This window comes from Acipenser ruthenus, chromosome 59 (assembly GCF_902713425.1).
Source record: "Acipenser ruthenus chromosome 59, fAciRut3.2 maternal haplotype, whole genome shotgun sequence".
NCBI classification, from domain to species: Eukaryota; Metazoa; Chordata; class Actinopteri; order Acipenseriformes; family Acipenseridae; genus Acipenser; species Acipenser ruthenus.
This window is the reverse complement of record NC_081247.1, coordinates 210,999-489,929: the sequence shown is the minus strand read 5'-3', so window position 1 is coordinate 489,929 and position 278,931 is coordinate 210,999. Positions and strand designations below refer to the sequence as shown.

Here is a 278,931-nt window from a genome sequence, read left to right as displayed (position 1 = left end):
GGGAGACAGCTGGGGCTGCACTACAGATCCACACCGCTGAGGAGAGAGCGGGGGAGACAACTGGGGCTGTACTACAGATCCACACCGCTGAGGAGAGAGGGGAGGGGGAGAGGGAGGGTGGGGGAAACAGCTGGGGCTGCACTACAGATCCACACCGCTGAGGAGAGAGCGGGGGAGACAACTGGGGCTGTACTACAGATCCACACTGCTGGTGAGAGAGGGGAGGGGGAGACAGCTGGGGCTGCACTACAGATCCACACCGCTGAGGAGAGAGGGGAGGGAGGGGAGACAGCTGGGGCTGTACTACAGATCCACACCGCTGAGGAGAGAGGGGAGGGGGAGGGGGAGGGGAGGGGAGGGGGAGACAGCTGGGGCTGTAGTACAGATCCACACCGCTGAGGAGAGAGGGGAGGGGGAGACAGCTGGGGCTGTACTACAGATCCACACCGCTGGTGCGAGAGGGGAGGGGGAGAGGGAGGGAGCGGGAGACAGCTAGGGCTGTACTACAGATCCACACCGCTGAGGAGAGAGGGGAGGGGGAGACAGCTGGGGCTGTACTACAGATCCACACTGCTGGTGCGAGAGGGGAGGGGGAGAGGGAGGGAGCGGGAGACAGCTAGGGCTGTACTACAGATCCACACCGCTGAGGAGAGAGGGGAGGGGGAGACAGCTGGGGCTGTACTACAGATCCACATCGCTGGGGAGAGAGGGGAGGGGGAGAGGGAGGGAGGGGGAGACAGCTGGGGCTGTACTACAGATCCACACCGCTGAGGAGAGAGGGGAGGGGGAGAGGGAGGGAGGGGGAGAGAGCTGGGGCTGTAATACAGATCCACACCGCTGGTGAGAGAGGGGAGGGGGAGGGGGAGACAGCTGGGGCTGTAATACAGATCCAAACCGCTGGTGAGAGAGGGGAGGGGGAGAGGGAGGGAGGGGGAGACAGCTGGGGCTGTACTACAGATCCACACCGCTGAGTAGAGAGGGGAGGGAGGGGGAGACAGCTGGGGCTGCACTACAGATCCACACCTCTGGTGAGAGAGGGGAGGGGGAGAGGGAGGGAGGAGGAGACAGCTGGGGCTGTACTACAGATCCACACTGCTGAGGAGAGAGGGGAGGGGGAGAGGGAGGGAGGGGGAGACAGCTGGGGCTGCACTACAGATCCACACCGCTGAGGAGAGAGCGGGGGAGACAACTGGGGCTGTACTACAGATCCACACCGCTGAGGAGAGAGGGGAGGGGGAGAGGGAGGGTGGGGGAAACAGCTGGGGCTGCACTACAGATCCACACCGCTGAGGAGAGAGCGGGGGAGACAACTGGGGCTGTACTACAGATCCACACTGCTGGTGAGAGAGGGGAGGGGGAGAGGGAGGGAGGGGGAGACAGCTGGGGCTGTACTACAGATCCACACCGCTGAGGAGAGAGGGGAGGGGGAGAGGGAGGGAGGGGGAGAGAGCTGGGGCTGTAATACAGATCCACACCGCTGGTGAGAGAGGGGAGGGGGAGGGGGAGACAGCTGGGGCTGTAATACAGATCCAAACCGCTGGTGAGAGAGGGGAGGGGGAGAGGGAGGGAGGGGGAGACAGCTGGGGCTGTACTACAGATCTACACCGCTGAGGAGAGAGGGGAGGGGGAGAGGGAGGGAGGGAGGGGGAGACAGCTGTGGCTGTACTACAGATCCACACCGCTGAGGAGAGAGGGGAGGGGGAGAGGGAGGGAGGGGGAGACAGCTGGGGCTGTACTACAAATCCACACTGCTGAGGAGAGAGGGGAGCGGGAGGGGGAGAGAGGGGGAGACAGCTGGGGCTGCACTACAGATCAACACCGCTGGGGAGAGAGGGGAGGGGGAGACAGCTGGAGCTGCACTACAGATCCACACCGCTGGGGAGAGAGGGGAGGGGGAGTGGGAGAGAACTGGGGCTGTACTACAGATCCACACCGCTGGGGAGAGAGGGGAGGGGGAGACAGCTGGGGCTGCACTACAGATCCACACCACAGGGGAGCGAGGGGAGAGGGAGACAGCTGGGGCTGCACTACAGATCCACACCGCTGAGGAGAGAGGGGAGGGGGAGACAGCTGGGGCTGTACTACAGATCCACACCGCTGAGGAGAGAGGGGAGGGGGAGACAGCTGGGGCTGCACTACAGATCCACACCGCTGAGGAGAGAGGGGAGGGGGGGAGGGAGGGAGGGGGAGGCAGCTGGGGCTGTACTACAGATCCACACCGCTGGGGAGAGAGGGGAGGGGGAAACTGCTGGGGCTGCACTACAGATCCACACTGCTGGGGAGAGAGGGGAGGGGGAGACAGCTGGGGCTGTACTACAGATCCACACCGCTGAGGAGAGAGGGGAGGGGGGGAGGGAGGGAGGGGGAGGCAGCTGGGGCTGTACTACAGATCCACACCACTGAGGAGAGAGGGGAGGGGGAGACAGCTGGGGCTGCACTACAGATCCACACCGCTGAGGAGAGAGGGGAGTGGGAGACAGCTGGGGCTGTACTACAGATCCACACCGCTGAGGAGAGAGGGTTGGGGGAGACAGCTGGGGCCGTACTACAGATCCACACCACTGAGGAGACAGGGGAGGGGGAGACAGCTGGAGCTGTACTACAGATACACACCGCTAAGGAGAGAGTGGAGGGGGAGAGGGAGGGAGTGGGAGACAGCTGGGGCTGTACTACAGATCCACACCGCTGAGGAGAGAGGGGAGGGGGAGAGGGAGGGAGGGGGAGACAGCTGGGGCTGTACTACAGATCCACACCGCTGGTGAGAGAGGGGAGGGGGAGAGGGAGGGAGGGGGAGACAGCTGGGGCTGTACTACAGATCCACACCGCTGAGTAGAGAGGGGAGGGAGGGGGAGACAGCTGGGGCTGCACTACAGATCCACACCTCTGGTGAGAGAGGGGAGGGGGAGAGGGAGGGAGGAGGAGACAGCTGGGGCTGTACTACAGATCCACACCGCTGAGGAGAGAGGGGAGGGGGAGAGGGAGGGAGGGGGAGACAGCTGGGGCTGTACTACAGATCTACACCGCTGAGGAGAGAGGGGAGGGGGAGAGGGAGGGAGGGGGAGACAGCTGGGGCTGTACTACAGATCCACACTGCTGAGGAGAGAGGGGAGGGGGAGAGGGAGGGAGGGGGAGACAGCTGGGGCTGTACTACAAATCCACACTGCTGAGGAGAGAGGGGAGCGGGAGGGGGAGAGAGGGGGAGACAGCTGGGGCTGCACTACAGATCAACACCGCTGGGGAGAGAGGGGAGGGGGAGACAGCTGGAGCTGCACTACAGATCCACACCGCTGGGGAGAGAGGGGAGGGGGAGTGGGAGAGAACTGGGGCTGTACTACAGATCCACACCGCTGGGGAGAGAGGGGAGGGGGAGACAGCTGGGGCTGCACTACAGATCCACACCACAGGGGAGCGAGGGGAGAGGGAGACAGCTGGGGCTGCACTACAGATCCACACCGCTGAGGAGAGGGGGGGAGACAGCTGGGGCTGCACTACAGATCCACACCACTGAGGAGAGAGGGGAGGGGGAGACAGCTGGGGCTGCAGCACAGATCCACACCGCTGGGGAGAGAGGGGAGGGGGAGACAGCTGGGGCTGTACTACAGATCCACACCGCTGGTGCGAGAGGGGAGGGTGAGAGGTAGGGAGCGGGAGACAGCTGGGGCTGTACTACAGATCCACACCGCTGAGGAGAGAGGGGAGGGGGAGACAGCTGGGGCAGCACTACAGATCCACACCGCTGAGGAGAGAGGGGAGTGGGAGACAGCTGGGGCTGTACTACAGATCCACACCGCTGAGGAGAGAGGGTTGGGGGAGACAGCTGGGGCCGTACTACAGATCCACACCACTGAGGAGACAGGGGAGGGGGAGACAGCTGGAGCTGTACTACAGATACACACCGCTAAGGAGAGAGTGGAGGGGGAGACAGCTGGGGCTGTTCTACAGATCCACATCGCTGAGGAGAGAGGGGAGGGGGAGACAGCTGGGGCTGTACTACAGATCCACACCTCTGGTGAGAGAGGGGAGGGGGAGAGGGAGGGAGGAGGAGACAGCTGGGGCTGTACTACAGATCCACACTGCTGAGGAGAGAGGGGAGGGGGAGAGGGAGGGAGGGGGAGACAGCTGGGGCTGCACTACAGATCCACACCGCTGAGGAGAGAGCGGGGGAGACAACTGGGGCTGTACTACAGATCCACACCGCTGAGGAGAGAGGGGAGGGGGAGAGGGAGGGTGGGGGAAACAGCTGGGGCTGCACTACAGATCCACACCGCTGAGGAGAGAGCGGGGGAGACAACTGGGGCTGTACTACAGATCCACACTGCTGGTGAGAGAGGGGAGGGGGAGAGGGAGGGAGGGGGAGACAGCTGGGGCTGTACTACAGATCCACACCGCTGAGGAGAGAGGGGAGGGGGAGAGGGAGGGAGGGGGAGAGAGCTGGGGCTGTAATACAGATCCACACCGCTGGTGAGAGAGGGGAGGGGGAGGGGGAGACAGCTGGGGCTGTAATACAGATCCAAACCGCTGGTGAGAGAGGGGAGGGGGAGAGGGAGGGAGGGGGAGACAGCTGGGGCTGTACTACAGATCTACACCGCTGAGGAGAGAGGGGAGGGGGAGAGGGAGGGAGGGAGGGGGAGACAGCTGTGGCTGTACTACAGATCCACACCGCTGAGGAGAGAGGGGAGGGGGAGAGGGAGGGAGGGGGAGACAGCTGGGGCTGTACTACAAATCCACACTGCTGAGGAGAGAGGGGAGCGGGAGGGGGAGAGAGGGGGAGACAGCTGGGGCTGCACTACAGATCAACACCGCTGGGGAGAGAGGGGAGGGGGAGACAGCTGGAGCTGCACTACAGATCCACACCGCTGGGGAGAGAGGGGAGGGGGAGTGGGAGAGAACTGGGGCTGTACTACAGATCCACACCGCTGGGGAGAGAGGGGAGGGGGAGACAGCTGGGGCTGCACTACAGATCCACACCACAGGGGAGCGAGGGGAGAGGGAGACAGCTGGGGCTGCACTACAGATCCACACCGCTGAGGAGAGAGGGGAGGGGGAGACAGCTGGGGCTGTACTACAGATCCACACCGCTGAGGAGAGAGGGGAGGGGGAGACAGCTGGGGCTGCACTACAGATCCACACCGCTGAGGAGAGAGGGGAGGGGGGGAGGGAGGGAGGGGGAGGCAGCTGGGGCTGTACTACAGATCCACACCGCTGGGGAGAGAGGGGAGGGGGAAACTGCTGGGGCTGCACTACAGATCCACACTGCTGGGGAGAGAGGGGAGGGGGAGACAGCTGGGGCTGTACTACAGATCCACACCGCTGAGGAGAGAGGGGAGGGGGGGAGGGAGGGAGGGGGAGGCAGCTGGGGCTGTACTACAGATCCACACCACTGAGGAGAGAGGGGAGGGGGAGACAGCTGGGGCTGCACTACAGATCCACACCGCTGAGGAGAGAGGGGAGTGGGAGACAGCTGGGGCTGTACTACAGATCCACACCGCTGAGGAGAGAGGGTTGGGGGAGACAGCTGGGGCCGTACTACAGATCCACACCACTGAGGAGACAGGGGAGGGGGAGACAGCTGGAGCTGTACTACAGATACACACCGCTAAGGAGAGAGTGGAGGGGGAGAGGGAGGGAGTGGGAGACAGCTGGGGCTGTACTACAGATCCACACCGCTGAGGAGAGAGGGGAGGGGGAGAGGGAGGGAGGGGGAGACAGCTGGGGCTGTACTACAGATCCACACCGCTGGTGAGAGAGGGGAGGGGGAGAGGGAGGGAGGGGGAGACAGCTGGGGCTGTACTACAGATCCACACCGCTGAGTAGAGAGGGGAGGGAGGGGGAGACAGCTGGGGCTGCACTACAGATCCACACCTCTGGTGAGAGAGGGGAGGGGGAGAGGGAGGGAGGAGGAGACAGCTGGGGCTGTACTACAGATCCACACCGCTGAGGAGAGAGGGGAGGGGGAGAGGGAGGGAGGGGGAGACAGCTGGGGCTGTACTACAGATCTACACCGCTGAGGAGAGAGGGGAGGGGGAGAGGGAGGGAGGGGGAGACAGCTGGGGCTGTACTACAGATCCACACTGCTGAGGAGAGAGGGGAGGGGGAGAGGGAGGGAGGGGGAGACAGCTGGGGCTGTACTACAAATCCACACTGCTGAGGAGAGAGGGGAGCGGGAGGGGGAGAGAGGGGGAGACAGCTGGGGCTGCACTACAGATCAACACCGCTGGGGAGAGAGGGGAGGGGGAGACAGCTGGAGCTGCACTACAGATCCACACCGCTGGGGAGAGAGGGGAGGGGGAGTGGGAGAGAACTGGGGCTGTACTACAGATCCACACCGCTGGGGAGAGAGGGGAGGGGGAGACAGCTGGGGCTGCACTACAGATCCACACCACAGGGGAGCGAGGGGAGAGGGAGACAGCTGGGGCTGCACTACAGATCCACACCGCTGAGGAGAGGGGGGGAGACAGCTGGGGCTGCACTACAGATCCACACCACTGAGGAGAGAGGGGAGGGGGAGACAGCTGGGGCTGCAGCACAGATCCACACCGCTGGGGAGAGAGGGGAGGGGGAGACAGCTGGGGCTGTACTACAGATCCACACCGCTGGTGCGAGAGGGGAGGGTGAGAGGTAGGGAGCGGGAGACAGCTGGGGCTGTACTACAGATCCACACCGCTGAGGAGAGAGGGGAGGGGGAGACAGCTGGGGCAGCACTACAGATCCACACCGCTGAGGAGAGAGGGGAGTGGGAGACAGCTGGGGCTGTACTACAGATCCACACCGCTGAGGAGAGAGGGTTGGGGGAGACAGCTGGGGCCGTACTACAGATCCACACCACTGAGGAGACAGGGGAGGGGGAGACAGCTGGAGCTGTACTACAGATACACACCGCTAAGGAGAGAGTGGAGGGGGAGACAGCTGGGGCTGTTCTACAGATCCACATCGCTGAGGAGAGAGGGGAGGGGGAGACAGCTGGGGCTGTACTACAGATCAACACCGCTGAGGAGAGAGGGGAGGCGGAGAGGGAGGGACGGGGAGACAGTTAGGGCTGAACTACAGATCCACACCGCTGAGGAGAAGGGGGGAAGACAGCTGGGGCTGCACTACAGATCCACACCACTGAGGAGAGAGGGGAGGGGGAGACAGCTGGGGCTGCAGTACAGATCCACACCGCTGGGGAGAGAGGGGAGGGGGAAACAGCTGGGGCTGCACTACAGATCCACACCGCTGGGGAGAGAGGGGAGGGGGAGACAGCTGGGGCTGTACTACAGATCCACACCGCTGGTGCGAGAGGGGAGGGGGAGAGGTAGGGAGCGGGAGACAGCTGGGGCTGTACTACAGATCCACACCACTGAGGAGAGAGGGGAGGGGGAGAGGGAGGGAGGGGGAGACAGCTGGGGCTGCACTACAGATCCACACCGCTGGGCCGAGAGGGGAGCGGGAGACAGCTGGGGCTGAACTATAGATCCACACCGCTGAGGAGAGAGGGGAGGGGGAGACAGCTGGGGCTGTACTACAGATCCACACCGCTGAGGAGAGAGGGGAGGGGGTGACAGCTGGGGCTGCACTACAGATCCACACCGCTGGGGATAGAGGGGAGGGGGAGACAGCTGGGGTTGCACTACAGATCCACACCGCTGAGGAGAGAGATGAGGGGGAGGGGGAGACAGCTGGGGCTGTACTACAGATCCACACCGCCGGGGAGAGAGGGGAGGGGGAGACAGCTGGGGTTGCACTACAGATCCACACCGCTGAGGAGAGAGATGAGGGGGAGGGGGAGACAGCTGGGGCTGTACTACAGATCCACACCGCTGAGGAGAGAGGGGAGGGGGAGAGGGAGGGAGGGGGAGACAGCTGGGGCTGTACTACAGATCCACACCGCTGATGGGAGAGGGGAGGGGGAGACAGCTGGGGCTGTACTACAGATCCACAATGCTGAGGAGAGAGGGGAGGGGGAGACAGCTGGGGCTGCACTACAGATCCACACCGCTGATGGGAGAGGGGAGGGGGAGACAGCTGGGGCTGTACTACAGATCCACAATGCTGAGGAGAGAGGGGAGGGGGAGACAGCTGGGGCTGTACTACAGATCCACACCGCTGAGGAGAGAGGGGAGGGGGAGAGGGGGGGAGGGGGAGACAGCTGGGGCTGTACTACAGATCCACACCGCTGAGAGGAGAGGGGAGGGGGAGGGGGAGGGAGGGGGAGACAGCTGGGGCTGTACTACAGATCCACACCGCTGAGGAGAGAGGGGAGGGGGAGACAGCTGGGGCTGTACTACAGATCCACACCGCTGAGGAGAGAGGGGAGGGGGAGAGGGAGGGAGGGGGAGACAGCTGGGGCTGTACTACAGATCCACACCGCTGAGGAGAGAGGGGAGGGGGAGAGGGAGGGAGGGGGAGACAGCTGGGGCTGTACAACAGATCCACACCGCTGAGGAGAGAGGGGAGGGGGAGAGGGAGGGAGGGGGAGACAGCTGGGGCTGTACTACAGATACACACCGCTGAGGGGAGAGGGGAGGGGGAGAGGGAGGGAGGGGGAGACAGCTGGGGCTGTACTACAGATCCACACCGCTGATAAGAGAGGGGAGGGGGAGATGGAGGGAGGGGGAGACAGCTGGGGCTGCACTACAGATCCACACCGCTGGTGAGAGAGGGAGGGAGGGGGAGACAGCTGGGGCTGCACTACAGATCCACACCGCTGGTGAGAGAGGGGAGGGGGAGAGGGAGGGAGGTGGAGACAGCTGGGGCTGTACTACAGATCCACACCACTAGTGAGAGAGGGGAGGGTCAGAGGGAGGGAGGGGGATACAACTGGGGCTGTACTACAGATCCACAACGCTGAGGAGAGAGGGGAAGGGGAGGGGGAGAGGGAGGGAGGGGGAGACAGCTGGGGCTGTACTACAGATCTACACCGCTGAGGAGGGGAGGGGGGAGGGGGAGGCAGCTGGGGCTGTACTACAGATCCACACCACTGAGGAGAGAGGGGAGGGGGAGAGGGAGGGAGGGGGAGACAGCTGGGGCTGTACTACAGATCCACACCGCTGAGGAGGGGGGAGGGGGAGACAGCTGGGGCTGTACTACAGATCCACACCGCGTGTGAGAGAGGGGAGGGGGGGAGGGAGGGAGGGGGAGACAGCTGGGGCTGTACTACAGATCCACACCGCTGAGGAGAGAGGGGAGGGGGAGAGGGAGGGAGGGGGAGACTGCTGGGGCTGTACTACAGATCCACACCGCTGAGGAGAGAGGGGAGGGCGAGAGGGAGGGAGGGGGAGACAGCTGGGGCTGTACTACAGATCCACAACGCTGAGGAGAGAGGGGAGGGGGAGAGGAAGGGAGGGGGAGACAGCTGGGGCTGTACTACAGATCCACACCGCTGAGGAGAGAGGGGAGGGGGAGAGGGGGGGAGGGGGAGACAGCTGGGGCTGTACTACAGATCCACACTGCTGAGAGGAGAGGGGAGGGGGAGAGGGAGGGAGGGGGAGACAGCTGGGGCTGTACTACAGATCCACACCGCTGAGGAGAGAGGGGAGGGGGAGAGGGAGGGAGGGGGAGACAGCTGGGGCTGTACTACAGATCCACACCGCTGAGGAGAGAGGGGAGGGGGAGAGGGAGGGAGAGGGAGACAGCTGGGGCTGTACTACAGATCCACACAGCGGAGGAGGGGATGGGGGGAAGGGGGAGGCAGCTGGGGCTGTACTACAGATCCACATCGCTGAGGAGAGAGGGGAGGGGGAGACAGCTGGGGCGGTACTACAGATCCACAATGCCGAGGAGAGAGGGGAGGGGGAGAGGGGGGGAGGGGGAGACAGCTGGGGCTGTACTACAGATCCACACCACTAGTGAGAGAGGGGTGGGGGAGGGGGAGAGGGAGGGAGGGGGAGACAGCTGGGCTGTACTACAGATCCACACTGCTGTGGATAGAGGGGAGGGGGAGGGGGAGAGGGAGGGAGGGGGAGACAGCTGGGGCTGTACTACAGATCCACACTGCTGAGGGGAGAGGGGAGGGGGAGAGGGAGGGAGGGGGAGACTGCTGGGGCTGTACTACAGATCCACACCGCTGAGGAGAGAGGGGAGGGGGAGAGGGAGGGAGGGGGAGACTGCTGGGGCTGTACTACAGATCCACACCGCTGAGAGGAGAGGGGAGGGGGAGAGGGAGGGAGGGGGAGACTGCTGGGGCTGTACTACAGATCCACAACGCTGAGGAGAGAGGGGAGGGGGAGACAGCTGGGGCTGTACTACAGATCCACACCGCTGGTGCGAGAGGGGAGGGGGAGAGGTAGGGAGCGGGAGACAGCTGGGGCTGTACTACAGATCCACACCACTGAGGAGAGAGGGGAGGGGGAGAGGGAGGGAGGGGGAGACAGCTGGGGCTGTACTACAGATCCACACCGCTGATGGGAGAGGGGAGGGGGAGACAGCTGGGGCTGCACTACAGATCAACACCGCTGGGCCGAGAGGGGAGCGGGAGACAGCTGGGGCTGAACTATAGATCCACACCGCTGAGGAGAGAGGGGAGGGGGAGACAGCTGGGGCTGTACTACAGATCCACACCGCTGAGGAGAGAGGGGAGGGGGGTGACAGCTGGGGCTGCACTACAGATCCACACCGCTGGGGATAGAGGGGAGGGGGAGACAGCTGGGGTTGCACTACAGATCCACACCGCTGAGAGAGATGAGGGGGAGGGGGAGACAGCTGGGGCTGTACTACAGATCCACACCGCCGGGGAGAGAGGGGAGGGGGAGACAGCTGGGGCTGTCCTACAGATCCACACCGCTGAGGAGAGAGGGGAGGGGGGAGAGGGGAGGGAGGGGGAGACAGCTGGGGCTGTACTACAGATCCACACCGCTGATGGGAGAGGGGAGGGGGAGACAGCTGGGGCTGTACTACAGATCCACAATGCTGAGGAGAGAGGGGAGGGGGGAGACAGCTGGGGCTGCACTACAGATCCACACCGCTGATGGGAGAGGGGAGGGGGAGACAGCTGGGGCTGTACTACAGATCCACAATGCTGAGGAGAGAGGGGAGGGGGAGACAGCTGGGGCTGTACTACAGATCCACACCGCTGAGGAGAGAGGGGAGGGGGAGAGGGGGGGAGGGGGAGACAGCTGGGGCTGTACTACAGATCCACACCGCTGAGGAGAGGAGGGGGGAGGGGGAGGCAGCTGGGGCTGTACTACAGATCCACACCACTGAGGAGAGAGGGGAGGGGGAGAGGGAGGGAGGGGGAGACAGCTGGGGCTGTACTACAGATCCACACCGCTGAGGAGAGAGGGGAGGGGGAGACAGCTGGGGCTGTACTACAGATCCACACCGCTGAGGAGAGAGGGGAGGGGGAGAGGGAGGGAGGGGGAGACAGCTGGGGCTGTACTACAGATCCACACCGCTGAGGAGAGAGGGGAGGGGGAGAGGGAGGGAGGGGGAGACAGCTGGGGCTGTACAACAGATCCACACCGCTGAGGAGAGAGGGGAGGGGGAGAGGGAGGGAGGGGGAGACAGCTGGGGCTGTACTACAGATCCACACCGCTGATAAGAGAGGGGAGGGGGAGATGGAGGGAGGGGGAGACAGCTGGGGCTGCACTACAGATCCACACCGCTGGTGAGAGAGGGAGGGAGGGGGAGACAGCTGGGGCTGCACTACAGATCCACACCGCTGGTGAGAGAGGGGAGGGGGAGAGGGAGGGAGGTGGAGACAGCTGGGGCTGTACTACAGATCCACACCACTAGTGAGAGAGGGGAGGGTCAGAGGGAGGGAGGGGGATACAACTGGGGCTGTACTACAGATCCACAACGCTGAGGAGAGAGGGGAAGGGGAGGGGGAGAGGGAGGGAGGGGGAGACAGCTGGGGCTGTACTACAGATCTACACCGCTGAGGAGGGGAGGGGGGAGGGGGAGGCAGCTGGGGCTGTACTACAGATCCACACCACTGAGGAGAGAGGGGAGGGGGAGAGGGAGGGAGGGGGAGACAGCTGGGGCTGTACTACAGATCCACACCGCTGAGGAGGGGGGAGGGGGAGACAGCTGGGGCTGTACTACAGATCCACACCGCGTGTGAGAGAGGGGAGGGGGGGAGGGAGGGAGGGGGAGACAGCTGGGGCTGTACTACAGATCCACACCGCTGAGGAGAGAGGGGAGGGGGAGAGGGAGGGAGGGGGAGACTGCTGGGGCTGTACTACAGATCCACACCGCTGAGGAGAGAGGGGAGGGCGAGAGGGAGGGAGGGGGAGACAGCTGGGGCTGTACTACAGATCCACAACGCTGAGGAGAGAGGGGAGGGGGAGAGGAAGGGAGGGGGAGACAGCTGGGGCTGTACTACAGATCCACACCGCTGAGGAGAGAGGGGAGGGGGAGAGGGGGGGAGGGGGAGACAGCTGGGGCTGTACTACAGATCCACACTGCTGAGAGGAGAGGGGAGGGGGAGAGGGAGGGAGGGGGAGACAGCTGGGGCTGTACTACAGATCCACACCGCTGAGGAGAGAGGGGAGGGGGAGAGGGAGGGAGGGGGAGACAGCTGGGGCTGTACTACAGATCCACACCGCTGAGGAGAGAGGGGAGGGGGAGAGGGAGGGAGAGGGAGACAGCTGGGGCTGTACTACAGATCCACACAGCGGAGGAGGAGATGGGGGGAAGGGGGAGGCAGCTGGGGCTGTACTACAGATCCACATCGCTGAGGAGAGAGGGGAGGGGGAGACAGCTGGGGCTGTACTACAGATCCACAATGCCGAGGAGAGAGGGGAGGGGGAGAGGGGGGGAGGGGGAGACAGCTGGGGCTGTACTACAGATCCACACCACTAGTGAGAGAGGGGTGGGGGAGGGGGAGAGGGAGGGAGGGGGAGACAGCTGGGCTGTACTACAGATCCACACTGCTGTGGATAGAGGGGAGGGGGAGGGGGAGAGGGAGGGAGGGGGAGACAGCTGGGGCTGTACTACAGATCCACACTGCTGTGGATAGAGGGGAGGGGGAGGGGGAGAGGGAGGGAGGGGGAGACAGCTGGGGCTGTACTACAGATCCACACCGCTGAGGAGGGGGGAGGGGGAGACAGCTGGGGCTGTACTACAGATCCACACCGCTGAGGAGAGAGGGGAGGGGGAGACAGCTGGGGCTGTACTACAGATCCACACCGCTGAGAGGAGAGGGGAGGGGGAGACAGCTGGGGTTGTACTACAGATACACACCGCTGAGGGGAGAGGGGAGGGGGAGAGGGAGGGAGGGGGAGACTGCTGGGGCTGTACTACAGATCCACACCGCTGAGGAGAGAGGGGAGGGGGAGAGGGAGGGAGGGGGAGACTGCTGGGGCTGTACTACAGATCCACACCGCTGAGAGGAGAGGGGAGGGGGAGAGGGAGGGAGGGAGAGACTGCTGGGGCTGTACTACAGATCCACAACGCTGAGGAGAGAGGGGAGGGGGAGACATCTGGGGCTGTACTACAGATCCACACCGCTGAGAGGAGAGGGGAGGGGGAGAGGGAGGGAGGGGGAGACTGCTGGGGCTGTACTACAGATACACACCGCTGAGAGGAGAGGGGAGGGGGAGAGGGAGGGAGGGGGAGACAGCTGGGGCTGTACTACAGATCCACACCGCTGATAAGAGAGGGGAGGGGGAGATGGAGGGAGGGGGAGACAGCTGGGGCTGCACTACAGATCCACACCGCTGGTGAGAGAGGGGAGGGGGAGAGGGCGGGAGGGGGAGACAGCTGGGGCTGCACTACAGATCCACACCACTAGTGAGAGAGGGGAGGGTCAGAGGGAGGGAGTGGGATACAACTGGGGCTGCACTACAGATCCACAATGCTGAGGAGAGAGGGGAAGGGGAGGAGGAGAGGGAGGGAGGGGGAGACAGCTGGGGCTGTACTACAGATCTACACCGCTGAGGAGGGGAGGGGGGAGGGGGAGGCAGCTGGGGCTGTACTACAGATCCACACCACTGAGGAGAGAGGGGAGGGGGAGACAGCTGGGGCTGTACTACAGATCCACACCGCTGAGGAGGGGGGAGGGGGAGACAGCTGGGGCTGTACTACAGATCCACAACACTGAGGAGAGAGGGGAGGGGGAGACAGCTGGGGCTGTCCTACAGATCCACACCGCGTCTGAGAGTGGGGAGGGGGAGAGGGAGGGAGGGGGAGACAGCTGGGGCTGTACTACAGATCCACACCGCTGGGGGAGAGGGAGGGAGGGGGAGACAGCTGGGGCTGTACTACAGATCCACAACGCTGAGGAGAAGGGGGAGGGGGAGAGGGAGGGAGGGGGAGACAGCTGGGGCTGTACTACAGATCCACAACGCTGAGGAGAGAGGGGAGGGGGAGAGGGAGGGAGGGGGAGACAGCTGGGGCTGTACTACAGATCCACACCGCTGAGGAGAGAGGGGAGGGGGAGAGGGAGGGAGGGGGAGACAGCTGGGGCTGTACTACAGATCCACACCGCTGAGGAGAGAGGGGAGGGGGAGAGGGAGGGAGGGGGAGACTGCTGGGGCTGTACTACAGATCCACACCGCTGAGGAGAGAGGGGAGGGGGAGAGGGAGGGAGGGGGAGACTGCTGGGGCTGTACTACAGATACACACCGCTGAGGGGAGAGGGGAGGGGGAGAGGGAGGGAGGGGGAGACAGCTGGGGCTGTACTACAGATCCACACCGCTGAGGAGAGAGGGGAGGGCGAGAGGGAGGGAGGGGGAGACAGCTGGGGCTGTACTACAGATCCACACCGCTGGTGAGAGAGCGGAGGGGGAGAGGGAGGGAGGGGGAGACAGCTGGGGCTGCACTACAGATCCACACCGCTGAGGAGAGAGGGGAGGGGGAGAGGGAGGGAGAGGGAGACAGCTGGGGCTGTACTACAGATCCACACCGCTGAGGAGAGAGGGGAAGGGGAGGGGGAGAGGGAGGGAGGGGGAGACAGCTGGGGCTGTACTACAGATCCACACCGCGGAGGAGGGGATGGGGGGGGAGGGGGAGGCAGCTGGGGCTGTACTACAGATCCACACCGCTGAGGGGAGAGGGGAGGGGGAGACAGCTGGGGCTGTACTACAGATCCACACTGCTGAGGAGAGAGGGGAGGGGGAGAGAGGGGAGGGGGAGACAGCTGGGGCTGTACTACAGATCCACACCGCTGAGGAGAGAGGGGAGGGGGAGAGGGAGGGAGGGGGAGACAGCTGGGGCTGTACTACAGATCCACACCGCTGAGGAGAGAGGGGAGGGGGAGAGGGAGGGAGGGGGAGACAGCTGGGGCTGTACTACAGATCCACACCGCTGAGGAGAGAGGGGAGGGGGAGAGGGAGGGAGGGGGAGACAGCTGGGGCTGTACTACAGATCCACAACGCTGAGGAGAAAGGGGAGGGGGAGAGGGAGGGAGGGGGAGACAGCTGGGGCTGTACTACAGATCCACACCGCTGAGGAGAGAGGGGAGGGGGAGAGGGAGGGAGGGGGAGACAGCTGGGACTGTACTACAGATCCACACCGCTGGGGAGAGAGGGGAGGGGGAGAGGGAGGGAGGGGGAGACAGCTGGGGCTGTACTACAGATCCACACCGCTGAGGAGAGAGGGGAGGGGGAGAGGGAGGGAGGGGGAGACAGCTGGGGCTGTACTACAGATCCACACCGCTGAGGAGAGAGGGGAGGGGGAGAGGGAGGGAGGGGGAGACAGCTGGGGCTGTACTACAGATCCACAACGCTGAGGAGATAGGGGAGGGGGAGGGGGAGAGGGAGGGAGGGGGAGACAGCTGGGGCTATACAACAGATCCACACCGCTGAGGAGAGAGGGGAGGGGGAGAGGGAGGGAGGGGGAGACATCTGGGGCTGCACTACAGATCCACACCGCTGAGGAGAGAGGGGAGGGGGAGACATACGGGGCTGTACTACAGATCCACATCGCTGAGAGGAGAGGGGAGGGGGAGAGGGAGGGAGGGGGAGACTGCTGGGGCTGTACTACAGATACACACCGCTGAGGGGAGAGGGGAGGGGGAGAGGGAGGGAGTGGGAGACAGCTGGGGCTGTACTACAGATCCACACCGCTGAGGAGAGAGGGGAGGGGAAGAGGGAGGGAGGGGGAGACAGCTGGGGCTGTACTACAGATCCACACCGCTGGTGAGAGAGGGGAGGGGGAGAGGGAGGGAGGGGGAGACAGCTGGGGCTGTAGTACAGATCCACACCGCTGAGGAGAGAGGGGAGAGGGAGGGAGGGGGAGACAGCTGGGGCTGTACTACAGATCCACACCGCTGAGGAGAGAGGGGAGAGGGAGAGGGAGGGAGGGGGAGACAGCTGGGGCTGTACTACAGATCCACACCGCTGAGAGGAGAGGGGAGGGGGAGGGGGAGGGAGGGGGAGACAGCTGGGGCTGTACTACAGATCCACACCGCTGAGGAGAGAGGGGAGGGGGAGACAGCTGGGGCTGTACTACAGATCCACACCGCTGAGAGGAGAGGGGAGGGGGAGAGGGAGGGAGGGGGAGACAGCTGGGGCTGTACTACAGATCCACACCACTAGTGAGAGAGGGGAGGGGGAGAGGGAGGGAGGGGGAGACAGCTGGGGCTGTACTACAGATCCACACCGCTGAGGAGAGAGGGGAGGGCGAGAGGGAGGGAGGGGGAGACAGCTGGGGCTGTACTACAGATCCACACCACTAGTGAGAGAGGGGAGGGGGAGAGGGAGGGAGGGGGAGACAGCTGGGGCTGTACTACAGATCCACACCGCTGAGGAGAGAGGGGAGGGGGAGAGGGAGGGAGAGGGAGACAGCTGGGGCTGTACTACAGATCCACAACGCTGAGGAGAAAGGGGAGGGGGAGAGGGAGGGAGGGGGAGACAGCTGGGGCTGTACTACAGATCCACACCGCTGAGGAGAGAGGGGAGGGGGAGAGGGAGGGAGGGGGAGACAGCTGTGGCTGTACTACAGATCCACACCGCTGAGGAGAGAGGGGAGGGGAGAGGGAGGGGAGGGGGAGAGAGATCCACACCGCTGAGGGGAGAGGGGAGGGGGAGAGGGAGGGAGGGGGAGACAGCTGGGGCTGTACTACAGATCCACACCGCTCGGGAGAGAGGGGAGGGGGAGAGGGAGGGAGGGGGAGACAGCTGGGGCTGTACTACAGATCCACACCGCTGAGGGGAGAGGGGAGGGAGAGAGGGAGGGAGGGGGAGACAGCTGTGGCTGTACTACAGATCCACACCGCTGAGGAGAGAGGGGAGGGGGAGAGGGAGAGAGGGGGAGACAGCTGGGGCTGTACTACAGATCCACACCGCTGAGGAGAGAGGGGAGGGAGAGAGGGAGGGAGGGGGAGACAGCTGTGGCTGTACTACAGATCCACACCGCTGAGGAGAGAGGGGAGGGGAGAGGGAGGGGAGGGGGAGACAGATCCACACCGCTGAGGGGAGAGGGGAGGGGGAGAGGGAGGGAGGGGGAGACAGCTGGGGCTGTACTACAGATCCACACCACTAGTGAGAGAGGGGAGGGGGAGAGGGAGGGAGGGGGAGACAGCTGGGGCTGTACTACAGATCCACACCGCTGAGGAGAGAGGGGAGGGCGAGAGGGAGGGAGGGGGAGACAGCTGGGGCTGTACTACAGATCCACACCACTAGTGAGAGAGGGGAGGGGGAGAGGGAGGGAGGGGGAGACAGCTGGGGCTGTACTACAGATCCACACCGCTGAGGAGAGAGGGGAGGGGGAGAGGGAGGGAGGGGAGACAGCTGGGGCTGCACTACAGATCCACACCGCTGATGAGAGAGGGGAGGGGGAGATGGAGGGACGGGGAGACAGCTGGGGCTGCACTACAGATCCACACTGCTGGTGAGAGAGGGGAGGGGGAGAGGGAGGGAGGGGGAGACAGCTGGGGCTGCACTACAGATCCACACCGCTGGTGAGAGAGGGGAGGGGGAGAGGGGGGAGGGGGAGACAGCTGGGGCTGCACTACAGATCCACACCGCTGGGGAGAGAGGGGAGGGGGAGAGAGAGGGAGGGGGAGACAGCTGGGGCTGTCCTACAGATCCACACCACTAGTGAGAGAGGGGAGGGTCAAAGGGAGGGAGGGGGAGACAGCTCGGGCTGTACTACAGATCCACACCGCTGAGGAGGGGAGGGGGAGGCAGCTGGGGCTGTACTACAGATCCACACTTCTGAGGAGAGAGGGGAGGGGGAGAGGGAGGGAGGGGGAGACAGCTGGGGCTGTACTACAGATCCACACCGCTGAGGAGAGAGGGGAGGGGGAGAGGGAGGGAGGGGGAGACAGCTGGGGCTGTACTACAGATCCACACCGCTGAGGAGAGAGAGGAGGGGGAGAGGGAGGGATGGGGAGACAGCTGGGGCTGTACTACAGATCCACACCGCTGAGGAGAGAGGGGAGGGGGAGAGGGAGGGAGGGGGAGACAGCTGGGGCTGTACTACAGATCCACACCGCTGAGGAGAGAGGGGAGGGGGAGAGGGAGGGAGGGGGAGACAGCTGGGGCTGTACTACAGATCCACACCGCTGAGGAGAGAGGGGAGGGGGAGAGGGAGGGAGGGGGAGACAGCTGGGGCTGTACTACAGATCCACAATGCTGAGGAGAAAGGGGAGGGGGAGAGGGAGGGAGGGGGAGACAGCTGGGGCTGTACTACAGATCCACAACGCTGAGGAGAAAGGGGAAGGGGAGGGGGAGGGAGGGGGAGACAGCTGGGGCTGTACTACAGATCCACACCGCTGGTGAGAGAGGGGAGGGGGAGAGGGAGGGAGGGGGAGACAGCTGGGGCTGTACTACAGATCCACACCGCTGAGGGGAGAGGGGAGGGGGAGAGGGAGGAAGGGGGAGACAGCTGGGGCTGTACTACAGATCCACAACGCTGAGGAGAAAGGGGAGGGGGAGGGGGAGGGAGGGGGAGACAGCTGGGGCTGTACTACAGATCCACACCGCTGAGGAGAGAGGGGAGGGGGAGGGGGAGGGAGGGGGAGACAGCTGGGGCTGTACTACAGATCCACACCGCTGAGGAGAGAGGGGAGGGGGAGACAGCTGGGGCTGTACTACAGATCCACACCGCTGAGGAGAGAGGGGAGGGGGAGAGGGAGGGAGGGGGAGACAGCTGGGGCTGTACTACAGATCCACACCGCTGAGGAGAGAGGGGAGGGGGAGAGGGAGGGAGGGGGAGACAGCTGGGGCTGTACTACAGATCCACAATGCTGAGGAGAGAGGGGAGGGGGAGACATCTGGGGCTCTACTACAGATCCACACCGCTGAGGAGAGAGGGGAGGGGGAGAGGGAGGGAGGGGGAGACAGCTGGGGCTGTACTACAGATACACACCGCTGAGGAGAGAGGGGAGGGGGAGAGAGTGAGGGGGAGACAGCTAGGGCTGTACTATAGATCCACACCGCTGGTGAGAGAGGGGAGGGGGAGAGGGAGGGAGGGGGCGACAGCTGGGGCTGTACTACAGATCCACACCGCTGAGGAGAGAGGGAGGGAGTGGGAGACAGCTGGGACTGTACTACAGATCCACACCGCTGGTGAGAGAGCGGAGGGGGAGAGGGAGGGAGGGGGAGACAGCTGGGGCTGCACTACAGATCCACACCGCTGAGGAGAGAGGGGAGGGGGAGAGGGAGGGAGGGGGAGACAGCTGGGGCTGTACTACAGATCCACACCGCTGAGAGGAGAGGGGAGGGGGAGGGGGAGACAGCTGGGGTTGTACTACAGATCCACACCGCTGAGGAGAGAGGGGAGGGGGAGACAGCTGGGGCTGTACTACAGATCCACACCGCTGAGGAGAGAGGGGAGGGGGAGAGGGAGGGAGGGGGAGACAGCTGGGGCTGCACTACAGATCCACACTGCTGGTGAGAGAGGGGAGGGGGAGAGGGAGGGAGGGGGAGACAGATGGGGCTGCACTACAGATCCACACCGTTGTGGAGAGAGGGGAGGGGGAGAGGGAGGGAGGGGGAGACAGCTGGGGCTGTACTACAGATCCACACCGCTGAGGACAGAGGGGAGGGCGAGAGGGAGGGAGGGGGAGACAGCTGGGGCTGCACTACAGATCCACACCGCTGAGGAGAGAGGGGAGGGCGAGAGGGAGGGAGGGGGAGACAGCTGGGGCTGTACTACAGATCCACACCGCTGAGGAGAGAGGGGAGGGCGAGAGGGAGGGAGGGGGAGACAGCTGGGGCTGTACTACAGATCTACAACGCTGAGGAGAGGGGAAGGGGAGGGGGAGAGGGAGGGAGGGGGAGACAGCTGGGGCTGTACTACAGATCCACACCGCTAAGGAGGGGAGGGGGAGGCAGCTGGGGCTGTACTACAGATCCACACTGCTGAGGAGAGAGGGGAGGGGGAGAGGGAGGGAGGGGGAGACAGCTGGGGCTGCACTACAGATCCACACCGCTGAGGAGAAAGGGGAGGGGGAGAGGGAGGGAGGGGGAGACAGCTGGGGCTGTACTACAGATCCACAACGCTGAGGAGAAAGGGGAGGGGGAGGGGGAGGGAGGGGGAGACAGCTGGGGCTGTACTACAGATCCACACCGCTGGTGAGAGAGGGGAGGGGGAGAGGGAGGGAGGGGGAGACAGCTGGGGCTGTACTACAGATCCACACCGCTGAGGGGAGAGGGGAGGGGGAGAGGGAGGAAGGGGGAGACAGCTGGGGCTGTACTACAGATCCACAACGCTGAGGAGAAAGGGGAGGGGGAGGGGGAGGGAGGGGGAGACAGCTGGGGCTGTACTACAGATCCACACCGCTGAGGAGAGAGGGGAGGGGGAGGGGGAGGGAGGGGGAGACAGCTGGGGCTGTACTACAGATCCACACCGCTGAGGAGAGAGGGGAGGGGGAGACAGCTGGGGCTGCACTACAGATCCACACCGCTGAGGAGAGAGGGGAGGGGGAGAGGGAGGGAGGGGGAGACAGCTGGGGCTGTACTACAGATCCACACCGCTGAGGAGAGAGGGGAGGGGGAGAGGGAGGGAGGGGGAGACAGCTGGGGCTGTACTACAGATCCACAATGCTGAGGAGAGAGGGGAGGGGGAGACATCTGGGGCTCTACTACAGATCCACACCGCTGAGGAGAGAGGGGAGGGGGAGAGGGAGGGAGGGGGAGACAGCTGGGGCTGTACTACAGATACACACCGCTGAGGAGAGAGGGGAGGGGGAGAGGGAGGGAGGGGGAGGCAGCTGGGGCTGTACTACAGATCCACAATGCTGAGGAGAGGGGAAGGGGAGGGGGAGAGGGAGGGAGGGGGAGACAGCTGGGGCTGTACTACAGATCCACACCGCTAAGGAGGGGAGGGGGAGGCAGCTGGGGCTGTACTACAGATCCACACTGCTGAGGAGAGAGGGGAGGGGGAGAGGGAGGGAGGGGGAGACAGCTGGGGCTGCACTACAGATCCACACCGCTGAGGAGAAAGGGGAGGGGGAGAGGGAGGGAGGGGGAGACAGCTGGGGCTGTACTACAGATCCACAACGCTGAGGAGAAAGGGGAGGGGGAGGGGGAGGGAGGGGGAGACAGCTGGGGCTGTACTACAGATCCACACCGCTGGTGAGAGAGGGGAGGGGGAGAGGGAGGGAGGGGGAGACAGCTGGGGCTGTACTACAGATCCACACCGCTGAGGGGAGAGGGGAGGGGGAGAGGGAGGAAGGGGGAGACAGCTGGGGCTGTACTACAGATCCACAACGCTGAGGAGAAAGGGGAGGGGGAGGGGGAGGGAGGGGGAGACAGCTGGGGCTGTACTACAGATCCACACCGCTGAGGAGAGAGGGGAGGGGGAGGGGGAGGGAGGGGGAGACAGCTGGGGCTGTACTACAGATCCACACCGCTGAGGGGAGAGGGGAGGGGGAGAGGGAGGAAGGGGGAGACAGCTGGGGCTGTACTACAGATCCACAACGCTGAGGAGAAAGGGGAGGGGGAGGGGGAGGGAGGGGGAGACAGCTGGGGCTGTACTACAGATCCACACCGCTGAGGAGAGAGGGGAGGGGGAGACATCTGGGGCTCTACTACAGATCCACACCGCTGAGGAGAGAGGGGAGGGGGAGAGGGAGGGAGGGGGAGACAGCTGGGGCTGTACTACAGATACACACCGCTGAGGAGAGAGGGGAGGGGGAGAGGGAGGGAGGGGGAGGCAGCTGGGGCTGTACTACAGATCCACAATGCTGAGGAGAGAGGGGAGGGGGAGACATCTGGGGCTCTACTACAGATCCACACCGCTGAGGAGAGAGGGGAGGGGGAGAGGGAGGGAGGGGGAGGCAGCTGGGGCTGTACTACAGATCCACACCGCTGAGGAGAGAGGGGAGGGGGAGAGGGAGGGAGGGGGAGACAGCTGGGGCTGTACTACAGATCCACAACGCTGAGGAGAAAGGGGAGGGGGAGGGGGAGGGAGGGGGAGACAGCTGGGGCTGTAGTACAGATCCACACCGCTGAGGAGAGAGGGGAGGGGGAGAGGGAGGAAGGGGGAGACAGCTGGGGCTGTACTACAGATCCACACCGCTGAGGAGAGAGGGGAGGGGGAGAGGGAGGAAGGGGGAGACAGCTGGGGCTGTACTACAGATCCACACCGCTGAGGAGAGAGGGGAGGGGGAGAGGGAGGAAGGGGGAGACAGCTGGGGCTGTACTACAGATTCACACCGCTGAGGAGAGAGGGGAGGGGGAGAGGGAGGGAGGGGGAGACAGCTGGGGCTGTACTACAGATCCACACCGCTGAGGAGAGAGGGGAGGGGGAGGGGCAGGGATGGGGAGACAGCTAGGGCTGTACTACAGATCCACAATGCTGAGGAGAGAGGGGAGGGGGAGACAGCTGGGGCTGCACTACAGATCCACACCGCTGAGGAGAGGGGAGGGGGAGAGGGAGGGAGGGGGAGACAGCTGGGGCTGTACTACAGATCCACAACGCTGAGGAGAGAGGGGAGGGGGAGAGGGAGGGAGGGGGAGACAGCTGGGGCTGTACTACAGATCCACACCGCTGAGGAGAGAGGGGAGGGAGAGAGGGAGGGAGGGGGAGGCAGCTGGGGCTGTACTACAGATCCACACCGCTGAGGAGAGAGGGGAGGGGGAGAGGGAGGGAGGGGGAGACAGCTGGGGCTGTACTTCAGATACACACCGCTGAGGGGAGAGGGGAGGGGGAGAGGGAGGGAGGGGGAGACAGCTGGGGCTGCACTACAGATCCACACCGCTGAGGAGAGAGGGGAGGGGGAGAGGGAGGGAGGGGGAGACAGCTGGGGCTGTACTACAGATCCACACCGCTGAGGAGAGAGGGGCGGGCGAGAGGGAGGGAGGGGGAGACAGCTGGGGCTGTACTACAGATCCACAATGCTGAGGAGAGAGGGGAGGGGGAGACAGCTGGGGCTGTACTACAGATCCACAACGCTGAGGAGAGAGGGGAGGGGGAGAGGGAGGGAGGGGGAGACAGCTGGGGCTGTACTACAGATCCACAATGCTGAGGAGAGAGGGGAGGGGGAGACAGCTGGGGCTGTACTACAGATCCACAACGCTGAGGAGAGAGGGGAGGGGGAGAGGGAGGGAGGGGGAGACAGCTGGGGCTGTACTACAGATCCACACCGCTGGGGAGAGAGGGGAGGGGGAGAGAGCTGGGGCTGTACTACAGATCCACACCGCTGAGGAGAGAGGGGAGGGGGAGAGGGAGGGAGGGGGAGACAGCTGGGGCTGTACTACAGATACACACCGCTGAGGGGAGAGGGGCGGGCGAGTGGGAGGGAGGGGGAGACAGCTGGGGCTGTACTACAGATCCACACCGCTGGTGAGAGAGGGGAGGGGTAGAGGGAGGGAGGGGGAGACAGCTGGGGCTGTACTACAGATCCACACCGCTGAGGAGGGAGGGGAGGGGGAGAGGGAGGGAGGGGGAGACAGCTGGGGCTGTACTACAGATCCACACCGCTGGTGAGAGAGGGGAGGGGTAGAGGGAGGGAGGGGGAGACAGCTGGGGCTGTACTACAGATCCACACCGCTGGTGCGAGAGGGGAGGGGGAGAGGGAGGGAGGGGGAGACAGCTGGGGCTGTACTACAGATCCACACTGCTGGTGAGAGAGGGGAGGGGGAGAGGGAGGGAGGGGGAGACAACTGGGGCTGCACTACAGATCCACACTGCTGGTAAGAGGGGATTTTTTTAGTATGTCTAAGCTTGCCTGTTTAATAGTAATGGATGATATCTCTACTTTGTTTGAAACTCAGAGTGGGGATCTGCGGAGGATTGCAGGCCCTGTACACACTCCAGTTAGTTTACATATTCCCACCCTCCCCCCCCCTTATTTTTTTTCTAACAGCCATCCTTCTTTGCATATAAGTCTATATCGCTGCCCTTTCAACTGAACCCTAACCCTAAACTTGTACCCCCAGTCCCCTCGGACAGGTCCAGTCTCCCCTGCAATAATACATGAGAACAGCATGCAAGCATTCCTCACATTCACAAGCATTATACATGCAGAATTCACAGAGAAATAGAACACACACACACACACACACACACACATACACAGACGCATGTGGGGGGAGGCCACACGTACAAATATTTCAAGGGAACCCATATTCATTGACACCGGTACTCGTTTCCCTTCACTCACATTCTGCAGTATAAATGCGCACAATTACTGCACCAACTCCATCAACAGCAGCATTCTCTTTACTTTCCTATTTAACTGTGAGCCGTGATTGGAGCTCCACTGGATTATTCCATTTTAAATGAGGCGGGGGTGTATGCAAGGCTGTAACGAGCCTGTATCTTCAGTGGGTTAAATAAAAGTGCTTCGCAGCATCACTATTGCAACGTCTGCCTTTGCCTGATCGCTTGAGCCTCACCTTGACACAGACAGACAGACAGAGAGAGAGAGAGAGAGAGAGAGAGAGAGAGAGAGAGAGAGAGAGGGAGGGAGAGAGGCATCAATACACACACACTGTGCAGCATCACTGCATCCTGAACACACAGAGAGAGAGAGAGAGAGAGAGAGAGAGAGAGAGAGAGAGAAACAGGACAAGAACACTTCAAACAAAATAACCAACAAGTCAAACCGCTCCAGTGTTCATGATGCTGGTCACAGTCGCTATTTACAGGGTCTGCAGCCCTGCTCAGATTTAGAACACATCTTTCTGAGCGATTTAACAAGGGATTGTGAAGAGGCTGTTTGTATGTTTGAAGGCGAGGAGTTCCTAGGAGGAGAAGCCCAATATACAAACAGCATCTTGGCTCATACTGGAGCTCAATTTAAGGATTTTGTCTCCTTCACAGACCGTCTCTTTTTGAACGCCCCTCCGTACCCTGGCTCTTTCAGTGAAGGCCGCTTGCACAGCCTGGAGGTTTCCTGGCTTGCCTGCCCAGGCGGAGAGCGTGGAGGCCTGCAGATCTCTCCCGTAGGAGAAGGTGAGCTGCCAGGGCTTGGGCAGGGGGCACTGGTTAATGGCGTTGAGATTGAGAGAGGCATCCTCCTCGCTCTGACCCCCGGAGAGGAAACAGATACCTGGGAGGGAGGGAGAGACAGAATGTGAGAGAGCAGAGATACAGCATTTGTATTGAGTGTTTAATATGCTTTACCAGATCTCTCTGTGCTTTACAATGCTCCCCTATGCTTTACCAGACCTCTCTGTGCTTTACAATGCTTCCCTATGCTTTACCAGACCTCTCTGTGCTTTACAATGCTTCCCTATGCTTTACCAGACCTCTCTGTGCTTTACAATGCTTCCCTATGCTTTACCAGACCTCTCTGTGCTTTACAATGCTTCCCTATGCTTTACCACACCTCTCTGTGCTTTACAATGCTTCCCTATGCTTTACCAGACCTCTCTGTGCTTTACAATGCTTCCCTATGCTTTACCAGACCTCTCTGTGCTTTACAATGCTTCCCTATGCTTTACCAGACCTCTCTGTGCTTTACAATGCTTCCCTATGCTTTACCAGACCTCTCTGTGCTTTACAATGCTTCCCTATGCTTTACCACACCTCTCTGTGCTTTACAATGCTCCCCTATGCTTTACCAGACCTCTCTGTGCTTTACAATGCTTCCCTATGCTTTACCACACCTCTCTGTGCTTTACAATGCTTCCCTATGCTTTACCAGACCTCTCTGTGCTTTACAATGCTTCCCTGTGCTTTACCAGACCTCTCTGTGCTTTACAATGCTTCCCTATGCTTTACCACACCTCTCTGTGCTTTACAATGCTTCCCTATGCTTTACCAGACCTCTCTGTGCTTTACAATGCTTCCCTATGCTTTACCAGACCTCTCTGTGCTTTACAATGCTTCCCTATGCTTTTCCAGACCTCTCTGTGCTTTACAATGCTTCCCTGTGCTTTACCACACCTCTCTGTGCTTTACAATGCTTCCCTATGCTTTACCAGACCTCTCTGTGTTTTACAATGCTTCCCTATGCTTTACCAGACCTCTCTGTGCTTTACAGTTGTAGCAGGTAGGACTACTGCTAACTTAATTGTGTGTTAATTGTAACTCATTGACTTCCCCTTGTAAAAGCTGTGTTCGTTGTTGCTTTTGACCGCAGCGCTGTTTCTGATCAGGACTGCCAGCATACGTCACGCGTGTGAATTCTTCCACAGAAGGGAAGCTCCACGTCGTTTGCATTTCTTCTCAGTGTGATCTTTTCCGTTGTGTTTTTAATGTGTTGTTTTGCTGGTTGCGTGGTCAGGTTCGTTGTTTTAACCTCCTCAGGGTGAGCTGGTGTAACTCCTCCTTTGAGTGGCCACAGCAAGAGCTCACCAGGGTAACGCAACCGGAAGTCTTGTTTCTCACGGAATCATGTTTTCGTGGAGTGTCTGACATGATTTCTTCTGTATCTCAGGAGTGCGCACAGCCACTGTTTCTTGTATGGTTTTTTGATCTGATTTCTTAGACGTTTTCTTTATTTTGCTCTGTGCTGTTTTAATTCCAGTTTTCCAGCACGTTCATCATGCAGTTTGCTGTGTGTTTGTAGAGTTATCGAGCGCTTTGTTTACAGCTTCACTTTGTGCTCATACTACTGGTGTGGTAAACTGTAGATAATACCGTGTTGCAGTATTAATACCAACAGAGTAGTGTTCTGCGGTATTTCGGTATATCGAAATATGATGATACAAAAATTATATGATACCTAATATCGGGGTAAAAAAAACAAAATCGATATATCGTTTTTTTTCGATCCCGTCTTTTTTTTGGTGATATATCGTGTTTTTCGGTCTGTCTATTTTTTTTTGAGACTTCAAAACAACACTTTAATTGTGTGCTTTAAAAACAATATGAACTTTTTTGCATATACCGGAAGAAACTAACTTTCCTGCGCTGCGCGTTCTCGGAAAATTTAATTACAGTACTGCCCAAGTAACACCATGGCGGACGCGGGAGAACAGCTGGTTTCTAAAGCCAATTCCACAAGTGTAGTGTGGAACTATTTTGGCTGTCCATTAAATGAAAGCGGCAATCCAGTTGAAGGTGGACATCCAAAATATAGGAGGTGTTTGAAAGAAGTCAAAAACAAGGGAGGAAACGCCACCAATTTATTTAAGCATTTATCAGATCTCTTTGTTGAAGTGAATCGACAGCATGTAAGTTACAGTGAAGATAGTTCTACTTTTACTGTAGTTCTTTTTACATATTATTGAGATTCTGTGAATTACATCTCGCCTTAAAAATGTAAGTAATGCACCCAATTAGTAATTATATATATATATATATATATATATATATATATATATATATATATATATATATATATATATATATATATATTATATATGTGTGTGTGTGTAAGAAGTTGAAATAGTACAATTTTGTACAATACTATATATAAAAAAGCACTGTGCAAAGAGAACATAGGAACGCTCTAAAAGCTGATCAAAATGCCGTTCGTTAGTTCACCAAAAATATATTTTGCAGACGTGTCATTAAAATGACTCCATGTTAAAAATTGTTAACACTTTATATATTCCTTGGATTTTGTCGTAAAACTTTTTTTTTTGTGTGTAAAACAATTAGCTTTCATGCTGGAAACGGACGTCTGATTGTTGCAAGTTCAGCACAAAAACATACAGTACACAGTACATAGGCTGCATAGTTTCCCCCCCCCATATATAGTTCAAGGCGTGCATACGCGATTCAGCAGGTAAACGATGTGCTCTAATATGTAGTTGTAAAAGTCTTTTGTCTAATTTATTTTCTTAGCAAAATTAACATCCACGCTCGCATGATGGTCTGAATAAAATTGCGTAACATTTCCTATGTTTATAGTGCACTGCAACGTTGTTTTGAAGGAGACGTTTGGCTTGAATAAGATGAAACATAATATTGTGTTCTAATAGTTATCAGTGTTTTCAGTACTACAGTATCAGAAGTTCTTTGCCAGAAATGCTTTTTTTCATCAGCTCAACTTATTTTATAAAGTTAATTTGAATTAATGATTCTCTCTCTCATATATATATATATATATATATATATATATATATATATATATATATATATATATATATATATATATATATAATGACAAAATTCAAAATTTGTGAAATTTAACAGCTTTGTTACCTTTACACACAAACTGTATTCCTCAATGTAACACATTACTCTGTTCATGTTAACATGTTTTTATAGTGTAGATGAATCAATCAGGCTAGTCTAGTTTAGCATTACAACAATTCCTTTTATGTGTTTTTTTGTAGGCAGCAAGTAGGGAAGTTCCAGCAGCAACTAGTACACAAACTAGCAGTGGTAGTTTTAAGCAACAGACCACCATCCAGAAGGCACTGGAGAGAGGAAAAAAGTATGATCCAAAGTCAAAAGAAGCACAAGAATTAAACCGTGCAGTGGCTGAGTTCATTTGCTTGGACCAGGTTCCTATCTACACAGTTTCAAAAATATGTTATCAAAGCTGAACTACAAGTATGAGATACCAAGCCAGAAATATTGTATGGAAACTGAAATTCCCAAGCTGTACACAGAAACCAAAGAAATCATGCTTAAAATGATGAGTGGAAACACTGCTGCTTACTCATGTACTACTGACCTGTGGTCTAGCCGCAATATGGATACCGACATGGCAGTGACAGTCCAGTACATTTCAGGTGATTGGGAGATGTGCTCTTGTGTTGGGATGTTTAAAAACCACACATCTGAAGAGCTGATTGAAACTTTCACTGAAGTTTTGTCTGAATGGAATTTGGACATTGCAAAAATGTCAGCTGTTACTACTGACAATGCAAGTAATAACAAAAAGGCATTTGATTCAAATACCTGGGTACCTTGCTTTGGGCACAATCTGAATCTTGCCATTCACAGGGCACGTGATTTAGATCAAGTATCAGCAGCCCTTTCACAACTTCATAAAACCATATCTGCTTTTACCAGATCTTGCAAACGTAAAACTGCTCTCCTTAACAAACAAAATAATCTAGGCTTGCCAAAGCACCAGCTTATCCACGATCAACCTACAAGATGGAATTCCACATATGATCTGGTCGAAAGGTTCATGGAGCAGCAGCAAGCAATTTCAGCTGTTCTTGAAGATCGAAAAAGCTGGCACTTGATACCCAGGAATTCTGACATCAGTATCTTGGAGACTTTATTGGGGGTCCTGAGTCCTCTTTCTGACTTAACTGATGCTCTAAGTGGAAAAAAGCAAACCACTATTTCTTCTGTCCTCCCAGTTCTGTGGAAGATTTACACTTCACTTTCTGTTATTGACACAGACCGAAATCTTGCCAAAGAAATAAAAGAAGCCATTGTGGCAGATCTGAAGAAGCGCTATGAGAGTGAACCACTTCAAACAGTTCTTAACTGTGCAACATACTTGGATCCTCGTTTTAAGAACACATTTGTCCTGGACACAGAAAGGGTTAAAAGAGAGTTTTTAAGACAAGTGCAAGCCACAGGTTACCCAAGTGCAAGAAGTGTTTCAGGACAACAGTCAAGTCAGGAGAATCTTGAGAACTCTGACAGCCTAGCAGAACCAGACAGTAAGAAAAAAAAAACATGACCTTAAAGATTTGCTTTCCAGCATAAAGACTCAAAAGAAGACGAGAAACACTTCAGAAACAAGTCATGCCAGCAGCACTGCAAGATCTGCTACAGAACAATTAGAAAATGAGTTTGCTTTCTATGAGAAATGTGAGGAAACAGAAGCTCATGAAGATCCACTTTATTGGTGGAAACTTAAGTCCACCACATTCCCTATGCTTGCTGGTTTCTTTGCATTGCGGCATCCAGTTGCTCTTCTGAACGAGTGTTCAGCACATCTGGATTTATTTGCAGTCCAAGACGAAACCGTCTCACCCACGAGCACATTAACATGCTTGTTTTTCTGGCAAAGAATTTGCCACTTGTGAAAAATTGCTAAAGTGTGTTGCAAGAGACAGCCTTGTTGTAAAGTCTGATAAAGAATTAGCCTCTTGTAAAAAATCACAAAAGTGTTCTGTAGTACTAGTGTGCTACAAGAAAGAGTCTTGTTTTGTTAGAAATTTAAATTCTGGCAAATAATTTGTTACAGTGTGCTGCAAGAGACAACCTTGTTGTAAATTCTGGTAAAAAATGAGCCTCTTGTGCTACAAGACAGTCTTGTTTTGATAAAAACAGTTTCATTTTTTCATTCCTTAGAGCACTTCTAAGACACCCCTGTATATAAACATCTGACCTAGTAATAAAAAGCTTTGAGAAAAGTATTTGTGTTATTTTGTTTTACAGTACTGTAAGTTTTGAAACACCAGTGGCACTGGGTGTTTATCTTTACACTCGTCCCTGCATTAACAGTTCTCTTTTTATATAAGAAATACAGAAAATAATGTCTCTTATACTAAGCTTTCTTTACTGTTGTATTTAATAGTCGGTGGCAATGACTTTGATTACACTATTTTCTGTATTTCTTATATAAAAAGAGAACTTGTTTCAACAGAAAATAAAATTAAACAGCAAGCATTCCCCCATGCTGTAGCATTAAGTGTGTTTTAGCCTCTAACACACTCTGTACTTGCGAACATTTTTATTTGACAGACATTTAACATGTAATGGACATAAAATTCAAAGAATCGTGATAATATCGAATATCGTGATCTTATGCAGGGTATCGTATCGAGGTAGCCTAAATCAGGTATCGCAGAACACTAAATCACAGTACAAGTATTAATACAATTAAGAGCAAAATAAAATACAATGACTTTAGTTCTAGTAAGTACAAGCATATTACAAAATACGATTCAATATCAGAGCAGATAATAGCGTCAGTGATGGTTACATCAGGATATGATTAAATGCGAAATACTACAGATTGAATAACACTTGTGGCAGATTACAGTACAGTACTCTGTAAAGTACAGGATTAAATGCAGACAAATAGGGAGCAGCTAAGTGCAAGTAAAGCGCATTTAAGGAAGATTTAGTTTCTTTACCCATGAATGATGTGTTTTGATATATAATGTATTCCTTCACCCTAACCCACATTTTTAAACAAAATCTACGTGATCTCTACTCCCTATTATGCTGTTTGACCAATAAAAAAGACATAAAAGCATAGCTATTGATTTAGATGCAACAAGAAACAACACTGCTCTGTTTAATTTATGCACAAAATAGATTCATTTATGAAAACCGAGTCTTGAGAAATTAAATTAAATTAAAACCAATAGAAGGTTTTTACGTGGAGTGAAGATGCGGTGCTGATAAGCGGGCGCTGAATTTAGCTCTTGCTATTCCTTATCCAATGCTGCCATCGTGTGGCCATTTAGTAGAACAGTTGGTTCTATAAAAACTATATATATATATATATATATATATATATATATATATATATTTTTTTTTTTTTCTAATCTAACAGTTCAGTAACAAGCGGTTGCTGGTGCCCTCTGCTGTTTGCAATGAGTAGTACAGGTAGTGAAATCAGCAATTACTTTATTTATTTATTTATTTATTTATTTATTTATTGATTGATTGATTGATTTATTGATTGATTGATTTCTTAGCAGACACCCTGATCCAGGGCGACTTACAATTGCTACAAGTTATCACAGTACAAAGGATCACATTATAAAAGATCACATTAGAGAATATCGTAATACAGATAAGAGCAGTTATGAAAGTACAATAAGATCAATTCAAGTGAGAGCAAAATAATAAAGCACACAGTAAATTATAAGAGTGAATTCGACTAAGAGCAGCTAAACCTGATAGTAACTATTTGCTTATATGAGTCCAGTAAGAACACGTAGTAAGCATGATAAATGGATGAGAATGATTTCAAATAAGAGCAATTACAGAAAACTTTATTATTTATACACACAGTACTCTCCTGGTTATCCTGTAAATATTATTTTTGCTGCATTTTAAGAATTTATCTGAGTGTGTATTTTTGCACAGAGGTTAATGTTAATTCGAGTCATTTCAAAGGGCAACTGAGCTGTGGTCAGCTAAATAAATAAAAAATAAATATTAGAACAAACAGTTCTAGTAAATGGCCACACGATGGCAGCATTGGATAAGGAATAGCGAGAGCTGCGTTCTGCCCATCTCCATGAAGTCCAGGTTTACAGCACAGGAAGCCCCTATGTGAGTTTCATTATTTATTCTTAAAACCAATATTATTTTAATCCACAGCAGTGACTGATGAAACAGCCTTTGTACAGCAGTTGCCCTGCGGTGTGCAGGTCAGGGAGCTGTGTGGGTGCTGGAGTGCGCTGCAGAGCGGATTTCCACTCGATCACACAAGGGAATATAAAGGATGCCGTGTTCAGAGCTGACTCTGCGATTTAGTGTGTGGATAGATTGAAACCACTGAAGCTGTTCTTTGGTCTCATGCAGTGCTATAGGAGTGTGCAGAGCTGACTGCTAATCAAAATGATCTAGACAGCATTCAGAACTGGGCAGACACATGGCAAATGACATTTAATAGAGGAAAGTGTAAGGTACTGCACGCAGGCAATACATTTCTCCCCCCTTCCTTTCTATATTGGTTAATTGTGGGATCTAGTTTTTTATTTAACATCGCTGAGTCCCTTGTCCCTGTGGATTGCAACCACAATGTAGAAACATATAGAGAATGGATGGGAATGGGCAATAAACATCACTGCTGTTTCTCTTAAAGCGTGTTTATTTATTTCTAATACTGGGCCCTGTCTTAATACTGTATTACATTCTGAATATGAATATAGCTGAATTATTAATTGTAGATAATACTTAGAATACCAGATACATATTTAGCATTAAAAAGCAATCCATGTGATTTCTTTACCAGTCGTTCATTATTTTGTGTATCAGCCTCCACACAAAGCCGAGCGCAGTGCGGTATACTGTAATGATGCTGCAGTCAGTCTGCCCGGACTGCACCTGAACCATCTTAAAAACACGAAGCCTCCAATAAGCTCATTTGTAAAAGTTAGTAAAGAATGGCGCTATATAATCTAAGGAAGCTGAATGTGAACTCCTAGCTGGAGCAACGAGAGAGGGAGAGAGGGGGCGGGGCAGAGAAGGAGGCGGAGACGCTGCTAGGCAACCGGCTCCTGAACATTCCACTCCGCTGAGCAGAGACCGTTAGGATTTAAAAATGCGAAAGTTCCGAGCGGCGTCAGGCGCTTCGTTTAATTAACACACCGTTGCTGATATTTTAATTTTGAAGATAACCATATTTTAAATACTCAAATAGCACTGTATTAAAAAAATACTTCAGTTCCAGAACGTTTTCCAACAAATAAAAGAAGGTACGTATTTATAATAAGTATATTTGTTATGATATTAAGAGTAAACGAATGTGGTACAGTTTGGTGTATCATGTATTTGTTTATAAAATGTTGTAGTGTTTCTTTTTTAAATATTAATATTTTATTGTTTTCACAAAATAACATCCATACATTATCAGTTCATCTGCTAGTGTAATCAAATCTCAATATTACTCGTCAGTAATTCATACATAGACACGTTGTGGTAACTTCAAGAAGTTAAAATGTAAGGCTGGATTACAGTTAAAAAAAAAAAAAAAAGCTAAATAAATAAATGTTAACAAACACATTGTTAAAAGTCGGAGTGTAAGCGCAGCTCTGCAGCATACTGTAGCGGTCCGTGTGTTTGTGTTTCGTGTTGTGTATTCGCTCTTGTCTCCCCTGTCTGGGTGCTGTTATTACCGCTGTATTGTGTTCCTCCCCTCGTCTGTATTCCCTGTAGCTGCGGGTTCGCTCTGTCTCTGTGGCTGTGCGAGCTGTCCTGCACGCAGGGTGCGCCCTGGTCCCTGTCATTGGCTGTTAGTTGTGTGTGCCCATTGGTCCTGGTGTGCGGCTGGGGACCAATGGGATAGCTGTTCGCTCCGGCACCCGATTAGCATAAAGGGGCGGAGTTAAGTCATAAAAGGGGGCGTTGCACGCTATGTTTGTTGTTGTTCCAGGGTAGAGCAGCGAAGCGTGTGGAGCGGTGGCGTGGTCTGCAGTGTGCTGACAGATGGCAGTTTAAATAAAGCTTTGAACCTGAAAGCAGCGTGTCGTAATTTATTTATTTATTTATATATTTATTTAAACTTTAACTGTCTCTTTCATTGTCCCCTCTTGCTGGTGCCACGGCTTGTCTCTGTATCTATTCACTGATATTTGAGATCGTGTTTAGCACACACTAGCAGCTGAGCTGATAATCTTATTGGTTATTTTGTGTAAACAATAACACGTTATACTGTATTACAGAAAAAAAAAAGACTGAGGAGGAGGCAGTGTGGTTCAGTGGTTAAAGTCCCGGGCTTGTAACCAGAAGGTCACGGGTTCACATCCCACCACTGCCGCTGCCTGACTCGCTGTGTGACCCTGAGCAAGTCACTGAACCTCCTTGTGCTCCATCCTGTGGATGAGATGTTAAATCAATGTCCTATTGGAAGTGACAGTTCACAGACTACCTCTTAAACTGCTTTGTGATGGTGGTCCACTATGAAAGGTGCTATATATGTGAGGTAATATCACCACGCCTTGGGTGCGTTGTGAGGCACTAGATGAAGTGGAGTCCTTCAACCGCCCAGGAAGTGGTGATATATCTCATGATAACACACAGACCCTGGAGTGTATTATTGCTATTATTAAATTGGTCTGTGAGTGTGTTGTTGTTGGTAAATGAAGAAGACTTTAAACTTTAATATTTATGTGTCTCCTCTTCCACTGAGAGAAGTAGTTCCACAGTAACTAACATTGTTAGATTAACAATTAAACATTGATTTCAAACCGTTTTGTATAATATTTTATTTTTCGGGGACTTTGATAATAGTTTCTTGTTTAGTCTTTGTAGATATTGAATTGGATCATTGTTTCAACGTGTATGTCTGGGTTTTGTCCAGTAGATGGCGCTGCTGCTGCTGTTGTGATGTTTTGTTTAAATCAATGTCAGTGTTCTTTTCAGTTAGCCAGTCACGGAAAACTTTCGTAGCCCATTCTGTCTGGTGCTTGGTGTTTCCCTCAGTTGTATTCGTTTCTAGGTTGTCTAAATCTGCTTCATTTACCTCAGTATGTTGAGATGTTGACATTTTCTTTTGTAGCTAATCTCAGGGATTGCTGTCATGATGACTCGAGTGGTGTTGTAGTTAATCTCAGGGATTGCTGTCATGCTGACTGACTCGAGTGGTGTTGTAGTTAATCTCAGGGATTGCTGTCATGCTGACTGACTCGAGTGGTGTTGTAGTTAATCTCAGGGATTGCTGTCATGCTGACTGACTCGAGTGGTGTTGTAGTTAATCTCAGGGATTGCTGTCATGCTGACTCGAGTGGTGTTGTAGTTAATCTCAGGGATTGCTGTCATACTGACTCGAGTGGTGTTGTAGTTAATCTCAGGGATTGCTGTCATGCTGACTGACTCGAGTGGTGTTGTAGTTAATCTCAGGGATTGCTGTCATGCTGACTCGAGTGGTGTTGTAGTTAATCTCGGGGATTGCTGTCATGCTGACTCGAGTGGTGTTGTAGTTAATCTCAGGGATTGCTGTCATGCTGACTCGAGTGGTGTTGTAGTTAATCTCAGGGATTACTGTCATGCTGACTGACTCGAGTGGTGTTGTAGTTAATCTCAGGGATTGCTGTCATGCTGACTCGAGTGGTGTTGTAGTTAATCTCAGGGATTGCTGTCATACTGACTCGAGTGGTATTGTAGTTAATCTCAGGGATTGCTGTCATGCTGACTGACTCGAGTGGTGTTGTAGTTAATCTCGGGGATTGCTGTCATGCTGACTCGAGTGGTGTTGTAGTTAATCTCAGGGATTGCTGTCATACTGACTCGAGTGGTGTTGTAGTTAATCTCAGGGATTGCTGTCATGCTGACTGACTCGAGTGGTGTTGTAGTTAATCTCAGGGATTGCTGTCATGCTGACTCGAGTGGTGTTGTAGTTAATCTCAGGGATTGCTGTCATGCTGACTAACTACAACACCACCTGAGTCAGTCAGCATGACAGCAATCCCTGAGATTAACTACAACACCACTCGAGTCAGCATGACAGCAATCCCCGAGATTAACTACAACACCACTCGAGTCAGCATGACAGCAATCCCTGAGATTAACTACAACACCACCTGAGTCAATCTCAGGGATTGCTGTCATGCTGACTCAGGTGGTGTTGTAGTTAATCTCAGGGATTGCTGTCATGCTGACTCAAGTGGTGTTGTAGTTAATCTCAGGGATTGCTGTCATGCTGACTCGAGTGGTGTTGTAGTTAATCTCAGGGATTCCTGTCATGCTGACTCGAGTGGTGTTGTAGTTAATCTCAGGGATTGCTGTCATGCTGACTCGAGTGGTGTTGTAGTTAATCTCAGGGACTGCTGTCATGCTGACTGACTCGAGTGGTGTTGTAGTTAATCTCAGGGATTGCTGTCATGCTGACTGACTCGAGTGGTTTTGTTTACCCAGGTGTACAGGTGCAGTTGGTGTATCGATTTTATTTACTGTGATGAGGCCGCTTCACAGAAAGAAGTTCTGCACTGTTGTGTTATCACCAGATATCTAATGGCTGGGGAGAATCTAGTATTTTCACCAATTGTTTCTACCCATTTCATAATAACAAATAACATGATGTCTAAACCTAATATCTAAATGAATAACAGCAAATCAATATGACATCTAAACCTAATATCTAATAAATAGGGTGACCAGATTTTCAAAGCTGAAAACCGGGACACATTGTTAAATAATTGACAAGACTAATTAAACCATTTAAATACAGGCTGTTTTGATGGCTATTTAAACAACATATCAATCCTGTCACTGGCAGCTCTTTTATTTATTTCATTTTCTTAAGCAGATAGCTAATTTCAGTTCATTCCTGGGTGTATCATTTGCGGCTATTTAGTTTAGGAAGCCATATTGTGTTATATACGTATTGCTACTTTTACATTGAGTTTAATAATAATAATAATAATAATAATAATAATAATAATAATAATAATAATAGTAATAATAATGATTCAATACATTTACGGTTTGGCATTTCTTTCTTTTTGTTTCTGTTTTTACTCCCTGTGTCGGGACGGCTCTATTTCTTAACGTTGTTGATGTGTTTAACCTGGTGGATTCGGATGCTTGCATCCTCTCACTGCTCTGCCTAGTGTCTGGACTAAATCCCACCAGAACTGAGCAGCTACGAAATTACTGTGTTAGACACAATTAGATTCATATGGAATATAAACTCAATGGAAACGCACGGCGCACTGATGAATAAGCACGTATGTCTGTGTTAATCACTTTATAAAAATATTGTTCTTGATTATCCTTGTGTCTTTTTATTGCCTTCCCATACAGACAACAGCCTGCCACAGAAAACAAGCAGACATGCATCACCTGAGCTCCTTCAATCCAATGGTGAGCACCATGTCTATCACTGATTGTTAACAATCTTAAAACTCACAACTCCTGTATGTAGAAGCATTTTCATTGGCAAAGAATAGTTAAAAGATGCAAGTTCACTTTACCAGCAGTGTGCACCCCGCTACCCAAAATGATATATCACACTCAAAAAAACAAATGTATAAATACAGATTTCATTCTTATGCCATTCCCCGATCCCTGACAAGCAGACACACACAGATTGAATAAACATTCAGTTATGAGGTAGTTTTATCTGTCCATTTACAAAAAGAAAGTGAATCAGTTTTTAGTTTGCAGTTTCGTTTTTGAAGCTAGTGTGGGTGGAGAACCGCTTTCTGGCTGAGTGAAGTTTAAACAGCGTGTCTTACTACAGTCAGAGAGAGAATTAGGGTAGGGTGAGGTAAGGGGCCCCCTTAAGGATAATTCCATATCTGTCATATAAACGAATGTACATTTCAACCCTTTTTATGTTCTAAATAAACTCATATGCAGCCTCCATAGCTGAGTATAAGCAGGTGTCTCTAGTGATCTCATAAATGCACAAAAAAACAAAAATCACATTTCTGAGAAAGGGGGCTTCTTATCCCCACATGCCACTCCAATATATGTCCACTCAGAAACACACGTCACCCAAACGTTTTAACAATTTAATGATCTTTTATTAACAGCATTTTAATTCCAATAACACCAAAAAGAAGGGCTATTTTTAAATATTCCTGCGTATATGATGATGCTCTGATGTTTTTCTGAGGTGCGGTCGAGGCATAGTGCTGAATCTGGAGGAGAAATACACATAAAATCAATGAGTAACAGTATAGCTTCTGAGTGCTACCATTGTGACACTACTGTGACTATGAATTAAGAGTCTTTCATCATCCAGCCAAGATGTGGGAGAGTTTGAAATGCTACTTTTATTAAAGAAAGTCAAAAGGTATAAAGATTTTAATCTTGGAGACTAAAATACCAAGATCCGATTGGAGCTAATAATAATAATAATAATAATAATAATAATAATAATCTAGTCTACTTAGTACTGAACAATCTCATTTATTCCAATTCTGTAACTTTTTAACTTTGTCATTTTTCATTGTGCACACGTTTTTCATTCAAACTACATCACAAGCTAAGACTGTGCTATAGCTGTACTTGACACACTTCCATTAGGGCCCAGCTAGATAGTCACTGTAGAATTTGGGGAGAGCTAAATAAACTTCTCCTAGTAATACAATACAAAGTGTCATATTTTCTTAAACCCCTCCTAGCTTGCAATTTACTTCATCATGGGGTAAGAGGCCTCCCATAGGCTTCTAACCCCAAACAGTGGGGGGGAGGCCTCTCACCCAAAAGGCAGGCATTTTGTTTTCATTGTTTTAAGGCCTGTGCATAATTAGCACCTACACAAACACAACATTATCATGAAGCCAATAGTTCAATTTTAATATACCTCCTTAAACCTTCAGACCTCACAGTGTTCACACCATGTAACCAAATTGAAAAAAAAAATTATAAGAGTAAAAAGTTTAAGAAATTCTCACATGTGGTTGTCTGTTGAGCTGCAAAAACTGGTAGCAGGTTTGTTTAGAGGGCGGCAATCACTTCTGATTACATCATTTCCTGTTAGCACTAGGACAAAAAGGCCTCTTACCCCACATAGGCCTCTTACCCCATCCTACCCTTCATTTCTCCATCAGAGACTTGCAGTGCTTATCAAACAATAATATAAAATGTGTAATTTAAACAACAACTCTGCAGAACAGAAACTAATAGGATAGATGAAGGCAGAAGATAAGTTTTGCCTACAAGTGGATTATTATTATTACTACCATGGTTACATGGAAAGGCATATGCTTCCGTCCACACAGCTTTTTTTACAAGATATACTGAAACACACGCTCATCAATCTGTCCCTTCTTTATTAATCCAGAGAGATGGAAGATGTAATCCACTAAATAATGATACACTTCAGCAAGTAAGTAATAGTCCCAAACCACAATCACAACATGAAGGACAGAAACCAGTCGGAAGTCAAAGGGCATGGGTCAAAATCCCGGATAATGAATAATGAATGGCTGTTTTGATTTACTGCAACCGACTTCCTAGTTGTTATGAATGTATAAATGAGTGAACAGATTTCAGGACACAAGATTAAAAACCTTTATTAGTGATTAACAAAATCCTGCCTCACCCAAAAAACACGTTTAATATAAGTTGGCTCCCAAAAAGGAAAACAGAGTATTATTCCTTCCTAAAGAGCTGAAATAATAACTCATGTTCGTAACAGTGTGGCAGACACCGATATGAACATAGCACATTTAATATATATATATATATATATATATATATATATATATATATATATATATATATATATATATATATATATATATTAAGCTTTCTGGATAAGAATAATCAATTGAATTAGACATAAATGTGACAATATTGTTTAAACACCCTGTAAGGCATCATGTATTGCCATGTTATGTTTCGCCATGTTATGTTTCGATCACGTTTGAGAGGAATACTATACACTTCCATGTCCAGATAACAATTCTTCAACTTAGCTTTTTCAGACAAATTTATCTACACTATATTTCCAGTGTGTGTTATCTCATTTTAATATTTAATCTCAAAGAAATCAAGCTGCAACTTGTCAATTTACTCAAACATTAACAAGGAAATGCCCATATATATATATATATATATATATATATATATATATATATATATATATTATATATATATATATACACACACACATGCATATTGTAAATGTAGCCTACCTGCTGAGGTTTACTTTTCACACTTTTAACACACAGAGCCAGACACAGAAAGGTACTTTAGCACTTTTATTATGTACAATAACAAAGAAAATAAACAAAACAAAAACCAAACTCCTTTTCGGAGCACTAATTAAAACTTCCTCCTGCAACTAACTATGGCTGGACGGCTAAGCCGTTTACCAGCCAAACCAAGCCCCCTTTTTAAACACACAGTTCACACACAGTGCCTTCTTCAGGGCTCTTCAGCAGCTGGCTTGTGCTTCTTCAGCCAGTCTGCCTACGGCTGCGACTCCATCAGCCCTGACTGCAGGGCTTCTCCTGCTCCTATGCAGGGCTTAATTGGTCTCAGGTGTTTCCCATTTCCTCTGCAGTCCTGTTGCCTTCTGGGTAATGTAGTCCTGCTGGTTCCTCCAGGACTACATTTTTTCCTCTTCCTCCCCCTACTCTGTCACAATATATATTTGTGTATATATGTATTGCACTTTGTTCTTTATTGCTATTCATTTAATAGCAGTGCTATATGTGTCCAGGTTTATACTGCAGTAGGGGGTTCACTCAATTGCAGGAAGGTTCACATTGTGTGTTTTTCACATCATTTCATGGAGTTTTGCTTCAGGTTATGCCAGTGCAGATTCATTCTTTTTAATCTACACATTTGTTTTTGTGTTGCATTTTATTGTTTGTGTAAAACACTGTAGACACAATAAAAGGAGTAATGAAGTGGTTCCCCTCGATGTGCTATCCTCTAGAATCACCGCTGTGCAGGGCTTTGAGGTTGTGTTACTGTTAATATGTAGACCTGGTGATTGCTTTTGTTGTTTTTATTTATCTTTGAAAGTCACCTTCTGGTACCATTTCACTGTGACAGACACGTTTACTGTAAAAGATAAGACCCCATTATTAACACATCCCATTAATAATAATGAAACAGATCTGTTAACACGATAGCAACCTAAACTAAAGCTTTAACAGTATAGCAAATAAAGACTAACAATTGCAAGACAATAGCATTTATCTTCACCGTGAAGCCTCCCACTTCACACTTCAGAATTGGGCACACACAGACACACACTCTTTATTGCTAACTTCAATACATAATAAACTTGACGTGTACTTGCGGCTGCTGAAATGCAGGTGAGCCTACACCCTATTGACAGTGCTATGGCAGGTGAATCAGTCCCAGTGTGGCTCTACACCCTATTGACAGTGCTATGGCAGGTGAGTCAGTCCCAGTGTGGCTCTACACCCTATTGACAGTGCTATGGCAGATGAGTCAGTCCCAGTGTGACTCTACACCCTATTGACAGTGCTATGGCAGGCGAGTCAATCCCAGTGTGGCTGTACACCCTATTTACAGTGCTATGGCAGGTGAGTCAGTCCCAGTGTGGCTCTACACCCTATTGACAGTGCTATGGCAGGGGTTCCTATTCTTTCCCATCCTCTGTCCATACAGACACACACACACACAGTGTCAGTGCTATAACACAGTGTCTGTGTATTACTAGCTTCACTACCCCAGGATTTTCAATTAGGTTTAAAGTATGTGGCACTTACAAGGAGGGGGAGAGGTGTGTCCCCGTCCCACTTGGACATTTTTTAAAAAGGGATTCAAATGGTATTTAATCCCAACACAGTGTGTTACGGGACTCCAGTATACAGAAAGAAAACACAAGCAGTTTATTTTATGCAGCTACATCGATTTTCAATGCATCAGCAATCTAGTACAGAGAGAACAAAATACAGTTCCATTAGTCTCTGAGGGCAGAGGCACACAAAGACACACAGAAGCACACAAGACACACAGAGGCACTGGAACAGATGGTCTTCTATCGCTGCTCCTCTTCTACGGCTGCTCACTAACCTATTCCTCACTCACTTCTTACACACCCTCTCACTACGTGACCTTGTGATCTAAACTCCTTCTTCAGCTTACTTTACAACTTATTTACAGCTTATTTTACAGCCTATTTTACGATCCTCCATCCTATCTCCTCAGGACACTGTTGATAGTTTCTGTGATTAACGTCTATTTCCCTGAGATATGGTGCAATTGTTTCATATCCCCCTCTAGCTCTCATTCATTTCTTTTCAGGGAGTTGGTTACTAGATACTGCTCTCTCCAGCTTATTTTGAGAACAGAGACCACATGTGCAGTAATATTAACCCATAGCTTTTAACACCTTCAGTTCACTTTCCTGCCCCTCTCTGTTACACTTTGGCATGAGCATTCTTTAGAACAACATTGTAAGAGTTTAAAATTCCGGATCTGCCTTTCCCTCTCCTTCTCTCTTCAAACCCTAACCTCTCCTTCTCTCTTCAAACACTAACCTCTCCTTCTCTCTTCAAACCCTAACCTCCCCTTCTCTCTTCTAACCCTAACCTCTCCTTCTCTCTCCTAACCCTAACCTCTCCTTCTCTTTTCTAACCCTAACCTCTCCTTCTCTCTTCTAACCCTAACCTCTCCTTCTCTCTTCTAACCCTAACCTCTCCTTCTCTCTTCTAACCCTAACCTCTCCTTCTCTCTCCTAACCCTAACCTCTCCTTCTCTCTTCAAACCCTAACCTCTCCTTCTCTCTTCAAACCCTAACCTCTCCTTCTCTCTTCTCCCCTCCCTGTTTCTTTCAGTGTTCTCCTCTCCCTCAACCCCATCTCCCTTCCACGCTCTTCCACCCTCTGTCGCCTTCCCTCTCTCTCTCCCCTCCACTGTCCTTCTATTTTCCACTCTCCTGTAATCTCAATGGGAATGCATATGCCAGGTTATCACTATTTAGTATGAGTGCCTGGCTGTATGTTAAACATTTACACATATCTACAGAACCAATCGTGTTGAAAATGGACTGTTAGCCAAAACAAAACAAAAGATCACAGAAAAGTTGTATTAATTTATTTTAAATTTTTCAGAATAGACTTTAAATCACTCATGAGCTCCAGTTCTGTGAAAAGGATCATGTGTTGGTTTGTTTTATGAGGCGTGTCTGAACCAGGTACACATTCTTTCACTGGCAGACAGTGTGTGGGCGTGTTCGTCAAGGGCTGTTTCTCAGGGAACAGTGCAATAAAACCAGGAATTGTACTTTAGCTTTAGACAGGCTACTTCAGGCTAGAAAGCTGATCAAACAGATGGGAAGTTCTTTACAGAGTGTGTAAATCTTTAGAATACACTTCTCATATCTAAACTCAGTTGTACAGATGCGGTATAAAAAGCTGTTTCTATTTATTCTTAAAGAGCTGAACTGAAGCACGAAGACAGAGTGCAGGTGAAAGTGAAAGCAGGTAAGCAGACTCTAAATCTGTGTGTTTAAAGTTACAATAGCTAATAGAACAGCTCTCTTCAACAGTAAGTAGCGTGGTTCTGAAAAATCTAGCATTACCCGTCCCTGCGTGCTGTTTAAATACGTACCTGTAATTATTCTTTTCATTGTTAACATCCTGACAGCTTTTTACACTTATAACTTTAAAGTGTGTTTCAAAGCTCTTTTCAAAATGGCCTCTCTAGTACACTGATAGTGGAAGGATTATTGCCCACGTTGTCAAACAGGAAACACAGCGATAACGATCCATGATGTGGTACGGAACAGAAAAGCCAGAGCACTTACAGACTTGGATTGTTAATGAGCAATGTAATGAAGACACAGTCTGTGATTGAGATGAGAAAGTGATACTGGTCAATGGGATGTGGTTTACAGTGAGAAAGGTAAATCAGTAGCTGTGTAGTCTGAGGAGCTGGAATCAATTAATTAAATGATGTGAATCCACATAGTGTGAAACACTGCAATGGAAAAAAGGTGTGTGTTTTTTTTTATCTATTTTTTACCAGGAGCTCAAACCCCACAAATTATCATTGAGGAGAGGAGCCTGTTTGTGAACGCTATCGAGTCAAACCCCATAGATTATCATTGAGGAGAGGAGTCTGTTTGTGAACGCTATCGAGTCAAACCCCATAGATTATCATTGAGGAGAGGTGCCTGTTTGTGAATGCTATCGAGTCAAACCCCATAGATTATCATTGAGGAGAGGAGCCTGTTTGTGAACGCTATCGAGTCAAACCCCATAGATTATCATTGAGGAGAGGAGCCTGTTTGTGAACGCTATCGAGTCAAACCCCATAGATTATCATTGAGCTGGAGAGGAGCCTGTTTGTGAACGCTATCGAGTCAAACCCCATAGATTATCATTGAGCTGGATAGGAGCCTGTTTGTGAACGCTATCGAGTCAAACCCCATAGATTATCATTGAGCTGGAGAGGAGTCTGTTTGTGAACGCTATCGAGTCAAACCCCATAGATTATCATTGAGCTGGAGAGGAGCCTGTTTGTGAACGCTATCGAGTCAAACCCCATAGATTATCATTGAGGAGAGGAGTCTGTTTGTGAACGCTATCGAGTCAAACCCCATAGATTATCATTGAGGAGAGGAGTCTGTTTGTGAACGCTATCGAGTCAAACCCCATAGATTATCACTGAGGAGAGGGGCCTGTTTGTGAACGCTATCGAGTCAAACCCCATAGATTATCATTGAGGAGAGGAGCCTGTTTGTGAACGCTATCGAGTCAAACCCCATAGATTATCATTGAGGAGAGGAGTCTGTTTGTGAACGCTATTGAGTCAAACCCCATAGATTATCATTGAGGAGAGGAGTCTGTTTGTGAACGCTATCGAGTCAAACCCCATAGATTATCATTGAGGAGAGGAGTCTGTTTGTGAACGCTATCGAGTCAAACCCCATAGATTATCATTGAGGAGAGGAGCCTGTTTGTGAACGCTATCGAGTCAAACCCCATAGATTATCATTGAGGAGAGGAGTCTGTTTGTGAACGCTATTGAGTCAAACCCCATAGATTATCATTGAGGAGAGGAGTCTGTTTGTGAACGCTATCGAGTCAAACCCCATAGATTATCATTGAGGAGAGGAGTCTGTTTGTGAACGCTATTGAGTCAAACCCCATAGATTATCATTGAGGAGAGGAGTCTGTTTGTGAACGCTATCGAGTCAAACCCCATAGATTATCATTGAGGAGAGGAGTCTGTTTGTGAACGCTATCGAGTCAAACCCCATAGATTATCATTGAGGAGAGGAGTCTGTTTGTGAACGCTATCGAGTCAAACCCCATAGATTATCATTGAGGAGAGGAGTCTGTTTGTGAACGCTATCGAGTCAAACCCCATAGATTATCATTGAGGAGAGGAGCCTGTTTGTGAACGCTATCGAGTCAAACCCCATAGATTATCATTGAGCTGGATAGGAGCCTGTTTGTGAACGCTATCGAGTCAAACCCCATAGATTATCATTGAGGAGAGGAGTCTGTTTGTGAACACTATCGAGTCAAACCCCATAGATTATCATTGAGGAGAGGAGTCTGTTTGTGAACGCTATCGAGTCAAACCCCATAGATTATCATTGAGCTGGAGAGGAGCCTGTTTGTGAACGCTATCGAGTCAAACCCCATAGATTATCATTGAGGAGAGGAGTCTGTTTGTGAACGCTATCGAGTCAAACCCCATAGATTATCATTGAGGAGAGGAGCCTGTTTGTGAACGCTATCGAGTCAAACCCCATAGATTATCATTGAGGAGAGGAGTCTGTTTGTGAACGCTATCGAGTCAAACCCCATAGATTATCATTGAGGAGAGGAGTCTGTTTGTGAACGCTATCGAGTCAAACCCCATAGATTATCATTGAGGAGAGGAGTCTGTTTGTGAACGCTATCGAGTCAAACCCCATAGATTATCATTGAGGAGAGGAGTCTGTTTGTGAACGCTATCGAGTCAAACCCCATAGATTATCATTGAGGAGAGGAGTCTGTTTGTGAACGCTATCGAGTCAAACCCCATAGATTATCATTGAGCTGGAGAGGAGCCTGTTTGTGAACGCTATCGAGTCAAACCCCATAGATTATCATTGAGGAGAGGAGTCTGTTTGTGAACGCTATCGAGTCAAACCCCATAGATTATCATTGAGGAGAGGAGTCTGTTTGTGAACGCTATCGAGCTTCTGAGGTTAAGACTCAAGCCTGTTCACAGGTCCAGCACTAAACACCCTGTGCAGCTCTAATATTTATGACAAACTAGTATCTTTAATAGTTACAATTGGCACTTTAAACTAGTAGAGCTGAATAACTCTGAGCACTCTGTCAAGCTGCTTGCCTCTGTCTATGTAACAAAGACAGAATCACTGCTGTCTCCGCCCCTCCTCTCCAATCCTATTGGCTGGGCAGCTATAGAGCTTGCAGCCTAAATACAATGATGTTAATGTAAACATGTAAATCCAAAACTAAATGAGAAAATGTTACACTTTCTGGCTCCGGTTTGGGAAATACTAAACCCCCATTTTCAGTGATGTTTCAGGATTCAGCATTTGTTTTGGGCACGCCCCTGATTTCTATTGGCTGCTCTGTATGTCAGTCACGCTGGCTACTCTTCAGAGGTGTGGAGTGATACACAGCAAACTTCATAACCTTGATAATGTCTGAATTATTATTATTATTATTATTATTCTGCAGTAGGCTATAGTAATCCTGTGCTGCACAGTTCATATGTGGTGATACTACAATGGAAACGGCAATCTAATTTAAAAAACAAGCATACAGTCAGAAATCCAGTTAAGTGATTGTTTTGTACTCAGGCAGAGGAATTTTGAAACTCAAAAGTCGTACAGCTTTCATTTATACAGTGGCTTTCATGCTATGGTGCTAAATACATGTTGTGGAAGATATGAAATTTACACTGACGATGGGTCATTATTATTATTATTATCATTGTTATTATTATTGTTTTTGTTTTAATAATAGGCAGCAGAGAGTTTGAAACGTGTGGGGTACAGTTTCTCTTTTAATTGTCTTGCTGTCCTTGTGGGATCCACAGCATAGTAAAGGTTAGTGAAATTCTGGTTCGGATTATTATTCAGCAGTGGGTCGACTGGACTTGCCTCTGCTTCACTTACATCCGACAGGCCTTAGGCCAGCCTCCACAGGCTCTCTGCTTACAATTGCAATGAATCAATACTGTGTCCTGCCATTGTCCATACACTGCAACACACACTGAGAGCCATTTCAACCAGCTTCTCTCTATAACCCTAACCCTAACCCATGCACTGCAACACACACTGAGAGCCATTTCAACCAGCTTCTCTCTATAACCCTAACCCTAACCCATGCACTGCTCCACACACTGAGAGCCATTTCAACCAGCTTCTCTCTATAACCCTAACCCATGCACTGCAACACACACTGAGAGCCATTTCAACCAGCTTCTCTCTATAACCCTAACCCTAACCCATACACTGCAACACACACTGAGAGCCATTTCAACCAGCTTCTCTCTATAACCCTAACCCTAACCCATGCACTGTTCCACACACTGAGAGCCATTTCAACCAGCTTCTCTTTATAACCCTAACCCTAACCCATGCACTGCAACACACACTGAGAGCCATTTCAACCAGCTTCTCTCTATAACCCTAACCCTAACCCATGCACTGCTCCACACACTGAGAGCCATTTCAACCAGCTTCTCTCTATAACCCTAACCCTAACCCATGCACTGCAACACACACTGAGAGCCATTTCAACCAGTTTCTCTCTATAACCCTAACCCTAACCCATGCACTGCTCCACACACTGAGAGCCATTTCAACCAGCTTCTCTTTATAACCCTAACCCTAACCCATGCACTGCAACACACACTGAGAGCCATTTCAACCAGCTTCTCTCTATAACCCTAACCCTAACCCATGCACTGCTCCACACACTGAGAGCCATTTCAACCAGCTTCTCTCTATAACCCTAACCCTAACCCATGCACTGCTCCACACACTGAGAGCCATTTCAACCAGCTTCTCTCTATAACCCTAACCCTAACCCATGCACTGCTCCACACACTGAGAGCCATTTCAACCAGCTTCTCTCTATAACCCTAACCCTAACCCATGCACTGCTCCACACACTGAGAGCCATTTCAACCAGCTTCTCTCTATAACCCTAACCCTAACCCATGCACTGCAACACACACTGAGAGCCATTTCAACCAGCTTCTCTCTCTGAATTGGTTTATTTTTGTATTTATATCATTGTGACTCATACTGCAGGTACTGGAAAGCTACCTGGTAAACAAATAACAACATGAAATAATCAGATCACTAGTTCTAACTGTGATACACAGACAGGCTGCTGATAATCAGATCACTAGTTCTAACTGTGATACACAGACAGGCTGCTGATAATCAGATCACTAGTTCTAACTGTGATACACAGACAGGCTGCTGATAATCAGATCACTAGTTCTAACTGTGATACACAGGCAGGCTGCTGATAATCAGATCACTAGTTCTAACTGTGATACACAGGCAGGCTGCTGATAATCAGATCACTAGTTCTAACTGTGATACACAGACAGGATGCTGATAATCAGATCACTAGTTCTAACTGTGATACACAGACAGGCTGCTGATAATCACATCACTAGTTCTAACTGTGATACACAGGCAGGCTGCTGATAATCAGATCACTAGTTCTAACTGTGATACACAGGCAGGCTGCTCAGATCACTAGTTCTAACTGTGATACACAGGCAGGCTGCTGATAATCAGATCACTAGTTCTAACTGTGATACACAGGCATGCTGCTGATAATCAGATCACTAGTTCTAACTGTGATACACAGACAGGCTGCTGATAATCAGATCACTAGTTCTAACTGTGATACACAGGCGTGCTGCTGCTACACTGGTGACACTGAAGTGATTGTGATGAAATGTAAATGAGATCCTTTTTATTCTCATGATGTTTTTCATCTGCAAAGCTGCTATGATTTCTATATAAACCCATATGAGGCAGTCCGTGTTTAAGATGCAGTTCAGAAGTGTGACTTTGTGCTTGATATTGTCACAGTTTAACATGGAAAGTGACTAAGCAATCAGAGTGCATCTTTTACAACTGCCTGTATATTTGTTTCAGTCTTTATAGCTCTATTACACTATAAAGTGGGGTATGTTTAGCAGTGCTGGTTCAATGCACAGTACAAAGTGCAGCATTGCTGAAAGTGTTCAGGATTATTCCCTTCTTAGAGCAGCTCAATCGTTGAACAGACAGCTAAATATGTATTCATATTTCTTGGTATTATTTACGTTATGTCAGTCAGTTTCATGTGTAATATATTTCAGAAAGGAGACAGCCACCAATGGAATGAAATGAATGATTTATTGAATTGACAGACAGACCTGCCTGTAAATGATTATTATTTAGACTGATGGTTTTAATTGTAAATTTCTTTATTTATTTAGTTCTACCAAAATATGACAAATCTAATATTTATACAAGTCCTTTAGAGTCTTCCATATCTAGAGAACATCTTTACTGTTGTGTTGAAACTCACTGAAGACCTTCTTTAGCACAGCAGGTTATTGATTGTGTCATAATGTCTCTGCATATAGAGGCTGTTTGTCTGTCTGTCTGTCTGTCTGTCAAGTCGGTTGCTATCATATTCAACTGCTTAAAATACAACAACTTGTTAAGACACTAAAGTGATACTAAAAGAGTAGCTTAACGGCTGTACTCACTTGTTTGTTGTCTCATGCTGTTGAATATGTGAACTATGCAGCTGATGACTGCTATGAACTCAGCATTTTATATTTGAGATATTTTGTGTATGTGTTGTGTATGGAAATGGTGATGGCCCCTCTAATTGTGTTCAGTTGTAACAGAGGCACACAAAGACACACAGACACTAGAAAAGAGGTACACAGAGACCCACAGACACACAGAGGCACTGGAACAGAGACACACAGGCACACAGTGACACACAGAGACACTGGAACAGATGGTCTTCTATCGCTGCTCCTCTTCTACGGCTGCTCACTAACCTATTCCTCACTCACTTCTTACACACCCTCTCACTACGTGACCTTGTGATCTAAACTCCTTCTTCAGCTTACTTTACAACTTATTTACAGCTTATTTTACAGCCTATTTTACTATCCTCCATCCTATCTCCTCAGGACACTGTTGATAGTATCTGTGATTAACGTCTATTTCCCTGAGATATGGTGCAATTGTTTCATAGCCTCCTCTAGCTCTCATTCATTTCTTTTCAGGGAGTTGGTTACTAGGCATTGCTATCTCAAGCTTATTTTGAGAACAGAGACCACATGTGCAGTAATATTAACCCCTAGCTTTTAACACCTTCAATTCACTTTCCTGCACCTCTCTGTTACACTTTGGCATGAGCATTCTTTAGAACAACATTGTAAGAGTTTAAAAATCCAGATCTGCCTTTCCCTCTCCTTCTCTCTTCAAACCCTAACCCTAACCTCTCCTTCTCTCTTCAAACCCTAACCTATCCTTCTCTCTTCAAACCCTAACCCTAACCTCTCCTTCTCTCTTCAAACCCTAACCCTAACCTCTCCTTCTCTCTTCAAACCCTAACCTCTCCTTCTCTCTTCAAACCATAACCTCTCCTTCTCTCTTCTAACCCTAACCCTAACCTCTCCTTCTCTCTTCAAACCCTAACCTCTCCTTCTCTCTTCAAACCCTAACCCTAACCTCACCTTCTCTCTTCTAACCCTAACCTCTCCTTCTCTCTTCAAACCCTAACCTCTCCTTCTCTCTTCAAACCCTAACCTCTCCTTCTCTCTTCAAACCCTAACCTCTCCTTCTCTCTTCAAACCCTAACCTCTCCTTCTCTCTTCTAACCCTAACCTCTCCTTCTCTCTTCAAACCCTAACCTCTACTTCTCTCTTCAAACCCTAACCTCTCCTTCTCTCTTCAAACCCTAACCTCTCCTTCTCTCTTCAAACCCTAACCTCTCCTTCTCTCTTCAAACCCTAACCCTAACCTCACCTTCTCTCTTCTAACCCTAACCTCTCCTTCTCTCTTCTAACCCTAACCTGTCCTTCTCTCTTCAAACCCTAACCTCTCCTTCTCTCTTCAAACCCTAACCTCTCCTTCTCTCTTCAAACCCTAACCTCTCCTTCTCTCTTCAAACCCTAACCTCTCCTTCTCTCTTCTAACCCTAACCTCTGCCTCTCTCTTCTAACCCTAACCTCTCCTTCTCTCTTCACACCCTGACCTCTCCTTCTCTCTTCTAACCCTAACCTCTCCTTCTCTCTTCTAACCCTAACTTCTCCTTCTGTCTTCTAACCCTAACCCTAACCTCTCCTTCTCTCTTCAAACCCTAACCTCTCCTTCTCTCTTCAAACCCTAACCCTAACATCTCCTTCTCTCTTCTAACCCTAACCTCTCCTTCTCTCTTCAAACCCTAACCTCTCCTTCTCTCTTCTAACCCTAACCTCTCCTTCTCTCTTCAAACCCTAACCTCTCCTTCTCTCTTCTAACACTAACCTCTCCTTCTCTCTTCAAACCCTAACCTCTCCTTCTCTCTTCTAACCCTAACCTCTCCTTCTCTCTTCTAACCCTAACCTCTCCTTCTCTCTTCAAACCCTAACCTCTCCTTCTCTCTTCAAACCCTAACCTCTCCTTCTCTCTTCTAACCCTAACCTCTCCTTCTCTCTTCAAACCATAACCTCTCCTTCTCTCTTCTAACCCTAACCCTAACCTCTCCTTCTCTCTTCAAACCCTAACCTCTCCTTCTCTCTTCAAACCCTAACCTCTCCTTCTCTCTTCAAACCCTAACCTCTCCTTCTCTCTTCTAACCCTAACCTCTCCTTCTCTCTTCAAACCCTAACCTCTCCTTCTCTCTTCAAACCCTAACCCTAACCTCACCTTCTCTCTTCTAACCCTAACCTCTCCTTCTCTCTTCACACCCTGACCTCTCCTTCTCTCTTCTAACCCTAACCTCTCCTTCTCTCTTCAAACCCTAACCTCTCCTTCTCTCTTCTAACACTAACCTCTCCTTCTCTCTTCAAACCCTAACCTCTCCTTCTCTCTTCTAACCCTAACCTCTCCTTCTCTCTTCAAACCCTAACCTCTCCTTCTCTCTTCAAACCCTAACCCTAACCTCACCTTCTCTCTTCTAACCCTAACCTCTCCTTCTCTCTTCAAACCCTAACCTCTCCTTCTCTCTTCTAACCCTAACCTCTCCTTCTCTCTTCAAACCCTAACCTCTCCTTCTCTCTTCTAACCCTAACCTCTCCTTCTCTCTTCTAACCCTAACCCTAACCTCTCCTTCTCTCTTCAAACCCTAACCTCTCCTTCTCTCTTCAAACCCTAACCCTAACCTCACCTTCTCTCTTCTAACCCTAACCTCTCCTTCTCTCTTCACACCCTGACCTCTCCTTCTCTCTTCTAACCCTAACCTCTCCTTCTCTCTTCAAACCCTAACCTCTCCTTCTCTCTTCACACCCTGACCTCTCCTTCTCTCTTCTAACCCTAACCTCTCCTTCTCTCTTTTCACCCTAACCTCTCCTCTCTTTTCACCCTAACATCTCCTTCTCTCTTCTCACCCTAACCTCTCCTTCTCTCTTCAAACCCTAACCCTAACCTCTCCTTCTCTCTTCAAACCCTAACCCTAACCTCTCCTTCTCTCTTCAAACCCTAACCTCTTCTTCTCTCTTCTAACCCTAACCTCTCCTTCTCTCTTCAAATCCTCACCTCTCCTTCTCTCTTCTAACCCTAACCTCTCCTTCTCTCTTTTCACCCTAACCTCTCCTCTCTTTTCACCCTAACATCTCCTTCTCTCTTCTCACCCTAACCTCTCCTTCTCTCTTCAAACCCTAACCCTAACCTCTCCTTCTCTCTTCAAACCCTAACCTCTCCTTCTCTCTTCAAACCCTAACCCTAACCTCTCCTTCTCTCTTCAAACCCTAACCCTAACCTCTCCTTCTCTCTTCAAATCCTCACCTCTCCTTCTCTCTTCTAACCCTAACCTCTCCTTCTCTCTTTTCACCCTAACCTCTCCTTCTCTCTTCTCACCCTAACCTCTCCTTCTCTCTCCTAACCCTAACCTCTCCTTCTCTCTTCTAACCCTAACCCTAACCTCTCCTTCTCTCTTCTAACCCTAACCTCTCCTTCTCTCTCCTAACCCTAACCTCTCCTTCTCTCTTCTAACCCTAACCCTAACCTCTCCTTCTCTCTTCTAACCCTAACCTCTCCTTCTCTCTTCAAACCCTTACCCTTACCTCTCCTTCTCTCTTCAAACCCTAACCTCTCCTTCTCTCTTCTAACCCTAACCTCTCCTCTCTTCAAACCCTAACCTCTCCTTCTCTCTTCTAACCCTAACCTCTCCTTCTCTCTTCAAACCCTAACCTCTCCTTCTCTCTTTTCACCCTAACCTCTCCTTCTCTCTTCTCACCCTAACCTCTCCTTCTCTCTCCTAACCCTAACCTCTCCTTCTCTCTTCTAACCCTAACCTCTCCTCCTCTCTTCTAACCCTAACCTCTCCTTCTCTCTTCTAACCCTAACCCTAACCTCTCCTTCTCTCTTCTAACCCTAACCTCTCCTTCTCTCTTCAAACCCTAACCCTAACCTCTCCTTCTCTCTTCTAACCCTAACCTCTCCTTCTCTCTTCAAACCCTAACCTTTCCTTCTCTCTTCAAACCCTAACCTCTCCTTCTCTCTTCAAACCCTAACCTCTCCTTCTCTCTTCAAACCCTAACCTCTCCTCTCTTCTAACCTTAACCCTAACCTCTCCTTCTCTCTTCAAACCCTAACCTCTCCTTCTCTCTTCAAACACTAACCTCTCCTTCTCTCTTCTAACCCTAACCTCTCCTTCTCTCTTCAAACCCTAACCTCTCCTTCTCTCTCTAACCCTAACCTCTCCTTCTCTCTTCTCCCCTCCCTGTTTCTTTCAGTGTTCTCCTCTCCCTCAACCCCATCTCCCTTCCACGCTCTTCCACCCTCTGTCACCTTCCCTCTCTCTCTCCCCTCCACTGTCCTTCTCTTTTCCACTGTCCTGTAATCTCAATGGGAATGCATATGCCAGGTTATCACTATTTAGTATTAGTGTCTGTGTTACACTTTCACACATATCTACAGAACCGTATCCACTTGTGTTGAAAATGGACTGTTAGCTGAAGAAAAAAAACACACAAACATTTTATTACTATTTATTTTTAATTTTCCAGAATAGACTTTAACTCACTCATGAGCTCCAGTTCTGTGAAAAGGATCATGTGTTGGTTTGTTTTATGAGGCGTGTCTGAAGCAGGTACACATTCTTTCACTGGCAGACAGTGTGTGGGCGTGTTCCTCAAGGGCTGTTTCTCAGGTAACGGTGCAATAAAACCAGGAATTGTACTTTGACCTGTACTTTAGCTTTAGACAGGCTACTTCAGGCTAGAAAGCTGATCAAACAGATGGGAAGTTCTTTACAGAGTGTGTAAATCTTTAGAATACACTTCCCATATCTAAACTCAGCTGTACTGAAGCGGTTTAAAAAGCTGTTTCTATTTATTCTTAAAGAGCTGAACTGAAGCACGAAGACAGAGTGCAGGTGAAAGTGAAAGCAGGTAAGCAGACTCTAAATCTGTGTGTTTAAAGTTACAATAGCTAATAGAACAGCTCTCTTCAACAGTAAGTAGCGTGGTTCTGATAAATCTAGCGTTACCCGTCCCCCGTGCTGCTACAGCTGTTTAAATACGTACCTGTAATTATTCTTTTCATTGTTAACATCCTGACAGCTTTTTACACTTATAACTTTAAAGTGTGTTTCAAAGCTCTTTTCAAAATGGCCTCTCTAGTGCACTGATAGTGGAAGGATTATTGCCCACATTGTCAAACAGGGAACACAGCGATAACGATCCATGATGTGATACGGAACAGAAAAGCCAGAGCACTTACAGACTTGATTTGTTAATGAGCAATGCAATGAAGACACAGTCTGTGATTGAGATGAGAAGTGATACTGGTCAATGGTATGTGGTTTACAGTGAGAAAGAGCAATGCAATGAAGACACAGTCTGTGATTGAGATGAGAAGTGATACTGGTCAATGGTATGTGGTTTACAGTGAGAAAGAGCAATGCAATGAAGACACAGTCTGTGATTGAGATGAGAAGTGATACTGGTCAATGGTATGTGGTTTACAGTGAGAAAGAGCAATGCAATGAAGACACAGTCTGTGATTGAGATGAGAAGTGATACTGGAGGAGCCTATTGGTGAACGATATCGAGTCAAACCCCATAGATTATCATTGAGGAGAGGAGTCTGTTTGTGAATGCTATCGAGTCAAACCCCATAGATTATCATTGAGGAAAGGAGCCTGTTTGTGAACGCTATCGAGTCAAACCCCATAGATTATCATTGAGGAGAGGAGTCTGTTTGTGAACGCTATCGAGTCAAACCCCATAGATTATCATTGAGGAGAGGAGCCTGTTTGTGAAAGCTATCGAGTCAAACCCCATAGATTATCATTGAGGAGAGGAGCCTGTTTGTGAACGCTATCGAGTCAAACCCCATAGATTATCATTGAGGAGAGGAGTCTGTTTGTGAACGCTATCGAGTCAAACCCCATAGATTATCATTGAGGAGAGGAGCCTGTTTGTGAAAGCTATCGAGTCAAACCCCATAGATTATCATTGAGGAGAGGAGCCTGTTTGTGAACGCTATCGAGTCAAACCCCATAGATTATCATTGAGGAGAGGAGTCTGTTTGTGAACGCTATCGAGTCAAACCCCATAGATTATCATTGAGGAGAGGAGTCTGTTTGTGAACGCCATCGAGTCAAACCCCATAGATTATCATTGAGGAGAGGAGTCTGTTTGTGAATGCTATCGAGTCAAACCCCATAGATTATCATTGAGGAGAGGAGCCTGTTTGTGAAAGCTATCGAGTCAAACCCCATAGATTATCATTGAGGAGAGGAGTCTGTTTGTGAACGCTATCGAGTCAAACCCCATAGATTATCATTGAGGAGAGGAGTCTGTTTGTGAATGCTATCGAGTCAAACCCCATAGATTATCATTGAGGAGAGAAGCCTGTTTGTGAAAGCTATCGAGTCAAACCCCATAGATTATCATTGAACTGGAGAGGAGTCTGTTTGTGAACGCTATCGAGTCAAACCCCATAGATTATCATTGAGGAGAGGAGTCTGTTTGTGAACGCTATCGAGTCAAACCCCATAGATTATCATTGAGGAGAGGAGCCTGTTTGTGAAAGCTATCGAGTCAAACCCCATAGATTATCATTGAGGAGAGGAGCCTGTTTGTGAACACTATCGAGTCAAACCCCATAGATTATCATTGAGGAGAGGAGCCTGTTTGTGAATGCTATCGAGTCAAACCCCATAGATTATCATTGAGGAGAGGAGTCTGTTTGTGAACGCTATCGAGTCAAACCCCATAGATTATCATTGAGGAGAGGAGCATGTTTGTGAACGCTATCGAGTCAAACCCCATAGATTATCATTGAGGAGAGGAGCCTGTTTGTGAACGCTATCGAGTCAAACCCCATAGATTATCATTGAGGAGAGGAGTCTGTTTGTGAACGCTATCGAGTCAAACCCCATAGATTATCATTGAGGAGAGGAGCCTGTTTGTGAACGCTATCGAGTCAAACCCCATAGATTATCATTGAGGAGAGGAGCCTGTTTGTGAACGCTATCGAGTCAAACCCCATAGATTATCATTGAGGAGAGGAGCCTGTTTGTGAAAGCTATCGAGTCAAACCCCATAGATTATCATTGAGGAGAGGAGCCTGTTTGTGAACGCTATCGAGTCAAACCCCATAGATTATCATTGAGGAGAGGAGCCTGTTTGTGAAAGCTATCGAGTCAAACCCCATAGATTATCATTGAGGAGAGGAGCCTGTTTGTGAACACTATTGAGCTTCTGAGGTTAAGACTCTAGCCTGTTCACGGGTCCAACACTAAACACCCCGTGCAGCTCTAATATTTATGACAAACTAGTATCTTTAATAGTTACAATCAGCACTTTAAACTAGTAGAGCTGAATAACTCTGAGCACTCTGTCAAGCTGCTTGCCTCTCTCTACATAACAAAGACAGAATCACTGCTGTCTCCGCCCCTCCTCTCCACTCCTATTGGCTGGGCAGCTATAGAGCTTGCAGCCTAAATACAATGATGTTAATGTAAACATGTAAATCCAAAACTAAATGAGAAAATGTTACACTTTCTGGCTCCGGTTTGGGAAATACTAAACCCCCATTTTCAGTGATGTTTCAGGATTCAGCATTTGTTTTGGGCACGCCCCTGATTTCTATTGGCTGCTCTGTATGTCAGTCACACTGGCTACTCTTCAGAGGCGTGGAGTGATACACAGCAAACTTCATAACCTTGATAATGTCTGAATTATTATTATTATTATTATTCTGCAGTAGGCTATAGTAATCCTGTGCTGCACAGTTCATATGTGGTGATACTACAATGGAAACTGCAATCTAATTTAAAAAACAAGCATACAGTCAGAAATCCAGTTAAGTGATTGTTTTGTACTCAGACAGAGGAATTCTGAAATTCAAAAGTCGTACAGCTTTCATTTATACAGTGGCTTTCATGCTATGGGGCTAAATCCATGTTGTGGAAGATATGAAATTTACACTGGCTTACCTACAGATGAAGTGAAGGGTTATTATTATTATTATTATTATTATTATTATTATTATTATTATTATTATTATTATTATTATCGTTGTTGTTTTATTAATATGCTGCAGAGAGTTTGAAACGTGTGGGGTACAGTTTCTCTTTTAATTGTCTTGCTGTCCTTGTGGGATCCACAGCATAGTAAAGGTTAGTGAAATTCTGGTTCTGATTCGGATTATTATTCAGCAGTGGGTCGACTGGACTTGCCTCTGATTCACTTACATCCGACAGGCCTTAGGCCAGCCTCCACAGGCTCTCTGCTTACAATTGCAATGAATCAATACTGTGTCCTGCCATTGTCCATAGACTGCAACACACACTGAGAGCCATTTAACCCTAACCTCTCCTTCTCTCTTCAAACCCTATCCCTAACCCATGCACTGCAACACACACTGAGAGCCATTTCAACCAGCTTCTCTCTATAACCCTAACCCTAACCCATGCACTGCAACACACACTGAGAGCCATTTCAACCAGCTTCTCTCTATAACCCTAACCCTAACTCATGCACTGCAACACACACTGAGAGCCATTTCAACCAGCTTCTCTCTATAACCCTAACCCTAACCCATGCACTGCAACACACACTGAGAGCCATTTCAGCCAGCTTCTCTCTATAACCCTAACCCTAACCCATGCACTGCAACACACACTGAGAGCCATTTCAACCAGCTCTCTATAACCCTAACCCTAACCCATGCACTGCAACACACACTGAGAGCCATTTCAACCAGCTTCTCTCTCTGAATTGGTTTATTCTTGTATTTGTATCATTGTGACTCATCCTGCAGGTACTGGAAAGCTACCTGGTAAACAAATAACAGCACAAAATAATGATCAGATCACTAGTTCTAACTGTGATACACAGACAGGCTGCTGATGATCAGATCACTAGTTCTAACTGTGATACACAGGCAGGCTGCTGATAATCAGATCACTAGTTCTAACTGTGATACACAGACAGGCTGCTGATGATCAGATCACTAGTTCTAACTGTGATACACAGGCAGGCTGCTGATAATCAGATCACTAGTTCTAACTGTGATACACAGACAGGCTGCTGCTACACTGGTGACACTGAAGTGATTGTCATGAAATGTAAATGAGATCCTTTTTATTCTCATGATGTTTTTCACCTGCAAAGCTGCTATGATTTCTATATAAACCCATATGAGGCAGTCCGTGTTTAAGATGCAGTTCAGAAGTGTGACTTTGTGCTTGATATTGTCACAGTTTAACATGGAAAGTGACTAAGCAATCAGAGTGCATCTTTTCGACTGCCTGTATATTTGTTTCAGTCTTTATAGCTCTATAACACTATAAAGTGGGGTATGTTTAGCAGTGCTGGTTCAATGTACAGTACAGAGTGCAGCATTGCTGAAAGTGTTCAGGATTATTCCCTTCTTAGAGCATCTCAATCGTTGAACAGACAGCTAAATATGGATTCATATTTCTTGGTATTATTTACGTTATGTCAGTCAGTTTCATGTGTAATATATTTCAGAAAGGAGACAGCCACCAATGGAATGAAATGAATGATTTATTGAATTGACAGACATACCTGCCTGTAAATGATTACATTGTTATTTGAATTTGGCTCATGGTCTTGCCCATTGGAGCTCGCTAGCCGCCCCTGTGCTGGCAAAACTATAATACATTAAATATATGAGTTAGATTAAACTAATGCCAGCGGGCAGGACAAGCAGCACCCAAGGCCACCTTCCCCCTGGACAAGACACGGTGCAAGGAGGAGGAGGGGAGGAGGGGACCAAACAAACACTGAACGATGAGGGAGGAGGGGACCAAACAAACACTGAACGATGAGGGAGGAGGGGACCAAACAAACACTGAACGATGAGGGAGGAGGGGACCAAACAAACACTGAACGATGAGGGAGGAGGGGACCAAACAAACACTGAACGAGGAGGGAGGAGGGGACCAAACAAACACTGAACGATGAGGGAGGAGGGGACCAAACAAACACTGAATGATGAGTTAGGAGGGGACCAAACAAACACTGAACGATGAGGGAGGAGGGGACCAAACAAACACTGAACGATGAGGGAGGGGACCAAACAAACACTGAACGATGAGGGAGGAGGGGACCAAACAAACACTGAACGAGGAGGGAGGGGACCAAACAAACACTGAACGATGAGGGAGGAGGGGACCAAACAAACACTGAACGATGAGGGAGGAGGGGACCAAACAAACACTGAACGAGGAGGGAGGGGACCAAACAAACACTGAACGATGAGGGAGGAGGGGACCAAACAAACACTGAACGATGAGGGAGGAGGGGACCAAACAAACACTGAACGATGAGGGAGGAGGGGACCAAACAAACACTGAACGATGAGGGAGGAGGGGCCCAAACAAACACTGAACGATGAGGGAGGAGGGGACCAAACAAACACTGAACGATGAGGGAGGAGGGGACCAAACAAACACTGAACGATGAGGGAGGAGGGGACCAAACAAACACTGAACGATGAGGGAGGAGGGGACCAAACAAACACTGAACGATGAGGGAGGAGGGGACCAAACAAACACTGAACGATGAGGGAGGAGGGGACCAAACAAACACTGAACGATGAGAGAGGAGGGGACCAAACAAACACTGAACCATGAGGGAGGAGGGGACCAAACAAACACTGAACGATGAGGGCGAAGATGAAAGAGGGTATTTATATATTTCCATGATTAAATATTTGATGAGGGGGTGGTTTCTCCTTTCAGAAATACAACTGCATTTCCAAAGAAATTCCCAACACAAAAATAATGAGTTCTGAGTTAAAAATAAATAAACTTATTTAGAATGTTGTCTTTCAGTGTATTAAAAAAAACACACTAGGAAGTTTATTTAGTTCTACCTAAATATATGAGAAATTTAATATTTATACCTTCAGAATTGTGCATATCTAGAGAACATTTTTCCTGTTGTGTTGAAACTCACTGAAGACCTTCTTTAGCACAGTTATTGATCGTATCATAATCTCTCGGCAGATGGAGGCTGGTTTTCTGTTTGTCTGTCTGTCACACTGGTCCCTAAAAAGGTCCTTCTTTATCACAAATCAAGAGGATCAGAATCTGGGGCTTGTGGAGGCTCCCTGTTTATCTGTCTCCATCAAAGTGTTTGCATGCACTGTCTCTGAGGAGCACTGATTCACTGTGATGAAACTGGACATGATGGAGCACATGCTAAAGAGCATCAGACTGTGTCAGTATATGAAGGCATCTGTCCCTCTGTTTGCTTGTGCACACAGTGGATAAGGGTGTGGTGATTCAAGAGTATCACACTGTGTCAGTATATGAAGGCATCTGTCCCTCTGTTTGCTTGTGCACACAGTGGATAAGGGTGTGGTGATTCAAGAGTATCACACTGTGTCAGTATATGAAGCCATCTGTCCCTCTGTTTGCTTGTGCACACAGTGGATAAGGGTGTGGTGATTCAAGAGTATCACACTGTGTCAGTATATGAAGGCATCTGTCCCTCTGTTTGTTTGTGCACACAGTGGATAAGGGTGTGGTGATTCAAGAGTATCACACTGTGTCAGTATATGAAGGCATCTGTCCCTCTGTTTGCTTGTGCACACAGTGGATAAGGGTGTGGTGATTCAAGAGTATCACACTGTGTCAGTATATGAAGGCATCTGTCCCTCTGTTTGCTTGTGCACACAGTGGATAAGGGTGTGGTGATTCAAGAGTATCACACTGTGTCAGTATATGAAGCCATCTGTCCCTCTGTTTGCTTGTGCACACAGTGGATAAGGGTGTGGTGATTCAAGAGTATCACACTGTGTCAGTATATGAAGGCATCTGTCCCTCTGTTTGCTTGTGCACACAGTGGATAAGGGTGTGGTGATTCAAGAGTATCACACTGTGTCAGTATATGAAGCCATCTGTCCCTCTGTTTGCTTGTGCACACAGTGGATAAGGGTGTGGTGATTCAAGAGTATCACACTGTGTCAGTATATGAAGGCATCTGTCCCTCTGTTTGCTTGTGCACACAGTGGATAAGGGTGTGGTGATTCAAGAGTATCACACTGTGTCAGTATATGAAGCCATCTGTCCCTCTGTTTGCTTGTGCACACAGTGGATAAGGGTGTGGTGATTCAAGAGTATCACACTGTGTCAGTATATGAAGGCATCTGTCCCTCTGTTTGCTTGTGCACACAGTGGATAAGGGTGTGGTGATGCAAGAGTATCACACTGTGTCAGTATATGAAGCCATCTGTCCCTCTGTTTGCTTGTGCACACAGTGGATAAGGGTGTGGTGATTCAAGAGTATCACACTGTCAGTATATGGAGGCATCTGTCCCTCTGTTTGCTTGTGCACACAGTGGATAAGGGTGTGGTGATTCAAGAGTATCACACTGTGTCAGTATATGAAGCCATCTGTCCCTCTGTTTGCTTGTGCACACAGTGGATAAGGGTGTGGTGATTCAAGAGTATCACACTGTGTCAGTATATGAAGCCATCTGTCCCTCTGTTTGCTTGTGCACACAGTGGATAAGGGTGTGGTGATTCACGAGCAACAGACTGTGTCAGTATATATGGAGGCATCTGTCCCTTGATTGGCTAGCAGCACATGCGTGTGTAAATATTTCAGTACAAGCCTACATTCTGGTCTGGTCAATGCTTGTATACAGTGTGGATGTTTTATAAGTGTAAGTGAAGCTGAGTGTTTCAGCCACCCAGGAAGGGTTTTGTGTTGAGAAATACAGTAAGGCAGTGTTGTGTGTTATTACCTTCTTATTTTCTCAACAGTATGAATCACAGTGGACAGGCATCAGCAGATATCTCAACAGTAAAAAGCCATGTCTGTTGCACACTGTGGAGGTTAACATTGAAGGAAACTGTGTGAATAATACACCCAGGGCCCTATTTAGCAAATATGTGTGCAGCCACTGTCGCTAGGACAAAAATACTAGCGAACCACCGAAAGCACATGAAATGTGATTCAGCAGTCAGGTCTCATGCGTGGGCTAACGTACATCAAATAGCGAATCATGCACCCAGCCAATCAAAGCACAGTTGGTGAGTAAGGTTACAACCAATAAGGATTCAACATTCCCTTTAAGAGCATCTGTGCACCTGCAATAGCAAACGGAGGGCATTTTGAAACCAAAAAAAGAAGGAAGAAGACAAAGGGCAAAAAAATGTAAAATGTCCAGCAGCCCAAGTGAGAAGGATGACCAAGCCCCTTAAGCAAGGCTACAGCCTGAACTGGGAGAGTGAATACTGAAGAAATAAAAAAGGAATCTATAAGCACAATTAAGTTACATAAATATTTTTCTGTTTCACTTGCTGAGAGAGCGACGGAAGGGGGGGAGTGAAAAATTTAGAATCAGGAGTTTTGCTTAAGTTAGGCATGTATCGCTCACCTTCGAACCGTGAGCAACGTCGCTTTATTATCAATGCTTTCCTGTTAAACAATATACTGACACAACAATACAACAATAACTCATTTTATTTTTTTGGTCTGCATGCGTAGTTATGTGAAACCTTGTCTTTAAGGCTTTGTCTGACCTGCCTGGCACTTGCAGCATCTGCAGCCTCCACCACTGGGGCTTCAAGTTCAGCATCTGCAGCCTCCACCACTGGAGCTTCAAGTTCAGCATCTGCAGCCTCCACCACTGGGGCTTCAAGTTCAGCATCTGCAGCCTCCACCACTGGGGTTTCAAGTTCAGCATCTGCAGCCTCCACCACTGGAGCTTCAAGTTCAGCATCTGCAGCCTCCACCACTGGGGCTTCAAGTTCAGCATCTGCAGCCTCCACCACTGGGGCTTCAAGTTCAGCATCTGCAGCCTCCACCACTGGGGCTTCAAGTTCAGCATCTGCAGCCTCCACCACTGGGGCTTCAAGTTCAGCATCTGCAGCCTCCACCACTGGGGCTTCAAGTTCAGCATCTGCAGCCTTCACCACTGGAGCTTCAAGTTCAGCATCTGCAGCCTCCACCACTGGGACTTAAAGTTCAGCATCTGCAGCCTCCCCCCTGGGGCTTCAAGCGCAGCATCTGCAGCCTCTACCACTGGGGCTTCAAGTTCAGCATCTGCAGCCTCCACCACTGGGGCTTCAAGTTCAGCATCTGCAGCCTCCACCACTGGGACTTCAAGTTCAGCATCTGCAGCCTCCCCCCTGGGGCTTCAAGCGCAGCATCTGCAGCCTCCACCACTGGGGCTTCAAGTTCAGCATCTGCAGCCTCCACCACTGGGGCTTCAAGTTCAGCATCTGCAGCCTCCACCACTGGGGCTTCAAGTTCAGCATCTGCAGCCTCCACCACTGGGGCTTCAAGTTCAGCATCTGCAGCCTCCACCACTGGGACTTCAAGTTCAGCATCTGCAGCCTCCCCCCTGGGGCTTCAAGCGCAGCATCTGCAGCCTCCACCACTGGGGCTTCAAGTTCAGCATCTGCAGCCTCCACCACTGGGGCTTCAAGTTCAGCATCTGCAGCCTCCACCACTGGGACTTCAAGTTCAGCATCTGCAGCCTCCCCCCTGGGGCTTCAAGCGCAGCATCTGCAGCCTCCACCACTGGGGCTTCAAGTTCAGCATCTGCAGCCTCCACCACTGGGGCTTCAAGTTCAGCATCTGCAGCCTCCACCACTGGGGCTTCAAGTTCAGCATCTGCAGCCTCCACCACTGGGGCTTCAAGTTCAGCATCTGCAGCCTCCACCACTGGGGCTTCAAGTTCAGCATCTGCAGCCTCCACCACTGGAGCTTCAAGTTCAGCATCTGCAGCCTCCACCACTGGGGCTTCAAGTTCAGCATCTGCAGCCTCCACCACTGGGGCTTCAAGTTCAGCATCTGCTTCCCTCAAGCCCTGTAATCTTTCCTCTGTAAGTTCAACATCCTTTACGGAGAGATATGTTATGTAAAACACAAGAAGCCAGGATGATATTACTAACCTTCTGAGGAGTGTGCTGTAGTGTTCCCCCAGAGACATCCAGACAGCGGAATCACATTTTGAGGATTCCATATGTTCTCCCAATTACAGTACGAGTACATTTAAAGGCGCGGTTATACCTCTGTTCGACAGGGGTTGTGGGGTTGAGCAGCAGTGTCAGTAGCCACCGCTTCAGTGGATACCCGTTGTCCCCTATCACCAGACTGTCATCCCGCTGAAACGCAGCTGCAACCTGTGAATTAGCGAGGATACCCGACTCATGAGTGGAGCCAGGATGGTTTGCATACACATTTGTGTTGTAGTTGTTGGCATCACACACTATTTAGGTCAGAATAGGTCCCCTTATGATTTATGTAGTGGTGCCTATTCTGTGTTGGTGCGTGTAGCTGCACATGAGTGCAATCGATGGCTCCCAGGACACCAGGAAACACATACCCCCCAAGAAAACCCTGCTTTGTATTTTGTTTCAGCTCGTGAGGAACAGGGAAATGAATGAATTCTCATGCCTGCTTTACTAAAACTGCAGTTACATCTATAGTCTAATATGACTTCTAAATATTTGGGGATGTCTCCTTCTCTTCTGACCACGTAGGAATCCAGTGTTTCTTTTCTTCTCTTTTTCTCTCTCTCTTTTCTTTACCTGCTTCCCTGGTAGTTTCAGTGGTATTTATACTCGACCCATGTATTGTGCGCACAGTTTAGACCTGGTTTTCACATGTCAATTGAAACTCAAATGCCAGCACTGCTGATAGTTTGCTAAATCGCTCAGTTTGTATGTAAATGAGGACACGCCCCTAAAGTTCAGCCCATGTCCGGCGCTAACGCTGACTTGCCGGGTGGGCACTAAATCATGGTTGCTAAATTGGTAATAAAACAGTTTGCCCTCAACGTGCGCCTGATTCTGGTGCGCTAACTGTCCGCAAAAGTGTTTTGTGATTGCCTTAGAGGTTTGTGAACGTTGCTAAATAGGGCCCCCAATGTTTAATTTGTAAACTATTACGTTTTTATTATATACTGTTATTTTAGTGGCTTCAGAGTCGGTACAGCGTCAGTGAATTGAAGAGAAAAAAAACTGTGAACCTGGTAACCATAAATTACATGAACAGTGCGAGAAACTAAAGCTCTGATAAACATTTGGTCAGACACCAAAATCCAAGCCAAACTGGACAAAACTCACAAAAATAGTCAAATATATAGTCTTTTCTCAAATTACTTTGTTTAATGCCTACAGTAGGACAACAGAGCAGAATTATGTACCTGAATACTGCACTCTCTCCTACTGCAGACATTCAACACATGTATTCATTAAATTAGCAAAGAGCTCCCCACGTCCCCCTGCTTCCCTCCACAGCAATATGTAAGAATCTAAAACATGCTGTTACAAACTGGAGCAATACTTCAACAGCTGCCATCTTTCAAGATACCCTGCAGGATATTGTAAACATCCGGTTCACAGACCATATAAACGAACCGAGTGCACTTGCAAACTGCATTGTGAACACTGTGTGTTCCACCCTGTACAGTTCACTGAAGATGCCTACAGTCCCTCAGGACTCACAGTCTCTACTCAGTGAATTATGAACACCCTGTACAGTTCACTGAAGATGCCTACAGCCCCTCAGGACTCACAGTCTCTACTCAGTGGATTATGAACACCCTGTACAGTTCACTGAAGATGGCACTCGCTGTAACTGGGGTGTGAGTTGAAAAGCCTGAACTGTCCCAAATTTGCCTCAGACGTGTTTTACAGTATTTTGACATTCAAAAGCCAATGGCTTTATTTTATATAAAACACAACATATATTATTATTACTGTTATTGTTGTTATCAGCAGTAGTAGTCGTGTGCAGTAGCCTACAATTCACCTGTTATACAACGATTTGAAACGTAACGGATACAACTCCTATATTTAAAATACTATCCAGGGAAACTGCAATCAAGATATGAGGACGCACATTTTGATATTCAAATGTGTATGGCTTCATTTTATACAAAACTATTATTATTAGTAGTATTATTATTATTATTATTATTACTATTATTTCAGCAGCTTTGAATTATGCAGTGCAACACATGACAGATGCAGTTGTTGTGTCTCTTAATTTGCTTGCTGTCTTTGTAAAGGTTAGTGAAATGATGATTCTGATTCTGATTGTTATTCATCAGTGGTCTGACCGCACTAACCTCTGATTTCACTGTAATCCCAGTTGACTTGCCTCTGATTTCACTGTAATCCGAGTTGACTTGCCTCTGATTTCACCGTAATCCGAGTTGATTTGTGTCTGATTTCACTGTAATCCCAGTTGACTTGCCTCTGATTTCACTGTAATCCCAGTTGACTTGCCTCTGATTTCACTGTAATCCCAGTTGATTTGCCTCTGATTTCTCTGTAATCCCAGTTGACTTGCCTCTGATTTCACTGTAATCCCAGTTAACTTGCCTCTGATTTCACTGTAATCCCAGTTGACTTGCCTCTGATTTCACTTGCGTCCGACAGGGCAAAGGCTGACCTCGTTTTGGATGAGTTGACTGTGAACCCCCTGAACCTCCCCACAGGTCATTCATTATCTGCCAGTTAAGAACCTCCACCTCTGTCATTAACACTTAATTAATGCATGACTATGGGGCCGGTACCACATAATACTATCAGTTCAATCAACACTGAAAGTGATATTGCAGCCTAATTCACCATGCAAAACAAATACATAAACCCACCATTTGTTTTGTGTAGTATTCCCCAATGCAAACCCGATGTCCCAGTACTGTCTCCTTACTTGATGGAGGATAATGTATTGGACATAACTGGAGCTCAATAGCAAGACACTTTGAGAAATCCAGCTTCAGCCTTACTCCAGCCTTACTAGTAAGGTTGAAATAGCAGCGGTGTCTCCAGGTTTCATAGACACATACAGCAGTGTGTCCTCAGCATAACAGTGAAGATGTGAAGAGAATAGAATACTGGCTGGTTCAGTGTGTAATAGAATACTGGCTGGTTCAGTGTGTAATAGAATACTGGCTGGTTCAGTGTGTAATAGAATGCTGGCTGGTTCAGTGTGTAATACAATACTGGCTGGTTCAGTGTGTAATACAATACTGGCTGGTTCAGTGTGTAATAGAATACTGGCTGGTTCAGGGTGTAATAGAATACTGGCTGGTTCAGTGTGTAATATAATACTGGCTGGTTCAGTGTGTAATATAATACTGGCTGGTTCAGTGTGTAATAGAATAGTGGCTGGTTCAGTGTGTATTTCCAGGGAGTAATATCATTGAGAGGTTCTGGGGACAGTGGAGCTTGAGATGGTATTACCTCTGCTAATACACACTGAACCAGCCAGTATTCTTTTTACTCTGCTAATGCATATAGCAGCCAGCCAGCGACACCCAATGGGAGTCCAAACACCACCACTGGGGGGGGGGGGGAGCAATACTGAACTAATTTAAAAGGTTTGGAATAGAGGCAAAGTGACCAGGGATGACATCAGAATGACAGAGGCAGAATAAAAGTTCACAAAGCTTTATTAATGATATAAGGTTGACATAAATCAGTTTAAATAACTATACAATAAAATGCATTCAAGTTTTACTAAAAACAAGGATGAGGGGAAATCAAATAAAGCCAGCCATTAGCAACAGTATTTAAAAGCATGGGGTATTAGACCAACATATAGCAGCGATTACACTTCTCATTAAGAGTGGTAGGTGATTGGAAACAGCTCTTCCCAGCAAGGGTGCTACAACAAAAGCCAGATTGTTAATACACACAGGGTTTAACAGTATTAGGGAACATTAGCAGCAATATACCAGGATTAACTACATGAGAACAGTTCAACAACAATACAAGTTTAGTTATATTTAAAACAATTAGCAGCAAAGTTCAGGTTTAGCAGCAAAATAAGGAACAACATAAATTGGGGGTTAATTAGTTGTTAATAGACTGGCAAGACTTCAATGTTAAACAAAACGAAACACAATGAAAATTACATTACCTAATTAGCAGGTCAATCAGGTGGCTACTGCCCTCAACTGCACCGATGAACCCCAAACCAAACAATAATCAAAATATCAACAACTCATTACACATACACACTCAAAAAACTAGGAAAAATGTAATACAATGTAAATCACTTAACTGCCGTGTCTACAACACACCAAGCATAATAAAAAATAAAGTAACAAGAAAACAACCAATTACCTTTCGGTGCGCCGAGGACAAGACACAAAACTGACTGACCTGCTTTAACAAATAAAGAAGCAATACCTCCCCCACTCTTAATTGCTGGCCAGCAAAGTATGTTTAAGACAAAGACGTTTCCCCCCATTTAAACCAGATGAGAGGCGAAGGTCACAGCGGTGTAGCATTAGTAAACAAAACCAAAAGGTGTGGGGATTTTTACCTGCTGCTGGAACACTTTTAATCTAACAAAATAAAACTTATGAGACCGGGATTTAACCACACGTCTCGGAGCTTTATTCAACAGACTAGCTCTCGAATTACCCAACACTTTACTTTTGAAATATACTCACACGACTCTAACACCGCAGACACAGAAACAGCGCGTCTCCAGAACACTCATCTACAGCAGCAGCACACCGAATCTCAGGTCCCCCGCATCTGTCAGTCCTTCCTCTCTCGCCCTGTCTCATACAAAGAGGCAGTTTATATAAGCAAATAAAATTATCCTATAAATCACTAATCAATCAATTAGAAAAGAAACACGACACATAAAACAAAGCACTTGTAACAAAACATAAAGACACCTAGTTGCCTAGGAACCAATACATAATCAAAGTAGCACCGTTACACTAATACACACTGAACCCGACATTCTTCTTTTTACTCTGGTAACACACACTGAACCAGACATTCTTCTTTTTACTCTGGTAACACACACTGAACCAGACATTCTTCTTTTTACTCTGGTAACACACACTGAACCAGACATTATTCTTTTTACTCTGGTAACACACACTGAACCAGACATTCTTCTTTTTACTCTGGTAACACACACTGAACCAGACATTCTTCTTTTTACTCTGGTAACACACACTGAACCAGACATTATTCTTTTTACTCTGGTAACACACACTGAACCAGACATTCTTCTTTTTACTCTGCTAACACACACTGAACCAGACATTCTTCTTTTTACTCTGGTAACACACACTGAACCAGACATTATTCTTTTTACTCTGGTAACACACACTGAACCAGACATTCTTCTTTTTACTCTGGTAACACACACTGAACCAGACATTCTTCTTTTTACTCTGGTAACACACACTGAACCAGACATTCTTCTTTTTACTCTGGTAACACACACTGAACCAGACATTCTTCTTTTTACTCTGGTAACACACACTGAACCAGACATTCTTCTTTTTACTCTGGTAACACACACTGAACCAGACATTCTTCTTTTTACTCTGGTAACACACACTGAACCAGACATTCTTCTTTTTACTCTGGTAACACACACTGAACCAGACATTCTTCTTTTTACTCTGGTAACACACACTGAACCAGACATTCTTCTTTTTACTCTGGTAACACACACTGAACCAGACATTCTTCTTTTTACTCTGGTAACACACACTGAACCAGACATTCTTCTTTTTACTCTGGTAACACACACTGAACCAGACATTCTTCTTTTTACTCTGGTAACACACACTGAACCAGACATTCTTCTTTTTACTCTGGTAACACACACTGAACCAGACATTCTTCTTTTTACTCTGGTAACACACACTGAACCAGACATTCTTCTTTTTACTCTGGTAACACACACTGAACCAGACATTCTTCTTTTTACTCTGGTAACACACACTGAACCAGACATTCTTCTTTTTACTCTGGTAACACACACTGAACCAGACATTCTTCTTTTTACTCTGGTAACACACACTGAACCAGACATTATTCTTTTTACTCTGGTAACACACACTGAACCAGACATTCTTCTTTTTACTCTGGTAACACACACTGAACCAGACATTCTTCTTTTTACTCTGGTAACACACACTGAACCAGACATTCTTCTTTTTACTCTGGTAACACACACTGAACCAGACATTCTTCTTTTTACTCTGGTAACACACACTGAACCAGACATTCTTCTTTTTACTCTGGTAACACACACTGAACCAGACATTATTCTTTTTACTCTGGTAACACACACTGAACCAGACATTATTCTTTTTACTCTGGTAACACACACTGAACCAGACATTCTTCTTTTTACTCTGGTAACACACACTGAACCAGACATTCTTCTTTTTACTCTGGTAACACACACTGAACCAGACATTCTTCTTTTTACTCTGGTAACACACACTGAACCAGACATTCTTCTTTTTACTCTGGTAACACACACTGAACCAGACATTATTCTTTTTACTCTGGTAACACACACTGAACCAGACATTCTTCTTTTTACTCTGGTAACACACACTGAACCAGACATTATTCTTTTTACTCTGGTAACACACACTGAACCAGACATTATTCTTTTTACTCTGGTAACACACACTGAACCAGACATTCTTCTTTTTACTCTGGTAACACACACTGAACCAGACATTCTTCTTTTTACTCTGGTAACACACACTGAACCAGACATTCTTCTTTTTACTCTGGTAACACACACTGAACCAGACATTCTTCTTTTTACTCTGCTAACACACACTGAACCAGACATTCTTCTTTTTACTCTGGTAACACACACTGAACCAGACATTATTCTTTTTACTCTGGTAACACACACTGAACCAGACATTATTCTTTTTACTCTGGTAACACACACTGAACCAGACATTCTTCTTTTTACTCTGCTAACACACACTGAACCAGACATTCTTCTTTTTACTCTGGTAACACACACTGAACCAGACATTATTCTTTTTACTCTGGTAACACACACTGAACCAGACATTCTTCTTTTTACTCTGGTAACACACACTGAACCAGACATTCTTCTTTTTACTCTGGTAACACACACTGAACCAGACATTCTTCTTTTTACTCTGGTAACACACACTGAACCAGACATTCTTCTTTTTACTCTGGTAACACACACTGAACCAGACATTCTTCTTTTTACTCTGGTAACACACACTGAACCAGACATTCTTCTTTTTACTCTGGTAACACACACTGAACCAGACATTCTTCTTTTTACTCTGGTAACACACACTGAACCAGACATTCTTCTTTTTACTCTGGTAACACACACTGAACCAGACATTCTTCTTTTTACTCTGGTAACACACACTGAACCAGACATTCTTCTTTTTACTCTGGTAACACACACTGAACCAGACATTCTTCTTTTTACTCTGGTAACACACACTGAACCAGACATTCTTCTTTTTACTCTGGTAACACACACTGAACCAGACATTCTTCTTTTTACTCTGGTAACACACACTGAACCAGACATTCTTCTTTTTACTCTGGTAACACACACTGAACCAGACATTATTCTTTTTACTCTGGTAACACACACTGAACCAGACATTCTTCTTTTTACTCTGGTAACACACACTGAACCAGACATTCTTCTTTTTACTCTGGTAACACACACTGAACCAGACATTCTTCTTTTTACTCTGGTAACACACACTGAACCAGACATTCTTCTTTTTACTCTGGTAACACACACTGAACCAGACATTCTTCTTTTTACTCTGGTAACACACACTGAACCAGACATTCTTCTTTTTACTCTGGTAACACACACTGAACCAGACATTCTTCTTTTTACTCTGGTAACACACACTGAACCAGACATTCTTCTTTTTACTCTGCTAACACACACTGAACCAGACATTCTTCTTTTTACTCTGGTAACACACACTGAACCAGACATTCTTCTTTTTAATATAAGGATTCGAATCTGAAAAATGTGTCTTTTTTTATTTTGTGGGAGAGTTGCATTTATCAGTCAGGAGCAGGGAGGTGCAGACAACAGGAGGCAGTTCTGGGAGCAGGAAGTACTTGCAAAAAAACAGTTCGCCAAGGATTGTGGCAATAATCATGCCATTGTGGAGAGCCTAACAATAGTATTATCATCACCTTGCAATGCCAGTATTATCACTTTCCATTCAGGGGCATTACAACAATGTCTGTGTGTGATGCACAATAGTATTATTTAGGTCTATCCATATGTTACAAAGAAAATAATATGGGAGCAAGAATAGAGCCCTGGGGGACAGCACAAGTAATAGCAGATAATCCTGATACAGACTCCCCTAAAGAAACAGTGCACTGTCTGTTAGATACGACTTAAACTAGTTTAGAACAGTTCCAGTCAGACCAGCCCAGCTTTTAAGATGCTCAATTAAAATGTCCTGATCCACAGTATCACTGAGGTGTAACAGAACCACAATGGATATAGAGTTAGAGTCTGCTCTCATCAGTAAGTCATTCACCACTCTGACAAGGACAGCCTCTGTACTGTGAGCAGATCAAAACCCTGACTGAACTTCTCAAGAACATTGCTACAATCCAGAAATCTGTTGAGTGGATCAGCTACTACCTTCTCAAGAACATTGCTACAATCCAGAAATCTGTTGAGTGGATCAGCTACTACCTTCTCAAGAACATTGCTACAATCCAGAAATCTGTTGAGTGGATCAGCTACTACCTTCTCAAGAACATTGCTACAATCCAGAAATCTGTTGAGTGGATCAGCTACTACCTTCTCAAGAACATTGCTACAATCCAGAAATCGTAGTTGATTGACTACTACCTTCTCTCAAGAACCTTAGCTAAGAATGGCAAGTTAGAAGCTGGTCTAAAATTACAATCCAAGTTGGATTTTTTGACTAAAAGCTTAACCAAAGCAGTTTTGAAGGCAGCTGAACATTCAAATAAGAGCCATCCTGATGAATGTGATCCCTGATATTAATAATCTGTTTGTGTCACACAGCTTTAACTAAGAGATCTTTATCATTGTTGTTTTCCAGTGAAATGAAGATGAGATTCCTGGGGAGGACATGTCTCATTGTCTTGAGTTTGCTACCAGCTGTTTCTACACAAGGTGAGAGGGACTGTAGAAATGAAACTGATCCATTGAGATGCTCCCTCTTATTTCCAGGGTCCTGTATATAGCTGGCTGCATTGATGTATGGACTCACAGAACTTAGCTAATAGCTCTCAACTATTTCTAATACTAGAGCCCTGTTTTGAGAAATTGCCTATTTGTTTGCAATTGCTTTACCTTGCCCTTTCTTTCTCAGGACGATGGACTGTTGTTGGCTCTGATCAGCCTGTCATTGCTGAGGCTGGTGATGATGTCATCCTGCCCTGTCACATTTCACCCAGAGTCAGTGCTGTGGACATGGAAGTGAGGTGGTTCAGGGACAGATTCAACAGGCCTGTTCATTTATATCTGAACCAAAGGGATCAGCTCAACATACAGGACAGTGACTACCGGGACCGCACTGCTCTCCCTCCCTCTGCACTGCAGACAGGCAATATCTCACTGCAACTGAGAAACATCCGGCCCTCTGATAGTGGCGTCTATACCTGCTATGCTGATGGTGGAAGTTGGTATGAAGAAGGACAGACTGAAGTGATAGTCACAGGTCAGTAATGTTTGATACACAAGTTGAACCCACTACTAATGTATTACCAGCTCCTATCTCCATTACACAACTCACCATGACTGTAAAATAAAAAAATGTAGACAAGCAGTATTCTGAATGATGATCATGACATATACAAGAGTATGTACAGAACAGTATAGAATATGAATTACCACGTTACAAACATGGCAGTGTGACATGCTGTCAGGATGGGAGTGGTGCGTGAATAATGAAAAAACATCCGTATTTATTTCTCAAAAGTCAATAATAAAGCCGCCCCTCTACCATCATTGGTATCGGGGGGTATGCGGCGTGATTTCAGTCTCCAACAAAACAAACAACAGTTATTTATCATTGCACGTCAATGTGCTCTTCAGACAGGGGGGATGGTGGTGCTGTGCAGTGCAGTGTGGCTGGTGGTGCTGTGCCATGCAGTGTGGGTGGTGGTGCTGTGCAGTGCAGTGTGGGTGGTGGTACTGTGCCATGCAGTGTGGGTGGTGGTACTGTGCTGTGCAGTGTGGGTGGTGGTGGTGCAGTGCAGTGTGGCTGGTGGTGCTGTGCCATGCAGTGTGGGTGGTGGTACTGTGCCATGCAGTGTGGGTGGTGGTGCTGTGCAGTGTGGGTGGTGGTGCTGTGCAGTTCAGTGTGGGTGGTGGTGCTGTGCAGTGTGGGTGGTGCTGCTGTGCAGTGCATTGTGGGTGGTGGTGCTGTGCTGTACAGTGTGGGTGGTGGTGCTGTGCTGTGCAGTGTGGGTGGTGGTGCTGTGCAGTGCAGTGGGTGGTGCTGCTGTGCAGTGCAGTGTGGGTGGTGGTGGTGTGCTCTGCAGTGTGGGTGGTGGTGCTGTGCAGTGTGGGTGGTGGTGCTGTGCAGTGCAGTGTGGGTGGTGGTGCTGTGCTGTGCAGTGTGGGTGGTGGTGCTGTGCAGTTCAGTGTGGGTGGTGGTGCTGTGCAGTGTGGGTGGTGCTGCTGTGCAGTGCAGTGTGGGTGGTGGTGCTGTGCAGTGTGGGTGGTGGTGCTGTGCTGTGCAGTGTGGGTGGTGGTGCTGTGCCGTGCAGTGTGGGTGGTGGTACTGTGCCATGCAGTGTGGGTGGTGGTCCTGTGCTGTGCAGTGTGGGTGGTGGTGCAGTGCAGTGTGGGTGGTGGTACTGTGCCATGCAGTTTGGGTGCTGTGCAGTGTGGGTGGTGGTGCTGTGCAGTTCAGTGTGGGTGGTGGTGCTGTGCAGTGTGGGTGGTGCTGCTGTGCAGTGCAGTGTGGGTGGTGGTGCTGTGCAGTGTGGGTGGTGGTGCTGTGCTGTACAGTGTGGGTGGTGGTGCTGTGCAGTGTGAGTGGTGGTGCTGTGCTGTGCAGTGTGGGTGGTGGTGCTGTGCTGTGCAGTGTGGGTGGTGGTGCTGTGCAGTGTGAGTGGTGGTGCTGTGCTGTGCAGTGTGGGTGGTGGTGCTGTGCAGTGTGAGTGGTGGTGCTGTGCTGTGCAGTGTGAGTGGTGGTGCTGTGCTGTGCAGTGTGGGTGGTGGTGCTGTGCTGTACAGTGTGGGTGGTGGTCCTGTGCTGTGCAGTGTGGGTGGTGGTGCAGTGCTCTGCAGTGTGGGTGGTGGTGCTGTGCCGTGCAGTGTGGGTGGTGGTGCTGTGCCGTGCAGTGTGGGTGGTGGTGCTGTGCCATGCAGTGTGGGTGGTGGTGCTGTGCTGTGCAGTGTGGGTGGTGGTGCAGTGCAGTGTGGGTTGTGGTGCTGTGCTCTGCAGTGTGGGTGGTGGTGCTGTGCTGTGCAGTGTGAGTGGTGGTGCTGTGCTGTGCAGTGTGGGTGGTGGTGCTGTGCATTGTGGGTGGTGGTGCTGTGCTGTACAGTGTGGGTGGTGGTGCTGTGCAGTGTGGGTGGTGGTGCTGTGCTCTGCAGTGTGGGTTGTGGTGCTGTGCTGTGCTGTGTGGGTGGTGGTGCTGTGCAGTGCAGTGTGGGTGGTGGTGCTGTGCTCTGCAGTGTGGGTGGTGGTGCTGTGCAGTGCAGTGTGGGTGGTGGTGCTGTGCTGTGCAGTGTGGGTGGTGGTGCAGTGCAGTGTGGGTGGTGGTGCTGTGCTCTGCAGTGTGGGTGGCGGTGCTGTGCTGTGCAGTGTGGGTGGTGGTGCTGTGCAGTGTGGGTGGCGGTGCTGTGCTGTGCAGTGTGGGTGGTGGTGTTGTGCAGTGTGGATGGTGGTGCTGTGCTCTGCAGTGTGGGTGGTGCTGTGCAGTACAGTGTGGGTGGTGGTGGTGCTGTGCTGTGCAGTGTGGGTGGTGGTACTGTGCTGTGCTCTGCTGTGTGGGTGGTGGTGCTGTGCAGTGTGGGTGGTGGTGGTGCTGTGCAGTGTGGGTGGTGGTGCTGTGCTGTGCAGTGTGGGTGGTGGTGCTGTGCTGTGCAGTGTGGGTGGCGGTGCTGTGCTGTGCAGTGTGGGTTGCAGTGCTCTGCTGTGCAGTGTGGGTGGTGGTGCTGTGCTCTGCATTGTGGGTGGTGCTGTGCTGTGCAGTGTGGGTGGTGGTGCTGTGGAGTGCAGTGTTGGTGGAGGTGCTGTGCAGTGTGTGTGGTGGTGCTGTGCTGTGCAGTGTGGGTGGTGGTCCTGTGCTGTGCAGTGTGGGTGGTGGTACAGTGCAGTGTGGGTTGTGGTGCTGTGCTGTGCAGTGTGGGTGGTGGTGCTGTGGAGTGCAGTGTGGGTGGTGGTACTGTGCTGTGCTCTCCAGTGTGGGTGGTGGTGCTGTGCTGTGCAGTGTGGGTGGTGGTGCTGTGCAGTGTGGGTGGCGGTGCTGTGCTTTGCAGTGTGGGTGGTGGTGCTGTGCTCTGCAGTGTGGGTGGTGCTGTGCAGTGTGGGTGGTGGTGCTGTGCTGTGCAGTGTGGGTGGTGCTGTGCAGTGTGGGTGGTGGTGCTGTGCTGTGCAGTGTGGGTGGTGGTACTGTGCTGTGCTCTGCAGTGTGGGTGGTGGTGCTGTGCAGTGTGGGTGGTGGTGCTGTGCTGTGCAGTGTGGGTGGCGGTGCTGTGCAGTGTGGGTGGCGGTGCTGTGCTGTGCAGTGTGGGTGGTGGTGCTGTGCAGTGTGGGTGGTGGTGCTGTGCAGTGTGGCTGGCGGTGCTGTGCTCTGCAGTGTGGGTGGTGGTGCTGTGCAGTGTAGGTGGTGGTGCTGTGCTGTGCAGTGTGGGTGGTGGTGCAGTGCTCTGCAGTGTGGGTGGTGGTGCTCTGCTATGCAGTGTTGGTGGTGGTGTTGTGCAGTGTGGGTGGTGGTGCTGTGCAGTGTGGGTGGCGGTGCTGTGCTGTGCAGTGTGGGTGGTGGTGCTGTGCAGTGTGGGTGGTGGTGCTGTGCTGTGCAGTGTGGGTGGTGGTGCTGTGCTGTGCAGTGTGGGTGGTGGTGCTCTGCTATGCAGTGTTGGTGGTGGTGCTGTGCAGTGTAGGTGGTGGTGCTGGCTGTGCTGTCCAGTGTGGGTGGTGGTGCTGTGCATTGTGGGTGGTGCTGTGCTGTGCAGTGTGGGTGGTGGTGCTGTGCTGTGCAGTGTGGATGGCGGTGCTGTACTGTGCAGTGTGGGTGATGGTGCTGTGCTGTGCAGTGTGGGTGGTTGTGCTGTGCTGTGCAGTGTGGGTGGTGGTGCTCTGCAGTGTGGGTGGTGGTGCTGTGCTGTGCAGTGTGGGTGGTGGTGCTGTGCTGTGCAGTGTGGGTGGTGGTGGTGGTGCTGTACAGTGGGTGGTGGTGCTGTGCAGTGTGTATGGTGGTGGTGCTGTGCTGTGCAGTGTGGGTGGTGGTGCTCTGATGTGCAGTGTGGGTGGTGGTGCTGTGCTGTGCAGTGTTGGTGGCGGTGCTCTGCTGTACAGTGTGGGTGGTGGTGCTCTGCTCTGCAGTGTGGGTGGTGGTGCTGTGCTGTGCTGTGCTGTGCAGTGCAGTGTGGGTTGGCTGCTCTTACTCGGCTGTAACACAGAAACACAAAACAAAACAAACAGTGCTCCAGATTAGCAATCATGTTCAGCATGAGGGGCCGTACTCACGTAGCTGCGTCCCCTTTGTACCAAAACTCCTCCCCGCGATCAGCCCGGCGCCATGGTTTATCCAATCACTGTCTGCTTCGCAGCTGATCGCAGTGGAGTTTATGATCACAGTAGAGTCGTTCAGTGTACGTGCCACTACACACTTCCTCCAAGAAGGCCGAATTCTGGTTTCAATCTACCGTCGAGTCAGCCCATCTAGGAGGAAGCTTACACCAACCTTACACAGCGCCCTTTCTGGTGGGGAGGGAGATTTACAGCTCAAATACCTTCTGTCTCTGTCACACATGCAGACAGAATGCTGAACAGAAACACAGACTCTCCCTACACCCTCACAATCTGATATTCTCAATAACCTTTACTTAATAATGTTAATACAAAGTTTCACGACAATCGATTGAGCAGTTCTCTGGATATATAGAGCAATCTGTGAAGTGTGACGTGCATACAGTACATACGACCGCCTCCCCTAGAGCCCCTTCACAGGGCATAATATAATACAGGGGAGCTGGGATCCTCACAGGACTGGATATGTCAGCACTGACACAGTAACTCATAATATAATACAGGGGAGCTGGGATCCTCACAGGACTGGATATGTCAGCACTGACACAGTAACTCATAATATAATACAGGGGAGCTGGGATCCTGACAGGACTGGATATGTCAGCACTGACACAGTAACTCATAATATAATACAGGGGAGCTGGGATCCTCACAGGACTGGATATGTCAGCACTGACACAGTAACTCATAATATAATACAGGGGAGCTGGGATCCTCACAGGACTGGATATGTCAGCACTGACACAGTAACTCATAATATAATACAGGGGAGCTGGGATCCTCACAGGACTGGATATGTCAGCACTGACACAGTAACTCATAATATAATACAGGGGAGCTGGGATCCTCACAGGACTGGATATGTCAGCACTGACACAGTAACTCATAATATAATACAGGGGAGCTGGGATCCTCACAGGACTGGATATGTCAGCACTGACACAGTAACTCATAATATAATACAGGGGAGCTGGGATCCTCACAGGACTGGATATGTCAGCACTGACACAGTAGTTCAGTAGTTCAGTCTAACACAAGGAAAGCAGACCTGGCTGGTGTGTCTATCTGTGTGTGTCTCACTGTCTCTATTCCCTGACAGTCTATCTGTGTGTGTCTCACTGTCTCTATTCCCTGATAGTCTATCTGTGTGTGTCTCACTGTCTCTATTCCCTGACAGCTCTGGGGACCCAGCCCTCAATCTCTATGGACTCTACACAAGGAGAGCAGACCCGGCTGGTGTGCAGATCAGAGAGGTGGAGCTCTGAACCTGAAGTGATCTGGCGAGACAGGGATGGAAACAATGTGACATCACTGTCCAGCCCAACAGTGCAGAGGGACAGTCAGGGGTTCCTCAGTGTCAGCAGCTACATCAAAATAAAACAGCAATCCAACGTGTTCTCCTGTCTGGTTAGAAGTAAAACACCCAAACCAAACTGGGAATCCAAACTCCACATATCCAGTGAGTATCACATGTTTGTGGATTGAGCCTGACTGACACTGACCATAGATTACAGTCATCATGATGGGGCATCAACATCTGAATCAAACACATGAACTAGTGGGCCAGTCAATATCTGAATCAAACGCATGAACTAGTGGACCAGTCAATATCTGAATCAAACACATGAACTAGTGGGCCAGTCAATATCTGAATCAAACACATGAACTAGTGGACCAGTCAATATCTGAATCAAACACATGAACTAGTGGACCAGTCAATATCTGAATCAAACACATGAACTAGTGGACCAGTCAATATCTGATTCGAACACATTTTGGGGTGGTGTTGTGCAGTCCTTTATTTTGACTGTCCGCGGTGTGTGTGGGTGTGTGTGGAATGCTCACTGAGGAGGTGTGACTCAGTGGGAGGGGTGTGTGGAATGCTCACTATGAGGGGTGTGGCTCAGTGTTGGGAGGGGTGTGTGGAATGCTCACTATGAGGGGGTGTGGTCAGTGTTGGGAGGGGTGTGTGGAATGCTCACTATGAGGGGTATGGTCAGTGTTGGGAGGGGTGTGTGGAATGCTCACTATGAGGGGGTGTGGTCAGTGTTGGGAGGGGTGTGTGGAATGCTCACTATGAGGGGGTGTGGTCAGTGTTGGGAGGGGTGTGTGGAATGCTCACTATGAGGGGTGTGGTCAGTGTTGGGAGGGGTGTGTGGAATGCTCACTATGAGGGGGTGTGGCTCAGTGTTGGGAGGGGTGTGTGGAATGCTCACTATGAGGGGTGTGGTCAGTGTTGGGAGGGGTGTGTGGAATGCTCACTATGAGGGGTGTGGTCAGTGTTGGGAGGGGTGTGTGTGTTCCAGTGTGTTGAGCTGCTGTGTTGTTTTCCAGGTGATTTTTTCCCAGGAGTCTCTGGATGGATGGTGGCTTTCTTCTTGACTTTAGCTCTCAGTATTGGAGCCATTCCTCTGCTGGTGTTCCAATGGAGAAGAATGGATGGTATGAACTTTATCATTATCATGAGGCATTTCATATAGCTCTGTGCATTTTAAACATGTCAAACAGGTTTACAATAATATGGACTGTTCTGTTTTTCTTCTAGCCATGGAGAGACAGTTTGAGCCTAAGGGTAAGTAAAGCACTTAATGAAGAGATGCTGAAAACCCATTCCAGGTTTCTGCAGCAGTATCTTAAACTACCACACCCAGAAATAAAGACATCCCTGGACTGGAAATCCAGCTCATTAGAAATGATTATAAATAATAATAAATATAATTGTTTTTATACATTGCAATTGTTATTTTATTGTTTCCAGGACCCTCTTGTAAATGAGACCTGATTTAAATAAATTCATAAATTAAATCTTCTGGTTAAATAAATTAATCTATTCAAATTTAAATTTAAAAAAAAGTTGGGGTGGGGGTTTGGACACAAAGGCTTAGGAATATAAATATTTCCTTATGGAGGGATGTTGAAAATTGTAGCAATTTTAGTTTGTATGTTTCATATACTTCACAGATAGCAGATTCATTTTCACATGGACATCCTGTTCATTTAAATTTAAAGTTCTGTTTTTCATGCTGCAATTTAAACTGTACTGGAGCTGAAATAACCACACGCTGTTCTGTCTGATTCATTTTAATCTGTACTGGAGCTGAAATAACCACACACTGTTCTGTCTGATTCATTTTAATCTGTACTGGAGCTGAAATAACCACACACTGTTCTGTCTGATTCATTTTAATCTGTACTGGAGCTGAAATAACCACACACTGTTCTGTCTGATTCATTTTAATCTGTACTGGAGCTGAAATAACCACACACTGTTCTGTCGGATTCATTTTAATCTGTACTGGAGCTGAAATAAACACACACTGTTCTGTCTGATTCATTTTAATCCGTACTGGAGCTGAAATAACCACACACTATTCTGTCGGATTCATTTTAATCTGTACTGGAGCTGAAATAACCACACACTGTTCTGTCTGATTCATTTTTTAGCTGCTAAGTGCCTTCGTAAGGAACTTGGTAAGAATTGGTTTTTATTTTCAGAATTTACCAGAAAGGTTTCTATCCTTCTATCTGTCTGTGTGTCTGTGTTAGCTTTCTATCCTTCTATCTGTCTGTGTGTCTGTGTTAGCTTTCTATCCTTCTATCTGTCTATGTGCCTGTGTTAGCTTTCTATCCTTCTGTCTGTCTGTGTGTCTGCGTTAGCTTTCTATCCTTCTATCTGTCTGTGTGCCTGTGTTAGCTTTCTATCCTTCTATCTGTCTGTGTCCCTGTGTTAGCTTTCAATCCTTCTATCTGTCTGTGTGCCTGTGTTAGCTTTCTATCCTTCTATCTGTCTGTGTGTCTGTGTTAGCTTTCTATCCTTCTATCTGTCTGTGTGCCTGTGTTAGCTTTCTATCCTTCTATCTGTCTGTGTGTCTGTGTTAGCTTTCTATCCTTCTATCTGTCTGTGTGCCTGTGTTAGCTTTCTATCCTTCTATCTGTCTGTGTGTCTGTGTTAGCTTTCTATCCTTCTATCTGTCTGTGTGTCTGTGTTAGCTTTCTATCCTTCTATCTGTCTGTGTGTCTGTGTTAGCTTTCTATCCTTCTATCTGTCTGTGTGTCTGTGTTAGCTTTCTATCCTTCTATCTGTCTGTGTGCCTGTGTTAGCTTTCTATTCTTCTGTCGAGTCCAGTGCACTGTTCCGTGTGTGCTTGCAGACCATTTCTCTACTGGACCTGCTCAAGGATATCTCATATCAGTCACAGTTAGACTAGCTGCTTAATACACAGTGTGATCTATTATTCAGTGTTATTCAATAGATGATTTTACACCTCACTGTTCAGAATGTAATCCAGCTCTCTTCTTCTCACAGAGTCTGTGAAGCGAGAGGTCCCTAAATCAGGTATGTAGAGTGTGTGTAAATCCACAGCCTGACTCACCCCAGCACAGCCCTGCCGGTTAGTGTGTGCTGCACATCTTCTGAACTGTAGAAAGTACAGGAGGAGTGATTGTAAAATAATGCTCTCTTTATTTCTGTGTTCTAGCATGGAAGTGGATCCTCAGCTCAGCAGGTATGTGTCTCTTCAATGGATTCCTTTCACAGTGGAGGGTAAAAGAGCAGCGAGGAGCTCCATCTCACTCACTGTGTTTACATCTATATTTACATTGTGCCCCATTTAAACCTCTGTGCACTCCCAGCTCAGCTAACGCCAGCCTCGTGTGCCTCCCAAAGGAAACACTGAAAAGCAGAGCCGTAACTAGAGCGGGGCAGCCGCCCAGGGAGCAAGCTGTGAGGGGCGGAAAAATGAAATAATAAAAAGGACAGATTTATTAACTCTATGCTGCCGACTCACTTTAATTTCATGACTATAGTCATGATGACGTTCCTTGTCATATCTCAGCTGTCCAATCACCAATCTTGTTTTTGGGTCATCGCCATGACTACGGTGAATGTCCCCATGTAATTGGTTAGGGCTGCGGTGGGTGGGACACGCCTCCATTACAGCCGTGTTCAATGGGAATGGCACTTAGTTATTTCAAACATCTGTATCTCCCGCTCCACATGTTCTAAAGTGCTGAGCTGCAACTCACATGAAAGCTGAAACTGGGAAAAACTAGTCTTCTTTATTTTTTTAATTATTTAAAAAAAAAAAAAGTTATCCGCTTTTTAAAAAATACTCTCGTAACGTTTCCCCCCCGCTGTGTGTTTGATTGCGTGCAGCTGCAGGGCAGGAGATGACGATTGAGACGATACTGAACAGACATCTGAGATCCCTCTTATTTATTTTTCTACTGTTATTTTTATTCTATACATTTTTATTTAATGTCCTGTTTTGAAAATGTTTTCCGGACGTAGATGGACGTGTCGTGCCAATATTATTATTTTTATTATTTGTTAATTTAACAGACGTCTTTATCCAAGGCGACTTAGAGACTAGGGTGTGTGAACTATGCATCAGCTGCAGAGTCACTTACAATTACGTCTCACCCGAAAGACGGAGCACAAGGAGGTTAAGTGACTTGCTCAGGGTCACACAATGAGTCAGTGGCTGAGGTGGGATTTGAACCGGGGACCTCCTGGTTACAAGCCCTTTTCTTTAACCACTGGACCACAGTTATTATTGGTTTGTTTTTGTGTGTGTTGAAACGATGGATAATTATTTCGCTGTAGTTTATTGTAGTATATATATATATATATATATATATATATATATATATATATATATATATATATATATATATATATATATATACACACACACATACACTCACACACATACATACATACATACATACATTGAGGCATCTATACACATAAATAATTTACTTTTATCACACAGGATAATATGTTTCCAGTTTCAGTTGTCTTACAGCTGGTCTGCATTCACCATTTCGGCTTTTTCTTTTTTTTTTGTAAAATATCAACATACAATACATATTATATATGATTATACTACATATTATATATCATTATACTGTATCAATACACACACACATATCCTAACTCATGTAACATCTGAAAAATAACGGTAGGGGGCGCAAATATTCTGTCTCGCCCCGGGCGCTGAAATCCGTCGTGCCGGCTGTGCTGAAAGGAGAGCAGAGAGTGTGTTACAGGGTTCATATGCGAGTCTGGAAGCCTGGAGAAAGCATGGGAAAATAACAAACTGATTTCCAGGGCTTGACAATGCTTGAAAAAACACGTCTCTGTTGTGAACGTCTTGAAAAAGTCTGGAATGTTACTAGTACCACAGGAGAATGAAAATAATTCTGCTTGCGATTGTAAGTCGCCCTGGATAAGGGCGTCTGCTAAGAAATAAATAATAATAATAATAATAATAATAATAATAATAATAATAATAATAATAATAATAATAATTGATCTCGAAAGCAGTAACTGTCGAGGCAATTTACTAGAAGCAACTATGTTGCTTGCGACCAAATCCCGCGAGGATTGCCCTGTGTATCACCCCTGACAACGTCATGACAACTCGAGCAATCCTATCCAATCAGCGCGCTGGTATGTGTCACATGACTCTGTCTGCTCCTGTGAAACGAACGGGAAAATGGACTCTATGACAGCCAAAATATATCCATTTATATTGAAGGCTATGATTTTTAAAAGTTACACACACTAATTACAAGCTACTGTACTCTGCTCACCAACATTTTGTTATCTTGTTGTTACCTTCATTAAAAATGGAATATAATAGTTATTATCACTTTTACTCGGATTAAAAAAAACGCTTTCTGTAGCCGCTTTGGTGTGTATAAACGTAGCATGTTAACGTCGTTTTTTGCATTTATTTTAATGTGATTTAATAACATGTAATAATTTTATTTTAAATGTATGGTGCTTGCTTGTAACTTACAGTACCGAATGCAGCAGCAGTCTCGGGTCCACACCGTCAGCCGAGTGTAGATATACTGTTTACATCCTCGCTGTATCTGGCCTTCATTATACGATTAAATACTGATTTAAAAAACTCAAACTGCTGATGTTGGCTCGTACAGCTCTATGCAACCGGCACGGCAAAAAAAAAAAAAAACATTGACGTGTTTTTTTAATAAGGAACCAAGATTTAAATGAACATTTGCAAATGAAACAAAACTGAAACTTTGATGCGCTTTTTTTTTTTTTTTTTTGGTTGTACTGTGTTCTTCAATGAATAGCATACAGCAGCCAGAATACTGGATGCAGCCACAAATAGGACTGTACTTGTAATCATACTTTTATTAACAATCTCATTGCTATTATTATTATTATTATTATTATTATTATTAGTGGTAGTAGTGACAAATACTGTAGTAAAAGAAAATGAAAGAATAAAAACAGTACTAATATTATTAATAATTTAGCTAATGCCTTTATCCAAGGTGACTTCCTTAACTTACTCCAGCAGCTTGTTCGTTTTGGATTGTCCTTTTACTATATCGAACAGAAGGCTCTGGATCCAAACAGGGTTGTTCTAGCGAGGGTGTGCTGTATTCAGTGTTTGACTTGTATGTTTAATATACCACACTTGCACATTTGTTATTTCATTTCTGTTGTTTTTCACCTCCCAGAGTGTTCAACATTTAACAGAGGGTGTAAAGAAGTTTGGCTCAGAATCCAATATCATCCCTTACAGAAAAGTACTATACTGCAAGTATACTTGTGTCTGGTTTTAGTATCCTTTTGGTACCATTATACTATCCTATTTTGGCACAAGTATACTTGCAGTATACAACTTTTTATATTCTCTTTGTAAATAATGCAACATAGTTCTCAAATATTGGACATTTCTTAGATTGTATCTTACTTCTCTTTTGCACACCTGCATTGTCTCTTGCTAGATATGCACCTCCAGATTCTGACAAATACTGTTAGAAAACCAGGAGCAACTTCTGCTCTGAATCAAAAAGCTATAATACTCTGCGGCTGCTCGTCTATTTGGATAACTAACTAAAAACTAGTAGAAACTAAAACACAAGCCTAGGACAAGCAAATGGAAGTCTGGAAAAAGTATGGAATTTTGATGTTGAAAAAGTGTATGAACCCTGTGTTTAGTTATAATGCCCCAGATTGTGAACTCACTGTGAAGTGAAGATCACATGTAGACACTGCAGGGGTCCATATGTTACACTTTGACATGCATCTAGAGAACTGCTGATCTGCTTGTGATGAAACTTGGTACAGACATTCTTTCTACACATTATTAAGAGCATCACAATCTGGAGCCTGTCTGCACCTCTCCTCTCATGAGTGTACCCCTCCCTCTATCCTTCTCTCCTCTCCTCTCCTCTTCTCCTCAGTGGGGATGCATATCCCAGTGTATACTCGAGGCTGGGCTTCTGATTGTCAGTGTTTTACCCGACTTTTCTACTCTGCTTTAAGAATTCATCTGATCCCTGTGAAGCAGTTTGTGTCTCTCAATCACAACTGAGAAACGTGTTCATAGTAAACTTGATTCATTCTGTGAAACAACTAAATGGGCTTTTCAATCAGCTAAGCCTTCATTTTCATTACAAGCAGGACGTGCAAACGAGATCGCGACATGTTAATAAGAGACTCCTCTTTATTAAAGCTAGAATGAACAATACAGTATTTTATGCTGGACTCACTTTATTACAATCGCTGTGCGTGACTGTATTGACATTAATAAAGAGGAGTCGCTTCTGCTTTGCAATGAAAAAGTAAGACTTACAATTTAAAAGCCCATTTAGTAGAAAAAGAAACGTACAGTTGTGATTGAGAAGCACGAATTGCTTAAATTCTTAAGGAGATGAGAAAACTCAGGGTGAAGAAACAGAAATCCGAAGCCCTAATTATGTTTAATTGCAAATACCCCTCCTCTCCCTCCCTTATACCTTCCCTCTCTCCTCTCCCTCCCTCTGCTCTCCCTCCCCTCTCTCCTCTCCTATCCCCCTCCTTCTCTCTCTCTCTCCTCTTCTCTCCCTCTCCCCTCTACCTCTCCTCTCCTTCCCCTCTCTCCTGTCCCCCCTCTCCCCATCCCTCTCTCCTCCCCTCTCCCTCTCCCCTCTACCTCTCCCCTCTCAAAACCTTTCTCTCCTCTCCCTCCCCTCCCCTCCCCTCTCCCTCCCTCCCTCACTCCGTCCCCTCTCTCTTGTCCCTCCCCTCTCTCCTGTCCCCCTCTCCCTCCCCCTCCCCTCTCTCCCTCCCTCCCTCTCCCCTCTCCTCTCCCTCTCTCTCCCTCTCTCTCCTCTCCCTCCCCTCTCTCCTGTCCCCCTCTCCCTCCCTCTCCCCTCTAGCTCCCTCTCTTCTCTCCTCCCCTCTCCCTCCCTCTCTACATCCCCTCTACCTCCCTTTCTCCTCTCCCTCCCTCTCCCCTCTATCTCACTCTCTCTCCTCCCTCCCCTCTTTCATCTCTTCTACCTTCTCCCTTCCTCTCCTCTCCCTCCCCTCTCTCCTGTCCCCCACTCTCTCTCTCCCCTCTACCTCCCTCTCTCTCCTCTCCCTCCCCTCTCTCCTGTCCCCCCTCTCCCTCCCTCTCCCCTCCTAGCTCCCTCTCTCCTCTCCCTCCCCTCTCTCCTGTCCCCCTCTCCCTCCCTCCCCCTCTACCTCCCTTTCTCCTTTCCCTCCCTCTCCCCTCTATCTCACTCTCTCTCCTCCCTCCCCTCTCCCGCCCCTTCTCCCCTCTCCCTCCCCTCTCTCCTCTCCTCCCTCCCTCCCCTCTCTCCTGTCCCCTCTCTCTCTCCCCTCTACCTCTCTCCCTCCCCTCTCTCTTCCCCTCTTCCTCCCTCTCTCTTTTCTCCCTCCCTTCTCTCCTGTCCCCCCTCTCCTCTCCCTCTCTCTCCTCTCCTCTCCTCTCCCTCTCTCTCCTCTCCCTCCCCTCGCTCCTCTCCCTCCCCCAACCTACCTCTCCTCTCCCTCCCCTCTCCTCTCCCTCAGTCTCCTCTCCCTCCCCTCTCTCCTGTCCCCCCTCTCCTCTGCTATCCCCCTCCTTCTCTCTCTCATCTTCTCTCTCCTCTCCCTCCCTCTCTCTCCTCTCCCTCCCTCTTCCTCCCCTCTCCCTCCCCTCTCCCCTCTCCCCTCTCCTCTCTCTCCCCTCTCTCCTCTCCCTCCCCTCTCTCCTGTTCCCCTCTCCTCTGCTATCCCCCTCCTTCTCTCTCTCTCTTCTTCTCCCCTCTACCTCTCTCCCCTCCCTCCCTCTCTCCCCTCTTTCTCCTGTCCCCCCTCTCCCTCCCCTCTCTCTCCTCTCTCCTCTCCCCTTTACCTCCCTCTCTCTCCTCTCCCTCCCCTCTCTCCTCTCCTCTCCCTCCCTCCCCTCTCTCCTGTCCCCCTCTCCTCTGCTATCCCCCTCTTTCTCTCTCTCTCTCTTCTTCTCCCCTCTACCTCTCTCCCCTCCCTCTCTCCCCTCTTCCTCCTGTCCCCCCTCTCCCTCCCCTTTCTCTCCTCTCTCCTCTCCCATCTACCTCCCTCTCTCTCCTCTCCCCTCTCTCCTGTCCCCCCTCCCTCCCCTCTTTCTTCTCCTCTTGCTCGCTCTCCCCTCTATCTCCCTCTCTCCCCTCTCCCTCCCTCTCTCTCCTCTCCCTCCTTCTCCCCGTCTCTCTCTACCTCCCTCTCTCCCCTCTCCCTCCCTCTTTCTCCTCTCCCTCCCCTTTCTCTCCTCTCCTCTCTCCTCTCCCCTCTACCTCCCTCTCTCCCCTCTCCCTCCATTCTCTCCTGTCCCCCCTCTCCTCTCCCTCCCTCTCCTCTCCTCTTCCCCTCTTCCTCCCTCTCTCTCCTCTCCTTCCCCTCTTCCTGTCCCTCCTGTTGTGTCCTATGATAACACCGTGTAACAATTTTTTTTTTTTTTTTTTTGTTCCTGGGTAGTAAGTGTTATTTCCTAATTGCTTATGCCTCAAAAGTATAGAAAATGACTATTATTCCCCACAAACTTTGCTTTTGTGACCAGGACAGTGATATTTTGAAATTGACCTATTTTCCAGAACATTCCAGATAGATTCAGTGCTGAGTAAACTTGGAGTAACTTCTAGAACTTTCCAGTAATATAAATAGTAGTATAAATACAGGGGCCTTAAGCCCACCAGTTCAGTTTAGTTCCAGCTGCCTAAGTGGATACATATCTGCATTTTTCTGAGATGGCATCAAGGTCATAGGAGACTTCAAAATGGTGGCATTCCTGATGGGTCTCCAAGGCGGTTTTACCAAGTTTCCCTGCTATCTTTGCCTTTGGGACAGCAGGGACACCAAGGCGCACTACCACAGGCGGGACTGGCCACAGCGGACCGAGTTCTCTGTGGGGAGGAACAACGTCAAGTGGGAGCCACTGGTGGACCCCCGGAAGGTGCTGATGCCACCACTGCACATCAAATTGGGCCTTATGAAACAATTTGTCAGAGCTCTAGATAAGGAGTCGGCAGCCTTCAAGTACCTTCAAGACTTCTTCCCTAAGCTGTCTGAGGCAAAGGTCAAAGCCGGTGTCTTCGTCGGACCACAGATAAAGAAGATCCTGGAGTGCAATGAATTCCCCAAGAAGCTCACTAGTAAGGAGAAAACGGCTTGGAACAGTTTTGTCGCAGTGGTTCGGGGCTTCCTGGGCAATCACAAGGCCGAAAACTATGTGGAGCTGGTTGAGACTCTGGTGAAGAACTACGGCACAATGGGCTGTAGGATGTCCCTCAAAGTCCGTATCCTTGATGCTCATCTTGATAAATTCAAGGAGAACATGGGAGCGTACTCGGAGGAGCAAGGCGAGTGCTTCCACCAGGATATACTGGACTTTGAACGCCGCTACCAAGGACAGTATAACGAGAACATGATGGGAGACTACATTTGGGGGCTGATTCGTGAAAGTGATTTACAGTATAATCGTAAATCTCAAAAAACTACTCACTTCTAAATCTTTTGTAGTCATTTTTGTATTACTTTAGTATAAATACATGTTAATTTGGATTCATATGTTGTTTTTTTCTGACTTTATGTGAACGAAAAGACACAAATTCGCCCGTTTTCTCATTGGAAATAGGTAAATTTCAAAATATCACTGTCCTGGTCACAAAAGCAAAGTTTGTGGGGAATAATAGCCATTTTCTATACTTTTGAGGCATAAGCAATTAGGAAATAACACTTACTACCCAGGAACAAAAATTGTGTTACATAGTGTAATTCATTATTTAGTTTCAACAGTAGATGACAATGTTATAAGGAGCAGATTTTCCGGCTAAGCAAAACCGCCTTTCCTGCTATCGGTGCGGTTCTTCGACTCACCTGGCAAATGCTTCCACCTGCCCTGCTTCAAAAGTTAAATGCAACAACTGCGGACATTTTGCGAAAGTGTGTCGCTCTGCCAACACACGTGGTACGTGAAATTGTTGTTCCTGAACTTACAGTAATATACATGAATGATGCTGTCTCATACAAAGACAAACTTGTCTGTACTGTGCAAATTGGAGTGTCAGATACTCATAGCTACAATATTGACCTCATTGTGGATACAGGTTCGTCAGTCTCTATACTGACTTATAACAGCAATACTTTACCGACTGTCCTTTAAATGAACCCAAAGTGAGACTGGTAACATACTCCACAGAGGACTTACCTGTACATGGATGTTTGTCTGCTCGCATCCTGTACGATGGTATGACTGCCTTCGCTACCTTTACATGAACCCAAAGTGAGACTGGTAACATACTCCACAGAGGACTTACCTGTACATGGATGTTTGTCTGCTCGCATCCTGTACGATGGTATGACTGCCTTCGCTACCTTTTACATCGTTAGATCTGGATCGTCTTTACTGGGCATGGACTTCATCAGAGCTTTATGGTGCCGCATAGTAGGCGACCTCGGAGCAAAACTTACCTGTGCTAGAAACGTCTGCTGGGACCATTGTGAGATGCGCTAAAGGATTCATACACAAGATTAAGATTCAAGACAGTATTGCTTCTGTTCAACAAGAATTATGGCGGGTGCCGTTCTCTGTTAGAAATGCTGTCTCGGACGAATTAAAAAGGCTACTAGACAGGCATAATTGAAAAAATTGATGCATCACCATGGATTTCTCCCATTGTGGTCATTCAGAAGAAAACGGGGAATTCGCATGTGCGTGGACTTGTGGGAACCTAATAAAGCTATAGTAGTTGATTGTCACCCCTTACCACACATGGAAGAACTCTTTCCTGAGTTAAGAGGTGCTAGGGTCTCACCCCTTACCACACATGGAAGAACTCTTTACTGAGTTAAGAGGCGCTAGGGTCTCACCCCTTACCACACATGGAAGAACTCTTTACTGAGTTAAGAGGCGCTAGGGTCTCACCCCTTACCACACATGGAAGAACTCTTTACTGAGTTAAGAGGCGCTAGGGTCTTCTCTACGATAGATCTTGCCAGCGCTTACCATCAGGTTGTTCTACATGAAGACAGCTGGGATTTAACAGCATTCATAACACATGCCGGACTGTTTCGATATTGCAGAGTACCGTATGGATTAGCATCAGCGCCTGCCGCATTTCAAAAAATGATGGCAACAATCTTGCATGATTTACCAGGTGTACAAAATTACCTGGACGACATCATTGTCTACGGTCGCTCCGCCGCTGAACACAATGCTGATCTGCGTACAGTCTTACATCATTAACAAGATGCTGGATTACAATTGAATACTAACAAGTGCAAATTTAATCAGACAAGCCTGCGCTTCTTGGGACATATCATTTCAAAAGACGGTTTATTTCCTGATACAGACCATGTCATTGCTATAACTGATGCATCTGCTCCTACCGATGTAGCTTCACTCCGCTCCTTCCTGGGACTCGCTTCCTGGTACAGACCATGTCATTGATATAACTGATGCACCTGCTCCTACCGATGTAGCTTCACTCTCCTTCCTGGGACTCGCTTCCTGGTACAGACCATGTCATTGCTATAACTGATGCACCTGCTCCTACCGATGTAGCTTCACTCTGCTCCTTCCTGGGACTCGCTTCCTGATACAGACCATGTCATTGCTATAACTGATGCACCTGCTCCTACCGATGCAGCTTCACTCCGCTCCTTCCTGGGACTCACTTCCTGGTACAGTAAATTTTTGCCTAATTACGCTACAATAGTTGAACCACTGCACGCTTTGCTTAGGACTGGGACGGACACTGCTTTCACATGGTCAGCTCAGGCTAAGGAAAGTTTTGAAACACTTAAAAGGCTGATTGTTGAAAGTCCTGCACTTGATCTTTGACCCGACTCTTCCATCATTCGTGTCGACTGATGCATCTGACTATGGTGTAGGGGGAGTGCTCACCCAGCTGCACCCTGACAACACTGAACACACTATCGCCTTCGCATCCCGTACACTGTCGCCTGCCGAAAGAAAATATTCGACGGTTGAGAAGGAAGCTCTTGCTTGTGTCTGGGCGATAGAAAAGTGGAGAACTTACTTATGGGGACTTCACTTTACACTGAGGACTGACCACCAAGCACTGACCACACTGCTGGCTACTAAAGGCATTGGTCACACTGGAATGCGGATTGCTAGATGGTCGGCTCGTTTGCTCTGTTTCACTTATGATGTCACATACCGACCTGGATCACAAAATTGTACTGCTGATTGCTTGTCCAGACTGCCTCTGCCTAATTCCAGTGACTCTGTGCAATACACCGAATCTGAACTGATTGCTGCTGTTTCAACTGCACTTGCTGCTTTGCCCACATCAGATTTTACTGTTGCTTGTGAAGCATGCCCTGAACTCTCAAAACTGCGAGCCCAAATAGATAAAGGCTGGTCTAACTCGGCTAAACAAGTTCCTCCTGAAATCATAGCTTACTTCCCTCTCCGTCACTGTTGTTGGCTGTACAAGATGCGTATATCCTGAGAGGTAGCCATCGTCTGATCGTGCCTATAACGCTGAGAACTAGGCTTGTTCATTTAGCTCATGAAAGTCACCAGGGCATGCTGCGCACTAAACAACGCCTCCGCGATTTGTACTGGTGGCCAAAGATGGACATGCTTGTACAGTCGCTTATATCATCCTGCCTGTCCTGCCAGCTAAACGACAAAACAGCAAAAACATCTGCTGCTCCGCTTCAGCCAGTCCAACTACCAGATGGACCTTAATGGCATAAAGTTGCTATCGATATAGTGGGACCTTTTGAATGTGGAACCTGGGATCCCCGCTATGCAATAACCTTAGTGGATTATTATACTAAATGTCCTGAGGTAGCATTTACTTCACGCATTACCACTGATGTTATTACTTCGTTCCTGACTTCAGTTTTTAGCCAAAAAGGAAGTCCTCACCACATTGTTACTGATAACGGTCCGCAATTCACTTCTATTGACTTCTCTGTTTTTCTGAAAAAGAGAGAGATTCAACACATTCGCTCAAGTGTTTGGTACCCACAATCGAACTGCGCTGTGGAGAGATTTAATAGGGTACTGAAGGAATGCATACTGAATGCAGAGAGAGCACGTAAACCTTGGAAGCCAGTTGTGACTGAATTTCTACACAATTACAGAGCTACACCGCACGCAATAACTGCTGCATCTCCTTTTGAACTACTATACGATCGGAAAATGAGAAACAAGTTAAACATCTTGCCGATTGTGAATGATTCTGTCATGAATCAGTGTGTACAAGACACTGTACTCAGGAAACAAGAAAAAAGTAAGAAGGAGGGCTAAAGTTCCAATCTTCAAGCAGGGTGATTGTGTACGAGTTAGGAAACCTGAACAGGTCAAGAAAGGAACTGCTAAATTCAGTGATCCTGTGAGAGTACAGAGAAAGATCGGACCAAGCACTTACGTCTTGGGTGATGGCAAAACATGGAACGCATCGCACTTGACTCTGTACCCGGAGACGGCTCTGGATTTGCAAACAGAGGTACCCAGAGCAACAGAACAATGTGACACCTCTCCTACTAGTCCAGTTAGAAGCCAGCGCATACGGAGACCACCGGCGTGGCAAAAGGACTTTGTTAAATAGTATGGACTTTCAGTATAAGTTAAAATAATAATAATAATAGTAATGATAATAATAGTAATAATAATAATTATTACATTGCATTCATGTTTTCATGATTTCATTATTTGAATGCAGTGTGCAAGCCTTTTTCAACAAAAGGGGAAATGTTGTGTCCTATGATAATTCATTATTTAGTTTCAACAGTAGATGGCGATGTTATAAGGATATATATAGGCATGCTTAGAAAATACTGCGAGGAGTTGAATAAGATGGCGTTGCAATAAAGACGTGAAATTTATACTGCCTGCTTCTTGCTTTAATAAACTACTAAACACCGCACCCCCCTCTCTCCCCTCTCCCTACTCTCCTCTCTATCCTCTCCCCTCCTCTACCTCCCTCTCTCCCCTTTCCTGTCCCTCCCTCTCCCTCCTCTCCCTCCCTCTCCCCTCTATCTCCCTCTCTCTCCTCTCTCTCTGCTCTCTCTCCTGTGGGTTAGTGTAGTGAGCTTCAGGACCAGCTGGCTGAGGAGACTCTTTTCTGGGCTGAGCTCTTGGGTTAGAACGGCCTTGTACTGGAGGGAGTCTGGCTCACTTCTGTTTAGATGCATCCAGAATTGTAGTGCTCTTTTTTGCATGCTGGTGAGCAGTGGGTAGCGGCCTAATTCAGCTCTGCATGCATGGTTTGGTGTTTTCTGCTCTACCTGTAATATGTTTTTGCAGAATTCAGCATGCAGGGTTTCTACTGGATGTTTATCCCATTTTATATAATCTTGTTGACTGACTGGACTCCATACCTCACTTCCATATAGCACAATGGGATGGATAACTCTTGCCAGATTCTGACAGGTAGATTTATTTTATAAAGCCTCCTTTTGATGGCATAAAAAGCTCTGCAGGCTTTTTCTTTTAGTGCATTCACTGCCAGGTTAAAGCTCCCTGACGCACTGATGGTCAGGCCTAGGTATGTATATTGTGTGGTGTGTTCTAGGGAGGTGTTGTGTAGAGTGAAGTGGGACCTGCTTCTTTGAGATCTGCCCTTTTTAAGATCATAATTCTGGTCTTTGTCATGTTTACTGTCAGGGCCCAGGTGTGACAGTACTGCTCTAGCAGTGACAGGCTCTGCTGTAGCCCCTGCTCTGTGGGTGACAGCAGGACCAGGTCATCTGTGTAGAGCAGGTATTGAATTTGTTTGTTGTGTAGAGTGAGGCCAGGGGCTGCAGACTGCTCCAACACCGCTGCTAATTCACTGATGAATTTAAACCTTCATGCCAAATGGAATCAAATGCTTTTTTAAAGTCTATAAAACAAGAGAAAATGTTTCCTTTATTTTTTTGTTGTACATGTTTGTTGATTAGGGTGTGGAGGGTGTAAATATGGTCATTGGTAATTTGGTAGAAATCCAATCTGACTCTTACTCAGGACACTGTGTTCGGTAAGGAAGGCCAGTATTCGGGTATTGATGATACTGCAGAATACCTTCCCCAGGTTGCTGCTCACACAGATGCCTCGGTAGTTGTTGGGGTTGAATTTGTCTCCACTTTTGTAAATTGGGGATATAAGCCCTTGGTTCCAGATGTCAGGGAAGTAGCCTTCCTGTAGTACCAGGTTGAATAATTTAAGCAGGGCCTCCTGCAGCTCAGGGCTGCTGTGTTTGAGCATCTCGGTACTTATGCTGTCGGGTCACAGGCTTTCCTGGGTTTGAGTCCCTGGAGCTTCTCTGCTAGCTCCTGCGGGGAGATTGGGAAGTCCAGTGGATTCTGATTGTCTTTAATAGATAGTTCTAATGATTTAAGTTTTTCCTGAATTAAATTTTGCTCTGTTGTAAAATCCTCTTGTAGGGTTTCTTTGTAAAGATTTTCATTTTGTATTGTCAGTTCTTGTTTCTGTGTGGAGTTCATATTGTTCCACATTCCCAGAACTGATTTTGGTTAATAGATTCCTCTGTGTCTGTGAGGGTTGTGTTCATGTGTTTCTCTTTGTTCTGTTTCAGGGTGTGTTTGTGTTGCTTTAGGGTCTCGCAGTACCTGAGGTGTAAATCTGGCTTGTGTGGCTGATGATGTTTTTGATTTGATTCTTGTCTTAGTTTTTTCCTTATTGTTTCACATTCATCATCAAACCATTTTTCTTTGGGTTTGTGCTTCTGATTGTTTTTTACTTGTTCATTTTTTTGGGATTTGCCTTGCTTGCTGTTTGTTCTAATATTTCATTCATGTGTTTAACTGCCAGATTTACTCCTCTCACATTAGGCTGGCACTGTGTGATTTGGAAGGTGTCAGTAAGGTTAGTGATTTCAGGAGAGCCAGTTGCTTTATTGAATTCCTCTGTGCTGTTTGGAGCCCATTTATAAGTATGGTTCAGATGGTACAGCTTGCATGGCTGTATTAGTGTGTTACTGGGCTGTGCTGTTCTTTGTAGGAACACAGTAATTTAACTGTGGTCTGACAGACGTGTTTGTAGTCTGACAGTGAATGCATTAATAAAGGAGGGGTCCAGGTCAGTGATGGCGTAATCAACTATGCTAGTCCCAAGAGCTGAGCAGTATGTGAATCTACCTAAAGAGTCCCCTCTGATCCTGCCATTAATGATGTACAGACCCCAGGCTTGGCAGAGATGCACTAACTGCCTCCCATTTGTGTTCACAATACAATCAGGGTTGTTTCTGTGGATTGAGGTGGGTGTGAGGTACAGAGGGGTTTGTCCAAATACATGGCTGTTACCTTGTGTGCTTCTACAGTCAGGCTCTGTTCCTGTTCTGGTGTTGAAATCCCCACAGAGCAGCACATTTCCCTGGGTCTGGAAATGGCTGATCTCTGTGTGGAGGGTATGTAAATATTCCTCATTGTAGTTTGTAGGGCTGTAAATCTGTGTTTAATTGACGACACGTTTAAACCCATTGTTAACCGTTTAACCGGCCGTAAATTTAATGTTTCTCTCATTTCATATTTTTATATTTTACTTCCACTATTTTAAGTCCTATTTTAACCTCGGTTTGTTATTCAAAGTGCGTACCAATGGTAAACATAAAAGCATAAAGGAGGCCTGTACGTTAGCACTAAAATGTAATCTATTTTAATAGCATGAAATAAACATTCATAGTCGATTTTACAACGTACCATTTCTGCAGAAGCTCCATAAAAAGTGTGTGTATCCAACATCGAAAAAACACTAAAAATAACAACTCTATTTAAATTAAACTTAAAACACGGTGACAAGACTACATTTTTAGTTTCATTCACTTGTATATTGTTGGCAGGAAACAAAACTTGATTATTTTTTTTTCATTAAAAATCGAAGCCGTTGTCTGATACAATACTCGTTCCCAGCGTCCCTCCCCTTCACAACGGCGCATGAGCATTCACGTGAAAAAATAAAGACTTAATTTCCCAGCGTCCCTCCCCTTCACAGCAGCGCATGCGGATTCACATGAAAAAATAAAGACTTCATTTCCCAGCGTCCCTCCCCTTCACAGCAGCGCATGCGGATTCACATGAAAAAATAAAGACTTCATTTCCCAGCGTCCCTCCCCTTCACAACGGCGCATGCGCATTCACATGAAAAAATAAAGACTTCATTTCCCAGCATCCCTCCCCTTCACAACGGTGCATGAGCATTCACATGAAAAAATAAAGACTTCATTTCCCAGCGTCCCTCCCCTTCACAACGGTGCATGAGCATTCACATGAAAAAATAAAGACTTCATTTCCCAGCGTCCCTCCCCTTCACAACGGCGCATGAGCATTCACATGAAAAAAATAAAGACTTCATTTCCCAGCGTCCCTCTCTTTCACGGCTTCTCGGTTCAGCTCGCTTGAATAATTAAAAGCTGTTCTGTAATTGCAGATGTCCTGTAAATTATAATAACAATAAATTATGGACAGATAAAAAGGTGTACGCACTTTGTAACTGGCATCTTATTCGCCGTTCTTTTTATAAATAATTAAACAGTAGCTCCATGTTTTTCTTTTCCAGTGTGTTACAGTGTTTTACTGTGGCGTGAATGGAGCCGTGAGGTGCCTTAATCACACAGGCTATTCACTTTACTGAAATAATGTACAGTACTAACACTAGGGCCCTATGGAATCACACAGGCTATTCACTTTACTGAAATAATGTACAGTACTAACACTAGAGCCCTATGGAATCACACAGGCTATTCACTTTACTGAAATAATGTACAGTACTAACACTAGGGCCCTATGGAATCACACAGGCTATTCACTTTACTGAAATAATGTACAGTACTAACACTAGAGCCCTATGGAATCACACAGGCTATTCACTTTACTGAAATAATGTACAGCACTAACACTAGGGCCCTATGGAATCACACAGGCTATTCACTTTACTGAAATAATGTACAGAACTAACACTAGGGTCCTATGGAATCACACAGGCTATTCACTTTACTGAAATAATGTACAGCACTAACACTAGGGCCCGATGGAATTCCTGTTATTTTGTTCTGATTCCCTTTTTTCTGATTTCCGTTTTTAAAAAATGTAATTCAGTTCTTTTAAATGAACTTATTCACACCGCGGGCAAGGTGAACAACACAAAACCGTAAACCTACAGGCTTCTACTCTTTCCATTTGGTTTGCGTTCGTCTTCATTGGATTAAGTATTGTTTTATCTAAATGTATTGAAAAGTAGTTTTGTTCACTTTAAAAACGGTTTGTTTTGTTTTGTTTTGTTTTTTTAGTGCAGCGTGGGGCGCTCCAAAGCAAACAGATGGGCGTGTTTCATAACTTTTAGTTTTGAACTTGATCAATTCTATATCACTGCTATGCCCGTGGTTTCACTACCATAGATCTTCTCTGTGTGAACACTGGGATGGTATTGTTCAAAGTGACGGCTGTAATAGCAGTCTGTGTGAGGAGTACTTTTTGTCTTGTAATACAGACGTTAAAAACAGCGTCGTCTAACTAAATCCTTAAAATGTTTCTATTTATTTTCCATGATTAGATTTATTTAACACACTCGAACGGTGAATTAATTATTTTCACTGATTCATCCCTTCTCGTTGTTTATCCCTTACAGAATACCCCGTCTCATTTATAACCCAGCTACAGAAACCGCCCCCTCGCCACCCATTCACACACTTTTGAAACCAAAGTTACACCACTGCCTGTACTGACCATTAGTTTCACATGTTCCCTTCAAATATGTAAATCTCAAGCTTAATGCTCTACTGCAAATGCATTTTTTTTGTACAGCGCTTAATTCCGCGTTAATATTCTTTTGATTCCGTCCGTGCTCTCGTTAACACGGACTCCATAGAGCCCTATAAGACCTGTAAAAAGACAGTTCGATGGAGATACACAACAACGCAGGAAGCGGGTCAGTCCTTAATTTATACAAGATAGAGTGATCATGTGGAGGAACAGGTCAGGTTTCCTTAAAGGGGAAAACCAGAGAAAGAGAAACATATCTTTGCGGAAAATATGCAAAAATAATTTGATAATATATTTTACTGTTAAGTTGCGTTTAAACGTATAATACAAATTTTAAAACTAAAATATTTTTAATCCACGTTTACCGTTTAAACGTTTAAACCCTTCCAGCCCTAGTAGTTTGTGGATTCAGAGGGAGGGGTGTAGGCTGCACACAGGGAAACGTCAGTTTCACCTGGACTGTGTTTTTGTATATTTTGAGTCGTGTGTGTGTCTGTCCTTGTTTAATTGAGCCGATGGATTGGGCGAGCTCCCCTCTGTGCCACACTAGTATTCCCCCCGAGTCCCTGCAGTGTGTGACTGTGCTGTGTTTCAGGGAGGGCACTATGATCTCCCTGTAGCCTGAGGGACAGTGAGTGGCACATCTGCACGGCACCACGTCTCTAATAGGATCATAATATCAATATTATTTACATTGAGAACAAACTCAGGGTCTGTGCTCTTCAGCCTGAAGACCGAGGAGTACAGACCCTGGATGTTCAGCAGCTGATTGAAACAGATCTCATCTTTTCTCTTTTCTCTTTTAAATTTCTATTATTTGTAATAAAACAAGATGCAAATTACAACATTAAGTAAATATGTAGATGTGTCTGTGCAGTGATACTGTGTCTGATACACACACACACACACAGAGACACACGCAGATACACACACACGCACAAACGCACGCATGCACGCACACACACTGACACACACACACACATTGTTTTTCTTCATATTCATATCCCATTCGTTTCTGGTATTTTCCCAGGTAAACTAGGGTTTCCTGTGTCCTACCAGAGTGCTGCTGGTCCCTCAGTCCAGCCGTCCTGAGCAGAGGGTGTTGAGGAGCTGTTTTATCTCACCCAGCTCAGTGGTGGCGGGGGGGCTGGCTGAGCGAGGGCTCCAGCGTAGCTGAGCTGGTGCTGCGGCTGGTTGGTGCTCGGAGGGGCTCTGGGTCTGGCTGGTCCCGGCTGGGCTGTGCTGCTCTGGGTTGCAATGGCTCAGGCAGTGTTGGGTCGTGCTGTGCTGTGCGGGTGAGGGGTGGGTTGGCCCCTCGCAAGTGTGTGTCCTGTGGCTCCAGGGGGTCTCCTCACTGGTGTGTGTCCTGTGGCTCCAGGGGGTCTCCTCACTGGTGTGTGTCCTGTGGCTCCAGGGGGTCTCCTCACTGGTGTGTGTCCTGTGGCTCCAGGGGGTCTCCTCACTGGTGTGTGTCCTGTGGCTCCAGGGGGTCTCCTCACTGGTGTGTGTCCTGTGGCTCCAGGGGGTCTCCTCACTGGCGTGTGTCCTGTGGCTCCAGGGGGTCTCCTCACTGGTGTGTGTCCTGTGGCTCCAGGGGGTCTCCTCACTGGTTGTATGCTGTGCTGGGGGGGGCTGGCTGGGCTGCGGCCCATGGCTGTATCCTTGAGGGATTTATCAAAGACCCGGACGCCTTCCTGGTTGAGGTGCAGTCTGTCGTACAGCTGCCAGGGGCTCAGTGTGGGGGGGTGTGCCAGGTGGACGCTGGGCATCAGAGCACAGCCCCGGACGATCTCAGCGTTGATATTACTGGTGATGTGTGGGGTGGGTGTCTGCTCTGTGGAAATGACAACTCTGGAGTCTGAACTCCTGCGTGGCTCTCTCTGCCACCTTTCTCACTGCTTTGGCCACGTCTCCGCGCTGGTCCAGGGCATTGGTGCCGGTATGCATGGTGATGTGTCGGGGGCTCCCCAGGCTGGTTCGTTTCAGTAGCTGCAGGGCTCTCTAACAGCCTTTTCACACGAGCACACCAGAGCCGAGCCGAGCCCTCGCGGTACAGCTAGTTCCACACGGGTCATTTTGTCGAGCCGAACCGGAACCGTGAAACTCTGGCCTCGCGAGATATCTGGTACTGGCTCGGTGCTGAGCAAGGCTGGGGGCGCGGTTAACTCGTACTGCCTGAAACGATAGAGTCTACCAAAAGATTTCACAGGAATTGAGAAATATGAGACTAAACCGCAGCGCGAAACAGTGTTGTGAAAAAATAAAAATAATAAAACAGGATTAAAAAAATAAAAGATCATAACAATAAAAGCGTCAGACCGCAAAAAAAGTAAATCTGATGTCTTAATGGACGCAGTTCTTGGTCACAGACCTGCAGCGACCGGCGCCGATGTGTTGAATTCAGAGACTTGTCTTCTGGAAAGTATTTCTCCTTTAAATTGTTTAACGCTGACAGGGATCATTTCAAACAGAGACAAATCAAACCTTACAGTGTGTGAACTGCAAGGTCTGCTGCTGCTTCATGAATTGGGTTCCATGTATTTATCAGCAACGCTTTATATTGCGTGACATAAATTAATATTAAATAGATATGCAATTGATATTAAATGAATGTTAAATTAATATTAAATAGATATGCAATTGATATTAAATGAATGTTAAATTAATATTTAATAAATGTGCAATAGCTGGTTTCTTGCTAAATGTTACCCAAATATCGATTGAAAATGTAATGGCACGTCACGCCCATTTATATTACGTTTTGTTACCGTTGAAAATATGTAATAATTTCCCCTTATTGAAAATACAGTTAATCTGACTCGAATGTCAATGGAAAGTAACAAGGAATAATTGAACGTAAAATTAATATGCAATTTAACATTCATTTAATATCAGTTTAATATTAATTTATGCCACGCAATATAAAGCATTATCATTTTTTCTAATGAATAAAGTGATCAGTAATCGCGCATATTATTTTGTGGTTACTTTATAAACCAGTCCTGAACAGAAAATAAATAAATAAAGAAATAAGCTCCGTATGTTGGAAATGTGCAAAGTATCTGAAAATCACATTCAATTCGGTCATTTTAAAAAATCCCATCTATTAACATTGCATGTATAAAAACAAGCTGTACAGAAAAATCTCTTTAATGTTTCGTTTAGATTTTGTTTTTAATAGGCCTGCTTTAAATCTATTTTTCTGACGTGTTTACTGACATTTTTAAATACTATCTGTAGCTTTTTAAAGTTATTATTAGTAGTAGTTAATCTGACTTTAATAATATGAAATGAAATTATTCGGTTTGTATTTGCAGTCAGCAGCATGTGAAACACAAACCCATATTTGTGTATTCGTGTGAAATCTTTTGGTACTTTATCGTTTGGGACAGTCCGACCTCGGGATCCATTCTCAAAACAAATCCACAGCACTCCTCTGTGCGCGCGTGTCCGTGGAATCTGACGTCACGTTCCACAGGCAGCTTCTTCTTTGAGCTGCAGTGCGAACACACCCGCGCTGGGGGGGCTCGGCTCGAGTCCGGCTCGGCTCGGCTCGGCTCGGCTCGGGTGTGCTAGTCTGAAAAGGCTAAGATGTTTGGGCTCCAGATCTTGTTCACTCGCCGGTCACGGAAGAGCCTCCGTCAGGGTTTTCTCTCACACTTTCAGTTTGTGTTTCTTCTCCCCTCTTCAGGATCGCGTATCTCGCGGCTCATTGCGTTCACTGCGGTTTCCATGACAACAGAACACTGCTACAGTTCGAAATTCGAAGAACTGCTACAATTCCAACTGCGATTCCTTTTTTCTTTCGTTCCTCTTTTCTCTTATTTTATAATAATAATACTGCTCATAATAATAATAATAATAATAATAATAATAATCTGTTTTAGACGTCATTTTAAGGTTATTTTAGGTTGTGGTTTGGCTGGTTAAGAAAATGTCCTGTTAGGCCAGTTTTTTTTTTTTTTTATTAAACCCTTTTTGTGTAAATAATAATAATAATAATAATAATAATAATAATAATAATAATAATAATAATAATAATAATAATGATGTCTCCTCTCTGCTCCACAGTTGATGTGACTCTGGACCCTGATACAGCGTACCCCTATCTCATCCTGTCTGCGGAGGGGAAACGAGTGAGACTGGGAGAGACACGGCAGGATCTCCCTGACAATCCAGAGAGATTTGATTACTGGTGGTGTGTGCTGGGCAGGGAGAGCTTCACCTCGGAGAGACGCTACTGGCAGGTGCAGGTGGGGGGGAATACAAACTGGAGATTAGGAGTCAGCAGAGAGTCTGCCGAGAGGAAGGGGGAGTTCAGCATGACCCCCCAGCAGGGTTATTGGACTGTGAGGTGGGGGAGTGGAGGTGAGTTCACTGCTCTCACTGACCCCCAGACCCCCCTCCCCCGGAGCCTGAAGCCCCAGAAGCTGGGGGTGTATCTGGATTATGAGGAAGGGCAGCTCTCCTTTTACAATGTGGAGACCAGATCTCACATCTACACTTTCACTGACATGGAGCTCAATCCCAATGAGAAACTCTATCCATTCTTCTATACTCTGGACAGTAATACAGACCTTGTGCTGGAGTCCCCTGACCCTGACCCTGTCAGCGCTGCAGATTAAACACACATTGCTGTCTGAACCAGGAAACTATTCAAACAGCTCAGACAATCTCCTCTTCACTTTCACTGACACTCTCTGCACTCTTCTGGGCTGATGAGAAGAAATCCTCTCTCTTCCACCCTCTTACCCGGAGCCCCTCCTCTTTATTTCTCTACACCCCCTTTCCTACTCTCCCTTCCCGTCTCCCTCTCTCTTTCCCCTCCACCTCTCCATCTCCAGATCCCTCTTTCTCTCCTCTTCTGCTCTCCTCTCTTTTTCTCTCTCTTCTCTCTTATATAATAATCCCCTCCCTCTCATTTTCTCTCTCTTCCCTCTTATATAATAATCCCCTCCCTCTCTTTTTCTCTCTCTTCCCTCTTATATAATAATCCCCTCCCTCTCTTTTTATCTCTCTTCCCTCTTATATAATAATCCCCTCCCTCTCTTTTTCTCTCTCTTCCCTCTTATATAATAATCCCCTCCCTCTCTTTTTCTCTCTCTTCCCTCTTATATAATAATCCCCTCCCTCTCTTTTTCTCTCTTCCCTCTTATATAATAATCCCCTCCCTCTCTTTTTCTCTCTCTTCCCTCTTATATAATAATCCCCTCCCTCTCTTTTTCTTTCTCTCCCCTCTTATATAATAATCCCCTCCCTCTCTTTTTCTCTTTCTCCTCTTCTGCTCTCCTCTCTTTTTCTCTCTCTTCTCTCTTATATAATAATCCCCTCCCTCTCTTTTTCTCTCTCTTCCCTCTTATATAATAATCCCCTCCCTCTCTTTTTCTCTCTTCCCTCTTATATAATAATCCCCTCCCTCTCTTTTTCTCTCTCTTCCCTCTTATATAATAATCCCCTCCCTCTCTTTTTCTTTCTCTCCCCTCTTATATAATAATCCCCTCCCTCTCTTTTTCTCTTTCTCCTCTTCTGCTCTCCTCTCTTTTTCTCTCTCTTCCCTCTTATATAATAATCCCCTCCCTCTCTTTTTCTCTCTCTTCCCTCTTATATAATAATCCCCTCCCTCTCTTTTTCTCTCTCTTCCCTCTTATATAATAATCCCCTCCCTCTCTTTTTCTCATTCTCTTCCCTCTTATATAATAATCCCCTCCCTCTCTTTTTCTCTCTCTTCCCTCTTATATAATAATCCCCTCCCTCTCTTTTTCTTTCTCTTCCCTCTTATATAATAATCCCCTCCCTCTCTTTTTCTCTCTCTTCCCTCTTATATAATAATCCCCTCCCTCTCTTTTTCTTTCTCTCCCCTCTTATATAATAATCCCCTCCCTCTCTTTTTCTCTTTCTCCTCTTCTGCTCTCCTCTCTTTTTCTCTCTCTTCCCTCTTATATAATAATCCCCTCCCTCTCTTTTTCTCTCTCTTCCCTCTTATATAATAATCCCCTCCCTCTCTTTTTCTCTCTCTTCCCTCTTATATAATAATCCCCTCCCTCTCTTTTTCTCTCTCTTCCCTCTTATATAATAATCCCCTCCCTCTCTTTTTCTTTCTCTTCCCTCTTATATAATAATCCCCTCCCTCTCTTTTCTCTCTCTTCCCTCTTATATAATAATCCCCTCCCTCTCTTTTTCTCTCTCTTCCCTCTTATATAATAATCCCCTCCCTCTCTTTTTCTCTCTCTTCCCTCTTATATAATAATCCCCTCCCTCTCTTTTTCTCTCTCTTCCCTCTTATATAATAATCCCCTCCCTCTCTTTTTCTCTCTCTTCCCTCTTATATAATAATCCCCTCCCTCTCTTTTTCTTTCTCTTCCCTCTTATATAATAATCCCCTCCCTCTCTTTTTCTCTCTCTTCCCTCTTATATAATAATCCCCTCCCTCTCTTTTTCTTTCTCTTCTCTCTTATATAATAATCCCCTCCCTCTCTTTTTCTTTCTCTTCCCTCTTATATAATAATCCCCTCCCTCTCTTTTTCTCTCTCTTCCCTCTTATATAATAATCCCCTCCCTCTCTTTTTCTCTCTCTTCCCTCTTATATAATAATCCCCTCCCTCTCTTTTTCTCTCTTCCCTCTTATATAATAATCCCCTCCCTCTCTTTTTCTCTCTTCCCTCTTATATAATAATCCCCTCCCTCTCTTTTTCTCTCTTCCCTCTTATATAATAATCCCCTCCCTCTCTTTCTGATCACAGTAGCCGTTGTGCGGCCAAGACTAATATTTTGCGCTACTTTTGAGTCCTTAAAAATGTCTTTCAGCACATCAGTCAAATGATCAGCGGCTCGCAAGGCTATGTTATGCTCAGACAAAAATCCAGAAAGCTTCAGCTCTGCAGTTTTAACAGCAGTTTCTAAATTTACGTTTTCAGTACTCACATGCATGCACTGTGTGATTGACATCTGATTCGGAGCCAAACATTCTACTCTCCCTCTCCATCCTCTCTACTCTCCCTCTCTCCACCCTGCCTTCTCTACTCTCCCTCTCTCCTCCCTGCCTTCTCCTCTCTCCCTCTCTCCTCCATCCTCTCTACTCTCCCTCTCTCCTCCCTGCCTTCTCCTCTCTCCCTCTCCTCCCTGCCTTCTCTACTCTCCCTCTCTCCTCCATCCTCTCTACTCTCCCTCTCTCCACCATCCTCTCTACTCTCCCTCTCTCCTCCATCCTCTCTACTCTCCCTCTCTCCTCCATCCTCTCTACTCTCCCTCTCTCCTCCCTGCCTTCTCCTCTCTCCCTCTCTCCTCCCTGCCTTCTCTACTCTCCCTCTCTCCTCCATCCTCTCTACTCTCCCTCTCTCCACCATCCTCTCGACTCTCCCTCTCTCCTCCCTGCCCTCTCTACTCTCCCTCTCTCCTCCATCCTCTCTACTCTCCCTCTCTCCACCCTGCCTTCTTTACTCTCCCTCTCTCCTCCATCCTCTCTACTCTCCCTCTCTCCTCCATCCTCTCTACTCTCCCTCTCTCCATCCTGCCTTCTCTACTCTCCCTCTCTCCTCCATCCTCTCTACTCTCCCTCTCTCCTCCATCCTCTCTACTCTCCCTCTCTCCTCCCTGCCTTCTCTACTCTCCCTCTCTCCTCCATCCTCTCTACTCTCCCTCTCTCCTCCCTGCCTTCTCTACTCTCCCTCTCTCCTCCATCCTCTCTACTCTCTCTCTCCACCCTGCCCTCTCTACTCTCCCTCTCCTCCCTGCCTTCTCTACTCTCCCTCTCTCCTCCATCCTCTCTACTCTCCCTCTCTCCTCCATCCTCTCTACTCTCCCTTTCTCCTCCCTGCCTTCTCTACTCTCCCTCTCTCCTCCATCCTCTCTACTCTCCCTCTCTCCACCCTGCCTTCTCTACTCTCCCTCTCTCCTCCATCCTCTCTACTCTCCACCCTGCCTTCTCTACTCTCCCTCTCTCCTCCATCCTCTCTACTCTCCCTCTCTCCACCCTGCCTTCTCTACTCTCCCTCTCTCCTCCATCCGCTCTACTCTCCCTCTCTCCTCCATCCTCTCTACTCTCCCTCTCCTCCCTCCCTCTCTCCTCTCCACCCTGCCCTCTCTACTCTCCCCTCTCTACTCTCCCTCTCTCCTCTCTCTCCCTCTCTCCTCCCTCTCTCCTCCCTGCCCCCTCTAATTTTGTACTGTGATATTTTGTAACAGCTGTAAGTCTCCCTGGATAAGGGTGTCTGCTAAGAAATAAATAATGATAAAATACTTTCTAGACAATAGATGAATGCATTATTTTCCATGTAATCAATATTTACACTGAAGCTGAGATGCTCCCTGAATATTATTCATTGCTAAACTCAGTGAACTGATTTCTGCTATTTTGATATGAATCTTCTGTTCTGTTTTTGTAGCGCATCTATTTTCTGTCTTTCTTGATAAAATGTATAAAAGATATAACGGTGTTGTGTGATTTACTGCTCAATTGTTTACCTCGGCAATCTTGAACTCGTAAAAAGAAAGACATTCATGACAGCAGAGTGCTGATTAAATGAGACCATTACACATATGAATGAATTGTATCCTTAAACTGGACATTTTAATTGTGATTCTTCACACATAACTCTCAACAATAACAAGCCTGTTGGGTCCATGAGCAGATTCTTCACAGAGACAGCTGGGGCTGTACTACAGATCCACACTGCTGAGGAGAGAGGGGAGGGGGAGAGAGAGGGAGGGGGAGACAGCTGGGGCTGTACTACAGATCCACACCGCTGGTGAGAGAGGGGAGGGGGAGGGAGGAGGGAGGAGGAGACAGCTGGGGCTGTACTGCAGATCCACACCGCTGAGGAGAGGGGAGGGGGAGGGGGAGGGGGAGACAGCTGGGGCTGTACTACAGATCCACACCACTGGTGAGAGAGGGGAGGGGGAGAGGGAGGGAGGGGGAGACAGCTGGGGCTGTAATACAGATCCACACCGCTGGTGAGAGAGGGGAGGGGGAGAGGGAGGGAGGGGGAGACAGCTGGGGCTGTACTACAGATCCACACCGCTGAGGAGGGAGGGAGGGGGAGACAGCTGGGGCTGCACTACAGATCCACACCTCTGGTGAGAGAGGGGAGGGCGAGAGGGAGGGAGGAGGAGACAGCTGGGGCTGTACTACAGATCCACACCGCTGAGGAGAGAGGGGAGGGGGAGAGGGAGGGAGGGGGAGACAGATGGGGCTGTACTAAAGATCCACACTGCTGAGGACAGAGGGGAGGGGGAGAGGGAGGGAGGGGGAGACAGCTGGGGCTGTACTACAGATCCACACTGCTGGTTAGAGAGGGGAGGGGGAGAGGGAGGGAGGGGGAGACAACTGGGGCTGTACTACAGATCCACACCACTGGGGAGAGAAGGGAGGGAGGGGGAGACAGCTGGGGCTGCACTACAGATCCACACCTCTGGTGAGAGAGGGGAGGGGGAGAGGGAGGGAGGAGGAGACAGCTGGGGCTGTACTACAGATCCACACCGCTGAGGAGAGAGGGGAGGGGGAGACAGCTGGGGCTGCACTACAGATCCACACCGCTGGGGAGAGAGGGGAGGGGGAGACAGCTGGGGCTGTACTACAGATACACACCGCTGAGGAGAGAGGGGAGGGGGAGACTTCTGGGGCTGCACTACAGATCCACACCGCTGGGGAGAGAGGGGAGGGGGAGACAGCTGGGGCTGTACTACAGATCCACACCGCTGGTGCGAGAGGGGAGGGGGAGAGGGAGGGAGCGGGAGACAGCTGGGGCTGTACTACAGATCCACACCGCTGAGGAGAGAGGGGAGGGGGAGACAGCTGGGGCTGTACTACAGATCCACACCGCTGGTGAGAGAGGGGAAGGGGAGAGGGAGAGAGGGGTAGACAGCTGGAGCTGCACTACAGATCCACTCCGCTGGGGAGAGAGGGGAGGGGGAGAGGGAGGGAGGTGGAGACAGCTGGGGCTGTACTACAGATCCACACCGCTGGTGAGAGAGGGGAGGGGGAGGGGGAGAGAGGGGTAGACAGCTGGAGCTGCACTACAGATCCACACCGCTGGGGAGAGAGGGGAGGGGAAGACAGCTGGGGCTGCACTACAGATCCACACCACAGGGGAGAGAGGGGAGAGGGAGACAGCTGGGGCTGCACTACAGATCCACACTGCTGAGGAGAGAGGGGAGGGGGAGACAGCTGGGGCTGTACTACAGATCCACACCGCTGGGGAGAGAGGGGAGGGGGAGACAGCTGGGGCTGTACTACAGATCCACACCGCTGAGGAGAGAGGGGAGGGGGTGACAGCTGGGGCTGTACTACAGATCCACACCGCTGGTGAGAGAGGGGAAGGGGAGAGGGAGGGAGGGGGAGTCAGCTGGGGCTGTACTACAGATCCACACCGCTGAGGAGAGAGGGGAGGGGGAGAGGGAGGGTGGGGGAAACAGCTGGGGCTGCACTACAGATCCACACCGCTGAGGAGAGAGGGGGGGAGACAGCTGGGGCTGTACTACAGATCCACACCGCTGGGGAGAGATGGGAGGGGAGGGGGAGACAGCTGGGGCTGTAGTACAGATCCACACCGCTGAGGAGAGAGGGGAGGGGGAGACAGCTGGGGCTGTACTACAGATCCACACCACTGAGGAGAGAGGGGAGGGGGAGAGGGAGGGAGGGGGAAACAGCTGGGGCTGCACTACAGATCAACACCGCTGGGGCGAGAGGGGAGCGGGAGGGGGAGGGAGGGGGAGACAGCTGGGGCTGTACTACAGATCCACACCACTGGGGAGAGAGGGGAGGGGGAGACAGCTGGGGCTGCACTACAGATCCACACCACAGGGGAGAGAGGGGAGGGGGAGACAGCTGGGGCTGCACTACAGATCCACACCACAGGGGAGAGAGGGGAGGGGGAGACAGCTGGGGCTGCACTACAGATCCACACCGCTGGGGAGAGAGGGGAGGGGGAGACAGCTGGGGCTGCACTACAGATCCACACCGCTGGGGAGAGAGGGGAGGGGGAGACAGCTGGGGCTGTACTACAGATCCACACCGCCGGGGAGAGAGGGGAGGGGGAGAGGGAGGGAGGGGGAGACAGCTGGGGCTGTACTACAGATCCACACCGCTGGGGAGAGAGGGGAGTGGAAGACAGCTGGGGCTTTACTACAGATCCACACCGCTGGTGAGAGAGGGGAGGGGGAGATGTAGGGAGGGGGAGACAGCTGGGGCTGTACTACAGATCCACACCGCTGTGGAGAGAGGGGAGGGGGAGAGGGAGGGAGGGGGAGACTGCTGGGGCTGTACTACAGATCCACACCGCTGGGGAGAGAGAGGAGGGGGAGACAGCTGGGGCTGTACTACAGATCCTCACCGCTGGTGCGAGAGGGGAGGGGGAGAGGGAGGGAGCGGGAGACAGCTGGGGCTGTACTACAGATCCACACCGCTGAGGAGAGAGGGGAGGGGGAGACAGCTGGGGCTGTACTACAGATCCACACCGCTGGTGAGAGAGGGGAGGGGGAGAGGGAGGGTGGGGGAAACAGCTGGGGCTGCACTACAGATCCACACTGCTGAGGAGAGAGGGGGGGAGACAGCTGGGGCTGTACTACAGATCCACATCGCTGAGGAGAGAGGGGAGGGGGAGACAGCTGGGGCTGCACTACAGATCCCCAATGCTGGGGAGAGAGGGGAGGGGGAGACAGCTGGGGTGCACTACAGATCCACACCACTGGTGCGAGAGGGGAGGGGGAGACAGCTGGGGCTGTACTACAGATCCACACCGCTGGTGCGAGAGGGGAGGGGGAGAGGTAGGGAGCGGGAGACAGCTGGGGCTGTAATACAGATCCACACCGCTGAGGAGAGAGGGGAGGGGGAGAGGGAGGGAGGGGGAGACAGCTGGGGCTGTACTACAGATCCACACCGCTGAGGAGAGAGGGGAGGGGGAGAGGGAGGGTGGGGGAAACAGCTGGGGCTGCACTACAGATCCACACCGCTGAGGAGAGAGGGGGGGAGACAGCTGGGGCTGTACTACAGATCCACACCGCTGGGGAGAGATGGGAGGGGAGGGGGAGACAGCTGGGGCTGTAGTACAGATCCACACCGCTGAGGAGAGAGGGGAGGGGGAGACAGCTGGGGCTGTACTACAGATCCACACCACTGAGGAGAGAGGGGAGGGGGAGAGGGAGGGAGGGGGAAACAGCTGGGGCTGCACTACAGATCAACACCGCTGGGGCGAGAGGGGAGCGGGAGGGGGAGGGAGGGGGAGACAGCTGGGGCTGTACTACAGATCCACACCACTGGGGAGAGAGGGGAGGGGGAGACAGCTGGGGCTGCACTACAGATCCACACCACAGGGGAGAGAGGGGAGGGGGAGACAGCTGGGGCTGCACTACAGATCCACACCACAGGGGAGAGAGGGGAGGGGTAGACAGCTGGGGCTGCACTACAGATCCACACCGCTGTGGAGAGAGGGGAGGGGGAGACAGCTGGGGCTGCACTACAGATCCACACCGCTGGGGAGAGAGGGGAGGGGGAGACAGCTGGGGCTGTACTACAGATCCACACCGCCGGGGAGAGAGGGGAGGGGGAGAGGGAGGGAGGGGGAGACTGCTGGGGCTGTACTACAGATCCACACCGCTGGGGAGAGAGGGGAGTGGAAGACAGCTGGGGCTTTACTACAGATCCACACCGCTGGTGAGAGAGGGGAGGGGGAGATGTAGGGAGGGGGAGACAGCTGGGGCTGTACTACAGATCCACACCGCTGTGGAGAGAGGGGAGGGGGAGAGGGAGGGAGGGGGAGACTGCTGGGGCTGTACTACAGATCCACACCGCTGGGGAGAGAGAGGAGGGGGAGACAGCTGGGGCTGTACTACAGATCCTCACCGCTGGTGCTAGAGGGGAGGGGGAGAGGGAGGGAGGGGGAGACAGCTGGGGCTGTACTACAGATCCACACCGCTGAGGAGAGAGGGGAGGGGGAGACAGCTGGGGCTGTACTACAGATCCACACCGCTGGGGAGAGAGGGGAGGGGGAGAGGGAGGGTGGGGGAAACAGCTGGGGCTGCACTACAGATCCACACTGCTGAGGAGAGAGGGGGGGAGACAGCTGGGGCTGTACTACAGATCCACATCGCTGAGGAGAGAGGGGAGGGGGAGACAGCTGGGGCTGCACTACAGATCCCCAATGCTGGGGAGAGAGGGGAGGGGGAGACAGCTGGGGTGCACTACAGATCCACACCACTGGTGCGAGAGGGGAGGGGGAGACAGCTGGGGCTGTACTACAGATCCACACCGCTGGTGCGAGAGGGGAGGGGGAGAGGTAGGGAGCGGGAGACAGCTGGGGCTGTAATACAGATCCACACCGCTGAGGAGAGAGGGGAGGGGGAGAGGGAGGGAGGGGGAGACAGCTGGGGCTGTACTACAGATCCACACCGCTGAGGAGAGAGGGGAGGGGGAGAGGGAGGGTGGGGGAAAAAGCTGGGGCTGCACTACAGATCCACACCGCTGAGGAGAGAGGGGGGGAGACAGCTGGGGCTGTACTACAGATCCACACCGCTGGGGAGAGATGGGAGGGGAGGGGGAGACAGCTGGGGCTGTAGCACAGATCCACACCGCTGAGGAGAGAGGGGAGGGGGAGACAGCTGGGGCTGTACTACAGATCCACACCACTGAGGAGAGAGGGGAGGGGGAGAGGGAGGGAGGGGGAAACAGCTGGGGCTTCACTACAGATCAACACCGCTGGGGCGAGAGGGGAGCGGGAGGGGGAGGGAGGGGGAGACAGCTGGGGCTGTACTACAGATCCACACCACTGGGGAGAGAGGGGAGGGGGAGACAGCTGGGGCTGCACTACAGATCCACACCACAGGGGAGAGAGGGGAGGGGGAGACAGCTGGGGCTGCACTACAGATCCACACCACAGGGGAGAGAGGGGAGGGGGAGACAGCTGGGGCTGCACTACAGATCCACACCGCTGGGGAGAGAGGGGAGGGGGAGACAGCTGGGGCTGTACTACAGATCCACACCGCCGGGGAGAGAGGGGAGGGGGAGAGGGAGGGAGGGGGAGACAGCTGGGGCTGTACTACAGATCCACACCGCTGGGGAGAGAGGGGAGTGGAAGACAGCTGGGGCTTTACTACAGATCCACACCGCTGGTGAGAGAGGGGAGGGGGAGATGTAGGGAGGGGGAGACAGCTGGGGCTGTACTACAGATCCACACCGCTGTGGAGAGAGGGGAGGGGGAGAGGGAGGGAGGGGGAGACTGCTGGGGCTGTACTACAGATCCACACCGCTGGGGAGAGAGAGGAGGGGGAGACAGCTGGGGCTGTACTACAGATCCTCACCGCTGGTGCGAGAGGGGAGGGGGAGACAGCTGGGGCTGTACTACAGATCCACACCGCTGGGGAGAGAGGGGAGGGGGAGAGGGAGGGTGGGGGAAACAGCTGGGGCTGCACTACAGATCCACACTGCTGAGGAGAGAGGGGGGGAGACAGCTGGGGCTGTACTACAGATCCACATCGCTGAGGAGAGAGGGGAGGGGGAGACAGCTGGGGCTGCACTACAGATCCCCAATGCTGGGGAGAGAGGGGAGGGGGAGACAGCTGGGGTGCACTACAGATCCACACCACTGGTGCGAGAGGGGAGGGGGAGAGGTAGGGAGCGGGAGACAGCTGGGGCTGTAATACAGATCCACACCGCTGAGGAGAGAGGGGAGGGGGAGAGGGAGGGAGGGGGAGACAGCTGGGGCTGTACTACAGATCCACACCGCTGGTGCGAGAGGGGAGGGGGAGAGGTAGGGAGCGGGAGACAGCTGGGGCTGTAATACAGATCCACACCGCTGAGGAGAGAGGGGAGGGGGAGAGGGAGGGAGGGGGAGACAGCTGGGGCTGTACTACAGATCCACACCGCTGAGAAGAGAGGGGAGGGGGTGACATCTAGGGCTGTACTACAGATCCACACCACTGAGGAGAGAGGGGAGGGGGAGAGGGAGGGAGGGGGAAACAGCTGGGGCTGCACTACAGATCAACACCGCTGGGGAGAGAGGGGAGGGGGAGACAGCTGGAGCTGCACTACAGATCCACACCACAGGGGAGAGAGGGGAGGGGGAGAGGGAGGGAGCGGGAGACAGCTGGGGCTGCACTACAGATCCACACCGCTGGGGAGAGAGGGGAGGGGGAGGGGGAGACAACTGGGGCTGTACTACAGATCCACACCGCTGGGGAGAGAGGGGAGGGGGAGACAGCTGGGGCTGCACTACAGATCCACACCACAGGGGAGAGAGGGGAGGGGGAGAGGGAGGGAGCGGGAGACAGCTGGGGCTGCACTACAGATCCACACCGCTGAGGAGAGAGGGGAGGGGGAGACAGCTGGGGCTGCACTACAGATCCACACCGCTGGTGCGAGAGGGGAGGGGGAGAGGGAGGGAGCGGGAGACAGCTGGGGCTGCACTACAGATCCACACCGCTGAGGAGAGAGGGGAGTGGGAGACAGCTGGGTCTGTACTACAGATCCATACCGCTGAGGAGAGAGGGGAGTGGGAGACAGCTGGGTCTGTACTACAGATCCACACCGCTGAGGAGAGAGGGGAGGGGGAGAGGGAGGGTGGGGGAAACAGCTGGGGCTGCACTACAGATCCACACCGCTGAGGAGAGAGGGGGGGAGACAGCTGGGGCTGTAGTACAGATCCACACCGCTGAGGAGAGAGGGGAGGGGGAGACAGCTGGGGCTGTACTACAGATCCACACCACTGAGGAGAGAGGGGAGGGGGAAAGGGAGGGAGGGGGAGACAGCTGGGGCTGCACTAGAGATCCACACCGCTGAGGAGAGAGGGGAGGGGGAGGGGGAGGGAGGGGGAGACAGCTGGGGCTGTACTACAGATCCACACCGCTGTTGAGAGAGGGGAGGGGGAGAGGGAGGGATGGGGAGACAGCTGGGGCTGTACTACAGATCCACACCGCTGGTGAGGGAGGGAGGGGGAGACAGCTGGGGCTGTACTACAGATCCACACCACTGAGGAGAGAGGGGAGGGGGAGAGGGAGGGAGGGGGAGACAGCTGGGGCTGTACTACAGATCCACACCGCTGAGGAGAGGGGAGGGGGAGACAGCTGGGGCTGTACTACAGATCCACACCGCTGAGGAGAGGGGAGGGGGAGACAGCTGGGGCTGTACTACAGATCCACACCGCTGAGGGGAGGGGGAGAGGGAGGGAGGGGGAGACAGCTGGGGTTGTACTACAGATCCACACCGCTGAGGAGAGAGGGGAGGGGGAGGGAGGGGAGACAGCTGGGGCTGTACTACAGATCCACACCGCTGAGGAGAGGGGAGGGGGAGAGGGAGGGGAGACAGCTGGGGCTGTACTACAGATCCACACCGCTGAGGAGAGGGGAGGGGGAGAGGGAGGGGAGACAGCTGGGGCTGTACTACAGATCCACACCGCTGTGGAGAGAGGGGAGGGGGAGGGAGGGGAGACAGCTGGGGCTGTACTACAGATCCACACCGCTGAGGAGAGGGGAGGGGGAGAGGGACGGGAGACAGCTGGGGCTGTACTACAGATCCACACCGCTGAGGAGAGGGGAGGGGGAGAGGGAGGGGAGACAGCTGGGGCTGTACTACAGATCCACACCGCTGAGGAGAGGGGAGGGGGAGAGAGGGGGATCTGTGGAGAATTGCAGGCCCTGTACACACTCCAGTTAGTTTACATATCCCCACCTCCTCCTCAAAGCAGAGTTACTTCCAGTCTGATTTAGAAATACTGAAAGAAACAGAACAGATTCAGTTCAGATGTGTTTAAATTGTCATTTTTATTCAGCATACGTGGTAAATATGTTCACCTTGTATTTAAAACATCTGGGAGATTTTACAAAAAAAAACCTCAAAATATAATCCATTTGTGCCCGTTGTTTTTGATTTTATTTTAGTTTCTATGATGAGGGTTACACAGACCACTGTAACCAATTTCAGTTCTTATTAAAATGATTCTACTGCAGCTCATAAAAGAATTCCCTCAGTGTTAGCGGTGCATCACTTCCATTCGCTACACAGCTCTCACATGTGCAGCTTTTGAAAGATGTTGCAGCAAAACATGGATTCTCATTTGAACTCCTCTGGTGCTACCCTGGGGTAATCTCTGTTTGCACAAGCCAGGCTTTCAAAAGCTTACTAGAACGGAAACTCTTCATTTTACAACACGATATGTGCTACAGTCATACACCCAGTTAAAGAAATCTCCGTTTGCAAGCCATGGTTTCAGTTAGGGTTGCACTTCCTTGTTCACCTGGAGGGTGAAATTGTCCCCGCCCCTTCACTGGCTTCTTTCCTATCATTAACCAATCAGCTGCTGCTCCCCCTGCTGACTGGCAGGCCGTCAGCCAGTAACATGACCCAGAAGACACTGCAGAGGTGAAGTGAGGCGGGGAGTCCAGCAGCCTTCCCGAGTGCGAGGCACAGAAACAGAACTTCCTTTAATCCAGTGATCATGTCAAATCCAGGTCTGCGAGAACATCTTTCAAAAACTGGACATCTGAGAGCTAATGCAACTTCCAAGCAGGTCATCTTTATGACATTATTTTGTTAAGCTATAAATCACTTAAAGAAAAAAGAAAAATCATGAATTTCCACACACTTTAATTTACCAACAGTGTAGATTTTTATTTAAAGCTCCACATGACTTCAAACGCTCTGGAAGAAAGGCTTACAGACAGACGTCTTCATATTTTTTTTTAATTTGTAAAAAGCATCTTTTGGAATGTAAAATTCAGATTGTTTTTGGTACAAAAGCAGTGGCTCAGTGTGTGAGGTTTGCTGGTCCCAGTTTAATGAGCGCACTGGTCTAGTAGACGTAACTGGCAGTGAAGAGAGACTGGGAGGCAGCCTTGTCTTTCTGTCCGCTCTGAACGTAAGATCCAGTCGACGCCAATCCGTTAATCTGAAGAAAAAAATAACAAGCCAATCAGTAACACACACTCAGAGATATAGACACACACACACACAGAGAGACAGACAGAGACAGATACTGACAGGGTGTTAATAATTTGACTGCGCCACCTTGTGTTTATGGAGGACAAGGACCTCGAGTGGTTGGTTCCCGCGCAAACTCTTTTATCCAGGAGAAACCAAGCAATCACACACCAGATTTTAAAAAAATCTCGAGCACATTAACAATAATGTAAACCATATGACAATGCCACCTTCACTTCACAGTCTATAACAATTGTCTAGTATATATAGGGATGATACAATAAAACAAACTCTAAATCTATCAGTTTCTTATAGTGAAGTTAATTAAACTAGTTACCACAGATTATATTATTGCAGTTTATATAAAACACTTGGATCTATCAGTTTCATAAAGTCTCTCCGCGTTCCAGCTCCAGTCTGCAGCGCGGAATCTCCTTCACAAGTCCGGCTCTCCCTCTCACAATATTCCTCCGCATTTATAAAGGCAGGAGATGATTGGCAGGGCGGGGAGATCAAGCAGAGCCGTGGAACGGGAGACGCGGTTGCTAAGCAACAGGGGGGGGGGGGCGTGCATTGGGCAGACAGTCCTTCAGCCAATCGGAGTTTCGCTCGTATAGTTCCATAGAGGAAAGAGAGAAAGTAGTTTAGGGGGGTCCAGTGAAGCAAATCCATCAAACCACACTCGAGATGAGAAATAATAATAAAGAGCTGAACAACAAAACACACATTTATATAAATAAATCAACACACACACACACACAATACACATTTATCAAATAATAATATGAGAAACACAATCCACACGTGAAGAAGAAGAAGAAGAAGAAGAAGAAGAAGAAGAAGAAGAAGAAGAAGAAGAAGAAGAAGAAGAAGACCCTACTACAATCGCACAGTTTCGTTTTTCAAAGCTGGTAAAGGAGACGAACACAATGCTTGTGTGAACGCACATTTTAATTTAGACGCACGGATGCGACTAGAAATCCCTAAAGGTTGAATATAAACAATAAACGAGATTTATTTATAAAGCTGAAAAGTATAAAACAAAAGAGAAAAAAAGAACCTCACAGTCGGATCTAAACTCAAAGCTCAATCGCAATGCACTCTGGGAATGTAGTTTATTGGTGTCCACTGCCCACTGTGAATCGCACATTAAAAACTACAAATCCCATACCCGCCAGTTTCACTGAATTATCAACAGACAGTTCAACCAACAGGGGATAAAAGATTTCACCTGGCTTCAGTTTGACAGTGTTAAAAAAAAAAAAAAAAAACCTCCATGTTGTGCCCGTTTTATCAGGATGCAGGGGAACTGATGGCAGGACAGACTGCATTTTTAACAGGGAGCCAGGAGTTCAAACATGAAAATATCTTAAACACAGCGCTTGAAAACGACACGCAGTGTGCGGAGAGGCAGCTCAGCGCGCTGCCATGAACAGCAAGCAGCGCCTTCTGAGGAACATGCGAGCAGGCAGCTAAAAACAAACAACCGTCCATTTTAATTGTGTTGATGCAACAGTATTGAACTGCACAAGTGTTGTGTAAGAAAGGAAGGAAACAAAGATCTGTAGATATTCAACTTTTGAAGTGCGCGTCTATCTTTTTTTTTTAATTAGGCGCACATGTGCCTGAAAGATACCGCGTAGAGCGTCTGTTTCGTGTTTGTTGTTGTGGTTGTTTTGTTTCATTATTGCTGTTACGCATTGGACGCTATTATATGAAATCCCGCTAATAATTGTTGCTCATAGCTGACGGGTGGATCGCGGATCGCGTTGAGATCCCCCACAATGCATCGCAGTGTTTGCTGTTTTGGCCCCCACTGGTTTAGTAAAATACACTTGAGCTTGTTCACCAGACTGTAGCTAATCAAGCTCTTCTTAAAACCTGGAATGGGTGACATTGCTGTGCAATAGGAGTCTTATCTCCATCTCTGCAGTCATGGAAATCAATTCTGGGTTTAGAAACCAAGCAGCTTTCTCACAGCAGTTCACATGTGCTGGGTAGTATTAAAAACAGTCACCTCTGATGGGAATACAAGCACTTCCAGCCTCCGCTCCAGAGCCAGCATCAGGTACAGATTCACTAACTGCAGGAAGTACAATTCAATCACATCAGGGACTGCACGAATCTGCTGATATAGTGAGCAACTGCTTTATATTTTGGTATGGATTCCACCAAATTCACTGTCTAAAACAAGTGGAATGTGAATTTCTGTAAACCCCTTTAATAAAAAGCAGTTTGTCAGGCTAAAACAACCTCAAAATCTGAACTCAAGATTTCTGTTTGAATACTGAAGTGCCACTCTGGTTGCTGCAAGTGAGGCACCCAGATGCTTGGGTGTTGTGGTTTTGAAATGGTTCCTTCTGCCACCAGTGACGAGGTGAAAAACACAGAAGTGATCACTGGCGGCGTTCACGCGCACAAGTCAGGGCAGTTTTCCTCGCGAGGAGTTTGCCGTACTTTTCAGGACTTGCGTTGCTATGCAGTTCTGATTTAGGGGGAAAAAGCGTCCGTACCAATGCAGATGAGTCAATTCATAGTCATTTAGGGTACGTGTCTGCTTACTAAGTAGAAAAAGAACGACTCTGAATATCGTGAGGAGAGCTTCATGCGTTGCCATGAGATCCTGAGTGTTCCTCCGTTTTTGACACTTATTCTGGCTTTAAGAAGCACTTGGTTCGTGTACATGGTGACTGTTTTACTCCAGATACCATTGACAATGTTGAGACTTTGAGCAATAATGATGTTGAACCTTCATGTTGTCAGTCAGTCGGTACAGACTCTCCTACTACTCAGGTTCCTATTGAGAGGAGGCAATTGCTGGACATGTGTGGGTCTGTTGGAGCTCAGTTACAGGCATTGGGGGTTGCTGAAAGTACTGTTCAATCTATGGTTGGTTCAATGGAAGAACTTGTGAATGACATCCATGCTCAAGCAAGGGAAGCTGTACTAAAAAGTATTTCATCAGAGACTCAAGGTCAAGACCTAGGTGAAAAAGTTGGGGATTGTTTTGATCAGCTTGAAAATCCTTTCTCAGTCTTGAACACAGGAGCCAAGCGGCAGAGGTATTTTGAGGAAAAATGGGAAATAGTTGAGCCTGTAGAGCCTGTTCTTGGAGTGCGGTTTGATGTACGCCGAGATAGAACACCTGCTGTGTACAGTCAAGTTCCAGTAAATGATACGTTTATTGATGTACCTATCTTAGGAACTCTGAAGTCTATGTTTAAGAACAGTGTGTAAAGGTTTCCAGCAGGTAAGAGAACATCAAGAAAGTACTTACAAAGACATTAATGATGGTTCCTACTTCAGAAATCATTGTCTATTTTCACAACAAGAATATGCTCTACAGATTCAGCTTTACTATGACGATTTTGAAACTGCCAATCCTTTAGGCTCCAAAAAGGGAATACATAAACTTGGCTGTGTTCATTTTATTTTAAGAAACCTACCACCAAAATTGAACTCTGTGTTGATGAATATTCATCTTGTTGCTCTCTTTCACTCAGAGGACTTAAAGAAATATGGATTTGATGAGATCCTAAAGCCACTTGTAAATGATTTAAAAGTTTTGGAAACCAAAGGAATTCAAATCTCCTTTTCAGACACAGTGAATATTGTGTTCTCACCAATTGTAACAAATGGTATGACATATTATTTGAAGCATTTGCTTTGTGATCACCACAAACTGTTTAAGTCTGTGTTTCCAGATAGAAACTTGATTCCCAAACACCACTTCATGATACATTATCCGAGGTGTGTTTGCAGAATCGGTCCACTTCTACACACATGGTGCATGAGATTTGAAGGGAAACACAACTTCTTCAAAAGGTCTGTTAAGAATTTTAAGAACATCACTAAGACTTTAGCAAAGAAACATCAGCATCATTTAGCTTTTCATTGGGAGAATTTTTATTTTCAACGGTTTCAGTTTGGTCCCATTAAAATGGAAATGATCAACAGTTTGGAGGGTAGTGATATTTTAACTGAAATATTGCGTTGAAGTTTATACTCTGATGTTTCCACAACTAGTTGGGTGAAGAACTATGGAAGCGAGTATCACATTGGTATGTTTGTTTGCTCAGGTGCAGAAAGTGAAATGCCTGTATTCAAGAAGATCATTAATGTGATTGGAAAAGATGACCAAGCTTTTCTTTTGACCTCGAATGTTGCTACATTGTGTTTTGATGATCACTTAAATGCATTCAGCATTGAAGAAATAAGTGATGCATTTACTGTGATATGTGTAGAAGACCTGGTTTACCATAGACCTCATGACAGACAGTTTTCATATGACACGGATGATGAGAGAACATGCATTGTCCCATACTGTCACATTGTATGACTTGCATTTTGTTTTTGATGTGTGTAGAAGTGCTGCTTTACCATCGGCCGTACATCAGACTGTTTTTATATCATACTGATAGAGAACACATTGTCACAAGTTGTGTCATGTTTACCTGTTCAATGTGAGTCAGGGTAATGTCACGTGCTGAATGTGGTGTACATGTTGAGATTAAAAGAAATAACAGCAGATTCTGTGCTGTGTTTATTTTAGTTGTAAGTACACTAAGGTTAAAGGCACAAACACATTGGGGGGTACAGGGGGTATTATATGGCTGGAATGGTTATAATTCAAGTTTACATCCTATAGTGTGAACTCTATTAGAGTGAAAGTTACACTGTGAGAGTTGATTTTATATTTACACCCTACAGGGTTGAAAGGTAGAAAACTGGAAGAGTATAAATGTACTCTGATGGAGTTGATTGTTAACACGTTACACTAGTGTAGAGTTAATGCAACAATAACCAGGGTTGGCCAGTGTTCATTTTTAACAGAGTTACAGTAACTCTGCTAAAGTGTTAAAAAGCTAACACTTTCAAAAGTGTAAGATTAACACTGTGTAGAGTGGGACAATATAGACACTTTCTGAGTGTTCAGTTTAACACGATTAGAGCTGATTTAACACGTGAGAGGGAGAGAGGGGGCGGGGCAGAGAAGGAGGGGGAGACGCTGCTAGGCAACCGGCTCCTGAACATTCCACTCCGCTGAGCAGAGACCGTTAGGATTTAAAAATGCGAAAGTTCCGAGCGGCGTCAGGCGCTTCGTTTAATTAACACACCTTTGATGATATTTTAATTTTGAAGATAACCATATTTTAAATACTCAAATAGCACTGATAATTCATATGTTAAACTGTAACACCACACTACTTAGCACTCTGAGAAATGTAGAAACGATTCATTTGTAAAGAATTAGCTGTGAGATTATTTAGATAAATAATCAGAATTATGGATGCATGGATTTTGTATTAAAACATAGCCACATGTATGTTTGTTTCATGTTGTAGGACAGGGTGTGTGTGTGTGTGTGTGTGTGTGTGTGTGTGTGTTATCATGAGGTAATATCACCACGTCTTGGGTGCGTTGTGAGGCTCTAGATGAAGTGGAGTCCTTCAGCCGCCCAGGAAGTGGTGATATATTCATGAACACAGCTTTAGACCTACAGGACTATATTTATATATCCCTACACCCCCTGCTCACAGCTGCGCCTGCGCACTGAAGGGAATAAAGAAAGACTGCATTTCCCAGCGTCGCTCTCTCTTTTTAAAGCTGCGCTTGCGCACTGAAGGGAATAAAGAAAGACTGCATTTCCCAGCGTCGCTCTCTCTTTTTAAAGCTGCGCTTGCGCACTGAAGTGAATAAAGAAAGACTGCATTTCCCAGCGTCCCGCTCTGTTTTTCAAGCTGCGCCTGCGCACTGAAGTGAATAAAGAAAGACTGCATTTCCCAGCGTCCCGCTCTGTTTTTAAAGCTGCGCCTGCGCACTGAAGTGAATAAAGAAAGACTGCATTTCCCAGCGTCGCTCTCTCTTTTTAAAGCTGCGCCTGCGCATTGAAGTGAATAAAGAAAGACTGCATTTCCCAGTGTCGCTCTCTCTTTTTAAAGCTGCGCTTGCGCACTGAAGTGAATAAAGAAAGACTGCATTTCCCAGCGTCGCTCTCTCTTTTTAAAGCTGCGCCTGCGCACTGAAGTGAATAAAGAAAGACTGCATTTCCCAGCGTCGCTCTCTCTTTTTAAAGCTGCGCTTGCGCACTGAAGTGAATAAAGACAGACTCAGGGTGTGTTCACAGAGATCATTCTGTGCAGAATCTGACCAGTTTATCCAATGATCTTCTATGAACTGGTCAGATTCTGCACAGAATCCGCGCATAATGATCTCCGTGAACACACCCTTAATGTCTCCCTTTCACAGCTGCCCGGTTCAGCGCAGTTAATTCAGAAGCGGTTCTGTAATTACAGATATTAAGGAAGCACATTGCTACCTTACATGAACAAATAAAAAATAAAAATAATACATGAATAAATAAATAATAAATAAATAAATACATTTTAAAAATCACGTATATAGAGAACCATCACGGAACTACGTGTTAAAAAATCGTCATGTAAATGCTTAAAATGTATGTTTTTTTTTACACCCGTGTTGTTTGAGTGGATGCGCTGTAAGCAGGATACAGTCACTCTAATAAGCACGTGTACTGCCCTGACTCACGAGGAAATCCTTTACCAGCTTTGAAAAACGAAACTGTGCGATTGTAGTAGGGTCTTATTATTATTATTATTATTATTATTATTATTATTATTATTATTATTATTATTATTATTATTATTATTATTATTATTATTATTATTATTATTATTATTATTATTATTATTATGATGATGATGATTATAATTCACGTGTGGATTGTGTTTCTCATATTATTATTTGATAAATGTGTATTGTGTGTGTGTTGATTTATTTATATAAATGTGTGTTTTGTTGTTCAGCTCTTTATTATTATTTCTCATCTCGAGTGTGGTTTGATGGATTTGCTTCACTGGACCCCCCTAAACTACTTTCTCTCTTTCCTCGATGGAACTATACGAGCGAAACTCCGATTGGCTGAAGGACTGTCTGCCCAATGCACGCCCCCCCCCCCCCCGCCCCGCCCCGCCCCGCCCCGCCCCGCCCCGGCTCGCTGCTTGATCTCCCCGCCCTGCCAATCATCTCCTGCCTTTATAAATGCGGAGGAATATTGTGAGAGGGAGAGCCGGACTTGTGAAGGAGATTCCGCGCTGCAGACTGGAGCTGGAACGCGGAGAGACTTTATGAAACTGATAGATCCAAGTATTTTATATAAACTGCAATAATATAATCTGTGGTAACTAGTTTAATTAACTTCACTATAAGAAACTGACAGATTTAGAGTTTGTTTTATTGTATCATCCCTATATATACTAGACAATTGTTATAGACTGTGAACTGAAGGTGGCATTGTCATATGGTTTACATTATTGTTAATGTGCTTGAGATTTTTAAAATAAGTATTACTAATAAAAACTTGTAAAGATTATTTTTGGTTTGTGATTGCTTGGTTTCTCCCGGATAAAAGAGTTTGCGCGGAACCAACCACTCGAGGTCCTTGTCCTCCATAAACACAAGGTGGCGCAGTCACATTATTAACATCGATTTAGCAAAGACCTGTTACAAAAAAATAAGGAGGGAAAACAAATATTCACAAGGTGAAATATTGGGTCCTGGGGGGGAGTTAATATTTGTTTGCTGGGGGAACAGATATTCTGTGACACCGGTACAAAACAAGTCCTGGACACAAAATCCATCACAAAAATAAACCCTTCTTTACAGAGGAGCGTTTTTCACCCTGTCAGTGTCTGTCTGTCTCTATGTATGTCTATACCTCTGTGTGTATGTGTGTGTGTCTCTGTGTGTTACTGATTGGTTTATTATTTTTTTCTTCAGATTAACGGATTGGCGTCGACTGGATCTTACGTTCAGAGCGGAAAGAAAGACAAGGCTGCCTCCCAGTCTCTCTTCACTGCCAGTTATGTCTACTAGACCAGTGCGCTCATTAAACTGGGACCAGTAAACCTCACACACTGAGCCACTGCTTTTGCAATCTGAATTTTACATTCCAAAAGAAGATTTTTACAAATTAAAAAAAAAAAAAAAATGTGAAGATGTCTTTAAATAGCTTTAAATAAAAATCTACACTGTTGGAAAATTAAAGTGTCTGGAAATTCATGATTTTTCTTTAAGTGATTTATAGCTTAATAAAATAATTTGATAAAGATGTCCTGCTTGGAAGTTGCATTAGATCTCAGATGTCCAGTTTTTGAAAGATGTTCTCGCAGACCTGGATTTGACATGATCACTGGATTAAAGGAAGTTCTGTTTCTGTGCCTCGCACTCGGGAAGGCTGCTGGACTCCCCGCCTCACTTCACCTCTGCAGTGTCTTCTGGGTCATGTTACTGGCTGACAGCATGCCAGTCAGCACGGGGAGCAGCAGCTGATTGGTTAATGACAGGAAAGAAGCCAGCAAAGGGGCGGGGACAATTTCATTCTCCAGATGCACAAGGAAGTGCAACCCTAACTGAAACCATGGCTTGCAAACGGAGATTTCTTTAATCAGGTGTAGCACTGTAGCACATATCGCGTTGTAAAATGAAAAGTTTCCGTTCTAGTAAGCTTTTGAAAGCCTGGCTTGTGCAAACAGAGATTACCCCAGGGTAGCACCAGAGGTGTTCAAATGAGAATCCATGTTTTGCTGCAACATCTTTCAAAAGCTGCACATGTGAGAGCTGTGTAGTGAATGGAAGTGATGGACCGCTAACACTGAGGGAATTCTTTTTGAGCTGCAGTAGAATTATTTGGACTAAAACACAGTGTGTGGATATTGCTAACTATAGCAGGTAGACTAGAGCACAGTGTTTGATTGACTATAGCAGGTAGACTAGAGCACAGTGTTTGATTGCTGACTATAGCAGCTAGACTAGAGCACAGTGTTTGATTGCTAACTATAGCAGCTAGACTAGAGAACAGTGTTTGATTGCTGACTATAGCAGCTAGACTAGAGCAGTGTTTGATTGACTATAGCAGCTAGACTAGAGCAGTGTTTGATTGACTATAGCAGCTAGACTAGAGCACAGTGTTTGTTTGACTAGCAGCTAGACTAGAGCAGTGTTTGATTGACTATAGCAGCTAGACTAGAGCACAGTGTTTGATTGACTATAGCAGCTAGACTAGAGCACAGTGTCTCTGTGAAGAATCTGCTCATGGTCCCAACAGGCTTGTTATTGTTGAGAGTTATGTGTGAAGAATCACAATTAAAATGTCCAGTTTAAGGATATAATTCATTCATATGTGTAATGGTCTCATTTAATCAGCACTCTGCTGTCATGAATGTCTTTCTTTTTATGAGTTCAAGATTGCCGAGGTAAACAATTGAGCAGTAAATCACACAACACCGTTATATCTTTTATACATTTTATCAAGAAAGATAGAAAATAGATGCGCTACAAAAACAGAACAGAAGATTCATATCAAAATAGCAGAAATCAGTTCACTGAGTTTAGCAATGAATAATATTCAGGGAGCATCTCAGCTTCAGTGTAAATATTGATTACATGGAAAATAATGCATTCATCTATTGTCTAGAAAGTCTTTGATCATTATTTATTTATTAGCAGACACCCTTATCCAGGGTGACTTACAGCTGTTACAAAATATCACAGTACAAAATTAGAGGGGGGAGAGAGGAGAGGGAGAGTAGAGAGGGCAGGGAGGAGAGAAGGAGAGGGAGAGGAGAGGAGAGAGGGAGAGTAGAGAGAAGAGAAGGAGAGGAGAGAGTAGAGGGAGAGGGAGAGGAGAGAGGGGGAGTAGAGATGGCAGGGCAGGAGAGAGGAGAGGATAGAGGAGAGAGGAAGAGTAGAGGGCAGGGTGGAGAGAGGGAGGGGATTAACATATCAGAGGGGAGGCAGAGAGGAGAGCAGAAGAGGAGAGAAAGAGGGATCTAGAGATGGAGAGGTGGAGGGGAGAGAGAGAGGGAGACAGGAAGGGAGAGTAGGAAAGGGGGTGTAGAGAAATAAAGAGGAGGGGCTCAGGGTAAGAGGGTGGAAGAGAGAGAATTTCTTCTCATTAGCCCAGAAGAGTGCAGAGAGAGTGTCAGTGAAAGTGAAGAGGAGATTGTCTGAGCTGTTTGAATAGTTTCCTGGTTCAGACAGCAATGTGTGTTTAATCTGCAGCGCTGACAGGGTCAGGGTCAGGGGACTCCAGCACAAGGGCTGTATTCTTGTCCTCATTACAGAAGAATGGATAGAGTTTCTCATTGGGCTTGAACTCCATGTCAGTGAAAGTGTAGATGTGAGATCTGGTCTCCACATTGTAAAAGGAGAGCTGCTCTTCCTCATAATCCAGATACACCCCCAGCTTCTGGGGCTTCAGGCTCCGGGGGAGGGGGGTCCGGGGGTCAGTGAGAGCAGTGAACCCACCTCCACTCCACTGCACAGTCCAGTAACCCTGCTGGGGGGTCGTGCTGATCCTCCCCTTCCTCTCGGCAGACTCTCTGCTGACTCCTAATCTCCACCATGTATTCCCCCCCACCTGCACCTGCCAGTAGCGTCTCTCCGAGGTGAACCCCTCCCTGCCCAGCACACAGCACCAGTAATCAAATCTCTCTGGATTGTCAGGGACATCCTGCCCTGTCTCTCCCTTTCTCACTTGTTTCCCCTCCGCAGACAGGGTGAGCTCGGGGTACGCTGTATCAGGGTCCAGAGTCACATCAACTGTGGAGCAGAGAGGAGACATCATTATTATTATTATTATTATTATTATTATTATTATTATTATTATTATTATTATTATTATTAGTAGTAGTAGCAGTAGTAGTATAATATGAAGGACGTATGAAGGTACCTCCTTCATACCTTCACTGTTAAGATGAGCTCCTAATTAAAATATAATTTATATTGTTTTCTAATTAAACAAAATGCTGAAAACATGACATCAGTAAATTAGAATATATACTGAACTAAACCAGAGGGAACAAAACTACTAATGCAAATATTATTATTATTACTATTATTATTATTATTATTATTATTATTATGATTACTAGCATTATTAATATAAATATTATTACTAGCAGTATTATTATTAGTAGTAGTAGTAGTAGAATTGAGGAAGGAAGGGTATGAGTGAGAGAGAGTATGAAGGTATGAAAATCAATTAAAATGAACCTTAAAATAATAATATTTACTAGATATAAATATTAACTAAACCCCGAGATCGCCTCGTACAGTAAAGTCTCTTAAATGGACAGGATGAACTCAAGCTGCAGTTTGGAATCGCAGTTGGAATTGCGGCAGTGTTTCGAATTTGGAATTGTAGCAGTGTTCTGTTGTCATGGAAACCGCAGTGAACGCAATGAGCCGTGAGATACACCAGGGGTTCCGCACTCCTTGGGAAAATGTCAAATTAAAAACATTTGATATGTTTAAACCTGAAACACTATAAATAAACCCAATCTAAACTGTCCTTTACTCATCTGAATACATATTGTGAAAGATGGAAATCACATAGAATATGCACTGAGGGAAATTCATTTAATAAATAAAACGAATTGCAAAAACTAAAAAGACTTATTTTTCTCAAACCTTTAAATTAGGTACCTTTGTATAATTGAACATTTTAGAAATGCAGTTATTTTTCTTGGTCATCAAACAAGTAAGAAGTGCATGTCTCTTATTATTCCCATTCATAAATACCAGAGCAGGAATCACTTTGAGTAAAACCAGTACAACGCGCACAAAAACATGACTCTGAAATCCTGATTTCTGAACACTGTGTAACTAAAACACCCAGCCGTTACCTCTCACGCTGAACTGTAACGCACAGAAAAGAGGAATGCGCTCAAGAGAGGGAAACGAGAGCCGCACAACAGAGAGGGAAATGAGAGCCGCACAACAGAGAGGGAAACGAGAGCCACACACAACAGAGAGGGAAACGAGAGCCGCGCACAACAGAGAGGGAAACGCGAGCCGCACAACAGAGAGGGAAATGAGAGCCGCACAACAGAGAGGGAAACGAGAGCCACACACAACAGAGAGGGAAACGAGAGCCGCGCACAACAGAGAGGGAAACGTGAGCCGCACAACAGAGAGGGAAACGAGAGCTGCGCAACAGAGAGGGAAACGCGAGCCGCACAACAGAGAGGGAAACGAGAGCTGCGTAACAGAGAGGGAAACGAGAGCCGCACAACAGAGAGGGAAACGAGAGCCGCGCAACAGAGAGGGAAACGAGAGCCGCGCAACAGAGAGGGAAATGAGAGCCGCACAACAAAGAGGGAAACGAGAGCCACACACAACAGAGAGGGAAACGAGAGCCGCGCACAACAGAGAGGGAAACGCGAGCCGCACAACAGAGAGGGAAACGAGAGCTGCGTAACAGAGAGGGAAACGAGAGCCGCGCACAACAGAGAGGGAAACGAGAGCCACACAACAGAGAGGGAAACGAGAGCCGCACAACAGAGAGGGAAACGAGAGCCGCGCAACAGAGAGGGAAACGAGAGCCGCGCACAACAGAGAGGGAAACGAGAGCCGCACAACAGAGAGGGAAACGAGAGCCGCACAACAGAGAGGGAAACGAGAGCCGCGCAACAGAGAGGGAAACGAGAGCCACGCAACAGAGAGGGAAACGAGAGCCGCGCACAACAGAGAGGGAAACGAGAGCCGCGCACAACAGAGAGGGAAACGAGAGCCACACAACAGAGAGGGAAACACGAGCCGCGCACAACAGAGAGGGAAACGAGAGCCGCGCACAACAGAGAGGGAAACGAGAGCCACACAACAGAGAGGGAAACACGAGCCGCGCACAACAGAGAGGGAAACGAGAGCCGCGCAACAGAGAGGGAAACGAGAGCCACGCAACAGAGAGGGAAACGAGAGCCGCGCAACAGAGAGGGAAACGAGAGCCGCGCAACAGAGAGGGAAACGAGAGCCGCGCAACAGAGAGGGAAACGAGAGCCGCGCAACAGAGAGGGAAACGAGAGCCGCACACAACAGAGAGGGAAACGAGAGCCGCACACAACAGAGAGGGAAACGCGAGCCGCGCAACAGAGAGGGAAACGCGAGCCGCGCACAACAGAGAGGGAAACGCGAGCCGCGCAACAGAGAGGGAAACGAGAGCCGCGCAACAGAGAGGGAAACGAGAGCCGCGCACAACAGAGAGGGAAACGAGAGCCACGCACAACAGAGAGGGAAACGAGAGCCTCACAACAGAGAGGGAAACGAGAGCCGCGCAACAGAGAGGGAAACGAGAGCCGCACACAACAGAGAGGGAAACGAGAGCCGCACAACAGAGAGGGAAACGCGAGCCACACAACAGAGAGGGAAACGAGAGCCGCGCACAACAGAGAGGGAAACGAGAGCCGCGCAACAGAGAGGGAAACAACAGCCGCGCAACAGAGAGGGAAACGAGAGCCGCGCACAACAGAGGGAAACGAGAGCCGCGCACAACAGAGAGGGAAACGAGAGCCACACAACAGAGAGGGAAACGAGAGCCGCGCAACAGAGAGGGAAACGAGAGACGCGCAACAGAGAGGGAAACGAGAGTCGCGCAACAGAGAGGGAAACGAGAGTCGCACAACAGAGAGGGAAACGAGAGCCGCACAACAGAGAGGGAAACGAGAGCCGCGCAACAGAGAGGGAAACGAGAGCCACACAACAGAGAGGGAAACGAGAGTCGCGCAACAGAGAGGGAAACGAGAGCCACACAACAGAGAGGGAAACGAGAGCCACACAACAGAGAGGGAAACGAGAGTCGCGCAACAGAGAGGGAAACGAGAGTCGCGCAACAGAGAGGGAAACGAGAGCCACACAACAGAGAGGGAAACGAGAGCCGCACAACAGAGAGGGAAACGAGAGCCGCACACAACAGAGAGGGAAACGAGAGCCACACAACAGAGAGGGAAACGAGAGCCGCGCAACAGAGAGGGAAACGAGAGCCGCACACAACAGAGAGGGAAACGAGAGCCGCACAACAGAGAGGGAAACGCGAGCCACACAACAGAGAGGGAAACGAGAGCCGCGCACAACAGAGAGGGAAACGAGAGCCGCGCAACAGAGAGGGAAACAACAGCCGCGCAACAGAGAGGGAAACGAGAGCCGCGCACAACAGAGGGAAACGAGAGCCGCGCACAACAGAGAGGGAAACGAGAGCCACACAACAGAGAGGGAAACGAGAGCCGCGCAACAGAGAGGGAAACGAGAGCCGCGCAACAGAGAGGGAAACGAGAGTCGCGCAACAGAGAGGGAAACGAGAGTCGCACAACAGAGAGGGAAACGAGAGCCGCACAACAGAGAGGGAAACGAGAGCCGCGCAACAGAGAGGGAAACGAGAGCCACACAACAGAGAGGGAAACGAGAGTCGCGCAACAGAGAGGGAAACGAGAGCCACACAACAGAGAGGGAAACGAGAGCCACACAACAGAGAGGGAAACGAGAGTCGCGCAACAGAGAGGGAAACGAGAGTCGCGCAACAGAGAGGGAAACGAGAGCCACACAACAGAGAGGGAAACGAGAGCCGCACAACAGAGAGGGAAACGAGAGTCGCGCAACAGAGAGGGAAACGAGAGCCACACAACAGAGAGGGAAACGAGAGCCACACAACAGAGAGGGAAACGAGAGCCGCGCAACAGAGAGGGAAACGAGAGCCGCGCAACAGAGAGGGAAACGAGAGCCGCAAACAAGTTACTTTTTACAGCACTATTCTGTACAACCAAATACAACTTGCAACACCCCCCTGTGGAGCGAAGCTGCGCCACTTAACCAAAAATAAAACTTAAATCCCGAAAATAAATCCATCTGCAGCGAAATCTGAAAAAATGTGAACGAGCCAGTAATCAATAAAATAGCAGCATATCCAAACATTTTAATAAATCAGTTACCGGTATGTAACGAGATGTATGAGTCTGATTAATAACTTGATTTAGTGAATATTGAAACACACATCAGAGTACTCAATGTTTTAAATGTTAACAGCTAATTAGTCACAAAAACGTATTAATCAGAGGCATCAATTGAATTTTTAAATGAATGTTATCAAGTACAGGAGTTAGTATGAAAACGTTTCTACAAAAGAACAAACCCATTCCAGCTCCTCAAAGCTGAGCCCGCGGTACAAACCCATTCCAGCTCCTCAAAGCTGAGCCCGCGGTACAAACGCATTCCAGCTCCTCAAAGCTGAGCCCGTGGTACAAACGCATTCAAACTCCTGCAGCTGCCTGTTGTGTGCTTTATACTTTGCAAAACGTATTCTTTGGAAGCGGACTCGACATATTGTAATTTTATTAATACTGAACACCCTGTTTACATCTGAAGCAGAGCGATCACATGACCTTAACCAGTGGCGGAGGAAGAGGAAGATGAGCCCCCCTCCCCAAACGTTAATTTAACCCTTATTTATAAACATCAAACACACCAAATCAAGTGTTCAATACTGAACTATATTTAATTGTCAGAATGTCAGCACGTATGAAACAGTGCGTCATAAGAACGTGTTCTACTGACCTACTTTATTTGATTCTGCGTACATCTGAACATCCAACACGACACTATATTTAATGATAAATGAACAGGTTTAATCACCAATCCTACCAGGATTCCCCAACTCTGCGATCACAGAAATGATTACACAATTCACAATTCTGAACAGACATTTACAGAAAGTGTCTCGCATAGGAAACTGTTTTATTATTTATTATTATTATTATTATTATTATTATTATTATTATTATATCAGAAATGCAGGCATGTTTATTTGCTGTAGTTTATTTTGGTGTACGCAGCAGCGCCCGACAGCTTCCGTCTAAACTACAGGATGAATCGCGCACGCAGAATATAACTGCGCATGTCTGTGCTGAATAGCACCCCAAAACCTTCCATGACGAGCCTCGTACCAGACCCCCTCCCCGTGCCTTTCACTATTAATAGAAAAAAAAATACACGCAACGTCATCGCCCCCGCGTCCCACCCGGGACTGTGTCGCGGCGCACCTTCACACTGCAGCTCAAAGAAGAAGCTGCCTGTGGAACGTGACGTCAGATTCCGCGGACACGCGCGCACAGAGGAGTGCTGTGGATTCGGTCCGTGTACATTCCGGCCAGTCGTTTTTGCATTCTAAATCGGAAATCGGAAAACCAGAAAACGACTCGTTTTTCTATTTCGGTTTTTCATAAAAACAAAAATCGACCCGTTTTTCATTTTCCAATTTCTGAGTTTAAAATACACAAAGTGATTCAGGCTTGTTTTCCCATTTTTCATATTGCCTTTTGCAACGAAGTATTCGAAATGGAATAACCTGTAATACAAAAATAAATAATAGACCATTTAAAAAAAAAAAAAAAAAAAAAAGTATTGAGGCGTGCTCTACTCGTATCGAATGTGTCCTGGTGTTATGACGTTTTCTGCACCACTACATTGATATCTAGGCCTATGGATGCACCCCCAAGTGAAACAAATTGGGTACCCGTGAAAGGGGAGCTCTAAACATACGTGCGCGCCCTGGACAAATGTGCTATGATAATATAATCCAGTTAAGTTTATAAAGTTCATTTATAAAGCCAGATATAAATACTAAGAACCGTACGTGGATTTTTCCCCCCCTTGTGTGTGAAGGCTTATTATTTTTAGTATTATTATAATGCACTGTACCTGAGTGATACAAGGATGATTATTATATTAACTTAATGTAGCCCTACAGCTGTATTGTAATACAGTACTTTGTAACAACTGCTAAATTAATTAATAAATAATGTTGGTAAACAGACAGAACACTTCCACGACAATAAGCACAGGCGCATCGTCATAACAGCGGGACACAGAGAGCTGGCCGTGTCTGACCTTTTTTTGTTGAGGTCTTGAAGGAGCTAAATGATTTTTAAATGATTTTTAAGATATGTTGTGGAGTGTTTTCATGCTGCAGTGGGGTTTCTTTTGTAAGATAATATGGTGAAGTTTCACACTGAATCTCAGTTCCTTCTTTTGTAAGATCTGCAAACCGCAGGGAGATAGGAATTGTTAGCATCATACAGAGCTTGCCATAGGATCACTAAAGGAGGCTGGCACGCTTGGTTGAATAGGTCTGTCCCTCTTCCGATACGTTTGTATATCTATCATTGTTTAAGTGTGTACCTGTTAGAGAAGCATTAACAGATTGCCTGTGAAGTGGAGATTGATTTCATTTTTCGTCCCTACAGTCTATTATTTATTTTTGTATTACAGGTTATTCCATTTCGAATATTTTGTTGCAAAAAGCAATATGAAAAATGGGAAAACAAGTCTGAATCGTTTTTGTATTTTAAACTCTGAAAATTAGAAAATGAAAAACGAGTCGTTTTCTGGTTTTCCGTTTTCTGATTCTGAATGCAAAAACGATTGGACGGAATGTACATGGACCGGATTTGTTTTGAGAATGGATCCCGAGGTCGGACTGTCCCAAACGATAAAGTACCAAAAGATTTCACACGAATACACAAATATGGGTTTGTGTTTCACATGCTGCTGACTGCAAATACAAACCGAATAATTTCATTTCATATTATTAAAGTTAGATTAACTACTACTAATAATAACTTTAAAAAGTTACAGATAGTATTTAAAAATGTCAGTAAACACATCAGAAAAATAGATTTAAAGCAGGCCTATTAAAAACAAAGTCTAAACGAAACATTAAAGAGATTTTTCTGTACAGCTTGTTTTTATACATGCAATGTTAATAGATGGGATTTTTTTAAAATGACCGAATTGAATGTGATTTTCAGATACTTTGCACATTTCCAATATACGGAGCTTATTTCTTTCTTTATTTATTTTCTGTTAAGGTCTGGTTTATAAAGAAACCACAAAATAATATGCGTGATTACTGATCACTTTATTCATTAGAAAAAATGATAATGCTTTATATTGCGTGGCATAAATTAATATTAAACTGATATTAAATGAATGTTAAATTGTATATTAAATTTACGTTCAATTATTCCTTGTTACTTTCCATTGACATTCAAGTCAGATTAACTGTATTTTCAATAAGGGGAAATTATTACATATTTTCAACAGTAACAAAACGTAATATAAATGGCCGTGACGTGCCATTACATTTTCAATCGACATTTGGGTAACATTTAGCAAGAAACCAGCTTGTAGCATCAGCTGTGCAGCATAAGGAGCGTGCTGCCTGCTGCACTTCACTGTGTGTCAGGAAACCTGGCTCGGTTATTATCATTATTATTATTTATTTCTTAGCAGACGCCCTTATCCAGGGCGACTTACAATTGTTACAAGATATCACATTATTTTTACATACAATTCCCCATTTATACAGTTGGGTTTTTACTGGAGCAATCTAGGTAAAGTACCTTGCTCAAGGGTACAGCAGCAGTGTCCCCCCCACCTGGGATTGAACCCACGACCCTCCGGTCAAGAGTCCAGAGCCCTGACCACTACTCCACACTGCTGCCATCATGTCTGTGACAGGGTCTTCCTCGTGTCACGCGTGGGGGTAGCCGCTGTTCAAGCATACAGAGAGACAGACGTGGTGTTGACAACGCCGGCACAGGCGCGCAGGTTTTATTCACAAACAAACAGAAAACGAAAGTAAAATAAAGGTGGTCATGTGACGTTACCAGCGATGGTAACGCACAGAGGACTAGTACATCAAGCTGTACAAAAAGTGCAAAATAAAACACAATCCCACAAACTAGAAATCAAAGGTGCCGTGAAAACAGAAGGCCTTGCAGCAGCCCTGAGCGATCTCCCGCGGATGTGTTTAAACTGACGGACACTCGATCAAGACCCGCCCACCTGCTGATTGAGGTCCAGCCCAGCCAATCACTTGCGGCCTTTCCCCTCAACCAAACCTAGCAGGCAGCAAGTCTCAATCAAGCGCCCGTCTAAAACAGTAATTCAATGAAACAAATCAACTCCAAAACATACAACAAACCCATTTCAACATACAAATGATACCAACACTAAATACACACGTGCAGGGCACTCGCCCTGCTACAATGTCTAATAACATTAATATCTATCGCATATCTATTTAATATTAATTTATGTCACGCAATATAAAGCGTTGCTGATAAATACATGGAACTCAATTCATGAAGCAGCAGCAGACCTTGCAGTTCACACACTGTAAGGTTTGATTTGTCTCTGTTTGAAATGATCCCTGTCAGCGTTAAACAATTTAAAGGAGAAATACTTTCCAGAAGACAAGTCTCTGAATTCAACACATCGGCGCCGGTCGCTGCAGGTCTGTGACCAAGAACTGCGTCCATTAAGACATCAGATTTACTTTTTTTGCGGTCTGACTCTTTTATTGTTATGATCTTTTATTTTTTTTAATCCTGTTTTATTATTTTTATTTTTTCACAGCACTGTTTTGCGCTGCGGTTTAGTCTCATATTTCTCAATCCCTGTGAAATCTTTTGGTAGACTCTATCGTTTCAGGCAGTACGAGTTAACCGCGCCCCCAGCCTTGCTCAGCACAGAGCCAGTACCAGATATCTCGCGAGGCCAGAGTTTCACGGTTCCGGTTCGGCTCGACAAACTGACCCGTGTGGAACTAGCCGTACCGCGAGGGCTCGGCTCGGCTCTGGTGTGCTCGTGTGAAAAGACTATTAGAGACCCCTGCAGCTACTGAACCGCACCAACCTGGGGAGCCCCGGACACATCGCCATGCATACCGGCACCAATGCCCTGGGCCAGCGCGGAGACGTGGCCAAAGCAGTGAGGAAGGTGTCAGAGAGAGCCACGCAGGAGTTCACACTCCAGAGTTGTCATTTCCACAGAGCAGACACCCCCGCACACATCACCAGTAATATCAACGCTGAGATCGTCCGGGGCTGTGCTCTGATGCCCAGCGTCCACCTGGCACACCCCCCCACACTGAGCCCCTGATAAAACGAGGGCGTGGTTGTACAGTATTTGTTATCAGCCTGTTTGTTTTTCTGTGGGTCTCTCGCTACATCGCAGCCCTCGATATATAGTGGATTTGTATTGGACCCCGACACCCGCGATATATCGAGTGGGTGTGTATTTGGAAAAACTATTTTGAAAAGAAACCCTACAAGAGGCTGCTTCCCTGACATCTGGAACCAAGGGCTTATATCCCCAATTTACAAAAGTGGAGACAAATTCAACCCCAACAAATACCGAGGCATGAGCAGCAACCTGGGGAAGGTATTCTGCAGTATCATCAATACCCGAATACTGGCCTTCCTTACCGAACACAGTGTCCTGAGTAAGAGTTAGATTGGATTTCTACCAAATTACCAATGACCATATTTACACCCTCCACACCCTAATCAACAAACATGTACAACAAAAAAATAAAGGAAACATTTTCTCTTGTTTTATAGACTTTAAAAAAGCATTTGATTCCATTTGGCATGAAGGTTTAAATGATAAAATTCTACAACGTGGTGTAAGAGGTCAAATTTATGACAATGTACTCAGAAAACAAGTGTGGAATAAAAATTGGCAAGAAAAGCACAGAATTCTTCACACAGGGTTGTGGAGTGAGACAGGGCTGCAGTTTGAGTCCAACACTGTTCAATATTTACATCAGTGAATTAGCAGCGGTGTTGGAGGAGTCTGCAGCCCCTGGCCTCACTCTACACGACAAAGAAATTTAATTCCTGCTCTACACAGATGACCTGGTCCTGCTGTCGCCCACAGAGCAGGGGCTACAGCAGAGCCTGTCACTGCTAGAGTAGTACTGTCAGACCTGGGCCCTGACAGGAAACATGAAAAAGACCAGAATTATGATCTTAAAAAGGGCAGATCTCAAAGAAGCAGGTCCCACTTCACTCTACACAACACCACCCTAGAACACACCACACAATATACATACCTAGGCCTGACCATCAGTGCGTCAGGGAGCTTTAACCTGGCAGTGAATGCACTAAAAGAAAAAGCCTGCAGAGCTTTTTATACCATCAAAAGGAGGCTTTATAAAATAAATCTACCTGTCAGAATCTGGCAAGAGTTATCCAGTACAAGGCCCTTCTAACCCAAGAGCTCAGCCAGCTGGTCCTGAAGCTCACTACACTAACCCACACTAACACTAACCAGCTTCAGGACAGCTCTGCTACAGCACTGCCAATCAGAGTCAACCAAACTGTAACACAAATCAAAAACTCCTATCTGGAACATTGGGACAAAGAAACAAAAACCCCAAATAAACTGGATTGCTATTGAGCCCTAAAAAGAGACTTTACTCTGGAGGGGATCTCTTCACTGTCAGAGATACAAAGCAGAGGCAGATCCTGACCAAGTACAGGCTCAGTGACCACAGCCTGGCCTTTGAAAAAGGCCGACACAGGCAGACCTGGCTACCCAGAGAGAACAGGCTCTGTGGTCACTGTGAGACAGGAGAGGTCGACACAGAGATGCACTTTCTCCTACACTGTGAGAAATACAACCAAACAAGGGACACATTCCTTAAAAAATGACTATTTCCCTCCCACACTTCCCACAATTGACTGACCCAGAAAAACTGTCAGTCCTACTGGGAGCGGGACACACAGCCCCACTGGCTGCCCAGTATGTGTGCACCTGTCACAGCCTGAGGGACACACAGTGAACATTCTGCACAGGGCGTTACTTCAATAACACTACTCTGTGTTACATTCTATATACCAGTGGTCATTATTATTATTATTATTATTATTATTAGTTTTGTTGTTATTGTTGTTGTAAATCTATTGTTCATATGATATGTAATGTAATTGCTTTGGCAATACTGCTGGTGTCCCATGCCAATAAAGGAGAGGGAGGGAGAGATGGGAGAGGGAGGGAGGGGAGAGAGGGGGGAGGGAGGGGAGGAGAGAGGGAGAGGAGAGTATGATAGAGGGAGGGAGAGGACAGAGAGGTGAGGGGGACAGTGGAAAGGGACAGTAGGTAGGGAGGGAGAGTAAAGGTGAAGGAGGTACAGGGAGAGAGAGGGAAAGGGAGAGGAGATAGAAAGGAGGGTATGATCGTGGGAGGGAGAGGACAGAGGAGAGAGGGAGGGAGACATAGAGGAGGGTATGGTGATGGGAGAGGAGAGAGATGGAAGAGGAGAAAAAGGAGGGAGGGAGAGGAGAGAGGAGGGTATGATGGAGGGAGGGAGAGGGAGAGGAGAGGGGAGGAGAGAGAGGAAGGACTAGTCACATGACACCCCCCCCACTCCTCCACATACACAGGAGAGAAGGGTCGTGTCGTGTGTGAAGTTGTGAGGGGGCTCGATTAGGGCGGATTTGATAATTTAAAGTGATTTGCACCCCCTCCTCCTCCCTCCTCCATCTCCCCTGATGACTTTGCCTCCTTCTCTTCTAAAATCTCAGATATCCGCAAACTCTTTAACACCTCTCCCTCCCCCGCATCCCCTCCTGCTCCAACCCCTACACCCACTACATCCCCTACTAACTTGCCCTCCTTCTCCACCTTCTTGCCCCTCTCAGACTCTGACCTCTCCTCTCTGCTCCAGGGTCACAAACCCACCACGTGTGCCTTGGACCCCCTCCCCACTCACCTCTTTCAAGCTGCTGCTCCTGCTCTACTCCCCTTCATCTCCTCCCTTCTCAACACCTCTCTCATTTCCGGTCTCTTTCCCTCTGCCTTCAAAAAAGCCTCTATCACTCCCCTCCTCAAAAAACCTACCCTCGACCCCACCTCCCTCCAGAGCTACCGTCCTGTCTCCCTCCTACCCTTCCTCTCCAAAACCCTCGAGCGGACTGTACACCGCCAGCTCTCTGCTTTCCTGTCCAACCACTCTCTGCTTGACCCTCTCCAATCTGGCTTCCGCTCTGCCCACTCCACTGAAACCGCCTTCCTGTCTGTCACCAACTCACTTAAGTGTGCCCGAGCTGCCTCTCTCTCCTCTGTCCTAATTCTCCTCGACCTCTCTGCTGCCTTTGACACTGTTGATCACTCTATTCTACTATCATCTCTTGCTGACCTTCCTGAGCAACATCCGAAGAATCCGACCCTTACTCACCAACTATGCTACCCAGCTCCTGGTCCAGGCTCTGGTACTCTCCCGCCTAGACTACTGCAACTCCCTCCTGGCTGGCCTCCCTGCGTCCGCCACCCGTCCGCTCCAGCTCATCCAGAACTCTGCTGCCCGCCTGGTGTTCTCTCTGCCTCGCTTCGCCCACGCTACTCCACTACTCCGCTCACTCCACTGGCTCCCGATCACCGCTCGCATCCAGTTCAAGACTCTTGTACTAGCCTACAGATGCCTTGATCAGACTGCACCCAGCTACCTCCAGACCCTCATCTCTCCCTACACCCCCACTCGACCTCTCCGCTCCGCCTGCACTAGAAGACTGGCTCTACCTCCGCTACGCTCCCCTGCCTCCCGAGCCCGCTCCTTCTCCACCCTTGCTCCGCAGTGGTGGAATGACCTTCCTACAGATGTCAGGACTGCCCAGTCCCTGACCACATTCCGGCGCTTCCTTAAGACTCACCTCTTCAAACAGCACCTGTAGAACTCCTCTGTTTGTATCCTGGGACACTATCACCCTTCATGTAAATGTGCTTTATTTTGCTCTTATCTGCCCCCTATTTTACTGCATTTAATCCTGTACTTCAGAATACTGTAATCTGCCAAGTGTTTAACCTGTAGTACTTTGTATTTAATCATATCCTGATGTAACTATCACTATTTAATCATATCCTGAAGTAACTATCACTATTATCTGCTGTATTATTGAATTGTGGTTTGTCACACTTGTACTTTGCTTGAACAAAAGTTATTGTATTTCTTGCTCTTATTGTATTACTTGTATTGCAACACTTGAAATGTATTTGCTTACAATTGTAAGTCGCCCTGGATAAGGGCGTCTGCTAAGAAATAAATAATAATAATAATAATAATAATAATGCTGGGTTTAGGATCAAAGGTTTCAGTGTCATCTTACACACATGAATGTGCATCAGGGCAGACTGAGGCTGATAGGCGGGATCGATATTTATTTTTTAAAATGTGGAAACCCACGCTCACAAACAGCACTGTTTAACCCTTTAAGGACAAAGCATTTATAATGTGGTTAACCCTTTAAGGACCAAGCATTTATAATGTGGTTAACCCTTTTTGGTAGTAGCTGACTCTCTTCCTATAAAAATTCACTAAACATCTATTTTTTACAGTAGCATCTTGGAACTGTTCTTTTCTTCTGAACACTCTGGGGAGCATTATAAAGCACTTCAGAAACCAGACTTTCACTTTTTTTTCAAAACATAAGAACATAAGAAAGTTTACAAATGAGAGAAGGCTATTCAGCCCATCTTGCTCGTTTGGTTGTTAGTAGCTTATTGATCACAGAATCTCATCAAGCAGCTTCTTGAAGGATCCCAGGGTGTCAGCTTCAACAACATTACTGGGGAGTTGGTTCCAGACCCTCACAATTCTCTGTGTAAAAAAGTGCCTCCTATTTTCTGTTCTGAATGCCCCTTTATCTAATCTCCATTTATGACCCCTGGTCCTTTTTTCTTTTTTCAAGTCAAAGAAGTCCCCCGGGTTGACACTGTCTATACCTTTTAGGATTTTGAATGTTTGAATCAGATCGCCGCGTAGTCTTCTTTGTTCAAGACTGAATAGATTCAATTCTTTTAGCCTGTCTGCATACAACATGCCTTTTAAACCCGGGATAATTCTGGTTGCTCTTCTTTGCACTCTTTCTAGAGCAGCAATATCCTTTTTGTAACGAGGTGACCAGAACTGAACACAATATTCTAGGTGAGGTCTTACTAATGCATTGTAGAGTTTTAACATTACTTCCCTTGATTTAAATTCAACACTTCTCACAATATATCCAAGCATCTTGTTAGCCTTTTTTATAGCTTCCCCACATTGTCTAGATGAAGACATTTCTGAGTCAACATAAACTCCTAGGTCTTTTTCATAGTTCCCTTCTTCAATTTCAGTATCTCCCATATGATATTTATAATGCACATTTTCATTGCCCGCATGCAATACTTTACACTTTTCTCTATTAAATTTCATTTGCCATGTGTCTGCCCAGTTCTGAATGCTGTCTAGATCATTTTGAATGACCTTTGCTGCTTCAACAGTGTTTACCACTCCTCCTATTTTTGTGTCGTCTGCAAATTTAATGAGTTTGCTTACTATATCAGAGTCTAAATCATTAATGTAGATTAGGAATAGCAGAGGACCTAATACTGATATTTCGTTTCTTTTCTTTTTTTAACATTAAGTATTTTTCTATTATTTTGTATTCTGCTTAGAGATACATGTATAAAAATGTCTTATTCTATGACCCGAGGGACCTTCCAATACTTCCTGAAAGTTTTATTGAAAAATATTGATGTTTTTTTGGGCAAATTCCAAGACACTGTTTCACCTGAGTGATTGCAATGACAGAATACACGTTTATCCTCAGGGTCTTTAGAAGCAATAATGGACACTACTCTCGATTATTTACTCAAAATAAACATGTATAAATAAAATAATAGTTCTTCACTCCATTATTATCAGCAATAAGGACCAAATAATAAATAAATGTAGTTCCTGAAACATGAACCCCTATATCCACTCGTTTGATATTTAGAAATGTTGTAAAAACATATATATTAAAACACGAGACAGAATAAATGTTCTAATATAACAATAAGTCGAATATATTGAATTTATAGTGTAGTATTTATAGTAGAATTTATTTTCTTTGCTGTAAACAAGTTCCTGTGTCATGTTTTGTCTCTGCGTGCTGCTATGAAATGCCTCCGTCCTTTACAAATGAAACGCCCGTCTCAGTGACATCACACGAATAAACAACCAATCAGGCAGTGAAGTTCAACCCCTCCCCTATCCAACGACATGCGTTAACAAGCTGTACTGCACAGTATGGTGTCCCAGCAAGTGAAAGAAACGAAGTGTGTTTTAATCGTGTTTACCCGATCACGGGCCCAGAATGACACTTCAGTATGATCGTGTTACACCATCACATCCTTAAAGGGTTAATGGCAGTGTCAGAGACAACAACTAGAGTTTCTCAATGTTTAACTAGGAGTCTGGATTGCTGGTTATTACAATTTAACAAATCATCTCACATTCTCTGTTTATTTCAATATCCTACCACCACATTCCAGCCCTGGGGATTCAAAAGCAAGAAACAAAACACTTCTTCACTGTATCAGTGCTGTTAAACACGTTAGCTTGACAGCACAACAGTATCTATAGAAGGATATAACTGAGGGAACAACATGTTATTTTCAGTAAAATGCTGAAGTGAATGTATTTTTTAAACTCATGTTTAAATGTAACGGCTCTCAAGCATCGACTCCTCCTCTCATCCGCGCTCAGTCTGGGAAGTGAAGCGTCAGTGAGCTTTCACAATGCCACTCCCCGGAACTACATCCCTCTTCTCTGAGTGGACAGCTAAACCGAGATCCCTGCTATCATTGGATGCTTCAAGTGTCCATTAAAGAAATGATTGATGTTATGAACTGGAGTGATTCCACCTATTGCTCTCCATTTTGTTTTATTAAATCTTGAAGCAGCCAATGATAGCTCTAGCAGGGAGGGACTAACCCTCTAGCCTAAAGTGAAATATGAAGACTGGGATTTAATTATGATCAGTGATAATAAGCTGAGTTACCTGGAGATCACTGACAGATCCCAGAGTGTAAAGAGAGAGAGAGAGAGAGAGAGAGAGAGAGAGAGAGAGAGAGAGAGAGAGAGAGAGAGAGAGAGAGGGAGGGAGGGAAGGAGGGGAGAGAGAGATGGAGGGGGAGGCAGAGAGGGAGAGGTAAAGGGGGAATACTGTAAGAAAATTAGGCAAAAAGGGATAGGGAGAAAAAGAGGGGATACCAGATCCAAATTCTGAAACACCAATCAGATAAGTGGTTACCTAGATGTATGTAAAAGTGTAACACACAGTATATACCTGACACCTGGGAGAGAGGGAGCGAGGAAGAGGGGGTTAGTAGAGGAAGGGAAAGGGAGAAAAAGAGGGGGAGGGGCTGGGAGATGGGAGGTTAAAGAGAGATGGGGTTAGGGGATGAGGGAGAGATTGGGGACAGAGGGAGGGGAGAGACACAGGCTCCAGGTTATGATACTCTTAGTAATTTGTTCTACAGAATGCCCGTACCAAGTTTCATCACAATTGGATAGCGGTTCTATATCTAATATATACCTGCCACCTGGGACAAGCACCCATGTGAGGAAAGGGGAGAGGATAGAGGGGAAAGAGAGAGAGAGGGAGGAGAGAAAGAGGGATCTCCAGAATAGATTTCAATTGAATCTGAACCATTATTCAGCCAAGCCACAGACTAACCCCTATTCTTAAATGACAATGCCGGAGTACAAACAAAAGACTTGGGGCTTGAACCTCAAACCACTTCCAATGAACTACATGAGCATCTTTAAGAGAGGGGAGGTGAAGAGAGAGAGGGGGAGAGGAGAGACAGGGGAAGAGAGGAGAGAGGTGAAGAGAGAGGGGGAGAGGAGAGACAGGGGAAGAGAGGGGAGAGGTGAAGAGAGAGGGGGAGAGGAGAGACAGGGGAAGAGAGGGGAGAGGTGAAGAGAGAGGGGGAGAGGAGAGACAGGGGAAGAGAGGGGAGAGGTGAAGAGAGAGGGGGAGAGGAGAGGCGGGGGAAGAGAGGGGAGAGGTGAAGAGAGAGGGGGAGAGGAGAGGCGGGGGAAGAGAGGGGAGAGGTGAAGAGAGAGGGGGAGAGGAGAGGCAGGGGAAGATGAGAGAGGTGAAGAGAGAGGGGGAGAGGAGAGGCAGGGGAAGAGAGGGGAGAGGTGAAGAGAGAGGGGGAGAGGAGAGGCAGGGGAAGAGAGGGGAGAGGTGAAGAGAGAGGGGGAGAGGAGAGGCGGGGAAGAGAGGGGAGAGGTGAAGAGAGAGGGGGAGAGGAGAGGCAGGGGAAAAGAGGGGAGAGGTGAAGAGAGAGGGGGAGAGGAGAGGCAGGGGAAGAGATAGGAGAGGTGAAGAGAGAGGGGGAGAGGAGAGGCAGGGGAAGAGAGGGAAGAGGTGAAGAGAGAGGCGGAGAGGAGAGGCAGGGTCAGAGAGGGGAGAGGTGAAGATAGAGGGGGAAAGGAGAGGCAGGGGAAGGGGGAGAGGAGAGAGGTGAAGAGAGGGGAGAGGTGAAGAGAGAGGGGGAGAGGAGAGGCAGGGGAAGGGGGAGAGGAGAGGCAGGGGAAGAGAGGGGAGAGGTGAAGAGACGGGGAGAGGAGAGGCAGGGGAAGAGAGGAGAGAGGTGAAGAGAGAGGGGGAGAGGTGAAGCAGGGGAGGCAGGGGAAGAGAGGGACAGGGAGGATAGTAAAACAGAAGGAAGGGGAAGAGATGAGGGAGAAAAGGAGAGATTAAGAGAAGAAGACAGAAGAGAGGGGGAGAGGTGAAGCAGGGGAAGAGAGGGAGGACAGTAAAACAGAAGGAAGGGGAAGAGATGAGGGAGAAAAGGAGAGATGAAGAGGAGGAGAAGAGAAGAGAGGGGGAGAGGTGAAGCAGAGGAAGAGAGAGGGAGGACAGTAAACAAGAAAGGGGAAGAGATGAGGGAGAAAAGGACAGATGGAGAGGAGGAGGAGGCGGTAGTGAAAAGGGGAAGGGTGTAATAGAGAGGGAGAGGGAGGACAGTAAGATGGGAAAAAAAGAGAGAGGGGAGAACATGGCTTTAAATAAACTATAGAGCAGAGAGGAGATGCCCACTGTCAACGACCAAATTATTAAATCAGTTGTTGACAGTGGGCTGTCCCTCTGTACTAGAAAACGTTAGGTTATTATCATAACCCTGGTTCTCTGAAATAGAAATATTAACCATCACTAATGGGTTATTCCCCTTTAAGAACCCAAGAACTGAAAAGCATTATGCCAACAAACTCTCGCGAGAGTGCATGACGCAATGCCCCGACAAAAGCACATTGCAGCCATTTGCAAATTCTCTTTTTACTTTTGAGTCTCGCGGCTCCGCAGCGACCACGAAGACTGATGGTTAATATTTCTATTTCAGAGAACCAGGGTTATGATAATAACCTAATGTTCTCTTTCAAGTACGAAATATTAACCATCACTAATGGGTAAGTATACCCAATCTGTCGTGAGGACAGGCGCAAGACTCTTATGAGCTAACCGCGCTAGCAGTCCAAGGTGACAAGTTACTCACCGATCAATCTGTAGTAGAGGGGACGACCACCGAGGCAGCCCTCAACACTCTTGATCCAAAACCAGGACACAGCGGATCCATGATGTTCATCCTGTAGAACCTCGTGAACATGTGGGGGGTCGCCCACACCGCTGCATTGCATATGTCCATGACAGATGCACCCTGGAACATTGCCCAAGAAGTGGCCTGCCCTCTAGTGGAATGGCCAGTGATCTTCTCAGGCGGGGGCAACTTTGCAAGTTGATACGCAATCTTCACAGTCTCCGTTAGCCACCTAGACAGGCGCTGTTTAGACAGAGTCTGACCTTGGGACTGAGAACCGTAGCAAACAAAGAGTTGCTCCGACTGGCGCCAACTTCTTGTCCTCTCCACATAATACGCCAGCGCTCTGACGGGGCATAGCGTGTGGATCATTCTGTCTCTGTCGGACTGAAAAGGAGGAGGGTGAAAAGCCTCCAACTCCACCGACTGATTGACATGGAAAGCCGAAATAGTCTTCGGCAAAAACGCAGGGTTGGTCCGGAGTGTCACCCGTGACCGGCCTTTCGCAAAATATAAATAGGCTTTTGCGACGGAAAGTGCCTGCAGCTCACTTACTCGCTTAGCAGAAGTGACTGCCACCAAAAAAGCTGTCTTAAAAGACAAAAGCTTTAGCTCTGCGGAATGCATGGGCTCAAAAGGAGGTTTCGTTAGTGCATTTAGCACGACATTCAACCGCCAGTGAGGAACAACGTCCTTCCTTGGAGGACGGAGTCTCCTAGCCCCCTTCAAAAACTGTCCCGTCAGGAAATGTGCTCCTGGGGAGACTGAGTCTATCTTCACATGGCAAGCTGAAATAGCTGCCAGGTAGACTTTTAGGGTAGAAGGGCTCTTCCCATCGTCCAGCAGGTCTTGCAAAAACTGCAAGATCAATGCCATTGGACACACTGTGGGATCCTCTCCCTTCGACAGACACCATGTCTGAAAAACACCCCACTTGTAGCCATACTGGGAACGAGTGGAGGCAGCCCTAGCGTTCTGTAGGGTGTCAATCACCCTATTAGACAAACCCAGACGGCTCAAATGGAGCCGCTCAGGGGCCAAACCCAGAGCTGTAGGCTCAATGGGTCGTGATGCCACAGAGCACCCTGTGCCTGGCTGAGCAGGTCGCGGCGACTGGGCAACTGCCAAGGCTGTCCACACAGGAGCTGTATCAGTGAGGCAAACCAGGCTCTCTTGGGCCAGTGAGGTGCTACTAGTAGGACCGTGGCCCTGTCCTGTCTGATCTTCTCCAGACACAGAGGTAGCAAAGCTATCGGTGGAAACGCATACAGTGGGTGCGCTGGCCATTGGTGAGCCAATGCGTCGACCCCTAGACACCCTTCATCTCTCATTATGGAGAACCACAGGGTGCAATGCGTCGACTCCTGGGAGGCAAAAAGGTCGATCTCCGCTCTCCCAAACCGTTTCCATATGAGGCTGACAACCTCGGGATGGAGTCTCCAATCTGCGCCGCCCGGAACCTGCCTCGAGAGGAGGTCTGCGGTAATGTTCACCTCTCCAGGTAGGTGTACCGCTCGGAGTGAGAGGAGATGGGTGTGTGCCCAGACCAGAAGCCTGTTGACCACCTTGTTGAGACTGGGTGATCTTGTACCACCCTGGTGGTTGATGTAAGCCACCACTGTCATGTTGTCCGTCCGGACAAGCACGTGTCTCCCCCTGATTTCCTCTAGAAAGAACTGAAGAGTGAGAAACACTGCTTGCAGTTCTAGAAGATTTATGTGTCGGCCCAGCCATGGTGGCCGCCAAACCCCTTGTGCACCCCGACCGTTCCACACCCCACCCCAACCATGGTTGGAGGCGTCGGTGCTAATGACTTCTCTTCTTGTGACCGCTCCCAGCCTGACGCCTAGGCGTAGGTGGGCCGGTTGTTTCCACCAAGAGAGAGTTCGGAGACAATATCTGGGCACTGTCACCAAACGGTTGTGGTTCAGCATTGGGTGAGGGACCATCCTGTTGAACCAGGCCTGAAGGGGCCGCATATGCAGGAGGCCCCGGGGAAGGGATTGAGAAGCTGCTGCCATCAGGCCCAGAAGTTTCTGGAATGTCACCACTGGTAAAGCTCTGCCTAACTGGAATAGGTCTAGGCAGGCTGATATGCTTGACACCCTGTCGTCCGACAGCACTGCTGTCATGGATCGGGCATCCAGACTCAAACCCAAGTAGCGCGCTACTTGAGCTGGCGTCAGTTGACTTTTCGCATGATTCACCTTCAGACCTAGTCTGGATAGGTGATCGGTGACAAGTTCCGTGTGTTGCAGCGCAGTACCGAACGGCAGTACACGGAACTCGTAGCCTTTCCCTTGAAAGGCGAACCGAAGATACTTCTGGTGCCCTGGTTTTATAGGAATGTGGAAGTAGGCGTCCCGCAAGTCCACTGTCGTGAACCAGTCGCCCGGCCTGATGGACTGCGACAACTGTCACAAGGTCAACATCTTGAACCGCCTGCGGCTCAGATACAGGTTGACCTGTCTGAGATCGAGGATCGGTCTGAGGCCACCGTCCCGTTTGGGCACCAGAAAGTATTTGGATTTGACCATGTTGGAGGGTGGTAAGATGCGAATAGCCTGCTTTTGCAGGAGGGTCTTTAGCTCCTGAGCCAGTGAGTTGTTGGCACAGGGGTCCCTGACCAGCGTATGGACCACCCCCCGAAAGGGGGGTGGTCCATGGCTGAATTGTAAGGAGTACCCCCGACGTATAGTGGTGAGCACCCACGAATCGCGGGTGCACTGGCCCCAGTACTCCAGATGGGCTTTGGAGAAGGGGCCCTGGGCCAGTGGCAGCAAATTCCTAGGGCTGCTGCTTTGGTTTAGGCGCCTGCGGTCTCTTATCAGGCGCATTGCGCTGGAACCGCCTTTGCCTACCGCGTCCCCGGCTTGACCTATCAGTGACCGCTGGAGAGCCCCGTGGACCGCCCTGAGGCTGCCACTGTGGCCGAGGCAGTGGCCTCTGATACCACTGCTTCTTAGGCGGTGGTGCCAGCTTAGGGGCAAGGTCACTAAATGCCTTTGTCGCTTCCCTTGCCGCTTTGGACCGAAGCAACAAATCGTCCACTGCAGGGCCGAATGTATGCCCTGGTGTGATGGGCGCGTCCAGCAGAGCAGCCTTGTTATTCTCCATCAGCCTGGCTTGAGAGAGCCACAGCTGACGGCGCGCAGCCACCAATGCTGCCATACTGCGCCCTGTTGCTTGACTCAGAAGCTGTGCTAGTCGTAGCAACATTCGGGAGATCAGCCGCAGCTCCTCTGTCTGATCGACGGTCAGTCCCCCCTCAGCAGTGGAGCCCCAAATGTGGCTCTGGTAAGCCACCAAACAGGTATTGTAGTTGCCCAACCGGGCAACAAAGGCATTAGCGGAGTAAGCCTTCTTTAGAAGGACCTCCGTGACCCGACATTGCTTGTTTGGGCAAGCCGCATCTTTGGACAGCAGCGCAAGGTTCGCTGGTTGCGCCAATGCTGGAATAGTTGACCCGACAGGGGGAAACTGGACCAGACCCCTTTTATCCCCCTCGTAAACCCTATAGGTCGTACCTGACCTAGGGACCGCAGGGGCTGTGGCCGGGTGCTGCCACGATGAGGTCAGTTCCTGCCAAAAATCCGGGTGGATGGGCGGGGCCTCAGAGGGTAGCTCCTAACGCTCGTCATAAACAGAGCACCTCTCAACTGTCGCACTCGGCCATGGCACCCTAAGTGCGTCATTGGCTCGACGCATCAGGGGTATGAGCTCCCCAGGCAAGGGAATCAGAGGCAGCGAGTCCAACGCTGGATCCTCTGAAAAGAACACCTCACGCTCCTCAGCTCCTTCTGAAGCGAGGACAGAGAGAGCGTCCTCCATTCCCCCCCCCCCCCAACTCAACCTCTGCCAGTTCCGGTGGCGGAGGGGGGGAGAGAGAAGCCGCTTGTGAAGGTGGAGCAACAGGCGCTCGCATCACAACAGGTGCTTGCACCACAGCAGGTGCCTGCACTGGCAAAGACCGCACCTGCAACAACTGGGTCAGAGTTGACTGCTGTTGCTGGAACATCTCACACATATACCGCCAGCGGTCCGATGATCGGGACCTGTGCCTCCTTTTCTTACCCCTTGGGGAAGGAGAAGCAGGAGAGGAAGAGGATGAGGAGGAACAGGGACTCCTCCTCCTGTGCTTCCTGGACTCCTTGGAACCCCGTGCCCTGGCACCGTGCTCAGCGGAGCGAGGCCTCTGGCTAAGCTCCCTGCAATGGCTGGAATGGCGCTCCGTGGAGCAGCGCTCTCCAGAACTGTGCTCCCTAGAGCGCCCCCTACTACTACCAGCTGCGTCTGCAGGAGGTAACTGCGCCGGGGTAATTGAGACATCACTGGACTGGCGCATAAGCCTGGACCGTAGTGATCACTTGCTGAAAACTGCACACAAAAGGCAGGGTCTGCCAGAGCTCGCTCTGCGTGTTCCTGACCTAAGGAGTGCACACATCTTTCGTGGCCATCAGCCACTGGCAGCTTGGCGCCACAGTCAATACAACCGTGAAACATAGTAGTGTAGGTACCAACAGGCTTAGTAAACTAGTGTGGGTACCCAATGTAAAGTACACCCAACAGTTAGCTTGGTACCGAACCTGGTACTGAGCGTTTGTTCTAGGTACTGAGGGAGTAGGTACCAACAGACTTAGTAAAACTAGTCTGGGTACCAATAAAAGTCTGGTACCGAACGTCAGTTCTGGGTACCGTTGGTATCAACAGACCTGGTATGAACCAGTCTGGGTACCAAATACAAATACCTACCGTCGGTACCGAAGCGTATGCTAATGCGGTAACGTCCGTACCGAAGCGTATGCAAACGCGGTAGCGTCCGTACCGAGCGTATGCAAACGCGGTAGCGTCCGTACCGAGCGTATGCAAACGCGGTAGCGTCCGTACCGAGCGTATGCAAACGCGGTAGCGTCCGTACCGAGTGTATGCAAACGCGGTAGCGTCAGTACCGAGCGTATGCAAACGCGGTAGCGTCCGTACCGAGCGTATGCAAACGCGGTAGCGTCCGTACCGAAGCGTATGCAAACGCGGTAGCGTCCGTACCGAGCGTATGCAAACGTGGTAGCGTCCGTACCGAGCGTATGCAAATGCGGTACCGAAGCGTATGCAAACGCGGTAGCGTCCGTACCGAGCGTATGCAAACGCGGTAGCGTCCGTACCGAGTGTATGCAAACGCGGTAGCGTCCGTACCGAGCGTATGCAAATGCGGTACCGAAGCGTATGCAAACGCGGTAGCGTCAGTACCGAGCGTATGCAAACGCGGTAGCGTCCGTACCGAGCGTATGCAAATGCGGTACCGAAGCGTATGCAAACGCGGTAGCGTCCGTACCGAGCGTATGCAAATGCGGTACCGAAGCGTATGCAAACGCGGTAGCGTCCGTACCGAGCGTATGCAAATGCGGTACCGAAGCGTATGCAAACGCGGTAGCGTCCGTAGCGAGCGTATGCAAACGCGGTACTGAGACGCGGTACTGTGTCTCAATAGAGAATTAATAAGTCAAAGGCTGCGTCAACTCTGGTACCGAGGTACAAAGAAGAAAAAACGCAAACCTATGCTAATGCACAACAGCAGCAGCCAGCAATCCTACAAAAGCAGGAGATCTCACAAAGAGATGCACGCCCGCTAACCGTACAGTGAAGAAGACTGTGTAACAGTACTATACTTCAAAGGTTGCGTCAGCTCTGGTACCAAGGTACAAGAAGAGAAAACGCTAACCTTGTGCTAATGCACAACAGCAGCCAGCAATCCTACAAAAAAGCAGGAGATCTCACGAAGAGATGCACGCTAGCTAACTGTACAGTCAAACACTCAGTTACAGGTTATTCTCAAGCCTGAAAATAACCTCTACAGCCGTAATACAGTGTCCTGTGAGCCCACAGAACTGAATCCCGTTTTCTGTAAGAAAAAACAAGGGAAGGGGTATACAGTAATGTAAACAACACTGAATACACAAAATAATAATACAACAACAAAACTCTCTCACGGGGATAGATTATTTTTATTTTTTTTTCTGGAACAGAGCCCTGTCCAGATGAGAGTTATCTGCCGTAATAGTGAACTAGACCCGGGGGAGGGCGAACGCAAGTCGCAGGCTCCCGCTGGCGCACTGCCAGGTCGGGCTGACTAGATCAAAAACTCGGCAATAATATAATATTTTAAACAACGGTAGCGACCGTAGTAAAAACACTGTTAAAGACAGAATACTGCAAAAACAGGTTAAACAAGGCAATACTACTAAGTAATAAGAAATACTTAGCTCAGATGCTTTCACTCTTAGTGAAAAAGGAAAAAGAGAATTTGCAAATGGCTGCAATGTGCTTTTGTCGGGGCAACTCACATTGCGTCATGCACTCTCGCGAGAGTTTGTTGGCATAATGCTTTTCAGTTCTTGGGTTCTTAAAGGGGAATAACCCATTAGTGATGGTTAATATTTCGTACTTGAAAGAGAAAAACTGTTATACCAAAAATCAATCAGAAATATCAGACTTCAGCAACACATAGTAAACTTAAAGAGTACCTGATGCCTTGTGAATCCACTGCCAGACTAGAAAAAATGAAAGAAAAATAGATGAAATATTCTTAACAGTAGAATGCAACACCTGAAAATCAACAAAACTGCAACAGTGATAAATACCTAAATCAGGAATGCATCTCCCAGCACCTGTGTGAAGAGATAAAGACAGAGTCGGCAAAGAATTGAATCAATATTCCAGCTGGAAGTGTAGATGAATCTCTTTAAAGATCCAGTATCACAGTCTAAACTTCATAGTGTTGTTCAAGCATTCGTTTTCAATTATTAACAGTGTTACCTTCCCTGTAAAAGTTCCCATGCTGTGTTCTGCTTGTGAAAGTTCCCATGCTGTGTTTTGTTTGTGAAAGTTCCCATGCTGTGTTTTGCTTGTGAAAGTTCCCATGCTGTGTTTTGCTTGTAAAAGTTCCCATGCTGTGTTTTGCTTGTGAAAGTTCCCATGCTGTGTTTTGCGTTTCCCATTTCGGAGAGACCTGCCTCCTTGTTGGGTTCCCTGAGTGAATCCTTCATGGATTTTCAACCTCCATCCCGGAAATACAATTCCACCCGTCAAAGTGCAACTTGAAATAACATCGTACTTGTCTTGACTTGTGTTCAAAAGACAGCAGGAATCAAGATGAACCTGCTTCCCTCAGAAGTGACCTGTCACTCAAATACTGCCTCCTTGTCATTGGAGGAGAACGACACTCAGGCTAGCGCTGTTCTAAAATGACTAGTGAGGATATCAATACTGAGAATCATGATTATTATAAACATTGCTAATTATTTATCAAGAGATGCCTTCTCAAGACACGTGGTCCTGACCAGTCGAGAATAAAAGGATAAATGCAGACAAAATAAAATATAGAAATAATGTCTAGTCTACACAGTCAAAAAACACAGTAATTAAAGTTGGACTACTACTACTACTACTACTACTACTACTACTACTACTAATAATAATAATAATAATAATAATAATAATAATAATAATAATAATACACATTTATTTAAAAAGAAAAGAGAAATGCTGCTGTTTTATTTCTTTTAGGGACACTTTTCAGAGTTGGTTGTTATTTTAATAATTCAAGTGTCTTTTTAAGTCTTTTTTTATTTAATTTTCTGTACACAATTGCTGTTGCCTAATACAGAAAAATGAAACAGTAACACCAAGCTTCAGGACAGTAATACTGATAGATACACTGATAGCAATACTGATAGATACACTGAGAGCAATACTGATAGATACACTGATAGCAATACTGATAGATACACTGATAGCAATACTGATAGATACACTGAGAGCAATACTGATAGATACACTGAGAGCAATACTGATAGATACACTGATAGCAATACTGATAGATACACTGAGAGCAATACTGATAGATACACTGAGAGCAATACTGATAGATACACTGATAGCAATACTGATAGATACACTGAGAGCAATACTGATAGATACACTGATAGTAATACTGATAGATACACTGATAGCAATACTGATAGATACACTGATAGCAATACTGATAGATACACTGAGAGCAATACTGATAGATACACTGATAGCAATACTGATAGATACACTGATAGCAATACTGATAGATACACTGATAGCAATACTGATAGATACACTGAGAGCAATACTGATAGATACACTGATAGCAATACTGATAGATACACTGAGAGCAATACTGATAGATACACTGATAGCAATACTGATAGATACACTGATAGCAATACTGATAGATACACTGAGAGCAATACTGATAGATACACTGAGAGCAATACTGATAGATACACTGATAGCAATACTGATAGATACACTGATAGCAATACTGATAGATACACTGATAGCAATACTGATAGATACACTGAGAGCAATACTGATAGATACACTGATAGCAATACTGATAGATACACTGATAGCAATACTGATAGATACACTGAGAGCAATACTGATAGATACACTGATAGCAATACTGATAGATACACTGATAGCAGTACTGATAGATACACTGATAGCAATACTGATAGATACACTGAGAGCAATACTGATAGATACACTGATAGCAATACTGATAGATACACTGATAGTAATACTGATAGATACACTGATAGTAATACTGATAGATACACTGATAGCAATACTGATAGATACACTGAGAGCAATACTGATAGATACACTGAGCAATACTGATAGATACACTGATAGCAGTACTGATAGATACACTGATAGCAATACTGATAGATACACTGAGAGCAATACTGATAGATACACTGATAGCAGTACTGATAGATACACTGATAGCAATACTGATAGATACACTGAGAGCAATACTGATAGATACACTGATAGCAATACTGATAGATACACTGATAGCAATACTGATAGATACACTGAGAGCAATACTGATAGATACACTGATAGCAATACTGATAGATACACTGATAGCAATACTGATAGATACACTGATAGCAATACTGATAGATACACTGATAGCAATACTGATAGATACACTGATAGCAATACTGATAGATACACTGAGAGCAATACTGATAGATACACTGAGAGCAATACTGATAGATACACTGAGAGCAATACTGATAGATACACTGATAGTAATACTGATAGATACACTGAGAGCAATACTGATAGATACACTGATAGCAATACTGATAGATACACTGATAGTAATACTGATAGATACACTGATAGTAATACTGATAGATACACTGAGAGCAATACTGATAGATACACTGATAACAATACTGATAGATACACTGAGAGCAATACTGATAGATACACTGATAGTAATACTGATAGATACACTGATAGCAATACTGATAGATACACTGATAGCAATACTGATAGATACACTGAGAGCAATACTGATAGATACACTGATAGCAATACTGATAGATACACTGAGAGCAATACTGATAGATACACTGATAGCAATACTGATAGATACACTGAGAGCAATACTGATAGATACACTGATAGCAATACTGATAGATACACTGATAGCAATACTGATAGATACACTGATAGCAATACTGATAGATACACTGATAGCAATACTGATAGATACACTGAGAGCAATACTGATAGATACACTGAGAGCAATACTGATAGATACACTGATAGCAGTACTGATAGATACACTGATAGCAGTACTGATAGATACACTGATAGCAATACTGATAGATACACTGAGAGCAATACTGATAGATACACTGATAGCAATACTGATAGATACACTGAGAGCAATACTGATAGATACACTGATAGCAATACTGATAGATACACTGATAGCAATACTGATAGATACACTGAGAGCAATACTGATAGATACACTGATAGCAATACTGATAGATACACTGATAGTAATACTGATAGATACACTGATAGTAATACTGATAGATACACTGAGAGCAATACTGATAGATACTGATGTAACTTAAAAAAGAGGATGGTGAGTAGGTAGATTCAAGAAAATGCACAGAGTCCTTTTCTTCAGTCAGTTGTTAGGTTTATTGAAATATGCAGGGAGCCTGGTCCCAGGTACAGGACACAGAATACTCGTTCTTACAATTGTTGCATGACATTAAATACCCTTCTGCATAGGTGTCTCTCTCCTCCTCTTTCTCTGACACTTAACCAATAGAAAAGGTACAACTCATTATCATTATGTGTGTGTGTGTGTGTGTGTGTGTGTGTGTGTGTGTGTGATCTAGTGTGAAGATCTCTGACCTCAGTGCAGTCTTCAGACCCTAGTGCCCCAAAGGTCCATACATCTGTTTTTTGTCATCTTCCTTGTTCCTATCTCTTAGACACTTTGATCTCAGTGGCACTATCTCTTTGGATCTCTCTGAAGTCTTAGAGCCTGGTTCTTTGGTCCCCTTGAAAATTAGCTTTATGACCCCGTCATAAACCAGCTGTATTTTCTAAGCAAAAACCTGTTAACTAGTTTTATAGCCCAGTGGACTCCCGAAGAGCAAACTTCTTTCATGTCAGGGCTGGAGATCAAAGGACTTGTTTGTACAGCCGTGTGCTGCTGGCCAGCCATTTGCTTCGACACAAAAAAGAATCTTAACTTCTCTACCATATTGCCTTCAATTTACTTCTAATGTGCAGTTGTTTAAGTATAGTTAAATATAGTTAACTTGGTGTTTTTCTCAGCTCTCTGCTACCATCCATTGCTCAATGAAGCTTGCTGGCTCGGAGTCAATGCAGTGCAAGTATCTATATACCCAGAGTATATAGCCAGTCTTCATCCATTACAGCAGTGCTTGCATTTTTGGAACTAACAGTTTTTTCTATCCAATGTTAAATCACTTTTCAGAAAAATAACATGAATACAGCCGTCATTCCTCATGCGTAGCAAACTGCTATTCAATACTTGTTCCATGTTTTCCAACAGATACACTGATAGTAATACTGATAGATACACTGAGAGCAATACTGATAGATACACTGATAGTATTTAGTAATTTTAACTAACTACATTTGGTGACATTGTAAGGTGGTGTTTGAATTGGCTGAGTTAGTGTGTGATTAGTACCAGGTGAGTGGCTAAATTGATTAGCAGTTGATTTTGCTATTTGATTGGTTTCCACACAGTTTAGTTGGTTCTTTTGCCAAGCAGGTGTAACATTTAATCAAGCAGCTTAGTTTGGCGCCAGCACGAAGCGCCAGCAAACCGAAGAGCCTCAACAAAAGAGCCGGGAGTCTAGCTGTGGGAGTCCAGCGAGGGGAGGCCTGCGCTGAGACGCTGTTCGACTAGATCCAAACCCAACGGGGCTCTAGAAGAAGCTATCTACTAGTCAGGTCTGTATCCTCCACCCCACTGCTCCTACTGTGCCTTTTGTCTTGCTTGTCCTGCTATGACTGTCTCTCACATCCCTGTTCTGTCCCCCCGTCCTCGTCCTCTGCCCTCCCTCCGCTGCTGCTCCTCCAACCCCTCTAACCTCATTTCTCTGCCTCTCCCCCCCTCCCGCACACTCTCTGGTGCACTCTGGAACTGTCACTCTTCTGCTAACAAAGCTGATTTCATCTCTGCCTTTGCCTCCCACCTCTCGCTCGATTTCCTTGCTCTCACTGAAACCTGATAACACTGTTACTCCTGCTGCCCTGTCCTCTCTCTACGTCCTGTCCCATACCCCGTGTCTCACTGGACGGGGAGGTGGGACGGGTCTTCTCCTCTCTCCCTCCTTACTCTTTTCTGTCCCCTCCGATCTCTCCTCACTCTCGGTCAATACCTTTGAATTTCATGCAGTCCAACTAACCTCTCCCTGTCAACTCCTGCTCATTGTTCTGTACCGCCCCCCCCTGGGCCTCTCACTCACTTTCTGGATGAACTCAACTATCTACTCTCCTCCCTCCCCTCTCTGTCTACCCCGACTGTCCTGTTGGGTGACTTCAACATCCATCTCTCCAACCCCAGCCACTCTGTTGGATTCCTCCCTCTCCTTCACTCCTTCGACTTCAGTCTCTCTCCGTCCCCTCCTACCCACAATGCTGGCCATCAACTGGACCTCACCTTCTCCAGGGCCTGCTGCCCCTCCACCCTCTCTGTCACCCCCCTGGACCTCTCTGATCACTATTTCATCTCTTTTTCTCTGTCTCTCCCCCCTCTCCCTGCTCCTCCTACCCCCACTGTCACCTCTCGCCGTAACCTCCGCTCTCTCTCCCCCTCTGTCCTTGCCTCCACTGCTCTCTCTCACCTCCCTCCTATCGACTCCTTTACACAACTCTCCGTAGACTCTGCTACCTCCACCCTCTTCTCCTCCCTCACCTCCTCCCTCGACTCCCTCTGTCCCCTCACCTCCCGACCTGCTCGCCCCTCCCCTCCCCATCCCTGGCTCTCCTCTGCGCTCCGCTCGGCAAGAATCACACTGCGATCTGCTGAAAAGAAATGGAAGAGAACCAAACTCCCTGCTGCCCTAGACCTTTACCGCACTCTCCTCTCCTCCTTCTCCTCTACTCTCTCCTCTGCTAAATGTGCTTATTTCCAATCTGTAATCCAAGCCTCCACTAACAACCCACGTAAACTATTCTCTACCTTCTCCTCCCTCCTAAATCCTCCCCCCCTCCTCCTCCCTCCTCTATCTCCCCTGACGACTTTGCCTCCTTCTTCTCTTCTAAAATCTCAGATATCCGCAAACTCTTTAACACCTCTCCCTCCCCCGCACCCCCTCCTGCTCCAACCCCTACACCCACTACATCCCCTACTAACTTGCCCTCCTTCTCCACCTTCCTGCCCCTCTCAGACTCTGACCTCTCCTCCCTGCTCCAGGGTCACAAACCCACCACGTGTGCCTTGGACCCCCTCCCCACTCACCTCTTTCAAGCTGCTGCTCCTGCTCTACTCCCCTTCATCTCCTCACTCCTCAACACCTCTCTACTTTCTGGCATCTTTCCCTCTCCCTTCAAAAAAGCCTCTATCACTCCCCTCCTCAAAAAACCTACCCTCGACCCCACCTCCCTCCAGAGCTACCGTCCTGTCTCCCTCCTACCCTTCCTCTCCAAAACCCTCGAGCGGACTGTACACCGCCAGCTCTCTGCTTTCCTGTCCAACCACTCTCTGCTTGACCCTCTCCAATCTGGCTTCCGCTCTGCTCACTCCACTGAAACCGCCCTCCTGTCTGTCACCAACTCACTTAAGTGTGCCCGAGCTGCCTCTCTCTCCTCTGTCCTAATTCTCCTCGACCTCTCTGCTGCCTTTGAAACTGTTGATCACTCTATTCTACTATCATCTCTTGCTGACCTGGGGATCTCTGGCACTGCTCTGGCCTGGTTCTCCTCCTACCTCTCCAACCGCACTTACCAGGTAACCTGGCGTGGAGCAACCTCCACACCTCACCCACTCTTAACTGGAGTCCCCCAAGGGTCAGTCTTGGGTCCTCTCCTGTTCTCTCTCTACACCCGCTCCCTGGGCCCCCTCATCGCATCCTATGGTTTCTCATACCATTTCTATGCTGATGATGCTCAGATTTTCCTCTCCTTCCCCACCTCTGACTCCACCATCTCCTCCCGTATCTCTACCTGTCTGTCTGCTATTTCCTCCTGGATGCACTCGCATCACCTCAAACTCAACCTCTCTAAATCTGACCTCCTTTTCTTTCCCTCCTCCTCCCCCTCCTCTGATCTCTCTATCTCTGTTCCTCTGGAATCTACCACACTCTCTCCCTCTTCCTCTGCTAAGAACCTTGCAGTCACCCTGGACCCCTGCCTCTCTTATTCCCAGCACATCTCCACTCTGGCACGCACTTGCCGATTCTTCCTGAGCAACATCCGAAGAATCCGACCCTTCCTCACCAACTATGCTACCCAGCTCCTGGTCCAGGCCCTGGTACTCTCCCGCCTAGACTACTGCAACTCCCTCCTGGCTGGCCTCCCTGCGTCCGCCACCCGTCCGCTCCAGCTCATCCAGAACTCTGCTGCCCGCCTGGTGTTCTCTCTGCCTCGCTTCGCCCACGCTACTCCACTACTCCGCTCACTCCACTGGCTCCCGATCACCGCTCGCATCCAGTTCAAGACTCTTGTACTAGCCTACAAATGCCTTGACCAGACTGCACCCAGCTACCTCCAGACCCTCATCTCTCCCTACACCCCCACTCGATCTCTCCGCTCCACCTGCACTAGAAGACTGGCTCTACCTCCGCTACGCTCCCCTGCCTCCCGAGCCCGCTCCTTCTCCACCCTTGCTCCGCAGTGGTGGAACGACCTTCCTACAGATGTCAGGACTGCCCAGTCCCTGACCACATTCCGGCGCCTCCTTAAGACTCACCTCTTCAAACAGCACCTGTAGAACTCCTCTGTTGTATCCTGGGACACTATCACCCTTCATTTAAATGTGCTTTATTTTGCTCTTATCTGCCCCCTATTTTACTGCATTTAATCCTGTACTTCAGAATATTTTAATCTGCCAAGTGTTTAACCTGTAGTATTTTGTACTTAATCATATCCTGATGTAACTTTCACTATTTAATCATATCCTGATGTAACTATCACTATTATCTACTGTATTATTGAATTGTGGTTTGTCACACTTGAACAAAAATTATTGTATTTCTTGCTCTTATTGTATTACTTGTATTGTAACACTTGAATGTATTTGTATTTGCTTGCGATTGTAAGTCGCCCTGGATAAGGGCGTCTGCTAAGAAATAAATAATAATAATAATAATAATAATAATAATAATACTGATAGATACACTGATAGTAATACTGATAGATACACTGATAGCAATACTGATAGATACACTGATAGCAATACTGATAGATACACTGATAGCAGTACTGATAGATACACTGATAGCAATACTGATAGATACACTGAGAGCAATACTGATAGATACACTGATAGTAATACTGATAGATACACTGATAGCAATACTGATAGATACACTGATAGCAATACTGATAGATACACTGATAGCAATACTGATAGATACACTGAGAGCAATACTGATAGATACACTGAGAGCAATACTGATAGATACACTGATAGCAATACTGATAGATACACTGATAGCAATACTGATAGATACACTGATAGCAATACTGATAGATACACTGATAGCAATACTGATAGATACACTGATAGCAATACTGATAGATACACTGATAGTAATACTGATAGATACACTGATAGCAATACTGATAGATACACTGATAGTAATAATGCCAAAAAAGTACTGAAAGTTATTTCAAGTGATCCGGTTCGATAGGAAACAGGTCCACTACATCTTGCAGGTATTGTTATAACTTATGAACGTGATACTGGCTCTTTTTCCCTCATTATTTTTTAATCAGCAAATCGAACAGTTATTGTCTTTCTTGTTCCACAAACAGGAATGGGATGATTCTGAGTTCTCTGTCATCAAGACAATCTTGTGCTTGGACGGTCAGAGATGAATTATAACATGTTGCGGGTTTGCCGTACTCACCAATATTCAGAGATTTTAGCATCCTAGAGAACACAATCCGAGTGCCAATTCCCTAAAAACAACAATAGTCAAGAGAGAAACAAATGAATGAATGCATTCCAGCTGTCTGTGTCTACTTTATCAATTCATTATACTTTGCCCTGTGTTAATATATGTGACTGTCTGTGAGTGTCTTCTTTATCAATTCATTATACTTTGCCCTGTGTTAATATATGTGCCCTTTGACAGATGTTTTTAGCATTTGCACATGGCACAGATATTAACACAGGGCAAAGTATTATTAAGTGCAGTTTAATGAAATGATTGCTTGTCTGCTAATGAATAGAAATGAGCATCTCCCTATTGATGATTTGCACATACATCACCAAATCATGTGACCTAAGTGTGGTCGGCCATTTTGGACGTCGAAAAGCTTTGGACGTCCTATTGACAACCTGCGAAGACGTAGAACTTTTTTTTTAAAACACTTTTTTTTTCAACTCATGCAGTCTGAAAAACCATACTTGACATTGTCCGATGAAGTCAGTCATCTCAGAGGTGAACATCGAGATAGATACATGGAGAACATTCTGCTCACCGGGCTTCAAAATGATGTGTATTTGCTGCCAGCTGGTCTCTTCTCTGAGGTTGTCAAGCATGACAGGACATCCCTGCCTGACTTCACGCCTCACGATATATATCACTGTGTAATAAACAACATCTCCCCGTACACCGGCCAAGATCTCCAGGCATACAAAAGCCTTGATGCATACCTGTATTTCGTATCAGGATGGGCAACACGTTTGCATCAGTGGCTATACCAGGGGGACGCGTCCGTCATCTTATCATGGCTAAGGTCATCACGTCTCAATTTCACTTGATAAACTAGCAATGAGAGTGACAGCACTAATATAGCCAAAGGAAACATAAGACCAGAATTACAAAGAAGAATTCAGAGGTGTTTGTTGTTGTAGTTTTGTTATGTTTTTAAGTTATACGAATTATAGGGTGACATTGTTATGTGAGAATCCTGTCTTTCTGAGGGAGTGCGCTTTATTTAAAATACAAATGAAAATAATATTGCTTACTGATAGGGTTGCCACCTGGCCCCACAATCCCGGGACACATTGAGACAGAACAGGATTTTAAAAAGACCACTTAACTGAGAGAAAAGAACGTGTTAATTAGCTCCGATACCTTCGATCAAATTAATGATGGTGCTTAATTACCATGCATGGCAAACAACTGTATAATTATAATAATAATTAATACAATATATTACTTTTCATGTATTTCATTATTATTAATTATAATAATAATATTTAATTTATTTGCAGACACTGATACGTAAAAGTCGCTTACTTTCTGTTTGTTAATAATAAATCGCTAAACGTACAATTTCTCTCCCAATCAGTAACATTGCTCAGCTGTTCGGAGGCAGTATGTTGAACTGATTAAAATGACTTGTTTGTTGCGCACAGTAATTCAGCAATAGGATTCATTTTAGCAAAGGTGTCGGGCTAATTAACACTTATTTCAATTTAGCAGCAAGTTTAAAATCCCGTTCTGTCTCAGTGTCCTGGGATTCTGGGGCCAGGTGACAACCCTACTTACTGATAACAAGTCTGCCTCTTTCCCTTGAAGTGCTTAAAGATTCATGGTCACCAGACTCAAGTGAAAGCTAATAAGTGTAATTTAGCTCGGGCAATTCATTATTTATGTATTTATTTATTTGCTCCTTACCTTGAATTAACCTTTTTGTTGTTGATGTGGCTGCACAACGCAAGGGCCTCCAGATCACGTTTTAACAAGTTTATTTTCCACATCGATGAGGAAATGATTAAACTATTTAATTAATGTATCTGTGTAACACATGTTTTACATTTATAAAACTTGTTTGGGCTCTCCTCTGTACCACGTACTACAACGTCTTTTTTCTATTTTAGTTTTTTAAAACACTGGTAAACAGACTGTCAATATGCTGTCTGAAGGTTTTTGACATCCAAAATGGCCGACAAGCTGCTGGCACGTGACTTGTGGCATCAGGTGCAAATCATCAATCCCTGTGTGCTCCACTGTGACACAAAGCACATGTACAAGTATATAGCTGAGTTCTGCTGTGGGTTTATCTTGCTGCTCTCACCTTGTCTGCCTCCTCCTTGATCAGGGCCCACATGATGAACTCCATGATGGGTAAGATGTTACTCAGCTTGCCTCGTTTCCACTCCTTCACCAGCTCTGCAAGACCCTGTTCCACAGCCTCCCCCGCTGAGACAGAGTTCTGGTTAAAGACAATACAGATTAGAGGATAAGGAGAGTTCACTCCAGACCCCAGTGTGTCAGGAACTCTAGAGAAGGGTTTGGGCAATGTTTTGAAATGAATCACACAAGCATGTCAGTATCATACATCCCTGCCATGGCTGTGAATTCAAAACAGTAGAGCACTCTGATATCTCCCTGGCAACACTGCATACCAATCTAAATGGAGCCTCACTGTGAAAAACTACCTGATATCAGAGGTGAAATTTACTAAATTAATCTATCCCCATTGTAGCAGCAAATGACTGCATGTACTTACATTATAGCAGTGATTAACTCATGAATGAAAAATAAAAAGATATCCTGTTCAGAACAGATCACTAGCAGTGTGGGTGTGTAGGAATGAGATACAGGAACCTCTTTTGAGATGCACTCATGGACAGTATGTTCAGAACAGATCACTAGCAGTGTGGGTGTGTAGGAATGAGATACAGGAACCTCTTTTGAGATGCACTCATGGACAGTATGTTCAGAACAGATCACTAGCAGTGTGGGTGTGGAGGAATGAGATACAGGAACCTCTTTTGAGATGCACTCATGGACAGTATGTTTAGACCCAGCTGTTGAAATGTGTTAAAATCTTACCTCTGGCACTGTCTTCAGCTCTCTTGCCCACTGCCTGATGATGTCATGACCGTCCTTCAGTCTTTGCTCCTCCTCTTGGTTCAGCTCCTCCTCCTGGTTGTGCCCCGCCCCCTCACTCAGCTCCTCCCCCTCTGGTCCTGGAAGATCCTCTTTGTTTCTCAGCTCTGCTCCTTTTCTTTGCTCAACCTGTCCAGCACTCTGGCTTTGCTTTGGTGTCTATGAACAGAACAAACCCAGACTAGATATCAGTGTTCTCAGGGCAGCAGTTCCCCTTCTCTGTGAAATCAGCCAGCAGAACAGAGGGTATAACATTTGCAATACGTAGCTGACTGACTGATTAATTTGGTCGTCAGTCTGCATCCTCGTCACGTCCCTTATAAAGGTTTACTTTTGTATGAGATGGTGAAGGCACATGCAAGCATGGGAAATTACAGCAAACACAACACATGGTAGAAGTATTATTCGGATCAAGCTGCTTACAATCAGGTGAGGGTCATTGGTGTTGATTGGACTGATTTACCATCAGAGTGAAATGAGTGAAGAAACAGCTGCTTGGATTTGTGCTGCTTTCTTAGAACATGAAATCCACACAATTACTGTGCAAAGTGTGACTTTTTCTTCAAAGCATCTTCTTCAGTTGTTTCACTTGGAATGGTCAATCAGCCCAATCAAAACCAATGAGCTTCACCAGTGATGAGCTTCATCTGAATAATTAAATCCCTTCATGCAGCACTATGTAATAATATGGGAAACTGCTAAATTACTCTACAAAGTGTGACTTTAAGAGTATTACATCTGCACCCTGCCTGTGAACCTGATTCTCAGCTCTCACTGCACCCTGCCTGTGAACCTGATTCTCTGCTCTCACTGCACCCTGCCTGTGAACCTGATTCTCAGCTCTAACTGCACCCTGTCTGTGAACCTGATTCTCAGCTGTCACTGCACCCTGCCTGTGAACCTGATTCTCAGCTCTCACTGCACCCTGTATGTGAACCTGATTCTCAGCTCTAACTGCACCCTGTCTGTGAACCTGATTCTCAGCTGTCACTGCACCCTGCCTGTGAACCTGATTCTCAGCTCTCACTGCACCCTGTCTGTGAAAACCTGATTCTCAGCTCTCACTGCCTGTGAACCTGATTCTCAGCTCTCACTGCACCCTGCCTGTGAACCTGATTCTCAGCTCTCACTGCACCCTGCCTGTGAACCTGATTCTCAGCTCTCACTGCAACCTGCCTGTGAACCTGATTCTCAGCTCTCACTGCAACCTGTCTGTGAACCTGATTCTCAGCTCTCACTGCACGCTGCCTGTGAACCTGATTCTCAGCTCTCACTGCACCCTGCCTGTGAACCTGATTCTCAGCTCTCACTGCCTGTGAACCTGATTCTCAGCTCTCACTGCCTGTGAACCTGATTCTCAGCTCTCACTGCCTGTGAACCTGATTCTCAGCTCTCACTGCAACCTGTCTGTGAACCTGATTCTCAGCTCTCACTGCACGCTGCCTGTGAACCTGATTCTCAGCTCTCACTGCACCCTGCCTGTGAACCTGATTCTCAGCTCTCACTGCCTGTGAACCTGATTCTCAGCTCTCACTGCCTGTGAACCTGATTCTCAGCTCTCACTGCCTGTGAACCTGATTCTCAGCTCTCACTGTCTGTGAACCGGATTCTCAGCTCTCACTGCACTCTGCCTGTGAACCTGATTCTCAGCTCTCACTGCACCCTGTATGTGAACCTGATTCTCATCTCTAACTGCACCCTGTCTGTGAACCTGATTCTCAGCTGTCACTGCACCCTGCCTGTGAACCTGATTCTCAGCTCTCACTGCACCCTGCCTGTGAACCGGATTCTCAGCTCTCACTGCACCCTGCCTGTGAATCTGATTCTCAGCTCTCACTGCCTATGAACCTGATTCTGAGCTGTCACTGCACCCTGCCTGTGAACCTGATTCTCAGTTCTCACTGCACCCTGTCTGTGAACCTGATTCTCAGCTGTCACTGCACATTGCCTGTGAACCTGATTCTCAGCTCTCACTGCACCCTGCCTGTGAACCTGATTCTCAGCTCTCACTGTCTGTGAACCTGATTCTCAGCTCTCACTGCACCCTGCCTGTGAACCTGATTCTTAGCTCTCACTGCACTCTGCCTGTGAACCTGATTCTCAGCTCTCACTGCCTGTGAAACTGATTCTCAGCTCTCACTGCACCCTGCCTGTGAACCTGATTCTCAGCTCTCACTGCACTCTGCCTGTGAACCTGATTCTCAGCTCTCACTGCCTGTGAACCTGATTCTCAGCTTTCACTGCACCCTGCCTGTGAACCTGATTCTCAGCTCTCACTGCACCCTGCCTGTGAACCTGATTCTCAGCTGTCACTGCACCCTGCCTGTGAACCTTATTCTCAGCTCTCACTGCACCATGCCTGTGAACCTGATTCTCAGCTCTCACTGCACCCTGCCTGTGAACCTGATTCTCAGCTCTCACTGCACCCTGTCTGTGAACCTGATTCTCAGCTCTCACTGCCTGTAAACCTGATTCTCAGATCTCACTGCACCCTGCCTGTGAACCTGATTCTCAGCTCTCACTGCCTGTGAACCTGATTCTCAGTTCTCACTGCACGCTGCCTGTGAACCTGATTCTCAACTCTCACTGCACCGTGCCTGTGAACCTGATTCTCAGCTCTCACTGCACCCTGCCTGTGAACCTGATTCTCAGCTCTCACTGCCTGTGAACCTGATTCTCAGCTCTCACTGCACCCTGCCTGTGAACCTGATTCTCAGCTCTCACTGCCTGTGAACTGGATTCTCACTTCTCACTGCACCCTGCCTGCGAACCTGATTCTCAGCTCTCACTGCCTGTGAACCTGATTCTCAGCTCTCACTGTCTGTGAACCTGATTCTCAGCTCTCACTGCACCCTGCCTGTGAACCGGATTCTCAGCTCTCACTGCACCCTGCCTGTGAATCTGATTCTCAGCTCTCACTGCCTATGAACCTGATTCTCAGCTGTCACTGCACCCTGCCAGTGAACCTGATTCTCAGCTCTCACTGCACCCTGTATGTGAACCTGATTCTCAGCTCTAACTGCACCCTGTCTGTGAACCTGATTCTCAGCTGTCACTGCACCCTGCCTGTGAACCTGATTCTCAGATCTCACTTCACCCTTTCTGTGAACCTGATTCTCAGCTCTCACTGCACCATGCCTGTGAACCTGATTCTCAGCTCTCACTGCACCCTGCCTGTGAACCTGATTCTCAGTTCTCACTGCACCCTGTCTGTGAACCTGATTCTCAGCTCTCACTGCCTGTGAACCTGATTCTCAGCTCTCACTGCACCCTGCCTGTGAACCTGATTCTCAGCTCTCACTGCCTGTGAACCTGATTCTCAGCTATCACTGCACGCTGCCTGTGAACCAGATTCTCAGCTCTCACTGCACGCTGCCTGTGAACCTGATTCTCAGCTCTCACTGCACCCTGCCTGTGAACCTGATTCGCAGCTCTCACTGCACCCTGCCTGTGAACCTGATTCTCAGCTCTTACCGCCTATGAACCTGATTCTCAGCTCTCACTGTCTGTGAACCGGATTCTCAGCTCTCACTGTCTGTGAACCGGATTCTCAGCTCTCACTGCACCCTGCCTGTGAACCTGATATTCAGCTCTCACTACCTGTTAACCGGATTCTCAGCTCTCACTGCACCCTGCCCGTGAACCTGATTCTCAGCTGTCACTGCACCCTGTCTGTGAACCTGATTCTCAGCTCTCACTGCCTGTGAACCTGATTCTCAGCTCTCACTGCACCCTGCCTGTGAACCTGATTCTCAGCTCTCACTGCCTGTGAACCTGATTCTCAGCTCTCACTGTCTGTGAACCTGATTCTCAGCTCTCACTGCACCCTGCCTGTGAACCGGATTCTCAGCTCTCACTGCACCCTGCCTGTGAATCTGATTCTCAGCTCTCACTGCCTATGAACCTGATTCTCAGCTGTCACTGCACCCTGCCTGTGAACCTGATCCTCAGCTCTCACTGCACCCTGTATGTGAACCTGATTCTCAGCTCTAACTGCACCCTGTCTGTGAACCTGATTCTCAGCTGTCACTGCACCCTGCCTGTGAACCTGATTCTCAGATCTCACTTCACCCTTTCTGTGAACCTGATTCTCAGCTCTCACTGCACCATGCCTGTGAACCTGATTCTCAGCTCTCACTGCACCCTGCCTGTGAACCTGATTCTCAGTTCTCACTGCACCCTGTCTGTGAATCTGATTCTCAGCTCTCACTGCCTGTGAACCTGATTCTCAGCTCTCACTGCACCCTGCCTGTGAACCTGATTCTCAGCTCTCACTGCCTGTGAACCTGATTCTCAGCTATCACTGCACGCTGCCTGTGAACCTGATTCTCAGCTCTCACTGCACGCTGCCTGTGAACCTGATTCTCAGCTCTCACTGCACCCTGCCTGTGAACCTGATTATCAGCTCTCACTGCACCCTGCCTGTGAACCTGATTCTCAGCTCTTACCGCCTATGAACCTGATTCTCAGCTCTCACTGTCTGTGAACCGGATTCTCAGCTCTCACTGCACCCTGCCTGTGAAACGGATTCTCAGCTCTCACTGCACCCTGCCTGTGAACCTGATTCTCAGCTCTCACTACCTGTTAACCGGATTCTCAGCTCTCACTGCACCCTGCCCGTGAACCTGATTCTCAGCTGTCACTGCACCCTGTCTGTGAACCTGATTCTCAGCTCTAACTGCACCCTGATTGTGAACCTGATTCTCAGCTGTCACTGCACCCTGCCTGTGAACCTGATTCTCAGCTCTCACTGCACCCTGCCTGTGAACCTGATTCTCAGCTGTCACTGCACCCTGTCTGTGAACCTGATTCTCAGCTCTAACTCCACCCTGTCTGTGAACCTGATACTCAGGTGTCACTGCACCCTGCCTGTGAACCGGATTCTCAGCTGTCACTGCACCCTGCCTGTGAACCTGATTCTCAGCTCTCACTGCACCCTGCCTGTGAACCTGATTCTCAGCTCTCACTGCCTGTGAACCTGATTCTCAGCTGTCACTGCACCCTGCCTGTGAACCTGATTCTCAGCTCTCACTGCACCCTGCCTGTGAACCTGATTCTCAGCTCTCACTGCACCCTGCCTGTGAACCTGATTCTCAGCTCTCACTGCCTGTGAACCTGATTCTCAGCACTCACTGCCTGTAAACCTGATCCTCAGCTGTCACTGCACCCTGCCTGTGAACCTGATTCTCAGCTCTCACTGCACCCTGCCTGTGAACCTGATTCTCAGCTCTCACTGCACCCTGCCTGTGAACCTGATTCTCAGCTCTCACTGCACCCTGCCCGTGAACCTGATTCTCAGCTGTCACTGCACCCTGTCTGTGAACCTGATTCTCAGCTCTAACTGTACCCTGTCTGTGAACCTGATTCTCAGCTCCCACTACACCCTGCCTGTGAACCTGATTCTCAGCTCTCACTGTCTGTGAACCTGATTCTCAGCTCTCACTGCACCCTGCCTGTGAACCTGATTCTCAGCTCTCACTGCACCCTGTCTGTGAACCTGATTCTCAGCTCTCACTGCCTGTGAACCTGATTCTCAGCTCTCACTGCACCCTGCCTGTGAACCTGATTCTCAGCTCTCACTGCACCCTGCCTGTGAACCTGATTCTCAGCTCTCACTGCACCCTGCCTGTGAACCTGATTCTCAGCTCTCACTGCACCCTGTTTGTGAACCTGATTCTCAGCTCTCACTGCACCCTGCCTGTGAACCTGATTCTCAGCTCTCACTGCCTGTGAACCTGATTCTCAGCTCTCACTGCACGCTGCCTGTGAACCTGATTCTCAGATCTCACTGCACGCTGCCTGTGAACCTGATTCTCAGCTCTCACTGCACCCTGCCTGTGAACCTGATTCTCAGCTCTCACTGCACCCTGCCTGTGAACCTGATTCTCAGCTCTCACTGCCTGTGAACCTGATTCTCAGCTCTCACTGCCTGTGAACCTGATTCTCAGCTCTCACTGCACCCTGCCTGTGAACCTGATTCTCAGCTCTCACTGCCTGTGAACTGGATTCTCACTTCTCACTGCACCCTGCCTGCGAACCTGATTCTCAGCTCTCACTGCCTGTGAACCTGATTCTCAGCTCTCACTGTCTGTGAACCTGATTCTCAGCTCTCACTGCACCCTGCCTGTGAACCGGATTCTCAGCTCTCACTGCACCCTGCCTGTGAACCTGATTCTCAGCTGTCACTGCCTGTGAACCTAATTCTCAGCACTCACTGCCTGTGAACCTGATTCTCAGCTCACTGCACCCTGCCTGTGAACCTGATTCTCAGCTCTCACTGCCTGTGAACCTGATTCTCAGCTCTCACTGCACCCTGCCTGTAAACCTGATTCTCAGCTCTCACTGCCTGTGAACCTGATTCTCAGCTCTCACTGTCTGTGAACCTGATTCTCAGCTCTCACTGCACCCTGCCTGTGAACCTGATTCTCAGCTCTCACTGCCTGTGAACCTGATTCTCAGCTCTCACTGCACCCTGCCTGTAAACCTGATTCTCAGCTCTCACTGCCTGTGAACCTGATTCTCAGCTCTCACTGTCTGTGAACCTGATTCTCAGCTCTCACTGCACCCTGCCTGTGAACCTGATTCTCAGCTCTCACTGCCTGTGAACCTGATTCTCAGCACTCACTGCCTGTAAACCTGATCCTCAGCTGTCACTGCACCCTGCCTGTGAACCTGATTCTCAGCTCTCACTGCACCCTGCCTGTGAACCTGATTCTCAGCTCTCACTGCACCCTGCCTGTGAACCTGATTCTCAGCTCTCACTGCACCCTGCCCGTGAACCTGATTCTCAGCTGTCACTGCACCCTGTCTGTGAACCTGATTCTCAGCTCTAACTGTACCCTGTCTGTGAACCTGATTCTCAGCTCCCACTACACCCTGCCTGTGAACCTGATTCTCAGCTCTCACTGTCTGTGAACCTGATTCTCAGCTCTCACTGCACCCTGCCTGTGAACCTGATTCTCAGCTCTCACTGCACCCTGTCTGTGAACCTGATTCTCAGCTCTCACTGCCTGTGAACCTGATTCTCAGCTCTCACTGCACCCTGCCTGTGAACCTGATTCTCAGCTCTCACTGCACCCTGCCTGTGAACCTGATTCTCAGCTCTCACTGCACCCTGCCTGTGAACCTGATTCTCAGCTCTCACTGCACCCTGTTTGTGAACCTGATTCTCAGCTCTCACTGCACCCTGCCTGTGAACCTGATTCTCAGCTCTCACTGCCTGTGAACCTGATTCTCAGCTCTCACTGCACGCTGCCTGTGAACCTGATTCTCAGATCTCACTGCACGCTGCCTGTGAACCTGATTCTCAGCTCTCACTGCACCCTGCCTGTGAACCTGATTCTCAGCTCTCACTGCACCCTGCCTGTGAACCTGATTCTCAGCTCTCACTGCCTGTGAACCTGATTCTCAGCTCTCACTGCCTGTGAACCTGATTCTCAGCTCTCACTGCACCCTGCCTGTGAACCTGATTCTCAGCTCTCACTGCCTGTGAACTGGATTCTCACTTCTCACTGCACCCTGCCTGCGAACCTGATTCTCAGCTCTCACTGCCTGTGAACCTGATTCTCAGCTCTCACTGTCTGTGAACCTGATTCTCAGCTCTCACTGCACCCTGCCTGTGAACCGGATTCTCAGCTCTCACTGCACCCTGCCTGTGAACCTGATTCTCAGCTGTCACTGCCTGTGAACCTAATTCTCAGCACTCACTGCCTGTGAACCTGATTCTCAGCTCACTGCACCCTGCCTGTGAACCTGATTCTCAGCTCTCACTGCCTGTGAACCTGATTCTCAGCTCTCACTGCACCCTGCCTGTAAACCTGATTCTCAGCTCTCACTGCCTGTGAACCTGATTCTCAGCTCTCACTGTCTGTGAACCTGATTCTCAGCTCTCACTGCACCCTGCCTGTGAACCGGATTCTCAGCTCTCACTGCACCCTGCCTGTGAATCTGACTCTCAGCTCTCACTGCCTATGAACCTGATTCTCAGCTGTCACTGCACCCTGCCTGTGAACCTGATTCTCAGCTCTCACTGCACCCTGTATGTGAACCTGATTCTCAGCTCTAACTGCACCCTGTCTGTGAACCTGATTCTCAGCTGTCACTGCACCCTGCCTGTGAACCTGATTCTCAGATCTCACTTCACCCTTTCTGTGAACCTGATTCTCAGCTCTCACTGCACCATGCCTGTGAACCTGATTCTCAGCTCTCACTGCACCCTGCCTGTGAACCTGATTCTCAGTTCTCACTGCACCCTGTCTGTGAACCTGATTCTCAGCTCTCACTGCCTGTGAACCTGATTCTCAGCTCTCACTGCACCCTGCCTGTGAACCTGATTCTCAGCTCTCACTGCCTGTGAACCTGATTCTCAGCTATCACTGCACGCTGCCTGTGAACCTGATTCTCAGCTCTCACTGCACGCTGCCTGTGAACCTGATTCTCAGCTCTCACTGCACCCTGCCTGTGAACCTGATTCTCAACTCTCACTGCACCCTGCCTGTGAACCTGATTCTCAGCTCTTACCGCCTATGAACCTGATTCTCAGCTCTCACTGTCTGTGAACCGGATTCTCAGCTCTCACTGTCTGTGAACCGGATTCTCAGCTCTCACTGCACCCTGCCTGTGAACCTGATATTCAGCTCTCACTACCTGTTAACCGGATTCTCAGCTCTCACTGCACCCTGCCCGTGAACCTGATTCTCAGCTGTCACTGCACCCTGTCTGTGAACCTGATTCTCAGCTCTCACTGCCTGTGAACCTGATTCTCAGCTCTCACTGCACCCTGCCTGTGAACCTGATTCTCAGCTCTCACTGCACCCTGCCTGTGAACCTGATTCTCAGCTCTCACTGTCTGTGAACCTGATTCTCAGCTCTCACTGCACCCTGCCTGTGAACCGGATTCTCAGCTCTCACTGCACCCTGCCTGTGAATCTGATTCTCAGCTCTCACTGCCTATGAACCTGATTCTCAGCTGTCACTGCACCCTGCCTGTGAACCTGATTCTCAGCTCTCACTGCACCCTGTATGTGAACCTGATTCTCAGCTCTAACTGCACCCTGTCTGTGAACCTGATTCTCAGCTGTCACTGCACCCTGCCTGTGAACCTGATTCTCAGATCTCACTTCACCCTTTCTGTGAACCTGATTCTCAGCTCTCACTGCACCATGCCTGTGAACCTGATTCTCAGCTCTCACTGCACCCTGCCTGTGAACCTGATTCTCAGTTCTCACTGCACCCTGTCTGTGAATCTGATTCTCAGCTCTCACTGCCTGTGAACCTGATTCTCAGCTCTCACTGCACCCTGCCTGTGAACCTGATTCTCAGCTCTCACTGCCTGTGAACCTGATTCTCAGCTATCACTGCACGCTGCCTGTGAACCTGATTCTCAGCTCTCACTGCACGCTGCCTGTGAACCTGATTCTCAGCTCTCACTGCACCCTGCCTGTGAACCTGATTATCAGCTCTCACTGCACCCTGCCTGTGAACCTGATTCTCAGCTCTTACCGCCTATGAACCTGATTCTCAGCTCTCACTGTCTGTGAACCGGATTCTCAGCTCTCACTGCACCCTGCCTGTGAAACGGATTCTCAGCTCTCACTGCACCCTGCCTGTGAACCTGATTCTCAGCTCTCACTACCTGTTAACCGGATTCTCAGCTCTCACTGCACCCTGCCCGTGAACCTGATTCTCAGCTGTCACTGCACCCTATCTGTGAACCTGATTCTCAGCTCTCACTGCACCCTGCCCGTGAATCTGATTCTCAGCTGTCACTGCACCCTGCCTGTGAACCTGATTCTCAGCTCTCACTGCACCCTGCCTGTGAACCTGATTCTCAGCTCTAACTGCACCCTGTCTGTGAACCTGATTCTAAGGTGTCACTGCACCCTGCCTGTGAACCGGATTCTCAGCTCTCACTGCACCCTGCCGGTGAACCTGATTCTCAGCTCTCACTGCCTGTGAACCGTATGCTCAGCTCTCACTGCCTGTGAACCTGATTCTCAGCTCTCACTGCACCCTGCCCGTGAACCTGATTCTCAGCTGTCACTGCACCCTGCCTGTGAACCTGATTCTCAGCTGTCACTGCACCCTGCCTGTGAACCTGATTCTCAGCTGTCACTGCACCCTGTCTGTGAACCTGATTCTCAGCTCTAACTGCACCCTGCCTGTGAACCTGATTCTCAGCTGTCACTGCACCCTGTCTGTGAACCTGATTCTCAGATCTAACTCCACCCTGTCTGTGAACCTGATACTCAGGTGTCACTGCACCCTGCCTGTGAACCGGATTCTCAGCTGTCACTGCACCCTGCCTGTGAACCTGATTCTCAGCTCTCACTGCACCCTGCCTGTGAACCTGATTCTCAGCTCTCACTGCCTGTGAACCTGATTCTCAGCTGTCACTGCACCCTGCCTGTGAACCTGATTCTCAGCTCTCACTGCACCCTGCCTGTGAACCTGATTCTCAGCTCTCACTGCACCCTGCCTGTGAACCTGATTCTCAGCTCTCACTGCACCCTGCCTGTGAACCTGATTCTCAGCTCTCACTGCACACTGCCTGTGAACCTGATTCTCAGCTCTCACTGCCTGTGAACCTGATTCTCAGCTCTCACTGCACACTGCCTGTGAACCTGATTCTCATCTCTCACTGCCTGTGAACCTGATTCTCAGCTCTCACTGCACCCTGCCCGTGAACCTGATTCTCAGCTCTAACTGTACCCTGTCTGTGAACCTGATTCTCAGCTCTCACTGCCTGTAAACCTGATCCTCAGCTGTCACTGCACCCTGCCTGTGAACCTGATTCTCAGCTCTCACTGCACCCTGCCTGTGAACCTGATTCTCAGCTCTCACTGCACCCTGCCTGTGAACCTGATTCTCAGCACTCACTGCCTGTAAACCTGATCCTCAGCTGTCACTGCACCCTGCCTGTGAACCTGATTCTCAGCTCTCACTGCACCCTGCCTGTGAACCTGATTCTCAGCTCTCACTGCACCCTGCCTGTGAACCTGATTCTCAGCTCTCACTGCACACTGCCTGTGAACCTGATTCTCAGCTCTCACTGCCTGTGAACCTGATTCTCAGCTCTCACTGCACACTGCCTGTGAACCTGATTCTCATCTCTCACTGCCTGTGAACCTGATTCTCAGCTCTCACTGCACCCTGCCCGTGAACCTGATTCTCAGCTCTAACTGTACCCTGCCTGTGAACCTGATTCTCAGCTCTCACTACACCCTGCCTGTGAACCTGATTCTCAGCTCTCACTGTCTGTGAACCTGATTCTCAGCTCTCACTGCACCCTGCCTGTGAACCTGATTCTCAGCTCTCACTGCACCCTGTCTGTGAACCTGATTCTCAGCTCTCACTGCCTGTGAACCTGATTCTCAGCTCTCACTGCACCCTGCCTGTGAACCTGATTCTCAGCTCTCACTGCACCCTGCCTGTGAACCTGATTCTCAGCTCTCACTGCACCCTGCCTGTGAACCTGATTCTCAGCTCTCACTGCACCCTGTTTGTGAACCTGATTCTCAGCTCTCACTGCCTGTGAACCTGATTCTCAGCTCTCACTGCACCCTGCCTGTGAACCTGATTCTCAGCTCTCACTGCCTGTGAACCTGATTCTCAGCTCTCACTGCACGCTGCCTGTGAACCTGATTCTCAGCTCTCACTGCACGCTGCCTGTGAACCTGATTCTCAGCTCTCACTGCACCCTGCCTGTGAACCTGATTCTCAGCTCTCACTGCACCCTGCCTGTGAACCTGATTCTCAGCTCTCACTGCCTGTGAACCTGATTCTCAGCTCTCACTGCCTGTGAACCTGATTCTCAGCTCTCACTGCACCCTGCCTGTGAACATGATTCTCAGCTCTCACTGAATGTGAACTGGATTCTCAGTTCTCACTGCACCCTGCCTGCGATCCTGATACTCAGCTCTCACTGCCTGTGAACCTGATTCTCAGCTCTCACTGCCTGTGAAACTGATTCTCAGCTCTCACTGTCTGTGAACCGGATTCTCAGCTCTCACTGCACCCTGCCTGTGAACCGGATTCTCAGCTCTCACTGCCTGTGAACCTGATTCTAAGCTCTCACTGCACCCTGCCTGTGAACCCGATTCTCAGCTCTCACTGTACCCTGCCTGTGAACCTGATTCTCAGCTCACACTGCACCCTGCCCGTGAACCTGATTCTCAGCTCTCACTGCCTGTGAACCTGATTCTCAGCTCTCACTGCACCCTGCCTGTGAACCTGATTCTCAGCTCTCACTGCACCCTGCCTGTGAACCTGATTCTCAGCTCTCACTGCACCCTGCCTGTGAACCTGATTCTCAGCTCTCACTGCCTGTTAACCTGATTCTCAGCTCTCACTGCACCCTGCCCGTGAACCTGATTCTCAGCTGTCACTGCACCCTTTCCGTGAACCTGATTCTCAGCTCTCACTGCACCCTGCCCGTGAATCTGATTCTCAGCTGTCACTGCACCCTGCCTGTGAACCTGATTCTCAGCTCTCACTGCACCCTGCCTGTGAACCTGATTCTCAGCTGTCACTGCACCCTGTCTGTGAACCTGATTCTCAGCTCTAACTGCACCCTGTCTGTGAACCTGATTCTAAGGTGTCACTGCACCCTGCCTGTGAACCGGATTCTCAGCTCTCACTGCACCCTGCCGGTGAACCTGATTCTCAGCTCTCACTGCCTGTGAACCGTATGCTCAGCTCTCACTGCCTGTGAACCTGATTCTCAGCTCTCACTGCACCCTGCCCGTGAACCTGATTCTCAGCTGTCACTGCACCCTGCCTGTGAACCTGATTCTCAGCTGTCACTGCACCCTGCCTGTGAACCTGATTCTCAGCTGTCACTGCACCCTGTCTGTGAACCTGATTCTCAGCTCTAACTGCACCCTGCCTGTGAACCTGATTCTCAGCTGTCACTGCACCCTGTCTGTGAACCTGATTCTCAGCTCTAACTCCACCCTGTCTGTGAACCTGATACTCAGGTGTCACTGCACCCTGCCTGTGAACCGGATTCTCAGCTGTCACTGCACCCTGCCTGTGAACCTGATTCTCAGCTCTCACTGCACCCTGCCTGTGAACCTGATTCTCAGCTCTCACTGCCTGTGAACCGTATGCTCAGCTCTCACTGCCTGTGAACCTGATTCTCAGCTCTCACTGCACCCTGCCCGTGAACCTGATTCTCAGCTGTCACTGCACCCTGCCTGTGAACCTGATTCTCAGCTGTCACTGCACCCTGCCTGTGAACCTGATTCTCAGCTGTCACTGCACCCTGTCTGTGAACCTGATTCTCAGCTCTAACTGCACCCTGCCTGTGAACCTGATTCTCAGCTGTCACTGCACCCTGTCTGTGAACCTGATTCTCAGATCTAACTCCACCCTGTCTGTGAACCTGATACTCAGGTGTCACTGCACCCTGCCTGTGAACCGGATTCTCAGCTGTCACTGCACCCTGCCTGTGAACCTGATTCTCAGCTCTCACTGCACCCTGCCTGTGAACCTGATTCTCAGCTCTCACTGCCTGTGAACCTGATTCTCAGCTGTCACTGCACCCTGCCTGTGAACCTGATTCTCAGCTCTCACTGCACCCTGCCTGTGAACCTGATTCTCAGCTCTCACTGCACCCTGCCTGTGAACCTGATTCTCAGCTCTCACTGCACCCTGCCTGTGAACCTGATTCTCAGCTCTCACTGCACACTGCCTGTGAACCTGATTCTCAGCTCTCACTGCCTGTGAACCTGATTCTCAGCTCTCACTGCACACTGCCTGTGAACCTGATTCTCATCTCTCACTGCCTGTGAACCTGATTCTCAGCTCTCACTGCACCCTGCCCGTGAACCTGATTCTCAGCTCTAACTGTACCCTGTCTGTGAACCTGATTCTCAGCTCTCACTGCCTGTAAACCTGATCCTCAGCTGTCACTGCACCCTGCCTGTGAACCTGATTCTCAGCTCTCACTGCACCCTGCCTGTGAACCTGATTCTCAGCTCTCACTGCACCCTGCCTGTGAACCTGATTCTCAGCTCTCACTGCACCCTGCCTGTGAACCTGATTCTCAGCTCTCACTGCACCCTGCCTGTGAACCTGATTCTCAGCTCTCACTGCCTGTGAACCTGATTCTCAGCTCTCACTGCCTGTGAACCTGATTCTCAGCTCTCACTGCACCCTGCCTGTGAACATGATTCTCAGCTCTCACTGAATGTGAACTGGATTCTCAGTTCTCACTGCACCCTGCCTGCGATCCTGATACTCAGCTCTCACTGCCTGTGAACCTGATTCTCAGCTCTCACTGCCTGTGAAACTGATTCTCAGCTCTCACTGTCTGTGAACCGGATTCTCAGCTCTCACTGCACCCTGCCTGTGAACCGGATTCTCAGCTCTCACTGCCTGTGAACCTGATTCTAAGCTCTCACTGCACCCTGCCTGTGAACCCGATTCTCAGCTCTCACTGTACCCTGCCTGTGAACCTGATTCTCAGCTCACACTGCACCCTGCCCGTGAACCTGATTCTCAGCTCTCACTGCCTGTGAACCTGATTCTCAGCTCTCACTGCACCCTGCCTGTGAACCTGATTCTCAGCTCTCACTGCACCCTGCCTGTGAACCTGATTCTCAGCTCTCACTGCACCCTGCCTGTGAACCTGATTCTCAGCTCTCACTGCCTGTTAACCTGATTCTCAGCTCTCACTGCACCCTGCCCGTGAACCTGATTCTCAGCTGTCACTGCACCCTTTCCGTGAACCTGATTCTCAGCTCTCACTGCACCCTGCCCGTGAATCTGATTCTCAGCTGTCACTGCACCCTGCCTGTGAACCTGATTCTCAGCTCTCACTGCACCCTGCCTGTGAACCTGATTCTCAGCTGTCACTGCACCCTGTCTGTGAACCTGATTCTCAGCTCTAACTGCACCCTGTCTGTGAACCTGATTCTAAGGTGTCACTGCACCCTGCCTGTGAACCGGATTCTCAGCTCTCACTGCACCCTGCCGGTGAACCTGATTCTCAGCTCTCACTGCCTGTGAACCGTATGCTCAGCTCTCACTGCCTGTGAACCTGATTCTCAGCTCTCACTGCACCCTGCCCGTGAACCTGATTCTCAGCTGTCACTGCACCCTGCCTGTGAACCTGATTCTCAGCTGTCACTGCACCCTGCCTGTGAACCTGATTCTCAGCTGTCACTGCACCCTGTCTGTGAACCTGATTCTCAGCTCTAACTGCACCCTGCCTGTGAACCTGATTCTCAGCTGTCACTGCACCCTGCCTGTGAACCGGATTCTCAGCTGTCACTGCACCCTGCCTGTGAACCTGATTCTCAGCTCTCACTGCACCCTGCCTGTGAACCTGATTCTCAGCTCTCACTGCCTGTGAACCTGATTCTCAGCTGTCACTGCACCCTGCCTGTGAACCTGATTCTCAGCTCTCACTGCACCCTGCCTGTGAACCTGATTCTCAGCTCTCACTGCACCCTGCCTGTGAACCTGATTCTCAGCTCTCACTGCCTGTGAACCTGATTCTCAGCACTCACTGCCTGTAAACCTGATCCTCAGCTGTCACTGCACCCTGCCTGTGAACCTGATTCTCAGCTCTCACTGCACCCTGCCTGTGAACCTGATTCTCAGCTCTCACTGCACCCTGCCTGTGAACCTGATTCTCAGCTCTCACTGCACACTGCCTGTGAACCTGATTCTCAGCTCTCACTGCCTGTGAACCTGATTCTCAGCTCTCACTGCACACTGCCTGTGAACCTGATTCTCATCTCTCACTGCCTGTGAACCTGATTCTCAGCTCTCACTGCACCCTGCCCGTGAACCTGATTCTCAGCTCTAACTGTACCCTGTCTGTGAACCTGATTCTCAGCTCTCACTACACCCTGCCTGTGAACCTGATTCTCAGCTCTCACTGTCTGTGAACCTGATTCTCAGCTCTCACTGCACCCTGCCTGTGAACCTGATTCTCAGCTCTCACTGCACCCTGTCTGTGAACCTGATTCTCAGCTCTCACTGCCTGTGAACCTGATTCTCAGCTCTCACTGCACCCTGCCTGTGAACCTGATTCTCAGCTCTCACTGCACCCTGCCTGTGAACCTGATTCTCAGCTCTCACTGCACCCTGCCTGTGAACCTGATTCTCAGCTCTCACTGCACCCTGTTTGTGAACCTGATTCTCAGCTCTCACTGCCTGTGAACCTGATTCTCAGCTCTCACTGCACCCTGTTTGTGAACCTGATTCTCAGCTCTCACTGCCTGTGAACCTGATTCTCAGCTCTCACTGCACGCTGCCTGTGAACCTGATTCTCAGCTCTCACTGCACCCTGCCTGTGAACCTGATTCTCAGCTCTCACTGCACCCTGCCTGTGAACCTGATTCTCAGCTCTCACTGCCTGTGAACCTGATTCTCAGCTCTCACTGCCTGTGAACCTGATTCTCAGCTCTCACTGCACCCTGCCTGTGAACATGATTCTCAGCTCTCACTGAATGTGAACTGGATTCTCAGTTCTCACTGCACCCTGCCTGCGATCCTGATACTCAGCTCTCACTGCCTGTGAACCTGATTCTCAGCTCTCACTGCCTGTGAAACTGATTCTCAGCTCTCACTGTCTGTGAACCGGATTCTCAGCTCTCACTGCACCCTGCCTGTGAACCGGATTCTCAGCTCTCACTGCCTGTGAACCTGATTCTAAGCTCTCACTGCACCCTGCCTGTGAACCCGATTCTCAGCTCTCACTGTACCCTGCCTGTGAACCTGATTCTCAGCTCACACTGCACCCTGCCCGTGAACCTGATTCTCAGCTCTCACTGCCTGTGAACCTGATTCTCAGCTCTCACTGCACCCTGCCTGTGAACCTGATTCTCAGCTCTCACTGCACCCTGCCTGTGAACCTGATTCTCAGCTCTCACTGCACCCTGCCTGTGAACCTGATTCTCAGCTCTCACTGCCTGTTAACCTGATTCTCAGCTCTCACTGCACCCTGCCCGTGAACCTGATTCTCAGCTGTCACTGCACCCTTTCCGTGAACCTGATTCTCAGCTCTCACTGCACCCTGCCCGTGAATCTGATTCTCAGCTGTCACTGCACCCTGCCTGTGAACCTGATTCTCAGCTCTCACTGCACCCTGCCTGTGAACCTGATTCTCAGCTGTCACTGCACCCTGTCTGTGAACCTGATTCTCAGCTCTAACTGCACCCTGTCTGTGAACCTGATTCTAAGGTGTCACTGCACCCTGCCTGTGAACCGGATTCTCAGCTCTCACTGCACCCTGCCGGTGAACCTGATTCTCAGCTCTCACTGCCTGTGAACCGTATGCTCAGCTCTCACTGCCTGTGAACCTGATTCTCAGCTCTCACTGCACCCTGCCCGTGAACCTGATTCTCAGCTGTCACTGCACCCTGCCTGTGAACCTGATTCTCAGCTGTCACTGCACCCTGCCTGTGAACCTGATTCTCAGCTGTCACTGCACCCTGTCTGTGAACCTGATTCTCAGCTCTAACTGCACCCTGCCTGTGAACCTGATTCTCAGGTCTCACTGCACCCTGCCTGTGAACCTGATTCTCAGCTCTCACTGCACCCTGCCTGTGAACCTGATTCTCAGCTCTCACTGTCTGTGAACCTGATTCTCAGCACTCACTGCCTGTGAACCTGATTCTCAGCTCACTGCACCCTGCCTGTGAACCTGATTCTCTGCTCTTTCTGCCTGTGAACCTGATTCTCAGCTCTCACTGCACTCTGCCTGTGAACCTGATTCTCAGCTCTCACTGCCTGTGAACCTGATTCTCAGCTCTCACTGCACCCTGTCTGTGAACCTGATTCTCAGCTCTCACTGCACCCTGCCTGTGAACCTGATTCTCAGCTCTCACTGCACTCTGCCTGTGAACCTGATTCTCAGCTCTCACTATCTGTGAACCTGATTCTCAGCTCTCACTGCACCCTGCCTTTGAACCTGATTCTCAGCTCTCACTGTACCCTGCCTGTGAACCTGATTCTCAGCTGTCACTGCACCCTTTCCGTGAACCTGATTCTCAGCTCTCACTGCACCCTGCCCGTGAACCTGATTCTCAGCTCTCACTGTAGCCTGCCTGTGGACCTGATTCTCAGCTGTCACTGCACCCTGCCTGTAAACCTGATTCTCAGCTCTCACTGCACCCTGCCTGTGAACCTGATTCTCAGCTCTCACTGCACCCTGCCTGTGAACCTGATTCTCAGCTCTCACTGCCTTTGAACCTGATTCTCAGCTCTCACTGTCTGTGAATCTGATTCTCAGCTGTCACTGCCTGTGAACCTGATTCTCAGGTCACTGCACCCTGCCTGTGAACCTGATTCTCAGCTCTCAGTGCCCGTGAACCTGATTCTCAGCTCTCATTGCCTGTGAACCTGATTCTCAGCTCTCACTGCACCCTGCCTGTGAACCCGTTTCTCAGCTCTCACTGTACCCTGCCTGTGAACCTGATTCTCAGCTCACACTGCACCCTGCCTGTGAACCTCATTCTCAGCTCTCACTGCCTGTGAACCTGATTCTCAGCTCTCACTGCACCCTGCCTACGAACCTGATTCTCTGCTCTCTCTGCCTGTGAACCTGATTCTCAGCTCTCACTGCACCCTGTCTGTGAACCTGATTCTCAGCTCTCACTGCACCCTGCCTGTGAACCTGATTCTCAGCTCTCACTGCACCCTGCCTGTGAACCTGATTCTCAGCTCTCACTGCCTGTTAACCTGATTCTCAGCTCTCACTGCACCCTGCCCGTGAACCTGATTCTCAGCTGTCACTGCACCCTTTCCGTGAACCTGATTCTCAGCTCTCACTGCACCCTGCCCGTGAATCTGATTCTCAGCTGTCACTGCACCCTGCCTGTGAACCTGATTCTCAGCTCTCACTGCACCCTGCCTGTGAACCTGATTCTCAGCTGTCACTGCACCCTGTCTGTGAACCTGATTCTCAGCTCTAACTGCACCCTGTCTGTGAACCTGATTCTAAGGTGTCACTGCACCCTGCCTGTGAACCGGATTCTCAGCTCTCACTGCACCCTGCCGGTGAACCTGATTCTCAGCTCTCACTGCCTGTGAACTGTATGCTCAGCTCTCACTGCCTGTGAACCTGATTCTCAGCTCTCACTGCACCCTGCCCGTGAACCTGATTCTCAGCTGTCACTGCACCCTGCCTGTGAACCTGATTCTCAGCTGTCACTGCACCCTGCCTGTGAACCTGATTCTCAGCTGTCACTGCACCCTGTCTGTGAACCTGATTCTCAGCTCTAACTGCACCCTGCCTGTGAACCTGATTCTCAGGTCTCACTGCACCCTGCCTGTGAACCTGATTCTCAGCTCTCACTGCACCCTGCCTGTGAACCTGATTCTCAGCTCTCACTGTCTGTGAACCTGATTCTCAGCACTCACTGCCTGTGAACCTGATTCTCAGCTCACTGCACCCTGCCTGTGAACCTGATTCTCTGCTCTTTCTGCCTGTGAACCTGATTCTCAGCTCTCACTGCACCCTGCCTGTGAACCTGATTCTCAGCTCTCACTGCACCCTGCCTGTGAACCTGATTCTCAGCTCTCACTGCACCCTGCCTGTGAACCTGATTCTCAGCTCTCACTGCACACTGCCTGTGAACCTGATTCTCAGCTCTCACTGCCTGTGAACCTGATTCTCAGCTCTCACTGCACCCTGCCCGTGAACCTGATTCTCAGCTGTCACTGCACCCTGTCTGTGAACCTGATTCTCAGCTCTAACTGTACCCTGTCTGTGAACCTGATTCTCAGCTCCCACTACACCCTGCCTGTGAACCTGATTCTCAGCTCTCACTGTCTGTGAACCTGATTCTCAGCTCTCACTGCACCCTGCCTGTGAACCTGATTCTCAGCTCTCACTGCACCCTGTCTGTGAACCTGATTCTCAGCTCTCACTGCCTGTGAACCTGATTCTCAGCTCTCACTGCACCCTGCCTGTGAACCTGATTCTCAGCTCTCACTGCACCCTGCCTGTGAACCTGATTCTCAGCTCTCACTGCACCCTGCCTGTGAACCTGATTCTCAGCTCTCACTGCACCCTGTTTGTGAACCTGATTCTCAGCTCTCACTGCACCCTGCCTGTGAACCTGATTCTCAGCTCTCACTGCCTGTGAACCTGATTCTCAGCTCTCACTGCACGCTGCCTGTGAACCTGATTCTCAGATCTCACTGCACGCTGCCTGTGAACCTGATTCTCAGCTCTCACTGCACCCTGCCTGTGAACCTGATTCTCAGCTCTCACTGCACCCTGCCTGTGAACCTGATTCTCAGCTCTCACTGCCTGTGAACCTGATTCTCAGCTCTCACTGCCTGTGAACCTGATTCTCAGCTCTCACTGCACCCTGCCTGTGAACCTGATTCTCAGCTCTCACTGCCTGTGAACTGGATTCTCACTTCTCACTGCACCCTGCCTGCGAACCTGATTCTCAGCTCTCACTGCCTGTGAACCTGATTCTCAGCTCTCACTGTCTGTGAACCTGATTCTCAGCTCTCACTGCACCCTGCCTGTGAACCGGATTCTCAGCTCTCACTGCACCCTGCCTGTGAACCTGATTCTCAGCTGTCACTGCCTGTGAACCTAATTCTCAGCACTCACTGCCTGTGAACCTGATTCTCAGCTCACTGCACCCTGCCTGTGAACCTGATTCTCAGCTCTCACTGCCTGTGAATCTGATTCTCAGCTCTCACTGCACCCTGCCTGTAAACCTGATTCTCAGCTCTCACTGCCTGTGAACCTGATTCTCAGCTCTCACTGTCTGTGAACCTGATTCTCAGCTCTCACTGCACCCTGCCTGTGAACCGGATTCTCAGCTCTCACTGCACCCTGCCTGTGAATCTGATTCTCAGCTCTCACTGCCTATGAACCTGATTCTCAGCTGTCACTGCACCCTGCCTGTGAACCTGATTCTCAGCTCTCACTGCACCCTGTATGTGAACCTGATTCTCAGCTCTAACTGCACCCTGTCTGTGAACCTGATTCTCAGCTGTCACTGCACCCTGCCTGTGAACCTGATTCTCAGATCTCACTTCACCCTTTCTGTGAACCTGATTCTCAGCTCTCACTGCACCATGCCTGTGAACCTGATTCTCAGCTCTCACTGCACCCTGCCTGTGAACCTGATTCTCAGTTCTCACTGCACCCTGTCTGTGAACCTGATTCTCAGCTCTCACTGCCTGTGAACCTGATTCTCAGCTCTCACTGCACCCTGCCTGTGAACCTGATTCTCAGCTCTCACTGCCTGTGAACCTGATTCTCAGCTATCACTGCACGCTGCCTGTGAACCTGATTCTCAGCTCTCACTGCACGCTGCCTGTGAACCTGATTCTCAGCTCTCACTGCACCCTGCCTGTGAACCTGATTCTCAACTCTCACTGCACCCTGCCTGTGAACCTGATTCTCAGCTCTTACCGCCTATGAACCTGATTCTCAGCTCTCACTGTCTGTGAACCGGATTCTCAGCTCTCACTGTCTGTGAACCGGATTCTCAGCTCTCACTGCACCCTGCCTGTGAACCTGATATTCAGCTCTCACTACCTGTTAACCGGATTCTCAGCTCTCACTGAACCCTGCCCGTGAACCTGATTCTCAGCTGTCACTGCACCCTGTCTGTGAACCTGATTCTCAGCTCTCACTGCCTGTGAACCTGATTCTCAGCTCTCACTGCACCCTGCCTGTGAACCTGATTCTCAGCTCTCACTGCCTGTGAACCTGATTCTCAGCTCTCACTGTCTGTGAACCTGATTCTCAGCTCTCACTGCACCCTGCCTGTGAACCGGATTCTCAGCTCTCACTGCACCCTGCCTGTGAATCTGATTCTCAGCTCTCACTGCCTATGAACCTGATTCTCAGCTGTCACTGCACCCTGCCTGTGAACCTGATTCTCAGCTCTCACTGCACCCTGTATGTGAACCTGATTCTCAGCTCTAACTGCACCCTGTCTGTGAACCTGATTCTCAGCTGTCACTGCACCCTGCCTGTGAACCTGATTCTCAGATCTCACTTCACCCTTTCTGTGAACCTGATTCTCAGCTCTCACTGCACCATGCCTGTGAACCTGATTCTCAGCTCTCACTGCACCCTGCCTGTGAACCTGATTCTCAGTTCTCACTGCACCCTGTCTGTGAATCTGATTCTCAGCTCTCACTGCCTGTGAACCTGATTCTCAGCTCTCACTGCACCCTGCCTGTGAACCTGATTCTCAGCTCTCACTGCCTGTGAACCTGATTCTCAGCTATCACTGCACGCTGCCTGTGAACCTGATTCTCAGCTCTCACTGCACGCTGCCTGTGAACCTGATTCTCAGCTCTCACTGCACCCTGCCTGTGAACCTGATTATCAGCTCTCACTGCACCCTGCCTGTGAACCTGATTCTCAGCTCTTACCGCCTATGAACCTGATTCTCAGCTCTCACTGTCTGTGAACCGGATTCTCAGCTCTCACTGCACCCTGCCTGTGAAACGGATTCTCAGCTCTCACTGCACCCTGCCTGTGAACCTGATTCTCAGCTCTCACTACCTGTTAACCGGATTCTCAGCTCTCACTGCACCCTGCCCGTGAACCTGATTCTCAGCTGTCACTGCACCCTGTCTGTGAACCTGATTCTCAGCTCTAACTGCACCCTGTTTGTGAACCTGATTCTCAGCTGTCACTGCACCCTGCCTGTGAACCTGATTCTCAGCTCTCACTGCACCCTGCCTGTGAACCTGATTCTCAGCTGTCACTGCACCCTGTCTGTGAACCTGATTCTCAGCTCTAACTCCACCCTGTCTGTGAACCTGATACTCAGGTGTCACTGCACCCTGCCTGTGAACCGGATTCTCAGCTGTCACTGCACCCTGCCTGTGAACCTGATTCTCAGCTCTCACTGCACCCTGCCTGTGAACCTGATTCTCAGCTCTCACTGCCTGTGAACCTGATTCTCAGTTGTCACTGCACCCTGCCTGTGAACCTGATTCTCAGCTCTCACTGCACCCTGCCTGTGAACCTGATTCTCAGCTCTCACTGCACCCTGCCTGTGAACCTGATTCTCAGCTCTCACTGCCTGTGAACCTGATTCTCAGCACTCACTGCCTGTAAACCTGATCCTCAGCTGTCACTGCACCCTGCCTGTGAACCTGATTCTCAGCTCTCACTGCACCCTGCCTGTGAACCTGATTCTCAGCTCTCACTGCACCCTGCCTGTGAACCTGATTCTCAGCTCTCACTGCACAGTGCCTGTGAACCTGATTCTCAGCTCTCACTGCCTGTGAACCTGATTCTCAGCTCTCACTGCACACTGCCTGTGAACCTGATTCTCAGCTCTCACTGCCTGTGAACCTGATTCTCAGCTGTCACTGCACCCTGCCCGTGAACCTGATTCTCAGCTCTAACTGTACCCTGTCTGTGAACCTGATTCTCAGCTCTCACTACACCCTGCCTGTGAACCTGATTCTCAGCTCTCACTGTCTGTGAACCTGATTCTCAGCTCTCACTGCACCCTGCCTGTGAACCTGATTCTCAGCTCTCACTGCACCCTGTCTGTGAACCTGATTCTCAGCTCTCACTGCCTGTGAACCTGATTCTCAGCTCTCACTGCACCCTGCCTGTGAACCTGATTCTCAGCTCTCACTGCACCCTGCCTGTGAACCTGATTCTCAGCTCTCACTGCACCCTGCCTGTGAACCTGATTCTCAGCTCTCACTGCACCCTGTTTGTGAACCTGATTCTCAGCTCTCACTGCCTGTGAACCTGATTCTCAGCTCTCACTGCACCCTGCCTGTGAACCTGATTCTCAGCTCTCACTGCCTGTGAACCTGATTCTCAGCTCTCACTGCACGCTGCCTGTGAACCTGATTCTCAGCTCTCACTGCACGCTGCCTGTGAACCTGATTCTCAGCTCTCACTGCACCCTGCCTGTGAACCTGATTCTCAGCTCTCACTGCACCCTGCCTGTGAACCTGATTCTCAGCTCTCACTGCCTGTGAACCTGATTCTCAGCTCTCACTGCCTGTGAACCTGATTCTCAGCTCTCACTGCACCCTGCCTGTGAACCTGATTCTCAGCTCTCACTGAATGTGAACTGGATTCTCAGTTCTCACTGCACCCTGCCTGCGATCCTGATACTCAGCTCTCACTGCCTGTGAACCTGATTCTCAGCTCTCACTGCCTGTGAAACTGATTCTCAGCTCTCACTGTCTGTGAACCGGATTCTCAGCTCTCACTGCACCCTGCCTGTGAACCGGATTCTCAGCTCTCACTGCCTGTGAACCTGATTCTAAGCTCTCACTGCACCCTGCCTGTGAACCCGATTCTCAGCTCTCACTGTACCCTGCCTGTGAACCTGATTCTCAGCTCACACTGCACCCTGCCCGTGAACCTGATTCTCAGCTCTCACTGCCTGTGAACCTGATTCTCAGCTCTCACTGCACCCTGCCTGTGAACCTGATTCTCAGCTCTCACTGCACCCTGCCTGTGAACCTGATTCTCAGCTCTCACTGCACCCTGCCTGTGAACCTGATTCTCAGCTCTCACTGCCTGTTAACCTGATTCTCAGCTCTCACTGCACCCTGCCCGTGAACCTGATTCTCAGCTGTCACTGCACCCTTTCCGTGAACCTGATTCTCAGCTCTCACTGCACCCTGCCCGTGAATCTGATTCTCAGCTGTCACTGCACCCTGCCTGTGAACCTGATTCTCAGCTCTCACTGCACCCTGCCTGTGAACCTGATTCTCAGCTGTCACTGCACCCTGTCTGTGAACCTGATTCTCAGCTCTAACTGCACCCTGTCTGTGAACCTGATTCTAAGGTGTCACTGCACCCTGCCTGTGAACCGGATTCTCAGCTCTCACTGCACCCTGCCGGTGAACCTGATTCTCAGCTCTCACTGCCTGTGAACCGTATGCTCAGCTCTCACTGCCTGTGAACCTGATTCTCAGCTCTCACTGCACCCTGCCCGTGAACCTGATTCTCAGCTGTCACTGCACCCTGCCTGTGAACCTGATTCTCAGCTGTCACTGCACCCTGCCTGTGAACCTGATTCTCAGCTGTCACTGCACCCTGTCTGTGAACCTGATTCTCAGCTCTAACTGCACCCTGCCTGTGAACCTGATTCTCAGGTCTCACTGCACCCTGCCTGTGAACCTGATTCTCAGCTCTCACTGCACCCTGCCTGTGAACCTGATTCTCAGCTCTCACTGTCTGTGAACCTGATTCTCAGCACTCACTGCCTGTGAACCTGATTCTCAGCTCACTGCACCCTGCCTGTGAACCTGATTCTCTGCTCTTTCTGCCTGTGAACCTGATTCTCAGCTCTCACTGCACTCTGCCTGTGAACCTGATTCTCAGCTCTCACTGCCTGTGAACCTGATTCTCAGCTCTCACTGCACCCTGTCTGTGAACCTGATTCTCAGCTCTCACTGCACCCTGCCTGTGAACCTGATTCTCAGCTCTCACTGCACTCTGCCTGTGAACCTGATTCTCAGCTCTCACTATCTGTGAACCTGATTCTCAGCTCTCACTGCACCCTGCCTTTGAACCTGATTCTCAGCTCTCACTGTACCCTGCCTGTGAACCTGATTCTCAGCTGTCACTGCACCCTTTCCGTGAACCTGATTCTCAGCTCTCACTGCACCCTGCCCGTGAACCTGATTCTCAGCTCTCACTGTAGCCTGCCTGTGGACCTGATTCTCAGCTGTCACTGCACCCTGCCTGTAAACCTGATTCTCAGCTCTCACTGCACCCTGCCTGTGAACCTGATTCTCAGCTCTCACTGCACCCTGCCTGTGAACCTGATTCTCAGCTCTCACTGCCTTTGAACCTGATTCTCAGCTCTCACTGTCTGTGAATCTGATTCTCAGCTGTCACTGCCTGTGAACCTGATTCTCAGGTCACTGCACCCTGCCTGTGAACCTGATTCTCAGCTCTCAGTGCCCGTGAACCTGATTCTCAGCTCTCATTGCCTGTGAACCTGATTCTCAGCTCTCACTGCACCCTGCCTGTGAACCCGTTTCTCAGCTCTCACTGTACCCTGCCTGTGAACCTGATTCTCAGCTCACACTGCACCCTGCCTGTGAACCTCATTCTCAGCTCTCACTGCCTGTGAACCTGATTCTCAGCTCTCACTGCACCCTGCCTACGAACCTGATTCTCTGCTCTCTCTGCCTGTGAACCTGATTCTCAGCTCTCACTGCACCCTGTCTGTGAACCTGATTCTCAGCTCTCACTGCACCCTGCCTGTGAACCTGATTCTCAGCTCTCACTGCACCCTGCCTGTGAACCTGATTCTCAGCTCTCACTGCCTGTTAACCTGATTCTCAGCTCTCACTGCACCCTGCCCGTGAACCTGATTCTCAGCTGTCACTGCACCCTTTCCGTGAACCTGATTCTCAGCTCTCACTGCACCCTGCCCGTGAATCTGATTCTCAGCTGTCACTGCACCCTGCCTGTGAACCTGATTCTCAGCTCTCACTGCACCCTGCCTGTGAACCTGATTCTCAGCTGTCACTGCACCCTGTCTGTGAACCTGATTCTCAGCTCTAACTGCACCCTGTCTGTGAACCTGATTCTAAGGTGTCACTGCACCCTGCCTGTGAACCGGATTCTCAGCTCTCACTGCACCCTGCCGGTGAACCTGATTCTCAGCTCTCACTGCCTGTGAACTGTATGCTCAGCTCTCACTGCCTGTGAACCTGATTCTCAGCTCTCACTGCACCCTGCCCGTGAACCTGATTCTCAGCTGTCACTGCACCCTGCCTGTGAACCTGATTCTCAGCTGTCACTGCACCCTGCCTGTGAACCTGATTCTCAGCTGTCACTGCACCCTGTCTGTGAACCTGATTCTTAGCTCTAACTGCACCCTGCCTGTGAACCTGATTCTCAGGTCTCACTGCACCCTGCCTGTGAACCTGATTCTCAGCTCTCACTGCACCCTGCCTGTGAACCTGATTCTCAGCTCTAACTGTCTGTGAACCTGATTCTCAGCACTCACTGCCTGTGAACCTGATTCTCAGCTCACTGCACCCTGCCTGTGAACCTGATTCTCTGCTCTTTCTGCCTGTGAACCTGATTCTCAGCTCTCACTGCACTCTGCCTGTGAACCTGATTCTCAGCTCTCACTGCCTGTGAACCTGATTCTCAGCTCTCACTGCACCCTGTCTGTGAACCTGATTCTCAGCTCTCACTGCACCCTGCCTGTGAACCTGATTCTCAGCTCTCACTGCACTCTGCCTGTGAACCTGATTCTCAGCTCTCACTATCTGTGAACCTGATTCTCAGCTCTCACTGCACCCTGCCTTTGAACCTGATTCTCAGCTCTCACTGTACCCTGCCTGTGAACCTGATTCTCAGCTGTCACTGCACCCTTTCCGTGAACCTGATTCTCAGCTCTCACTGCACCCTGCCCGTGAACCTGATTCTCAGCTCTCACTGTAGCCTGCCTGTGGACCTGATTCTCAGCTGTCACTGCACCCTGCCTGTAAACCTGATTCTCAGCTCTCACTGCACCCTGCCTGTGAACCTGATTCTCAGCTCTCACTGCACCCTGCCTGTGAACCTGATTCTCAGCTCTCACTGCCTTTGAACCTGATTCTCAGCTCTCACTGTCTGTGAATCTGATTCTCAGCTGTCACTGCCTGTGAACCTGATTCTCAGGTCACTGCACCCTGCCTGTGAACCTGATTCTCAGCTCTCAGTGCCCGTGAACCTGATTCTCAGCTCTCATTGCCTGTGAACCTGATTCTCAGCTCTCACTGCACCCTGCCTGTGAACCCGTTTCTCAGCTCTCACTGTACCCTGCCTGTGAACCTGATTCTCAGCTCACACTGCACCCTGCCTGTGAACCTCATTCTCAGCTCTCACTGCCTGTGAACCTGATTCTCAGCTCTCACTGCACCCTGCCTACGAACCTGATTCTCTGCTCCCTCTGCCTGTGAACCTGATTCTCAGCTCTCACTTCACCCTGTCTGTGAACCTGATTCTCAGCTCTCACTGCACCCTGCCTGTGAACCTGATTCTCAGCTCTCACTGCACTCTGCCTGTGAACCTGATTCTCAGCTCTCACTGTCTGTGAACCTGATTCTCAGCTCTCACTGCACCCTGCCTTTGAACCTGATTCTCAGCTCTCACTGTACCCTGCCTGTGAACCTGATTCTCAGCTCTCACTGCACCCTGCCTGTGAACCGGATTCTCAGCTCTCACTGCACCCTGCCTGTGAACCTGATTCTCAGCTCTCACTGCCTGTGAACCGTATGCTCAGCTCTCACTGCCTGTGAAGCTGATTCTCAGCTCTCACTGCACCCTGCCCGTGAACCTGATTCTCAGCTGTCACTGCACCCTGCCTGTGAACCTGATTCTCAGCTCTCACTGCACCCTGCCTGTGAACCTGATTCTCAGCTGTCACTGCACCCTGTCTGTGAACCTGATTCTCAGGTCTCACTGCACCCTGCCTGTGAACCTGATTCTCAGCTCTCACTGCACCCTGCCTGTGAACCTGATTCTCAGCTCTCACTGTCTGTGAACCTGATTCTCAGCACTCACTGCCTGTGAACCTGATTCAAAGCTCACTGCACCCTGTCTGTGAACCTGATTCTCAGCTCTCACTGCACCCTGCCTGTGAACCTGATTCTCAGCTCTCACTGCACTCTGCCTGTGAACCTGATTCTCAGCTCTCACTATCTGTGAACCTGATTCTCAGCTCTCACTGCACCCTGCCTTTGAACCTGATTCTCAGCTCTCACTGTACCCTGCCTGTGAACCTGATTCTCAGCTGTCACTGCACCCTTTCCGTGAACCTGATTCTCAGCTCTCACTGCACCCTGCCCGTGAACCTGATTCTCAGCTCTCACTGTAGCCTGCCTGTGGACCTGATTCTCAGCTGTCACTGCACCCTGCCTGTAAACCTGATTCTCAGCTCTCACTGCACCCTGCCTGTGAACCTGATTCTCAGCTCTCACTGCACCCTGCCTGTGAACCTGATTCTCAGCTCTCACTGCCTTTGAACCTGATTCTCAGCTCTCACTGTCTGTGAATCTGATTCTCAGCTGTCACTGCCTGTGAACCTGATTCTCAGGTCACTGCACCCTGCCTGTGAACCTGATTCTCAGCTCTCAGTGCCCGTGAACCTGATTCTCAGCTCTCATTGCCTGTGAACCTGATTCTCAGCTCTCACTGCACCCTGCCTGTGAACCCGTTTCTCAGCTCTCACTGTACCCTGCCTGTGAACCTGATTCTCAGCTCACACTGCACCCTGCCTGTGAACCTCATTCTCAGCTCTCACTGCCTGTGAACCTGATTCTCAGCTCTCACTGCACCCTGCCTACGAACCTGATTCTCTGCTCCCTCTGCCTGTGAACCTGATTCTCAGCTCTCACTTCACCCTGTCTGTGAACCTGATTCTCAGCTCTCACTGCACCCTGCCTGTGAACCTGATTCTCAGCTCTCACTGCACTCTGCCTGTGAACCTGATTCTCAGCTCTCACTGTCTGTGAACCTGATTCTCAGCTCTCACTGCACCCTGCCTTTGAACCTGATTCTCAGCTCTCACTGTACCCTGCCTGTGAACCTGATTCTCAGCTCTCACTGCACCCTGCCTGTGAACCGGATTCTCAGCTCTCACTGCACCCTGCCTGTGAACCTGATTCTCAGCTCTCACTGCCTGTGAACCGTATGCTCAGCTCTCACTGCCTGTGAAGCTGATTCTCAGCTCTCACTGCACCCTGCCCGTGAACCTGATTCTCAGCTGTCACTGCACCCTGCCTGTGAACCTGATTCTCAGCTCTCACTGCACCCTGCCTGTGAACCTGATTCTCAGCTGTCACTGCACCCTGTCTGTGAACCTGATTCTCAGGTCTCACTGCACCCTGCCTGTGAACCTGATTCTCAGCTCTCACTGCACCCTGCCTGTGAACCTGATTCTCAGCTCTCACTGTCTGTGAACCTGATTCTCAGCACTCACTGCCTGTGAACCTGATTCAAAGCTCACTGCACCCTGCCTGTGAACCTGATTCTCTGCTCTTTCTGCCTGTGAACCTGATCCTCAGCTGTCACTGCACCCTGCCTGTGAACCTGATTCTCAGCTCTCACTGCACGCTGCCTGTGAACCTGATTCTCAGCTCTCACTGCACCCTGCCTGTGAACCTGATTCTGAGCTCTCACTGCCTGTGAACCTGATTCTCAGCTCTCACTGCCTGTAAACCGTATGCTCAGCTCTCACTGCACCCTGCCTGTGAACCTGATTCTCAGGTCTCACTGCACCCTGCCTGTGAACCTGATTCTCAGCTCTCACTGCACCCTGCCTGTGAACCTGATTCTCAGCTCTCACTGCACCCTGCCTGTGAACCTGATTCTCAGCTCTCACTGTCTGTGAATCTGATTCTCAGCTGTCACTGCCTGTGAACCTGATTCTCAGGTCACTGCACCCTGCCTGTGAACCTGATTCTCAGCTCTCACTGCCCGTGAACCTGATTCTCAGCTCTCACTGCCTGTGAACCTGATTCTCAGCTCTCACTGCACCCTGCCTGTGAACCCGTTTCTCAGCTCTCACTGTACCCTGCCTGTGAACCTGATTCTCAGCTCACACTGCACCCTGCCTACGAACCTGATTCTCTGCTCTCTCTGCCTGTGAACCTGATTCTCAGCTCTCACTGCACACTGCCTGTGAACCTGATTCTCAGCTCTCACTGCACCTTGCCTGTGAACCTGATTCTCAGCTCTCACTGCACCCTGCCTGTGAACCTGATTCTCAGCTCTCACTGCCTGTGAACCTGATTCTCAGCTGTCACTGCACCCTGCCTGTGAACCTGATTCTCAGCTCTCACTGCACCCTGCCTGTGAACCTGATTCTCAGCTCTCACTGCACCCTGCCTGTGAACCTGATTCTCAGCTGTCACTGCACCCTGCCTGTGAACCTGATTCTCAGCTCTCACTGCCAGTGAACCTGATTCTCAGCTGTCACTGCACCCTGCCTGTGAACCTGATTCTCAGCTCTCACTGCACCCTGCCTGTGAACCTGATTCTCAGCTCTAACTGCACCCTGCCTGTGAACCTGATTCTCAGCTCTCACTGTCTGTGAATCTGATTCTCAGCTGTCACTGCCTGTGAACCTGATTCTCAGGTCACTGCACCCTGCCTGTGAACCTGATTCTCAGCTCTCACTGCCCGTGAACCTGATTCTCAGCTCTCACTGCCTGTGAACCTGATTCTCAGCTCTCACTGCACCCTGCCTGTGAACCCGTTTCTCAGCTCTCACTGTACCCTGCCTGTGAACCTGATTCTCAGCTCACACTGCACCCTGCCTGTGAACCTGATTCTCAGCTCTCACTGCCTGTGAACCTGATTCTCAGCTCTCACTGCACCCTGCCTACGAACCTGATTCTCTGCTCTCTCTGCCTGTGAACCTGATTCTCAGCTCTCACTGCACACTGCCTGTGAACCTGATTCTCAGCTCTCACTGCACCTTGCCTGTGAACCTGATTCTCAGCTCTCACTGCACCCTGCCTGTGAACCTGATTCTCAGCTCTCACTGCCTGTGAACCTGATTCTCAGCTGTCACTGCACCCTGCCTGTGAACCTGATTCTCAGCTCTCACTGCACCCTGCCTGTGAACCTGATTCTCAGCTCTCACTGCACCCTGTCTGTGAACCTGATTCTCAGCTGTCACTGCACCCTGCCTGTGAACCTGATTCTCAGCTCTCACTGCACCTTGCCTGTGAACCTGATTCTCAGCTCTCACTGCCTGTGAACCTGATTCTCAGCTCTCACTGCCTGTGAACCTGATTCTCAGCTCTCACTGCACCCTGCCTGTGAACCTGATTCTCAGCTCTCACTGCACACTGCCTGGGAACCTGATTCTCAGCTCTCACTGCACCCTGCCTGTGAACCTGATTCTCAGCTCTCACTGCCTGTGAACCTGATTCTCAGCTCTCACTGCACTCTGCCTGTGAACCTGATTCTCAGCTCTCACTGCCTGTGAACCTGATTCTCAGCTCTCACTGCACCCTGTCTGTGAACCTGATTCTCAGCTCTCACTGTACCCTGCCTGTGAACCTGATTCTCAGCTCTCACTGCACCCTGCCTGTGAACCTGATTCTCAGCTCTCACTGCACTCTGCCTGTGAACCTGATTCTCAGCTCTCACTGTCTGTGAACCTGATTCTCAGCTCTCACTGCACCCTGCCTTTGAACCTGATTCTCAGCTCTCACTGTACCCTGCCTGTGAACCTGATTCTCAGCTCTCACTGCACCCTGCCTGTGAACCTGATTCTCAACTCTCACTGCACCCTGTCTGTGAACCTGATTGTCAGCTCTCACTGCACTCTGTCTCCACTTCGAGCTTCATTCTCTGTGTCTCTCTTTACCAGGGCCAGCTTGTCCATCTCACCAATCCATTTCATGATGAAGCAGCGACACTCTTCCAGGCTCCACGAATCCTCACTGGACACATGAGTAGGTATGGCAGAGTTCTGAAATTCTCAGCTGTCACTGCTCCCTGCCTGTGAACCTGATTCTCAGCTCTCACTGCCTGTGAACCTGATTCTCAGCTCTCACTGCACCCTGCCTGTGAACCTGATTCTCAGCTCTCACTGCACCCTGTCTGTGAACCTGATTCTCAGCTTTCACTGCACTCTGTCTCCACTTCGAGCTTCATTCTCTGCGTCTCTCTTTACCTGGGCCAGCTTGTCCATCTCGCCAGTCCATTTCATGATGAAGCAGCGACACTCTTCCAGGCTGCACGTATCCTCACTGGACACATGGGTAGGAATGGCAGAGTTCTGAAATCAATCAATAAGAAATCTTTAAAACAATGAATTTAACCACAAGCACTGCAGAAACCAGTGATTTTAATTGAAATTGAACAGGAATGAAACAACAAAGAAACTCCTAAACTGCACCTAACTGTTGCTGTCAAAGCTGCCTCTCTGTATCTTCAAGACACCGTTTAACTCCTTTGTTAGGTAAATGAAGGAGAGTCAACCCCAAACACACACATACTCCCCTCACGCCTTCAAACACACACACACTCCCCTCACCCCTTCAAACACACACACACACACACTCCCCTCACCCCTTCAAACACACACACACACCCCTCACCCCTTCAAACACACACACTCCCCTCACGCCTTCAAACACACACACACTCCCCTCACACCTTCAAACACACACACACTCCCCTCACCCCTTAAAACACACACACACTCCCCTCACCCCTTCAATCACACACACACACTCCCCTCACCCTTTCAAAACACACACACACACCTCACCCCTTCAAACACACACACACTCCCCTCACCCCTTCAAACACACACACACACACCCCTCACTCCTTCAAACACACACACTCCCCTCACCCCTTCAAACACACACACACTCCCCTCACCCCTTCAATCACACACACACACTCCCCTCACCCCTTCAAAACACACACACACCTCACCCCTTCAAACACACACACACTCCCCTCACCCCTTCAAACACACACACACACACCCCTCACTCCTTCAAACACACACACTCCCCTCACCCCTTCAAACACACACACACTCTCCCCTCACCCCTTCACACACACACACCCCTCACCCCTTCAAACACACACACACACACTCTCCTCACCCCTTCAAACACACACACACACTCCCATCACCCCTTCAAACACACACACACTCCCCTCACCCCTTCAATCACACACACACTCCCCTCACCCCTTCAAACACACACACACACACACTCCCCTCACCCCTTCACACACACACACAAACTCTCCCCTCACCCCTTCAAACACACACACTCCCCTCACCCCTTCAAACACACACACACTCCCCTCACCCCTTCAAACACACACACACTCTCCTCTCACCCCTCCCTCTCTCTATACCTTCAAGACACTGTTTAACTCCTTTGTTAGCTCTGTATAATAATCTCATGTGTTTTCTGGTTTCATCTACAGGAGAGATGGCACGGAACGGCATCCCACAATTCAAGCTAAGATAGAACTCTTTGGCATTTCAAACAGCAGTAACTCATTTAAGACACAGATACTCACTGACTCTCGAGGTTAAACTGGTAGTACTGTAGTCAGGAATATTAGGCATATAGAATGCAGATGGACACTACATTTGTTTATTAGAATCGGTGCCTCTGTGGGTTTGAATTGAACTGCTAGACTCTCTCAGTAGAGGCACAAAGATGAGCTCTGTGTGTGTGTGTTTTTGTGTTGCTGGGGTTTAAATGATTGAATAGCCTGCAGTCTCTTCACACAATCCTTTTCACAATCCTCAAATCACATGCCAGTGTTCTTTATTGCTTAATTACATTTAAAAATGGAATTCAATTAAACTTGGACTACACCTACTTGTTGCTGTCAATGCTGTTTCTACTCCGTTCCGTATTCTATACATGAACATCTTTGTTGGCTGCATTAATTACCAATCCCCCCACCCCCTACACACACACCCCTCTCTCCGTACCTTCAAGACTCCTAAGCTTTTTGCTTTATCTGACACGATGACATGCTGACATCCCACTTTAGCCCCTTTCTTCCCCCTCTGCCTCTCTCCTCTCCTGTAACCTCAGGACTCGCCTTTTCACCCCCCCCTCTCCACCTCTCTGTAATAACCAATACTGCTCACTCCTCTATCCCTCCTTCCCTCTCTTTATTATTATTATTGTTTGTTTATTTAGCAGACGCCTTTATCCAAGGCAACTTACAGAGACTAGGGTGTGTGAACTATGCATCAGCTGCAGAGTCACTTACAATTACCTCTCACCCAAAAGACGGAGCACAAGGAGGTTAAGTGACTTGCTCAGGTTCACACAGTGAGTCAGTGGCTGAGGTGGGATTTGAACCGGGGACCTCCTGGTTACAAGCCCTTTACTTTAACCACTGGACCACACAGCCTCTCTCCCTTCCGCTCCCTCTCTCTGTACCTTCACGACTCTGTTCATCTCCTTTGCCAGCTCCATGATGGAGTGTCGACACTCTTCCAGGCTCCATTCACCAACCTCTTGATGTCTGGACTTTCTATCAGACCCCTGTGGAATGAGTGAATAATTACAAACCTTCAGGATGGGTTCAGATCTTCACTATTCTACTGTAGATGCTCACATGCAGATTACTAAAATAGATTAATATATAAAACTACTGTAGTGTGGCATGGCTAATACAAGTTGTCAATTCAGTCAAGCTAGGAAAGGGCTAACACAGGCGGGTTAGTGAAAACCCCTGTATAAAAGCATAGGTGATTACAGAAGGCTGCAGCATTGCTGGTGTGCAGGGAAAGCAGAGACACATGGGACTCAGGTTTATCCAGAAGGCTGCAGCATTGCTGGTGTGCAGGGAAAGCAGAGACACATGGGACTCAGGTTTATCCAGAAGGCTGCAGCATTGCTGGTGTGCAGGGAAAGCAGAGACACATGGGACTCAGGTTTATCCAGAAGGCTGCAGCATTGCTGGTGGTGAGTAGCGAGTGTGTTCTATTTTATTGCTTGGTTGTATGTTTTGGTTTAAAGTGCAGGGAAGCAGAACCACACGGGACTTCTGGATATATTGCTGTGCTCGTGGGGGTGAGTAGATTAGCTCATTCTCATTCTTGTGTTCTTTATTAAATCACAGACTCACCATTGTTTATTTTCTCTTAGTGCTTGTTGTAATCATACGGTATTATACGTGGAGAAGTGTTGTGCACACAGAGTAGCTACCTTGTGCTTGGAGTTGGTTACGGTATTCTCTGAGGATACTTGATTCTGTTTCATTACTTTTTAAACATTAAGCTGCTGTGTTTTAGCTACATTGTAGAATGCCTGTTTTCTACAAGGTTTTATATATTTGAAAGGAGAAAGAGCAGTACAATAAATCTGCATGTATGTGAACAAGGTGGTCAGTTCTTTACATCCATTATGTTCCTTGTTTTGCAGTTTTGTATTAGATTTGTCATGGTTTTAATTCATGTTTAGGATTTTAATTCACGATAGCAATTTTATTTTGCGTGTCACTTAGTTTGAATTGATTTGATATTCACTTTGCTTGTTTTGTATTTGACATGTTGCACTGAGTCTTGATTAGATTTTATTAGAAGTTTACTTTTAAAGATTCGCACTACATACAAAAAGAAACGGTTACGATTGTATCCAGCTTGTTGCATAACTTGATGAATGATGCTATAAAAAGAATCATTTCAAAGACTATAAGATCTTTTGTCTTTCTAAATAAATCATTGGTTTTACTTATATATGTCTTTGGTGTTTTCCTTCTGGTACTGAAATTACAAATAAAGGGTGACCTATGGTACAGTAGGTTAATAACAACATGAATATCCTTTGAAGAAGAAACTCTTAATTGATGATATACATCATGACACTTAACTACACCCACCCTTCTCATCTCTCTCTCTTTCCCAATTCTCTTTCACTCACAATCTCTCCTTTTCTTTCCCCCTGTCTTATTCATCCGTCATTTAACAATACCCCCCCGTCCCCCCACACCATTCTGTACCTTCAAAACTCTCCTCAGAAAACCAGGAATCTGCAAAAAAAAAAAGTTCATTCATTGAGTTACTATAATATGAAAACAAGTGCATACAGTTCATTAAAAGTCTGATTTTAACATTCACCTGGGACCAGACTATTATCAATCATAAAATGAGTTTCATGGGGAGCTGTAATCTGGTTCAGCATCGAATGGGCATTTAACTCTATTGTACGCAGAAAAATACATTTTAGACAGAAATTCACTGAACATCATTCTGGTTTACTTTTACTTTGTTCCAGAGATCTCACACAGCTGCTCCTGACCTCACACAGCTGCTCCTGACCTCACACAGCTGCTCCTCATCTCACACAGCTGCTCCTCATCTCACACAGCTGCTCCTGACCTCACACAGCTGCTCCTCACCTCACACAGCTGCTCCTCATCTCACACACAGCTGCTCCTCATCTCACACAGCTGCTCCTCATCTCGCACAGCTGCTCCTCACCTCACACAGCTGCTCCTCACCTCACACAGCTGCTCCTCACCTCACACAGCTGCTCCTCATCTCACACAGCTGCTCCTCACCTCACACAGCTGCTCCTGACCTCACATAGCTGCTCCTCACCTCACACAGCTGCTCCTCATCTCACACAGCTGCTCCTCATCTCACACAGCTGCTCCTGACTTCACACAGCTGCTCCTGACCTCACACAGCTGCTCCTCATCTCACACAGCTGCTCCTGACCTCACACAGCTGCTCCTCATCTCACACAGCTGCTCCTGACCTCACACAGCTGCTCCTCATCTCACACAGCTGCTCCTGACCTCACACAGCTGCTCCTCATCTCACACAGCTGCTCCTGACCTCACACAGCTGCTCCTCATCTCACACAGCTGCTCCTCATCTCACACAGCTGCTCCTCATCTCACACAGCTAAGTCACAGTTCACTCCCATTCTGTGTGCTGCACAGGGTCTTCAAACACACATTGAAGTGCTGGTATAAAGCGAGTGCACTCAGTGGAACTGAAGCCAGTGTCCTGCCACAGCCTGTCAGCCTGCAGTGTCAGCTTTACACAGCAAACATTGAGAAGATAGAGAAACACTGCACTGCAAAGTGGGGGATGAAAGAAACTGCTGGTTGATTAAAGATTAAGGACCATATTCATAAAGCACATAGTTAATATAGATTTAGTTTGTATGTTTCCACTTTTGATTTATTATTTGCTTGTTTCTGTCAACTCATATATGTTTGAACCCAGTCAACAACATAACTAAAGGAGCCATCCCACGGGACTGAAAAATTGACAATGTTGTTCCTATATTTCAAAAGGGGGATAAATTTGACCCTGGGAACTACAGACCTATAAGTTTAACATCAATCATATGTAAAATCATGGAAACTATGATAAGGACCAAAATGCAGGAATATTTATATAATAACAACATTATAGGAGACAGCCAGCATGGCTTTAGGAAGGGTAGATCTTGTTTAACTAATTTCTTTCAGCAGGAGACTACTAGAGTGGACAAGGACAGTGCGTATGGCATCATCTACTTAGATTTTCAAAAAGCATTTGACAAATTACTGCACGAAAGACTAAACTTAAAGATTAAATCAGTTGGAATAAACGGTAGAGAAGCAGCATGGATTCATAACCGGTTACAAGACAAAAAGCAGAGAGTTATAATTAGAGGCCAGGCATCAAACTGGAGTAACGTAACAAGTGGGGCATCACAGGGATCAGTACTGGGACCATTGCTATTCTTCTATATTAATGACCTGGACCAAGACATAATCAGCAAGATGTGCAAATATGCAGACGACACAAAACTGGGAGGGGCAGCCAACTCCCAATCAGCAACTTTAATAATACAAATGATTTAGACAGGATTCAAGCTTGGCACCAAAGTGAGCGAGCATCAGTGAGCCAAATGTTCGTATGATTTCACCGTTTAAAGTTAAATGCCTGGTAAACACTTTATGAATACGGCCCTAAGCTTTCTCTGAAACAGCAGTCTGTTTCTCTGAAACAGAATTTGATGATTACATTGTTCTTTAAATAGTGTGATTGGAAAACTGGATTTTTGCATATATTGTGGATTTTAATATGTTTTTACCATGGGAAACTAGAATCTATTCTAATGATCAGTGTTACCATACCTCAGGGTTGCTGAATTTAGGTATATTCCAACTCATGGACTTGGCATCACGTGCAGGGAATATACTCTTGTAGTCACGGCCGAAACTGCCAAAACTCTGAGAAACACTGAGGATTCCTGATGCACCTGTAACTGTGGAGACAGAGAGGGAGTGAGGGACTGAGGATTCCTGATGCACCTGTAATTGTGGAGACAGAGAGGGAGTCAGAGACTGAGGATTCCTGATGCACCTGAAACTGTGGAGACAGAGAGGGAGTGAGAGACTGAGGATTCCTGATGCACCTGTAACTGTGGAGACAGAGAGGGAGTGAGGGACTGAGGATTCCTGATGCACCTGAAACTGTGGAGACAGAGAGGGAGTGAGGGACTGAGGATTCCTGATGCACCTGTAACTGTGGAGACAGAGAGGGAGTGAGGGACTGAGGATTCCTGATGCACCTGAAACTGTGGAGACAGAGAGGGAGTGAGGGACTGAAGATTCCTGATGCACCTGAAACTGTGGAGACAGAGAGGGAGTGAGAGACTGAGGATTCCTGATGCACCTGTAACTGTGGAGACAGAGAGGGAGTGAGGGACTGAGGATTCCTGATGCACCTGTAACTGTGGAGACAGAGAGGGCATGATAGAGAAGAGAAAGGAAGGGGCTGTCAGAGAGAGAAGAGAGAAAGGGAGGGAGGGATTGTCAGAGATAGAAGAGAGAAAGGGAGGGAGTGAGGGACTGTCAGAGAGAGAGAAGAGAGATGCAGTGATGTAGGTAGAGACAGTGTAGGAGAGGTAACATTCATATTAGAAACAGTAACTGTGGAGACAGAGGCAGTGATGTAGGTAGAGACAGTGTAGGAGAGGTAACATTCATATTATAAACAGTAACTGTGGAGACAGAGGCAGTGATGTAGGTAGAGACAGTGTAGGAGAGGTAACATTCACATTAGAAACAGTAACTGTGGAGACAGAGGCAGTGATGTAGGTAGAGACAGTGTAGGAGAGGTAACATTCATATTAGAAACAGTAACTGTGGAGACAGAGGCAGTGATGTAGGTAGAGACAGTGTAGGAGAGGTAACATTCATATTAGAAACAGTAACTGTGCAGACAGAGGCAGTGATGTAGGTAGAGACAGTGTAGGAGAGGTAACATTCATATTAGAAACAGTAACTGTGGAGACAGAGGCAGTGATGTAGGTAGAGACAGTGTAGGAGAGGTAACATTCATATTAGAAACAGTAACTGTGGAGACAGAGGCAGTGATGTAGGTAGACAGTGCAGGAGAGGTAACATTCATATTAGAAACAGGGCTGTATTCATCAGGCATGTTCATTTCTCAGGTGCTTGTGAAATATTGAGCTGTGCTTAAAACAAGTGGTTATTTTCAGTCACATATTCATGAAGCATGTTGATCTCTACATGCATCCAGATCTGCTCTTCATTTTAGATGCAGCTAATCAAGATAGAATGTGTTAAACAAGGGCAGGGCTTGTTTGAGTCTTCATCTTCAGCTCTTGATGAGTGAAAACAAATACTTAGTGACAACTTTATTATAGTTTAAATAAGCGCTTCAAATGTAATATTATATCAATAACTTTTAAAACTTCATATCATAAACTTAAGTCTAAGAATGACTTAAATTCAACAACAAACAAAAAAAAAAAACATGACCAAATATTTTAAATTCCACTTAGTACATTAATATGCACGATTCTCTATCAATCACACATTGTATATGACACAGGCTGGGGACGCAGTGGGGATTATAGTGAATCTTGCTATTCAATGTTGCTATTTGACAGGGCAGCGGTCCCTCGGGTTGATTGTTCACTGAGGGCTGCACTCATAGCCAGCGGTGTGCCCGCTCCACTGAAGCTGCAGGTTCATATCCCCTGTCTGATACATATTACAAAATATAGGTTTAAATAGAAAGGAATTGCAGGTTTGTGGAGTTCAGAATTGTAAATATCAGTGTTACTGTCGTGCGTTTCAGATTGCAGGTTTGTGGAGTTCAGAATTGTAAATATCAGTGTTACTGTCGTGCGTTTCAGATTGCAGGTTTGTGGAGTTCAGAATTGTAAATATCAGTGTTACTGTCGTGCGTTTCAGATTGCAGGTTTGTGGAGTTCAGAATTGTAAATATCAATGTTACTGTCGTGCGTTTCAGATTGCAGGTTTGTGGAGTTCAGAATTGTAAATATCAGTGTTACTGTCGTGTGTTTCAGATTGCAGGTTTGTGGAGTTCAGAATTGTAAATATCAGTGTTACTGTCGTGCGTTTCAGATTGCAGGTTTGTGGAGTTTAGAATTGTAAATATCAGTGTTACTGTCGTGCGTTTCAGATTGCAGGTTTGTGGAGTTCAGAATTGTAAATATCAGTGTTACTGTCGTGCGTTTCAGATTGCAGGTTTGTGGAGTTCAGAATTGTAAATATCAGTGTTACTGTCGTGCGTTTCAGATTGCAGGTTTGTGGAGTTCAGAATTGTAAATATCAGTGTTACTGTCGTGCGTTTCAGATTGCAGGTTTGTGGAGTTTAGAATTGTAAATATCAGTGTTACTGTCGTGCGTTTCAGATTGCAGGTTTGTGGAGTTCAGAATTGTAAATATCAGTGTTACTGTCGTGCGTTTCAGATTGCAGGTTTGTGGAGTTCAGAATTGTAAATATCAGTGTTACTGTCGTGCGTTTCAGATTGCAGGTTTGTGGAGTTCAGAATTGTAAATATCAGTGTTACTGTCGTGCGTTTCAGATTGCAGGTTTGTGGAGTTCAGAATTGTAAATATCAGTGTTACTGTCGTGCGTTTCAGATTGCAGGTTTGTGGAGTTCAGAATTGTAAATATCAGTGTTACTGTCGTGCGTTTCAGATTGCAGGTTTGTGGAGTTCAGAATTGTAAATATCAGTGTTACTGTCGTGCGTTTCAGATTGCAGGTTTGTGGAGTTCAGAATTGTAAATATCAGTGTTACTGTCGTGTGTTTCAGATTGCAGGTTTGTGGAGTTCAGAATTGTAAATATCAGTGTTACTGTCGTGTGTTTCAGATTGCAGGTTTGTGGAGTTCAGAATTGTAAATATCAGTGTTACTGTCGTGTGTTTCAGATTGCAGGTTTGTGGAGTTCAGAATTGTAAATATCAGTGTTACTGTCGTGTGTTTCAGATTGCAGGTTTGTGGAGTTCAGAATTGTAAATATCAGTGTTACTGTCGTGCGTTTCAGATTGCAGGTTTGTGGAGTTCAGAATTGTAAATATCAGTGTTACTGTCGTGCGTTTCAGATTGCAGGTTTGTGGAGTTCAGAATTGTAAATATCAGTGTTACTGTCGTGCGTTTCAGATTGCAGGTTTGTGGAGTTCAGAATTGTAAATATCAGTGTTACTGTCGTGTGTTTCAGATTGCAGGTTTGTGGAGTTCAGAATTGTAAATATCAGTGTTACTGTCGTGCGTTTCAGGTAAACTGACCCCAGATCAGTCGCTGTGGAACAATCACTCCAAGCCGATGCATCTGTCTAGATAGTTTCAGCACACATGCCCTGTCAGAATAGTTTAGGGGGTGGAATTACTGTATCAACAATCCTATCAGCTTTAACTCAGAGACCGAACTGCATCATGTATCTGTGAATGAATACTGAACTGTGAAAATGAGCCACTGGTTAATATGGTGGTGATGGCTGGTGATGTCCTGATACCGCTGCACAGGGAGAGTGAATCTACAGTGTGGAGGTTTTACTGTAGTGAAGTGAGAGCCAGTGGTTAATATGGTGGTGATGTCCTGATACCTGCTGCACAGGGAGAGTGAATCTGCAGTGTGGAGGTTTTACTGTAGTGAAGTGAGAGCCAGTGGTTAATATGGTGGTGATGTCCTGATACCTGCTGCACAGGGAGAGTGAATCTGCAGTGTGGAGGTTTTACTGTAGTGAAGTGAGAGCCAGTGGTTAATATGGTGGTGATGTCCTGATACCTGCTGCACAGGGAGAGTGAATCTACAGTGTGGAGGTTTTACTGTAGTGAAGTGAGAGCCAGTGGTTAATATGGTGGTGATGGCTGGTGATGTCCTGATACCGCTGCACAGGGAGAGTGAATCTACAGTGTGGAGGTTTTACTGTAGTGAAGTGAGAGCCAGTGGTTAATATGGTGGTGATGTCCTGATACCTGCTGCACAGGGAGAGTGAATCTACAGTGTGGAGGTTTTACTGTAGTGAAGTGAGAGCCAGTGGTTAATATGGTGGTGATGTCCTGATACATGCTGCACAGGGAGAGTGAATCTACAGTGTGGAGGTTTTACTGTAGTGAAGTGAGAGCCAGTGGTTAATATGGTGCTGATGGCTGGTGATGTCCTGATACCTGCTGCACAGGGAGAGTGAATCTACAGTGTGGAGGTTTTACTGTAGTGAAGTGAGAGCCAGTGGTTAATATGGTGGTGATGGCTGGTGATGTCCTGATACCTGCTGCACAGGGAGAGTGAATCTACAGTGTGGAGGTTTTACTGTAGTGAAGTGAGAGCCAGTGGTTAATATGGTGGTGATGTCCTGATACCTGCTGCACAGGGAGAGTGAATCTACAGTGTGGAGGTTTTACTGTAGTGAAGTGAGAGCCAGTGGTTAATATGGTGGTGATGTCCTGATACCTGCTGCACAGGGAGAGTGAATCTACAGTGTGGAGGTTTTACTGTAGTGAAGTGAGAGCCAGTGGTTAATATGGTGGTGATGTCCTGATACCTGCTGCACAGGGAGAGTGAATCTACAGTGTGGAGGTTTTACTGTAGTGAAGTGAGAGCCAGTGTTTAATATGGTGGTGATGTCCTGATACATGCTGCACAGGGAGAGTGAATCTATAGTGTGGAGGTTTTACTGTAGTGAAGTGAGAGCCAGTGGTTAATATGGTGGTGATGTCCTGATACCTGCTGCACAGGGAGAGTGAATCTATAGTGTGGAGGCAGGAGTAATGAGCTGCTATCACAGTCAAAAACAAACCAAACAGTTGTTTTGCTAATCACAGGTAAGTGATTGCTTTTAAGATTTGGAAGTTTTCATTCTTACCTGTTTCCACGTCTGCAGGTTTCTTTTCCATCTTCTGTACTGATCATCCACACAGCTGATTAGACACACAAAGACAGTGAAATCAGGAATAATGTACAGCCAACTGTGCAAAGCTTATAAGAGATATTTTAATTAGGGCTTGTGTTTTATATTCGCTTTTATATACTGTATGAAATTAGTGTTCTCGGTTACAGGGCTCGACATTAACAGCAGCTATTGCTGTGAGTGCCCTCAAAATGTATGTCTATCCACGGCAACTACGGCCGCAGTGCCCATTCAGCTACAGCAACTAGAGAGACACCTGTGTTAGGATTGGTTTGTGTCCAATAACATGACTATGTGATTTGCGTGGCTAAGTCGCACAGATTCCATACACAACACTTGTGTCAATATTTATGAATGCGCTGACATCGGTCTGTAAAGGGAAAAAAGCCGGCATGTCACATGTTTTAAACTGAAGCGCGAGAGGGACGATAACAATCTGATCAAACACAAATGCCTGGAAGTTCAGAGGTGCTGTATTAACACCAGCAGAATACGGGAACCACGGGTTCATGCAGCAGCTGTGATGGTGATCAAAGGTGTGTGAGTACTGCTGTGTAAAAATGTTGCTTAAAATGAAACGCTGTATTCAAGCAATTTAGAACAATAACAACGAAACACTAAAATAAAAATACACTTAAGGTTTGTGTGTTGGACATGTGCCATTAACAAAATGCCCTGCAAACTTAGAAGAAAGAGAAAATAATGATAGCAGTTTTTAAACTATAAATAGCCTGGCTAAACGGCAGTCGGGACTTCAGTTCAAAGAGACAGACAAGCAAACCAAGTATGAGAAGGAGAGCGGGTTGGGAGAGGGGAAGAGGGAATGGGCTCGCTCCAGGTTCGGCTGCTGGAGTGGGGCTGAAGCGAACTTGAAGCGTCTAGCTTCCTGGAGAAAGCTGCAGCTCCTCTCGCAGCAAAAAATACATTAGGAAAGATAACCACATAATAGGCCTAATATTTATTTAGTTATGAAACGAATGCTGAATAAGAGGTCTGTGTTATAAAGTGTAGTTCCTAGTGTAGGGAATTGGGGGACATGCTGTAGGCGCGTTGTAACCGAGAGCCTTATAGCGAGGGAGCACTGTATTAAATTAAAGAAAAAAAAAAAATAGGGAAAATACAAAAAATCTAAAGTTATTTATAACAAATATAATAAAAAAAAATGACCTGCAACTACAGTCCACGCCACATCATATGTGACTTACATCTAACCCCTAAAATTAGCCACTGCCCCATGAACCTAACCCTAAACCTAACCTCTACCTCTAAACCTAACCTCTACACCTACCCCTAAACCTGACCTCTACACCTATCCCTAAACCTAACCTCTACTCCAAAACCTATCCCTAAACCTAACCTCTACCCCAAAACCTAACCCTAACCCCTAAATCTAAGTTCTACCCCAAACCCTAAACCTAACCTCTACACCTACCCCTAAACCTAACCTCTACCCCTAAACATAACCCTAAACATAACCTCTATCCCAACCCCTAAACCTAACCTCTACACCTACCCCTAAACCTATCCCTAAACCTGACCTCTACCCCAAACCCTAAACCTAACCTCTACACCTACCCCTAAACCTAACCTCTACCCCTTAACCTAACCTCTACCCCTAAACCTAACCTCTACCCCAACACCTAACTTCTACCACAACCCCTAAACCTAACCTCTAACCCTACCCCTAAACCTAACCTCTAACCCTACTCATAAACCTAACCTCTACCCCAACTGCTAAACCTAGCCCTAAACCTACCCATAAATTTAACCTCTACCCCTACCCCTAAACCTAACCTCTGCCCCTACCCCTAAACCTACCCCTAAACCTAACCTCTACCCCTACCCATAAACCTAACCTCTACCCCTATCCCTAAACCTAACCTCTACCCCAACCCCTAAACCTAACCTCTACCCCTAAATGTCACTATCAAACTCTGTTACTATTATTTCAACACTGTTTCTTTTGCACCCTCTAGTGGCCTCTACTGGCTACTACGTCTGACGCTCACTGCCCTCAACTGAAAGGTAATGCACAGTAATGTGTTCAGCTATATTTTCATAAATAAATTCATAATTTCTGTATTTTCCTCACTTTATTTGTCTTAAAATGACCTTCTAAAACTTAACAAGCAAAACATTGGCAGATTTTTCTATTTTTGAGTGTGTGAGTTAAGTGAACCGCAACCCAGAATTTATTTCTCAAACTGACCATTTTAAGAACGGTGACAGCAGAGCGCAATTACATACTTGGGATTGTAATTAAAAAGTGCACTCCTCAAAAAAAAAAAAAAAAACATTAAGCAAATTAAAATGTACTGCAGCTGGATTGCAGTAGAAAAACTGCCACTCATTAAACTTAGCTTTCAGATTGTGATAATGGAAAAGAATGGTTTGGAAATATCTAAAATATACGCTACTGTGTTTACTGTGGTGTATTTGGATCAGTGTTGCTTGCTAGCACTATTTAATATTGAAATAACAGAACGAACTCACTGAAACCTGTTTTTTATTGAAACAATACATGGTTACATGTACAGTAAAAAAAAAAAAAAAATGAGAGCTGTCTGTGTTACATGCTCTCACATCAGGACTCCACTAACTAACACTGAGCATGCGAGCTGCAGCTATTCTCCATATTACAACTGGACACAATTAGAGAGGCCGTCACCAAGTCCATACACAACACATACACAAAACATCTCAAATATAAAATGAGAGCTGTCTGTGTTACATGCTCTCACACCAGGACTCCACTAACTAACACTGAGCATGTGAGCTGCAGCTATTCTCCATATTACAACTGGACACAATTAGAGAGGCCGTCACCAAGTCCATACACAACACATACACAAAACATCTCAAATATAAAATGAAGGCTGCCTGTGTTACATGCTCTCACACCAGGACTCCACTAACTAACACTGAGCATGCGAGCTGCAGCTATTCACCATATTACAACTGGACACAATTAGAGAGGCCGTCACCAAGTCCATACACAACACATACACAAAACATCTCAAATATAAAATGAGAGCTGCCTGTGTTACCTGCTCTCACACCAGGACTCCACTAACTAACACTGAGCATGCGAGCTGCAGCTATTCACCATATTACAACTGGACACAATTAGAGAGACCGTCACCAAGTCCATACACAACACATACACAAAACATCTCAAATATAAACAAGCTGAGTGCATAAGAGCTGTCTGTGTTACATGCTCTCACACCAGGACTCCACTAACTAACACTGAGCATGCGAGCTGCAGCTATTCTCCATATTACAACTGGACACATTTAGAGAGACCGTCACCAAGTCCATACACAACACATACACAAAACATCTCAAATATAAAATGCTGAGTTCATTGCAGTCACCAGCTGCATAGTTCACATATTCAACAGCATGAGACAACAAACAAGTGAGTACAGACATTAAATTACTGTTTTAGTATCACTTTAGTGTCTTAACAAGTTGTTGTATTTTAAGCAGTTGAATATGATAGCAACCGACTTGGCAGACAGACAGACAGACAGACAGACAGCCTCTATATGCAGAGACATTATGACACAATCAATAACCTGTTGTGCTAAAGAAGGTCTTCAGTGAGTTTCAACACAACAGTATTATTATTTATTTCTTAGCAGACGCCCTTATCCAGGGCGACTTACAATTGTTACAAGAAATCACATTATTTTTAACACATTATTTTTACATACAATTGCCCATTTATACAGTTGGGTTTTTACTGGAGCAATCTAGGTAAAGTACCTTGCTCAAGGGTACAGCAGCAGTGTCCCCCACCTGGGATTGAACCCACAACCCTCCGGTCAAGAGTCCAGAGCCCTGACCACTACTCCACACTGCTACCCTACAGTAAATATGTTCTCTAGTTATATGCACACCTCTAAAGGACTTGTATAAATATTAGATTTGTCATATTTTGGTAGAACTAAATAAATAAAGATATTTACAATTAAAGACATCAGTCTAAATAATAATCATTTACAGGCAGGTCTGTCTGTCAATTCAATAAATCATTCATTTCATTCCATTGGTGGCTGTCTCCTTTCTGAAATATATCACACATGAAACTGACTGACATAACGTAAATAATACCAAGAAATATGAATACATTTTTACCTGTCTGTTGAACGACTGAGCTGCTCTAAGAAGGGAATCATCCTGAACACTTTCAGCAATGCTGCACTTTGTACTGTACATTGAACCAGCACTGCTAAACATACCCCACTTTATAGTGTGATAGAGCAATAAAGACTGAAACAAATATACAGCCAGTCCTAAAAGATGCACTCTGATTGCTTGGTCACTTTCCATGTTAAACTGTGACAATATCAAGCACAAAGTGACACTTCTGAACTGCATCTTAAACACGGACTGCCTCATATGGGTTTATATAGAAATCATAGCAGCTTTGCAGGTGAAAAACATCATGAGAATAAAAAGGATCTCATTTACATTTCATCACAATCACTTCAGTGTCACCAGTGTAGCAGCAGCCTGTCTGTGTATCACAGTTAGAACTAGTGATCTGATTATCAGCAGCCTGCCTGTGTATCACAGTTAGAACTAGTGATCTGATTATCAGGAGCCTGTCTGTGTACCACAGTTAGAACTAGTGATCTGATTATCAGCAGCCTGCCTGTGTATCACAGTTAGAACTAGTGATCTGATTATCAGCAGCCTGTCTGTGTATCACAGTTAGAACTAGTGATCTGATTATCAGCAGCCTGTCTGTGTATCACAGTTAGAACTAGTGATCTGATTATCAGCAGCCTATCTGTGTACCACAGTTAGAACTAGTGATCTGATTATCAGCAGCCTGTCTGTGTATCACAGTTAGAACTAGTGATCTGATTATCAGCAGCCTGCCTGTTGAAATGGCTCTCAGTGTGTGTTGCAGTGCATGGGTTAGGGTTAGGGTTATAGAGAGAAGGTGGTTGAAATCGCTCTCAGTGTGTGTTGCAGTGTATGGACAATGGCAGGACACAGTATTGATTAATTGTAATTGTAAGCAGAGAGCCTGTGGAGGCTGGCCTAAGGCCTGTCGGATGCAAGTGAATCAGAGGCAAGTCCAGTCGACCCACTGCTGAATAATAATCCGAATCAGAACCAGAATTTCACTAACCTTTACTATGCTGTGGATCCCACAAGGACAGCAAGACAATTAAAAGAGAAAATGTACCCCACACTCAAACTCTCTGCTGCATATTATTAAAACAATAACAATAATAATGATAATAATAATAATAATAATAATAATAATAATAATAATAATAATAATAATAATAATAATAACCCTTCAATTCATCTGTAGGTAAGCCAGTGTAAATTTCATATCTTCCACAACATGTATTTAGCCCCACAGCATGAAAGCCACTGTATAAATGAAAGCTGTACGACTTTTGAATTTCAAAATTCCTCTGTCTGAGTACAAAACAATCACTTAACTGGATTTCTGACTGTATGCTTGTTTTTTAAATTAGATTGCAGTTTCCATTGTAGTATCACCACATATGAACTGTGACAGGCGCGCCCCCAGAAATCTTTCCATGGTTCGCACAACTGAACCACACGACATCCCATCCCATGCGGATACCGACTCTGCATCGACCTGCTGTAAAGTGTTTCAGTCGGTGCTGAATTTCTGTTCGTTCCTGAGCTTCCCTTTCTAAAAATGAATAAACACAGCGCGCTGCCATCGAGACAGAAAAGCAACTACAGTGACAGCCAAATACTCCAGAATGACAATACAAGCTACAAATAAACCTTTCTGAAATACAGGCTTCAACTAGGGGAGAAACGAACTGGATCTACACTACAACTGATCACGACTCATCCCAGACAAAACAGGCAGTCCAAAAAATAAAACATCAATAATAATAATAATAATAATAATAATAATAAAAGGAATAAACTCTCGTGGCATGATAAATGACGAGACCTGCAGTATCCATGTCACCAGAAGCCCGAGATACAATCACAGTTTTTTCAAGCTATTGTAAAGGATTAGTTGAAGTTGTTTACAATAACTTGAAAAAGCAGCACATGTGACCATTTCCCTTCCCTTGTTTTTTATAATGCTTTTTTTTGCCACTAAACTTTCTTTTGGTCCGTTTGGTTACCGTAGTAAATTGAATGTTCATATTTGTGTCGCGTTAAATACCCGTCTTTGCTTCCCAGTATAGCGTAATGTTGTGGAGTTGCTGTTCTGGTATTTGATTAATGCTCCTGTTTTCTTCATCTTCTTCCAGTTACGCTTTTACTAAAATGTTTAGTGCGTGTTTATCACTCAACGTCTTTTTTCTTGTGGCAGCGTTTTCCTGATTTTCAACGAACACGTCTCTGTTTTCATCGTAACATTTTGAAACCGGGTCGTCATTTTCATGAAGTGTCAGTTTGTGTGCTGTTGTGAAGTCAGTTTGGGTCTGGGGGTAACTTACCCCCTAATTTTAACACAGAGAATAAAGTGTATTTTCAGGGGGTAAAATGCAACATTCCCTTGAAGTCCTGAGTAATCTCGATAAATACTGTACAATCTTTAATGGTAACGGGCAGCACTATTACCTCCTCAGGAAGCACCTTGATTCTCTTTCATCAGGGGTTCATTTGTCCACCCGGATCACAGATCCGATACCTTTCTGTCTGAGAATTTCACAGTTTGCAAATGATGAACCACATTAATTAATATTTTTCTAAGAAAGAACTCTTTATACTGTGGCAAACTACCTGAAGGGAAGTATGTTACAGTCAGCACTCACATATCCGACCCCATCAAATTTTGACTTCAGTGACGGTTAAACGCGTGTGATGCATATCTGATTATTTCATCTGATTTGAGGTGTATGTAGGTGAGCACGTTGTAACCTGCCCTCTCCCACCCAAACAACCCCCTGCCCTGCACACACGCACAAACATTGTATTTGTCTTGCTCTTATTGTATTATTACTTGTACTGTAACACTTGAAATGTATTTGCTTACGATTGTAAGTCGCCCTGGATAAGGGCGTCTGCTAAGAAATAAATAATAATAACACACGCATGCACACACACTGACACACACACACACGCAAACACTGACACACTGACACACACACGCACAAACACACGCATGCACACACACTGACACACACATGCACAGACATACACACACACAAATATGACTTGCGTTTGAGGAACTGTACAGGGAGACGTTGGTTCTTTCATTGAAATTTGTTGGCGCATGAGTTGGGGGAATAACACAGCAGTAAAAGTCAAAAACCTGTCCGCATTTTCAGGGAACACAAAAAAAGACACAATGTCAAAAATACATAGCTGAAAGGACTGTGTTATAAAATAAGGAGGCTTCCATTTAGATGGTACTCGATTGGTTTTGTTGGTACAGTACTATATTTAACAACAGAAGTAGTATTTTAATTCAGAACGATATGATTTTGAAAAAATCACTTGCCAAAAGAGACGACTGGACAAGTGAACTGTAATACAGTAGTGTGGTGGGGTGCCCCGCCCCTGTGTGTAGCTTGTGTTATATGTTGCATGTGGTGTGTTATTGTTGGGGTATATATCTAGGTGCACAGGATATAAATTGGGCTTGTAGCACGAGTGTTGTAATATGTATTTAGGCACACGGATTGCACAATCACTTCAGGTGCAGATAAAATGTGGATTAGTATGTGAGCACAGGGATTGCACAAATGAGTTCACGTGCTGGGATTCAAGTGAATGATTAATTAGTAATTGAAACCCAGCACAGCTGTATATATATAGATGTGTGTTTGTGAATGGAGAACGGGTGTGGTGATAGAGGTAAAGATAATAAGATAAACAATTGCTAGGCGTGCTGGAGGACCAGCACGATGCTTGATTGTTTTGTCCACTGTTTGTTTGTCTATTTGGTTTGGCTACTGGGCCGTTTTGTTTTTGTAAAAGTGTTTTTGTTTGTTCAACCTTTTTATTTTCTGTTTTACAATCCACCCTCAGTACTGTGTGTCCTTCCGGGTCTGACATCACCGCTCAAGCCAGCCTGTAACAAGTACATACTTTTAAACCCGGTACGTACTGTAGCAGTATGTACAATTCCCCATTAATGACACAACAGCAAAATGAAATCTAAATGCTACCCATGCACAGAACTGCTTAAAACGTAAAAGGCAATGCAATTTAGCAAAAGATTTAAAAATAACAGCATCCAAAGTTAGTCTTCAAAATTGCTCGATAAGGCCCTAATGTCACAGTTCACTTGCAAATGAAAATGCACAAAAGCAACGAAAGATCATAGATTTAAAGAAATGCACAGTTTCACAGTATCTAAAACTGTTTAATGATTAACTTTCACATTACCGTGCCTTGCCTCGTTTGCTTTGTTTTTGGAGGAAGCGTTGTGTAACTGCCATGCACAATGAAACAGATTGATTTGCCATGCCAAATCCATTTGACTAACTGAAACATCTCTGTATTATTTCAACACCGTTTGTTTCGCAGCGTCTAGTCTAATGGCTATTAGAAAAAGACTTGGATAAATTAAGTGCTGTGATTGGCTTAACAAGATCACATGACTGTGCGGTAAGAATTGTCTTACCACACGGCTATGACATCATAGACCAACTTACTTACCTGATCTATTAATATTACTACACCTTAATAGTAACAATTATCTAAACAGTGTTTCTGTGGGTAAAAATGTCAACATACAACTGAAACAGCATTTAAATCACTCAATCTGTTTTTTTAATCTGTGTCACTAATAATTACAGAAAAAAATGGCTAATATACAGTGGTATTTAATGAGAGAACAGAAGAAAGAAACCTCTGAGGTAAGCAGTAACACATTATTCAAAAGCCAGCTGAAATCACCACGCAAGTCTCACTCAGCATGTAAAATATAAACAGCGGCATCTACTTATTAAACTAAATATCGCCTTATAAAACTGATTAGTGAGGATGCAATGTTTAAATTAGACACAACAGATACATCTCTCCACTACCCTCCGATTTCAGAAACATATTTAAAACACAATTAAAATCTCTGCTGCTCTCTGCTGACACACCCGTTGTGTTTTTAAACACGGTCGGGTTCGGTATTGAATTGTATTGAGCTCGCCGCGGACCGGAAGGGCTGCGGCACTGCTACTTGGCTGTTTACTCTGTCTGCTGCGCTGCTACATTGTGTTTGTCACTTTTTTTTCTCATGTGTTCCGGTACCTCAGAGCCCCCCGAAACACCCCCCCTCTCGCGCTCACTCTGTGTTCCGGGACCTCCCGATTTACAAATTAAGCACTGAGTGTACCATAACCTAACAGTTAACTTGTTATTGTCTCTGTAATGAACACCACGCTGTTGTTTAAAGAGATCCGCACGTCCACACATGTTCTGGGGAAAGAGGAAAACGCAATCAAAGTCCCGCTGTTGTGCACAGATATGCTTTTGTTCAGTGGTCTCATTTAATTTCTCAAAATAATTCAGACGCGAGACTACAGGAAACAATGCGTCACTGGCCTCCACTCCCTTAGCCAATAGCAGAGCTGCATGATGAAGAGCGCCCGCCTACCTGTCAATATCTGCAGTGGCCAGCGAGATGAGAGTTTTACGGAGAATTTAAAAAAAATAATAATAACGTATTCCTTAAAAACTACTGTTGTATAAACATCAAACCTATAGCAAAGAATTTGAATGTTAATTGTATGTAGAATATTCGAATACGGTGCCTCACCCCTAATATATATATATAGACAGCATCTGTGTCTGTGTTTGACTTCTCTTCTCCATTCCTTGAACACAACAGCGTGCTCTAATGTCCTGCTTACCTTTAGAAAAGCGAGCCTGTCTCAGCGCTCCTCACATCGGGACACAACACGGGCGGGTTTGGAAAGCGCTTCCTGTGCTCCTGTGTGACTGGCTCGCTGAACGACTTGTGATTCATATCGAAACTGAAAGTGTTCTTCCTCTTTCAGACAGAAAAAAAAAAAAAAAAAAAAAACCACAGTTCAGTAGTTGGGCGAGCACACGAATCCGCTGGCTTCCCGTGCCTGTTACTTTGGGTTTGGGATTGTTCTCAGACTTCATTTTTCGTCCCGGTCAGAAACAGTAAAATTGTTAACTCGTCCCGATTTTGCTATTGTTTTATTCACATTTTTATAAGTACTAAACTGTAGCGGTGTGCTCAGCAAGTGACAGCACAGTCACTTATTATAGAAAAAATACAGAGAGAGACATTTATAGATTACTTGTTTAATCATTCTGATTGTGTGTTTAATAATTAATATTCGGTTTCACTTCCAGGACCATGGCTATTTTCTATTAACACAACCATTGTTATAACTCATTTTAAACACACACACACACACATATATATATATGTAGTCATTAGGTTTAGATGTCACACTGTATTGATTTAGATATTCAGGTTGGATACCTCGGGATCCTTATTGAGAAGCCAGCGGAACTCCAGCGTTTCTCTGACCCAGTGAAGGAAGCGTTTGTCCCGGATAACCCCTCCCGTGATGAGCGGCGCTGCCATGACAACCTATGACATCACCGCACAAGACACAACACGCCGAGTCATTTTTTGTAATACAGTATTAACGCTTTATTGTTTTCACAAAATAACATTAATAAGATTATCAGCTCAGCTGCTGCTACCAAAACGTATTTTTGTTTCGTGTCGTTATTAATGTATTTATTTATTTATTTGGTTAAACTGTAATCCAGTCTTACATTTTAACTTCTTGAAGTTACCACAGCGTGTCTATGTATGAATTACTGACGAGTAATATTGAGATTTGATTACACTAGCAGATCAACTGATAATGTATGGATGTTATTTTGTGAAAATAATAAAATATAAAAAAATGCTACAACATTTAATAAGTAAATAAATTATACAGCAAACTGTACCACATTCGTTTAGTCTTAATATCATAACAAATATACTTATTATAAATACGTACCTTCTTTTATTTGTTGGAAAACGGTCTGGAACTGAAGTAAAGTATTTTTTAATACAGTGCTATTTGCGTATTTAAAATATGGTTATCTTCAAAATTAAAATATCAGCAACGGTGTGTTAATTAAACGAAGCGCCTGACGCCGCTCGGAACTTTGGCATTTTTAAATCCTAACGGTCTCTGCTCAGCGGAGTGGAATGTTCAGGAGCCGGTTGCCTAGCAGCGTCTCCGCCTCCTTCTCTGCCCCGCCCCCTCCCTCCCTCTCTCGTTGCTCCAGCTAGGAGTTTACATTCAGCTTCCTTAGATTATATAGCGCCATTCTTTACTAACTTTTACAAATGAGCTTATTGGAGGCTTCGTGTTTTTAAGATGGTTTAGGTGCAGTCCGGGCAGACTGACTGGAGCATCATTACAGTATACCGCACTGCGCTCCGCTTTGTGTGGAGGCTGATACACAAAATAATGAACGACTGTTAAAGAAATCACATGTATTGCTTTTTAATGCTAAATATGTATCTGGTATTCTAAGTATTATCTACAATTAATAATTCAGCTATATTCATATTCAGAATGTGATAGAGTATTAAGACAGGGTCCAGTATTAGAAATAAATAAACACGCTTTAAGAGAAACAGCAGTGATGTTTATTGGCCATTCCCATCCATTCTCTAGATGTTTCTACATTGTGGTTGCAATCCACAGGGACAAGGGACTCAGTGATGTTAAAAAAAAACAAAACTATAGTCCACAATTAACCAGTATATTTAATGTAAAGAACACGTTCATGTCTTGCTTTCTCATAGCTGCTTCTGTGTGTATGCACCCGTGGTGTTTATTTTGTGTGATTATCTTGTCTAAGACTCTGCATATTATACAGGGTTAGACTCCTACAGAAAACAGTGAGTGGACTGTGAAGTATAAATCCTTTACCAGCTTTGGAAAAACGGAACTGTGCGATCATATTTGTCCATGCATAATGTTTATGCTGGTCTGTAAACTGTTGTTAAATTAAATGCTGTTTGTTTTAAAACACATTTTTGGTTGTACCGTTAAAAGAGTATCATGTGACTCACTTGCAGAAATTGAATGTTAAGTAAAGATATTCTATTTAACAAGATACTCGATTAATCTGTAGACAGGAGAGTTTCACGTGGCCGCTGCAGATCCACATTATAAACACACAAGCACGACAATAGCGTGTAACGTGTTCGGGTTGCGCACTGAAGTGAATAAAGAAAGACTGACAGTACGTTCATTTAGATCATTATGTGCAGAATCTGACCACTTTATCGAATGATCTTAGAATTGGTCAGATTCTGCACAGAATCTGTAGAGAATGGTCTCCGTGAACACACCCTTAATCAGCCTCTCAGTGCGTCTGTACTGGCTTTTCTGTGACCTGCTGTACTGTGCGGAGCAGGTGGGACACTGGCAGGGCTGCATTGATTTCATTCAGGTTGCTAAAATCTAGTTTTCAGCATTAGACGTAAAATACCAAAAATGGACGACAAAGCAAAACAAGCACAGTGTATTTCATCTGAGGATCGTGTCGAGACATTCCCCAAAGAAACTGTACATGCAGATGAAGGGAACTGTTTTGCACATCTTGTAAAGTGAAGTAAAGGAAATACGATCGATCGCTAGAACTTCAGAATCCCACATTAAACAAAAGACTACTACATATGGAGGATAATTTGTGCCAAAATTAAAAAATAAATAAATAAATAAAATTCGAAATAAATAATTAAATAAAAACGAAATAAATACATACAAATATAAATAAATAAATATAAAACCAAAAGAATACATAAATAAGTAGAAACTGAAATAGATTTAATAATTTATTTATTTATTTCGTTTTTTATTTATTTATTTATTTCGTCTTTTCATTTTGGCACAATCTTTTCGAGCTGTCGTCAATCATACTCGATGGGCGGGACAGTAAGTGACTCGCTGATCTCCTAACTGCCTGGTGTAGTAGTGCGGAGAGGCGTGCAGTCAGGGCTACAGTTTCAATACTGTGAATATTCTATACGTTACAAATGTGTGCAACATGACTTATGGGAGTCTTATCCTGGGAAAGATTACGGAGCTTTTATCAAGTTGAATGTGGGTCGGTAAATGACGACTTTATTTTGTATCTAGAAGATTGGCTGTTGGAAAGAATAGGGCAGATATTGGCATGTACTGATGAAAATATTGATGAAGGTGCCAGAACTAACTTGCAGATAATTCGCCATCAAATTCTACGCAGTACCAGTGATGACAGTACAGCAGAAGAGTCCGCAGGGTTAGGCCAAACTGGGACGGGAAAATCTGGACGTCCCAAAATATTTTTACCCGGGGAGCCCTTTCCGCACTAGTGATGTGCAGTTCACGAATGAATCGTTCTTTTTGAACGTCTCACTCAGGTGAACGATGGGAATCGGATCAGAGTCCCCATTGAATCGGTTCCTTTGATTCACCCTATGAACAAGCTGCGTGGTGCACAGGAGTCGAGTTACCAGCCTATCAAAACTCATGAAGTGATTCCTTACCTCTCGAGTCTGGCTGATTTGTTCGTTGTAACAATGAAACCGGGTTGTCTCTCAACTCGTTGAGTGTTATGAAACTGAAGACCGCATGTGCCATGTTGGATCCAAATTCCCGCTTATTTAGTGCATGATAAGAACTCTGTGTGAGCCAAAATGGCGTCAGTTACATCCTCCAGACCATAGCTATATATCTATGATCCAGACGATGTGTACTTTCTAGAGAGCTGCTTCACGCTGTCAGAAACTCACATTACAAGTTTGTGCACCAGAATTATTATTGCACATTCTAACGGATGACGTTCCATTGTCGGACTGGGTCCGACATTGCAATTATTCCTCTCAGGTCCTTTGTCGGACTGGGTCCAACATCATTATAGCAACGCAATAAACGGGTGTCTAGTCGTTTTTTCTCCGGAAAAAGCCGAGAAAACCATTCAATTGCCTAGTGGGAGCGACAGGAGCCGAGACAAGTCGAAAAAAAAATTATAATAAAAAAAGGCGGTCTACATTGATTGGTTTTGTGTCATTTAATCAGTGAATCAAATGAAAGAAATGAATCGATTCACCAAACTGAACTGAATCAAATTAATGGAGTCCCTAAAAGGAATCGAACTGCCCATCACTGCTCCGCACCACTACCAGGCAAAGAGAGGAGATCACCGAGTCACTTACTGTCCCGCACATCGAGCATGATTGACGGCAGCTCGAAATACAAGAGTGAAAAGATTGTGCCAAAACGAAAAGACGAAATAAATAAATAAAAAAACAAAATAAAAAACGAAATAAATAGACATAAAAAACCGAAATAAATACAGATAAAAAACGAAATAAATGTATAAGTAAGTAAATAAATAAATAAATAAATAAATAAATAAATAAATAAATATTTCAGTTTCTACTTATTTATGTATTTATTTCGAAATAAATACATAAATAAGTAGAAACTGAAATATTTATTTATTTATTTATTTATTTATTTATTTATTTACTTATTTATTTCGAATTGTATTTATTTATTTTTTAATTTTGGCACAAATTATCCTCCATAAAAAAACCCACTTTTGTTTTAAAAAAAAAACAAAAAAACGTGCTGGGTTTAGAAACTGTATCGCATGAAAAGAAAATACAGCTGAATGAGGATTTTACAAGAATGGCGAGGGAGTAAGTACAGGCATTTATTATAATAATATAGTACAATATTGAAGTTTAATATTCTGTTTTTGGCTCGTTGTCCCGTTTTTCACAAACGCATGTTACCAATCAGGGATGTCAGTAAAATTCGATTTTATAAAAATGAGCGCAGCATTAACATTGCTAATGTGGTTAAGGGACGTAAGGCTTCTGTTTACTTTGCAAGTAGCGTACAATTATATTGTAGATGAATGCCGTTTCATTGTGCTTTAAACAAGTCATAAACGGCTGGATTGTGATTTTAGATTGATGTTCAGTAAGATCATTAATGTTGCATTATGGATTTTGATAACGGTATATATATATATATATATATATATATATATATATATATATATATATATATATATATATATATATATATATATAAAGGACTGGGAATAATGGACCCGCATGAGTGCAATCCTGTTTAACTGTATAGCTAAATATTTATGAAAAAAAACGGCCATACAAGTAAGCGTGTTATAGTGGGACTTAATACTACTACTACTAATAATAACGTAATATCAGAACTACTGATATATGCTTACTGATATTAACCTTTTATGAAGCGCTCACTGCAAACGAATGGGTCCAGTCTTCGTTTTTTTTTTATTCTCTTTTAATCGCTGAAATCCATGTTTCCCTCCTGTCTGGATCAGCAGGAATCCTGTAGAAGGAAACTTTATATTTCTGTCTAAAAGAATCAGGCATTACTGTAATGTTACAGCGCTCGGCATTTTGGTCATCTTCCACAGTAATGCTGACTGTTAAAGAGTGTTCAGCTTGAAGACCAAAAACAAAACCCAACACAGAACCAGCCTGAGCACAGACATGCTAAGATCACTGGTAACGCACAAAGTCATGATGTCAGCGAAGCAGCGAGTGTGTCACACACAAACCTTTAGTGACACCTTGCTCAGGAAAGCCAAGTCAGCCACCTATGAAGCTAAACATTCAAGATCTGAAAGTGCAGTTTGACCTGTTGGGTTCCTTTCTGTTCCAAACACTCACTTTGTGGATAGCTATTACATTTGGTGCTGACTCAGTGACTATTTACAAGGGTTTTTTCCATTTTTTGAAAGTGCTTTGTTTCTCTGTTTTTAGAAGCTTATACATTTCAATGTTATGTTTTGACAGTAAATAAAATACCAACATACTACAAAAATGGCTATTTTCTGTACTTGAAATAATTTTCAGTTGGTATAAATTAAAAAAGGTTTCATCTATACTAAGGTAAACAAAATTCAATTTAAACTGAAACAATCATATCTAATCTCATTATTTTTTTTACTGATAAATTCATCCTCAGAACTCTCCAGAGTGTAGCATTTAGCTGTTTGATACCCTAAAGCGATTCTGAGGGGAAGCCGAGATGTCCTCGTGAAAGAGTGCTACTCAAAATGAAATGTCAAGGTTGGCAGGTCTGGGGCGTTGAGGTCACATTCCCTCTGGGCTCAATACAGCCTAAAGGCAGGAAAGGAAAAAAGCCTTTTTAGGGTCTCTGCAGAATCATTTCCACTAATTCTGTTTTCTCTGTATATTTATATATATTTAGATTTGCCATTTTCATATTTCTTGTATTCCAATATTGTAATTTAAGGCTCATCCAGGTAGATTATGTCTAATTTAGTTCATAAAAATATGTAAATTCATATCGAGGGAAGACTTTTTCATTCAATTGTTAACATAAATGAAAAAGCTGCTGCAAATGAGCATTGTACAGTTTAATTTGAATGATCTTGAACAAAGCGTTTGGGATGATGTTTTCAGCCGTTTAGACTCTTATTTTCAGGGTTATTAATCTCTGTGTCCAGCTCTTTTGTTTTGTAGAAGCAGTTTATGGGACGGACAGACGTGTGAAGGCCAGCGACGTGGAAGACCTCATCACAGAGACGCTGAGATTCACGCCTCACAGGAGGAAAGGAGCGACAGGTGAATCACGCTCATGTTCATTCAAATCTAAGTGAACGTACCTTTTTACTTGTGCATGTGCTTTCTCCAAACTGTCATTTTAACTCAACCCTTTTCTTTTCTAGGCAACTTCATGGAACTGACAGTGAAGCTGGGCAATCATTCCTCTGAAGTGAGCTTTTGAATTCTTATAAACACTCTGGGTTTCAAGTTCAGTATCAGTTTTGGATGCATTTATAATAAACCTCATGTGACCTCTCCATACCTGTGTGTGTGTGTTGTTATTATTATTTGTTTATTTAGCAGACGCCTTTATCCAAGGCGACTTACAGAGACTGGGGTGTGTGAACTATGCATCAGCTGCAGAGTCACTTACAACTACGTCTCACCTGAAAGACTGAGCACAAGGAGGTTAAGTGACTTGCTCAGAGTCACACAATGAGACAGTGGCTGAGGTGGGATTTGAACCAGGGACCTCCTGGTTACAAGCCCTTTTCTTTAACCACTGGACCACACAGCCTCCTGTTGTTGTGTACCCGGAGCTTTTGATATCTCTAGAATCCTCTCATGTCATTGGGTTAGTTGTGTGTTTGTGTTTATTGAAGAGGCCGCTGCTGTAGGAGAGCAGGATTGGGAGATTGGCGGGTAGGATAGTAGGGAGTACATTTACAAGAGGGATCCTAATTAACTGGGAATAAACTCATCATTTTGTGTCGTTGGCAATGTTACCTGAAAGCAGCGTCAATGTTATTTCATAACATTAGTTACTAACGTTCTCGTAACGTTACGAAAACCTTCCAAATAATGTTCTTTAAACATTACTTAATGTTATCCTGACTTGCGAATAACATTCTCCTAACGTTCTGGGAACATCATTGTGTTCGCTGGGTTACTAGCCAATCTATTACTGACACCTTGTGGTCATGATTCGCAACTGCACGTCATTTCATTTACTTAACATTCAATTTCTGCGAGTGTGTCACGTGATACTAGTGTCGTGTTTGCATAAACTAATGGTACAAACAAAAATATGTTTTAAAACAAACAGTATTTATCTACTTTAACATAGAACAGCGTAAACATTGTGCATGTGCAAATGTAATCGTGTAAAAGGTCTTTATATACATAGAGCTAAATCTATGTTAATAATGTGACTACGCCACCTTGTGTTTATGGAGGAGAAGGACCTCGAGTGGTTGGTTCCCGCGCAAACTCTTTTATCCGGGAGAAACCAAGCAATCATACACCAAAAATAATCTTTATAAGTTTTTTTTATTTGTAATAATTGATTTTAAAAAATCTCAAACACATTAACAATAATGTAAACCATATGACAATGCCACCTTCACTTCACAGTCTAACAATTGTGTAGTATATATAGGGATGATACAATAAAACAAACTCTAAATCTGTCAGTTTCTTATAGTGAAGTTAATTAAACTAGTTACCACAGATTATATTATTGCAGTTTATATAAAATACTCGGATCTATCAGTTTCATAAAGTCTCTCCGCGTTCCAGCTCCAGTCTGCAGCGCGGAATCTCCTTCACAAGTCCGGCTCTCCCTCTCACAATATTCCTCCGCATTTATAAAGGCAGTAGATGATTGGCAGGGCGGGGAGATCAAGCAGCGAGCCGCTGGCAAGCAGAGCCGTGGAACGGGAGACGCGGTTGCTAAGCAACAGGGGCGGGGGGGGCGTGCATTGGGCAGACAGTCCTTCAGCCAATCGGAGTTTCGCTCGTATAGTTCCATAGAGGAAAGAGAGAAAGTAGTTTAGGGGGGTCCAGTGAAGCAAATCCATCAAACCACACTCGAGATGAGAAATAATAATAAAGAGCTGAACAACAAAACACACATTTATATAAATAAATCAACACACACACACACAATACACATTTATCAAATAATAACATGATAAACACAATCCACACGTGAATAATAATAATAATAATAATAATAATAATAATAATAAGACCCTACTACAATCGCACAGTTTCGTTTTTCAAAGCTGGTAAAGGATTTCCTCGTGAGTCAGGGCAGTACACGTGCTTATTAGAGTGACTGTATCCGATTGGGGAGCTCCGATTGGCTGGGCTGGCTGACAAGAGGGGAGCTCCGATTGGTCAGCTTGGTGACAAGAGGGGAGCTCCGATTGGCTGGCTGGGTGACAAGAGGGGCGCTCCGATTGGCTGGCTGGGTGCAGCGGGAAGGAGAGCGCTCGCTGGGCGGACATTTTGAAGAGGAGAGTGAGAATCATACCTGATAAATATTCTTTTCTGTAAGGAATGTAAAGTGTTCCGAACATGCGTCTAGACTCTAGAGTATGTGGCCCTTCACTTGGTTTCAAAAGCTCAATGTGGCCCTTGAGCCAAAAAGTTTAGAGCTATCGGGAGTGCAGCCTGACCCTTATAGTAATGATCTACCGGTATACTTGTTAGAATAGATATTTGTAGATATTTCGTTCTTGTGTCTGATTCAAACGTCGATAGATCTACTCGTTATAGTTTTTATGGTCCGATTTCTGCACATGAGAGACGAACACAATGCTTGTGTGAACGCACATTTTAATTTAGACGCACGGATGCGACTAGAAATCCCTAAAGGTTGAATATAAACAATAAACGAGATTTATTTATAAAGCTGAAAAGTATAAAACAAAAGAGAAAAAAAGAACCTCACAGTCGGATCTAAACTCAAAGCTCAATCGTAATGCACTCTGGGAATGTAGTTTATTGGTGTCCACTGCCCACTGTTAATCACACATTAAAAACTACAAATCCCAAACCCGCCAGTTTCACTGAATTATCAACCGGCAGTTCAACCAACAGGGGATAAAAGATTACCCCTGGCTTCAGTTTGACAGAGTTAAATAAAACCTCCATGTTGTGCCCGTTTTATCAGGATGCAGGGGAACTGATGGCAGGCCAGACTGCATTTTTAACAGGGAGCCAGGAGTTCAAACATGAAAATATCTTAAACACAGCGCTTCAAAACGACACGCAGTGTGCGGAGAGGCAGCTCAGCGCGCTGCCATAAACAGCAAGCAGCGCCTTCTGAGGAGCATGCGAGCAGGCAGCTAAAAACACACAACCCTCCATTTTAATTGTGTTGATGCAAAAGTATTGAACTGCACAAGTGTTGTGTACGAAAGGAAGGAAACAAAGATCTTTAGATATTCAACTTTTGAAGTGCGTTCCTCCCCACAGAGAACTCGGTCCGCTGTGACCAGTCCCGCCTGTGGTAGTGCGCCTTGGTGTCCCTGCTGTCCCAAAGGCAAAGATAGCAGGGAAACTTGGTAAAACCGCCTTGGAGACCCATCAGGAATGCCACCATTTTGAAGTCTCCTATGACCTCCTAGCCATACTCATCATACTTCAAGGCGTCCAGCAAGGTCTTGATGCTGTTGTAATCCTCTTTGAGGTGCACCGAGTGAGCCAGGGGAAGAGATGGGTACTTGTTACCATTATGGAGCAGCACGGCTTTGAGGCTCCTGGATGAGCTGTCAATGAAGAGGCGCCACTCATTCTGGTTACAGGTGATTCCGATTGCCTCGAACAGACTGGTCACATTGTGGCAAAAGCAGAGCCCATCTTGGCGGGTGAAGAAGCTGGAAAAAGGTTGGTGACGCTTCCTCTGATCTGCGACTTGCACACTTTCATCCAACAAGTTCCACTGCTTGAGCCTAGACGTCAAAAGCTCAGCATTGGACTTGGGAGACCAAGATCTCTAATCAAGTTGTTGAGGTCTTTTTGGTTGGGGTAGTATGGGTTTCTCTCCTCAGCTCCACCTCTGAAATTGTCATCTGGATTTACAACGTCTTCCTCGCTCTCTGACTTGCTGCTCTCTTCTAAAGACGGCTGCTCTCTCTCTGGAGGAGTGGGTTCGGGGAGCTCATGGCAGTGTGGCACCGGGGCGATGGATGAAGGAAGGTCCGGATACGTGATAGCAGGTGCATTCTTGCCAGTCCGACGTTTGGAAGGGTCCACCATGCAGAAGTAGCAGTTGCTTGAGTGGTCAGTGGGTTCCCGCCAAATTCTTGGGATAGCGAACTTCATGGCTCTCTTTTCCCCTCTGTACCATCCTACAAAAATCATTTATTTCACCCATGACTAATGTGTAAGAGATTCTCGCAACATTTTTCATATATGATAAATTTTTTCAATAATATTGAAAATTGTAAAACATTTTAAAATTAAAAACTTTTACAATTTTAAAAATTAACAAATTTTATAACATAAAATTCCGAGCAACAATTGTCCATCTTACCTTCCAGAATTTTTTTGCAGTGCTCGCAGGTGAAATGAGGTGCCCAGGGTTTGTCTTGATCCCCGACAGGCATGCCGAAATATGCCTTGTAGGCCTCACACATCTTAGCAGATGCTTCCACAGAGTACTTTTTCGCTCTTGTCTTGATAAATTGGCCGCAGACATCTCAGAAAAATGCAGATATTTTGTTACACGGTGCAATTGTTGCTCACAGCTGACGGGTGGATCGCGGGTCGCTTTGAGATCCCCCACAATGCATCGCAGTGTTTGCTGTTTTGGCCCCCACTGGTTTAGTAAAATACACTTGAGCTTGTTCAGCACACTGTAGCTAATCAAGCTCTTCTTAAAACCTGGAATGGGTGACATTGCTGTGCAATAGGAGTCTTATCTCCATCTCTGCAGTCATGGAAATCAATTCTGGGTTTAGAAACCAAGCAGCTTTCTCACAGCAGTTCACATGTGCTGGGAAGTGTTAAAAACAGTCCCCTCTGATGGGAATACAAGCACTTCCAGCCTCCGCTCCAGAGCCATCATCAGGTACAGATTCACTAACTGCAGGAAGTACAATTCAATCACATCAGGGACTGCAAGAATCTGCTGATATACTGAGCAACTGCTTTATATTTTGGTATGGATTCCACCAAATTCACTGTCTAAAACAAGTTGAATGTGAATTTCTGTAAACCCCTTTAATAGAAAGCAGTTTGTCAGGCTGAAACAACCTCAAAATCTGAAATCAAGATTTCTCTTTGAATACTGAAGTGCCACTCTGGTTGCTGCAAGTGAGAGACCCAGATGCTTGGGTGTTGTGGTTTTGAAATGGTTCCTTCTGCCACTAGTGACGAGGTAAAAAAACACAAAAGAGATCACTGGCGGCGTTCACGCGCACAAGTCAGGGCAGTTTTCCTCGCGAGGAGTTTGCCGTACTTTTCAGGACTTGCGTTGCTATGCAGTTCTGATTTAGGGGGGAAAAAGCGTCCGTACCAATGCAGTCAATTCATAGTCATTTAGGGTACGTGTCTGCTTACTAAGTAGGAAAAGAACGACTCTGAATATCGTGAGGAGAGCTTCATGCGTTGCCATGAAGATAAAAACATTTCACAAGAGAAATGACGTGTTGTCACGCACATTCTGAATCACACCACGCATTATTTGTATGGTTACTTTTCCAACACACGTGCACACACACAATTATATAACATATTTTCTACTAAATACAAGTTTTACTACTTAGAATTTATATGTGTGTCAGCGTGTGTGTGTGTCAGCGTGTGTGTGTGTCAGTGTGCGTGTGTGTGTCAGCGTGTAACGATCACTCTGCACAACTGAGAAGCAGTTGCACTGTCCTCCCTAAGGAGATACTACTGGCCCTATTCCTATAGCTAAATAAGTCAGCAAGAGTGACAGACAGCAAAAGCAGGGACGTCAGAGGTGTCAATTTCACAAACAATCGGTTTATTATTGTGAACAATAATGTCAACAAATGAAAAAATGAACAAATGAATGAAATGAATAATGATAAGAAAGGAATTCAAATAATTGCAGGTAACAGGTAAGAATAAAGCTGGTACAGATAAGTATGTAGGGACAAACAGAAGGCTAAACAGTATCACCAAATAGAAATGAATGTAGTGTCCGGAGGGTCTCCAATAAACCCACACTCACAAACACAACACACACAGATAAAGACCAAGGATAAATAAATAGATACAGATGAAAAACAGTGACTTGTGGAAACAATTACATTTAACCGTCTCTATGGCAATGGTGGGAGAATGACAGGTAGGCCCAACAAGTCCAGTAATAGCAGGGTAATTGAAATCCATACAAAGTAACAAAATAACAAAAAATACAGGAAACAAAGTATCAAATTAAAGTAGAAAAAATCCAAACAAAAAAGAAATGATCTCACCCACAAATAAGGCAGTCCAGCAAAGTGTCCCAAAATGATGGTGATTGTAGAAGGTTGAAAACATTGAGTACGTTGAAATTGTTGAGACTGTCCAGTAGTGTTGAGTTGAATGGTGAACAGTTGTTTGGAAAAAATCAGGAGGATCAGGAAAAAATGGAGGCTGTCACACATAAAACAACAAACACTAAACAGACCTAGAAAAACAGCTAAACTTAAACAAGTAACAGTGAAAACAAAAAGAGCAGTTTAGACAAAGCACAGCAACAAAAGAAAATAAACTGATGCACTGGAATTATCTAAGGATGGTAATGGATTCACTGAAATTTAAGTAGAGAAAATGCTGTAGCTTCATGGATTCCTCTGAGAAAGAGAGTCTCCCTCAGGCCTGATTAGCCAGCTTTAATACAAGTGCTGGCTACTAAGGAGCTCTGAGATTGGAGGGGTGGAAATCTGAATGAGCCAATGGGGAGAGAGGATGAACAGATGGTGGTTGCAAGGAACTATGGGCAATGAAGTTTTAACCTGGCCAGGCTACTGACCCTAATTAAAGGGACAGGTGGGTGAGACTTACACCCACATTATGTAGCATGGGAATTGCTACAAGCGTGTGTGTGTCAGCGTGTGTGTGTCAGTGTGCGTGTGTGTGTCAGCGTGTGTGTGTGTGTCAGCGTGTGTGTGCATCAGTTCATTCAAACCACAGTGTATAATATTGTACCTCAGGCTACTTTGTCTTTGCGTTGTGTGACAGAAATGAATGGCTGTGGTTTCCCCTATGTTCTTTCTTTCAGGTGGGGACGAGCATGGTGACCTTCCTTGCGCAAGTTGGACGTGAACAGCCCCTCCTCCTCTGTGTCGGCGAAAAAAGAACATCATCCAGAAATTCTACATCATCGTTGACCAGAAGGCCATTCCGTGCAAGACCCAAACATCAGAGGCAGCTTTCGATGAGCTCTTCAAGGCACACTACGTCTTCGGCGTGTCCTATGATGAAGCTTTGGGTAGTTTCTACACGTTCATTCAAACCACAGTGTATAATATTGATGTAGGGAATGCAAAGGAGAGCCCAAGGGTCAAGGAGATTAGAGCAAGGCTGCTTAAAGTGTGTAAAAGTTTCCAGCAGGTAAGAGAACATCGGTTCATACTTCAGAAATCATTGTCTATTTTCACAACAAGAATATGCTCTACAGATTCAGCTTTACTATGACGATTTTGAAACTGCCAATCCTTTAGGCTCAAAAAAGGGAATACATAAACTTGGCTGTGTTTATTTTATTTTAAGAAACCTACCACCAAAATTGAACTCTGTGTTGATGAATATTCATCTTGTTGCTCTCTTTCACTCAGAGGACTTAAAGAAATATGGATTTGATGAAATACTAAAGCCACTTGTAAATTATTTAAAAGTTTTGGAAACCGAAGGAATTCAAATCTCCTTTTCAGACACTGTGAATATTGTGTTCTCACCAATTGTAACAAATGGTATGACATATTATTTGAAGCATTTGATTTGTGATCACCACAAACTGTTTAAGTCTCTGTTTCCAGATAGAAACTTGATTCCCAAACACCACTTCATGATACATTATCCGAGGTGTGTTTGCAGAATCGGTCCACTTCTACACACATGGTGCATGAGATTTGAAGGGAAACGCAACTTCTTCAAAAGGTCTGTTAAGAATTTTAAGAACATCACTAAGACTGTAGCAAAGAAACATCAGCATCATTTGGCTTTTCATTGGGAGAGTTTTTATTTTCAACGGTTTCAGTTTGGTCCCATTAAAATGGAAATGATCAACAGTTTGGAGGGTAGTGATATTTTAACTGAAATATTGCGTTGAAGTTTATACTCTGATGTTTCCACAACTAGTTGGGTGAAGAACTATGGAAGCGAGTATCACATTGGTATGTTTGTTTGCTCAGGTACAGAAAGTGAAATGCCTGTATTCAAGAAGATCATTAATGTGATTGGAAAAGATGACCAAGCTTTTCTTTTGACCTCGAATGTTGCTACGTTGTGTTTTGATGATCACTTAAATGCATTCAGCATTGAAGAAATAAGTGATGCATTTACTGTGATATGTGTAGAAGACCTGGTTTACCATAGACCTTATGACAGACAGTTTTCATATGACACGGATGATGAGAGAACATACATTGTCCCATACTGTCACATTGTATGACTCGCATTTTGTTTTTGATGTGTGTAGAAGTGCTGCTTTACCATCGGCCGTACATCAGACTGTTTTTGTATCATACTGATAGAGAACACATTGTCACAAGTTGTGTCATGTTTACCTGTTCAATGTGAGTCAGGGTAATGTCACGTGTTGAATGTGGTGTACATGTTGAGATTAAAAGAAATAACAGCAGATTCTGTGCTGTGTTTATTTTAGTTGTAAGTACACTAAGGTTAAAGGCACAAACGCATTGGGGGGTACAGGGGGTATTATATGGCTGGAATGGTTATAATTCAAGTTTACATCCTATAGTGTGAACTCTATTAGAGTAAAAGTTACACTGTGAGAGTTGATTTTATATTTACACCCTACAGGGTTGAAAGGTAGAAAACTGGCAGAGTAAAAATGTACTCTGATGGAGTTTATTGTTAACACTTTACACTAGTGTAGAGTTAATGCAACAATAACCAGGGTTGGCCGGTGTTCATTTTTAACAATTTACAGTTACAGTAACTCTGCTAAAGTGTTAAAAAGCTAACACTTTCAAAAGTGTAAAATTAACACTGTGTAGAGTGGCACAGTATAGACACTTTCTGAGTGTTCAATTTAACACGATTAGAGCTGATTTAACACGAGAGAGGGAGAGAGGGGGCGGGGCAGAGAAGGAGGCGGAGACGCTGCTAGGCAACCGGCTCCTGAACATTCCACTCCGCTGAGCAGAGACCGTTAGGATTTAAAAATGCGAAAGTTCCGAGCGGCGTCAGGCGCTTCGTTTAATTAACACACCGTTGCTGATATTTTAATTTTGAAGATAACCAGATTTTAAATACTCAAATAGCACTGATAATTCATATGTTAAACTATAACGCCACACTACTTAGCACTCCGAGAAATGTAGAAACGATTCATTTGTAAAGAATTAGCTGTGAGATTATTTAGATAAATAATCAGAATTATGGATGCATGGATTTTGTATTAAAACACAGCCACATGTATGTTTGTTTCATGTCGTAGGACAGGGTGTGTGTGTGTGTGTGTTATCATGAGGTAATATCACCACGCCTTGGGTGCGTTGTGAGGCTCTAGATGAAGTGGAGTCCTTCAGCCGCACAGGAAGTGGTGATATATTCATGAACACAGCTTTAGACCTACAGGACTATATTTATATATCCCTACACCCCCTGCTCACAACTGCGCCTGCGCACTGAAGTGAATAAAGACTGCATTTCCCAGCGTCCCTCTCTCTTTTTAAAGCTGCGCCTGCGCACTGAAGTGAATAAAGAAAGACTGCATTTCCCAGCGTCGCTCTCTCTTATTTTTAAAGTTGCGCCTGCGCACTGAAGTGAATAAAGAAAGACTGCATTTCCCAGCGTCGCTCTCTCTTTTTAAAGCTGCGCCTGCGCATTGAAGTGAATAAAGAAAGACTGCATTTCCCAGCGTCGCTCTCTCTTATTTTTAAAGCTGCGCCTGCGCACTGAAGTGAATAAAGAAAGACTGCATTTCCCAGCGTCGCTCTCTCTTTTTAAAGCTGCGCCTGCGCATTGAAGTGAATAAAGAAAGACTGCATTTCCCAGCGTCGCTCTCTCTTTTTAAAGCTGCGCTTGCGCACTGAAGGGAATAAAGAAAGACTGCATTTCCCAGCGTCGCTCTCTCTTTTTAAAGCTGCGCTTGCGCACTGAAGTGAATAAAGAAAGACTGCATTTCCCAGCGTCGCTCTCTCTTTTTAAAGCTGCGCTTGCGCATTGACGTGAATAAAGACAGACTCAGGGTGTGTTCACAGAGATCATTCTGTGCAGAATCTGACCAGTTTATCCGATGATCTTCTATGAACTGGTCAGATTCTGCACAGAATCCGCGCAGAATGATCTCCGTGAACGCGCCCTTAATGTCTCCCTTTCACAGCTGCCCGGTTCAGCGCAGTTAATTCAGAAGCGGTTCTGTAATTACAGATATTAAGGAAGCACATTGATACCTTACATGAATAAATAACAATAATACTAAAAAAACGTATATAGAGAACCATCACGTGACTACGTGTTAAAATGTACGGTTTTTTTTCACCCCCGTGTTGTTTGAGTGGACGCGCTGTAAGCAGGATACAGTCACTCTAATAAGCACGTGTACTGCCCTGACTCACGAGTAAATCCTTTACCTGCTTTGAAAAACGAAACTGTGCGATTGTAGTAGGGTCTTATTATTATTATTATTATTATTATTATTATTATTATTATTATTATTATTATTATTATTATTCACGTGTGGATTGTGTTTCTCATATTATTATTTGATAAATGTGTATTGTGTGTGTGTGTGTGTGTGTGTTGATTTATTTATATAAATGTGTGTTTTGTTGTTCAGCTCTTTATTATTATTTCTCATCTCGAGTGTGGTTTGATGGATTTGCTTCACTGGACCCCCCTAAACTACTTTCTCTCTTTCCTCTATGGAACTATACGAGCGAAACTCCGATTGGCTGAAGGACTGTCTGCCCAATGCACGCCCCCCCCGCCCCTGTTGCTTAGCAACCGCGTCTCCCGTTCCACGGCTCTGCTTGCCAGCGGCTCGCTGCTTGATCTCCCCGCCCTGCCAATCATCTACTGCCTTTATAAATGCGGAGGAATATTGTGAGAGGGAGAGCCGGACTTGTGAAGGAGATTCCGCGCTGCAGACTGGAGCTGGAACGCGGAGACTTTATGAAACTGATAGATCCAAGTGTTTTATATAAACTGCAATAATATAATCTGTGGTAACTAGTTTAATTAACTTCACTATAAGAAACTCATAGATTTAGAGTTTGTTTTATTGTATCATCCCTATATATACTAGACAATTGTTATAGACTGTGAAGTGAAGGTGGCATTGTCATATGATTTACATTATTGTTAATGTGTTTGAGATTTTTTAAAATCAATTATTACTAATAAAAAAACTTGTAAAGATTATTTTTGGTGTATGATTGCTTGGTTTCTCCCGGATAAAAGAGTTTGCACGGAACCAACCACTCGAGGTCCTTGTCCTCGATAAACACAAGGTGGCGCAGTCAAATTATTAACATCGATTAAGCAAAGACCTGTTACAAAAAAATAAGGGGGAAACAAATATTCACAAAGTGAAATATTGGGTCCTAGGGGGGGAGTTAATATTTGTTTGCTGGGGGAACAGATATTCTGTGACACCGGTACAAAACAAGTCCTGGACACAAAATCCATCACAAAAATAAACCCTTCTTTACAGAGGAGGGTTTGTCACCCTGTCAGTGTCTGTCTGTCTCTATGTATGTCTATACCTCTGTGTGTATGTGTGTGTGTCTCTGTGTGTTACTGATTGGTTTATTATTTTTTTCTTCAGATTAACGGATTGGCGTCGACTGGATCTTACGTTCAGAGCGGAAGGAAAGACAAGGCTGTCTCCCAGTCTCTCTTCACTGCCAGTTACGTCTACTAGACCAGTGCGCTCATTAAACTGGGACCAGTAAACCTCACACACTGAGCCACTGCTTTTGCAATCTGAATTTTACTTTCCAAAAGATGATTTTTACAAATTAAAAAAAAAAATATGAAGATGTCTTTAAATAGCTTTAAATAAAAATCTACACTGTTGGAAAATTAAAGTGTGTGGAAATTCATGATTTTTCTTTTTTCTTTAAGTGATTTATAGCTTAACAAAATAATTTCATACAGTTGACCTGCTTGGAAGTTGCATTAGCTCTCAGATGTCCAGTTTTTGAAAGATGTTCTCGCAGACCTGGATTTGACATGATCACTGGATTAAAGGAAGTTCTGTTTCTGTGCCTCGCACTCGGGAAGGCTGCTGGACTCCCCGCCTCACTTCACATCTGCAGTGTCTTCTGGGCCATGTTACTGGCTGACGGCATGCCAGTCAGCAGGGGGAGCAGCAACTGATTGGTTAATGACAGGAAAGAAGCCAGCGAAGGGGCAGGGACAATTTCACCCTCCAGGTGAACAAGGAAGTGCAACCCTAACTGAAACCATGGCTTGCAAATGGAGATTTCTTTAACCAGGTGTAGCACTGTAGCACAGATCGCGTTGTAAAATGAAGAGTTTTCGTTCTAGTAAGCTTTTGAAAGCCTAGCTTGTGCAAACAGAGATTACCCCAGGGTAGCACCAGAGGTGTTCAAATGAGAATCCATGTTTTGCTGCAACATCTTTCAAAAGCTGCACATGTGAGAGCTGTGGAGTGAATGGAAGTGATGGACCGCTAACACTGAGGGAATTCTTTTATGAGCTGCAGTAGAATTATTTTAATAAGAACTGAAATTGGTTTCAGTGGTCTGTGTAACCCTCATCATAGAAACTAAAATAAAATCAAAAACAACGGGCACAAATGGATTATATTTTGAGTTTTTTTTTTTTTGTAAAATCTCCCGGATGTTTTAAATACAAGGTGAACATATTTACCATGTACGCTGAATAAAAATGACAATTTCAATACATCTGAACTGAATCTGTTCTGTCTCTTTCAGTATTTCTAAATCAGACTGAAGTAACTCTGTGCTTTGAGGAGGAGGTGGGGATATGTAAACTAACTGGAGTGTGTACAGGGCCTGCAATCCTCCGCAGATCCCCACTCTGAGTTTCAAACAAAGTAGAGATATCATCCATTACTATTAAACAGGCAAGCTTAGACATACTAAAAAAATCCCCTCTTACCAGCAGTGTGGATCTGTAGTGCAGCCCCAGTTGTCTCCCCCTCCCTCCCTCTCCCCCTCCCCTCTCTCACCAGCAGTGTGGATCTGTAGTACAGCCCCAGCTGTCTCCCCCTCCCTCCCTCTCCCCCTCCCCTCTCGCACCAGCGGTGTGGATCTGTAGTACAGCCCCAGTTTTCTCCCCCTTCCTCCCTCCCTCTCCCCCTCCCCTCTCTAACCAGCAGTGTGGATCTGTAGTACAGCCCCAGCTGTCTCCCCCGATCTCCCTCTCCCCCTCCCCTCTCTCCTCAGCGGTGTGGATCTGTAGTACAGCCCCAGCTATCTCCCCCTCCCTCCCTCTCCCCCTCCCCTCTCTCACCAGCGGTGTGGATCTGTAGTACAGCCCCAGCTGTCTCCCCCTGCCTCCCTCTCCCCCTCCCCTCTCTCCTCAGCGGTGTGGATCTGTAGTGCAGCCCCAGCTGTCTCCCCCTGCCTCCCTCTCCCCCTCCCCTCTCTCCTCAGCGGTGTGGATCTGTAGTGCAGCCCCAGCTGTCTCCCCCTCCCTCCCTCTCCCTCTCTCCTCAGCGGTGTGGATCTGTAGTGCAGCCCCAGCTGTCTCCCCCTCCCTTCCTATCTCCCTCCCCTCTCTCAACAGAGGTGTGGATCTGTAGTGCAGCCCCAGCTGTCTCCCCCTCCCTTCCTCTCTCCCTCCCCTCTCTCAACAGAGGTGTGGATCTGTAGTACAGCCCCAGCTGTCTCCCCCTCCCTCTCCCCCTCCCCTCTCTCAACAGAGGTGTGGATCTGTAGTACAGCCCCAGGTGTCTCCCCCTCCCCTCTCTCCTCAGCGGTGTGGATCTGTAGTACAGCCCCAGCTGTCTCCCCCTGCCTCCCTCTCCCCCTCCCCTCTCTCCTCAGCGGTGTGGATCTGTAGTGCAGCCCCAGCTGTCTCCCCCTCCCCTCTCTCCTCAGCGGTGTGGATCTGTAGTGCAGCCCCAGCTGTCTCCCCCTCCCTCCCTCTCCCCCTCCCCTCTCTCCTCAGCGGTGTGGATCTGTAGTGCAGCCCCAGCTGTCTCCCCCTCCCTTCCTCTCTCCCTCCCCTCTCTCAACAGAGGTGTGGATCTGTAGTACAGCCCCAGGTGTCTCCCTCTCCCCCTCCCCTCTCTCACCAGCGGTGTGGATCTGTAGTACAGCCCCAGCTGTCTCCCCCTCCCTCCCTCTCCCCCTCCCCTCTCTCACCAGCGGTGTGGATCTGTAGTACAGCCCCAGCTGTCTCCCCCTCCCTCTCCCCTCTCTCCTCAGCGGTGTGGATCTGTAGTGCAGCCCCAGCTGTCTCCCCCTCCCTTCCTCTCTCCCTCCCCTCTCTCAACAGAGGTGTGGATCTGTAGTACAGCCCCAGGTGTCTCCCTCTCCCCCTCCCCTCTCTCACCAGCGGTGTGGATCTGTAGTACAGCCCCAGCTGTCTCCCCCTCCCTCCCTCTCCCCCTCCCCTCTCTCACCAGCGGTGTGGATCTGTAGTACAGCCCCAGCTGTCTCCCCCTCCCTCTCCCCTCTCTCCTCAGCGGTGTGGATCTGTAGTGCAGCCCCAGCTGTCTCCCCCTCCCTTCCTCTCTCCCTCCCCTCTCTCAACAGAGGTGTGGATCTGTAGTACAGCCCCAGGTGTCTCCCTCTCCCCCTCCCCTCTCTCACCAGCGGTGTGGATCTGTAGTACAGCCCCAGCTGTCTCCCCCTCCCTCCCTCTCCCTCTCCCCTCTCTCTTCAGCGGTGTGGATCTGTAGTGCAGCCCCAGCTGTCTCCCCCTCCCTCCCTCTCCCCCTCCCCTCTCTCCTCAGCGGTGTGGATCTGTAGTACAGCCCCAGCTGTCTCCCCCTCCCTCCCTCTCCCCCTCCCCTCTCTCCTCAGCGGTGTGGATCTGTAGTACAGCCCCTGCTGTCTCTGTGAAGAATCTGCTCATGGACCCAACAGGCTTGTTATTGTTGAGAGTTATGTGTGAAGAATCACAATTAAAATGTCCAGTTTAAGGATACAATTCATTCATATGTGTAATGGTCTCATTTAATCAGCACTCTGCTGTCATGAATGTCTTTCTTTTTACGAGTTCAAGATTGCCGAGGTAAACAATTGAGCAGTAAATCATACAACACCGTTATATCTTTTATACATTTTATCAAGAAAGATAGAAAATAGATGCGCTACAAAAACAGAACAGAAGATTCATATCAAAATAGCAGAAATCAGTTCACTGAGTTTAGCAATGAATAATATTCAGGGAGCATCTCAGCTTCAGTGTAAATATTGATTACGTGGAAAATAATGCATTCATCTATTGTCTAGAAAGTCTTTTATCATTATTTATTTCTTAGCAGACACCCTTATCCAGCGAGACATACAGCTGTTACAAAATATCACAGTACAAAATTAGAGGGGGCAGGGAGGAGAGAGGGAGAGGGTGGAGAGAGGGAGAGTAGAGAAGGCAGGGAGGAGAGAGGGCGTGGGAAAGGGAGGGAATTAACATATCAGAGGGAAGGGGGAGAGAGAAAGAGGGGAGAGCCATAGGGGAGGGAGAGAGGAGAGCAGAAGAGGAGAGAAAGAGGGATCTGGAGATGGAGAGGTGGAGGTAAAGAGAGAGGGAGACAGGAAGGGAGAGTAGGAAAGGGGGTGTAGAGAAATAAAGAGGAGGGGCTCAGGGTAAGAGGGTGGAAGAGAGAGGATTTCTTCTCATCAGCCCAGAAGAGTGCAGAGAGAGTGTCAGTGAAAGTGAAGAGGAGATTGTCTGAGCTGTTTGAATAGTTTCCTGGTTCAGACAGCAATGTGTGTTTAATCTGCAGCGCTGACAGGGTCAGGGTCAGGGGACTCCAGCACAAGGTCTGTATAACTGTAAGTACAGAAGAATGGATAGAGTTTCTCATTGGGCTTGAACTCCATGTCAGTGAAAGTGTAGATGTGAGATCTGGTCTCCACATTGTAAAAGGAGAGCTGCCCTTCCTCATAATCCAGATACACCCCCAGCTTCTGGGGCTTCAGGCTCCAGGGGAGGGGGTTCTGGGGGTAAGTGAGAGCAGTGAACCCGTATCCACTCCACCACCTCACTGTCCAGTAACCCTGCTGGGGGGTCATGCTGAACCCCCCCTTCCTCTCGACAGACTCTCTGCTGACTCCTAATCTCCAGTATGTATTCTCCCCCACCTGCACCTGCCAGTAGCGTCTCCCTGAGGTGAAGCTCTCCCTGCCCAGCACACAGAGCCAGACATCAAATCTCTCTGGAGTGTCAGGGAGATCCTGCCGTGTCTCTCCCCGTCTCACTCGTTTCCCCTCCGCAGACAGGATGAGCTCGGGGTGTGCTGTATCAGGGTTCAGAGTCACATCAACTGTGGAGCAGAGAGGAGACATTATTATTATTATTATTATTATTATTATTATTATTATTATTATTATTATTATTACTATGAGCAGTATTATTATTATAAAAGAGGAACGAATGAAAGAAAGAAAGAAAGGTGACAAAGGCAGAATGTGAGCCTCTTACCTCAATTAAAATGAATCTTGAAATAATAATATTTACTAGATATAAATATTAACTAAACCCCGAGATCGCCTCGTACAGTAAAGTCTCTTAAATCGACAGGATGAACTCAAGCTGCAGTTTGGAATAACACACCCGAGCCGAGCCGAGCCGAGCCGAGCCGAGCCCCCCCAGCGCGGGTGTGTTCACACTGCTGCTCAAAGAAGCAGCTGCCTGTGGAACGTGACGTCAGATTCCACGGACACGCGCGCACAGAGGAGTGCTGTGGATTTGTTTTGAGAATGGATCCCGAGGTCGGACTGTCCCAAACGATAAAGTACCAAAAGATTTCACACGAATACACAAATATGGGTTTGTGTTTCACATGCTGCTGACTGCAAATACAAACCGAATAATTTCATTTCATATTATTAAAGTTAGATTAACCACTACTAATAATAACTTTAAAAAGTTACAGATAGTATTTAAAAATGTCAGTAAACACGTCAGAAAAATAGATTTAAAGCAGGCCTATTAAAAACAAAATCTAAACGAAACATTAAAGAGATTTTTCTGTACAGCTTGTTTTTATACATGCAATGTTAATAGATGGGATTTTTTAAAATGACCGAATTGAATGTGATTTTCAGATACTTTGCACATTTCCAATATACGGAGCTTATTTCTTTATTTATTTATTTTCTGTTAAGGGCTGTTTTATAAAGTAACCACAAAATAATATGCGCGATTACTGATCACTTTATTCATTAGAAAAAATGATAATGCTTTATATTGCGTGGCATAAATTAATATTAAACTGATATTAAATTAATGTTAAATTGCATATTAAATTTACGTTCAATTATTCCTTGTTACTTTCCATTGACATTCAAGTCAGATTAACTGTATTTTCAATAAGGGGAAATTATTACATATTTTCAACGGTAACAAAACGTGATATAAATGGGCGTGACGTGCCGTTACATTTTCAATCGACATTTGATTAACATTTAGCAAGAAACCAGCTAGTGCACATTTATTAAATATTAATTTAACATTCATTTAATATCAATCGCATATCTATTTAATATTAATTTAACATTCATTTAATATCTATTGCATATCTATTTAATATTAATTTAACATTCATTTAATATCTATTGCATATCTATTTAATATTAATTTAACATTCATTTAATATCTATTGCATATCTATTTAATATTAATTTAACATTCATTTAATATCTATTGCATATCTATTTAATATTAATTTATGCCACGCAATATAAAGCGTTGCTGATAAATACATGGAACTCAATTCATGAAGCAGCAGCAGACCTTGCAGTTCACACACTGTAAGGTTTGATTTGTCTCTGTTTGAAATGATCCCTGTCAGCGTTAAACAATTTAAAGGAGAAATACTTTCCAGAAGACAAGTCTCTGAATTCAACACATCGGCGCCGGTCGCTGCAGGTCTGTGACCAAGAACTGCGTCCATTAAGACATCAGATTTACTTTTTTTGCGGTCTGACGCTTTTATTGTTATGATCTTTTATTTATTTTTAATCCTGTTTTATTATTTTTGTTTTTTTCCACGCAGGAGTTCACACTCCAGAGTTGTCATTTCCACAGAGCAGACCCCCCCCCCCCCCACACACACATCACCAGTAATATCAACGCTGAGATCGTCCGGGGCTGTGCTCTGATGCCCAGCGTCCACCTGGCACACCCCCCCACACTGAGCCCCTGGCAGCTGTATGACAGAGTGCACCTCAACCAGGAAGGCGTCCGGGTCTTTGATAAATCCCTCAAGGATACAGCCATGGGCCGCAGCCCAGCCAGCCCCCCCCAGCGCAGCATACAACACCAGTGAGGAGACCCCCTGGAGCCACAGGACACACACCAGTGAGGAGACCCCCTGGAGCCACAGGACACACACCAGTGAGGAGACCCCCTGGAGCCACAGGACACACACCAGTGAGGAGACCCCCTGGAGCCACAGGACACACACCAGTGAGGAGACCCCCTGGAGCCACAGGACACACACCAGTGAGGAGACCCCCTGGAGCCACAGGACACACACCAGTGAGGAGACCCCCTGGAGCCACAGGACACACACCAGTGAGGAAACCCCCTGGAGCCACAGGACACACACCAGTGAGGAAACCCCCTGGAGCCACAGGACACACACCAGTGAGGAGACCCCCTGGAGCCACAGGACACACACCTGCGAGGGGCCAACCCATCCCTCACCCGCACAGCACAGCACAGCCCAACACTGCCTGAGCCATTGCAACCCAGAGCAGCACAGATCAGCCAGGACCAGCCAGACCCAGAACCCCTCCGAGCACCAACCAGCCGCAGCACCAGCTCAGCTACGCTGGAGCCCTCGCTCAGCCAGCCCCCCCTGCCACCACTGAGCTGGGTGAGATAAAACAGCTCCTCAACACCCTCTGCTCAAGACTGCTGGACTGAGGGACCCGCAGCACTCGGGTAGGACACAGGAAACCCTAGTTTACCTGGGAAAATACCAGAAACGAATGGGATATGAATATGAAGAAAAACAATGTGTGTGTGTGTGTGTGCGTGTGTGTGTGTGTGAGTGTGTGTGTGTGTGTATCAGACACAGTATCACTGCACAGACACATCTACATATTTACTTAATGTTGTAATTTGCATTTTGTTTTATTATAAATAATAGAAATTTAAAAGAAAAAAGAGAAAAGATATCTCCTTCAATCAGCTGCTGAACATCCAGGGTCTGTACTCCTCGGTCTTCAGGCTGAAGAGCACAGACCCTGAGTTTGTTCTCAATGTAAATAATATTGATATTATGATCCTATTAGAGACGTGGTGCCGTGCAGATGTGCCACTCACTGTCCCTCAGGCTACAGGGAGATCATAGTGCCCTCCCTGAAACACAGCACAGTCACACACGGCAGGGACTCTGGGGGAATACTAGTGTGGCACAGAGGGGAGCTCGCCCAATCCATCGGCTCAGTTAAACAAGGACAGACACACACACGGCTCAAAATAAACAAAAACGCAGTCCAGGTGAAACTGACGTTTACCTGTGTGCAGCCTACACCCCTCCCTCTGAATCCACAAACTACTAGGGCTGGAAGGGTTTAAACGTTTAAATGGTAAACGTGGATTAAAAATATTTGTTTAAAATGTGTATTATATGTTTAAACGCAACTTAACAGTAAAATATATTATCAAATTATTTTTGCATATTTTCCACAGATATGTTTCCCTTTCTCTGGTTTTCCTCTTTAAGGAAACCTGACCTGTTCTTCCATGTGATCACTCTAAACACGTCTTGTATAAATTAAGGACAGACCCGCTTCCTGCGTTGTTGTGTATCTCCATCGCATTGCCTTTTTTCAGGTCTTATAGGGCTCTATGGAGTCTGTGTTAACGAGAGCACGGACGGAATCAAAAGAATATTAACGCGGAATTAAGCGCTGTACAAAAAAATGCATTTGCAGTAGAGCATTAAGCTTGAGATGTACATATTTGAAGGGAAATGTGAAACTAATGGTCAGTACAGGCAGTGGTGTAACTTTGGTTTCAAAAGTGTGTGAATGGGTGGCGAGGGGGACGGTTTCTGTAGCTGGGTTATAAATGAGACGGGGTAAAATATACAAAACAATTAAAAACAAAGCATTACTATCGTACTGTTATCATATACACACGCACTGCACAATAACACAAAGCTAATTAAATATCTACTTGCTGAAGCGGTTTTTATTTTAGCCAGCGAGGTGTTCACATGTGGCAGCAGCAATGCTCTAGCAAAAGCCACAGGGCAGTGACATCAGCTCCCTAGCAACAAGCCTTTTGGGAGTGGATTCTTTCAATGCAGCGGGTTTATGCATTTGAGAAAGGAGAGGAAGACTCGTGAAATTAATTGGACTCAAGTTGATGAGAGGCAATTACCCTCTGCTGTACGAATTAAAACAGTGTGCTGCTTTTTATATGAAAAATGAGAGAAAGCGGGTTGCGTAGAGGATTTATACTGGACCCTGACGCCCCTGATAAAACGAGGGCGTGGTTGTACAGTATTTGTTATCAGCCTATTTGTTTTTCTGTGGGTCTCTCGCTATATCGCAGCCCTCGATATATAGTGGATTTGTATTGGACCCGACACCCGCGATATATCGAGTGGGTGTGTATTTGGAAAAAGTATTCTGAAAATCTTTACAAAGAAACCCTACAAGAGGATTTTACAACAGAGCAAAATTTAGTTCAGGATAAAATTCTACAACGTGGTGTAGGGGGTAAAATGTACGACATAATAAAGTCAATGTACTCAGAAAACAGTGGTCAGCGACTGTACAGCTAGCCGCTCATGTGACTGGGGTCCTGAATCATGGAGTTGTTTATAAGCAGGGTTCACATCACTTTTATCATTAGGGTCTCGCAGCACCAGCAGGAATGGTTTGGTACTCGCCAGCATTAGGGAACCTCATCACAGTCACTGTCGAGCTCCCCCTCCTCCTCCGACAGGTCAAACAATTGGGATGTCAAGGAGAGAAGGGTTGTGTCGTGTGTGAAGTTGTGAGGGGGCTCGATTAGGGCGGGTTTGATAATTTTAAGTGATTTGCACCCCTGTCAAGGATGCTGGGTTCAGGATTAAAGGTTTCAGTGTCATCTTACACACATGAATGTGCATCAGGGCAGACTGAGGCTGATAGGCGGGATCGATATTTGGTTTTTAAAATGTGGAAACCCACGCTCACAAGCAGCACTGCTTAACTCTATAAGGACCAAGCATTTATAATGTGGTTAACCCTTTAATGACCAAGCATTTATAATGTGGTTAACCCTTTAAGGACCAGCCATTTATAATATGGTTAACCCTTTAAGGACCAAGCATTTATAATGTGGTTAACCCTTTAATGACCAAGCATTTATAATGTGGTTAACCCTTTAAGGACCAAGCATTTATAATGTGGTTAACCCTTTAAGAACCAAGCATTTATAATGTGGTTAACCCTTCAAGGACCAAGCATTTATAATGTGGTTAACCCTTTAAGGACCGAGCATTTATAATGTGGTTAACCCTTTAAGGACCGAGCATTTATAATGTGGTTAACCCTTTAAGAACCAAGCATTTATAATGTGGTTAACCCTTCAAGGACCGAGCATTTATAATGTGGTTAACCCTTCAAGGACCAAGCATTTATAATGTGGTTAACCCTTCAAGGACCAAGCATTTATAATGTGGTTAACCCTTCAAGGACCAAGCATTTATAATGTGGTTAACCCTTCAAGGACCAAGCATTTATAATGTGGTTAACCCTTCAAGGACCAAGCATTTATAATGTGGTTAACCCTTCAAGGACCAAGCATTTATAATGTGGTTAACCCTTTAAGGACCGAGCATTTATAATGTGGTTAACCCTTTAAGGACCGAGCATTTATAATGTGGTTAACCCTTTAAGAACCAAGCATTTATAATGTGGTTAACCCTTTAAGAACCAAGCATTTATAATGTGGTTAACCCTTCAAGGACCAAGCATTTATAATGTGGTTAACCTCTTTAAGGAAGAGCCATTTTTTGGCAGTATTTGACTCTTTTCCTATAAAAATTCACTAAAGATCTATTTTTTACAGTAGCATCTTGGAACTGTTCTTTTCTTCTGAGCACTCTGGGGAGCATTATAAAGCACTTCAGAAACCAGACAAGCTTTTCACTTTTTTTCAAAACGATATTTCGTTTCTTTTCTTTTTTAACGTTAAGTATTTTTCTATTATTTTGTATTCTGCTTAGAGATACATGTATAAAAATGTCTTATTCTATGACCCGAGGGACCTTCCAATACTTCCTGAAAGTTTTGCTGAAAAATATTGATGTTTTTTGGACAAATTACAAGACACTGTTTCACCTGAGTGATTGCAATGACAGAATACACGTTTATCCTCAGGGTCTTTAGAAGCAATAATGGCCACTACTCTCGATTATTTACTCAAAATAAATATGTATAAATAAAATAATAGTTCTTCACTCCATTATTATCAGCAATAAGGACACAAAATAAAATAAATGTAGTTCCTGAAACATGAACCCCTATATCCACTCGTTTGATATTTAGAAATGTTGTAAAAACATATACAGTGCCTATAGAAAGTCTACATCCCCTTTCAAAATGTTCACCTTTTGTTGCCTTATAGCCTGGAATTAAAATGCATAATTTTTTTTTTTCATTTATCTACACATCCTACCCCACAACTTCCAAGTGAAAAACATATTCTAGAAATTTGTAGAAAATTAATTAAAAATAAAAACTGAAATAGCGTGGTTGGATAAGTGTCCACTCCCCTTGTAGCAGCAATCCTAAATTAGCTCAGGTGTATCCAATCGCCTTCAGAATCACACACCAAGTTAAGTGGCCTCCACCTGTGTTAAATTGCAGTGATTCACATGATTTCAGGATAAATTCAGCAGTTCCTGTAGGTTCCCTCTGCTGGGTAGTGCATTTCAAAGCAAAGACTCAACCATGAGCACCAAGGCGCTTTCAAAAGAACTCCGGGACAAAGTTGTTGAAAGGCACAGATCACGGGATGGGTATAAAAAAAATATCAAAGGCGTTGAATATCCCTTGGAGCACGGTCAAGACGATTATTAAGAAGTGGAAGGTGTATGACACCACCAAGACCCTGCCGAGATCAGGCCGTCCCTCCAAACTGGATGACCGAGCAATAAGGAGACTGATCAGAGAGGCTACCAAGAGGCCAATGGCAACTTTGCAAGAGCTACAGGCTTTTATGGCCAAGACTGGTCAAAGTGTGCAAGTGACAACAATATCCCAAGCACTCCACAAATCTGGCCTGTATGATAGGGTGGCAAGAAGGAAGCCATTACTCAAGAAAGCCCACCTTGAATCCTGTTTGAAGTATGCAAAAAACATTCAGGAGATTCTGTAGCCATGTGGCAAAAAGTTTTGTGGTCTGACGAAACTAAAATGGAACTTTTTGGCCTGAATGGAAAGCGTTATGTTTGGCGCAAACCCAACACAGCGCATCACCCAAAGAACACCATCCCTACTGTGAAGCATGGTGGTGGCAGCATCATCATGTTATGGGGATGTTTCTCATCGGCAGGGACTGGGGCACTTGTCAGGATAGAAGGGAAAATGAATGGAGCAAAGTACAGAGAAGTCCTTGAGGAAAACCTGCTGCCCTCTGCAAGAAAGCTGAAACTGGGACGGAAGTTCACCTTTCAGCATGACAACGACCCAAAGCACACAGCCAAAGCTACACTGGAGTGGCTAAGGAACAAACAGGTAAATGTCCTTGAGTGGCCCAGTCAGAGGCCCGATCTAAATCCAATCGAAAATTTGTGGCATGACTTGAAGATTTCTGTCCATCAACGCTCCCCAAGGAACGTGACAGAGCTTGAACAGTTTTGTAAAGAAGAATGGTCAAATATTGCCAAATCTAGGTGTGCAAAGTTGGTAGAGATCTATCCCAACAGACTCACAGCTGTAATTGCTGCCAAAGGTGCTTCCACCAAGTATTAACTCAGGGGGGTGGAGACTTATCCAATTATGATCTTTCAGTTTTGTATTTTTAATTTATAATTTTTTTCTCAATAAAAACTTTTTTCCCCTTAACAGTGTGTATGGTGTGTAGATAAGTGGGGAAGAATCACCATTTAAATGCATGAAACTCTGAGGCACTGACACAACAAAATCTGAAAAAAGTTCAAGGGGGTGTAGACTTTCTATAGGCACATTGTATTAAAACACGAGACAAAATAAATGTTCTAATATAACTATAAGTCGAATATATTGAATTTATATTGTTTCCCTGTTATTTTCTTTGCTGTAAACAAGTTCCTCTGTCATGTTTTGTCTCTGTGTGTTGCTATGAAATGTCTCCGCCTTTACAAATGAAACGCCCGTCTCAGTGACATCACACGAATAAACAACCAATCAGGCAGTGAAGTTCAACCCCTCCCCTATCCAACGACAGGCGTTAACAAGCTGTACTGCAAAGTATGGTGTCCCAGCAAGTGAAAGAAACGAAGTGTGTTTTAATCGTGTTTACCCGATCACAGGCCCAGAATGACACTTCAGTATGATCGTGTTACACCATCACGTCCTTAAAGGGTTAATGGCAGTGTCAGAGACAACAACTAGAGTTTCTGAATGTTTAACTAGGAGTCCGGATTGCTGGTTATTACAATTTAACAAATCCTCTCACAGTCTCTGTTTATTTCAATATCCTACCACCACATTCCAGCCCTGGGGATTCAAAAGCAAAAAACAAAACACTTCTTCACTGTATTAGTGCTGTTAAACACGTTAGCTTGACAGCACAACAGTATCTATAGAAGGATATAACTGAGGGAACAACATGTTATTTTCAGTAAAATGCTGAAGTAAATGTATTTTTTAAACTCATGTTTAAATGTAACGGCTCTCAAGCATCGACTCCTCCTCTCATCCGCGCTCAGTCTGGGAAGTGAAGCGTCAGTGAGCTTTCACAATGCCACTCCCCAGAACTACATCCCTCTTCTCTGAGTGGACAGCTAAACCGAGATCCCTGCTATCATTGGATGCTTCAAGTGTCCATTAAAGAAATGATTGATGTTATGAACTGGAGTGATTCCACCTATCACTCTCCATTTTGTTTTAATAAATCTTGAGGCAGCCAATGACAGCTTTAGCAGGGAGGGACTAACCCTCTAGCCTAAAGTGAAATATGTGGACTGGTATTTAGCTATGATCAGTGATAATAAGCTCAGTTACCCGGAGATCACTGACAGATCCCAGAGACCATGAGATCAATAGAAAATCGGGAGGTTAGGCAGGTATGGGTCACAGTCAGATAATATGCACCCTCACTGAGAAAAATGCTTATGATAGCGCTGGCAGGGAGGGACTTTAGTGAATTGGAACCCTCCGGCCTAAAGTGAAATATGAAGACTGGGATTTAATTATGATCAGCGATAATAAGCTGAGTTACCCAGAGATCACTGACAGATCCCAGAGTGTAGAGAGAGAGAGAGAGAGAGAGAGAGAGAGAGAGAGAGAGAGCGAGAGAGGGAATACTCTAAGAAAGTTAAGCAAAAAGGGATAGGGAGAAAAAGAGGGGATACCAGATCCAAATCAGATAAGTGGTTACCTAGATGTATGTAAAAGTGTAACACACAGTATATACCTGACACCTGGGAGAGAGGGAGCGAGGAAGAGGGGGTTAGTAGGGGAAGGGAAGGGAGAAAGAGAGGGGGAGGGGCTGGGAGATGGGAGGTTAAAGAGAGATGGGGTTAGGGGATGAGGGAGAGATTGGGGACAGAGGGAGGGGAGAGACACAGGCTCCAGGTTATGATACTCTTAGTAATTTGTTCTACAGAATGCCCGTACCAAGTTTCATCACAATTGGATAGCGGTTCTATATCTAATATATACCTGCCACCTGGGACAAGCACCCATGTGAGGAAAAGGAGAGGATAGAGGGGAAAGAGAGAGAGAGGGAGGAGAGAAAGAGGGATTTCCAGAATAGATTTCAATTGAATCTGAACCATTATTCAGCCAAGCCACAGACTAACCCCTATTCTTAAATGACAAAGCTGATGTGTTTAGAGAAACATCCGGAGTACAAACAAAAGGCTTGGGGCTTGAACCTCAAACCACTTCGTATGAACTACATGAACATCTTTAAGAGAGGGGAGAGGTGAAGAGAGAGGGGGAGAGGAGAGGCAGGGGAAGAGAGGAGAGAGTTGAAGAGAGAGGGGGAGAAGAGAGGCAGGGGAAGAGAGGGGAGAGGTGAAGAGAGAGGGGGAGAGGAGAGGCAGGGGAAGAGGGGAGAGGTGAAGAGAGAGGGGGAGAGGAGAGGCAGGGGAAGAGAGGGGAGAGGAAGAGAGAGGGGGAGAAGAGAGGCAGGGGAAGAGAGGGGAGAGGTGAAGAGAGAGGGGGAGAGGAGAGGCAGGGGAAGAGGGGAGAGGTGAAGAGAGAGGGGGAGAGGAGAGGCAGGGGAAGAGAGGAGAGAGGTGAAGAGAGAGGGGGAGAGGAGAGGCAGGGGAAGATGAGAGAGGTGAAGAGAGAGGGGGAGAGGAGAGGCAGGGGAAGAGATGGGAGAGGTGAAGAGAGAGGTGGAGAGGAGGCAGGGGAAGAGACGGGGAGAGGTGAAGAGAGAGGAGAGGAGAGTCAGGGGAAGAGAGGAGAGAGGTGAAAAGAGAGGGGGAGAGGAGAGGCAGGGGAAGAGGGGAGAGGTGAAGAGAGAGGGGGAGAAGAGAGGCAGGGGAAGAGAGGGGAGAGGTGAAGAGAGAGGGGGAGAGGAGAGGCAGGGGAAGAGAGGGGAGAGGTGAAGAGAGAGGGGGAGAGGAGAGGCAGGGGAAGAGGGGAGAGGTGAAGAGAGAGGGGGAGAGGAGAGGCAGGGGAAGAGAGGGGAGAGGTGAAGAGAGGGGGAGAGGAGAGGCAGGGGAAGAGAGGAGAGAGGTGAAGAGAGAGGGGGAGAGGAGAGGCAGGGGAAGAAAGGGGAGAGGTGAAGAGAGAGGGGGAGAGGAGAGGCAGGGGAAGAGAGGAGAGAGGTGAAGAGAGAGGGGGAGAGGAGAGGCAGGGGAAGATGAGAGAGGTGAAGAGAGAGGGGGAGAGGAGAGGCAGCGGAAGAGAGAAGAGAGGTGAAGAGAGAGGGGGAGAGGAGAGGCAGGGGAAGAAAGGGGAGAGGTGAAGAGAGAGGGGGAGAGGAGAGGCAGGGGAAGAGAGGAGAGAGGTGAAGAGAGAGGGGGAGAGGAGAGGCAGGGGAAGATGAGAGAGGTGAAGAGAGAGGGGGAGAGGAGAGGCAGGGGAAGAGAGGAGAGAGGTGAAGAGAGAGGGGGAGAGGAGAGGCAGGGGAAGAAAGGGGAGAGGTGAAGAGAGAGGGGGAGAGGAGAGGCAGGGGAAGAGAGGAGAGAGGTGAAGAGAGAGGGGGAGAGGAGAGGCAGGGGAAGATGAGAGAGGTGAAGAGAGAGGGGGAGAGGAGAGGCAGGGGAAGAGAGGAGAGAGGTGAAGAGAGAGGGGGAGAGGAGAGGCAGGGGAAGAAAGGGGAGAGGTGAAGAGAGAGGGGGAGAGGAGAGGCAGGGGAAGAGAGGAGAGGTGAAGAGAGAGGGGGAGAGGAGAGGCAGGGGAAGAGAGGGGAGAGGTGAAGAGAGGGGGAGAGGAGAGGCAGGGGAAGAGAGGAGAGAGGTGAAGAGAGGGGGAGAGGAGAGGCAGGGGAAGAGAGGGAGAGGGAGGAAAGTAAAACAGAAGGAAGGAGAAGAGATGAGGGAGAAAAGGAGAGATGAAGAGGAGGAGAAGAGAGGGGGAGAGGTGAAGCAGGGGAAGAGGGAGAGGGAGGACAGTAAAACAGAGAAGGAAGGGGAAGAGGTTAGGGAGAAAATGAGAGATGAAGAAGAGGAGGAGGCGGTAGTGAAAAGGGGAAGGGTGTAAGAGAGCGAGAGGGAGGATGGGAAGAAAAGAGAGAGAGGAGAACATGGCTTTAAAAAAAACTGTAGAGCAGAGGAGATGCCCACTGTCAACGACCAAATTAAATCATTTGTTGACAGTGGGCTGTCCCTCTGTACTAGAAAAAACTGTTATACCAAAAATCAATCAGAAATACCAGACTTCAGCAACACATAGTAAACTTAAAGAGTACCTGATGCCTTGTGAATCCACTGCCAGGCTAGATAAAATTAAAGAAAAATAGATGTAATATTCTTAACAGTAGAATCCAACACCTGAAAATCAACAAAACTGCAACAGTGATAAATACCTGAATCAGGGATGCATCTCCCAGCACCTGTGTGAAGAGATAAAGACAGAGTCGGCAAAGAATTGAATCAATATTCCAGTTGGAAGTACAGATGAATCTCTTTAAAGATCCAGTATCACAGTCTAAACTTCATAGTGTTGTTCATGCATTCGTTTTCAATTATTAACAATGTTACCTTCCCTGTAAAAGTTCCCATGCTGTGTTTTGCTTGTGAAAGTTCCCATGCTGTGTTTTGCTTGTGAAAGTTCCCATGCTGTGTTCTGCTTGTGAAAGTTCCCATGCTGTGTTTTGCTTGTGAAAGTTCCCATGCTGTGTTTTGCTTGTGAAAGTTCCCATGCTGTGTTTTGTGATTCTCTCGTTTCCCATTTCAGAGAGACCCGTCTCCTTGTTGGGTTCCCTGAGTGAATCCTTCATGGATTTTCAATTTCCGTCCCGTTAATACAATTCCACCCGTCAAAGTACAACTTGAAATAACATCGACTTGTGTTCAAAAGACAGCAGGAATCAAGATGAACCTGCTCCCCTCAGAAGTGACCTGTCACTCAAATACTGCCTCCTTGTCATTGGAGGAGAACGACACTCAGGCTAGCGCTGTTCTAAAATGACTAGTGAGGATATCAATACTGAGAATCATGTTTATTATAAACATTGCTAATTATTTATCAAGAGATGCCTTCTCAAGACGGGTGGTCCTGACCACAGTCGAGAATAAAAGGATAAATACAGACAAAATAAAATATAGAAATAATGTCTAGTCTACACAGTCAAAAGTGACAGTTATTAAAACTACTAACAACAACAATACACATTTATTAAAAAAGAAAGGTGAAATGCTGTTTTATTTCTTTTAGAGACGCTTTTCAGAGTTAGTTGTTATTTTAATAATTCAGCTGTGTTTGTAAGTCTTTTTTTTCGATTATTACAGTAACATAAAAACCTGAATGAATGAATAAAACAACAGCACACAATACCAGAATGATAGTTCAGAGAGACCAGGCTTCTGGTTTAGAAAAGGGTACGAGATGATAACTGCACACTGGTTCTGACTGGTCTTGGTAATTCATGTTCTGTATACAATTACCCTTGCAGTAGCATTTACAGAAATAAAAAACAATTTAATAGTGTATAAAATACAAAAAAAACATGTCTAAACCGACAGGCCATTGAGTTCATTGATCCCAGGTGACACGGCTGCACTTGAACCAGGCAGACCGTTTCCTAGCAGCCTGAGCAGCTACATGTGGAAAAGTGAGCTCAGGGAAACTCTTCATTGAGAATAATAGGTGCATCTATTGAAGTTTATCATGGTGCTACCTGACTGGAAAGAATGAAGGTGCTAATTCAGGGACTGCAGCCAAAAATGAAACAATAACACCAAGCTTCAGGACAGTAATAATTATAGATACACTGATAGCAATACAGAGACTGAAGCCAAAAATGAAACAATAACACCAAGCTTTGAGTAATAATGATAGATACACTCATAGAAATACAGAGTGAAGCCAAAAATGAAAACACCACCAAGCTTCTGGACAGTAAAACTGCCAGAAAAGTCCTGAAAGTAATTTCAAGAGAAACAGCACAGCAAGGTCCAATACATCTTACAGATATTGTTATAACTTATATGAACGTTATTGTCTTTCTTGTTCCACAAACAGGAATGTGATGATTCTGAGTTCTCTGTCATCAAGACAATCTTGTGTTTGGACGGTCAGAGATGAATTATAACATGTTGCAGGTTTGCCGTACTCACCAATATTCTGAGATTTCAGCATTCCCTAAAAAACAATGACAATACAGTCAAGAGAGAAACAACTGAATGTGTACCAGCTGTCAATTCATTACACATTGCCCTGTGTTAATATATGTGACTGTCTGAGTGTCTTCTTTATCAATTAATTATACTTCATTATACGTTGCCCTGTGTTAATATATATATGCTGCTAAGAAATAAATAATAATAATAATAATATATATGTGCCATTTGACAGAGACTTGTACTTGACGTATTTGTAAAATAGCACAGATATTAACACAGGGCAAAGTATTATTAAGTGCAGTTTAATAAAATGATTGCTTGTCTGCTAATGAATAGAAATGATCATCTCCCTATCCCTGTGTGCTCCACTGTGACACAAAGCACATGTACAAGTATATAGCTGAGTTCTGCTATGGGTTTATCTTGCTGCTCTCACCTTGTCTGCCTCCTCCTTGATCAGGGCCCACATGATGAACTCCATGATGGGTAAGATGTTACTCAGCTTGCCTCGTTTCCACTCCTTCACCAGCTCTGCAACACCCTGTTCCACAGCCTCCCCCGCTGAGACAGAGTTCTGGTTAAAGACAATATAGATTAGAGGATAAGGAGAGTTCACTCCAGACCACAGTGTGTCAGGAACTCTAGAGAAGGTTTTGGGCAATGTTTTGAAATGAATCACACAAGTATGTCAGTATCATACATCCCTGCCATGGCTGTGAATACAAAACAGTAGAGCACTCTGCTATCTCCCTGTCAACACTGCATACCAATCTAAATGGAGCCTCACTGTGAAAAACAACCTGATATCAGAGGTGAAATTTACTAAATTAATCTATCCCCATTGTAGCAGCAAATGACTGCATGTGCTTACATTATAGCAGTGATTAACTCATGAATGAAAAATAAAAAGATATCCTGTTCAGAACAGATCACTAGCAGTGTGGGTGTGTAGGAATGAGATACAGGAACCTCTTTTGAGATGCACTCATGGACAGTATGTTCAGAACAGATCACTAGCAGTGTGGGTGTGTAGGAATGAGATACAGGAACCTCTTTTGAGATGCACTCATGGACAGTCTGTTCAGAACAGATCACTAGCAGTGTGGGTGTGTAGGAATGAGATACAGGAACCTCTTTTGAGATGCACTCATGGACAGTATGTTCAGAACAGATCACTAGCAGTGTGGGTGTGTAGGAATGAGATACAGGAACCACTTTTGAGATGCACTCATGGACAGTATGTTCAGAACAGATCACTAGCAGTGTGGGTGTGTAGGACTGAGATACAGGAACCTCTTTTGAGATGCACTCATGGACAGTGTGTTCAGAACAGATCACTAGCAGTGTGGGTGTGTAGGAATGAGATACAGGAACCTCTTTTGAGATGCACTTGTCACAGGGTGACTGAAATGCCACTCATGCAGCCCTTTTATAAGTACTTTTATTTTGAGCACATTTCTAGATAATGTATGTGTGTTTTCACTTTTTGATTTATACTATATTGGAGCACGTTTTTATAATTGTATGTTTTATTATTATTTGTACTTTTGATTTTACACGTTTTGCTTTGTCACGAAGAGGATTGTTTGGTTTAGGCACGGGCTGTACGAGTTGGGCTAGATGTGGTGAGAGCGAGGCTTCTGGGAGGTGTAGTTTTGCTGACATTACTTAAGAGCAGATTAATGATTTGATCGGGTACAGGTGGAAATAATTTAGTTCAGCGGGCAATAGGTCGGTAGGACAGAAGAGGAGGGGACGTTTCTGATTTAACAGGAAGAAGAAAGCAGTAGAAAGAAAAGAAGCGCAGAGGGAGAGCAGAGGAGGGCAGAGGAACGGGGAGGGCACGGACAAAGAAAAGAAAAAGAAAGAAGAATAGAATAGAAAAGAATAGAATAGAAAAGAATAGAAAAGAATAGAAAAGAATAGAAAAGAAGCGCAGAGGGAGAGCAGAGGAGGGCAGAGGTACGGGGAGGGCACGGACAAAGAAAAGAAAAGAAAAAGAAAGAAGAATAGAATAGAAAAGAATAGAAAAGAATAGAAAAGAAGCGCAGAGGGAGAGCAGAGGAGGGCAGAGGTACGGGGAGGGCACGGACAAAGAAAAGAAAAGAAAAAGAAAGAAGAATAGAATAGAATAGAAAAGAATAGAAAAGAATAGAATAGAATATAAAAGAAGCGCAGAGGGAGAGCAGAGGAGGGCAGAGGAACGAGGAGGGCACGGACAAAGAAAAGAAAAGGAAAGAAAAAGAAAGAAGAATAGAATAGAAAAGAATAGAATAGAAAAGAATAGAAAATATAAAAGAATAGAATAGAATATAAAAGAAGCGCAGAGGGAGAGCAGAGGAGGGCAGAGGAACAGGGAGGGCACGGACAAAGAAAAGAAAAGGAAAGAAGAATAGAATAGAAAAGAATAGAATAGAAAGGAATAGAATAGAATATAAAAGAAGCGCAGAGGGAGAGCAGAGGAGGGCAGAGGAACGGGGAGGGCACGGACAAAGAAAAGAAAAGGAAAGAAAAAGAAAGAAGAATAGAATAGAAAAGAATAGAATAGAAAAGAATAGAAAAGAATATAAAAGAATAGAATAGAAAAGAATATAAAAGAAGCACAGAGGGAGAGCAGAGGGGGGCAGAGGAACAGGGAGGGCACGGACAAAGAAAAGAAAAGGAAAGAAGAATAGAATAGAAAAGAATAGAATAGAAAGGAATAGAATAGAATATAAAAGAAGCGCAGAGGGAGAGCAGAGGAGGGCAGAGGAACGGGGAGGGCACGGACAAAGAAAAGAAAAAGAAAGAAGAATAGAATAGAAAAGAATAGAATAGAAAAGAATAGAAAAGAATAGAAAAGAATAGAAAAGAAGCGCAGAGGGAGAGCAGAGGAGGGCAGAGGTACGGGGAGGGCACGGACAAAGAAAAGAAAAGAAAAAGAAAGAAGAATAGAATAGAAAAGAATAGAAAAGAATAGAAAAGAAGCGCAGAGGGAGAGCAGAGGAGGGCAGAGGTACGGGGAGGGCACGGACAAAGAAAAGAAAAGAAAAAGAAAGAAGAATAGAATAGAATAGAAAAGAATAGAAAAGAATAGAAAAGAATAGAATAGAATATAAAAGAAGCGCAGAGGGAGAGCAGAGGAGGGCAGAGGAACGAGGAGGGCACGGACAAAGAAAAGAAAAGGAAAGAAAAAGAAAGAAGAATAGAATAGAAAAGAATAGAATAGAAAAGAATAGAAAAGAATATAAAAGAATAGAATAGAAAAGAATAGAAAAGAAATTAATAGAAAAGAATAGAATAGAAAAGAATAGAAAAGAATAGAATAGAAAAGAATAGAAAAGAATAGAAAAGAATAGAAAAGAAGCGCAGAGGGAGAGCAGAGGAGGGCAGAGGAACGGGGAGGGCACGGACAAAGAAAAGAAAAGAAGAATAGAATAGAAAAGAAAAGAATAGAAAAGAATATAAAAGAATAGAATAGAAAAGAATAGAATTGAATAGAAAAGAAAAGAATTGAATAGAATAGAAAAGAATAGAAAAGAATAGAATAGAAAAGAATAGAATAGAATAGAATAGAAAATAGAAAAGAAAAGAATAGAATAGAAAAGAATAGAAAAGAATAGAATAGAAAAGAATAGAAAAGAATAGAATAGAAAAGAAGCGCAGAGGGAGAGCAGAGGATGGCAGAGGAACGGGGAGGGCACGGACAAAGAAAACAAAAGAAAAAGAAAGAAGAATAGAATATAAAAGAGTAGAATAGAAAAGAATAGAAAAGAATATAAAAGAATAGAATAGAAAAGAATATAAAAGAAGCGCAGAGGGAGAGCAGAGGGGGGCAGAGGAACAGGGAGGGCACGAACAAAGAAAAGAAAAGGAAAGAAGAATAGAATAGAAAAGAATAGAATAGAAAAGAATAGAATAGAAAATAGAATAGAATAGAAAAGAATAGAATAGAATAGAATAGAAAAGAATAGAAAAGAAAAGAATTGAAAAGAATAAAAAGGAAAAGAATAGAATAGAATAGAAAAGAAAAGAATAGAAAAGAATAGAATAGAAAAGAAAAGAATAGAATGGAAAAGAATAGAAAAGAAAAGAATTGAAAAGAATAAAAAGGAAAAGAATAGAATAGAAAAGAAAAGAATAGAAAAGAATATAATAGAAAAGAAAAGAATAGAATAGAAAAGAATAGAAAAGAATTGAAAAGAAAAGAATAGAATAGAAAGGAATATAATAGAATAGAATATATAGGAATAGAATAGAATAGAATAGAAAGGAAAAGAGAAAGTGAAAGTGAAAGTGAAAGCAGCCTCGGGACGCGAGCGGTGTGGATCTGTATTTGGAATCAAGTACGGCAGTAGCAACAGGGACGGGAGCAGCGTGGATCCGAGATTGGAACAAAGCACAGTAATAACTGCAGAGTAATGTGAACCAGGCGAGCGTAACAGAAATACAGGGAGGTTATTGCTCTCTTTTTTGTGTTTTTTTTGTTTATCAGGCTGTTTTTTAACCACCCCTGTTTTTAGTTATTTATGCAGCTTTTATCCCCCAGTGCTCTCCCTGGGTTTGGTGCACTTTGTATTTGCTTTTGATTTAGTTTGATATTGTATTGATTATAAGGAGCTCCTGCATTTCAATTAGAAGCCAATGGACAGTATGTTTAGACCCAGCTGTTGAAATGTGTTAAAATATCACCTCTGGCACTGTCTTCAGCTCTCTTGCCCACTGCATGATGATGTCGTGACCGTCCTTCAGTCTTTGCTCCTCCTCTTGGTTCAGCTCCTCCCCCTGGTTGTGCCCCGCCCCCTCACTCAGCTCCTCCCCCTCTGGTCCTGGAAGATCCTCTTTGTTTTTCAGCTCTGCTCCTTTTCTTGTCTCAACCTGCCCAGCACTCTGACTTTGCTTTGGTGTCAATGAACAGAACAGTATATCAGTGTTCTCAGAGCAGCAGCTTCCCTTCTCTGTGAAATCAGCCAGCAGAACAGAGGGGATAACACTTGCAATATCTAGCTCACTGACTGACTGATTCATTTGGTCATCAGTCTGCATCCTCGTCACGTCCCTTATAAAGGTTTACTTTTGTATGAGATGGTGAAGGCACATGCAAGCATGGGAAATTACAGCAAACACAACACATGGTAGAAGTATTATTCAGATCAAGCTGCTTACAATCAGGTGAGGGTCATTGGTGTTGATTGAGCTGATTTACCATCAGAGTGAAACGAGTGAAGAAACAGCTGCTTGGGTTTGTGCTGCTTTCTTAGAACATGAAATCCACACAATTACTGTGCAAAGTGTGACTTTTTCTTCAAAGCATCTTCTTCAGTTGTTTCACTTGGAATGGTCAATCAGCCCAATCAAAACCAATGAGCCTCACCAGTGATGAGCTTCATCTGAACAATTAAATCCCTTCATGCAGCACTATGTAATAATATGGGAAACTGCTAAACTACTGTGCAAAGTGTGACTTTTTTTAAGAGTATTACTTCTGTACTATATAAAAGAAAATTACATCTCCCTGACAGCCTGATTGTCTGTGAACCTGATTCTCAGCTCTCACTGCACCCTGTCTGTGAACCTGATTCTCAGCTCTCACTGCACCCTGCCTGTGAACCTGATTCTCAGCTCTCACTGCACCCTGTCTCCACTTCGAGCTTCATTCTCTGTGTCTCTCTTTACCTGGACCAGCTTGTCCAACTCGTCAGCCCATTTCATGATGAAGCAGCGACACTCTTCCAGGCTGCACGTATCCTCACTGGACACAGGGGTAGGTATGGCAGAGTTCTGAAATCAATCAATAAGAAATCTTTCAAATAGGGAATTCAACTGCAAGCACTGTAGAAACCAATGCATTTAACTGAACAGGAATGAAACTCCTAAACTGCACCAAACTGTTGCTGTCCATGCTGTCTCTCTGAACCTTCAAGACACCGTTTAACTCCTTCGTTAGCTAAATGAAGGAGAGTCAACCCCAAACACACACACACACACACAGTCCCCTCACCCCTCCCTCTCTCTACCTTCAAGACACTGTTTAACTCCTTTGTTAGCTCTGTATAATAATCTCATGTGTTTTCTGGTTTCATCTACAGGAGAGAGGGCATGGAACAGCATCCCACAATTCAAGCTAAGATAGAACTCTTTGGCATTTCAAACAGCAGTAACTCATTTAAGACACAGATACTCACTGACTCTCGAGGTTAAACTGGTAGTACTGTAGTCAGGAATATTAGGCATATAGAATGCAGATGGACACTACATTTGTTTATTAGAATCGGTGCCTCTGTGGGTTTGAATTGAACTGCTAGACTCTCTCAGTAGAGGCACAAAGATGAGCCGTGTGTGTTTTTTGTGTTGCTGGGGTTTAAATTATGAATAGCCTGCGGTCTCTTCCCACAATCCTTTTCACAATCCTCAAATCACACGCCAGTGTTCTTTATTGCTTAATTACATTTAAAAATGGAATTCAATTAAACTTGGACTACACCTAATTGTTGCTTTCAATGCTGTTTCTACTCTGTTCTGTATTCAATACATGAACGTCTTTGTTGGCTACATTAATTACCAATCCCCCCACCCCCTACACACACACCCCTCTCTCCGTACCTTCAAGACTCCTAAGCTTTTTGCTTTATCTGACACGATGGCATGCTGACACCCCACTTTAGCCCCTTTCTTCCCCCTCTGCCTCTCTCCTCTCCTGTAACCTCAGGACTCGCCTTTTCACCCCCCCTCTCCACCTCTCTGTAATAACCAATACTGCTCACTCCCCCATCCCTCCTTCTCTCTCTCCCCTCCGCTCCCTCTCTCTGTACCTTCAAGACTCTGTTCATCTCCTTTGCCAGCTCCATGATGGACTGTCGACACTCTTCCAGGCTCCATTCACCAACCTCTTGATGTCTGGACTTTCTATCAGACCCCTGTGGAATGAGTGAATAATTACAAACCTTCAGGATGGGTTCAGATCTTCACTATTCTACTGTAGATGCTCACATGCAGATTACTAAAATAGATTCATATATAAAACTACTGTAGTGTGGCATGGCTAATACAAGTTGTCAATTCAGTCAAGCTAGGAAAGGGCTAACACTGAAAACCCCTGTATAAAGGCATAGGTGATTACAGAAGGCTGCAGCATTGCTGGTGTGCAGGGAAAGCAGAGACACATGGGACTCAGATTGATCCACAAGGCTGCAGCATTGCTGGTGTGCAGGGAAAGCAGAGACACATGGGACTCAGGTTTATCCAGAAGGCTGTAGCATTGCTGGTGTGCAGGGAAAGCAGAGACACATGGGACTCAGATTGATCCAGAAGGCTGCAGCATTGCTGGTGTGCAGGGAAAGCAGAGACACATGGGACTCAGATTGATCCAGAAGGCTGCAGCATTGCTGGTGTGCAGGGAAAGCAGAGACACATGGGACTCAGATTGATCCAGAAGGCTGCAGCATTGCTGGTGTGCAGGGAAAGCAGAGACACATGGGACTCAGGTTTATCCAGAAGGCTGCAGCATTGCTGGTGTGCAGGGAAAGCAGAGACACATGGGACTCAGATTGATCCAGAAGGCTGCAGCATTGCTGGTGTGCAGGGAAAGCAGAGACACATGGGACTCAGGTTTATCCAGAAGGCTGCAGCATTGCTGGTGTGCAGGGAAAGCAGAGACACATGGGACTCAGATTGATCCAGAAGGCTGCAGCATTGCTGGTGTGCAGGGAAAGCAGAGACACATGGGACTCAGGTTTATCCAGAAGGCTGCAGCATTGCTGGTGTGCAGGGAAAGCAGAGACACATGGGACTCAGATTGATCCAGAAGGCTGCAGCATTGCTGGTGTGCAGGGAAAGCAGAGACACATGGGACTCAGGTTTATCCAGAAGGCTGCAGCATTGCTGGTGTGCAGGGAAAGCAGAGACACATGGGACTCAGATTGATCCAGAAGGCTGCAGCATTGCTGGTGTGCAGGGAAAGCAGAGACACATGGGACTCAGGTTTATCCACAAGGCTGCAGCATTGCTGGTGTGCAGGGAAAGCAGAGACACATGGGACTCAGATTCATCCAGAAGACTGCAGCATTGCTGGTGTGCAGGGAAAGCAGAGACACATGGGACTCAGATTGATCCAGAAGGCTGCAGCATTGCTGGTGTGCAGGGAAAGCAGAGACACATGGGACTCAGATTGATCCAGGAGGCTGCAGCATTGCTGGTGTGCAGGGAAAGCAGAGACACATGGGACTCAGGTTTATCCAGAAGGCTGCAGCATTGCTGGTGTGCAGGGAAAGCAGAGACACATGGGACTCAGGTTTATCCAGAAGGCTGCAGCATTGCTGGTGTGCAGGGAAAGCAGAGACACATGGGACTCAGGTTTATCCAGAAGGCTGCAGCATTGCTGGTGGTGAGTAGCGAGTGTGTTCTATTTTATTGCTTGGTTTGAGAACTTGTTTATATATTTATGAGTATGTTTTGGTTTAAAGTGCAGGGAAGCAGAAACACACGGGACTTCTGGATATATTGCTGTGCTCGTGGGGGTGAGTAGATTAGCTCATTCTCGCTCTTGTGTTATTTATTAAATCACAGACTCACCATTGTTTATTTTCTCTTAGTGCTTGTTGTAATCATACAGTATTATACGTGGAGAAGTGTTGTGCACACAGAGTAGCTACCTTGTGCTTGGAGTTGGTTACGGTATTCTCTGAGGATACTTGATTCTGTTTCATTACTTTTTAAACATTAAGCTGCTGTGTTTTAGCTACATTGTAGAATGCATGTTTTCTAAAAGGTTTTATATATTTGAAAGGAGAAAGAGCAGTACAATAAATCTGCATGTATGTGAACAAGATGGTCAGTTCTTTACATCCATTATGTTCCTTGTTTTGCAGATTTTTATTAGATTTGTCATGGTTTTAATTCATGTTAAGGAGTTTAATTCACGATAGCAATTTTATTTTGCGTGTCACTTAGTTTGAATTGATTTGATATTCACTTTGCTTGTTTTGTATTTGACATGTTGCACTGAGTCTTGATTAGATTTTATTAGAAGTTTACTTTTAAAGATTCACACTACATACAAAAAGAAACGGTTACAATTGTATCCAACTTGTTGCATAACTTGATGAATGATGCTATAAAAATAATCATTTCAAAGACTATAAGATCCTTTGTCTTTCTAAATAAATCATTGGTTTTACTTATATATGTCTTTGGTGTTTTCCTTCTGTTACTGAAATTACAAATAAAGGGTGACCTATGGTACAGTAGGTTAATAACAGCATGAATATCCTTTGAAGAAGAAACTCTTTATTGATGATATACATCATGACACTTAACTACACCCACCCTTCTCATCTCTCTCTCTTTCCCAATTCTCTTTCACTCACAATCTCTCCTTTTCTTTCCACCTGTCTTATTCATCCGTCATTTAACAATACCCCCCGTCCCCCCCACACCATTCTGTACCTTCAAAACTCTTCTCAGCAAACCAGGAATCTGCAAAAGAAAAGTTCATTCATTGAGTTACTATAATATGAAAACAAGTGCATACAGTACATTAAAAGTCTGATTTTAACATTCACTTGGGACCAGACTACTATCAATCATAAAATGAGTTTCATGGGGAGCTGTAATCTGATTCAGCATCAAATGGGCATTTAACTCTATTGTACGCAGAAAAATACAATTTAGATAGAAATTCACAGAACAGCATTCTGGTTTAGTTTTACTTTGTTCCAGAGATCTCACACAGCTGCTCCTGACCTCACACAGCTGCTCCTGACCTCATCTCACCCAGCTGCTCCTCACCTCACACAGCTGCTCCTCATCTCACACAGCTGCTCCTAACCTCACACAGCTGCTCCTCATCTCACACAGCTGCTCCTCATCTCACCCAGCTGCTCCTCATCTCATACAGCTGCTCCTGACCTCACACAGCTGCTCCTCATCTCAGACAGCTGCTCGTCATCTCACACAGCTGCTCCTCATCTCACACAGCTGCTCCTCATCTCACCCAGCTGCTCCTCATCTCACACAGCTGCTCCTCATCTCACACAGCTGCTCCTGACCTCACACAGCTGCTCCTCATCTCAGACAGCTGCTCGTCATCTCACACAGCTGCTCCTGACCTCACACAGCTGCTCCTCATCTCACACAGCTGCTCCTCATCTCACACAGCAGCTCCTCACCTCACACAGCTGCTCCTCATCTCACACAGCTGCTCCTAACCTCACACAGCTGCTCCTCATCTCACACAGCTGCTCCTCATCTCACCCAGCTGCTCCTCATCTCATACAGCTGCTCCTGACCTCACACAGCTGCTCCTCATCTCAGACAGCTGCTCGTCATCTCACACAGCTGCTCCTCATCTCACACAGCTGCTCCTCATCTCACCCAGCTGCTCCTCATCTCACACAGCTGCTCCTCATCTCACACAGCTGCTCCTGACCTCACACAGCTGCTCCTCATCTCAGACAGCTGCTCGTCATCTCACACAGCTGCTCCTGACCTCACACAGCTGCTCCTCATCTCACACAGCTGCTCCTCATCTCACACAGCAGCTCCTCACCTCACACAGCTGCTCCTCATCTCACACAGCAGCTCCTCACCTCACACAGCTGCTCCTCATCTCACACAGCTACTCCTGACCTCACACAGCTGCTCCTCATCTCACACAGCTGCTCCTCATCTCACACAGCAGCTCCTCACCTCACACAGCTGCTCCTCATCTCACACAGCTACTCCTGACCTCACACAGCTGCTCCTCATCTCACACAGCTACTCCTGACCTCACACAGCTGCTCCTGACCTCACACAGCTGCTCCTCATCTCACACAGCTGCTCCTCATCTCACACAGCTGCTCCTCATCTCACACAGCTGCTCCTCATCTCACACAGCTACTCCTGACCTCACACAGCTGCTCTTCATCTCACACAGCTACTCCTGACCTCACACAGCTGCTCTTGACCTCACACAGCTGCTCCTGACCTCACACAGCTGCTCCTGACCTCACACAGCTGCTCCTCATCTCACACAGAATACACACCTAGAATACTGTGGACAGCTCTGGTCCCCTTATCATAAAAAAGACATTGAGGCATTGGAGAGAGTATAGAGGAGAGCAACACGATTAATTTCAGGACTGAAGGGTATGTCATATGAAGATAGACTGAAAGAGCTGAATCTATATAGCCTAGAAAGGAGAGCCAAAGGTGACTTAATAGAGGTATTTAAAATGGTCAAGGGGTTTAACAAAGTAACTGCTGAGAATATTTTTCACAGATCACAGAGAACAGAACCAGGGACCACGGGTGGAAGCTGAAGAAGAGCATATTCAGAACCGAGGGGAGAAGGAGCTTTTTCACAGAAAGGGTGGTGAACCATTGGAACAGGCTGCTGGACAGAGTTGTTGAAGCAGAGACTATCGGATCCTTCAAGAACAGACTGGATGCTGTCGTGAACAATACTGTATAACCCTCTCTGTGACCACAATAAGACCTTTAGTCTGTCTAGCCACGGATTCCCAGAGGTTTAATTTCCCCTGCTAACCTGGTTCGGGTTTTTTAGTTTTTCCTCTCCTGAGCGCTAACGGACCACGCTGGCACCAAAGTGAGCGAGCATAGGTGGGCCAAATGGCCTTTTCTCGTTCTTGAATTTCTTATGTTCGTATGATTTCACTGTTTAAAGTTAAATGCCTGGTAAACACTTTATGAATACGGCCCTAAGCTTTCCCTGAAACAGCAGTCTGCCCGTGTCTGAATACAAATAACATGTGGATTCTTGCATATATTGTGGATTTTAAAATATTTAAATCATAGACTTTTTTACCGTGGAAACTAGAATCTATTCTAATGATTAGTGTCACCATACCTTAGGGTTGCTGAGATCAGGTCTACCCCAACTCAGGGACTTGGCATCACGTGCAGGGATTATACCCTTGTAGTCACGGCCGAAACTGCCAAAACTCTCTGAAACACTGAGGATTCCTGATGCACCTGAAACTGTGGAGACAGAGAGGGAGTGAGAGACTGAGGATTCCTGATGCACCTGAAACTGTGGAGACAGAGAGGGAGTGAGAGACTGAGGATTCCTGAAGCACCTGTAACTGTGGAGACAGAGAGGGAGTGAGGGACTGAGGATTCCTGATGCACCTGTAACTGTGGAGACAGAGAGGGAGTGAGAGACTGAGGATTCCTGATGCACCTGTAACTGTGGAGACAGAGAGGGAGTGAGGGACTGAGGATTCCTGATGCACCTGTAACTGTGGAGACAGAGAGGGAGTGAGAGACTGAGGATTCCTGATGCACCTGAAACTGTGGAGACAGAGAGGGAGTGAGGGACTGAGGATTCCTGATGCACCTGTAACTGTGGAGACAGAGGCAGTGATGTCAGTAGAGACAGTGGTAGGTAGAGACAGTGCAGGAGAGGTAACATTCATATTAGAAACAGTAACTGTGGAGACAGAGGCAGTGATGTAGGTAGAGACAGTGTAGGAGCGGTAACATTGATATTAGAAACAGTAACTGTGCAGACAGAGGCAGTGATGTAGGTAGAGACAGTGCAGGAGAGGTAACATTCATATTAGAAACAGTAACTGTGCAGACAGAGGCAGTGATGTAGGTAGAGACAGTGCAGGAGAGGTAACATTCATATTAGAAACAGTAACTGTGGAGACAGAGGCAGTGATGTAGGTAGAGACAGTGCAGGAGAGGTAACATTCATATTAGAAACAGTAACTGTGGAGACAGAGGCAGTGATGTAGGTAGAGACAGTGTAGGAGAGGTAACATTCATATTAGAAACAGTAACTGTGGAGACAGAGGCAGTGATGTAGGTAGAGACAGTGCAGGAGAGGTAACATTCATATTAGAAACAGTAACTGTGCAGACAGAGGCAGTGATGTAGGTAGAGACAGTGTAGGAGAGGTAACATTCATATTAGAAACAGTAACTGTGGAGACAGAGGCAGTGATGTAGGTAGAGACAGTGTAGGAGAGGTAACATTCATATTAGAAACAGGGCTGTATTCATCAGGCATGTTCACCTCTCAGGTGCTTGTAAAATATTGAGCTGTGCTTAAAACAAGTGGTTATTTTCCATCACATATTCATGAAGCATGTTGATCTCTACATGCATCCAGATCTGCTCTTCATTTTAGATGCAGCTAATCAAGATAGAATGTGTTAAACAAGGGCAGGGCTTGTTTGAGTCTTCATCTTCAGCTCTTGATGAGTGAAAACAAATACTTAGTGACAACTTTATTATAGTTTAAATAAGCACTTCAAATGTAATATTATATCAATAACTTTTTAAAACTTCATATCATAAACTTAAGTCTAAGAATGACTTAAATTCAACAACAAACAAAAAAAAAAAAACATGACCAAATATTTTAAATATTCCACTTAGTACATTAATATGCACGATTCTCTATCAATCACACATTGTATATGACACAGGCTGGGGACACAGTGGGGATTATAGTGAATCTTGCTATTCAATGTTGCTATTTGACAGGGCAGAGGTCCCTCGGGTTGATTGTTCACTGAGGGCTGCGTTCGTAGCCAGCGGTGTGCCCGCTCCCCTGAAGCTGCAGGTTCATATCCCCTGTCTGATACATATTACAAAATATAGGTTTAAATAGAAAGGAATTGCAGGTTTGTGGAGTTCAGAATTGTAAATATCAGTGTTACTGTCGTGTGTTTCAGATTGCAGGTTTGTGGAGTTCAGAATTGTAAATATCAGTGTTACTGTTGTGTGTTTCAGATTGCAGGTTTGTGGAGTTCAGAATTGTAAATATCAGTGTTACTGTCGTGTGTTTCAGATTGCAGGTTTGTGGAGTTCAGAATTGTAAATATCAGTGTTACTGTCGTGTGTTTCAGATTGCAGGTTTGTGGAGTTCAGAATTGTAAATATCAGTGTTACTGTCGTGTGTTTCACATTGCAGGTTTGTGGAGTTCAGAATTGTAAATATCAGTGTTACTGTCGTGTGTTTCACATTGCAGGTTTGTGGAGTTCAGAATTGTAAATATCAGTGTTACTGTCGTGTGTTTCACATTGCAGGTTTGTGGAGTTCAGAATTGTAAATATCAGTGTTACTGTCGTGTGTTTCAGATTGCAGGTTTGTGGAGTTCAGAATTGTAAATATCAGTGTTACTGTCGTGTGTTTCAGATTGCAGGTTTGTGGAGTTCAGAATTGTAAATATCAGTGTTACTGTCGTGTGTTTCAGATTGCAGGTTTGTGGAGTTCAGAATTGTAAATATCAGTGTTACTGTCGTGTGTTTCAGATTGCAGGTTTGTGGAGTTTAGAATTGTAAATATCAGTGTTACTGTCGTGTGTTTCAGATTGCAGGTTTGTGGAGTTCAGAATTGTAAATATCAGTGTTACTGTCGTGTGTTTCAGATTGCAGGTTTGTGGAGTTCAGAATTGTAAATATCAGTGTTACTGTCGTGTGTTTCAGGTAAACTGACCCCAGATCAGTCGCTGTGGAACAATCACTCCAAGCCGATGTATCTGTCTAGATAGTTTCAGCACACATGCCCTGTCAGAATAGTTTAGGGGGTGGAATTACTGTATCAACATTCCTATCAGCTTTAACTCAGAGACCAAACTGCATCGTGTATCTGTGAATGAATATTGAACTGTGAAAAAGAGCCACTGGTTAATATGGTGGTGATGGCTGGTGATGTCCTGATACCTGCTGCACAGGGATAGTGAATCTACAGTGTGGAGGTTTTACTGTAGTGAAGTGAGAGCCAGTGGTTAACATGGTGGTGATGGCTGGTGATGTCCTGATACCTGCTGCACAGGGAGAGTGAATCTACAGTGTGGAGGTTTTACTGTAGTGAAGTGAGAGCCAGTGGTTAATATGGTGGTGATGTCCTGATACCTGCTGCACAGGGAGAGTGAATCTACAGTGTGGAGGTTTTACTGTAGTGAAGTGAGAGCCAGTGGTTAATATGGTGGTGATGGCTGGTGATGTCCTGATACCTGCTGCACAGGGAGAGTGAATCTACAGTGTGGAGGTTTTACTGTAGTGAAGTGAGAGCCAGTGGTTAATATGCTGGTGATGTCCTGATACCTGCTGCACAGGGAGAGTGAATCTACATTGTGGAGGTTTTACTGTAGTGAAGTGAGAGCCAGTGGTTAATATGGTGGTGATGTCCTGATACCTGCTGCACAGGGAGAGTGAATCTACAGTGTGGAGGTTTTACTGTAGTGAAGTGAGAGCCAGTGGTTAATATGGCGGTGATGGCTGGTGATGTCCTGATACCTGCTGCACAGGCAGAGTGAATCTACAGTGTGGAGGCAGGAGTAATGAGCTGCTATCACAGTCAAAAACAAACCAAACAACGTGCAAGAAAAGGGAAGTTGTTTTGCCAATGAGAGGTATGGACATTTGTTTAAATATTTATGATATTAGCACTTTAGGAACATAAGAAAATGTCCTGAGTCTACCTCCACTTAATTTCCAGTTGCGTCCTCTGGTCCTGGTTTCTGCGCTGCGCTTAAAGAATTGGTTAGACCAGGTGTGGGCAACTCCGGTCCTGGAGGGCCGGTGTCCCTCCTGACTTTTGTTCTAACTTTGCCCTAAATTACTTAATTGGACCAATTATTACCAATTATTGGTCTAATTAAGTAAGTAATTTAGAGCACAGCTGGAACAAAAGCCAGGAGGGACACCGACCCTCCAGGACTGGAATTGCCCACCCCTGGGTTAGACTAAACTATGTCAACTCCTTTTGAGGTTTTAAATACCCCAGCATTGTGTTTGTCTTTTTGATTGCTTCCCCACACTGTGTGGTTGCTGACAGCGATGAGTCTATTACAACACTGAGGTCTTTCTCTTGGAGAGCCTGTTCTAGTTCTATATCCACAATGATGTTTATCTTTACACTAGATCAGTGATTCTCAACTCCAGTCCTGGGGACCCACTGTCCTGCTGGTTTTTGTTCCAACTGAGCTCTCAGTTACTTAATTGAAAACCTCAATGGAACTAATCAGAGCTCTTTACTTATTTTAAAGAGTTGGAGATTTCAAGTTAAATATACAGTATATATATATATATATATATATATATATATATATATATATATATATATATATATATATATATATATATATATATATATATATATATATTTATATAAGGAACTTGAATTCTCCAACATTTTGTAAACTAATTAATTTAAAAAGTAAAATTAAGCAAATTATGAGTTCAATTAAGGTTTCAGTTAAGTAATTGAAAGCTCGGTTGGAACAAAAACCAGCAGGACAGTGTGTCCTCAGGACCGGAGTTGAGAACCACTGCACTAGAAGAGCATTCATTGTTGTCTGTGACAGAGATGATACATATCATTGTGTTCTTACCAGTTTCCTGGTCTGCATTTTTCTTTTCCATCTTCTCTACTGATCATCCCACACCAGCAACTGATCAGACACACAACAAGAAAACAAGATCAGGAACAATGTCCACTCAGCTGTATAGAACCACATGGAAGATAAAGAGAAGTGACATTTAATATGTACATACACTGACTTATTATCATATCTATATATATATATAAATGATAAAGGCTTCTACCCACAGGGAACTTGTGACTAGAAGTAGTCCCAGCTTCCACTCTGATTTGTTTCCTCTCAAACATCTTTGTCTCTCTGTGATTGGGAAGCAGGGATTATATTCGGATGGGTATTTAATTCTGTCTTTCACTTAGTGTGGTTGGGAACCTGCAGGTATTAAGACTGAACATTTTTAATAAATAAATAAACCCAGAGATACCATCTCAGTACAGTTGTTTTTTTAATATATTCTTGTAATGTTAGAATGAAGCTGTAACATGTTGCTGGCGTCCTGCCCAGCTCAGGCAGTGGGTTGTGCAGACATGCCTGAATGCTTCAGCACTGAAGCTCAAACCGGTTCATGTTCTTTACACACAAACAAACAATATAAGCAGCAACAAGGAAGAAGTTAAATAAATGTGTATAATGTTGAAAAAGCTCATTGGATCATTTGTATAACCCCAGACCTGACTTTAACACCCATTACACACAGATCACAGTAAAATCAGGGATGACAGTAAAATTCTTATTAAATAAAACCTCAGCTGTTAAGAAATATACATCTCTTCTATTTCTAAAGGGTTTTCATTCTTTTTTGTGTGTATTTTATTTTAGAGTAATTCAAGGGTCAGGGTGTGGTCTGTAATTAAATCTAACAGTACCCTTCACTTTGACCAGTGACTGAATGCAGCTTTTTGGTTTTAAGATGATGAAAGCATAACACATACGGTATACAACTGTATTGTATGTTTCTCTACTTCAATTGTAATCACGAAATCAACACATCCCTGTGACAGGCTACCATTGTACAACACATCACTGTGACAGGCTATCCCTTATACAACACATCCCTGTGACAGGCTCTCCCTTATACAACACATCCCTGTGACAGGCTATCCCTTGTACAACACATCCCTGTGACAGGCTATCCCTTATACAACACATCCCTGTGACAGGCTATCCCTTATACAACACATCCCTGTGACAGGATATCCCTTATACAACACGTCCCTGTGACAGGCTATCCCTTATACAACACGTCCCTGTGACAGGCTATCCCTTATACAACACATCCCTGTGACAGGCTATCCCTTATACAACACATCCCTGTGACAGGCTATCCCTTATACAACACATCCCTGTGACAGGCTATCCCTTATACAACACGTCCCTGTGACAGGCTATCCCTTATACAACACATCCCTGTGACAGGCTATCCCTTATACAACACATCCCTGTGACAGACTATCCCTTGTACAACACATCCCTGTGACAGGCTATCCCTTATACAACACATCACTGTGACAGGCTATCCCTTATACAACACATCCCTGTGACAGGATATCCCTTGTACAACACATCCCTGTGACAGGATATCCCTTGTACAACACGTCCCTGTGACAGGCTATCCCTTATACAACACGTCCCTGTGACAGGCTATCCCTTATACAACACATCCCTGTGACAGGATATCCCTTGTACAACACATCCCTGTGACAGGATATCCCTTGTACAACACGTCCCTGTGACAGGCTATCCCTTATACAACACATCCCTGTGACAGGCTCTCCCTTGTACAACACATCACTGTGACAGGCTCTCCCTTATACAACACATCCCTGTGACAGGCTATCCCTTATACAACACATCACTGTGACTGACTATCCCTTGTACAACACATCCCTGTGACAGGCTATCCCTTATACAACACGTCCCTGTGACAGGCTATCCCTTATACAACACATCCCTGTGACTGACTATCCCTTATACAACACATCACTGTGACTGACTATCCCTTGTACAACACATCCCTGTGACAGGCTATCCCTTATACAACACGTCCCTGTGACAGGCTATCCCTTATACAACACATCCCTGTGACTGACTATCCCTTGTACAACACATCCCTGTGACAGACTATCCCTTGTACAACACATCCCTGTGACAGGCTCTCCCTTATACAACACATCACTGTGACAGGATATCCCTTATACAACACATCCCTGTGACTGACTATCCCTTGTACAACACATCCCTGTGACAGACTATCCCTTGTACAACACATCCCTGTGACAGGCTCTCCCTTATACAACACGTCCCTGTGACAGGCTATCCCTTATACAACACATCCCTGTGACAGGCTCTCCCTTGTACAACACATCCCTGTGACAGGCTCTCCCTTATACAACACATCCCTGTGACAGGCTCTCCCTTATACAACACATCCCTGTGACAGGCTATCCCTTATACAACACATCACTGTGACAGGCTATCCCTTATACAACACATCCCTGTGACTGACTATCCCTTGTACAACACATCCCTGTGACAGACTATCCCTTGTACAACACATCCCTGTGACAGGCTCTCCCTTATACAACACGTCCCTGTGACAGGCTATCCCTTATACAACACATCCCTGTGACAGGCTCTCCCTTGTACAACACATCCCTGTGACAGGCTCTCCCTTATACAACACATCCCTGTGACAGGCTCTCCCTTATACAACACATCCCTGTGACAGGCTATCCCTTATACAACACGTCCCTGTGACAGGCTATCCCTTATACAACACATCCCTGTGACAGGCTCTCCCTTGTACAACACATCCCTGTGACAGGCTCTCCCTTGTACAACACATCACTGTGACAGGCTCTCCCTTATACAACACGTCCCTGTGACAGGCTCTCCCTTATACAACACGTCCCTGTGACAGGCTATCCCTTATACAACACATCACTGTGACAGGCTCTCCCTTATACAACACATCACTGTGACAGGCTCTCCCTTATACAACACATCCCTGTGACAGGCTCTCCCTTATACAACACGTCCCTGTGACAGGCTATCCCTTATACAACACATCCCTGTGACAGACTATCCCTTGTACAGATGCCATCCTGTCTACAGAACGTTCACACAATTCAAAATAAAACCTTTGTTGTATGTTTAGTTATTGTGTTTTTGTGGAGATTCTTCATTAGCTGTGCTTTGTGGTCCTGTCTCACTAACTGCATGAAATGACATCTCTTATACAATAAGAGACACCCGACACACAACGTATTAACTTATACATGAACCCTACTGTTTCATTACGATTATCACCACCACGTCTCACACACTGTTTTCTGACTCCTCCTCACCAGAAGTGCCAGAAATCAACATATGGGTCATGTTACAGGAACATAAAATAACATTAAAATGACAGAATGCAGCCTTTCTCGATACAGGGTTTAGATTCTGTGGTTTCAACATGATCATTGTTGTGCTTTGTTTTTATTCACAAAATCTAGTTTCCTGTTGTTTTATAATGTTCATACGATTTTAATCCTATCTGAAAATGGGCCTTTGCTTTTGCTCTGGCTTCACAATATGCCCTGTTGATCAATCAGCTCTAAGAAGTTGTTACATTTTAAGGTCCTTTCTACACATTTCCTTAATGAAACAGAACATTGTAACTTACCTTTTAAAAGGTGTGAATCCCACACAGCTTCTGAGTGTCAGGGTCTTGTTTTCAATGCTGGGTGTCTCTCTGCTGTGACTGTAGAAACTGAAAGCACAATCCATACAGGTGAACTAATGGCAAGTAATCCTGAAAGACCTGAATGTCAACTTTCTCCGTTTCAACTCCAAAGCTAGGGGCAAGGTGGCACTGACAGCAGGCTCAGTCACACGCCTCTCAATCCTCTCACTAAACAGGTAACAGATAGACTGACAGATACATTGCCTGTAACTCAAATGGCTTTGATCACTAAAAGTCAGTGCTTGTGCCACTATGCAGTGTCATAGCTGAGAACACAGTACACAGTACAGAGGTGAAGATTGTGGCACATGATTTTCAGTGCTTGGGAGACACCCCCCCCTGCTTAGACTGCACTTGTAGATCTCTTGATCCCCTCCTACTATGCACTGGACTTGCCTGACCTACGCACCATGTTACTGGATCCTCAGCTGATGCAGTGTGTATACTGAGATTTTTTCCTGATGTTTCAATCAAAAACAAATCTTTACTGATTTTATCCCTATTTTAATATATGTAAAATAAACTCAAAAAAATTCCTGTGAAAAATGTGTTAAGATAAAAATGGAAAATGTGGAGCATTAAGTATAACTGAACACAGTTCTGGGTTCCTAACACGTCTTTGGTGGATAAAGGATGGGTTTAAACAGGACGGTACCTGTATGTTTATTTGTTCCACATGTCTCTTTTCCAATCGGAACACGGCTTCTTTTAACAAGCAATACAAAACAATACAAAAAGAGCTTTGGATGTTATCTTTCAAACTGTTTAGTCACTGCTCCTAATCAATCCGCCAGAAGATACAGAAATACAGTATTCATGTGATTTACCTTCTTTATGCTTGAAAGAAAATCTCTGGTCTTGTACACGCCCTCCTAGTGCTGGCCTTTGGCGACAGCTCCGGATCGTGTTAGCCGTCTAAATAACAAACAAGTACAATTTAGACACGACAAACAAAACACTCACGGCTCACAATACAGTTCTCCTTCCAGTTAACTTTAACCATTACAAAGGAACAGATCACATCGCTCCGTCCCCTTTTGTACCATCTATCATGACCCCTTGGTTAACAAGTGCAACAGCTCCTCCAATCCGCGGCTGCCACATCATTTCCCTTCCGGGTCGATGATTTAGTGTACCGGAGCCCCGCCCCCTTTCTAGATGACCAACTTCCACATAACCCTGGGAATGAATTGTCTGGCCATCCAGTCCAGGGCACTCTGTTCCCTTTACACAGCGCCCTCACAGGTCAGGAGGGAGATGTGTCACCAAGAATCACTTTGTCTTTGTCACAGTCCCTTTCTAAAACGCGTCACATTTTGTAATTTAAATAAGAATGAGCTACCAAAACGTATTTTTGTTTCATAGTGTTATTAATGTAGTTATTTATTTGTTTGGTTAAACTTTAATCAAGCCTTTCATTTTAACTTCTTAAAGTTACCACAGCGTGTCTATGTATTAATTAAACCCCTTTCACACTGGCAAATATGTCAAATTCTTATCAGCGGCTACTACTGCATATTAACATGTACATGCCATTGATTTTAACCACATCATGTGTAATATATGATGCTGCTGCTGTATTATTGTTTCTGCTACAGGTCACGTCCACCCGGGTAGAGCATGCCAGCGTGAAAGGGGCTTTACTGACTAATATCTGTGATTTCATTACACTAGCAGATGAACTGATAATGTATGGAGGTTATTTTGTGAAAACAATGAAATATTTATATATTATATATATATATATATATATATATATATATATATATATATATATATATATATATATAATGAAATACTACAACATTTTATACAGAAAAAAAATAAATAAATTATACATCAAACAGCACCAGCAACTTGAATTACATTCATAGGCTTAGTCTTAATATCATACCGTACCTTAATATCATACCTTCTTTTATTTGTTGGAAAACGGTCTGGAACTGAAATATTATTAGTATTTGAGTATTTAAAATATGGTTATTTTTAAAATTAAAATGTATGTCAGCAACGGTGTGTTAATTAAACGAAGCGCCTGACGCCGCTCGGAACTTTGGCATTTTTAAATCCTAACGGTCTCTGCTCAGCGGAGTGGAATGTTCAGGAGCCGGTTGCCTAGCAGCGTCTCCGCCTCCTTCTCTGCCCCGCCCCCTCTCTCCCTCTCTCGTTGCTCCAGCTAGGAGTTCACATTCAGCTTCCTTAGATTATATAGCGCCATTCTTTACTAACTTTTACAAATGATCTTATTGGAGGCTTCGTGTTTTTAAGATGGTTCAGGTGCAGTCCGGGCACACTGACTGGAGCATCATTACAGTATACTGCACTGCGCTCCGCTTTGTGTGGCGGCTGACACACAAAATTATGAACAAGTAATATAATTGATTTGTAATTCTAAATATGTATGTAGTATTCTAAGATATTATGTACAATTTATATTTCAGCTGTATTCATATTCAGAATGGTATTCAGTATTTACACTTAACGGTTAACACAAATATTTTGAAATGCATATCAATAAAAAACAGGCAGTGTTAAAGGTGTGTATTTTGACAGGGAAATAATACATGTGTTATACTGGCAGTTTAAATGCACGGTTTATGATTCTAAACTCTATACTTATGGTATCACTGACCTGACAAGTATCCCAGCAAAAGTAAAAATAAAATAAAATAAAAACGTTTTTTAATATGGTAAACTCCAGCTTCCCAAACCCAGAAGCATCCCCGAGTGCAGGGTTATACACTGGAGGAGTCCAGCCAGCAAGTCTGGAGAAGACACGGATAGAGAGCTTTGGCTGGAGCAACAACACAGACAGTTAGCTTTCAGCTGAAAACACGCCGAGGCGAGCCTTTATAAAACTGAATTAAACCTACTGGGAGCACCAACTCTATAGAGGTTAACAGCAATTGCAACAACTCCTTGAGAATGCATTAGAGGTCAAAGTGGGTAAAACCCACTCATTAGGAGGTCATTTTAATCAGGTTTCCCCACATGCTGCTCATACTACAGCTTCTACTGGAACAATAACGAGGTCAGCCAGCAGCTGCACCAGTCACTGCTGCCAAGAGGGGGCACCAAAGGGAAGGCTTCAGACCTACAAGCAGAGAAGACAGCTTCACAGTCCTCACTTGGTGTAGGACAGGTGTGGGCAACTCCGGTCCTGGAGGGCCGGTGTCCCTCCTGGCTTTTGTTCCAAGTTTGCCCTAAATTACTTAATTGGACCAATTATTACCAGGACCGGAATTGCCCACCCCTGGTGTAGGAGCACACAATAACCTGAGTGAACGGAGTCTGGTAGAAGCCACTCCGGGTGGGCTGGTACGTCAGCACGTTCATGTAACTGGTGACGCTGGAAGTAACCTGGGCAAAGCAGTGGATAAAAGACCACAGCAGTTTAAAACACAATTTGTTCTCCCCATTAAAGCCAACGCTGTGTTTCGTATGGAGTGGAAGCTGCAAGCCAGAGAAGCACACAGGCAGGCAAAGTGCACACTCCCAGGAGCATTATGGGTACAGCTGCAGTGGTCCATATATCTGTAGTATTACTCTTAGTATAACGAAATGTAGTTTCCAGTGACGATTTCCAATATCCTGACGATGCACTCTTTACAGAACTTAAAGCAATATGTGGAATGTAAATGAATGGAGGGCCTGAGCTGGAAATAGTGCTAGAGAAAGAATGAGAGGCTTGCCTTAGATGCTACTTACCAAGCAAATAAACCTGCAGTCAAGCAGCCTGGATTGGAACTGCACAGTGTTATAGCTGCAGCCTGGATTGGAACTGCACAGTGTTATAGC

General features: G+C 46.8%; 3 protein-coding genes and 1 long non-coding RNA gene across 5 annotated transcripts; 2 read left to right on the top strand and 2 right to left on the bottom strand.

The window, feature by feature from the left end:
• Positions 1-43,486: 43,486 nt before the first annotated feature.
• On the top strand, positions 43,487-106,845 carry LOC117404832 (butyrophilin subfamily 1 member A1-like). The gene is made up of 11 exons (XM_059018344.1): positions 43,487-43,730; positions 54,806-54,852; positions 73,820-73,893; positions 74,093-74,440; positions 79,668-79,949; positions 80,825-80,932; positions 81,036-81,062; positions 81,935-81,961; positions 82,797-82,826; positions 82,969-82,995; positions 103,569-106,845. The coding sequence occupies exons 3-11, from the start codon at positions 73,824-73,826 to the stop codon at positions 104,120-104,122; spliced, it is 1,473 nt and encodes a 490-aa protein (XP_058874327.1). The 5' UTR covers positions 43,487-43,730; positions 54,806-54,852; positions 73,820-73,823; the 3' UTR covers positions 104,123-106,845.
• Positions 106,846-126,707: 19,862 nt separating this feature from the next.
• On the bottom strand, positions 126,708-219,064 carry LOC117970365 (E3 ubiquitin-protein ligase TRIM39-like). Of its 2 annotated transcripts, XM_059018334.1 has the most exons (13): positions 218,938-219,064; positions 218,330-218,463; positions 208,461-208,515; positions 203,449-203,579; positions 201,310-201,339; positions 199,746-199,850; positions 197,483-197,587; positions 164,796-165,011; positions 164,035-164,172; positions 161,913-161,964; positions 153,081-153,107; positions 152,964-152,990; positions 126,708-128,022 (listed from the first exon to the last, which is right to left on the bottom strand). In XM_059018334.1, exons 3-13 carry the CDS (start codon positions 208,489-208,491, stop codon positions 127,472-127,474), a joined length of 1,413 nt encoding a protein of 470 aa, XP_058874317.1. In that variant the 5' UTR covers positions 208,492-208,515; positions 218,330-218,463; positions 218,938-219,064; the 3' UTR covers positions 126,708-127,471. The 2 variants fall into 2 exon arrangements, with proteins under 2 accessions (XP_058874317.1, XP_058874318.1); XM_059018335.1 differs by lacking the exon at positions 218,938-219,064 and having other exon boundaries at positions 218,330-218,468.
• A 4,025-nt stretch (positions 219,065-223,089) lies between these two features.
• LOC117410047 (uncharacterized) lies at positions 223,090-225,349 on the top strand. The gene is made up of 2 exons (XR_009320387.1): positions 223,090-223,164; positions 224,991-225,349. It is a non-coding gene; the product is annotated as an uncharacterized LOC117410047 (long non-coding RNA).
• A 14,882-nt stretch (positions 225,350-240,231) lies between these two features.
• Positions 240,232-277,111, bottom strand: LOC131725015 (E3 ubiquitin-protein ligase TRIM39-like). The gene is made up of 13 exons (XM_059018336.1): positions 277,033-277,111; positions 275,074-275,160; positions 271,419-271,478; positions 266,919-267,049; positions 264,515-264,544; positions 261,883-261,987; positions 260,747-260,851; positions 259,763-259,969; positions 255,528-255,665; positions 255,086-255,110; positions 253,333-253,359; positions 253,216-253,242; positions 240,232-241,453 (listed from the first exon to the last, which is right to left on the bottom strand). Exons 3-13 carry the CDS (start codon positions 271,447-271,449, stop codon positions 240,903-240,905), a joined length of 1,377 nt encoding a protein of 458 aa, XP_058874319.1. The 5' UTR covers positions 271,450-271,478; positions 275,074-275,160; positions 277,033-277,111; the 3' UTR covers positions 240,232-240,902.
• Between the last annotated feature and the right edge of the window lie 1,820 nt (positions 277,112-278,931).

What these genes read in the sequence shown, in the direction of transcription:
- LOC131725015 (XM_059018336.1), bottom strand. Translation starts at nt 271,449, where the DNA reads ATGGAAAAGAAAAATGCAGACCAGGAAACTG. An exon ending in TCAAGGAGGAGGCAGACAAG is followed by an intron (nt 255,111 to 255,527) that starts GTGAGAGCAGCA and finishes ATTGTTTTTTAG; the next exon opens with GGAATGCTGAAATCTCAGAA. An exon ending in GAGATGCATCCCTGATTCAG is followed by an intron (nt 253,243 to 253,332) that starts GTATTTATCACT and finishes AATTTTATCTAG; the next exon opens with CCTGGCAGTGGATTCACAAG.
- LOC117404832 (XM_059018344.1), top strand. Translation starts at nt 73,824, where the DNA reads ATGAAGATGAGATTCCTGGGGAGGACATGTCTCATTGTCTTGAGTTTG. An exon ending in GTGCCTTCGTAAGGAACTTG is followed by an intron (nt 81,962 to 82,796) that starts GTAAGAATTGGT and finishes TTCTTCTCACAG; the next exon opens with AGTCTGTGAAGCGAGAGGTC. An exon ending in GCGAGAGGTCCCTAAATCAG is followed by an intron (nt 82,827 to 82,968) that starts GTATGTAGAGTG and finishes TCTGTGTTCTAG; the next exon opens with CATGGAAGTGGATCCTCAGC.
- LOC117970365 (XM_059018334.1), bottom strand. Translation starts at nt 208,491, where the DNA reads ATGGAAAAGAAACCTGCAGACGTGGAAACAG. An exon ending in AGCTGAAGACAGTGCCAGAG is followed by an intron (nt 164,173 to 164,795) that starts GTAAGATTTTAA and finishes GTCTTTAACCAG; the next exon opens with AACTCTGTCTCAGCGGGGGA. An exon ending in GTGGATTCACAAGGCATCAG is followed by an intron (nt 128,023 to 152,963) that starts GTACTCTTTAAG and finishes TCTGCTCCACAG; the next exon opens with TTGATGTGACTCTGGACCCT.